We start from the raw sequence: 288,358 nt of genomic DNA on the forward strand, positions 1-288,358 counted from the left end.
TAAATATGAAGCATTGTTTAGGTAAATGATGGGGTATCTATTAAGAAATATTGTGCAACCATTACAATGCTTATCAACTTCATCTTTTAATGGCATAAGAAACTACTTATAAAACTAAGAAAAGTAGAATACAACAGTGTACATATACTATGATCTTATCTATGTCAAGAAGACGCTGTATAGAAAAGCCCTACAAGAAAAAAACGCTGAAATACTCATTGTGCTTTCCTAGATCAGGGTTCAAATATGGTTTGAGACTCATTTAGTAGGTCATGAAATCAATTAAGTGGATCTTGACTCACATTTGTGATAATGAAATGGATAGGACAGGATAGGACACAGAAACTAGACTAGACTAGAGTGGAACAGAATAGAAAGAACTATCAGTGTGCTTGAGCTCTAAGGGTAAGTACTCTTTCCTGAAACTTTTGTTTCAATTCAATATTCTATTTATATCTATGTGCTTGGTGGTGATTTAAATGTATTTCTTACTATGGGTTATGGTTAAAAGTTTAAAAACTACCAGCCTAAGTGTAAGCAGGATAAGAGTCGATATTTTTCTTTACTGTATTTACTTTTCTATAACTTTCAAGTTTTCTATAATATCCAAACATTATTTTGATAGCTACTTTGTTTGCTGTTAGTGCCATGGAGTCGACTCAGACCCCTAGCGACCCTGTGTATAGCAGAGTGTAACCCTGCTCTATCTCCTTATGCCATCCTTTCATCTTCCAGTGCTCTATCAGACAATGCTCTGCTGCTATCCACAAGGTTTTCACAGCCAATTTTTTCAGAAGTGGTTGGCCAGGTCCTTCTTCCTAGTCTGTCTTAGTCTGGAAGCTCTGCTGTCTGTCTACTATGGTCCACCATGGGTGACCCTGCTTTTACGTGAAATACCAGCGGCATAGCTTTCAGCATTACAACAACATGTAGCTGCCACAGTACCACAACTGACAGATGGGCGGTGTGGTTCCTGGACCAGGAAATGAACCCGGGCTGCAGCAGTGAGAGTGCCAAATGTTAACCACTAGACCACTAGGGCTGGCCATTTACTTTGTACATAGCTACACGTGATTCAGAGTTCCCTTTGCCACCAATGTCAACCTTGAACAAAGTTACATTGCATCAGGAACATCAGCTGATTGCTGTCTAGGACATATTTTTGGAATTTGGCATAAAAGTTAATTGCTTAATCTCTGCCCTTTGTGAAAAACGTGGTTTGTATCTGGCAAATAGGGAGGACAGAAGGAATGGGCAGCAGTATCCTGGGATAGATAGTTATTGCTAATATGGTGCCTTCTTCCCTTCTATAGCTTCTTTACATTTAGCTCTTGGGGAAAAATGATCACTAATCACCAATTTTGTACTCTTTTTCTCAGGAGACTGAGGTTGACAGCCCCAAATCCCAAAATGTTAAGTAAAGCATTTCTATTTGCCTCTATTTCCAACTCACTACTTGATGGTTTTACATGGTTGTGAAATAAGTGCTACGGAATCTGATGCTAGTATGAAAACTAGGGCATCCACCTGTGGCTGTGGAGCTCCCGTTCTAACTGTTCTTCTTCCTGTGACAGCTTTATTGAGGTATAATTTATATACAGTAGAACTCACCCAGTTAAAGCATTCATTCCATAGTTTTTAGTATATTCATGGAGTTGTGCAACCATCACTCCCCATCAATATTAGGACATTTTCACTACTCAAAAAGAAAACCCCATGTCATTTAGCCATCACCTCCAATCCTTCCATCCTCCTTAGTCTTTGGCAACAACTAATCGACTTTCTATCTCTATAGATTTGCCTGTTCTGGATGTTTCATATAAATGGACTCATAAAATAGGCCCCTGGTTTTTTTTTTTGTTTGTGAGGAAGATTGGCCCTGAGCTAACACCTGTTGCCAATCTTCTTATTTTTTCTTGAGGAAGATTGGCCCTGAGCTAACATCTGTGCCCATCTTCCTCTATTTTGTAAGTGGGTCGCTGGCACAGCATGGCTTGATAAGTGGTGTAGGTTCGTGCCCAGGATCTGAACCCATAAACCCAGGCTGCCAAAGTGGAGCACACTGAACTTAACTACTCCACCACTGGGCCAGCCCTAATAGGCCCTTGTTCTTAATCAAATAATTTATGAAAGACTCAGTTATTTCACAGAGCTACATAGATTACTGATTTAAAAAAACTTACATCTTTTGGTATTCTCAGCCTCCGACCAACCAATAATGGGTGAAAGTTACCATATGTCAGCTCTCTGTCATCTGTCCATTTGCTCATCCTTTCATAGGCAGTCCAGCGCAAACCAATCCATAAAGTAGCTTCCATACCCGGAAGCAAGGATGTAATAAAATCTGTTGGAAAGACATTTTTTTAGAAAGTATTTGACTTATTCAAATTAAAGATATACTAAAAATGTCAATGAATATCTCTTGCTTATTTAACTATCAGAATATAGTCTTTTACCTACTCTGTAAAAAAGTAGTTTAATAAGATTATTTTTATATGTTAATTCCCCACGGCCTCCCAAAACTAACTTGGCCCCAAATCAGAATAAAACATGTTTCCAAAACAGTTCTGCTACCTTGTTCTCTCTGGCTCAACACTGAAGGAAGGGTGCCACCATAGGAGTGACAGACGTCATTTGCTTGAGTAAATGTGAGAGACTTGCCTTCGAGCTTTAGAAAACACTGCAAATAAAGAACATATGTGAAGCATAAGATTCCAGACATGGGAAAGCTCACATAAGAAGTAAATGCCTCATCTTTTAGAGGGCTGCTAATTTTTGGTCTGTGAGACATGGAAACCTACAAAGGAGTATCATAAGAACGCAGATCTACACTCTCAATTTAAACAATTGAAGAGTGGTCTTCAAATAATTTTTTTTTAAGTCTCTCATTTGTTGAGTGCTTCCTATGTGCTAAATAGTTCACATAGTATTATCTCATTTAATTCTCACAACAAATGGGGAAACTGAGGCACAGACAAGTTAAGTAACTTTACCCATAAGTGAAATAGCCATACAATGGTATAGCCAGCATTTATACTCTGTTCCATCTGATTTCAAAGTCTGTACTTTTAATCATCACCTCCTCATATTAAAAAACACAGTTTTAGAGTGATGTCAGCATCATGGCAGAGTGAGCTCTCCCAGTGAACTCCTCTCTCCACAATATAATGAAAAAGACATTCATATTCCAACAGAGGACATCCTTGCAATACAAAAGACGTCTGAGAGACCCATGCAACCATATGTCGGAAGGCGGAGGTGCTGGAGTTACCTGTGGAGAAGGTGGAACAGGGTAAGAGAAAGCATTACTCCCTCCCCAAAAGACTGCAATTTGGGGATTGTGCATGGCCTCCGGGAGGGAGGGAAGGGGGAGAGGGCACCCATTCACGGGACATCAAAGATCCCCAAGGTTCCTCCCAGCCTTGAGGAAAGCTCCCATCAGGGTGAAACCTATTGCAGGGGGTGACTTCATCAAGTCTACACCCCAGGAGAGCAGACAGCAAGGGCAAAGAGAGAAAACCCTGAGAACACGCAGAAGAAAGCGCTCCTCCCTCCCACCCGCCCAGTGCTGGCTCCAGCACCAGGGATCCTGGCAGAACACAGTGGGCTCAGAATATGCGGCTCTTGATCCCCACCCAGTGGTAACTGCAGCCAAATAATACCACAATGCAAAAGAATAAAGCCACGCCCTCCAGCAGTATCAAAAATTATATTAAATCTCCAGACCAAAAGAAAAAGACAAGGACTCAGAAATCAATCCTGGGGCCAGCTCCGTGGCCGAGTGGTTAAGTTTGTGTGCTCTGCCGCGGCAGCCCAGGGTTCGGATCCTGGGCATGGACATGGCACCGCTCATCAGGCCATGTTGAGGCGGCGTCCCACATCCTACAACTAGAAGAACCGGCAACTAAGATATACAACTGTGTACGGGAGGGTTTGGGGAGATAAAGCAGGAAAAAAAGAAGAAGAAAGAAAAAAAGATTGGCAACAGTTGCTAGCCCAGGTGCCAATCCTTAAAAAAAAAATTAATTAAAAATAGATAAATAAATAAAAAATAATTTAAAAAAAAGAAATCAATCCTGAAGACAAAGAAATACGTAATCTAAATGACAATTCAAAACAGCTATCATCAAAAAACTCAATGAGTTAAAAAAGAATGTAGAGAAACAATTCAACAAGTTCAGGAGCTACTTCACAAAAGAGATTGAAACTATAAAGAAGAACCAATCAGAAATATTGGAGACGAAAGACACAACAGATGAAATAAAACAAAATATGGATTCCCTGAATGCTTGAGTGGATATCATCAAGGAGTGAACAGTATAATTGAAGATAGACAGATTGAATTGCTCCAGATAGAAGAGGAGAGAGAACTGAGACTAAAAAGAAATGAAGAAAGTCTCAAAGAAATATCTGACTCAGTTAGGAAATGCAACATAAGAATTATAGGTATTCAAGAGGGAGAAGAGAAAGAGAATGGGGCAGAAAGTCTGTTCAAAGAAATAATAGCAGAGAACTTTCCAAACCAGGGGAAGAAGATGGAAATCCACATGAAAGATGCTATCAGATCTCCTAAATATGTCAATGTGAAAAGACTGATTGCAAGGCATATAGTAGTGAAACTGGCAAAAGTGAATGATAAAGAAAAAATACTAAGGGCAGCAAGGCAGAAGAAAATAACCTACAAAGGAACCCCCATCAGGCTTTCAGAGGATTTCTCTGCAGAAGCCTTACAGGCTAGGAGAGACAGAAATGACATATTCAAGTCTTTGAAGGACAAAAAATTTCAGCCAAGAACACTCTACCTAGCGAAAATATCCCTCAGATATGATGGAGAAATATAAACTTTCCCAGATAGACAAAAGCTAAGGGAGTTCATACCCACAAGACCCTCCCTACCCTCCTGCCCCATGAAATCCTAAAGAAGGCCCTCATACCTGAAATAAAAAAGGGAGAAAGGGGTTTCAAAGCCTGGAGTAAAGAGATGAAAATCAGAAAATTGTAGAATTTTCCAATAAAAAGGCACAGAGTGGCAAGATGGATTAAAGAGCAAGACCCAACAATATGCTGCCTCCAGGAAGCACATCTTAGCTCCAATGACAAACACAGGCCCAGACTGAAGGGATGGAAGATGATACTCCAAGCTAATGGCAAATAAAAGAAAGCAGGTGTTGCAATACTTATATCAGACAAAGTAGACTTCATGATAAGGCATGTAAAGAGAGACAAAGAGGGACAGTATATAATGATCAAAGGGACACTCCACCAAGAAGACATAACACTTATAAATATCTATGCACCCAACACTGGAGCACCAAAGTTCATAAAGCAACTATTAACAAACCTAAAAGGAGATATTAATAATAACACAATAATAGTAGGGGACCTCAACACTCTAGTCATATCAATGGATAGATCATCTGGACAGAAAGTCAACAAGGACACAGTGGAATTAAATGAAAAGCTAGACTAGTTGGATTTAATCTATACATATAGAACACTCCATCCAAAAACAGCAGAATACACCTTCCATGTGGAATTCCATCCAGAATTCTTCTCAAGTGCGCATGTAACATACTCAAGGATAGGCTGTATGTTGGGAAACAAGGCAAGCCTCAATAAGTTTAAGAAGATTGAAATAATAACAAACATCTTTTCTGAACACAACGCTATGAAGCTAGAAATTAGTTACAAGAAAAAAGCTGAGAAACGGACAAAGATGGGGAGACTAAACAACATGCTATTGAACAACCAATGTATCATTGAAGAAACTGAAGGAGAAATCAAAAAATATCTGGAGATGAATGAAAATGAAAACACACCATACCAACTCATATAGGATGTAGCACAAGTGGTACTAAGAGGGAAATTCATCACAATACAGGCTCACCTTAACAAACAAGAAAAATCCCAAATAAGCAATCCCAAACTACACCTAACTGAATTAGAAAAAGAAGAACAAACAAAGCCCAAAGTCAGCAGAGGGAGAGAAATAATAAAAAATCAGAGCAGAAATAAACACTATTGAAACAAAAAAGGCAGTAGAAAGGATCAATGAAACAAAGAGCTGGTTCTTTGAGAAGATAAACAAAATTGACAAATCCCTAGCCAGACTTACAAAGAAGAGAGAAAGCTCAGATAAATAAAATTAGAAATGAAAGAGAAGACATTACAACAGATACCACAGAAACACAAAGGATTATAAGAGAATACTATGAAAAGCTATATGCCAACAAACTGGACAATCCAGAAGAAATGGATAAATTCTTAGCCTCTTACAACCTCCCAAAGCTGAATCAAGAAGAAATGGATAATCTGAATAGACCAATCACAAGTAAAGAGATTAAAACAATAAAAATCAAAGGCATTCCAAAAAATAAAAGCCCAGGACCAGACGGCTTCCCTGGAGAAGTCCACCAAACATTCAAAGAGGATTTAATACCTATCCTCGAGCTATTCCAAAAAATTAGGGAAGATGGGATGCTTCCTAACACATTCTATGAAGCCAACATTTTCTGCTCTGATACCAAAGCCTGACAAGGACAACATGAAAAAGGAAAACTACAGGTCTATACTGCTGATGAATATAGATGCAAAAATCCTCAACAAAATATTGGCAACCCAAATACAGCAATACATCAAAAAGATCATACATCATGATCAAGTGGAATTTATAGCAGGGACTCAGGGATGGTTTGACATCCATAAATCAATCAATGTGATACACCACATTAACAAAATGAGGAATAAAAACCACAAGATCATCTCAATAGATGCAGAGAAAGCATTTGACAAGATCCAACAGCCATTTATGATACAAACTCTTAACAAAATGGGGATAGAAGGAAATTACCTCAACATAATAAAGGCTGTATATGACGAACCCACAGCCAACATTATACTCAATGGGGAAAAACTGAAAGCCATCTCTCTCCGAACAGGAACAAGACACAGGTGCCCACTATCACCACTCTTATTCAACATAGTACTGGAGATTTTGGCCAGAGCAATTAGGCAGGAAAAAGAAATAAAAGAAATCCAAAGAGGAAATGAAGAAATTAAACTCTCACTGTTTGCAGATGATGTGATCTTATATATTGACAACCCTAAAGAATCCATTGGAAAATTATTAGAAATAATCAACAACTAGAGTAAAGTTTTAGGGTACAAAATCAACTTACAGAAATCAGTTGCATTTCTATACTCCAATAATGAACTCATAGAAAGAGAACTCAAGAATACAATTCCATTTACAATTGCAACAAAAAGAATAAAATATCTAGGAATAAATTTAACCAAGGAGGTGAAGGACTTAGACAATGAAAACTATAAGACATTATAGAAAGGAATAGATGATGACATAAAGAGATGGAAAGAGATTCCATGCACATGGATCAGAAGAATAAACATAGTTAAAATGTCCATACTACCCAAAGCAATCTACAGATTCAATGCAATCCCAATCAGAATCCCAATGACCTTCTTCACGGAAATAGAACAAAGAATCCTAAAATTCATATGGGACAACCAAAGACTCCAAATTGCTAAAGCAATCCTGAGAAAAAAAAAGAACAAAGCTGGAGGCATCAAAATCTCTGACTTCAAAATGTACTACAAAGCCATAGTAATCAAAACAGCATGGTACTGGTACAAAAACAGGCACACAGATCAAGAACAGTGGAATAGAACTGAAAGCCCAAAAATAAAACCACACATCTACAGACAGCTAATCTTCGACAAAGGTGCCAAGAACATGCAATGGAGAAAAGATAGTCTCTTCAATAAATGGTGTTGGGAAAACTGGACAGCCACATGCAAAAGAATGAAAGTGGACTATTATCTCACACCATATCCAAAAATAAACTCAAAATGGATCAAAGACTTGAAGATAAGTCCTGAAACCATAAAACTTCTGGAAGATAATATAGGTAGTACACTCTGTGACTCTGAACTTAAAGGATCTTTTCAAATACCATGTCTTCTCAGATAAGGGAAACAAAAGAAAAAATAAACAAGTGGGACTCCATCAGACTAAAGAGCTTCTGCATGGCAAAAGGAACTAGGATCAAAACAAAAAGACGACCCACCAATTGGGAGAAAATATTTGCAAATCATATATCTTTCAAGGGGTTAATCCCCATAATATATAAGGAACTCACACAACTGAACAACAAAACAACAAACAGCCAGATCAAAAAACGGGCAGAGGACATGAACAGACATTTTTCCAAAGAATATATACAGGTGGCCAATGAAAACATGTTCAACACCACTAACCATCAGGGAAATGCAAATCAAAACTACACTAAGATACCACCTTACGCCTGTTAAAACGGCTATAACCACTAAGACTAAAAGTAACAAATATTGGAGAGCTTGTAGAGAAGGGGGAACCCTCATAAACCGCTGGTGGGAATGCGAACTGGTGCAGCCATTATGGAAAACAGTATGGAGATTCCTCAGAAAACTAAAAATAGAAATACCATATGACCCAGCTATCTTACTACTGGGTATCTACCCAAACAACTTGAAGTCAACAATCCAAAGTAACATATGCACCCCTATGTTCGTTGCAGCACTATTCTCAATAGCCAAGATGCAGAAACAATCCAAGTGCCCATTGACCGACAACTGGATAAAGAAGATGTGGTATATATATAGAATAGAATACTACTCAGCCGTAAAAAAAGACAAAACCATCCCATTTGCAACAACATGGATGGACCTGGAGGGTGTGATGTTAAGCGAAATAAACCAGACTGAGAAAGACAAACACCAGATGATTTTACCCATATGTGGAAGAAAAACAAGCACATGGACAAAGAGATCAGTTCGGTGGTTACCAGGGGAAGGGGGGTGGGGAGTGGGCACAGGGGGTGAAGAGGAGCACTTTCATGGGAACGGACAAGAAATAAGGTACAGCTGAAACTTCACAATGATGTAAACTATTACGAACTCAATAAAAAAATAAATTTTTTTTAAAAACCACATTTTTAAAGAAATTATCTCCTTGTCTTTCGGCAGAATATTTTAATTCAAATTTACATCAACCATGTAAATTACTTTGGTCCCAGTACTTTGGGGAACAAAAAAGATTGTCCTAATTTTAAAAAGTCAAAATATACTCCTAATATTATAACTTTACTGCAGATTGCTTTCAGCTGTCAGACACATCTCTTCCTTTTTCTTTTTGATATTATGACCATGTTAGTGTCGAGTGGTATGTCCCAAAGTGTGTTTCTTGAAACATTCTATAAAATGTTTTTTTCAGCCTACTTACAGACTTGAATGGCCAATGATATATGCCTTTGGATGGCTTCTAGAAAAGACTCTAGAGAGAACACTCTGAATTTGACCTTGGCAGCCTTATGTTAAAAATGGTGGAAGAGATGGGTGGCCTGGTGGCATAGTGGTTGAGTTCATGCACTCTGCTTCAGCGGCCAAGAGTTTGCAGGTTAGGATCCCCACGCAGGGACCTACACACCGCTCATCAAGCCATGCTGTGGCAACGTCCCATATACTTTAAAATAGAGGAAGACTGGCACAGATGTTAGCTCAGGGACAATCATCCTCACTAAAAAAAAAAAATGCAGAAGAGAAAAACAAAAGGAGCCTGGTTTCAGGGCCAGCCTGATGGTGTAGCCGTTAAGTTCACGCGCTCCACTTCAGCGGCCTGGGGTTTGCCAGTTTGGATCCCAGGCATGGACCTGGCATTGCCCGTCAAGCCATGCTGTGTCAGGTGTCCCACATATAAAATAGAGGAAGATGGGCAGAGATGCTAGCTCAGGGCCAATCTTCCTCAGCAGAAAGAGGAGGAATGCGGTGGATGTTAGCTCAGGGCGAGTCTTCCTCAAAAAAAAGGAGTCTGGTTTCAAAGACATCATGAAGCTTCCACACCAACTACAACCTGCTTACCTTCAAACTTCTTTTATGTGAGAGAATAAATGCTTTAACATACTCTAGTATTCTCTCTTTTTAGCAGCCAAATGCATTTCCTAAGAGAGACATATACCACCACGGATTATGCCCCTCAAAGAGGCAGACATAGAAAGCAGCACTTCCCAAACCTATTTAATCATAAACCCCCCTTTGAAGGCAAGATCACTGATTAACACTTTGTTAGCATACATGTAGTTCCCAAAAAGTAGTTTGGGAAATGCTGGTCTAATCTGATTGGTAGATGCTGCTTGGATGTTTTCCTTCGGGGGAAAATTTATCAGGCAGAAATTAAGTCAGTTTCCTACATGCCATAGAGACAGTCCTGACCATTCAATGTATCACTATCCATTGACAGATCAACTTCAGCGACAGAAGTGTTAGTACTGATAGAATAGGAACGCAGTACTTGGACAGACCTGTAGGCATGACTAACTTGAAAGATAACTCGGTTTCCGGCAGTGTAGAGAATCAGGTGAGATGCTGAGATATGCAGAGGCTATCTTAGTCAAGTTATTTGATGGGTTGTCCTTCTGCCACAGGCCATACAACCATCATAAAAGCAATCATTATTTGCATAAAGCAGCAATTCTCTTTTTACCTTATTCTGAAAAGGAGTCCAATCCCCAGAGCACTGTACTTTAGCTGCAGAGTCTGGACTATGTTTCTCTAATGAAGATACATTATATTTTTCACAGACGAAGGGCAACTTGCTACTACAGTCTGCTGGTTTATTTAAGTCTGAGAAATGAAAAGCAGGATTACTGTGGTGAGAATATTCCATTCAGCACACTTTAGAAAACAATCCCCTAGTAAAGAAAGTCTCGTTAAGTCAGTCTTTCCCAAATGGTTAAAATATATTCCTTTTCTTCCCTAGCCATTTTTGTCTTCTATTATTATTCGTATCAGTAGGTTATAGCACACCAAAATTGGGTATAAAAATGCACACATGTGATGTAATGACCACTGTTTCCATAGTTCCTCATGGCAGGAAGTAAGAAGAGAGCCGAAGAAGGCTAATGAGGGGAAAAGGACCTAAACTGTATTTAGAACTCTGCCTGTTCATCTGTGCAAATTTGTCTATATGCTTATCAGTTACGAAAGTGGTAAGTTTATTTCTTAAGTAACCACTTTAGGATAAAGGAAGTCAAAATATTCACAGTGAAAAGCACCTTTATTTGCATTTGGAATTTGAGCTATTGTCATTAGCAATAAATCAGAATAAGATAAATCTACCGAACAAGATTAAGCTATAATTGAACCTGAAGCTCATATACTACATAGTCAACACGAAAGGATTTGGAATTCACTTTACCGCTAAACCAACTCCTGGCAGACAAGTACAAGCATTCCTCCCCAAAGGTTATAGGGATGTGACGCCATGGATATCGTGAGCTGAAAGAAAATGAGAGATTCGACAATTCGTAATGTACTTACATGTCCCAGTCTGTTTTTTACTGTAAGTAATTTGAATTCTAAATTTAACGTTATGTCATTTTCTTGACGCTAACATGCAAAAGGACTTGGTTTTGCTAGTCTAGGCAGTATATGGCTTAACATTCAAAACGAATTATAAATAGAAATCCACTTGGTAAAAGGGAATTTTGGACTGCTTCTTTTAAATGATAACTTTACAAAGGCAGCGTCAATGATGTCACATACTATAAAAAACGACGATTTGTTGGCTGCTCAGTTCTCACCCACCACTTCTGTTCATCACCAGATATCTGAAAAACAAACCAAACACCCATCCTTACATGTGCTGAATTTTCTAGAATGGGTTTTATTTAAATACCCTGTCCTACCATAACCACAAACCACCACAATTTCCAGGCATTCCATTACTTTGGTCTCTAAAGTATACAAACCAGGTAAAGAAGTTTGAAAAGTAGTTTGAAAACTGTTTGTATATTCTCGGGCCCTATTTTGCGTCCAGAAAATATGGTCACAATAATGTATGTCCCTGCATACATTCTTGGGACGTACAGTGTCCTATTGCAACTAAGTATAAATTTTAAAAGATATGTTATTTTTCCTCCAAAAAGCTATTTTGCAAAGTTAGATATTAGTAGAAACAGAAACTCAAGATAACTATAAAGCTAACTTCTAGTAAAAAGTATGACAAGGAATTAAAATGATTTATATTATCTATTGATGCTCATCTTATAAATTGACATTTATAACTAATTGTAAATACTCTAAAACATTAAGCAACTCTATTTAACTGTTCTAACTTGAAATAATGAATTTGGATGTCGGTAAGCAAATTTTACTTTAGAGGACCATTTAACTTTTGTAGATTTTTAAAATATTTTTTAATGGAATAAATATAAGAAAAACATTTAAAAATATATTCTTTTACATTACATTTGCTATTTTGTTTTTGATGGCTCTTAGTCCTACAAAAGATGTCACAGAAGCCAGAGAACTGTGATTGCTAGCACAATACAGGACGGCTTCTTCGTAGTTTAAGTGAGGATCAGCAACAAACCAATATTCACTCCCTTCTACTATAACTGGTGGTCCATGAATTCCCGCACGCTCTAAAGAGGAAGAAGATGAGAGTTATGACTATGCAAACTAAACTGTACCCTCTAAACACGGACTAACGTTCCAAATTATTTATAAATAGTAATTTACTAATAGTAATAGTAATCCATTTAGATTAGTAGTTCTCTCTGGTCAGGGCAGTGCTGCCTGGAAGAAACCAAGGATTCCTGAGCCAGTGAGTGACTCTGACATCCTCCTGAACTCACAGAGAAGGACAAACCCAGCCTCATAGCCTCATCCCAAACCAGCCAATCACCTTCCCCGCCTGGAGGCATTTCATCTCATTTGAAGATGTGATAGAGAAGAAGCTGGCACTTAGGCCTGGGCTTAAATAATTAACAAAATACATCACTGAAAAGGCAAAAGCAGCTTTGGCTAAATTTTAGTTTTCTTAACTCACCTGGATTGTACCAGTCTGGTGTTTTTGGCGAACGGCCTGTAAAAGGAAGAAAATAAGTGGCTTAAGTTTAGTATCCAATTACAGATCACGGCATATCCTAAGTAGGGCCTTTTACGTAACCCAGAAGACTTGCACCATTGTTGAAGCTTGTCCATTTCTGGCCAAATCATTTCCCTTCACGTTACGATCACTTCAGTTTGAATTTTGTGGGGCCTATGCTTAAAGTTGTTTTAGCAGCAACCAAAAAGGCAGATCTGTTAAATATTAATAAAGTATTACTAGCAGTTCTCTACCTTGTATCATGGAAGTCACAAAGGAAGACCAGATGGATAAAATATAGCTAATAATTAAATAGTACAAATAAGTAAATGATGATAATATATACATTACATAGAAGCACTAAGGAATATGCACCAGAATTATCATCATTGTCGGATGTGGTTATTCAGGAATCACATCTCCATCTAATGGAATTTGAGTAATTGCTCTGTAAACCCAGGTTGGTAGAGTTTACTGTGTCCCAGGATATCCTTGGAAACAATGTACAATGATCCAGTACCGAACTTTTTGAGAAGGCGAGAGACACAACTGAGAGAAGAATAAAAATCAGGGGCCCGCCCGGTGGCGTAGTGGTTAAGTTCACACATTCTGCTTCGTTCGGTGGCCTGGGGTTTGCCAGTTCGGATCCTGGGTGCGGACCTATGAATCGCTTATAAAGCCATGCTGTGGTAGGCGTCCCACATATAAAGTAGAGGAAGATGGGCACAGATGTTAGCTCAGGGCCAGTCTTCCTCAGCAAAAAGAGGAGGATTGGTGGCAGATGTTGGCTCAGGGCTAATCCTACTCAAAAAAAAAAAAAAAGAGGAAATACAGCACTTAAGAAGAATCGTGGGCTTTGAGGTTGGGTGGGTCAGTGTTCCAATGCCCTCAGACACTTTGCTGCTGCAGTACTTTGGATAGTTGCTTAATTCCTTGAGCCTTAACTTTCTATTCTGTAAAAACAAGACTCTACTACCTAACTCACAAAGACAGTTTGAAGATCAGGTAAGATGCCCCCTATGGAAGCACCCAGCACAGGTGCAGGCACAGAGCAGTTCTTCCCAGGACACTAGTTGCTTTCCTTTTCCTTTTCATTCTGGCCGTAGGTTACACTGGTTTCAAGTCAAAGATGTAATATGACGAATCTTGGAAATTAGAATGTAAAACAGGTGGCTTTAATTTTACTGTTGAATCAGGGCCTGATGCATGGGAAGACTCTACTCAGAGAACTGCGTACATATACAGTATCCTTGGTTTCTCCGTCTGAGGCAGTTCTCTGCATATTGGATACTGTCCATAAACAATCCTGCAAATCAGTTAAAAATATACATAGTTTCTTATTTGTAATCTTGTCAAAGACTTCTGTCTATTTGTGTGTTGGAGGAAGCTATGTCTAACCTTCAAATCTCTCTAAATTAGTGAGAAAAGCAGAACACAAGGTGTTTTTTACACTAGATTACAAATATGTGTGTACAAGGTATCAAGAAATATAATATAAAAAACGTTTTGTTTGGGTAGTGGCATTAAAGGTAATCTTCCTAAAAATATTTTTATGAGCCCTATTTTTGATACTGTTTTCTCAATTAAAAAAAGAACACAGTCATGCCTTGCTTAACAATGAGGATACATCTGAGAAACGTGTCACTAGGCAATTTCATTGTGTGAACATCATAGAGTGTACTTACACAAACCTAGATGGTGTAGCCTACTACACACCTAGGCTGTATGGTGCTAATCTTATGGGACCCCTGTCATATATGCGGTCCACTGTTGACCGAAACATCGTTATGCAGTGCATGACTGTATTTAAAAAGGATATAGATCTATAGTGGTTATGGCTATTTAAAATTTTTAGGTTGTCAGAATATCCCTTCTAGAGAAGCAGAGTCTAATTAGAACCAGCTGGATCAGGTAATCAATAGTCAAGAGGTAGAGAAAAGGTATGATAATTTAGGCTATTGAAGAGGTAAACTGCTTTAAGAAAATGCAAAAATACAGATTAATATAGAGTGTCAAGTTGAGCAGACTTTGTTTGGCTGCTCTAACACCCAAGAAAAGATCAAAGCAGGTGAATGTAACACATGTAATTTAGAAATTCAGGCACTATCAAAGAAGAGTTAACCTTTAAACTCTGGATCAAACAATCATTAATTGCTTCAAATGATCGTGAATAGGCTGAGACAGGAAGTTCTTTAGTTTTTAATTTTGTTTCTGCATGGGGAAAGCAGGGATGCAATTATTTAGAAGATTTATTTATTTGGTTAATTGATTTATATTTGCTAAGTTAGTTAATTCCCTTCTCTTTTGTTTAAAATAAAAATATATAAAAAAGAAAAAAGGTGGGCCAGCCCAATGACATAGTGGTTAAGTTTGCACACTCCACTTCAGCAGCCTGGGGTTCACAGGTTGGGGTCCAGGGTGTGGACTTGTCAAGCCATGCTTTGGCAGCATCCCACATAAAATAGAGGAAGATTGGCACAGATGTTAGCTCAGCAACAGTCTTCCTCAAGCAAAAAGAGGAAGACTGGCAACAGATGTTTGCTCAGGGCCAATCTTCCATACCAAAAAAAAAAAAAGAAAGAAAGAAAGAAAAGAAAAGAATAAAGGAAACCACATACTCTTTGTAATGTTTCCTGTGTTTACTGGTTTGTCATTTCTAAGGTTGCTCTGGTGTAAACTCTTGGATCTGCCCCACCACTCAAACAGGAGGCAGCAGGTAGCAGCTACCATGTGGGCATTATTGGAGGGAGCAATGACACTCTCTGTGGCATGCTAACAAATGCCAAAGACTAATGGGAGCGTCACCACTAATGCTTCAAACCAGAGACATTGTCCAAATTAATTATATATATTATTTACTTTTCCATCTATGTGAAGGGTATACAAACTGATTTTCCTTTGTTTCTCCCTCAGGTTTTATCAAATAATCAGGAATAATTCAAGTACAATTTCTCCTTTGGAAAACCCCATCAACACACACACACACACAATCCCCTTTTTATTAATGGCCTGCCAATTTGCCTTTGCGCAAGAGACTTGCCAGTTACTGTATCAGATGTCACGTTGAAGCTTTAAAAAAGGCCTTTTTTAAGGAAAAAGAACAATTAGAAGAACTATCTTCTAATACTAGTTCCACGATGTAACCTTCAGGTTCTTTGAGAACTTGTAGGAGGATATACCTTTAGTTTCCATGATCTGTTTACATTCAGTTCAGAAATTCATTTTAGAGTTTTCTGTGCATTTACCACTAATTAATTTAACATATTCAATAAAAATTATTTAAAAACAATTTGGGAGTAATCTCAACATTTTCCTTAATATTTCTTTAACATTTCCCTAGTAAAAAGCTAAGTAAAAGGAAATCTATTTATTTTCTCTCCTTTTTGTCACCAAAGCCTCTACTATCAAGCTAACTGGTTTCCCGAATTGGAATTTGAATTCCATAAACTATCAGCAGTTTTGGAGTTCATTGAAAATTGCTTCTACATTTTACAGGGACCTGCCAAATTTTGATTTCTTGACTCTTGTCACATGCTTCCCAAGCTTATCTTCATTTTGCATCAATATAAAAATTAAAATGATTCCATCTGCTATATGTCTTCTTTTACTTGAAATAATCTTTCATTCCAAAATCTAATCTCTCTAAATTAGCCTTAAATTTTGTCTTCCATACAAACACTTTCATGATCCAAGAGGAAGGTACCATCTTATTCCAATAACCCAGCCTTCTGCTAGGGGTAGGAGTCAGGCAGGATACAGCTTAATACATTAACTGCACCTTCATAGGCTTTTTAAAATTATAATTATAGACAAAATGCTCTCTTAGGTACTTTTGGTTCGGCATTCACAGTGCTCACATGAGAAGACTGTGAAAAGGAATAACCACCACTTACCTTTTGGAATCTGGCACAGCCATTCAAGTTTCGCATCACAAGCAAAAGGCCTTAAATAAATAAATTCCCTGTCCTCATGGTAAAACCAGCTTCTTCGCCATGGGTTATGAACGACCTAAAGAAGGAAGAGGATTGCAAAATATTTTGATGTTGATGCAGCCCTTATAAAACACTAAACTTTAAGCCCTGTGGTCTTTAACTCTATTTTAGCTCTAGCACCTAAGATATTTGTTTATCGAATGAACACACGAATAAACACAGTGTTTAAACAGGAAGAGCCTAAGAAAGAGCCTTCAAAGGGCTGATAAAGGGAATATAAGGTCATGTTTACGTCCAAATGAAAATTATCAGGTTTTTTGTTTTTGTTTTTGTTGATACAAAACTGTAGAATCTCACACCTTTAAATTTGGGAAAGATCAAGCTAGAAAAGAATATTTACTTCAGGGGTTTCCACACACTAGGCTGTTATTAAAGCAGATCCATAAAAAAGTGATATAAAGGTCTGGCACCAGGAGCCCACATTCCTTCTTTGGTGTGGCTCTGCATTGTTAGGATGTTATCCTCCTCCACGTGGTCCAAGGTGGTTCTCTAAAAATTTCAATCAGCAGGGAAGAGAGAAAGGAGAGGGGAGGGCACGATCTGGGAGGAGCATCCATCACTTTTTGGACTGTTTTCTCTTAAGGCCAAGATTCTGGTGGGTACTGTGGCAGGTGAGGTAAGATTCTCCTTGCAGATCACTGCCCTGGCTGGCCTAGTTCCTGTTGCACGCTGCACCAGTGTTTCCTCTATTTAGTTTTTTCGTAGATTTTCAAATCTCTTCACACATGCAGACTCTACTTACATAGACATAGTATAGTTTATTGCATCAATGTTCTGGAAACTTCACAAGCTTCTCTGAAGTTTTCGCCTTTCCATGTGTTAAACTGGGAATTCTACAAAAATGGTATGATACTATACAGTTTATTACTAGAAGTTACTTTGTAAACAGTGCTTTCCAATGGCCTCTCAGTTCTTTGTCTCAACCTTCCTGTAACACTTGTGGTCAACCACCTTCTTGAATCTCTTTCTTGGACTTACAGAGCAAAGATATTATCTATATGTCTCTTCCTTCCACATCTTCTTACATTTTACAATTGGCGATTCCCCCAAATCTACTTATTGGCCCTTTGTACTTTTTTAAATATACAATTTCCATTCAACTCCAGTCTCTTGATTTCAACTTCCTATATATGATATTTCTTACTGCTAGCTTAGAGTCAAAATATCTAAATTAAAATGTAGTATTTTCTCCATAAACCAGTACCTCTTCTGACTGTTTCTATAAATGTGTAGTCATACAGCATAGTAGATCCAGACACTTGGGTTTAAATTTTAGTTCTATAACCACGTAAGTTACTCAGAGCTCAAATTTCTTCCTCGTGAGATGAATATGGGAACAGAACCTATCTCATGAGGTTGTTTAAGTATTAAGTGAATAACATATGTGACATGCCTAACACCGTGCCTAGCTCATGAAGCAACAAGCATTAGCTGCTGCTGTCATCATCATCATTGCCACCATTACCAGCATTATTACTCTCCCATAACGCTCTTGCTTTGGCATAAAGCTTATATTTCACCTGTCACAGCCTTTGTAATTGCTTGCTTACTTGTCGTTATCTCCTGCTAGGCTGTAAGTTCTGTGAAGACAACACCTGTTTTATACTTTGTCATTGTTGTTCTCCCAGAGCGTCGCAGACTGCTTGGATATATTACTTATGGAATGAATAAACAAAGGAATTCTGCAAAGGAAGTTGCCTGACTAGTCTTTTATGTCTTCCGGTCCTATCCGTTGCACCTTGAAATCTGTCTCAAGATGAATCTCACACCCTCCTTAGTTCATGTGAAAAAACTTTAACAATGCTCTGTTACCTACCAAAAAATGCACAAACTCATTAATCTGGCAGTAGTCTAATTTCCCAACTTTGTTTTCAACCACAGCGCCAACTAAAACTTCTTGATCTGTATTCTGTTCTCCTCTCTGCCTCAGCCCCTCCTTTCCACTCCCTTTTATTTTATGTCACCTCCTCACTCCATTCCCCACTAGGAAGACTTACCCTATCCTATCTGTACAAACTCTATCCATCCTTAAGGTCCAATTCAAGTCCCATCTCTTTCTGGAAATAGTCCACAGGAATCACTTCCTCTTCTGAGTTTCATTAGCCCTCTTCAGCCTACTCATTTGAAGTTTATTACTATGTAGTCATAAGAACCATCTTTCTTGAATACGAATTTTATCTTCTCAAATTAAGTGTAAGTTAGGTTGTTTGAGGGTGGGGCCATCGGTCTACTTCTTGCCTCCCATGGCACCTAATATCATGCTCCACACACAAAAGGCAACCCATGGATCTGTTGCCTGACTGTACGCGATGCCAGATTTATTTTTTAAATATGCAGATTTTGCAGCATTGTACTGACCTTGACAGCAGCACAGTCTCTGATATCATAATCCTGCTGAAATTCATTTTCCATGATAATAGTAGATACCTTGAAAGACAAGAGAGGCTTGAGAATTTAAGACTGATGTATAAATGTTTGCAATTTAGATGTAATTTAGGCAGCTTTAATAACTCAAGCGCATTCATATGCCATGGAAGGAAAACTTTTTCATCTCTTTTTTTTTATATCAGGATGCTAAATCACGAGGGGACTTAGAAAACATCATAATGTCATCAGTTTCCAAAGAAAGGAAGCCACAGTTTCAAAAGTGGAGGTTAACGGTGTATTAAGTTCCCAGTTGGAGTCACAGAGTATCGGGAGCTTGCTAAAGACATATTTTTTTGCATGTGTTGAAAAGCTAGCTGCTCGATTAAGTATTCTCAGATATGTTCCAATTTGAAAATGAAAGTCAAGGAATTTTACATTTAGAAAGAATACACGATGAATTGACACAATGGTAATGTGGAGCGAATATTTAATATTTGAGAATAATTTGCTCTTAAAAGTGTTACTTAAAATCTCTCTTTAGGATAATGTAAACATTTGAAATAATTTTTAAGGTTCCCTCCAAACAAATTATTCCCCCCAATAAAGATGTTTTCTTTTTTACATAACTCTTACATTTTTAGATGATAAAAGCTTCTCATTATGAAAAAAAAAGAAAAAAAATACAAAGAAAAAGAAAAAACCACTTGTACTACCCAAAGATGACCACTATATCTATATATTTATACTTTTATATTTTTTGGACTATATATAGAGAGACTATACATATGGGTATTTTTTTTTAATAAAAATGAGATTGGTAACTTGTTTTTCCCCTACTTCATATAGGTGAATCTATCTCCATTTCAATAAAGATATATCTACATAATTTTAATGGTTCTATGGAATGTGGATGTATTATTTAACAATCAACTTCTGGTTCTTGAAACAAATATTCTTTCCATACTACCCCAAACAAGAAAGTTCAAACTTACTGGTGTACGATCACTCCATTGCCAGGATCCTTCTAAATCAGGGCTCCTTTTATTCAAACCTATCCACAGCCAACGTTGGCCACTAGGTAGAAAGCAGGCCAAAAAAAAAAAAAAAAAAAAAAAAAATTTGGCAAAAATATTTAGCATTCACATGTCTAAAATACTTAAGTTTATTCAGAAGACCTTGTCACTAACTGAAAAGCACAGTTTCAAGCTCTATAAAAAAGTCTTCTGAAATGAAACTAAACGCTAAATATGGGGTAGCTGTTGAAAAAGTATCATACTTGTTGAAACTAAATTTTAAGTTATTTTATTCATATAAAAGGCAAAAACTATTCTGCATTGAACTTGAGGAAAAAAACGTGTGTGATTAACCCAAACTTACTGCAGAGCTTCAATATTAGACAAAGTTTTCAGATACAGCCAAATGCAACAACGGCATTTCCTTAAAGCGTTTGTCTGTAACACTATCAAATATCTTTTCTTTAAAACGCACAACAAACCATTTGGCTAAATTTTTATCAAACAAGATTTAAAAAAATAATTTAATTCCCACTGCTCATTTAGTTTCAAGTAAACAGGTATTCAAGTATTTTCTAAATGCCAAACTCCATGGCTTATACCAGACCAATATAATTAAGCAATCACTTAAGTGAATGTATTTAACACTCATAACTATTCTACTTCTATGTACAAGGCATTGAGCTAGGTGCAATGGTGACACAAAGTACAAGACTGATATCCACCCTCAAATGGCATATAATCTAGTCAGGAAGACAGGGCATACATGAGCAAAGAAAATATAAGACCATTTTTGAAAGACAACAAATGATATTCAAATTGTTTACATTTTAAGTGCTACAAAAGTTCAGAAAAAGGAGAGTTCACTGTGGACTGCAGGGAGTCAGGAAACATTCTGAGAGGTTAGTAGGATAAAAGACAGTCTTCAAAGGATGGTTAAGTTCTTTTGAGCCATCATCTGAGAGTTTACCATGTGCCAGTGTTCAGACTGGCTGAGAGGAGAAACGTCAGGCATTTCAAGGAAGAATATGTCCAACAACATATAGAGGCAGGGACATTCATTGGAACTGATTTTTTCTCCTCAATTAAACTTATGCTCTAGCCAGGGAGATATTGCTAGTCTAAACAAAAGTGATAGAACCATTAAAAAGATTTCTTCACCTCTAACCCCACTTGAAAATATTCTCTAAAATGTATTTTCCTTTTTAGGCCTTAATGGGTAGACCACTTCCCATATAATTTAACCTTCTGATGGCATGTGGTATGTATTGATCAGTACATATCAGTGTATATTATATATGCATACACAATACATATATAAATGTTATAGCATAGAAATATAACACATATTAGAGAATGGGCAGGATCCACATCTAAAATTAATCCCCATTCTCAAGCTCAGTAGAATACATGGACTACAGGAATGTGCAGCTACAAGACTACTGGGAAATATAATGTCTGCATTTAAAAAATTTGCTAGTAAATCAAGGGCTACAGCAAACTTAATTTTAAATTAATTTCTCACCTTTTAATAAAATAATTGCTTTTCTTTATCTCTTTCCTTTGTTCAACATTCCTTCATTATTTTAATACCAATAAACACTATTTCATCTTTTCAACGTGAAGCTTTTCAACTTATGGCAATGGAATATGAGGACTGTCCCCTTTCAGTTTTTACTGTTATACTGTTTTCTTTCATAGAGAAAGATCATCAATTTGTAGACCTAAGATAAATCTAGTGGAGACAATTAAATCCACTTTGAATTTAGTGGCTGTAAGAGAAATTTGCAGTTTGCATTTTCATCTAATCAGAGCTTTCTTATGGGCTTCCAAATTTATCACTCTTACCAATTGCTGGATTTCTAAACCACAGAGTCTAGATAATTGCCACACACAGTACAATTAAAGTCAGATGGCTAAAATAAAGAGGAGGTTAAGTTTGCTTCCTAACACTTACTTGGGGATATAACTTCATTTCTTTCAAATCTTTGCACATTATATATTTGGACCTGGGGAATTTGGTTAGAATTTTGCGTTTCTCTAAAGTAAGCATTAGATATTTTATCTTTTTTACACAATCTTCAGTACAACCAGGAAGATGATCAAAGATCTTTCGTCACCTGCATTTCATCTCGAGTCAGCTTCTACTGAAAGCCTCTCCAGAGACGTCCCCAACCTGTCTGCCCAGTGCTCTCAGCTTCACTTCTTCCCCCTAAGAAACCTGCTTTCAATCCCATTTCTGCCTCCTCCTCTGCTGTGTCTCAGAGAACAGTTTTCTAGAGAGCAGAGTTTGCCTAATTGTCCAAAATTTCTTCACTACGTTCTGAGATTGAACTTCATTTCAGCCCAGACATTTACAGATTTCAGCCTCCATTTCAAGAGATTCATTAGTGGGTTATAAATACAGAAAATAATAGCTAATTGGTGTTTTTGTATGTGTGTGGTAAGATGTGGAAAATATTTCTTCAATTGTAACTTATTCCTGGTTTGACCTGGTTTATCTGTAGGCAGATAAAGAGGAGAAGAAATTGAAAGTCACATTAATCACTTCATGCTTCTAACATGGATTTTAGAAAATTTGAGGGAAAAATATGGATCATAACTGGGAAATCAAATCAAACTGAAATTTTCTCTCTTTATAAATTTTTTCTACTCCAAGAACTAAGTATACGGTTTTAAGGCTATTAGGTTAAGAAGACATTGCATGAAAGGTTGCCATGTGTATTTGTGTTAAAATTCTTACTCTCAGTCAAATTTCCTGTTGCCTCTTGTTTCTAAGGAAAACGGTATCTCAGCCATAACCCTCAATAAATACTATTTGATGAGGGTGCTTAGTCTGCAAAGCCTCAGATTTATATCTAAATCCATTCATGCCACAGCACAGGAGGTAGTGCACACAGCAGCAATGGCATTGCAAACAAGGCTTTCTTCTCTAATCCTATGACTATTTCTGTTCTACAATGGCTTTCCCTGGTGGGCTGCCATTAAGAATTGCAAAGATCTTAGAGCCTTAATGACTCAGTGCACCATGAATCCTTTTCATTGAAATACAAATAGAGATGTGGAACTTGGATTGTGAGAAGTGTAGCAGTAAGCTGACTTAACTCTTTGGCACGCAATACACAATTTGGGCCATGGACATCTTGCTGAGAAAGGTCAATTCGCGAGATAAAAAGCTAAGGTGTTCAAGGAGTAGGCTTTAGAATCATTTTCTGATAGAAATGGGTTTGTTTCCTTTCTTCCCTTCAAGCCATGGTCACAAGATTGGTTTTAGAATATGTTGTCTTTCTAAATACAGTGTCGGCAAATGATCTCTTTATTCACGGAGCAGGTATCAAGCAGACAACACAGTCTGCTTAATAGGGCATTGTGTTAGCTGCTGGGATGAGAGTACAAATAAAATACGGTCCCGATGACTGAAAGGATTATGGTGATTTCTTTTTCTTTGTGTTTTCTGTTTTCTAAATTCAATATGCATTACTTTCATGATTAGAAAAGAGTTTAACATTGTACAGTCTATGGAAAATAAACATGTATAGGAATGGAAGAAAATGGAAAGGATTTACACTAAATGTTAACTAAGTTTACAACTGGGAGCTAGGATTTGAGGTGATTTTTATTTTCTTCATTATCCTTTTTTATATTTCCCAAATTTTACATAATGAACTTGCATTATTTTTTACTTGGGGGGGTGGGGGGAACTTGGCAAATGTGAACAGAACCAAAGACACAAATGAAGAAAAATTCCTTAATTACCTCTCAGGCTTTAGTTTTGTTTCCTAGTGTAATCTACTCTATATAGGAGTTTTTTTTTTTTTTTTTTTTTTTGAGGAAGATTAGCCCTGAGCTAACTACTGCCAATCCTCCTCTTTTCGCTGAGGAAGAATGGCCCTGAGCTAACATCCATACCCATCTTCCTCTATTTTATATGTGGGACGCCTACCACAGCACGGCTTTTGCCAAGCAGTGCCATGTCTGCACCCAGGACCCGAACCAGTGAACCCCAGGCGGCCGAGAAGCAGAACGAGCGAACTTAACTGCTGTGCCACCGGGCCGGCCCCAGTACATAGCAGTTCTTAATGATCATTGGTATCATATATGATAGCCCACTTTCCATCAATTGATTTCCACAAACATCTGCAACCTCATTGCTCAGTACTAATCCATGGTCCCCTGTCTACTTAGAGGTTCCCAACCTCTTGTTTGCTGCCATTCAAAAATTCAATTGTTTACGTCAGTATTTTACTTAAAAATACTTTAGCCTAGACAGTATGATATTGTGTGTGTCAAATTTAAGATCTAGGGGCCAGTAAGACGATGCCCTGCTTGAAATTTTCACCTCAGGGAGAACCAGTAGGGTAAGGGAAAGGCCTTGCTCCAGAGGGGGCTACCACAGGGACGTTTGTGATCCAAGGCCACCTGAGGCTTTGGTCATTAGCAGAGTGAATGTCAGAAATGAGTTTATATCAGTGAAATTAGAAGCTTGTTAATCATGTGATGTAGAAATGGGCTCTCTCTGGCGAAACTGAAGTTATTCAAGATATGGGGAAAAGCTAAAGTTTTTAGAGACACTCTCACCCTTCATGAAAGGGTATTAGAATCTGGTGAGGCTGGTAGCCTGTACCACTAGAAACGAGTCTGGCGCTTGACCTCTAAAGGGTCCCGTGTCCAGTCAACGGGTCAGGTGATTGGGACTGCCTGACACGGACTACAACGGGAACAGAATCCTGACCCTGGAGTATTGTCACGTTTGCCTCAAATGAACCTTCCATGCAAGATGGTGGCTGGAACACTAAAAGGACAGACTGCTGGGATGTTGTCAAGCTTACAAAACAGGTTGTATGAAATGTTTTGTGTCTGCTTCAATGAATGTTTAATAAATGTCTGTAAGTGCGGAAGGATTTGGTCTCAGTTTTGCATTCATTATAATCTAATCTCAAGGCTGTGGGGAGTAGCTAAGAACCTAACAGTTAGTATATCCAAATTAACTTAGGCTAGTGTGCAATTAAATTTTGTACATTAATTTCCAATGCTAGAAAATGAAGTCTAGAATACCCTAAATTCTACAATAGATGCCTAATAAACGAATACGTATGGAACACAGGTATTGTATTTTACATCAGGTTCCCAGTATACTGTAGTGAGATGTTACTTTCTTTAATGAGAAAAATATAATAGTGGGTATGTTAATGCAAATCAGGAAAATGTGGAAGAATGTTCAAACATTTAAAAAAGTCACTCAAAATTTTATCTCCCAGAGGTAACAATGATTATTTTTTATGTATTTTTGCAGTCTACTTTTTAATTTAAATAGTATATTTTTTACTCTCTTATAACTTGCCTTCCCCTCACTTAATATATTATATTTACATGTTATAATATTCTTTTTAAAAAAATCTTAATGCACAAGGGATAAATTCTAAAGATCAATGACAATAATGACAATAGGGATCTTGACCTTTTTCTGACTTTCATGGAAATGGATTTAATGTTTAATCATTAAGTAGTACATGGCTATTGGTTGAGCTATGTTCTACTCTTAATTTAATAAGAATCTACATGTTAATAATATTAATTAAATATGTTAAGTTTATATTTGTATATTAACCCAGGAATGGTGAAGTGTACCAGACGCATTTTCAGCACCTATTAATAGATGATTGCATGATATTAGACTTGATACATAGAGTCCTGGTATTGACCCAAATTTGTATTCTTAGAAGAAATCCTACATGGCCAAAGTGTGTTATTTTGAGGTACTATAATGTAGTGGATTAAGAAAGTGGGCTCTCAGACCGAGAGAGACGAACTCTGTATGACTCCACTCGTAGGTGGTAGTTAACACATAGACAAAGAGAACTGATCGGTGGTTACCAGGGGAAAGGGGGGTGGGGGGAGGGCACTAGGGGTGAAGTGGTGTACGGACAACATGACTAATAATGATGTACAACTGTAATTTCACAAGGTTGTTAACTATCATAATCTTAATAAAAAAAAAAAGAAAGTGGGCTCTAATGGGTTCAACTACTGGATCTTTTACTTACTAGCTGTAAAAACAACTTGGGCAAGTTGTTTTACTTCTCTGTGTCTGTGTTTCTTCATTTAGATAAAATGAGCATAGTAATAGTATCTATGTCATAGGCTGTTGTAAGGATTAAATGAGCTAATAGAAAATATTTAGGACATTATCTGGCACATAACTACTATATAGGTGTTTGTTATTATATTACTTGTTAGTATTTACTTTTTAAAGTCTACTCACAAGGTGGGTCTGTAAGTGTTCTCTGCACTATTATTGACAAGCTTTGACATCAGAATTGAGAAATAAAGCAGACGCTTGCAACAGTTTCTATGTAATGGAATACAAGCTCTTGCTTGCACTACTGAAATATGTGGTAATGATCTTTTTTTATAAAATGTCAAAGAATTCACATACAGAACCATATAGTTCCCATCTCTTTCTTGGAAGAAATTCTTTGTCAATGTTTTCAATTTCTTCCATGGCTATTGAATTATTGGGTTTCTACTTATCAAATCAATTGTACACTAATTTGTATTTCCCTACAAATTGTTCATTTTAATAATTTCATGTATAATAGCATATAATTATACATAGTTTTCTCACCAATTAAAAAATTTCTCCATTAAATGGGTTTTATAATCCCATATTCAGGTTTCATTTTAACTGTGTTTTCTTTTTCATTTTCATAATTTAATCATCAGTAAATTTTTTTTCCTGTTTTGTTGTTTTATTTCCAGAGATACAGCTCTAGGATTTGTCAATTCTACTGCTTTTCTAATTCAGTCATTCACTTTTATCTTTATCAGGTTCTTTCTTATGGTTTCCTTATGTTTATGTTGATATTTATTTTCAGTTTTGGTTGAATGCTTATTTTCATTATTTTTGTTAAATAATTAAAGCCCTTAAAGATATTAATGTACCTCCAACTATAGCTTTGGCTATAGCTCATCAATTTCAGAGTGAGTGCTGTTATCATCATCTGTACAGTTTTGATTTATTTGCCAAAAGTGTTACTTAAAAACACTGAATTTATAAGTTGATAGGATGTGATTTCACTTATATAACCTGTATAATTATACCACTTTGGTATTTGAGATTTTCTTTTTAGCCTACTAGATCAATTATTGTAAGTAATATAGGAAAAGAGCTTAAAGAGTAAGTATGTTCAGACGTTGTAAACTACAGAGAATACTATTAAATCAACCTTAATTATACTATTCACATGCTCTATATTGTTTTTTTGCCTGTTTCATTTATCAATGAATGGGACGAGTGTTAAAGTTTCCCATTACTGTTATTTATTGGAAAATTTCACTAATGTAATAAATATTTTTGCCTTATATATTTTGATGCTATTTTATTTAAGTACATAAATGTTCTTGAATATTACAACTTCCTTTTAGATTGCATCTTTAGTCAGTAAGAAATAGATCTCATTTTCCTGTTTAGTGCATTTTTACTTCAATTGTATTTTATCTAACATTAAAACTGTGACTCTAGCTTTTTTGTTCACATTTGCACAATATATTTTGCCCATTGTTTTACTTTTACCATTTTAGTTGCTGCATGAAGTCTGTGATTACGAACTCAATTGCTATTTTGGTTAATGTGGGACAAGCACCTAACATAAGAAAGTGAAGTGGGTCAAGGAGTAATAAATTAGGAACCAGAGCAAATTGGAGAGTGATGCCCCATCTCAGAGGACCACTGGCTACTCAGGATTCACTAATTATTGCCACAATATGAAAATGTTGCCAGTTGTTTTAATTTTTAAAGAGATGTGAAAAATATGGATTTTTACCAAAAGTTCTCAATCTTGAAACACTTTGTGGCCCTTTCCTTCCAGGAAAACAACATCATACTCTTTGGGCTGGATTGTTTTAGGTCTCTTTCAACAGCATATAGTTGGATTCCATTATTGAAGAAATTTGCAGACCCGGACTAAACATAACTGATAATGAAAAAATTTGGTCTTCCGCCATCTTGCTTTATGCTGGACTTCAGTTTCTTTATTTCATTTCTTTAATTTTTCATGTGAGTCTTTTTTTTTCACCCATTTACTAGATGAACACACTCTTTTGCATTTTACTACACATTATCTTAAGGTTTTAGAAATGTACATACTCTGTGTTTCTAAATATGATTCCCAGGTAAAATGAGGAATTTGTACTTTGATTTTTCACAACTGTTTTCTCACTTTACCTCCCACTATTTATTTGTAAACAGAGTTAAACACCAAGTTTTATGAAAATATTCTATTTCTCTTTTGGGATTTAGGATAATTTCATTCTATTTTTATAATTTACACATATTGCATTATCTAGACTTGAGGCTTTGTTTTTATGTTATTCTTCCTTCCAATTCTTTTAAAACAAACTACTTATTCATGTGTTCTTGATTTTTTATTCATCTCTCTGCTGGAATAAGTCTTTGAAATTTTCTTTTCAAGCAGGGAGCACAGGTGGTATATAAACCAATTACTATCCTCACAAATGAAAGGCAATGTAATTGGGAACTAAAAGTAATACACTGCAAACATTTTCCACCTCAAAACTCTTTAGATGTCCAGTTAAAAAATCTCTTCTTACGTTTAATGTCCTAGAGAAGAAGCCTAGTTAAATTTTCTTTGTGTTTTGTTTATTTTCTTGCTGTTTTTTTTGAGGTTTTTGTTTGCCTGAGTCAAAATGATCAGGAAAGAATTCACTAGGATATATCCAAATGCTGATTTCTCTTCTATAATTTTGTCTGGAATACCCTGAATCCTTGATTTACAGATTCGGGTCTTCGTTTTGGTTCAGAAAAGTGATGGAAGAAGAAAATGAATTTGTGGAGTTGAAGGCCCTCATACTAACGACTCTCCCCAAAGCTTCAGAGAAATTTTCCCCCTATGATAGTATCACTTGGCCCATATTTCTCCACATTGTCCTTAAGGACATCAGGAAATTGTCCAGGAATCCTCTTTCCACCATCACACCAAAATTGCAATGGCTTATAAAACATATCAATGCTGAATAACTAAATGACATCAAATTTATCGTAGAAGATCTCACTCTAAACGTATTACCTGAACTGGTCCATTAAAACGTGAAGAAATTCCTTTATTTCATCCACATGACTGAAGCTAGGAAGGTGTCCCCCAAGCGCTTGGCAGAATCTCTCAGCTTCTTCCCAGTTCCTCTTTCTTACAATTCTTTCTACATGAAACACCTTAACAAAATATAATGTTATTTTGTTTTCTGGTATAATCATAAAATAGTCCTAATTTTAAAGTCAATTACAGTCAAATGTGTGGACCCCTGCAGTGGATTCTTATAGGTGGAATGAAGACATAGGTAAATGAACATATACTGTGACACAGTCAGGTCCTGCTGAAAGTGTCAACTAAAGAGCACCACAGGTGCCAGCCACTGTTGTCAAATGGATGACCTTCCTCAGCCAGGCTGGAGAACAAGATACCATGTCCTCCTGCATTCCTAGGACCTTGAGAGACAAACTGAACCAGCAGGTAAAGCTGTAAAGCATACATACGAATGGTTTAGGAGTGGACTTCTGCAAAGAAATGTGCTGGCAACATAATTTTGAACATAATACACTGAGACCTGCACAAGTACAGAACTATTTTCTTTTCTTTTCTTTTTTGTGGAAGATTGGCCCTGAGCTAACATCCGTGCCCATCTTCCTCTACTTTATATGTGGGACACCTGCTACAGCATGGCTTGACAAGCAGTGCATAGGTCCACACCTGGGATCTGAACTGGTGAACCCCAGGCCGCCGAAGTGGAATGTGTGAACTTAACCACTGCGCCACTGGGCTGGCCCCAGTACAGGACTATTTTCTGATGAAGAAGAATCAGAGGGGTGACTGCACTGGTGTCTGAACATTGACAGAAGGTGGCAAAACAAAACTTGCCACTTTGGACTGTTGCTTTAGTTTGTGATGACTAACTTTATGCCAAAGGAACCATAATCATTTCAAAATAAAAAGAGGAGGAGCAGATGACACAATGGTAGATTGAACTGCTGGTCCCGATTCTTCAGTTTCCCATGATATACACTCTTGCCATGGCCTCCTGCTGGGCGGACCATACTTCCCTATACCTTGACTTGGAGCCTGGCATGTGACTTGCTGTGGTCACTGAGACATTAGTCGGGTAAAGTGAGCAGAGGCCTGAAATGTGCTTCTCGGGCTCCAGTGATTGACTAGGAGAAGAACAAGCCCCTTCAGCCTGAGCCCTAGAGGGAAGGGCAGTAGACCCCAACTCATACCCTGGAGCCCAGCACAGCTGACCCGCAGTTGAAAGCAGAGCTGGCCATACAAGCCCACACTTGATCAGTCAAACCTTAGCCAACCCAGAGATTTGTGAACGTGAGACTAAATGTTTGTTGTCACAGCCACTGAATTTTGGAGTGGTAAGACGTATAAAGAACCCTAAAATAACTTTTTTTACATTGAAAGAAGTGATAAAACTCTTTATTTGACAATAAAAATTAGAAGGATGTGAGAATCACCAGCAAAGTGTCAGCACGGCATGCAACTCACCCTCTTCCCACAACAAAAGAACCCTAAGGAAGAGCCAATTCTGGCTCTGGTCCTACTCTTTCAGGTGGGACATTAGTTTATGTGGGGATGAGCTGTCTGACACCAGAGGTTCAACGACGCCCTGATGAGGACTCTGTGCTTCCACACATTTTGGTAGGTAACATATGTGTCTGGGGAGGAACATAATTTGTACAAGGACATGGACTAGGAGAGTAGAAAGATAACTTCATTGAGGGATGGAATGAGAATGTTACTTTACCTTATAACAAGAAAGACCTGAGGGCAAACTAAGCCAGCCTTCAGGACAGGAGTCGCCAGGCTTGGGGGCTGCTTCTTCAGGCTCAGCGGGCCCACTTATCTTCTTGCAAATCGAAAGTGCTCTGAAGCTTTTGCAGTCTTTTACCTCCCACTTTCCAAGAGACTTTCCAGTAGACATAGCTACGCACCCACCTGGAGAAGCTGGGGTTGGATTGGAAAGTTAAATTAAAAATCTCCTTTTAAAAGTAAAGTCCAAATGTTTTTGAGTGTCTCTACCCTTTGAGCGAAAATGGGAAGAGACAATAGGAAAAAACCATGTTGTTCATAATGATGATGATGATGATGATGATGACGATGATGATAATATACAGAGGGGCTTACTATTTGCTAGGTACCATTCTAAAAGGATTAAATAATACTCATAACAAACCTAGAGAGTGGATTCTATTGTCATACGGGGGTACAGTGAGGATTAGTGACTTGTCCAAGGTCACATGTTAGTAAGTGGTTGACTGAGGATTGGAATCCAGGTGGTCTGTGTGCAGAGCCGTACCCTAAGACACTACACTGCTCAGGATAGCCTAAATGGTTAGTATTAGCTTAGCAACTTTGAACAATTTTTAAGCAATTTAGTAAACCTCAAAACAAAACGCCCCCAGATTAGATCCAAAGGAAGGGCCAGTATAATAAAAGTAGAAAGAGGTATGTGGTAACATACTATTTATTTTATGGTAGCCAGAATTTTATTTATTTATAGCAACATTAAAGGATAGTTTGTACTGTCGGATCCATTTTCCAAATGAAGAATAAGTGACGTGCCCACATATTTAGTGAGTGGCACAGTCAGGACTTGAACCCAGATTTGTCTGGCAAAATGCCATGCTCCTTTTCCATTACAGCACACTGCCTGAACTGGGTAGAGGACAAGAAGGGCAAACACTGGAAAGTAATGAAGGCAACTTTCATTCCACCAGACAGGAAGCCATGTGGTCTCATGTCTCATACTTAAACATGGCCAGCAAGAGGAACAAGGAACTGGGAAAAACAACGCTGTGTTACCCTGGATGGGTGAGCTATTTTCCCCTGTTCTGCCCGCTGCTCATGGCTTGTCCATGATAGACCACACTGGCTGTGGCTGAGAGTAATAATGGCAAAGAGAGCTTAATGGCAGTCTTTCTGGCTATAGGACTGAGAGAATAGCCATTGTAACTCCTTCCTGAGCACCTCTCCAACCACTGAGGCTTATCCATGAAGAACATGACATTGACTCTAAGATGTCTGAGCGTCTATAAAAGAAATCGCATGTTTTATATGTTAGAATATTCTAATTTAAGACAAGATTTAACCAGGATTAGCATCTATATCCTTCATCTTCTACAAGTAAAAAGATGACTTTGTTATTATCAATACCACTCACATTTATGATGATGACCATGTGTTACAAATTTTGTGGGAATTCTCTATTTCAAATGTTGTGTTTAATTACACACATGTTCTAATTTCCGTGTTATAAAAAAAGGTCTTCATGATCACATCATGCAAACACAAGAAAATATAAATAATTCAAAGGGAGAAAAGTCAAATGCTTTATAACTGCTGTCCTATACAAAGCCAAAATCATCTAAAAAGTATTGCATTAGACATAAGGAGATCTGGATTTTAGCAATTTAATAACCAGGTACCTTTTGTCAAGTAAATCACCTTTCTAAGCCTCTGTTTTCTCAACTCTAAAATCAAAAGGGACTTCTGAGGTCCTTTGTGAGTCAAATCTTCTGATTCTATGGCTAATTATGGTCAATGCTTCAAGTTGGTTAAAGAAGGATGAATTAACTTTCAGAATAAATAATACCTACAACATATTGCCTCCTTAATTCTCAACCATAGAGATAAACACATTCAATTTTGGAGAAAGAAGTTAAGAAGCAGAGAGATGAAAATGAAAAGTGCTTCACAATGAAGCTTTCTAGATTCTATTTGAGACTTACATGGAAAAGATAAAAAATACACTGTGGTTCTAGGTTTGTGCCATTAGGTGGTGGTTTCTGAGAACTGAGTTTTCTAGCTTCTTTTATTGAGTCATTCCCAAGGATTAAATAGGGAAGATATAGTCACTGCTTCTCTTTATGGTTCCATAGATAGACTCTAATCCTGAAGATCATCACTTCCCTCCCATTTCAAAGGTCAGAAGAATACATTTGGGAGCAATGCTGCATTTCATAAGTCACTGTTTTCTACTATTTTAAAGGCTAATGCACTCACCAGGCTCAAGAAAGTTCCAGTTGGAAAAGGTTACAGTCCGCTTTACTCCGCTAACACTTGCCCAACCATACTCTCCACGTGAATCCGTATCTCTCAGGCCAGTCCAGAAGTATTTTCCCGGAGATTTACTATACTTTTTAATCATATCATTCAGGTATTCTTGCTCAAATCTACAAAACAAGAGTCAAATTAGCAAGAGTTTTTACAATGACTGACTTACTGTATAAACTGAAGATGCATCTTTTTCTCAGGAAGATTATTTAGCAAAGGAACCCAGAGTTAAAAGCTCACTAGTACATGTTTACTGATGGTCACACCTGCTAGTTATAGTCAGATTGCAGTTGGTTCCAAAAGGGACCTCATCCTGGTAAATCTTGTAACAGGTTTCTCCATGTCTCTTCCAGCCCTAAATCAGAGGAGAAATATCATCACAGTGTTTTCCAGATTTGATGATGTCCCCCTCTGACAAGCAAGGTTCTGTTACATTGATAACATCTCACAACTTATGGAAATTAAGGACATGGCCAGTGAATTCATACACGTGATGAGGGTGGGACACAATTTCATGGATAACCTCCACAAGACTATAAGCCTGTGTCAGACAGAAGGTGTGTCTTAATTCTCTTTACCCCTGGCACCTAGCTCATCAAAGTTGTTGGTTGAATTACTTTTGAACAGGAATAATATAAGTGGGGAAAGTAAAGATACCAGCATTGAGGACAGTAATCATATACATGTTTATAGAAATTCACGAATAGGTAACTCTTTCTCCTATAACTCTTTTTTTTTCTGTAAGAATGCCAACATATTATGATTCACTGCCCTCTTGATTGCTCTAACGCAAATGAACGGAAGCTAGTAATTTCTTCTATTTTTCCATGTCTCAACTGTTTAAGTCTCAGCTACCATCCCTAACCAAGAAGGTGTAATACTGCTTAGAAAAATTTACACGGGGGTTTTACATACCTCATCTGGAGGACACATCTTATCAGATCTTGAATCATTCATGTTTTCTCCCTTTTTCTTGCATACATATTTAAGTTTCTCTTCACATGATTGGACCTTCCAATGACCTAGCTTTTAAAAAATAGAAAAAAATTTTTCCCACAAGAGAAGTTAATTATCATATATTTAGACTTGAACTCTAACTTATTTTAAACCAAGATAGTTTCTTCTCACAAAACTATGAGGGAGGGAGAGGGGGAGGTGGATGAGGAAGAGGAAGAAGAAAGGAGAGGTAGGGAACGAATATAAATGAATGATTAAATCTGAGAACATACTCCTGTAAAACGCTACCCAACAAGGCTGCAAGGTTGTGGCTCACAGCCTGTTATTTCAACATCACCTCAAGGTCACAGTGGGGATGAATTTCGTTTTCTTATAAAAGTAACAATAAAACCATCAAAGGACACTCAGTATAGAAGTTGGAGAGAGAAGAACTCAGTTCACAAACAGTTGCCAATGTTCCAGTCTTCTTCCACATGATGCGGCCAAAGTTCATCCACAGGTTAAAAACTTTGAGGTATGTCAGCTAACCTCCCTGTCTCAGTTTCCTCATATGTAAAATGATGATGGTGGTGAGAATAGCTACTCTCCAAGAATTCTAGAACCAAAAGTCTCTTCCCACTCTACTTCAGCCTAGACTTCAAAGTTCTCTCTTTCAAATAGGCTACTTAACATTTCTTTTGCTTAACTAAGTCACTCTGCTTTCTTTGAATTAAATTTTACTAAGTCAATTGTGTTAAGGGTCAGTTTTGAACACTGGAATGCTGTCCAGGTAAGCCATCAGTTCACTCTTGCCTATGGGACCACATCTCTATCTTTGACACTCTTTGAAAGACATCTTGGATATCCTTTTAAATAGAGCACCAAATGTGACAACCTTCTAAAGTCATCTTTGACACCTTTCTAAATACATCTTTACTCCTGAAACACTTCTAAATACACATCCCATTTATTGCTTCCACTTAAGTCTCCAGAAGTTTGGGTGACAGAATCAGCCTCCTAAACAATTAGAAGTCCACAGGAAAGGGATACAAACAAAAATGCAGAGGTACATATATCCTTCCTGCTCAAGACACAGCTCACTTTGTACTCTTAAGTAAAGCATATTCAATACATTTTTAAGCATTCTATGGGAGTAGGATGTTCTCTGAGCAAAGTTAGACTTAATTTTTTAATAAAAATATTTTTTCACTTCTCAAAGTAGGATTAATATAAAACTTAATCTGAAGATGAATTCAGAAGATGGGATTTTTCAGGTTAAATTATGGCTGCATGCTAAATATCACACTGATGGTCCTGAGAAAAAGCAGGTTTTTAGAACCAATCTGGCACAAACATCTGAGTTCTAAAGGGATTCTCTTGATCTGTTTCAGACCAGCAGATACTTTCAGACAGGAAGTGGATTATTTAGTCATTGCTTTATTTATCTATTTTTCAGTAGCTACTGGAAAGACAATCTACAGGGCTTGTACCTTTTCTTTTCTTTCCCAGTTTAAACACAAATATCCCAACCAAAGTAATCTTAATATTATTATTAGGAATAACAATAAGAATATAAATAAACCACAGGTTTTGTACCTTTCCTAAATAGGAAACACAGTTGGGAGTCTGATTGAAGGAAACATTTGGCTCATTCTCATCCCAATATGTTAGAGTAACTTCAGTACCATCTGACCACTGAAATAAAGTTGGCGTATTTATGTTCTTAAGGCCTGTCCATGTTTCTTCTTTGGCATCTAAAAGAAAAATGTTTTAGTTGGCTTGGTTTTACTCAATTGTATACTTCAATATGTGCATGTTACTGATTTTACATTCTGATACGGGGTTTTAAGAGCCTTGATGGTATTCTCTCTTTTTATTTCTTTTAAAATTTTAATGCAGAAGATTGTATTCTTAATTAATCTGTTAAAATGTGGGCAAGTCAGGCAGGCAGGGTGATGAGGGGTTTGAGGTCACTTATGCAGGTAGAGTCCACAGGGGGAACAGCTGTACTATGACCTATAGGCTGTGTTTCTGATACCTGTTAGATAAACCTTGTTTTTGGGAAATAATGAAATTCTACAAATACAATCATAGATTTCCAATTAGAATAAGAATATTGTCCATCACTGCCCTGGAATGATTATGCTGCCTTCCTAGGTAAAAAAAATTAGCATCATGCTCACACACGATAGAACTCTACTATTAGCTGTTATTATTGGTGAATCCTAGGAGTAGGTTTGAACACTGGCAGTTTAGTGTATTTTTGTTCTTCAGTCTTTAGCTTTCAAAGAATTTCAAAAGTGAAACAATCATCACTTAAGTGTTTGGAGCAACTTAAATAGCATTTAGCTTATGAGAAGAGGGAAATTATTCACAAGGGTGGTACTGTCAAATTGGTAGCCACTAGCTACATGTGGCTATTTAAATTTGTAAATGAATTAAAATTAAATGAAAGAAAAAATTCAGTTCCTCAGTTTCCCTCACTATATACTTCAAGTGCTCAAAAGCCACAAGCGGTTGATGGCTACTGTACTGGACAGCACAGATTATAGAATAGTTGTATCATTGCAGAAAATTCTGTTGGGCAGCGCCGATCTAAAGGATCAAACTGTAAGTTTTCATTCCTGCTAAGAGTCTGAAAATAGAGATACTTTAAAATGTTTTAAACTTCCAAAATAGGATATTTTAAAAACTTACCCCCATTATGGAGTTTTGTGACAACCACCTCCACATCCGCTAAAGAATGAATGCTGATGAGGTCACTGCTCAAGGCTTTGCAGTGCATATTTGCCTTATCCCAGGAATTACTTTCATTTACCAGTAGATAGCAAAATCCGTTATTTGGCAGCCAGTCTGCATCACAGCGGGTATCTGAATATGTCCAGACATCTGGGGAGAAAGCAGCTATTTGTATTCCAGTAAAGATACATCTATTTAGAATCAATAACACTGCAAATTCTTCTTTCTTGAATCATAAGGCTTCTGGAAAACTGGAGAATGTGACGTCAGATAGTACAGTGACGTGAATTTATGTGGTGCCTAATGTATACATAGCATCATAAGAGTGACTGCAGGGATTCAGATAATGATATAACTTTAATGTGATACAAACACGCTACGTGGCTGGGCTCAAATTATTTAAGGAGGGATTGCCCTTAGTCCTAGTAGACAGAAGAAAGGGGTGGGGTAAGCCAGGTGCTGACAAATCTCTTCCTTGCTATGGGACTTGTTAGGTTCCCCTCCAGTCTCTGCCTCTGAGAGATTATGAGTTCGAGCCTCTTATTCACGTACAGTCAGCTTAGCAAGCGGATGTTCATTAATGCTCGCTGTTGAACAAAGGACAGGCAGAGATTTAAGGAACAGAATAAGACATTTGTACACTCCACACCCAAGACATGGCAGCAACAGAGGGAAAGGGCAAAGGGCATCTCTGGATCTCTTCTTTCCTCCTCTCTGCTAGACCTGTAATCCTCATGGAATTAGTGATGCTTTGTTTTGACCACGATAAAATTCACTCAAATGATGGTCAAGAATGACTAGAGACAAAGAGTGAGATACAAAACCACACAAAATACTTGTACCCCTATTAATAGAACTAGAAAGCTGTTTGGTTACTCAGACTTCATGGATTTGGAACTGTTTGGAATATTTGTTGTATGAAAACACAGCATCTTAAAAACGTAGACAGTCTGTTTTCTATTAAAGGATAAAATTCAGGTTCAACTAGCTTCTCACCCTTGCAAGATAACTCAATCAACTTTAAGGTTCTGAAACAGCACTTGTTATTATTATTATATTTTACAATTACGATAAAGGAAGAGAGGAACAAAATCAACCATAATTGAACTGAAAACAATCATTTTCCTATTCTACTCTTTCTATGAATACATATTTTTACAAGATTAAAATAAGTAGGCATATTATTCTGCTCTTTGTATTTTTCTGCTGGCAAAGTTATTTTAATAAATTCATACTATTTAATCATGTGGAAACATCATGATTTACTTAATAATCGCTCTACAGGATATTTACTTGATCTATCTCAGCCACTCTGATTTATTTTCATTTGTACTGTCTTTTCTCTTATGCCTTCTGTTGTATGGGCTAAATTTAGTTTGAATCAACTTGGAAGATGAACGCTCGTTTTCTCCTATTATTTTAAAACATCCCCCTACATTCTTTAGTCTCTATACTTATTTTTTAATCTTAAAAAATAGCTTTATGCTCCTATGTGGATAAAAAGTTTTATGCTGTCTTCTCTTCCACCAACATTCCTTAAAGCAAGACATTTTAAAACCTCCTTTTTTCCTCCCAGTTTTTTTTGTGTGTGTGTGAGGAAGACTGGCGCTAAGCTAACATCCATGTCCATCTTCTCTACTTTATATGTGGGACACCTGCCACAGCATGGCTTTCCAAGCAGTGCCATGTCTGCACCCGGGATCTGAACCAGCGAACCCCAGGCCACCAAAGCGGAACATGCAAACTTAACCGCTGCGCCACCAGGCGGGCCCTCCTCTTAGTTCTGAGTATTAGTTTTTCTTGTTCAGTGAGGATTTAATCAAATACCAGCTATATGGTGGGCCCTGTGCAAGACAGTAAGGCACTCCTCTTCCCCATCCTTTCAAAGACGACTCAGACTTCTCTGCTCCCCAAACTTCAGCGGTTCTGTCTCACTTACCCCCAAACTCCCCAGAAAAAAGTCCCTCCTTGTAGACATTTTGTCCTTCTGCACCTCTGTCTCCTTTGCCAGCTGATTTACCAACACAAAGATCTAAAGAACCAGCCTGGCAAAGAAGGAGAGAGGAGGGGTGGGCATGGTGGGGCAGGAGGTGGGAAAGCCTGGGAATGTTCCTGTGTCCATCATTTTTGACCTCTCACAGGCGCAGGTAACACATAAGACCTGGCCATAGAGCAGTGCTTCTCAAACTTGAATGTACACCAGAATCACCTGGAAGGCTTCTTAAAACACTGATTGCTGAGTCCCACCCTCAGAGTTTCTGATTCAACAAATCTGGAGTAGGTTCTGAGAACTTGCATTTCTAACAGGTAAAGATGATGCTGATGCTCTTGGCCTGGGACCATACTTTGAGAAGCTTTGCTCTAGAGAAATAAGAGCCACTTGTGAACAGAAATATATTTCCTATTGAGAATATCTCTGCCTTCTTATGGGCATGTATCAAACCAAAGCTTTATTCCTATATAGTTGATAATATCTAACCACAGGGTCAAAATCAAACACTTTTTGGCATTGGCAAGATTAGGTGAAGGAAAGGTGGAAACAGGTATTTGAAATGGATTACTTGACTTCATGAAACTGTAATTTTAAGATCTATTTGTACAAGGAGGTGAGAAAGATACCTGTTAGCTCCACTGTGTTATTTAACGGTTTCTTGCAGACGTAGGGCAGTTGAGCTTCACAGGAAAAACTCTGCCACAGACCAGACGCGGCATCCATTGTTGCACAGCTTGACCCACCTATTGTAGGTGCACTCGGCACATCTCAAAGGAAAGGATTTTCAAAGAGTTAGAAGGAGAAGGTTAGGGCCAGAGTAGTGGTTAGAAAAAATAATTGTATTCATAATTTTCTGCTTTTATGGGAACTCATAAAATAGTTAAAACCTTCTACTAAATTGAAACGTATAAGCCTTAATGGACAATCATGTGCTTAAATATGTTTTTCTTCTAAAATGTAGGACACAGGGGGAAACACTCTGACATACTGTAGTTAATTTTAAATCAAAAACCAAAAACCAAACCTCTGCCCCCAAACAACTTCCGTGTCACATCCTGTGCTCAGTAGCTCGTAATCTGATACTCTGTACAATAAATATACTAATTTATGATTCTATAATTCCTTTAAGGCCTTGAATTAAAGAATAAATTATCTTTAAAGATTCTATTTACTGAGATAATAGAGATTTACTAATAATGAAATTTCATTAAACTAAAATGACTCATTGGTATTTTATTGTGTTTAACTCATTTTTTAAATATGTGTGCAGAATACTTTTGTACTGAAGTCGGTGTTAACTTTTAGGTTCTACTTTGGTCAGAAGTCTAAGATTTCATTTTTTAAAAAAGGTATTTGAACTTTTTTTGGGGGGAAAAATCCTGGCTAACTAGGGTTTTGTTTGTTTTATTCACTACAAATTTTTCTTTAAGGTATTTATTTGTGTAATAAAATATAATCATTATGTTGTCAGTATGGGGGTGCCACAGTGGGAGATCCCAATAATTTTTTAAATATTTATTTGTTTTATTGCAGTAACATTGGATTATAACATTATATAGCTTTCAGATGTACATCATAATATATTTCAAATTCTGTGCAGATTACATCATGTTCACCACCCAAAAACTAATAATAGTCTGTCACCTCACATGTGAGCCTAATCTCCCCTTTTGACCTCCCCTGTACCCCCTTCCCCTATGGTAACCACCAATCCAATCTCTGTTGCTATGTGTGTGTTTGTCGTTTTTATCTTCTACTTATGAGTGAGACCACATGGTATTTGACTTTCTCCCTCTGACTTATTTCACTCCAAGAACTTTAAAGTAAGGGAATATTTCTCTATTAAAATTAAGCTGCAGATAAAACACAACATAGGTCAGTCATATATATCAAGTCCCCTAAGGGATGCAGAATGGCTCCTGGGCCATGAGATAGGGCTCATTCTGCTCTTACCTAAAAATGTAGGGTTCCTCTAAAGGTTAGAGATAAATGCTTAGTTGTCCATGGTGTGGTTCAACTTGGCTATAATGGTATCATAATAAAGAAGAGCTTAGGAAAAAAATTCTTCTGAGAGGTAATCATAGTAAGAGTTGTCAAGATTTGAAAATTTTATAAGCTCTCAGGGAGTAGGAAGCTCTTATTTTTTTTGAAGTTTCTGCTCTGTGCAGAGTAAGTATAGGAGGGAGCAGTTACCTGGGTTCCAGTTAAGAAAGTTTAAGGGCTTGTGGTCTGACCATTCCCAGCCTCTAGCAGAGTACAGTTGATTTAAGCCAATCCAGAAAATTCTTGCAATGCCTTCTTTTTCTGTAAAAATTACATAATTTTAACAAACCACAAAATTAGCTAAGTTATTATCTAAGCTAGACTTAAGTTTCTACTAATAGCAAAAATATCTGAAGGCCTTGATTGTAAGGCAGGAATTCCTGTAGGAGGCTGTCTATCCACAAAAGGCAGGCGCTCCTGACAGACAACAAAACTTCAGACTATTGAGAAACCCAAAGGCTGATAAGTTAATTCAATTCTGCTTTCCCATTAGCTTGTCCAATCCCTTTTCTTCTAAGGTAAGAACAGAATCTTCTCAGAATAACTGTTTCACTATTTTTAACTCTCTTCTACTGATATAGAAAAGGAAGTTTCCATTGTATCTTGATTTTGAAGATCTGATTGCATACCAGACTGACTTAAATTCATTAAGGCCATATTATTTGCAGGTACTAAGGATATAAAACCAAAACGATAAAGTCGCGGCCACCATGAAGATTTCAGTCTAGTAGACAGAAACAGATACGGATCTCCAAAATGGTAAAGTGTTACCAGGACTGTTTCAGAAATATGTACGAGAGCTGTTTGGTAGGCAATGGAATATACAGTTCTAGAGTCCAAAGGAGACATTTAGGCTGGAGATACAGAATGGGAGACACAGATACACACATATACATGCTACGGTGGAGATGTATCATTCAAATTTATTATTTGACAACCAGATGTGATCAGCAAAAAAGACAGAGAAAGATAGAGAAGCAGAAATAATTTAAATAGTGAGGCCAATTGCAGATATGCCACTCAGTATGCATATGGTCACAAGCAATGGGAGCAATCATGCTTGTATAGGACCCACATGTATTGGAAAGAGAATGAAAAGAATGTGTGAACGATTCTAAGGATTTTCATCCCACTGTCAAGGAAGTCAACAGAATTACTGAAGAATCTGGTAAGACTTCATTAACATCATGAAGGAAGAATTTGAAGATATCAAGGGCCAGGTGGAAGAGACAAAGCAACTGACGAAATGGTCTACACGAGACAAGGATGATGTTGACAAACAGGAAGAGCTAATGGGTTGGAATCTTTATAAATTTGTTGAAATATTCTCAGCAGTAAAACTCTTGATAATAGTTTCTTAATTCCTCCCAGGGAATTATGTGTTATTGTATTACATATAATCTATATATCTCTTTATATACATATAAAATATAATTATATTTTATATAATTTATATGTACATTATGTTATATACATATGAATGGTTCTTAAAGTATGGATATGCAAATCACACAGATACATCTTATATATTAGATATATATATTTCTCTTCCTCTCCCCACAATGAGAGACTACAGGGCCTGATAATGGTCATGCATTTGGGATGAGACAGAGAACAGCTTCTTCTAAGGCATAAGAAAGGCCACAGCCAGCAGAGGCCCTGATTTAGAAGTATCCTAGCCATCAGGCACCTGTCAAAGTAGCTCATAGTGAACAGCCTCTCAGGGTGGAGGCAAATTAGAAAGAATGGAAATGTGTTCCTGCTCTGGGGACTGTCAGGTCCTCTTTTGTAGCTCTGGGGTGAATCTGCGGTTAGAGGCGCCCTGGGAAGTCCAGAGCCATGGGACATTTGACACCTAAACAAAATCCCGTGAGTATGAGGAAACCAAATCCCTCACCCCTGTGGCCCTGTGTTAGCAAAACAAAGTCAAAACGAAACTAATGAGGTATGGGGCAGGCAGAAGAGAAAAAGGATGCTCTTTCAGACTGCATGGGACTTATCTTCAAAGGGGCTGCTTCTGCTTTTCTATTGACAGCAGATTCCCTGGTCCCATCCAACCTCTAGCTACCAAACCAGAGGTCGTTTGGCAATAACATTCTCCGTTATGTTCTGCACATGTACGACTCTCATTTCCCCAACTAAATCAAGCACTTTGATCACAAAATCTCTGATTCACTTTTGTTAGCCTCATTACTCCAAGTCCAACGTTTATACACAGTAGTTTTCAGTGCAAGCACAGAATAGAAACTTCAAGAAATTTTCAAGATTTGGATACTCTGAGTTTCAGATTTAAAGCATAGCTTTTTTTGGGTCTTGGGAAACCAGCAATCACAATTAAGCATACTGATATGCCTAAACAGCATTCGCAGTGAAAGAGGAGCTTGAAATATTAGAAAGGGATATACCTCTAAAATCATTGATTAACATAAAATATGGAGTGTCTGGTTAGGGGTAGAGGACAACTGGGTCCTTTAATATATTACCTCACTTTTATGACTTATTAAAGAAAATTGAGGCAAAAAGAAATCCTGCAACATTCATTCCTCCAAATGCATCATTAGATTGTTGGGTAGGGTGTTGACAGTCACATTTTGCTACTTTTCTCCTTCACTGAAGTCATCAATTCCAAAATGTCTATATTCTGGGAGATTTAAATTTATTGGCACTTTCTGCTCTCCATGGCATTTTTTGTAAGGTTACAGTAAGGTCTGAAATAGAATTCCATTGCCAAACACTAGCCCGTTAGGTTTATTTGACAGATTTGCATTCTGGAGGTCAATCAATTCAAGCACCAAACAACACAGGAAAAGGTTAAAGCTATAAGTAAAAAAGAAGGTCTGAATAAAGCTTTAGCCAAAAACCATGCAAAAGACCAGTAGGCTTTTAACTATGAAAAGAAATAAAGATATGTAAGAAGAGTAGGTAGTATAGTAAAAAGCAAGGGCTCTGGAGTTATACATGTTGATATTTCAAATCTCAATTCTGGATCTTCTTAGCTGTGTAATGTTGGGTCTATTATTTCTTTTTCTTTTGTTTTTTTTTCTTTTGAGGAAGATTAGCCCTGAGCTAACATCTGCTGCCAATCCTCCTCTTTTTGCTGAGGAAGACTGGCCCTGAGCTAACATCCGTGCCCATCTTCCTCTACTTTATATGTGGGATGCCTACCACAGCATGGTGTGCCAAGCAGTGCCATGTCTGCACCCGGGCTCCAAACCAGCAAACCCTTAGCCGCCAAAGTGGAATGTGCACACTTAACCACTGCGCTACCAGGCTGGCCCCGGGTCTATTATTTCTAAACATCAATTTCCTCATCTGTAAAGGGGGATAAAAATACTTCTTTTATGAGGTTGAAATGATGATTAAATTATTTAATTTATCTGGAGATATTAGGGTTTTGCTCATAGCTAGCATTTATCAAATACTCACAATTATGAAACAGTGTGACAGGATTTATCTGAATCAATCAATAAGTGTTTGTTTAATATACAGCAATAATGCCTAGAGTTTTGTGAAAAAGGAAAAAACAACCCTTGATACTCATCTCTGTGGGCAAAGAACTTAATAGTCTTATAAAAGGTGAATGGAGGTTCATGTGGAGGCCCTGTAGTCTCTCATTGTAGGGAGAGGAATAGAAATACATGTATCCCGGGTTTGGACCTACAAACCTCTCATCAAGCCATGCTGTGGTGGTGTCCCATATCTAAAATAGAGGAAGACTGGCACAGATGTTAGTTCAGGGACAGTCTTCCTCAAGCAAAAGAGGAAGACTGGCAACAGATGTTAGCTCAGGGACAATCTTCCTCACCAAAAAAAAAATTCCTAGATAAGTAGAAAAGCATACCATTTTCCTGGATAAGAAGACCTAATAATATAGTGACAGCAGTGCTTCCCTAATTAACTATAATTCAATGCAATTCCAAAGTCCCAACAGGGTTTTTCATGGAGATTAACAAGGTGAATTCTCAAATTCATATGAAAACATAAATAGTTAAAAAAAATGGCGGAGACAATTCAAGAAAAAAAATGAATGAGGGAGGATTTGCTCACTCAGAAAACAAGATTTACTATGTAAGGCTGGAGTAATTAAAACTGTGGAACAGACTCAGAGACAGGCAAATAGATGACATGAATGGGATGCAGAGCTTAGAAACAACCCACATATAATAGGTGAGTTTATATTTATTAGAGGCAGCATAACAAATCAGAGAGGAAAACATGAAATAAATAGTGCTTGGTCAACTGACTATCCATGTGGAAAAAGATAGATACCCACCTCTATAAATTACATTACAGTTGGATTAAAGATGTACATATGAAAAGCAAAACTATAAACAGAAGAAAATATGAGAAGATATCTTTATCATATTAGGGCTAAGGAAGGATTTGTTAAATAATATAAACAAGCATAAAACATTAAGGAAAAGATTGATAAGTTTGACCAAATTAAAATTAACGTATTTTTTATGATAAGAAGCAACAAAAATAAAGTGAAAAAAACAAAGACTAGGAAAAGACATTTATAATCCCACAACAAAAGATTAGTATCCAGAATATATAAAGAACTATAACAAATCAATATGAAGAAAGCAAAAAAATCAATAGGAAATGGTCAAAGGATACAAATTGGCAAACTACAAGGGGAAAACCTGAATGCCTGATAAACACAGATGCAAAACCACATTTATTATCAGGGAAATGTAAAACAAAAATGAAGTATCATTTCACATCAACATATTAGTCAGTTAATAAGTCTGATAATGCCAAGTGCTAGTGGAGGAGCAAACTAATACAACCATTTTGGAAAGCAATTTAGAATTTTTGGTTAGAGGTGAAGAGATATGCACCCTATCACTCTGCAATTATACACATCTGCCCGATGAGGCACATACAAGGATACTCCTCACAGAGGTGTTTGTAATAGCAAAAGCTGAAAACATCCTGTTTCTCAATAGGGGAATGGATAACCTGGTTTATTCATACAATGTAATACTGTACAGCAGTAGTTAACAATGGATAAACTTACACGTGGGTAAATAAGATAGTATTCGTGTCATGTTAAAACATGGAACAATAGTATAATGAAAACATATATAGTATTTATACACATATATGTTGTAAAACACTCAAGGGGTGGTTATTTTGACTCTGTTAACACTGCATTTCTTTAAAGGGAGGGAAGCAGGAAAGGAGTTGGGACAGAGGAGGAAGGGAGGGAATCAATCCATGTAAGGCAATATGACAAAATGTTAGTATATACTTAATCAAGGTAGTGGTTACACAGGTCTCTTTTAGGTTATTTTCTATTCCTGCCTACATGATTTAAGTTTTCATAATTAAAAATTAAAAAATTACCATCACCACTTCACAAACAAAACAAAATGCTATCCACTCCATCTGTCCACGTCTTTAAATCCACTTGAGGATTTCTGAGGACTGGACTCATTTACTCACGTGAGGATGTTTTACTGAGGCCATCCAGTATGACTCAGCCATCTTCTTTACCTTCCTGAGTTCTCTACTTAGCAAAGTTCAAAGAGTAAATGTTCACCTTTTTTCAAATCCCTTCACTTAAGTTTAGGGTAGCAGTTTAATCTTGCTACTCCACCCATTTTCTGAACATTAACCTCTCTTTAGTCTCCATCATGAGGTGCATTTTCAATGGATGGAATAGGATTATAGTCACTGTTTTCTTGCTTGTGGGCTTCACTGTTGAAGTTTAAATCCCAAGAGTAGATAGAAAAATATATACACAAAACAACATACCTGGATACGAAAATAGAAGACAGACAGCATCACAATTTCAGCAATTTGCTCTACCACATGCAAATTAAACCTACCTTTAAGATAAGTTAATTCAGAAGCGTTGTTGATGCTCAGTAAGTCAGCTCCCTGATTGTGACATGAAACATAAGCTTCTTTCCAAGAAAGAGCTGCTTGAGTATTAAACTGGTAGCAACTTCCAATCTGCTCGTTCTTTTCCCAATTACCTTCACAGCCAATTTCTGTTGATAAAAAGATACATTAGTGATCATAAAGTAGGGCATAATGTTTTCTTTTACTTAGAATGCTTACAAATACTGCAATTCAATTTGCATACTCTTAGGATGTGCTAAAATTGAGGCTGCCACTTGCTCAACTAGACCATATATTGATTCTTTGGTTACACAAAGATACTGAAGTTATAGGACATCAAATGACCCAGTCTGGTTAAAGCTTCCACTCTCCATCTTCCACTCTCCCTTTATCCCCTATCAAATACAATGCCATGTTTTAGCCTATTTCTTCCCTCTGCCTAAAGGTAGGAGCCTTCAACTGTGCTCACACTGTCACACCCCTGAACTGATGGAAAACAAGCTCACCTGAAAATGGTGGCAGACTGCAGAGGGGTTTGCCCACGGCCTGAAGTAAAACCATTGTGTGTGTGTGTGTGTGTGTGTGTGTGTGTGCAGACATGCTGCATGCCCAAGATTTAGAGCCCAAGTGACTACCTTATTTGAGAAACTAAGTCCAAATTTCTCCTTAATATTTTAATAGATGACATATAATTTATATAATTAACATTATACATGTATACATAGATATATGTGTGCATATGTATATAAACATATATGTACATTGTATAATGTGCATATTATTTTCTTTAACAAATATCTAAAAAGCACGTATAATTCCAGACAAAGAAACTTCAAGCTGTTTCCTGGACAAGATATATAGATCTTGATACAACTGGTTCAAAAATATACTCAGAGCCATGTACTCCCTACAAGAGGAAAACCACAATGTGAGCTTTGCTGAGTGTGTCCCAAGCTCCGGATGGGTGGGTTCTGCAAAGGATCTCCCATAACCAGTCACATATCACACATTAGACTCATGGACCTTTAAGCTGGAAGGGTTCTTAGAGATCATATCTAACATCCTCATTTCACAGATGGGAACCAAGATCTAGGGGTGTTTGTGGCAGAGCTATAATCACAGCACTGGTCTCTAAGTCTGGTTTTGTTGATCTTCTGAATGGCATACACTCCTGCTTCAGCCACTTTCAAATGGCCTAAATAGTAACAGAAGTTGTTGTGACATTTGGTGAAAACAAAATAAGATGGATTCGCACCTAAAGTTGCCTAAAGTTTCCTTATTACCACTGAGGCCCCATGCTTGTAAATCCAGAAGCTTCCAGTGGGATGGCATTGTGTTTGCTATAAAATACAACCTCCATGGTTTAGCAGTCCTCATGTTTGAGAAACTCAGTCTCACTTCTTCCATAAAAATAGCTCTGGGAGGCATATGAATGCATTAGTAATCCACACCCCCCCCCCACCCACCGACCACCCAAAGGAGGCTAAAGACACTGAGACACATGCCAGTCAAGGAAGCAAGGTAGAGTGGGATAAATACACTGGGGAATGAGGGTCAGGAATCCTGGGATCTCCATGAGGCTCCACATGAACGTGGTGACCCTGACAGGCCACTTCATCAATCCGGGCCTGCCGTCCCTCACCTGAGGAATGAGGGTTTGCACTCAATAACCTCTAAGTTCCCTTTCACATCTAAAATTTCTGGTCCAGACCACAGTGAGATTTAAATGAAATTGGTGCCTGGTTGGCCAAACTCTGCTTGTTATCAATTATAGCTGAAGCAAATATTGGCTTTTTATCTTTTAGATGTTGGAAAGCCTGGGCCTCTACCTAGATAATTCTCAAAGTGTGGTCCTCAGATCAGCATCATCAGCAGCACCTGGAAACTCAGTAAACTTCGAATCCTTGGGCCCCACCCCAAATCTGCCGAATCATCATTTCTGGAGGCAGGCTCCAGAAATCTGTGTTCTAACAAACTCTCCAAGTGAGTCTGTTGCACCCTGAAGTTTGAGAACCACTGGCTTAGTATAACCTCTTCAAGTTGCTTAGAATTCTGCATTTTGAAGCTCAGCCTCCCTTAAGGAGGGAGCAGCATTACTAATGCCAGGGGTTGGCTACTGAATGAGGCAGGATAATGTAATTGTTTGGGGCAAGGACTTTAGAGCCAGATTTCCTGGGGTTGAATCCTAGCTCTGACATTTACTAGCTGTGTGACGTTAGGCAAGTAATTTAACTCCCCTGTGCCTCACTTTGCTCATCTGTATAATGGGATAAATAATGGTCCCTACCTTACAGGGTTGTGTGAGGATTGAATGAGTTAATATATGTTGAGTGCTTACAATAGTACCTGACACCTGGCAGGGCCCTATAGGTATTAACTCTTATTACTTAAGTCTGGAGCTTTTCCCTTTCTCTTTACTATCGATGCTTCCAACCAATTGCCCATTAAAAAATATTTTTTGAGCACCTATCACTGGTCAGATACTGTGATCCCCTGTAACTCTCATCTGATCGGTGAGAAAATATGTCTCAGTCATATACCAGATAATGATGCAACTGCTAGTTTGGTTTCTCTCTTTCTAAAGAACAGTGAATCCTTTGGCGCTTCAAGTAAGAAGCAATCAGAAAAATGCTCTGACCAACATACAGGAAAAACAGAGGGACCAATGTCATCAATTTTGAGAGGGCCTTTGTCTCTTTTGTCCCCTACTCTTTGCTTCAGACCATAAACATACTTAAGTCTCCACTATCCTAATAGTCTTTCTTCAACCTATCTCACCCTCAAACCACCACCTTAGCTCTCTTTTTCTTTTCCACGCTTCAGTCCACTATAAACCAGCTTCTACGACTACTAGTCTTTTGAAGTGGCTCTATTAGAGGTGAGCAGCAATTTCCTAACTGCTCATGCCTTTTCCATTCCCTCTCCCTGAGGTATGTGTGCTACAGAACACTCCCTCATCCTTAATCTTCCATGACACCATCCTGTCTTGGTTCTCTTCCTGGCCTACTTCTGAAAGCAAGTTTATGGCTACATACTACTTCTCCCTCTTTCTTCAAATATATACCCATTATCTAGGATAATATTTGTTGCAGTCACTTTTGAGTCATCTTGGACTCTTCCTCCTCCCTTTTGCCTCACAGAAATGGTATCCTTTTCTTTCCATATACATAAAGTTTACTAACCCATACATACCTGGTTCTAAGCAGATGCCCCATTTTTGCTCATACTCATAGTTTAAGGTGGTTGCACACCATGGCCCACCGTGATTTTCATCAACAATGCACTCATGATGCCAGGTCCCATTGACAAAGAATGGAAATTCGCATGGTTTTCCATAAGAGTTCCCATCTCTGGTGTATATCTCTATGGGTTGGGGAGGAAGTAAAGAAAAGAAAAATTAAAAACTAGATATTAGGTTTCAGTTAACTAATTTCTAAAACTGCTTTGAAAGAAAGATCGTTGTTTTCAATTATGAGAATATAGCATCTGGACAGGCTACACAGTGTGGAAATTCAGAGCATGGACGCTGACTGCTCACGTCTGGAGTTGAATGCTAGCTCCCCTAATCATGAACTCTGTGGCTATGAGAAAGGTCTCCAACCTCTACTAGCCTTAGTTTCTGCATTTGCAAATTAGGAAAATAGTATCTAGTTCATGGGTTTGTTTATGAGGATTCAATGAGATAATCCATGTAAAGCTTCACTTATTGAGGTATGAGGAAGAGCTAGGTAATATTGGCTTGATCAAGTAAGGATCAACTGACTACAGTGGTTGGCAGAGTACTTCAGCAGAAGGGGTGCCCTCCCTGAGATTAAATTTACACTCTATTTTCTTTTCTTTTGTAAGAGTGAGGCCAGAAAAAAACCTTGGAATCACTGAGAGCGGCAGTGGACTTTGGAACCAACTGTGGAGTGAGAGAGGTGGACAAATGGCCCTATTGTTCATAAGCTGATGGTAGGATTGTGGCTGTGGGTTTTGAGGACATGGGGGGAAGAGCTGCTGGCTCTTTGAGTGGATTCTTAGAGAGGGGCAGGACATGGTAATTCAGGTTATGAAAGAAGAACCAGCCTCAACTGGGCAGTCATGGGACCAGCTGGCGGCCAGCGAGATAGCAGAACTAGCTTTTCATTTTAATAATTTTCCCTGGTACACAAAGAAAAACTGAAAAATCATTCTAATCTCAAACATGCCTGGAAAGGCTAGAGGAAGTGCTCAAAACTTACGTTGATAACGGTTCTCTTGGAAAAGCGTTTTTATAGAACAGCTAACTCTGCAGTTATTTCGGTCACCTTTTTCCATATCCTTAATTTGTTTAAAACAATGATCATTACCAGATCGAATAAGGGCTATTAGGTAATGCACAGTAATCAGATCTTATCACCCTTTACCAGGCTATTAGGGTCCCTCAAAATGTCTCATAGATTTGCCTAAAAGTGTGCTTAAGAGAGTATTTGATTCCATATCCCTTATTATTCTCAAATGTTCACTTAAGTGAAGTGTGAGACTTAATTTAATAGTTTATAATGTATTAAGCAGCAGTAAGCAAAAGGTGAGAATAACCTAGATGCTTTTATTTGCAAACAATCTTTTAAGGAACGCTGGTTTTGTTTTCCACTGACAGAAATGGTTTTGAACAGGGTACTTCTGTTAAAGAGTAATTTGACATTATATTTTATAAGAATCATGCTTATCATCTATGCTTTTTTTAACCATACCAAAATTCCCAATAGCTCATCACCAATTTTTCTTCCCATATTACAACACGTAAAAGGAAAGTCCCTAAGCACAAAGGCTATTACTTGTAGAACCATCATTTTTTCCCCCTAAAACCTCATGTTTCTATAATACAAAGTGCTTTCACATACATTTCTTTCACTTTCTCTTTTCCATAAGCCCCTGAGATCAGTAGGGCAAATATTATCCTTCTTTGTGAAATCCTCATTTTCACAGAGTAGTTAGCTGAAACATTCAGTCACTCCATTGTGACAGCAATGAGAACTGGCTCTCTGATTAGAGCCCTTGACATAAGGACAACTTGTGACATCATTGGCTGCCTTCTCAGGTTTCAAGTTATGTTTCATAGCTCAAAGTTGGGCTTCAATTAAAAAGCTCTCCTGCTCACAATATGCTTTGAAGAATAAGTGTATAAAAACCACCATAACAGCTAAATTATGCTAACTATTCACTAAGAGTGTTATTCTCACACATTCTTCTCTGCTGCTGGACCTCTGGTGGACCAGAATATGCTTTGCTGAGAAGAATCTTCTTTGAATGTTCGAATTTATGATGACGGCAACCTTAAAACAACAGCTTATTCTGTAATAAGCAAAGATTTGTGAGATGAGGTGCTTACATGAAAAACTAACATTAATTTCTTCGGTAACAGAAGACAAAATAGCTTCAATGGTTAAAGAGGTTGGCAGGCTTCTAAGATAGTTCTATAGCCATCCCTTCACTAAAAGTCTATTTCCTCTGCATGATTCACCAAACATTCAAATTTGAAGAGTGCTAGTGAGGTCAAGATACCTTAATGATATAAAGGCATATCTGGATGCCAGTCAAAAGCAGTTTATTCATAAAATTTATACAATGAAAATTTTCCCTGAGATGAACATGACTCACACAGGATGGGAGTTGGAAAGACAGGCAAACCCAGGACACAATGACAAATAAATGTTCTTGTATTAGAAGCAAAAAAAATTATAGAGCAAAAACCAAGGGATAAATAAAGAAGCTGTATGAGGGAATGCAATCCTCGTTTTGAGCTGTAGCTTTGCTGTAACAAGCTGGGCAACCCTGGACTTGACTTTGTTGGGACTCAGGCATCTTATCTTTCTTATCTCTATGCAGCTGGACAGGAAGGGGTGGCAGGGGCCAATAGATGGAGTCTGAGAGAGCAGTCCTAGAGAAAGTCCCTAACTTAAGACAGCAGTCTTCAACCTAAGAATGGGAAGGGTCTACATAAGTTTAAAAGAGTAAAATTGCTGGGACTTAATATTTGATTAAATTTGAACAGTGGGAGAGGAAAGCAAGACAACTCTAGGGTGACTTGTAGATTTCTGACATATATAAATTGGGTGGTACCAGGCCCCTGGAGAGGAATGGAGAAGAAGAGGCAGGTTTGGCCCTGGCCTCTGTGCAAATTAAGACTTGAGGTATGTGTTGAGGAGTCAGAACTACACGTACCTTTTCTTAGAAATTTCTAAATTTCTTTTTTGTAAATTTAGTGTTGCAAATACAGTATTTGGTAAGGCCAAGACACACTTTATCCTGGTAGGCTCTTGCTGGTGGCACTGTTTTGCTCTCTCTGGGGTGGTACCCTAGGTGGGTTCTTAACCTTTTCTGTGCCATTGATCACTTCGGCAGCTGTGTGAAGCTCATGGGCTCCCTCCTCAGGAGAATATTATAAACGTATAAAATAAAACACATAGGTGGGCCAGCCCCATGGCCGAGTGGTTAAGTTTCTGCACTCCGCTTCAGCGGCCCAGGGTTTCACCAGTTTGGATCCTGGGCACAGACCTAGCACCGCTCATCAGGCCATGCTGAGGTGGCGTCCCACACAGGAGAGCCAGAGGGACCTACAGCTAGAGTATACGACTGTGTGCTGGGGGCTCTGGGGAGAAAAAAAAAGGGGAGATTGGCAACAGATGCTAGCTCAGGTGCCAATCTTTAAAAAATAAATTAGAGGCAGGAGACAGAAAAAGCCATGCCAAGAAAATTATCCTTTCTGATCCTTGAACAAATACAATGAAACAAGTCAAATCCAGTTTAAAAGGCATTTTGTTTGGTTCGATGTTTTTTCTTAGCTGCCAGGTTAGAGAAAGGCTTTTATAGCACAAATTTACACTTGCCATTAAGTGGTATCCAGAAAGCAATTGCTTTTTAAGGTCAGGAGGAAGCTGGCTAGCAGAAACAGACTTGTTCAACTACTCAAGGGTAGAGGATTGAAGAAAAGGAAAACGCTTTCTCTAATTGTCTGGTATTTCCCCATAACGGTAGAACCTGACGTCACAGAAGCAGCTGCATCTTCAGTAGGAAACAAAAAAGTTTCCCCCAGGAGAAAAATGTGTGCAGATAACGGAAAGCATGGGAAGCCAAATTAAGCTTAAATGAGCTTTAAGAGAAGAGGAAAATCTCTGTAAAGTTATGCAAATTTGCAAAGAAGAGCAAAGGTGAGATAATAGTTAAGACTTAGACAACATAATCATATATATCTCTATATCAACATTTGATGTAATTTAGAGCAAGATAATGAAAAAAGATTTGCTTGGGTGATAGCTAATTACATTTAGTGGCTTAAAAAATCTACTCATTCTTTTTAAACTTGGAAATTCATTGTAATCTAGTTTCTAGACTCAGAACAAAGTTTATGATCAGCTCTCCTAAAGGCAATATTCATCTACTTATTTTTGGAAGCAAACTAGAAAAAGTCCACTCTTAAAATGCTGACTCATAAACACAAACATCAAAGTTTGGTACCACACCCAAAATAAAAGAAATAACCTCAGATGAGGCTTTTCAAATTTTTCCTTTAAATAAAAATCTGAAGATAAGGAAAAGTACGTTTCCTTTTTTCTTTTTCTTTCCTTCTTCTATTTTCACTTAGAATAGGTTTGACTTTACTAGGGCATTTGACTTTTATCCTGTCAGAAGGATTTCCTGTTACTCTCAAGTTTCCTTTCCTATTGAGCTAAGAATGTTATAGTAGGAAGTACATACACTTAGGCATCAGAGAGATTTCAAATCCCAGGGCGCCACAGAATGACCGTGTGACCTCTGTCAAGACACCTAACCTCTCCTAGCCTTACGTGTAAAAGGGGGCAAATAGCACCAACTTAACAAAGGTAGCTAAGTTACTCCATAGTGCCTGGAACTGAATGCTAAGCCCACTGCCCTTACCAGTGTATGACTTTATTTGTGGTCAGTTGTGCATGTTCAATGTCGCATCTACCAAACACAGCAGCAGATGAGTCAAAGTTCCTCTCCAATACTCACCATGGTAAGGCTGCTCACAGAGGCTTTCCTCTGAGCCTCCTTTCTTCCAGACATCAGATGAATTTGTACTTGCTATGGCATGTCCACTCTTCAGAGTCAACCTGTACTGGGCAGCTCCATACACAGAGTGGTGCTCACATTTCCACCACAGCATGGCATTCGAGTCACAGCTGAACATTCTCAAGGAATCAGTGGATTTGGTAATATTTAGGCCAAGACACTTCTGGGATTCCAAATGAAAGAGCCGATGTTGGGATACCCACTTCCATAACAGATCCCTGCTTTCATCACAGCCCTTTGCTACTATCCAGTCATTCAGTGGCTTGAGGCACTTGCCTGTGTTTTCATTGACGATGGTGAAGGGATCATTACCTGCGGCAAGACAGTCAAAGAAGACATTTCAGGATTCTGGATTATGTGGTCAATGTGCCTTGGACCTGTCTGCTGAGCAGAGTCTGGGTACCAAGCTGTATAAACTCTAATGTACCACACAAGGTTGGAGGACAGAGGTAGCCAGAGAGGCAATACAGTGTGGGATAAGGGGATGAGCTCTGGAGCCAATCTGCCTGGATTCATAGTCTGCCTCTGCTACTTGTTAGCCAGCTGATCAGTGCAAGTTATTTAACGCTGTGCCTCAGTTTCCTCCTTTGTAAAATAGTACTTCCCATGGTAGATGTGAGGATAAAATGAGCTCACACATGTAAAGCACTTAGAATAGTATGCATATTTGTTATTGTTATTCCATGAAATATTTTTACCCCTTATTTAATGAGATGAATATGCTCTTTAGTTTTCCTTTTCCTTGGACAGGTGGTCTACGGTCAACAGAAAATATCCTGAACCTATTCGGGACCGCAATTCTGTCTTGCTTACATTTCAGCTACTGTGGCAGGAGAAATTATTACATGACGTTGATGTGTCTCAGAGGAGATGGGGAGACTTCTGAGGGGGCAGAAGGAGAAGCGTGGGGTAAAGGGAGGAGAGGAAATGGAGGTCTGGGTTTTGAAGGTAGAGGGGACCTGTTGCCAACTCCATCGCAGCACCTCCAGGAAGGTGATGGGAAGCCCCTGGGGAGGGACTGGAGGGACTGACTGTGGGGATCACCTAGGGAGGCCAAACCTGAGCCCCGGGAATCCCCTGAGCCACAGGATTCAAGACCCAGTGGGTTTGGACAAGGGAAACTCAGAAGTAACCAGCGTGAGCTAAAGGCCAAAGGGAACGCCCTCCCTGACTGTTCCCCTGGCAGTTTTGCATGAGCTGGGGAAGATCTCAGGAATGACAGGCACGGAACTTCTGTTAACCTGGTGGAATGGGACCTCAGAATAAAATTTAATTTGGTTTTATGAAAATAAAGCAACGCATTGTTTCTTGTGCACCTGAGTTTCCGGAGCAAGATTCACATCTATTACAGCAAACTACAATTGAACAATTTGGTCAGTACTTTTCCAAACAAAATCTTTTGAAGTTATAGCACAGAACTTCACGTTGATGAGAGTACAGCTGAAATATTTTAGACAAACTTAAATAATCATTGTCAATGAACCAAGGGTTCAGCAGAAGGACCTGTTAAATTTTAGTTCCCAAAAGGCACTTTCTTTTTGATGCCAGTTTCACAATCACTGCTTTTTACCAACAGTAAACAGCTTTTCTAATAATAATTCACAGGCTTTCAGGGTTAAAAATTTGCATACCAAGGACTTGAGGGGAAATTTCACCATGTAAATAATAACTATAAAATAAAGTCTAATTCTAGTTTGAACTTTGGACAGAATTTTTTTTATTTAAATAGCAGCAGCAGGGCCAGCCCGGTGGCGTAGTGGTTAAGTTCACGTGCTCTGCTTTGGCAGCGTTTGCGGGTTCAGATCCCAGGCGTGGACCTAGCACCACTTATCAAGCCACGCTGGGGTGGCATCCCACACAAAATTGAGGAAGATTGGCAAAGATGTTAGCTCAGGGCCAATGTTCCTCACAAAAAAAAAAAAAAAGAAAAAGAAAGAAAAGCAGCAGCAACAAGAGAAACAATAAGAACAACAAAATCCTTTAAAACTTTAAGTTATTTCTGTTTTCAAATCTGTACTTTAAAATATTGCATAGGGTTGCAACTAGGTATGTCTGCTATAGCAGTTTCCATCCCTCACTCTTTCTTCTTTGACATCATTCTGCTATTCTCTACTTTATGGACACAGTTTGGGAGGATAGTTAAGAAAAAGGGAAAATGCACTATCTTAGAAGATTATTCCTTATACTTTCTCTAATGTCCTTCTCCCACATATCCAATAGTGACTCAGGCCCGTGACTTACCTCTTTTCCAAACTATTCTCTCTCACCTCTCCAAAATAAATCTTGTGTTCCAAAGTATCAGGAATTACTGCAGAAAAAAAAAGCAGCCTGCTCCTGCAGGAGAATGGGTGGCCGCCACCCTTGCTGGAACCTTTGCCTTTCCCACCCTGTAGTCTCATTGCTCTCTTTCCTGAGCACTCTGCTGTGTGCCCCTTGACCCCATACAGGTGAACTGGACAAGCAGCAGCTGTGCCTACCCCTGCAGTTTGGAGTTCTAGATTTTTCAAATTGCCTTTGCAGAATCCAATGGAGTAGCTACAGCTCTCAGCACAGTGGAAAGAGCAGTGGAACGTAGAATTAGGGGTCCTAGACTGAAGACCTATGTCTGCTACCAGATAGCTGGGAGATGTTGGGGAAGTCATCTAGTCTCCCCAGGGTCTTCACATCTTCAATGTAAGATGAAAGCAGTGGAGTATAAGATATTTAAGCCACTTCCGGTACTGACATCTTGTGCTTACACAAGGCCAAAAACTTTCCTACCCTTGCAGGTTTTACTAGTCTTTGCTAAGTTCTCGCATACTGTTCTTGAACAGATGTCCGCAACTTTATTATGTCATGCAAATGCTAGTAGCATTTTAGGTTATTCTAATCCCATTTGTACTGGGCATGTGCACTTAGGTGACAGTGCTGCTTTATAAATATTATTTGGAAGAGAAAAATATTTTACCCTTTTCCATTTACTATGTGTTTTACTTCTGGGACACTCTGGACTTAACAAGGTTGTAGCAACTCTGAAAGACTACAGGAGAGGCATGGAGCAGCATGGAGTAGCTATGTTAAAGGGGAGTTGCCAAACTTCTCGCCCAATAGCAACATCTTTTACTGGAGATACTTGCCTCATTCTAAATCTGTATTTTAACCAAGTATGTAATGTCAACATTTGGCACCTATAGTGGTCACTTACCACAGACATTAATTATTGATATGACTTAAGGAAACTTGTTATTGGTCTTCATATGTAATGTATGTGTAAAGTGCTCATACATAATGCATAAGCTAGGGAAAGTTTTGCCTTCTCATGATATTTCCCCATATCTTTCCTTACCCTTAGCAGGAGCTGTTCAGTGTGCCTCAGTCTTACAACCCTATTGGGATAGTAGGTTGAAGAGTGGGAAGAAGGGGGCCGGCCCTTGGCCGAGTGGTTAAGTTCTCACACTCCACTTTGGCAGCCCAGAGTTTCGCCGGTTTGGATCCTGGGCTCAGACATCGCACCGCTCATCAGGCCATGCTGAGGCAGCGTCCCACACAGCACAACCAGAAGGACCTACAACTAGAATATGCAACTATGTACTGGGGTTTCCGGGGATAAGAAATAAAGATTGGCAACAGATGTTAGCTCAGGTGCCAATCTTTAAATAAAAAAAGAGTGGGAAGAAAGACTGAGGAAGTGCTAAGAATGGGAAGAAGGACTGAGGAAGTGCTAAAATAATTGCTTATTTAGAAAATCTGTTAAATAAGTGTACATAAAATATTTCAGAAATGTATTACACTTTGAAAAGGTAATTACAGAGCAATTTGTAAAACAGATTCTTTACTTATTCCTTATATTGCATCTTGTTCACTTTATAACCTTAGACTGGTCCTGAATGGAATTTTAATGTTTACCTCCACATACAATATTGGGACAAGTCTGAAAAGCAGACGTTGATGAAAAGAAGCCTCATCAGCCCCAGTACCACTTGTTATGTGCTTCATTTTACATAAACATTCTCGTGGTGTTTGAGAGGAAATGGCTAAGTAGCATAATCAGAAATTGAAAATGAATTTTTAGTATTTCCACACCAATCAAAGGAAAACTCTCTCTTATTGTCTGATCATTAACTAACTCCTGTCTTGTCCTAAACCAGAGAGCCTTGCACATTCCAAAGAGAAGCTGGACATCAACATTTCATGACCACAGACAAATGGAGAGGCAGATGGCTTGGGAAGGCAGGAAGGATGAAGATGGCAGCATTTTTAGTTTCAGGAGAACTTCCACAGCCCTTACTGTTAAGCACTTTGTGAAGTCACGCCATGTGTGCGGAGTGCACAGGTGCAACAGGAAAGAATCAGAAGTCTGGGCTTGCTAGTTCAAAAACAGGTCCTGAAGTGACAGTTGGGACCGTGGCGGTCTATGAGGAGTCAGAAAGCCATGTTGTTCAGATTGGGTGGTGTGGGCTGGTGAAAACCTCAGGAGTCCCTGAAGATTTTGTTTATTTCAATCTGTTAGCTCTCCAAGGAGGCAAAAAATAAATAAATAAATAAACTAAGCAATTGGCATTTCCCCAAGGACACAGAGGTACTTCTCCAGCATCTGAGCAACTGAGACCACCTGCAGAAACCCAGCTGCGTACATGTGACAAAGCGCACACCATTACCAGCATCGTCAAGCTGACACACTGCCAAACAAGCTACCCAAATGGGTGGGGTTTCAAAACTCCAGTGCTTCCCTGAAATAGGGCCACAAGTCTGGTCTGAGGGTGTGTGTAAGCCAATCACAGCAGCTGCTAAGGATGAGGAAAGTTGTAGGAAAACAAATACCCGCGAGGACCCGGTGCAGGGAGAATGGAATTAAGCTGTTGCTCTTTGCTTTGGGTTGATGAGAAAGGCCAGGAATTGTAGAGATTGCAAAAATTAAGGAAATTTTGATTTCTGTGGGGGAGACAAAACAGACAAGACTAAAACAGATGTAGACGGAAACCAGGAGTTTAGTGACTGAAAGGTTAGTGTGTTTTGACTGTAGTTAGTTGCTGCAGTGAAAGTTTTCTCCCTGGATGGGGGGCAGGCAGAATAAAATTGTCACAGCAATAAAGGGCTTTTGGTAGTTTCCAACACGTAGGGTCAAAGAAGAACCGAGAAGCGTGAATCTGAGCAGGGTCCATCAAAAGGTCCTTCATGTAGATAGGGCGATGCCACTCAATACTCTGGGGAACCTCTTCCTATCAGTCTCTGAAGAAAGTCTAAATCAGATAGTCACTTAGTTTAGCTGCAAAGAAAATAGCTACAAGCAACCTGAAGTTTTTAAAAAACTACCTTGACCATCTTTTACTTCCTCATAGAGACAAGATGACAGAAGTGTAGGTGGGGACAGCCCACTGATTGCTCATTACACAGCCAGACTAAGAAACAAAGTCCTGAGCACACCTTTTACCAAGGCAAAAAGAGAAAGTAAAAGCAAACTCCGCTTCCTGCCAAGGGAGATGGTGGGGCTCGCACCACCCAGGGCATCAGCAAAGGGCGTCTGTTCCTGGTCGTGCTTCTGCTTCAGGAGGTCTCCCGGCAAGCGAACTGCGCTCCAGCGTGTGACTGTCAGCCTCGCAGGGGTCGTTTGGAGCTGATAAGCCAATTAGAAGTAAGGGTCGCTGCTTGAGGCACGGGGGGAGGGTATCATAACAAAGTCAAGATCTCGGTCACGTTAGGAGACAGGGCTTAACTTGACTTCTTTTTTGACGTACACTGTGGGCGCACTAAAGTCGGAGAATCATTGCTTATCCTTGGCGACGTGGGTGGAAAGCTGCACTTGACACTGAGTGGCCAAGGAGACCAAGGGATGAAGGAGGGGCGAGACGGGTATGATGGGGCATAGAGGGTGTTGAGAGGCCCCATACTTCAGGGAAGCAAGATTTTAGAGGAGAGGACCAGGAGGGGGCGGGGAACCTTTCCAGAAAAGACTCTGTGCCGCTCCTACCGTGGACTCCTTGCCCTCAACACCAGAAACACTTTGCCCTCCACGCCCCACCCCGCCCTCCTCCCGGCCTCCAAGGGCAATAGAACGCCCTGTCCCCAGACCTCCCCTTCGGCTCTCCTGCCCGGCTCCAGAACCCTGAGGAAAGCAGAGGTGACGTGACCTCGGAGCGCAGCCCTAACCCGAAGCAAGGAGAGTCGGCAGACCTGGCTGCCTCGAGGCCCCTAGCCGGCCGGCTGGCGGACGCGCCCGCGGTTACCTGCCCGGCCAAAGGGCTCCGCCAGTCCGAAGCACCGGAGGAGCAGCACGAGGAGCTCTGCCGCGCGGCAAGGGGTCGTCCAGCGCGTCCTCATCCTGAGCCGGCCAAGTGGTCCCACCGGGTCCTCGGGCGCACGCAGCACCCACCGCTCCTGGTGCGCCCAGCCTGCCCTGCCGGCGACTTTGCCTCGGGCCTCCAGGGCCGCCCCGGCCCCGCCCCGGCCGCCCTCGGCCACTCAGATCTTCATATCCTTCTCCCCCTCCCCCGGCCGGGGAGAGGGCGGGGCGGGGAGGAGGGGACAGGAGGCGGGAAGACGACACGGGAGATGCTCTGCACACCTGCGACGCGCGGGACCCGCGAGGAGGCGGGAAGTGCGTGGGGAGCGAGAGAGCCGAGCGCCGCCAGACTACCCGGTTTGGGGGCCCTGGCCCCCCTTCTTCATCAGTAGAGTTGAGGAGGCGCAGCACTGGCTGGGACCTGGCAGCGTCCTAGTGGGTGGGTTCAGTCAGTTGGGGACCCTGTTCTCTGCCTAACGCCCCGCAGTCAGGCGTGACTTTTTCAATGCACGGCTAGGCTGAAGAGGCACCCACATCCTCTCGTATCCCAAAGGGGGAAGTGTGCACCTGTGGTGTTGCAGCTGCGGTCGAGCCAAAGAATTCAGTCGTCCTGGGCAACGTCTTGCGTATTTTGATAACGCAAACAAAGGTGAGGTAACGACACGGTGCAGTCCCACCCGCAATTGTTAAAGAATTAAAAGCAAGAGCTGTTCGAGTGACACTATAATACTTCCAAGGATGATTTAGGCTTTATACCCATTTGACCTTTGCAAGTAAACTCTTTTCCTGATAAATAATAACAACGATAATAATTATAATGCAGTAGAAATGCGGAAGTCTGCTCCCCAAACTGCCAAGTGTGAGAGTAGACTTGATCCTCTTCCTATGGAAACTGCTATCATTATAGATAGGGTGACCTAAGTTGCCTAGATATGAATGCCCTGTATTTTTAAACCCCATATTTACTATGCACTTGGTGTATACCTGGTATGGCCTGCATCCCTGTCCCGTAAGAGTGAATTCTTCCACCAGGAGGTGAACATTTAGGTTGCCTTTCCTGATTCCAACCACAAAGGCTTCACTGACTCACAAGTCTACCTTGACTCTGTGCTCTCCCCGGGCTCTAGCCTTTCACTTCAGTAGATATGTTGAGCACTTGCCATCAGAAGGCCTGGGCACCTCTCAGGATAAGATAAAAGGCAACATCCTCATGCTCTCAAACTTACTGAGTACTGGGGTAGACTGAGGCACACACAGTAACTCAGGGCAGAATGCATGGAGACTCAGACAAAGCTTCAAGGAAGGCAAAACCTCAACTGGGCCTTGAAGAATGGGTCATGGGTAGGAGTTTGACCAGGCTGGGATTTGACAGCCCCCGGGGGGAGGAAAATACTGACAAAATGGAGGCAGGAAAATGCAAAGCAGGGTCAGAAGACAGTCAAGAGTCCTGTGTGGCCACCCTTCGGGGTAGGTCGTGTGTGTGTGTGTGTGTGTGGGGGGGGGGGGGGGGGGGGGTTCAAAGTAGTTGTGGTAAGAGGCCTGAGAGGAAGTGATAGCAGAAAGATGGGTTGTAGCTATTTTGTGAAGTGTCTTGAATATGATATTAAAGACTTTGACTTAATTCTCTAGGGAATGGGCAGTGGAAAGTTCTGAGTAAGACAATCTGCTGCTGCTCTTCAGCCCTCCGCCATCTGTGGCTGCCTGCCTTTCTGATCCGGCCCAGCTTGGAGCTCCTTGAGGGCAGTGCTCTTATCTCCTTCATTATCTTCTTCATTAACGCATCCCTAACACTGAACACCAGGCCTATCCCAGAGTATGCTCCCGATAAATATTAGTTTACTTAATTAACGAACTCCTAGAACCTCAGAACTCCTAGAACTCCTAGAACTCCTAGGCCTTAGCCTAGGGCTATATGAGTTCCTGCTTGCGTTATATTACAATAGTTTCTCAATTGACCTCACTGCCAACAGTCTTATCCTCTTAGGCAAACGAATTGTGCTAATGCTGTTTGGAACATGCCACCTTTCTTCTACTCAAATCCTTTCAGCGCTACTTGCTTATAGCAGGGGTTCCTAACAGGAGTTTGGAAAGATTGTGAACCCCTGAAATTGTATGCGGCTTTATGAATGCACTTGTTTTGGAGGAGGAGGACGGGTCCAAGGCTTTCCTGAGAGTCTCAAAGAAGCCCATGATACAAAAAGAAAACTCCATCTATGATAAGCAATCCCCTCTATGATCTGACCTTTATCTTTAACTGCCTTCTTCTGTCATTCCTTGGTTCAGGCAACCTGTCTGAATCTGTCTTGCCTTTTCCTGTCTCTGCCCGTATAGCATATTTCCCTCTATCCAGAATGCCTCTTTCCCCCTCCCTTGTCTTAGTTCCAGCCTTCCAGTTAAGGCTCTGCTCAAATCCCACATTTTGTATAAAATGTTTCTAAGAAGAGCTCTGACTGTTGGGGATTCCAAACATCTAGATAATGTTGTACATTCTGTTTACTTGGCATTTAACACGGGCTACCTCCTGCTGCTATTTTTTCTGTGGGTACATGAGCACTGATACTCCACCTAGGTTATAGAACCTCAATAAATATTTATTATCTATAGTGACAATAGAAAGCAGTGTATCCTTCAAGTCTCACCTTAAATGTCACTTTCTCAAGCAAATCTTTCTTGACTCTGCAGTCTAGGTGAGCTTCCTCTGTGGTGGCGTCGCAATGCATCCCACACTTTGTCCTGATAGCACTTAGCACAGCTGAATTAAATAATTATGCACTTTCTCATTTGTTGAATGTCCGTCTCCCTCCCCAGGCAGCAGAACCCAGGAAGGCGGTGACTATGTCTGCTTTAGTCACTTCTGTGTTCCCAGTACCTGGCCCATGATTTGCTGGATGAGTGAATGAATAAATTTGTAGTAAATGCCTCATGTAGGATGAATGAATAAATAAATACATGGCAAATGCCTCATAATTTGCTGGATGAATGAATAAATAAATATATGGTAAATGCCTGGTGCAGGCAACAGGAGGTCTAGGCATTTAAAAGAGGGAGAGGGGCTGGCCTGGTGGCACAGCGGTTAAGTGCCCACGTTCCACTTCAGCAGCCCGGGGTTCGCTGGTTCGGATCCCAGGTGCGAACGTGGCACTGCTTGGCACGCCATGCTGTGGTAGGCATCCCACGTATAAAGTAGAGGAAGGTGGGCATGGATGTTAGCTCAGGGCCAGCCTTCCTCAGCAAAAAAAGGAGGATTGGCAGCAGTTAGCTCAGGACTAATCTTCCTCAAAAATAAATAAATAAATAAATAAATAAATAAATAAAAGAGGGAGAAATCTCAAAAATTTAAAAATAGAAATACCATATGACCAGCTATACTACTACTGGGTATTTCTCCAAAGAACATGAAATCAACAATTCAAAGAGACTTATGCACCCCTTTGTTCATTGCAGGATTATTCACAATAGCCAAGACATGGAAGCAACCCAAGTGCCCAGCAACTGATGGTTGGATAAAGAAGATGTGGTATATATATATATATATATACAATGGAATACTACTCAGCCATAAAGAAGACAAAATTGTCCCATTCGCAACAACATGAGTGGACCTTGAGAATATCATGTTAAGCAAAATAAGCCAGACAAAGACAAACACCATATGATTTCACTCATATGTGGAAGATAAACAAAAACATGGATGGAGAGAACTGTTTAGTGGTTACCAGGGGGAAGGGTGGTGGTCAGTGGGCACAAAGAGTGAAGGAGTGCACCTATATGGTGGCTGACAAATAATAACGTACAACTGAAATTTCACAGTGTCATAAACTATCATAACCTCAGTAAAAAAAATAATAAAAAAGAGGGAGAAATCAGCTACAGGGAGAGGGAGAGTCTTCAGGCACTGGGCTGAATGTCCTTGGATGAGTAATATTCAGTAGATAGAGGCAGTGGGGAGGACACTCCAAGTTGAGACATTGATGTGAGCAAAATAACAGACATCTGGCACCCGGTGGGTGCCAGGCCATTGTGCTGAGCATTTCCCATGTGCTGTCTTATCTAATAATCATCCTATGAAGTTACTACTATTATCCTCATTTTACAAATGTCGAAATTGAGACAACATAGACAAGACAGGTAACTCGGCCAAGGTCAATAGCCATAAGTGAAGATAAACATAGAACTTTCATGAGTGTGAGAGTGTTAGTATTGCTCTATTCCCAATTACAATTAGGGAGAGGGAACATGAGCTTTTTGGACCTCTAAAGTCATGTTTTTAATTATAAAATATATTATACCCAAAAAAGAGTAGCTAAGCTTGTGGGCCTCCTCCTGATCATATCCATCTTATTCCTACCCAGAGGTAACCACTACTCTGAATTGTTTATTTATCATTCTTTTCTTTACAGTTTTCTCATATATGATTCATTCCTTGAACAGTCTATATACTTTGCATGTTTTTTAATTTTATGTAAGTGGAATCATTTAGAGGTTTTTTGGCTACCTATCTTTTTTGCTCAAAATTACGCCTGTGACATTCATCTTTGTTGGTGTGTGTAGCTATAGTTCGTTCATTTTTATGTGGTGTTCCATTGGAAGAATAACGCACACTTTATCCATTCTCATGTTGGCAGGCATTTGGGTAGGTTCCAGCTGGGTAGTTTGTTGTCCTTAGCAATGCCTCTGTGAACATTTTTGTACATATTTCCTGGTACACATTGCTGGATTTTCCTGATGGTGTGTTCTTAGAATTGGAATTTCTGGAGCATGGGTGTGTTCAGCATCAACATTATTAGACACTGTTAATGTGCTTTCAACTTGCACTCCCAGTGGTGTGTACAGGTGTTCCCACTGCTGAACATCTTCATCAACACTTGGCATTTTAACATTTTTGGTGGGGAGTAAAATGGCATCTCATTGTGGTTTAAAGTTGCATTTCCCTGATTATTAATGGGATTGAACCTATTTTCCTACGTTTATTGGCTATTTGTATTTCCTTTTCCAATTCTTGTAATCTTTTCTCTTGGATTCTTCCCTGCCCTCCCCTGCTTTGAATCCCAAGGGGCTACTCTGCATTTCTGAGGCTTCCTCACCTACTGTCTTCTGGTTAGGTTCAGCCAGTGGGAGTTCCTGGCAGGAAATGGGAAGTTTGGGAGGGGAGAACCCAAGGTGTTTCTCTCTTTTCTGCTTTTGGAGCCTGTCAAGCGGTAGCTGTGTTTCTTCTGTGGTTTTAGCTCCTGCCTGGAAGCCCAACCCTTTGTTATCCAGTTCTTACCATGCAACCCCTTCTGTGCTTCCAGCTCCTTTTGGGTGGTTCCTTCTCCAAGGTTCTAGCTACCACTTGGTGGCCTTGGCTCCTATTCAAATAACATCAGCACTTCTCTGTCCCTTAGGCCTCATGGAGAGTAGTAGCTCTTGCAGCTGTTACTTTCTGGATAGCCTCATTAGCACTTATTTTTAGTTTTTTCAATATCTCTGTCACTAGTTATTTCCCTATGTTAAATTTCTTCTATTGAACTACCTGGCATGGGTTTTGTTCTCCTTACTGGACCCTGATAATACTTATTCAACATATGAAAGAACTGTGCCTAAGATAGCATCCAAAACTGAGTAATATGTAAACAAGAAAAAGTGCAAATGGAGGATTTTCAACTTCATGAGGAGCTGTGACATAAAGAGAGCCAGTGTGGGGTGCATTGAAACTGCAGTTATGATGATGCCCACAGATGGCCCCAGGTGTAGTAAGGAGGACCAGGAGACCCAGGCAAGGCAAGAATAAATTTTAAACAATTCCCATGATGCCATGATAATAAAGGTCTGCATTTATTCCTGGTCATAACTAAACTCATAAGAGCTATATTCATGGACATAGACCCCAAAGGGCAAATATAAGGTTGTAATTATCCACTTAAAAAACAAAAAACAAAATTAAACAACTAATCTTGTGAAAACAAGCTGAACTTCCTCCAAGACTTTAAACTGTAGAATTCTCAGATGAGGAAATGTTCTACTAGGATGTCTACAGAACATTGACACAAGAGGCTGGACAAGGAGCCAATGTGGTTGACAGTCACTTACTCAACTTAACCTCAGATACCAAGGAACTGTGGAATTACAGAGCTCGTTGAGATCTTGGAGTCCATTATCTGCCCTCTCACTTTGTAGATGAGGACACCAAGGCTCAGAGAGTTCAGTGACCATTGTGGATATGAGAAGCATTAGAGAAGTTAGATGTGGACCCTGACATTCATAGAAAGAGTCCAAAAACATCAATGAGAGCACATTAGGGCTAGTAACCAGCTTCCAATAGGAAGCAGAGGCGAAATTTGGGCGTGAGGGGATGATGCAAGGGTGGATCACAGATCAAGAGGATGCTGGTGTTGGTCAAAGTTGTGAGGTTGATACGATGTGTTGCAAAGATCTGCATAATGTGTTTCAGGTAAGAGTGCAATATCTCCAGGATGGTGGGAATTCTCTAGGAAACATCAGTTCAGACTTTGGAGAATAAGGAATTCATTTTAGTGGTACAGATGATTTTTTAGATGTGGGAAATGTGATGAAGGAGTAAGTTTTGACTTTGGCAGAGATACGCTCACTATGTTTTAGTGACGAGGCAAGAGTGGGGCTGAGGTGTTTGATTTTTAATTATGTAATTGGAGGCTCTTTCCTCAGATTAACTAAATTCGTTGCCAAAATCTGCTTCAAGAAAACAACAGTTCGAATGATAAATAACCAAAGCCCAGGAGTCCTTGCTCCTCAGGGAAACTGATCAGGTTTACACTTTAGAACAATTATTTCCCTGACTTTAGCAGAAGATAAAGAAGGTCAGCTTTTCCAGCTTTGGTAATGAGTGTGATGGGACCCTCTGTCAAAGCTGATTCATAACCCAGGGACAACATTCAGGACCACCTAACCTGAGAGTTAAGGGTAAGGTTAAGAATGCTGGTTTATGGATTTGTAGAAACATTTTTGAAGTGTAATTGTGAGAATCCTACCAAGAAATTTTAGTACTGAGAAGTATGACACTATAAAATATTACTGTATTTACCAATTTTACCATTTATTCACCTTTTGTCAACTCATTAGTATCTTCATGAAGCAGATGGTCCAAACCTTTTCCTCTTCAGGCCCAGTTCCAACTGCCTACGGGCTTCCTCCAGGGAGAGGGATGTGCCTCTTAATTTCCTGATAGGCTTAAGGCCCCTGATGTGAGTTCACCATGTCTCTGCTTTTCTCTCTGTAAACTCCTCTTTTTCTCACCCTTGCAGAAAAAGTCAGCCCCCTTTTCTTAGCATAACTCACTCTGTGCTCCCAACCATATTCTTCCCCTCGGTAGTATTTTTCGTCTCTCCCTCTCCAGGAATCAGAGGAAGAGAGACTCTGAGCATGTTTTAAAATTTTTATTTTTAACTTTTTGCTATAGAATATAAAAACTATACCCAAAGTAGAGACAATAGTGTAAGGAACTTGCTGTCCCCATCACACTCCTTCAACAGTTATCAACACATGACCCATCTTGTTTCGTCTCTACTCTGACCCACTCTCCCCTCCTCACAGATTATTTTGAAGCAAATCTCAGACATCAAATATTTCATCTGTAAATATGTCATTATGCATCTCTAGAAGATAAGAGCTCATAAAAGGCATAACTACATTATCTCACCTGAAAACAATGACAATAATTCCTTAATACTGTTAACTATCCTGTGTTCACATTTCCCCAAATATCTTATAAATGTTTTTTGTTTTGTTTTTATAGTGCGTTTGAATCAGAATCCAAATAAGGTTTTCACATTGATGCTGGTTCATACGTCTCTTAGATATCTTTTAATTTCTAGGCACTGTCTCCCCGTTCTTTTTCCCTTATAATTGTGTGAGAAAATCTGGCTCATTCGTAGAATTTCCCATACTCTGGATTTTGATTATTGCATCGCTATTGTGTTGTTTAACATGTTCCATTAGCTCTCATATTTCCTATAAATTAGTAGTAGGCTTTATAAGATTCAGATTCAATTTATTCTTGACAGTACTATTTCATACGTGTTATACTTTCCTATTAGGTCACATCTTTTCTCATTGTTTGCTGATGTTATCAGCCTCTGATGATCATTACCTGGATCCTTTAGTTCCGTAAAAATTAGTGGAGATGTTCTGTCATTTTTTTTCTTCATCTATTAGTGGATGCTTCTTTGAAGAGAAACTTTTCCTTATCAACTATTTGGTTACCCAGAGCTACAGATCACATAGGAGAGGCAGCAAACTGCTTGAATCTTTCCCTTTATATATAAGTTTTGAAAATAAGGAGGTGGTTCCCTAGCATCTTCCAAAGGTGAACAATGAGATTTTTGTTCTTTTATTATCATTTAGGCATATTTGATGTGTTTCAATCCCTTGCAGTTATTATATTTATTGGCGCTCCACTGCTCCATTTTGGGACAGGGGAGAAATGGCCATAGGAGTCATAGTTTCCTCATGAGCTGGAATGACAAGATGTGTCAGCCTCAACCAGTAGGTTCTTGTCCTGGACCTGGAATCAGTCATTTCTCTAAAGATCTTTGTTTCCATTTAGTAGGAGGTGGTATTTGGAGGCCACGACTGGGTACTAGAAGTACTCATTCCTGATGGTTCCTGATGGGTTGGTCCTTATTTCCATCATGGTTTTGAAATCAGATCAAGGTTTGAGTCCTTATCCCACCACTTACCAGCTGTGTTCTTAGGCAAGATACTTAACTTGAGCCTCAGTTTCCTCATTTGAAAAAAGAATAGATAACAACATTTAGTTCATAGGATTATTGCAAACCTTAAATTGCCTAGCAGTTGCACGTCAGAATTTCAGTGTAGAAGTGGTAATGGAGATAAGAGAAACATGAGGGACTTTTTAGAAATGAAATAATTACTCCCTTCTGTAAGAAAAGGACCCAACTGGGCTTCCTGCTTCTCTTCTTAAAGACAGGTGGATGGGAAGCTCTGAAGGAGAAAGAAGCTAAGACTGGAAGGGGTTACTTTAACCTGTGGTAGTGAAAAAATGGTGTCACTGAATAAGTCCGCAGAGCATCTGGTCCCTTCCTCTGGTTCATATGGACCTCTTCCTTGAAGCCAACCCTGATTCCATCAGCTAGAATGAGAATTCTTGACAGGTTTTCCTTTGTATTATAGTTATGTGCATGCTTATCATCCCTAAGGGAGCAGGCATTGTCTTACGTTTTTATTCCCTACTCTCTGGTATAATTCCTTTTAAAGCAAAGAAAATAACCTTGTCAGGCAACAATGGATGATAATTCAAGAATAAAATTAAAACCTTTGTTTGTTCTGTAAAGGTCACTGTTTTGTTTTTTCTTTCTCCTTTTTGTGGTTAGGTTTTGGCCCCCTGTGCTATGTGAGGTCACCACAAACAAATCTGGGTAGAATCTTTATGGACTTTTCTCATCTCAATTCCTTCAAAGGTGCCTTGTGTGTTTTGTGATTTCATTCACTGTTTGGCTATTTTATAGTGTTACTATCATATTGTGACATCTGTGTGTGAATCAAGGTAAGTAGTTATTGAATTTAAGGATTTTTTAGTGTTTTATTATTCTTACAGTAAAATAATTTAATCTGTAAATCACCTATCAGGTTTGCTGTATGCAATTTACAGAGTGAAAGATAGATACCTAACAATTCAAAAATTAAAAACAGAACACAGCAATAAATAAAGGTGTACCCCCGCTACCTCGTAAATAGCTATAATCAGTTTCTGCCCCATGGGTGGTCAGACTTACCCTGTGAGTGAGTTAATGGAAAACTAAGGAGATACTGTTAAGGTTCGTAAATGTCCTTCAACCTCACATTGCTCTTAGTGAGAAGGGTAGATTTCTGGAGCCTTTATATGTCTGTGTGTGTGTGTGTTTATGCATGTGCATGTGCATGCATCTCTCTGTGTGTGTGTTTTCCCTATTGATATTATACTCCTAGGTTTGTTTCTTACATCTTTGTCTTTCATATTTTAAGGTACTGCTTCATGATTGCGAATGACACAACATCATTTCCGCACTGGGTACAGAGAGCACTTTAGTTTCTTCAATTTGGCATACACAGTTCACAATTATTGCTTTCACTTGTTATCACCTTGCGGTATTTATGCCCTATGGCATTACCCAAATGAATGTGAGTGCACTCTCAGGAGAGATCCCTGGCTCTGGGCTTCTGATTCTCACACTCAGAGAGGCTGCTATGGCCCATAGCCGAAGGCCCTTATAAAGGGTATGAACAGGTTATGACACTCTGTTCCACATGACCCTGAACCCTGATCACAGCTGACTGGATCAAGGATGGACAACTGCCTCAAAGACAGCCAATCTCTACGTGGCTTAGCAGTATATGAAATGGCTTTTCTGAGATGGGCTCCCCAGAAGCAGCCCCTGGGATGGTTTTTGTGAAAGTGACCCAGTGAAGAGAACGTGCAAATAAAATCCAGAGTTTGTCTTGCTGTCACAGGACTCTTGATATAGGATGTATTCAGAAAAAACTAGAGTAGTGGGGACATGAGACAGGAAGAGAAAGTAAAACCAACGAGAGTGAGATGTCAAGCAAAGCCCCACAGAAGGTAACTTTCTGCAGAACTTTCTCACAATTCTGTGGAGAGGTTTGGAGATAAGTGGGTCACATCACAGATCATCCCATCACGGGTGAGGGAGCTGGGGTATTTATACTCCCATACCTGTCAATCATTGGCTAAGGGTTGAACCCCAGGGCATATAAATTCCCCAGCTCTGTCTGCTCTCTCTGCATACAGAAAAAGCTGTCCTCATGCAACTTGAGGTCAGCCCTCCAACAAAGGGATGCAGCTGCTGGCTGTTGAGAGTGAGAGCTGTCCAGAACTGAAGTACACTTACTTCAGCACAGTGATCAGAGGAGATCTGCACAGAGCACTGTCATTGGGTTCTCAAGGCCTGTGTGAGAGGTTGTCCAGCAGGGACTATTGTGATTCATGGAACTAATCAGATCCTCTCTCTTAGGGGTCTGGGTATGAGATACACAGAAAGTTAGCAAGAATTCTTGGGACAGCAGGATCCAGGAGTAAGAAGAATCAGAGAGAGAGTTGAAAAGAAGAGAAGCAAATGTGTACCGAATTCATATTCTTTGTGTGTGGGCGTGTACCCTGGTTTCACTCAGCTGCACTTTCTCATTGCCCTTAGGAAGTGGTCTTTCATTATTCTATCACTACTTTTTGTAATGACAGAATACCTTAAATATAAAGTAAGGACAACAGGCATGACTCCCCCCATAAGAAGCAGATGATCAAATCCCTGGGTTAACTACTTTATTATTCTGTTTTCTTTTGTTTTCTCTCTTCCTCACCTGTCTGTGTCAGGTAGATTCCACTTGGGACGACTGACTAGATTATTACTGAACTCATCCTTCTGTGATTTTCGATATAGGCTATGGGTGTCTCTGATGGATTAGTCTAGAAACTGAAGGTGTTGTCTGTAAACTTCTCTACTCACTGGCAGGGCCAGCTTTGTGGTGGGCAGTAGGTAGTTGCTACAAACTGTGATTTGGTACCAATCCTTGGACTACAAATACCACAGCCCCTCTTCCACCCAGCACCAAATTCCTCCATTTATTATGCATTTGTGCTCAGCATATTGGAGTTGTTAAAATGAAAATGTTTTTCTGGAAAAAACCCATCTCAGTTAACAATCTACCTAATTTCATGTCCTCATGTGACGTGATGTAGCTAACGAATAGCAAAACTATGATGTCACAGAACAACTATTTCTCACAATCTAGGATAATTCTCAAATCTGTCTTAGTAGTGAGACTTGCTGGAGAGTGGACCTAAACCAGATAAACATTAAATCAGCACAAGGACTGCCCACTTAGTGGTACTGAGGAGGACATTTTTCTCTTCCCAGGCCTGGCAACCTTATCTCTGTATCTGACATTTTAGGAAACATACAGTTGATACTAGTACCATCCATTCGTGTAGATAATGGTTAGGTATAAATGAGATCAGGGAAGGGGAAAATTATTACAAAGCCAGTAGAGAAAGTGAAAACAAAAGTAAAAACAAAGCAAGCCCAGCATACATGGAGTTTCAGAATGGCAGATAATCTAGCTCTTCCCAAACCAAATAGCGGTACTCATTTCATGGCATATCCCTACCTACACCAAGTTATCAATTTCCAGTTGTAATAGTATTTGAGAGCTCTCAGGAGTACTGGTGATATGACTACATTGAATTTTTTAAAAAGCAACAATATTCTTTAACATTTATTGAGCACCTACTCTGTGCCTTGCTTTCTTTAATCTATAAAATGGGGCTAATAATATTACCCACTTCACAAAGTTCTTGTGAGAATTAAATGAAGGAAGCAGTTACATCAGCACCTGAAACAGTTCTAGTGTGCAATAACTGATATTTATTATTAATAATATTAGGTACTGAGGTCAGTATTGGAGACATAAAACACGGATAAGATTTGGTCCTTCTCTTCAGGTAGCTCTCAGCCTAATGGAAAATAGACATGTGAAGAAACATTTATGATTTGGTAGGATTCAGTGCAACAATAGAGACATGTTAACTCCAGGGTCATGGCTTCAAAGATGGTTAATTTTGCTGGGGTAGGTAATGGAAGATTTTCTAGAGTAGCAGGCCATGGGGTGTCATTTGACACTGGAGTCCAGGAGAAGTTTCTATATGGCAGTGGAGTGAAGGGCCTTCTAGTAGTGAGAATTGTATATGCAGTGTCATAAAGATACAACACAGCTCAGTGCATTGGGAGCTTGAGTGGATACCCAGTATGGGAGCTAGGTCTGTCTATGCAGAAGTGGCCAAAAATGATGCTGGACAGTAAGTGGGGCCATGCCAAGAAAAGGTTCTGTGTGCAACATTAAGGAGCTTGGACTTTATCCTCTGTGCACTGCAGACCACTGCTTGTTTTCTGACCAAAAGCAAGCACAAAAAAAGACATAATCAGACTTACGTTTTAAAAGGATGACAAGATGACTCTGGCAGCTTTGGATAAATTTAGAGTTGAAAAGACTGAAAGAGCTGTTAGGAAAGTCCAGGCAAGAGATGAGGAGAGTGTTAACTAGGACAGTAGCAATGGGAATAGAGAGGACATAAGGGAGATCGTACAGGGAGATAGAATATAACAAGCTGCTATTGAAAGGGTTAGAGATACAATTGTTATTAATAGTTCAATTAGGCCCTCTCAATTATTCTAAAGAAACTTCTCATTTTAATGACTCTCCGTCCATGTACAATTGAGATTCTTGGCATTTCTCTTCATATTGCAGAGTCACGCATTGCCTAACGATGGGGACACGTTCTGAGAAATGTGTCGTTAGGCGATTTTGCCATTGTGCAAACATCATAGAGTGTACTTTCTCAAACCTAGATGCTATAGCCTGCTACACACCTAGGCTGTGTGACACTAATCTTATTGGACCATCATCCTGTATGCAGTCTGTTGTTGACTGAAAGGTCCTTGTGTGGCAAATGACTGTATACTATGGTCTTAGGTTTTGTACTTTTCAATCAAACTCGTTGCCTCCCTTTGAATTGTAAGTATTGAAAAAGAATGAAGTTGCCAATAAAGCTGCAATGGTCATTGTAGCTTAACTTGTATTTGCCACAGTCCATCATCCCTGAAATTGTCAGAAGAAAGAATTTAGGAATACAGTCAAAATAAAAAAGGGAAATCTAGAGGTATAAAGGAAAAAGTGGGATGGTAATGGTGATATGTAAGGATTATATTGAAATATGTTAGTGAATTGCTCTGTTAGAATATCAGTACTATTTGGAAAGCTGTCAATGTCTTCTCATATTCAAACTATTAAGTGCATATTTAAGCTGTGAAAATCACTTGCATTCATTTCATGGCTAATCAATCCAGTCTGAAATCGTTTGCCAAGTAGTAATGGGATTTTCTCTAACAGCCAGATACTTAAGTCACTAGACACCGAATTATGAGATAAAAAAAATCAATTCAGCATCCCAGGTAATTATCGGCTTAAAACAATATTGTGTTGAGTCCTGGCACATACCCCCTAACAGCAGATGTCTTTGTTTTGGATCATTTTGATGATCTCTGTAACTCTAGCATGATAAACTAATGATGCAAATTATTTTTTCATTTTAATTTTACATTGTAGATGGAACCATTGGCCTTTAACATAACATATTTTCTGTTGCAGCCAGGGCCTAAATTAGAACAATAAGAGTGGAAAAGGAGAGCAGGTGACATATTCTAGAGCTATTTGGAAGGTATCATATCTGCAAGCAGAAAGTGGGAATTGAAAGAATAAATTCTAGCTTTTTGAAGTGGGCCACTGGCAAATGATGGTACCATTTGCTGCAATGAGGGAGACAGGAGGAGGGGAAAGATTTAAAAGGAAGACAAACTCTGCTTTAGATTTGATGAATTGGAGGTATCCATGGTATGGATGTGGAGAAATTCACTAATCCCTTAAGACTGGAACTCAGGAGGGATCTGTGTTGGAGACAGACCTTTGAGAGTCAGCAGTGTATGGGGAGTAGATCAATTTATAGGAGTCTCTAAACAATGAAGCATTCTGGGGAATACTACCATAGAAGGAAAAGGAGAGAGGAGGCACAAAGACAGTCAAGTGGAAAAGGTGGAGGAGAAAAGCCACTAGAGACTATTACTCACAGGGACATGGTTTAAATCAGTAGTGTCCCAACCTTGTAAACTGTGTATCCAATCAATACTTTTTTGAACAATCCCCATATATGTATATTTACTTATGAATTATATACATATAATATTTTAAATCTATTTAGTAACTATTAGTAAAACTTAATTTCTTAAAGTTTTAGATAGAAACTAAATATATTTTACTTAGCATAAGATGCATATTTTCCCCATTTTAATGTCTGTCCATCAGGGAGCTGAAATGATGTCAATGTCCACACCTATACGAACTTAGTTACAAGGAATCATACTGCCATGATTTGTAAGTTTAAATAACTATATGAGTTTAAGTAAATCTAAAAAAGTTCTTGTAATATCAACTAAACTTGTAAGTGACAAGAAAGCTGTGTCATATTTAATAGGCAGTGTTTTTCCTTCTTAGTGATACATAAAATAATGGTGCGCCTTACAATCAATAGAAGTTGCAATGTTTTCTTCTCCCACCCAACTGAATCATCTTGTGTGCCCCACTTTGGAGACTGGGTATAAATTAAGAGGGAGGAGTCACCAGCGTGGAACCCCTTGAAGAGATTAAATAGAATATTATCTTAAAAAATGGAAAAACATTCATCATCTTTAACAACTCACTCACTGGAGGCTTTGGTGGCAGTGTCAACAGTGGAAGAGGGACAGCCAGATTGTAGAGGCTCAAGGAGTAAGCAATAGCAGGTTATGTTTAATGCACACTCAATACATGCCACTTTTCATACAACCCAGAGAAGAAGTTACGATTATCTCTGATTTAAGATAATAATCAGGGGGTCCGGCCCGGTGGCACAGCGGTTAAGTGCACACATTCTGCTTCGGCCGGCCAGGGTTCGCCGGTTCGGATCCTGGGTGTGGACATGGCACTGCTTGGCATGCCATGCTGTGGTAGGCGTCCCACATATAAAGTAGAGGAAGAGGGGCATGGATGTTAGCTCAGGGCCAGCCTTCCTCAGCAAAAAGAGGAGGATTGGCAGCAGTTAGCTCAGGGCTAATCTTCCTCAAAAAAAAAAAAAAAAGATAATCAGAGACTTGCAGAGTCTAAGTGACTTCTCTAAGTCACCCACGTAAGTAAGTGGTCCTAGCAAAATTGGAACCAATGTTGACCATCTCAAAAGCTGAGCTCTTAAATAACATGCTATGATGTCCTCCAGTTAGTGGAGACAGAGACTGACTGTAGATAAATACTCTTCGAAATAGCCAGGCATCTTGTCTATGGTCAAGAGCAGAAAGAAAGAGAAATGGGGGCTAGCCTGGTGGCATGGTGTTAAGATCACGTGCTCCACATCAGTGGCCCAGGGTTCACAGGTTCGGATCCCAGGGGCAGACCTGGCACTGCTCATCCAGCCATGCTGTTGTGGCATCCCACATAAAATAGAGGAAGATTGGCACTCTATTTTAGGAATATGAGGAATTTCTTAATGAGGAAGATGTTAGCTCAGGGCCAATATTCCTCACCAAAAAAAAAGGGAAATAGCCAAGTATAGGGTTAAAGAAGGCCTTTTTTTTTTTTTTAGAGATGAGTGAGAATTGAGCATTCTTATATGGTAAAGATTATGAGGCAAGAAAGAGGAGATTTGAGGCCATTAGGCAGGAGAGATAACTAATAAAAAAAATCCATAAGGATCTAGAGCACAGGAGGGAAGTTCAGCCTTGAGCAGAGGAGTTTGCCTCCTCCACTAAGGGGAGGAAAGTGGTGAGAACTGGAAACAGGTACAGATAAGTATGGAGGTTTTATGCTGGGAGGCAGGAGGGCAGAGATGGGAAATTCCAAGTTCATGTTACTTATTGTCTCTGTGAAGTAAGATACAAGGCCATTGCTTAGAGTGTGTGTGGCTTGGGGAGCAAATGGTTAGCAGTCAGACTTTACAGGAGATTATTAAGCTTTAAACAGTAGTTGTGGGGAATGGGAGCTGTAGCTCACTTGGGACCTGTCAGAGGCTATAACTACTAGTGACATCAATCTGCACAGTGTGGGAGTTTTTTCCCAATGATGCCTGCCAGCTTGGACCTAAGAATCAGAGAGATGGATTAGTACAATGTAGGGATTTTACATGTATAGAGAGGCAGTGGCTGGAAGACAAGGAGGCAAGGGAATCAAAGATTGCAAGAAAGGTGGAGAGAGCTGACAGACTGCAAAAAATGGAGGTATCAAAGTCCTAAAAGTCTTAATGAGGTTATTGGTTTGGCAGATGCTGGGGGAGTAGGAGAGTGAGGAAGCTGAAGGAGGGAACAGAGTTGGACCCAGGCATTTGAGCCTTCAGAGTGGGGACACTTATCCACCATCCTCCCAATGACCATCCTTTTAAACGCTCTCCGTTATGGCAGGACTGGAAATTTGAAAATTACATTTCTCAGATTCTCTTGCCAGTTTAGAATCCTCATGAGAGGTACCATTTTAAGATTTGCAAGATAGAAGAGAAGCAACCACTTTGCCTCAGCTGCAGCTATGGGCAAATGCCTGAGCTTGGCAGATGGCAGACATCTGGGTAGACATGCAGGCATCCCCCTGAGAATCATCTGCTTTGGTGCTGCAGAGGGCTGAGATCTTCAGTAGTGGTTTCTGCACTGTGTGCATTTCTAAATTTCTTGAATTCCAACAGTGGTTTCTCTGACCTTTGCTCCCCTGGACCTTCCAGAGACTGTGTAATCCTCTAATTTTCTGTATTAAATCCCCTATTACTTGACGTGCTTAGAGAGATCTCTGTTTTCCTGACATAACCTTGGCTACTAGAGCCCCCAGTTCTTCATTTAAACTGGAGTATGAGCTTTTCCATGATCACATCAGTATTGGTCAGGATTATCATATCTGTGTCAGGATTCTTAGTTGCAAACAACATAAAGAGAATATAGGTAACATAAAGAGAATATAGGTAACTCAAAGAGAGAAGAAATTTATTGAAAGGATTTCAGATAGCTTGTGGAATGGCTGGGAGAGCTGGAGAACCAGGCTCTGAGAAAGAATCTAGGTGGTAGACAGGAAACAGATAAAATCATGCTTCGAGCCAGCACCATGACTGCCACTGCTGAACTCAGAGGCAGGGGTGCCTAACTGATGAATCTAAGCCACACCCCTCTGGCCTAGACATAAAGGCGGCAGGAAATATGAGGATCCGACCTTTCAGCTTTTAGAGTGACAGTTCTGCCTCATAAGATGGAGGAACCTCAAACAAGAGATTCAGATGCTGGGAAGCCTCATAATAGATAAATGCCTACTCGAACATCCAATTTGGTGTGTGCGCTACAGTTTGCACCTTTTGTTTTCCTCAGCAAACCCTCCAAATGCTCATCATCCCCACTATGTGTGCTACTTATTCTTTAAGATCCAGCTTCCTCCTTGAAACCTTCCCAGCGGGAAGTGTCTGCTTCCTGTCCTGAACTCCTGTAGCAATTTGTATCTTGTTCGACCTTATTAAATTCTAACTTGTTTTTATTGATACTTGCAGTTAAAACTTTTAAAGTTACAGCATATTTAAGGTTGAATCAACATTACACGGCATCTAATGTGACTAGCTCATCAGCTCCTTGAGGTCATGGCTTGTCTTACCAATACTTGTATGTCCACAGTTCCCAGCATAACACTTGCTTAAGGTAGACACATGATAAATATTACTTACATTGAATTAAAGGAACCACACCAAGATTTGCTTGTCCCCATTTCCACTCTCTTAGCCACCTCCCTCCACTGCCAGGGGCTTGTCTTGGATCCCAACCCCTCCCACATCCTCTAGGATCTTATTTCACTCCTTTTTTTTTTCCGGAATTTTCTATCACCCTCCTTACAGATTCCTGCTCAGTGGCCTGAAATATGCTCAAAGGTCTCCTGTTTTAATACAACCTTTCTTGGTTATCTTTCCTTCCAGCTCCACACTTAAAAAAAGAGTAGTTTATACACAGCCTCCATGTTATCACCTCACTCTGCCTCTCTCTTGTTTTTCTTAAACTCTGGCTTGTTTTCTCTTAAAGTTACTGGTCGCAATGGCATGAGCCGGGAACCGTTTGCCCGCATCCTCTTTTGTCTCCCTGTTGTTTGCTACCCGTAACCACGTGACCACTGACTTTTTCTCTCTTTCCCCCGTGCTATAAGACTGCAACCTAATTTCTCTGCTGCCTTTCTTTCCTTGTCGCTAAATTAAGTGAACATTTGTCAGGTTTTGGCTGTTCAGCACCCGGACCCCTGTCTGTTTGAGGAAGTCTCTGGAGCGGGGGTGAGGAGGCAGGCAGAACCATGGGTTGGGCAGAGGCAGTAACTCACCTCTTGCTTTCCTCCCCTTCTCAGGCAGCTAGCCTGCTGGCACTTGGCCAGCGTCCTGCCAATCAGAGGTTCCTGCCCACCACAGTCAGAACTTATTTCTGCAGGTGGAAGCAGTAATACAGACTACAAGTCTCCCACCTGGGGCAATGGGGCAGCGTCAGCACTGCTGAGCATGCCCTGCAGGCAGCAGTGTGGCGACATTCTCTCCAAACCACTCCTGTGGCCTGTGTGAGCTTGTCCCAGCTCACAGCTGCCGGGCGCATTTGGTTCCTTCTTATCTTTTGAGCTTGGTTCTCCCCTTCTCCCTCTCTGTGAGCAAGCCCATATCCTCTCAGCAAATTCCTTTTCTGCTTAGGTGAGCCACAGTTGGGTTCTGCGATTTGCTCCCAAGATCCCTGGCTAGTGCATTTTCATTTCTTCTTTTTTCCATCCCCTAAGTGAAGGTATTCCTCGCAGCTCCTTCCTTGCCGTCTTTTTTCATCATCCACACTTTTTCCACTGGCAGGCTCGTCTACTTCCTGGGTATTAGTTATCATTTTTATGCTGATTTCTCCCAAATCTTTTTCCAGGTCCCACCTCTCTCCTGACCTCTAATCTAATCTCCTATTTCCAGGTGCACACCCCCTGCACATCCTTCTGATGCATCAAAATCAACAAGACTAAAACTCAGACTCACCCACTTTCATCTTGCTAATAAACCCACTTCTCCACCTTTCTCTCTTTCTTGCTGAACACCCAGACTTTGGATTTTTCTGTCTATGCTGTTCCTCACATCCCCAAACAAACAGTACCAAGTTCTTTTGATTTTTTCTGGACCAGTGCCTCTCATACCCTTCCTTTCTCTCATACTGTCATAACCTTGTTGATGCCTGAACAATTGTCATATGCTCCCTACTGAGCTCTTACCTCTAGTTGTGCCCCTGAATCAACTTGACACATGTGGTCAGATTAAATTACCTAAAACACATTTGTGGTCATATCACCCCCTCTCCTGCCCCTTCATGCACCTTCAGTGCCTCCAGGCTAAAGTAAAAACTCTGGAATCTGACTCTCAAGCCATCCACAATCTGATCATAACCTACTTTCTACTATTTATCCTATATCTGAGTTTTTTTTTTAACACTCTGTGACCTGTGTCACATTCCATACTCTCCCACCTTCATGCCTTTGTTTAGGGCGTTTTCTTTACATGGAGTGTCTTTCTCTGTCACTCAACCCAAGAGCCAAATCAAGTCATCTCCTCCATGAAGTCCTTCTCCTTGTCCCCTGAGACAGTGCTTCTCAGTCTTCAATATGCATATGAATCACCTGGGCATCTTGTTAGAATGCAGATTCTGCTTCAATAGGTCTCTGTTAAGGTCTGGGATTTTCCATTTCTAACAAGATCCTCGTTGATGCTGCAGGTCCCTGGACCACTCTGGGAGTAGTAAGGCCCTAGAGAGAAGCATGTTCATTTTCACTAAGCCATCAGCAAGATACCAGGGCAGGAACTATCTTATTCATTTACAGTATTCTACAATCTTTAAAGTACCCATTTTGCCTCCTCAAAGACAGAGGTTGGGCTTGGCTCATCATTATTTTCGTTGAATACAGTGACTCCATCAACTTATTTTAATTAAATTGAAAATGCTTCTGGTATCACCTCCTTTTCTTTTCTACTCCATGATTACCCTCACTTCTTAGTTAAGTTGGATTTGATATGGATAAGTATGTGGGAAGAAGAGGATGTCCCACATGTGATCTGTTGTAGGTGTGGATGGCCCAACATGTTTAAAATAATGCTAATTTAGTATTGTTTTAGCTATGGTTCTTAAATGCAAAAAATGGAACCCACTCTAGCTCAAGCAGAAAAGTAATTTATGCAAGTACATTAGGCAGCTCACAGAATTGTTGAGAGGGTCAGAGACCGCACAGCAAAGGCAATGCATAAATTATCCCAGAGGACTCCACAGTCACACTGTTTGGGCACAGACTCGGCAGCTCACAGTGTACTTGAAGGTGGTCCTGGAACTTCGGCCACTATTGTCTCTGAAGGCTGCATGTTTCTGCCATCACTGCTGCCACGACAGACACTGTGCAGGGTCTCCTTCTGCGTGTTTGCGTTAGTTTCTGATGCGTAACAAATTACCACAGACTGGATGGCTTAAAACAAAAGAAATTTGTTTTCTCACAACTCTGGAGGCCAGAAGTCCAAAATCAGTATCACTGAGTGGAAATCAAGGAAGGAGTTGGCAAGTCTCTGCTCCCTCTGGAGGCTGAAGAGGAGGATGTGTTCCTTGCCTCTTCCAGCTCCTGATGGCGTGTCCAGCGTGACTTGGCTTGTGGCTGCATAACTCCGATCTTCAAGGCCAGCATCTTCAAATCCCTGTCTGCTCTGTCATCACATTGTCTTCTCCTCCTTGTGTATGTCAAATCTCTCTCTGCCCTCCTCTTATAGAGATATGTGTGATTTCATGTAGGGCCCACCTGGATGATGAAGGTTAATCTCCCTGTCTTAAATTAAATTCCTTTAATTTAATCACATCTGCAAAGTCTTTACCATATAAGGAAAGATTCACAGGTTCCAGGAATTAGGACACGATATCTTTGGGGGCCATTATTTAGCCTATGGCAATGGTATTTGCTTCTGAATTGAAGTCTCACTTGTGTACCTCGATTAGTGGAGCCTAGTCACATGCCTGCTCTTCAGCTGCAAGGGAGGCTGGGAAGTGAGCTTGTCAGGAAAGGTGTTCAAAGATGACAGATGGCCAAAATGTATGTCAAATATCAACTAAAACAGTCTCCAAAGCTTCATAAAAATTACCTTGTTGCCAGAATCTTTAAACTGAGGGAAGTTACTGTGGCTGAATGTTTTGGGCACCAAATTTCAAGCCATGCAACTATTGACAAGGAAAACCATCAATCTAGGAAATCTTTTTCTTAGACATGGGCAGGGGGGAGGTGACAAAAACAAAACAAAATACAAACATCAAGTATGGCTTTTGGGCTGTGCTCCTCTTTTGATCACAAGAAAAATCTGCCCCAGGACCCCAATATGGACAATTCGATTACATCCAATATTTCATTGAGAATGACATTTGGTTATAATGTTGTGGTAAATTCCATTTCCTATCTTTTCCTATCTTGTCTGATGCATATTACTCCTGTGGTGCCTAGCATTGTCCAATATATTTATGGCAATAAGGACTTGAGCAATAAGAGGTGCACAACTTCTGTTTCTTCAACTTCCTGATATGTGATTTTCTAACAAACCAAAAGGTCCTTCATGTACCTCACCCCTTTTCCCCAATGCACATGTATGTCTCCATGTCAGCAATTAATTTTCCCAGCTCCTCTCACCTGTATACTTGCTAGAAATAATGGTATCAATTCTTATTTTCCTAATCGGTCTGTCAAAAAAATATCAAATAATCTGTTAGGATCTGCCATGCCTTAATAGTGTTACAGTGATGGTAGGCATCTTACAGGTTGCACAGTGTCCAAATTACCATGGTGGGAAAAATAATTCTACATTTGAGGATATATGTGTATTTAAGAGAAGGAGAAAACCTTGTAAAAGTTATTGAGATTAGTATTTATGGCAACTACATAGATGTCAGTATAAATACATCTTGGGTTCTTCGTGTAATCTTCTGAGAACATTATTTTCATTGTTGACACTTTGCAGGTTTCTAAGACACACTTAAAATTCAGTTGGTTCCCTTGAGCGTTTTTTATGAATGTGGCAGCATAATAAAAAACTATCTTTTAGAAGGCCCAGAATCAAAGTGATAAAAAAATTTAAAGTTGTGGGAAAAAGTGATTTTTTCTTTAACCTTGGAGGCCTCCTATTTCTTTGTTGAGAGATTTTATTCAGGAAGGGACTGTAGTATTATGATCTGGTTGACAATAATCCTGGCTGCCCCAAACACCAGCTGAAAGTTTGGGGCAAATTCCTGACCCTTTCTGGTGCTCCATTTCTCATTATAAGGTGATATGTAATAACCATGTCACCTTTTTACTTCCCAGTCCCAGTTACTTTCCCCTTTCTTAGACATGATTGGCATTTTCAGAAAAGTGTATTTTAGTGCTTGTCTCTCCCTTGGGTTCTACAGTGGTTTCGTGTATATGGAACATTCACAAAATGTCCATCTCTGTTTTGTCCCCAAACCCCCTGATTTGATGTGAGCTTCTTGGTGGGGGGAGGGAGGATGAAGGAGAGCCAGAGAAGTTTTGGAAGCTTCACTCTATGCATTAATACTTCTGCTTCAGCATAATGTTGGTATTTGATCAAACATAAAAAGCTTCAAGCTTTTAATGTCCTGCTGACACCAGTATCAACAAAGCATTGAAGCAGAAGCTTCCTGGCGGCTGATTAGAGGGAGATTTTATTTCACTAGCTTTAAGACTAAGTATACCTTTTAGTAGATTTTTCTCAAGGATAAGCTGCATCATGCATTATAAATCAAATTCGAGAGCTTTAATAAAGGACCCTTGATAATTTGGTAATATATTATCACTATGTTTTGGAAAGGCGATAAATGACTGCTTTTATAGCGTAATTTAAAATAATAATATGGATTACAGTTGTGTTCAGTCATGAAGGTATAATTTAACAGTTTGGGCTTATAATAACCTTTTTTCCCTTGACGGTGTCCACTCTTATTTTAGCCCAAGAATGGCTTACTTGGGAATAATTTACTATGGTTGCTTTTAGAATCTGGTAGGGTTGAACATGTGTTTAATTGGAATTTTATGTTGTTGTCTTGGAAAAGCTTCACACAAAAATGAAATTGAAAGCTGAAGAAGGAAGACTGCTAAAGTGTGAGCCATTTGTGTTCACAAGCTTGCTGTGTCAGGAGGAGTTCTCCGGGAACTGGGTGGCTCATGAGAGGTGGAACTGAAGAGAGTTTAATGAAGGAACAATTTATAAAGGTGAGGGAAGGTTAAGGGGAGAAACAAGGGACAGTGACAAACCCAGGAACTCCACGCAGCAGGAAGCCTTTACCACCCCAGGCCTGAAGAAGCATGTGGTTTTGCTGCTCCTGGATCTGGATAACACTGTAGCTGTAGGAGAGGAAGCAGGTGATGGGGCGGGGGGGTGACCACAGTGGAGCAATGTGGCCACTGTTAGGTTGCATAAGGCAAAGAGGGAGCCAGGGGGATTAAAATCCCCAAACTTCCTTTTTCCCCACCTTTGAATTTCCTTTCAGAGTGTCCATTGGGCTGGACCCAACTGAAGCTAGAGGGCAAGGAAGTCCAAGTGATATAGTCTAAGGCACAGAGCAAGATGAAGAAAGGTGGGGTGTAGCCTTGGAGGAATATCCAGCAAAAGTACAAGATTGGAAGTGAAGAATGATGAACAAAACTGATGCTAAGAAACTTTGCATTTACGTCTGATGTACATGTGACCAGTTAGAATCTAAACTCAACGACCTTCTTCTTCCCATTTTTCTGCTGTCCAGTCATTACTAATAAAAGAGCCTCTTTCAAAGTTCTCTTTTTTCCTGGGGTCATATGACTTTCAGAGCTGTTTGTTTCATATCTTTAATCAGGTTGACATGCAACTTACTAGCTTTTAACAAGAATTCATCAGTCTCTAGGAACACGGAACAATACAGAAATGACCCCATTCCGGCTACTATCCAGGACAGCAGGAGGAAATCTTGCCATTTACAAGATCCATCAAAAAAAAGCAGCAAAGGGGGAACGTTGCTCATAATTGTTTGCCAGACATTCTGTAGAGCTCCTCTGGGGTTCCTGACTTCCCCTCTCCAGCCTCCTTCCTTCAACTCCCTGGTTTCAGAGCTCTCCTTTGGACCCTTCTCTACTCCACAGGCCTGTTTGGATTCCATAGCAGAACTGGAACTATGTCTCACCTTCCCAGGTGTCTGAGTTAGCTGAGAAAGCTGTTCGCCCTTCTCTGATTTTATGGCCCTATAGCATGGCCTCTTTCATGATCCTTGCTCTGCCACAGCCCCCACTCCCCTGAACCTCCGCATTTCTTGCAGTGCTCTGGGATCAGTCGAACTGTGGGCAACACAGACTACCAAGAGAGCTCGGGACTGAGATTCCCGAAAATAGTTTCTGATTTCAGCTTTGCCACAAATTAGCTATGTATCATTCTTTGGTCAAATCAAAGAATATTTCTAAGCCTTGTTTTTGTCATCAGGAAAATAGGATGCATGAAATCGATGTGTGATCCCTCAAATACTCCCATAAAATAAATAGAATGAGAGCGGGTAGAAGAGGCCTTGTCTTCATACGAGATGGAGGCTAAGTGGAGGTCAGTTGCACCTTGACGATCACAATTATGTCCCAGGATGTGGTTCTTGGTTTTAAGCCACAGAAATTCACTCTTGTTTGGGACCAGGGCATGTCATACCTTGACTCACCCTAACTAAACACGCACAAAAGTGGAGGTAGAGACCGTAATGCCAATTTATGATTGTTCTGCTATCCAAGCAAGCACCGTGCACTTGTTCTTCAATCTGTACCAGGACAAGTTCCTTGAGTGTAGCCCTCCTTTCCAATGAGATCACCCACACCTGGACACCTCCTACAGCTACATTCTGGAGCCATCACTGCACCAACGAAATCACACAGGTAGCCATTACAATGCCAATGTATTAATTTATATTAGAAATTTAAGATGAATAATTATCCAATCAGCACGTTCTCTCAAGCTGCATTAGAAATTTAATCACAATCACAAACCATTTCCTTTATCATAGGCAACACCTCTCATAGGGGCATAATATGCTGAAAGTCTGGGAGATCAAATTCTGTCAATACTACACAGACCTACACTGAGGACCCAAATCCTAACTAGAGATTTTTGGTGGGCATGGAAATGGAACAAAGGAGCTTATACTTGTAGCAGAACGTAAGATGGTCTAAGACGACATCCATCTCACCCAGGGATGTCTTTGGAAACATACCCCAAGGAGCTTTGCCATTGGAAGTGAAAATACACCCTGCCCAATACCCAAGTCCCCTCCCCCCCCAGACTGCTGAGGACGTCGGTCTCTGAGCCTACTTCTGCAGGGGACTGATTCCCCTCCCCACCCCTTTCCTCAGCACCTTCTTGCTTTCTTTCCTCAGACATGGTTAATCAAGGCACAATCTAGACAGGAGGGCTGGAGAGCTGTTTTCTCTCTTGTAGATGACTTGCTTGTCTATGCACAGATCCATTCTGTGTGGATTTCACGGTTAAGTTCTGAGGGAAATTCTCACTGCCTGTGTTTGGAGTAAACCTCAAACACTAAGAGCTGAAGATGCAGCTTAAGACTTCACTGCCCTGCTGGGCCAGCCAAGCCCTCTGTGAAACACGCTGTTAAAGTGGGGGCAAGGCTGCTGCTCCCACCAATTCCTTCATATGCTTAATGTGAGTTGGTTGTGTTTGTCTTCAAATCCATTTATGCCAATTGTACTAGGTATTGTAATTTTAGAGTTTAATTAAATTATAAAACATAAACTATGAGTATAAAAAGAGAAGTCTTTTATGAAAACTAAGCTAAAAGCTTTGCAAAGACTCAATAAAGGTGAATAGCTAAAAATTCTGTTGTGGAGCACAATAATTACAAATATTGGGGAAAATTATAAAAATTCAGGGCTTTGCGGGGCTGGCCCCGTGGCCGAGTGGTTAAGTTTGCGCGCTCCGCTGCAGGTGGCCCAGTGTTTCGTTGGTTCGAATCCTGGGCACGGACATGGCACTGCTCATCAAACCACGCTGAGGCAGCGTCCCACATGCCACAACTAGAAGGACTCACAACGAAGAATATACAGCTATGTACTGGGGGGCTTTGGGGAGAAAAAGGAAAAAAAAAATAAAATCTTTAAAAAAAAAAATTTAGGGCTTTGCACTCAGATTGGCCTGCAGCTATCTTTAAATTTTCACTCCACTAAAGACACTGAAACTAGAGCTTATGAACAAAACCTTTTATGGATATGCTTTATGCATGAGGCCAACAAGAAGCCATATTAAAATGAATGATACTGTCCCTACACCAAAAGATTTGTGGATAAATGTATATTTATGTGTTCTAATAGAAAATAAAATGTTTAAGCTAAGTATACATATATCAATTTTTATGATTCCTTCCTTTAACTGATATTTTTGATTCCCTGACTAGAGGTCCCAACTGAGTCAGATAGGAGTGCTTCAAATGCAGTATGAGTAATGATAACAACAATATGATAATTATAATGGCTACCATCCCTGGAACTACATTTCGTAACAATACAGTTTACTAAAGTGTGATATTAAATTTACTTATTAATATGCAATTGCAGATTATCTTCTAAAGCAGTACATAAACAAGTACGCCTTCTTGCTCAATATATCTCTTTTCTCTCTAAATTTCCTTTGGGAAGTATAAGTTGTAGTATCAACTCCAGGGAATTTCTGCAGTGAGTCCCAGGGTCACCTAGCTCTCTGGTCCTTCCCTGTCGCAGGGCTTCATTCGGATGCGCCCCCTGTTGGGCAGTGTGCTGAGAGACTGGGTTTCCTTTGTATCTTTAGGTTTCATCCGCAGTAAAACAACTCGTCTGACCAGAAGAGTCCTTGCTTGAGGACTGCAAATGCTTACGGCCTGGGTAAACACTACATTTATTCAGGCATGCTCTGTCTTGAACAAGTGTCTAGTTAGTCTCCACAAAACTGCATTTTGTACCAGGAACTCCAAAGCCTTTGGTGACTCACGAGGTAAGGCTTTCTGTTAAGGCCCCATCCCTGCCTACTCCTTTCACTGAGTTTGCCCTGGTTCTGCTTTTTGCTTCTGCTTTCTGGTTCCGGATCTCCCTCTTTCCACAGTCAAAGTCTACAGGGGAAAGAGTCCTGCTGATTCCTATGTCTATGAGTTGGGTTTCCAGCTCCTACCAAGCTCTACTGTCTAAGAAGGTGAAGAGAAAAGTTTAAATAGCTTCCTGGGGGCACGATCTCCTAAGCTGGGACTGAAAGAGCTGGAGTTAATTCATAAGCCACCATGAGGAAACAAAAATAAAGTCACAATCTCAGGATTGGGGAAGGAGCAAGAGAAAAATATTAACATATTCCTTTACTAAATTGCCATATTAAATTCAAAATATGTTTATTTGAAAAATACCCAGGAAAATATACAATGCTGGAATTTAATGTAAACGAGAGACTTAACGGGAGAAACAGAAAGGGCATTTTATATTAGTTTTAAAAGTCAATTTCCATTATTAAATAGAAGCACAGGAAACAAATTGAAGATAGCATATATCAGGATATCTCTTTTTTTTGCAAAAACAAATGGTATTGCTACTCATAATCACAAGAAATGGATGACAACATTTTAAATGAGTTAACTTTGGCCCATTTTCCTCACTTCACGGTGTGAAGAAAACAGCACTTGAATGATTTTTTCCTTTAATTTGTTCTAAATTACAGCAAAGTGCTCTGCACGAAGCAAGTGCTTGTGTTAATTAACTCTGAGTAAAGAAGGTCACTGTTATACATAGGACTCATGTTGTGGTTTTCGTTATAGATTTTCTTCTGCAATTAGAATTCTTCATTAGGCATTATACACATATGCAGGTTTTCACTTTTCACCCAGCATTTCAAATCCAGGCACATTTGTAGATTCTTTTCTCTAAAAAAATTAAAAATCCACAATAATACTGGAATTGACTTAAGGAATAAAACAAATGATTCAACATATTTGTAAATATACTTAAAATATTGACCTTTTATCTGAACCTGAATATTACAGCTGAATTTTTAAACTGCATACACTATTGTGCTTCAAATTTTATAACATAAAGAATAAACAAATATGAATTTTCAATCATTTTATATTGAATTTTTATGTTTTTATGTTTACAATTGTAAATGTCAGAAATGAAATTCTAAATGCTCTAAATTCTTGTAAATAATCCAAGATGCCAAAAGTTTCATCAGGCTTTAGAGAAACATAAACAGCTAAGTCAATATTTCTAAAATAGACATAACTTTTAAATGTTTGTTTCTAATGTTTAATTGTAAAAGCTTTAGGTTTTTGAGGGTAAGCCATTATGTTTATGCCCCCAAATTATAAGAGAGCCATAGTATGTGTTAATTATGTTGCTCATATAACACATGATATAGATTTTAAACTGAAATTCTTGACAGAAGTTAATATTTGAATGCTGTGGTATGATCAACAATGCATAGTCACTCACCTCTTCCAATCCACCCCAAAAGTAAATAAGAACCACTATAAACAAGTTGGCTTTAAATGTATTTAGCCACAGTATAAATGTAATAGTGTATGCCATTCTTGTGATTGTCTTTTTTCTGAGGATTAAAAAGTTAGCCATGTGTAAATTTGGTCCATCTTTTCTTTGTCATTGGCCCATAAGTAAAAACTTTCTTTCTCGCTCAAAAAGATACCAAAGAAAGGTGTTTTACCTAAAATTTCTTATTTAACATAGGCATCACTCTCCCCATTAAGCCTCTTTTTCTACTTGACAGAATTTATCAGTACCCTTTTTTTCTGATTCTGTTGCTCCTGTTATCATTTGTATCACACTTATTGTTTACATATCCTCTCCCCTGAGACCCCATGAGTACAGAGATGGAGTTTTATTCATATTTCCAGCCTCAGAGCCTAGGACCCTCTCTGGGCCATGGTAGGCTCTCAGTGAATGTTTGCTGATCAGAATTGCTTACTGATACGCTGTTAAGTGCTGCCCACATATACAATAGTGCTTGCTAAGACATGTCAAAGTATGTTAGACTTCCCATTTAGGTTTTTGTTCTTTAAATCCAGGGGTCAGCAAATTTTTCCCATAAGGGGCCAGATGGTAAATATTGTAGGCTTTGAGAGCTATTCAGTCTGTGTCCCAACCACTCAGCTCTGCCATTGCAGGCTGGAAGAGGTCATACACAATGAAGAAATGAATGAGGATGGTTGTGTTCCAGTAACTTTATTTACAAAAAGAGGAAGCTAGCTGGATTTGGCCCTGCCAATCCCTGCCCTAAATCATTGTTTTGAAGGGTGGAGGAAAAGGATGGAAAGATTCCAACCAGGTATCATAATAATCCTTACAGTCAACGTTTCTTATAAATGTTGGCAGCAAGAATTAGGATGGACATAACATTTTTATAATCTCTCTTAATTTTTGTTCCCTAAGAACAAAAAGTAAACTGAGTTCCTCCTGCCCCCCTACAACACACACACACACACACACACACACACACACACACACACACACACTGCCTACCATTAAGACTAAGCCATGAGGTTGTAGTGGATAAGCAGAAGTAAGAGAATCAGAAGTGCTGATAAGACAAGGAGGCGAGATGAAAGAAGAGTGTGGAGGAAAGAGAGCCGATAGAGGTAAACCTGGCTGACTGCAGGACATATGTTGGTCCAAATCCTCCAGTGGGTGGGCTGTTAGGCAGATTGAAGAAAAGCTGGATTTTGCTTGTTTCTTATTAGGGACAGAAGAGAAAGAATGTTGTAGAGCAGTGGTATTCATACGTTTTTGCTTGCATACTTCCTAAGAGAGTTTTGAAAAAATGTATATCCCTTCATACATTTCTAAGTTGACATCCAAAATTTTCTATAACTAGGATGCAATTTGCAACATATTATAAATAATGACATTTTAAAATAAAAGCATCATGTCACCCTTTTAATATATCCAACGGAATCTAATATCATACCAGATTTTTAACTTTTTATTTTGAAATGATTTTAAGTTTATAGAAAGGATGCCAACATAGTACAGAGAATTCCTGTGCAAAATTCATCCAGATTCCTCCAGTGGAACATCTCACATAACCATAGTACAATCAACAAAACTAAGAAATTAATACCAACACAATACTATTATTTAACCTGTATACCTTATTCTTTTTTCACAGTTTCCCATAATGTTCATTTTCTGTTCCAGAATCCAATCCAGGATTCCACTTTGCATTTATTTGTCATATTTCCTTCTTCTCCTCCAATCTGTGACATGTCCTCAATCTTTCCTTATCTTTCATGATCTGGACATTTTTGAAGTGGTCAATTATTTTGTGTATATTTATTATTAGTACACAATTGATCAGAGCAAATTAAATATATTACAGCAGTTAATAAATAATTAGTATATATCAAACTAAAATGTTACAGGTAATGCATCTTTTAATGAAATGGATGTATCATAGATAAAATTAATTAATATTAGTTTAAAATCGCTAGAATAAGTCAATTCAGCATGAATTCTATTCCTTTTTTTTTTTTGTAGCTATACGGGAGAAACTTTGGAGCGATTGCTGTTGTTCACCATAGCCAATTATCCTCACTGGGAGACCTCCTTCCTTGCAGTTAGATTGGACCATGTGACAAGTTCTGGCCAATGATATGAGAGTGGAAGTGCCATGTGTTGCTTTAGGACCCAGGAAATTAAGAGTTCTCTACTCCTCTTTCCTGCCATAGCATCACCAGAAGCCCCATGTTGCAGAGGTAGGAACATGCAGCCTCGATCTATGAGTTACTGCTTGAAAGTGAGCTGTCCTGGAGAGCCAAGGGAACCATAGCAGGCTTTGCATGACCAAGAAATTAACTTCTGAGTTTTGTTTTGAACCACTGACATTAGAGGGTTGGTTTGTTTCTAGAACATAGGCTAACCTATCCTAACTAATATGGAAACTTTGTTCATGTAAATAAGTAAGTAGGAATGAAAGAAGGTTTGTTATAGCAATATAACTCCATTATTTGAATTTCTTTCTTTTATGTGCCAAAAATCACACTGATACTTCATTAAAAATTATTATATAACTGACAATTTGATTATGTCCTCCTTGAGTCTTGCTTAAAGTGAAGAACCGGAAATACCTGATTTACAAAAGGATTTGTTCTTCAGTCGTTAGAGTGATTCACTTTGTCAATTTCCCAGAATTAAAATTAAAAGGCTTTACTAAGACTTTTAAAATGACAATTAATTATGCCTGTTACTTTTTCACTTATAGGCACCTTGTTTTACCTGTTATACAAAGTAACGTTGGGAAAAATAAAATATTGTTAATTTCATTATACTTTTATCAATACTATTTTTCTATTAAAATGTCTTGATCTTAATACATATTTTAACCAGAACACTAGAGTTGCAAATTCAGTTCACTCAATTAATGAAAAATATTCATTATCAAACTTATTTGGTAAAGCCAATCTTCATTGTCAAACCCATGAGCCAAATAAGACAATGTTCAGAAAAAGTCTGATTGCATTTTTGAATTCAATAAGCATGCTAATACTCATCCTCACTTAGAAATCTGATATATAAAGCACAGAGCCTTGCCCTGAGCTTTTCACCAGGATAAAGTAAGACATTAGGTTCTTATCAATATCTACACTCTCTTTATTTTGCTTTCACCACTTTTCTCTCCAGAAACACCTTCTTTGACAATAATCAGGGGCAGGTAAAGTCTTAAACAAAAGTAGTTAACACTCATGCTCTTCCACCATCCCATACATATTAATTTAGAATGTCCAACCATGGGGCAAAATAACTCATCACTCATCCTTAACAGAAAAATATATGAACATAGGGGAGTACATGAGGCTCTACACTGAACTTATAATTCCTTTATTAAAAGAAGTTTCATTGACATTATTACTTTGCACTTTTTTTTGTTTGGTGCCATGGAGGATTTTCCCAAGGCAAGGTATCACAATAAGATTTGGAGTGAAAGCCATGTCCTTCTTTTCTTTAAGATAGAGACAGGCATTTGTGGAAAGAGAGGCGGGAAAGAAGCCCATGACACCTTGATCTCTGGGATGTTCTCAGGCAAATCAGTTCTAAGAAAGAATATATAAGAAGCTTAAAGGTTCTGGAAACTAAACTCCTTAAACTAAACTCCACACCCTTGTATCCATTGGAAATCTTTATGTACCCTCAAGGTATGCATCCTCAGTCTGGAGACAATCAACTTAGAGAAAGTATTTCAATAACCCATGGAAGCTACACGATGAATAAGGACGGATCTCAAGTTAACTTTTGTCAGGCAGAGGCAGGAGACCAACTGGAGGACTCTAACGCCTTAGGAGATGGAGGTCCGGCTATACTGGAGCAACCTGGACCCGTGACCGACTGCATACAGCAAAGTCCTCCTGCAAGCCCAGATAGGTGTGGATGAGAAATAAACCTTTGCTGTGTTAAACCAGGAGATTTTGGGATTGTTTGTTAGCGCATCTAGCCTCTCTGACTAATAGAGTAGCTGATGGTGCTGGATAGGGTCTCAGTACTACAGGGATGAATAGGAATCATAGCCAGTTCTCTGGGGACAAGGCAGTACCAGGGTACTGGATGGGGCCAAATCCAAGAGAATAGACTACAGGTTGCACCAACTACAGACTTCATAGCAGATGCCAACAGAATTCCCAGGAGTAGGGACCAGACAACCACCCTCAGTGGACACCACATAACACACATCCACAGTCAGTTATCGCCTTGGCCCACGAAGACACGATAAGTTCTCATATATCCAACTGCCATTTTGAGGAGGGAAAGGAAACTCCAAAAGACTAAATGTTTATCTAAAGAGACCATCTAATCCACCCTTGATAGAGAGCGGAACTTTCAATAAAATAAACATTTAAACTGAAGGAAGACTGTTGGAATTGGAAGTGCCCAAGATATTTTTAATTGAAAATCTAAGATTTTCTATGACTCAGAGTTGTGGAAAATAATTGATTTTCTTTGGAAGGGGGCACATTAATTATGTGTGAATGAGTGTGTGACTCTGCTTTTTTTATTTTTATGCTGTAGCTGTGAAATCTAGTTCAGATTAAAAATAGAAGTGGAAAAAAGTTTTTTAAAGTACACCTATATGAGTAAAACAGAACATTTCAGGACTTTCTAGTTCCGAAATTTCAGTAACAGGAAGGAGGGCATGATCTGTTCATGGGGACAGATTCCCCAGAGATGTGGTTCAATACTAAATACCAAAGTACAGAGCATGGACAAGCAGTACAGTTTCTTTCTGCAAAACCACTTTATTAATGACATACTTTGTCAGATTGTTACATGTGACTATTCCACTTCAATATACCTTGACTGGAAGGATAACTGATTAGCAGTTTTTACCAAGTCCACTGAAAAGAACAGAGCTTTAATTTCACTTGACAGATTGTTAAATTGGGCTTTTAGACTATCTGGTTAATTCAAGTCAATTATGCTTTTGAGTCATAAATATACAACGGCCATATAACACAATAACTCTTAAAAAATAAAGTCCCCCAAATTAAAAAAATTACGGAAGTTGATTGTCCCAGCATATAAACTACACGGGAGTAGCAAAGAGTTGCTTTTGGAAGCTGCATTAACTGATTCAGGCCACAAGGACTTCATTCTCAGAGCATGCACTTCAAAGTGTATTTCTAATGATGATGGTTTTCCACTTAGAAATTATTTATCCTTTTTCCCGGAGCTCCACCTTGTGACTAGTGGCCACCAGTTTTGAGGCAGCCAGTTGTAATAATTAAAATGCACACTCTGGGGATGCCCTGACATTCCCCCAGTTTCTCTCTATCATGGGACCTTACTTAATTTTCATAACCATCTGATATTTTCTACTTCTGCATTTCTTTACTGGGTTCCTGTCAGTTTTCCTTCATTAGAAAATAAGTGCAATGAAAACAGAGATCTCATTGACTTGCTCACCGTAATACCTCCAGTTTCTAGAATGACACTTGGTTCTTAATAGGAACTCAATAAATATTTATGTAATGAGTAACTTTTGAATACTGGTTATTAAGTCATTTTTCCTTATAAGAAATTAATGAAGGAGGGTCAAAACTGTGATTTTTAATTTATGGACAGTATCATGCTTTTAAGACAGCCCTGGTGGTTAAGATTCAGCACTCTCACCAGCATTGCCCAGTTCGTTTCCTAGTCACGGAACCATACCACCTGGTTGTCATACTGTGGCATCTGACGGCTATGTGTTGCTGTGATGCTGAAAGCTGTGCCACCGGTATTTTAAATTCCAGCAGGATCACCCATGGTGGACAGGTTTCAGCGGAGCTTCCAGACTGAGACAGACTAGGAAGAAGGACCTGGCCACCCACTTCAAAAAAATTGGCCACGAAAACCTTATGAATAGCAGTGGAACATTGTGTGATATAGTGTAGGAAGGTGAGAGGATGGCGCAGAAAGATGGGGCAGGGTTCTGTTCCGCTGTGCACAGGGTTGCTGGGGGTCAGAATTGACTGAACAGCACAGCAACAAAATCACACTGTTAATCATTATTCCCCGACTGCGCTAACCAGTCCAACACAAATGGATGTGGTTCCCAAAACCCACCGTTTACTAAACGGAACAACCCCAATAAACTCATTTACATAACAAAGGTATCTAGCTTACCATTGGAAAGTAATTTATTTAGTACTTCTCAACATATCCTCTACTCTAGTTGTAATGGGACTGTGATTCAGATCTTCAATTTTTCCCCTTTAAATTGAAGTCACATTTTATATCTTTTAGTCGTTAGGAGGGTTATATATTATTTTATACCTTTAGTTTTAAATAAAGCCCAGGAGTTTTAAAAGCATTAAAATCTCAATAAATTCCTTTAAGCTTCTCTATAAGACATTGTTAACTATCAATTGAGTCATCGTTCAGTAATTGAAGATTTTAGGCCACTTTGTGTGGTTGCTCACGAAAGCGTGCTGCTAACCAAGATCTTCATTGTTTAAAGAAAGGCTATTTTTCTTCTCCTTTGTTTGAGAAGTGAGAACTAATAAAAATGAATGTCACTCTATATATTAGTTTAGTGTCCAGAACCTGTGAATTTTAAGCTTAGAAATTAGTATTTTCCAAATCTTGCTGCTAAAACTGATTGAATTAAAAAGATTGCATTAAAAGCAAACAAGAAACCTCTCAGAAGCCTTTTTTTCCTTCTGATATACAAATGTAGGGTTTTAAAATTTGTTTCACTTCCTCTCTCTCTCTTTTAATGGAATGAGTGTGGTTAAATGTTTGAATAGATACCAGATTAGTTTAAAAATTCCCCCCCCAAATTTTGGTAGAAATATTAATGCAAAAACAATTACTCACATTAGTTTGAGAGTTTTCAATAGGGAGTTTCTTTTAATAGTTCTTATTTTCTGAATAATAACCACCATATAATTTCCCCCTTTTATGAATAGATCAGGGGGCTGGCCCCATGGCTGAGTGTTTAGGTTCATGTGCTCTGCTTTGGCAGCCCAGGGTTTGTTGGTTCGGATCCTGGGTGTGGACCTACACATTGCTCATCAAGCCATGCTGTGGGGGCTTCTTACATAGAAGAACTAGAATGACTTACAACTAGGATATACAACTATGTGCTGGGGCTTTGGGAAGAAAAAAAAAAAGAGGAAGATTGGCAATAGATGTTAGCTCAGGGCCAATCTTCCTCGCCAAAAAAATAAAAAAGAATAGATCACAGTTTGGGGAAATGAATAAATCAACACTCATCTGATTTGGTTACAACTAAAAACCAGTAATCACTTTAAGAATAATTAAAATAGTGACACAATTTCACGATATAATGGCATCTGGTCTGTAAAGGAAAACACAGAGGAGGCTCCCCTTATAGTCTTCTTTACTCATCCTCATGGCTGTGGCATTCTCTGACTTCATTATTATGGTCATTCTTCTCAAGGTCAGAAATGAGAATATTCTCTTCTAGATGGACTGTACTAAAGTTGGTTGTAGGATAGTAAGGATTCTCGAATCCTGCAAGTCTCCTGAAGGTACCATTATTGTGCTTGTAAATGCAGAAGGAAAGTGTGGAAATTGCCAGAATTACAATCAGTGTCAGTGCCACTGTAAGAGGTACAATGCTGTGACTTGGTCCTGAAAAAAGATGAAAAAAGAGAAAACTTCAATGACAATAAAGTAAGATAGATACTGTCACATAGTTACTTCCTATTTTATTATTTCTAAGAAAAATCAAAATGTTTTCTACTGTTCCAAACCTACCTTTTCCTGGATGCTCCTTTACTGTGTGAATATCTAAAATCAAATACAAAAAACATACTGAGTTGAAATTTTTCCGTTAATTCAGCAAAATTATGTCATTACTTAAAGCAGGGCTCAGCAAACTATGGCCCATGGATCAAATCTGGTCGCCTGTTTCTACAAATAATGTCTTATTGGAACTCAGCCACGCTCATCCATTTATGTATTGTCTATGGCGGCTTTCATGCTACAATGGCAGCATGACAGAGACCATTATGGCCCCCAAAGCCTAAAATATTTATTATCTGGCCCTTTACAAGAAAAGTTTCCTGACCCCTGATTTATAGTAATCATTATTAGTGCTCACAAACAAATATACAATTTTTTTTCAGCCTAAGACTTCCCATCCAGTGTCAGCACTATGCTGCAATAAAAGATATGGGTAAAATATAGTCCCTGCCTGCAAGGAACTCAGTTTTGTTGGGATGTGATAGAGTTTGTCCAGCAGTGATAACCTCTCTGCCTCTACACAAGGATGTTATAATCAGCACCTTCTCGCCTTTGCACTCTCAAGAATCTTGGGAAATAAATAATGGCTCCTCTGTTCCAACAGTTAGAGGGCTTCTGTTTGAGGATTTCCTACTGTAAAAATGTATCTCTTTCAACTGGGCTCTATCTGAAAATTTGAGCTCTGCTATTTTGATCTAGGTAAAGATCCAGAGAATATGTAGAGAATGAGCCAGAGAAAGAGCAGTAAAGGATTTGGCGCACTACTTATGCCCATTCACTGTTATATTCTCAAAGGAAGCATCAACATCGTTACCAATAGTAAAACCATTTTTTTTACAAAACCTTTTTTTGCAATTTAAAAATAACCTGGTATAATTTTATATAATATTATTGAGAACATGTATTATTGTGTGTGTCAAGATGCTTTTTAAAGAAAGACTGTTAAAAGAGTATTTATTGGGGCCAGCTCCATGGCTGAGTGGTTAAGTTTGTGCGCTCTGCTTCGGGAGCCCAGGGTTTGCCAGTTTGGATCCTGTGTGCAGACCTAGCACCACTCATCAAGCCATGCTGAGGCAGCATCCCACATAGAGGAACTAGAAGGACCTACAACTAGGATATAGAACTATGTACTGGGGGGCTTTGGGGGAAAAAAGAAAAAGAAGAAGATTGGCAACAGATGTTAGCTCAGGGCCAATCTTCCTCACCAAAAGAAAGGCTGAGCAGAGTTATCATGCCCTTTTAAAAAAAAGAGTATTTATTTTCACAATGCTGGCAGTGGGCAGGTGTACAAGGAGCATGTAGCCAGAAAACTTGGAGTCTAGTCCTTCATGTGGCCTCAGTTTGGACAGCTACTTTTCTCATCTGTAAAATGGGAATCTTTTATCTGCTTGACTGCCATGAAAAGTTGCTGTGAAGTACAAAAGAGATATCCTATGTGTTACAGGAAGCTGTAAAGTCCTGTACAGACACGAAGTATTTCTGATTTGTTCTTGATGCTTAAATGCTGGTGATCACTTGGGCACACTATTTATTAGGCTTAGTCATGTTTTCTACACAGAGTTGGTATTCACACTCTGAGGGCTTCAAATATTGGTGCCACATCTACCATTTCTTTTCTCCTTCATTCCCAGTATCTAATCAGTTACCAAGACCTGATGATTCTCTTTTCCCATTTCTACCCTCCTTTTTTATTCCTAGTTCTGTCACTCAAATTACAACTGCCTCCTGTTACGTCTAGATAAGTGTGACTCCACAGCAGGGGTCCACAGAGCACAGAGGCAGTCCCTGCCTCCTTCACCATGGAGTTCAGCTCTTCACAGCACTCTCTGTGAATGGACCCTACATCACTGTTCAATTTTACTCCCATCACCGCCTAACGTGAGCCCTTTGCTGCAATCTAAGCTCATTCTCAACTGCTGCCTTTAGTCATGCTGGGACTTTTGTCCGAAATGCCTTCCCTCCTCTATTCTCTTCATCCTTTAGGATTCCAAAGCCTCATCTTTTCTCTAAAGCCTTCTCCAGCGGCCCAGGCCACACCAATCCCTCCGTCTTTATAATACTGACACTGAGAACTGTTACGATTGTTACAAACATCATCCTACTGTCAACGATCTCATTAACATCCTATCTTAGAAATCTTTGCTGTTATTTGCAACTGACTACAATTTTCTGGCTTAGATTTCTAAAATTACTATTTTTTATCCTTACAAACTAAGTAGTTAGCCCAAGATGAAGCTAAAATACGACTTTTATGGCATAGCGTGCAACAGAGAATCATGTCTGATTATTTACAGCAAAGATACCTAGGCCTGGATTATATTTCCTGGGACAAAAGATGAAATTCTAAGTGGGAGTTGCCAGAATGAGGCTCACTGGTTTACATTTCTGGCTCTATTTGCTTGAGGTAAACTGCTTTTTTGCCCATTAGTTTAACAGCTGGGTGACACAAGAAAGTCATAGTCTTTGAGTTGATTTATAATGGTTTTTTCTTCGTATCAGAGAAAGAAGGAGCTGAAATGTCCTCTGACTTATTTGATACAAATAAGATGATAATGTCAGAATCCATCTGAATACTCTCTGAATACTTCGATTTTAAAACCTTTAAATGCTAAGGAGGTGGGTCGACATTAGTCAGAGGAGAATCAAAATGAAGAATTTCCTTCTGACTTTACTTACCTGCCTCCATTTTACATATAAATCCCTTTTTTTCTTGACATGGGGATAACTGCCACACTCCTTCGGGGATCCTCAGGGCAACACACAGATGGGGTTTGACATGCTCCCTCTCTGGCTTCCGAATGCCCCAGTTTGACTGGTCTGTGGGAGTTCCATCAAACCACTTTATGGTTCCATCTGTGGAAAAATTGCTCACTTATTATGAATTATGTGCATGGTTGTCAAACATACTAAGACTGGAATGAACCATAAAAAGGAGCCCCTAAACTTAATGAGACTTTCTCCTTATCTGATGCATTCAGCTCAGTCGGCACAGTCATGAACTCAACAACAAAACGTAGGTATTAGTAAAGTCGCCTTGCGAACAACTCTATTTATTTTAGATATACTGTTCTAATTTAGTTCATTTAGGATAGGTTTTTTAATGTGACACTTTGAATTTTGAAATATTCCATATCATAATCAATTGAAAGAATTCATTTCATAAACTAATCAATATAAAGAAAAATCCAAGAAAAGTCCTAACATCCAAATCATTACAAAATGGTTCACTTTCTGAAGGAATTTTACAGTGAGTTTCTTTAAATAGCAAGCCAGTGGTGTACCAAGGGGTGGGGGCAGCTGGAGAGCCCACCCATGTCTAGGCAATAAGAGGGTGTATTATCTGAAAAGGATGTAAAACCAACAATAAAACTAACTAAAAGTCAGTCAGCTTTTTATTATCACCACGTGCTAGAAATTCTAAACAATGTCAGTGATTGAAATACTCCTCCTCGCCAGGGTGGGTCCTTCTCCACTTTGGTCCAACAGTCTAACAAGCTCTCCATAACAATTAAAATAATTTTCCTTACACACGCTTTCAATAACCATCGCTTACTAAAGGAAAGAATACCATACTCTCATTTGATTACAAACTCTTTTTTTGAGTGGTAAGTAACAAGTCCAATAGCACAATTTATCACTGAGATGCCTCCATAACTCTATTGTTTTTTTTATAGCACAACCTTTAGGAACCTGAGGTAGTTTCAAGTAAATACGGTTTTGGTGTCTATGACTAAGTTTGTGACCACAAAGTTCCAGTTAAGCATTTTCATGATGTGAGGGTAAGTATAAGATAAACTGCTTGTTTTCATTTTGGGTACCTGTGGGACTATTTCAAAGGACAAGAGGGTATAGAGAAAAGGGTTAGCAATGTTGTCTTTGGAAGAAATGGCTTTAGGACCCATGCTATTTTTCACAGCAAATGCATCCAAGGAGAGTGTTCTGGTTTGCGGAAGCCATCTTCGTCAGCATTGACCACCATGCACTTATTTACGCCCTCTCCTCTCCTCTACCCAAATCACTTACCGTCACCATCAAACTGAGCATTCAGCCAAACCATCTGGACAGAAGAAACAAAAGCAAAAAGCTCTTCTAGGAGAAATGAGTTTTCAGCCTCATCCTTGATTGTCAAAAGATTAGATCCTATAAAAGAGACAAACAGCAAATGAACAAGTATTTGTGTTTACATGTAAATACAATATAACTTTGTTTTTTTTGAGGAAGATTAGCCCTGAGCTAACATCTGCTGCCAATCCTCCTCTTTTTGCTGAGGAAGGCTGGCCCTGAGCTAACATCCATGCCCATCTTCCTCTACTTTATATGTGGGATGCCTGCCACAGCATGGCTTGCCAAGTGGTGCCATGTCTGCACCCGGGATCCGAACTGGGGAACCCCGGGCCGCCGAAGCGGAACATGCGAACTTAACCATTGTGCCACCTGGCTGGCCCCAACGTAAACACAACTTTTAAAAATGTCTCCTATACTCTAATTTGTAAAGTTCAGCCTTTGAAATGTGAAAATTTCCATTGTAAATAAGTGATTTTTGATTAAAAATTTAGAAGTAAAACCCCATTTATTAAAAAATACAAGCTTGTACTTAAGAAGTTAAAGCATAGAATATTAATTTTAAGGAAGATTAAAAATTCCTAATTCAAGTGCATTCCAAAGGAACATTTTCTTGGGAAAGTACAGTATTCTGAGACAGTATCTTAGGTTTTCAAATTCTATACTTGACATTGAGTATTGTATATTAGCCATTCCCCAAGCAAGCAAATTCAATAGTATTTATTTTTTCAATTGTTTTTGTTGCTCTCAAAGTCACCAAATAATCAGATAAATGAAGAAAACCACATTGTTTACTGAAATGTCAAGAAAGGAGCACACCGAAAGCATTTTACCATCACAAAAGAATTACCTTCCTTTTTGCAAAATTCATGAGCAGCCTCAAAGCTTGTACTGTCTAGGACTGTAGAAAAACTGTAGCAATTACTTTCGAATTTTATCCAGGGAATAGATGTTTCTGAGCACAACTCTGGGTATCCAAATGGTCTTGTTTCTATGAACAAAATTCAGTTATGATTTCAGAGTGGTGGCTTGGTTCATTTATTGAGATAACGATTGCATTACATTCTGTGAAGGACCAAGATAACTACATGTAATGAGATTTTCATGGTAATACTCTGAAAGGGTGAGTTTAATGTAAATGATTATAAAACTAGGACTGGTTTACGGCGTTTCTGGCAGGAGTAATCTTTACCTACACATAACACAGAATATTACGCAGAGCTTCATGGGCTTAATGTGGGTGCTGCCTGGGTGAGGGGAGTTGTCTTTCAAGTTTACAGTTAGTAGCCTAAAGGTTGGAAAAACTGGAGGATGTGATTCACAGAAGGACTGGCAGCCAAACGAAGCTGGCAAAAGGCACTTCCAGATGTACAAAATGTGTTCCATGCAATGTTGAATATTACGGATTTTAAAAATCCTTACTTGCTAATAAACCTATGAGAGAAAATAATGTATTCAATAAAGTATCATAACATAACATAACATAGCACATAACTAGGGAATTTGAGGTAGACCGCTTCAGAAGGCAAGCATGAGAGTCAGACACAGCCATGTGAGATCCTAGGTGTATGGCTGTGGGCATGCTACCTAATCTCCCTATACTTTGATTTCCTTATCTATAAAAGAGAGCTAACAACAACACCTTTCTTACAACTAGAGTTTAAATAACCTAGTGCCTGACACTTTTAAGCACTCAATAAACACAGGGCTATTGAAAAGGGAAGACTAAAGTCTGTGGAGTTTTAGAAGCAGAATTAGCTTTCCCAATATATGTATCTCTCATTTACATTTTTATCCTGAACTGTTTTGATCTGAAGTTACATAATGTGCATGTATGCTATTGAATTGACAGTATCCAGAATGTAAGTAATTACTTGAACCTTTACTAATTGAGAGATTGAAAAAGAAACCAGCTAGTGTGAAGGAACTCTCTTTGTGTACACCACAGCAATCAAGGGAAAGGAGACCTCGTGTAATGGGATAAACATCAAATGAGAGATCCAGAAAAGTTGGCTCCTACTCCTGGTGCTGTTGACAGACATCTATGAGATCTTCAGGAGGCTATTTAGTGCTCTGAGTCTGTTTCATCTTTAAAATAAAGTTCACCTGGTTGGGCCAACTGAACTTTAAATGTAATGAGATGCTATTTTTATTATATAAGTACGTGTGTAATATAAATATAAATGTTATTACTATGATTATTGTTATAATCTAGAATCCTATTAGTCTTTGACCTAAACATAAATCCTCAGTCTGGCTCAAGATCCTCTACACACACTCCTAACCCATGTTTCTAGCCTGATTTCCATCTCTTTTTACCTGTAACCTGCAACACTGGAAAATCTCAACACCAGTTTTGTCTTATACATGCCCAGTCCTTTCTTCTTTCCATGTCTTTGCTGAATCTTTTCTGCTCAGAATGCCTCTCCATGTCTCATCATTGTCCCGTTTATACCCAACTATTCTTCAGGGCCAATCTCCACAGTCACTTCCTTCAAGAAGCCTTTCTACTTTTCCCCAAGTGGCTATGATGCATTCTTTTTCTTGCCCCACAACACTTGCTACCTCTCTTATGTCATTTGGTGGCCCTGCCTTGTGTAACGATTATTTGTCTGTACATCACTTATCAGGCCAGAGATTTCTTGAGGGCAAATCCTTCTTACTACTCTTCTTCATTTCTCCTGCTTAGCACAGTGCTTTGCATACAGCAGGTGCATAGTACATATTTCTTGAGTTGAACAGAATTGAACCTACCAGTGGGTACCTGACAAATGGCTCCTTGCAGAAATGACTCGCAGGCTGCGCTACTCCAGCGTCCACTGGTGTCAGCAAAAACGCAGTCACCCAGGAAGGATGACTCATCATCTTTCCAAAAAGTGAAGGAGGATTTGGTGCCATCTGACCAGTCAAAGTTAAGACCATTCTGTGGAGGGAAATTGAGTGCTCATTTCCTTGCCAAGACTGCTGGTGACATCATTCAATGCTGTCTGAGCAGCCCTCACTTCACACAAAGATTTACTTTTTCACATCCAGACTTACATTTCAGGGGGTCTAGAACAGCTTGCAAATGTGGCCTCACACAAAGGAATATCTACAACAAGCAGTATCTTTTTTAGTTTTGGGGAATCCTTGGCTCCCTGCCGCCATAACTTCCCAGGAAGCAATCAGAGTGAAGTTGGATCAATATCTTGTTCTTTACACTAAAATAAATTTCAGATCGATCAAAGATTCATACATAAAATTGAAAACGCAAAAGTACTAAAGAAAACTTGGCTAAACATTTTATACTCTTGGTGGGGGGAAAACCCTTCTAAGTCTGATCCAAAATCCAGAGGCCATCAAGCAAAATTGACTACATAAACTTAAAACGTGTACAAAATACAAAATATAATAAAGCACCAGGAAATGCCATCCGTTCCCCTATCCCACTGGCAAGGATTAAAATTTTGACATACTCAGTGTTGGCAAAGATGTGAAAAACTAGACATTCTCATACACTGTTGTAAATTGGTGCAAACTTTCAGAGAGCAATGTGGCACCACTGGTTAAAATTTAAAGGGTACTTAACTTCACTTCTGGGAATTTATCCTAATTGCACAAGGATATCTGTTGCGCATTGTTTGTAACTGTGAAAAACTGGGAAGAACCCATAAGTCCATTCACAGGAGAATGGTTTAATAAATTGCGGTATATCCTTATGTGCTGCTGTCCCAAAGAATGTATTAGATTTTTATGTGCTGACATGGAAAGCTGTACAAGGCATATTAAATAAAAATGCAAGTTTAGGGACAGCATATATATATCATCTCATTTGTATTTAAAAAATACGTGTATATATATATATTCATCAATTACATGTGTATATATGTGCATACACAGAATATTTATAAATGACACACAAGAAACTGTTTACAGTGATTGACACCGGGGAGCAGAACTAGAGGTCAGGATAGAATAGATTTATTTTTCACTAATTTGGGGCTGTAATACTTTTATTTTTAAAAAAAGAAAACTAAAAAAAAAAAAAAAAGCTTACTCTCCAAACTACATCCTTAGAATGGGAAAATAACCCCTATGTTAAATTCCAAGGGGGACTGAATTAATTAATAACCAAATTTCTAGGCAGGAAGCATGATTCATTTTTCTTAGGGATTCCTTGAACGCAACAAATTACCTAAATGCAGGGGCTTGAGTTTAGGATGTGTTCCAGTGCACACGTGAGAAAGTATCCCGAAATTTCTCAGAAACTTTCAGAGAACCTTTGAAGGGCATGAATTTCCAGAAAATTAGGCAAGGGATGTTCATGCTAAAAAGGTGCGCACCTTTATTTTGTCGTCATAGGCTGCTCATAAAGTTGTCAGTAGTTATTGTATAAACCAATTACTTAAATGTTATAATTACTATTATTTCTGGGAATTTTTTTCTGTGCTAATTTCAGTGGCTATATCGCTAAGGAAGTAGACGTGAGACTTAATTATGGGAGGATTGTCCAAGGGATTTGAGAACACCTACATCTGCGGTGAACAGTCCAATCCAGTGGGCATGTCCTAGCCGGCTGAGGATAACAGTGAGGAAGGACTGGCGATACTGATCTGTAATGCTGACCAGTTCTGCTCCATGCATCAGGCAGGTTTTTACTGCTGTATACCAAGTCATATTCGCATTAATTATTTTGTAAGTTCTGTTTCCATAGTCTAAGGTATTGGGGATTGGATACATATCAGATGTATTTCTACCATGTCCAGAAGTATCTAGAACAAGAACAACAACAAAAATCATTTGTAGCATCTGGATGAGAAAGGGGGAGGCAAAGCTTTGCATAGATCGTGTCACAATGATCCATCCTACTGTTAACAACAGTTTTCCCTCCCAGAATTGACTATTTCGAAATGAGGACACTGCCTGAGACCGTAGGTAATGCTAAAGAATTAGAACACTTTAGGAAATTTAATGAATGAGTTTCTTAAAAAATATAAACATACATCGAACCATTTCTAGAAGTTTTCCCATTTTTTACAATCTCTGTTAAAATAACCATCTTTTTGGTGGAACCGATGTGATCTCCTTAGGCAAGTTTCATCCTACTAGATACACTTGGCCTAACATATACTGTTATGGCAGAAATTAATACTCACTAAGAGAATATTGACATATATTATGTAGTCATATACTGCATTGCAAAGATAATTTAATGAGTGCATATTCTCAAATAAACTTTATTAAACTTTTGAGACCGTTTGATAGTTGCTACCATGTTAAAAGTTTACACGTATAAATTCTAAAAAATAGTTTTAAAATTAAGCTAATAAATGCTTAGAAACACACACAGGTCTTATAAACAGTTGCTAGTAATATGTCACCTGGCAGAGTCAAGAATTATAAATTAAGAGGCAAGGTTTTCCCACCCGTGATCACTGGTGCTTTCTTGTACATGAGAAGCTGTGATCATGTGAAAACCAACCCCGTGTTTTACCTACAGATGTTTCCTCTTTAATACGTACATTTGCCTTTTTGTTCTGTATTATATTATGTTCTAGGGTAGGCTAAATTTAGAAGACCTAACATACAAAAACAACGCAAGAATTTCTGAACTGTCTGATCCAAAGCGGCTGGGATTTCTCTCTGTATACTGGTTTCATTACATTTTGGCTTGAAAAGGAGCATCTTGAGATGTGGATAGGTGAGAAGACCTCCAACTCAACCCTAGCCCTGATCCTAAATGGCTAAGAAACCTTGGGTAAATTACTTAATCTCTCTAAACCTCAAATATCTGGTCTGTAGGATTAGTAAGGCCTTCCTTAGAGGGCTGTGGGGAGCATTCAATGAGATATATACACAGGGCACTTACTGTAGTACCTGGGACCTAGAAGGCTCTCAATAATTGTTGCTTCTTGCTCCCCTCTCCTCCTCTTGTCACATTCTCCCAAATAAAAATGGCAAAGTGGGAATTTGACTTTTCCTGAAAATGTTACCTCAATACAGCAGGAGTACATATTGTAAAACCAAAGTGAAATTAATCCAATTACCAACTAAATTGTGATGGACCACACTTTTATCATCTGTTCATTCTTTGCTAGAAGTTTGTTTGCTAGCCTATGTATCACGTCTGAGGCTATTTATACAAAACCAATAGAATACCAAAGTAGCTATTTAAAAATGATAACAATTATTAAAATTAAACTAACTGAAATCCTTTGTATATATGAGCCAAATAACAATTTAACTATTTTTCCCCACTAAGTTATGCATCTGTATTTTCGCATATATAAATTTCTCCCTGTGTAATTAATTTCTTCAAGTTTCAAAATATAAGTGATTTGAGCAACATGATTTTGTCACCTGTTGCCATGAAAAAGAAAGATCTATTGGAAACCAAGTTCCAAACTGGGGTTCTTGACTTTGCCCTTGTTTCTCTTTTTACTCAGATATCTTCATTCTTTCAGGCAGATAAGAGACTTTAGGCTCTAAGCCCAATGCAAGCACATACTTATGTGGCACATAAAGAAGAGAAGCAGAATCTGGGTATTCATTGTCGACTACAAGAATTTGTGTAGTTGAATAAAATTTCTTGGAAATAATAATAAAAACAACTTTCATTGGTTAAACATATGCTAGGAACTTGCTAAGCATTGTATATACATAGAGTCTATGACATAGTTATTATCCTATTTTACAGATGCAGAAATCAAGGTTCAGAGAAGATACGAAACTTGACTGACAGTTTATTTACAGAGGTGGAGTGGGAACCCAGGAGGGGTGTGAACTCCAGTGCCTATGCTCTCAACCACGACAACTCTATACTATCTCTAAAAGAACATATATGTGGTTAATCCAAAAAATATCAAAGAGAGAAAGTGGTCAGAGAGTATATTTCAAGAAGAGATCAACATCAATGCTGTATAATAGAATCATTTAACTGAGAGACCTTGAGTGTATTACATATTTTTTCTAAGCCTCAATTTCCTCATCTGTAAAATGGGGAGAATTTTACCTACTTCATAGAACTGTCATTAGAATTTTATGGCATAATGCTTACAAAGCCAAGGCACAGTGCCAGGGATATCGTAAGTGTGCAAGCATATGGTACATTGATATCATTTCTTTCCTTACAAGACTCTGCTCTTCTCAAAATATTCTTGCTATAGCTGATCTGGTATCTTCTTTCAGTTCCTGACCACTATTATGCTTAAGTGATAATTGTGAACTAGGAAACGGGACTTCCTTGGAATTGCTTTTCTGAGGATGGGTTGATACTTAGTATCATTAAAGAGTTTACATGTATGCAACACTAAGAGGTATAATTCATATTCCAAGTAAGTGCATATATATATATGGATGAGATATACATATACTAGGCTGCCCAGAAGTCCACACAGCTCCAGACACAAACTCTGGCCTTCTAGGCTGGCATGGCACAGGAAGCCGAGCACTCAGGAGAAGTATGAGATGGGAGCTATTGTTGGTGTTATTTTTATTACTCAAGGTCACTTACAGTGCATTCACACTGTTCCTGGACTCCACTGGCTACCTGTAATAGTATGGCTTTGGTAATTCACACCAGAAGTCATTGGGGGTTTCTGAACATCAGGTCTAGAAACATGCAGCATGCCATATTTATGCCATGATAGCCAGAGACCAGTTTTAGGGTTCCAAGAAAGGAGTAAGTATTGAGTGGGTTTATTTCCTTGACTCTTTTCCAACATTTCCTCAATGTCTTTTTTATTGCCTGAACAGAAACATAATCCCAGAACAAAGCAAGTAAAGCCTTTTAATATGACCAAAATGGGTGCATAAACTTGGTCATCACTCAAGTGGACTCTGCAGTCCTTAGCACCCCACTAAAGGGCACGATCCTGTGGTAGTGGAGATTAAATGACCATATATAAGTAAAGCTCAAAGAATAAGTGCCTGGCACTGTTAGCTATGAAACAGTCAGTTATATAGTGTGTAAAACAAATAGGGAAGAGAAGAGTGGCCCATGGAAATGAAAACAAAAAAAGGAAATATTTCTTACCCTGCATTTTTTCACAAACAAACCCAAAACCTTCTTTTCCACAGTCTTCGAAATACCATTTTCCAGTGAAATGAAAATTAGGATTAGTTGACAGCAGGGCACAGAGAGGCATGTGTTTTTGAACTTCAGTGGTGTCATGACTTGGAATCTTTAAAAGAATAAATGTTTTCCAAAACATGGTAACATATAACATTATTATAACATTGACATTTTTATTAGGGACATAATTTTTAAAATACAAACACCATTATTCCTTTATTTGCATTTAATAAACCTGTTCACAAATCACTTCATAACCTACAAAATAAATAATTATTGTGATGAGTAAAGTAATTACCTTTATGGAACACAGGAAAATGATATGAAATTACACTATTAAAATTAATATATTAATAACTGACTAATAAAAATTATGCCTACAAAATATAAGTGAAAAAAAAAACTTTAGGGGGCTGGCCCAGAGGCATAGTGGTTAAGTTCACCACTCCACTTCAGCAGCCCGGGGTTCGCAGGTGGGTGCAGACATACACACCACTCATCAAGCCACACTGTGACAGCGTCCCACATATAAAATGGAGGAAAACTGGCACAGATGTTAGCTCAGGGCTTATCTTCCTCAAGAAAAAAGAGGAATATTGGCAACAGATTTTAGCTCAGGGCCAATCTTCCTCACAAAAATAAAAACCCCAAAAAACAAAAAAACACTTCAGTAAACTAGTCTCAAATAGGATCTCCTGCTAAAAAGATTTCTAAAAAATAAATCTAAAAACTTACATTTATTATGTCAAATGGAGACCAGTTAGAATACGCGACAGGCTTTCCATTTAGCCATTTTTCATAATCATCATTTTGTAACCCTATCCATACATTAGTGGTCTGGCCAAAGAGATTCATAGTAATGAAAGCTGAAACATAGGAATACATTATCAAATTTAATACCATACAAACTATTTGGGTAATCATTGAATTCTGTTTATAGCTATGATTTTATTTAAATGAAAGCAAAACTTAATTATGAATCAATTGTAGGAATTTGTTACTTTGTCCTTATGAAGGTAATGCAGGCTCTTTCACTTTTGTTTCAGTTTAAATTGACAGAAATTAGCTGGCTAAGCCTGGGATTTCATCATATCATTAACAAAACAATTTCCAGTCTTCATTCAATGGCTTTCTAAACAAAAGAGGATTTGTTTGCTGTATCTTTCTAAAGTATATGATTGCCTAAATATCAAAGTGTATAAGTAAATCTAAAGGGATCTAAAAAATTATGCCATGTGGGCCGGCTCCATGGCCGAGTGGTTAAGTTCTCAGGCTCTGCTTCAGTGGCCCAGGGTTTCACTGGTTCAGATCCTGGGCGGGGACACGGCACCACTCGTCAGGCCACGCTGAGGTGGTGTCCTACATACCACAGCCTGAGGCACTCACAACTAGAACATACAACTATGTACTGGGGGGCTTTGGGGAGAAGAAGGAAAAAAAAAAATAAGATTGGCAACAGATGTTAGCTCAGGTGCCGAACATTAAAAAAAAATTATGCCATGCAATTATAATAGACTATACCTCAGATTATTTTAGCTGTTTTATAATACAGATATACAGATCATAAATATGTCCTTATTCTTTCCACTATTACCGGTAAGACAAAAGGCTCCAAACGTCAGCTGTTCAAGCAATGCAGTGTACGAACTTTTACAGATGTCATGATATAAACCTTACAGGCCAAACTGAAAATTTATGTGTCATCAGCAATATAGTACTTAAAATATTGATTTGAAAATGTTCGTATTCTGGAGGAATTTTTAATAAATACTTGAATAAAAATGGTAATTTTTGCCTGATTGAATATTGAGTGCTCTACCTTGCTCCACCTCATTTTCAATGGCGACCAGTGTGCCCCCTTCTTCAGCACACAAATCTTGAGCCGACGTCCAGTTCTTCCCATGACTTGGGTCTTTGGGGATTTTCACCAAAAGGCACTATAAAAAAATGTCAAAACAAAGTGTTCACCTCCATATTTTTCTAAATGAATTAAAAATTTCCCAAAGATACTGAGGATCAGCCTTGAAAATTCTTTACAAAAATGACTCAGTTTTTCTTTGAGCTACTCCAAAGGAGCAAAAGTAAAACAAAGAGGATCACGAACTTTCAGGGTGAGTCAATGCCTCGCGTGCATTTGCACCAGGAACAGAAGTAAAGATGTGTTTTGTCATGCAGGATATCAGAACAATGTCTTTGCTAGTGGAAAATAGCATTCCTTCTAAAAAGGAGCCAGCCTGATTGCAAAGTTTACAATGGCAGATTTAATCTAAAAAAAAGTTCTGTGAGTGGCAATTAACAGCTTAGTTCAATTTTACTTACAAATTTCATTACAAATATTCATCACTTTCAGTGAGAGAGGAATACTAGGGAATCAAACCACATCAAGTATTTAAATTCACTGAGTACTTAGAGTCAGCCATGAAAGTCCATAAAGAAGAGCCAGAAAAGAAGAAAAATGAGCCCATTGGGAAGAGAAGCAAGGCAGGACCAAGGAAACTTAGGAAGGAGAAACAAAGGGGAGGGTGGCCAACCACGTCAAATGGAGCTCAAAAAGAAGTCTGCGGGATTTGGCAGTGAGAGCTGACTGTTACTCCAGGAAGACTCCTATCGGTGGCCTGGGAAGGGTTACTCATTATGGGATGAGAAATGGAACAGTAACTACTAGGCAGGACAGGCAAGGTTGAAGCATAGTTTTTTTTTTTCCCCTAAAGCTCAGTGACATTTAACACGTTAGGGCCAGACAGAGCCAGGGGAGAGGTAGAGAGAGAAGAGAAGGGCTATAACAAATCAGGCAACATTCCAGAGAAGTTAGGAGAGACTTTATGTAAAGGATATTCCATATGGAATATTCTCTCATCAATGCACACAGACAACCCTCATCACTGATAGGTCAGATCTCAAGATCTTGTCACTGAGAAAATCTGAGCTACAAGATAAGTCTAGGCTAGCGTGGAAGCCTACACTTGAGAGAGCATCCTTTCTCATCTTCCTTTGGTATGCCATCCTTCCCTATCTTTCTTTAATTTCTAAATTTGTCAGTCCCTGACCCCTTCCCCACCATCATGAATGCCTTAAAAGGCAGAGAGGTTAAGTGTTATTCTTTTTTGAACATCACACTAAAGAAAGACCCCAATAAATATCTATGGAACAAAATAAAATTCAATACACTCTGAAATGGTTGTCAAATGCCATTCTCAGGCATTCTAGATTTAGTCCAGCGGTTCTCAAACAGAGCCATTTTGTCCTTCAGGGGATATTTTGATAATGTCTGGAGACATTTTTGGTGGTCAAAGCTGGAGGTGGGGGGAGTTGCTATTGGCATGTAGTGTGTAGAGACCAGCGATGCTGCTAAACATTCTATACTGCAAGGTGAGTCTCCTACAGCAAGGAATTATCCAGCCCAAAAGGTCAACAGTGCCCAGGTAATTCTTTTCACAACTCAGTCCTGATCACGTCACTCTTTAGTTTAAAACTTTCAAGGGTTTTCCACTGCTCTTAGGATAAAAACCAGGAACTTTGATCTAGCCTGAAGTTGAGGTACCAACAAAGAGAGGAAGTACATTTTCAGTTCTTCTGGTGCCCTTTACCTTGTTTGCTTCACAAAGAAATGGAATTGGCCTTAAAGGATTTTAATTTTATAACAACTATCCTTTTATCTATTTCCTTTCATTTTGCCTCTTTCCTCTAATTACAAATTCCAAAGAGTGGCACATACTAATTATTAGGAAGTCTTATCATTTAATGCGAATTCACCTTATGTTCAGATAGTCACACTAATGAACCATTCATAAATACCAATGAACCTCATTGGTTCAGTTAGCTCAATAAATCTCTCCAGAAAACACACACAATGCCCCCTCCCTGCCCGCTCCCGCTTTGCCTCAGCCAAGATCTACTAGCTTGACTATGGGAGTGTAGCCTCCCATTACCACAACCTCATTGTTTCTAAAAATATAACATATTTACTAACAGACTTCAAAATGGTGTCATTAATAATGAAAGCAAAGCAGCAAGATGAAGTACAGCATCTTTAATTTTAAGTTGTTTATTTACCTACTAATCTGCAAAACGTGATCAAGTTTAATGCATCTCTGATTATGACTGTGAATTAAAGATATCCTACTGTATTGAAGATGAGTTTTGAATATAAAATTTTGTTTTGTCTCAAAGTTATTTCCAGCTCAAAATTTGAAAATAGAATTCATGATCTTCCCCTCAAACTTAGTCCTTTCCCAGTGTTCTTACTGACCTTGAATGGCAGAGTCATGCATTCATATAAGCCTGCAACGTGGGAGTCTCCTCACTGCCCCACTCCATCATTCCTTCAATGCTACTATTTGGCCATCCTAGTTCTTAGAGTCCCCCACCATCCCCACTGCCCCATAGTCTCTGCACCACCATCTTAGCCCAACCTACTAATCTCTTGCCTGGACCACTGCAATAGCTTCCTAACTGCTCTTGCCTTCATCACCCTAGCTCTCTCACAATCTATTCTTGGCACTCTTGAGTGATTCTTTTCAAAACTCAGTCCTGATCATGTCTCTCTTTAGTTAAAACCCCTCAGGGGTGTCTCATTGCTCTTAGGATAAAAACCAGAAACTCTAACAGGATATCACACTTGCCTATTTCTTTTGTCTCATCTCCTACATTCTAATTCTCTAAACTTCCTTTAGTTTTTTAAATATGTCACATTTCCTCTCACCACAGGAACTTAGCACATGCTGTTCCCTCTACTTTTAATGTGTCCTGTCCTTCTGACCACCTCAGTCAGGTCCTCCTGTTGTATACTTTAAGAGAACTATGTAACTCTCCTTCATCACATGTGCCACAGTTGTAAATTACAGTTATTTTTCTGATTGATTTACTAATATTTGTCCCCCCTCTAGTCTGTGGGCTCCAAAAGAGAAGGGATTATGTTCGTTTTTCTTCACCATTGAATGACCAATATCCAACATAGTTAAATGAATGAATGAAGTGCTAAAAATTTGAATAAATTTTAAAAAAAGAAGAGAGAGTAGTTTTTAAGGAAAAACCATTTTGTGCATGAAATCAAATATTGGTTAATCCCAAACCAGATAATGCAAAACATCCAGGTCCTTGAATAAGAATGTGTAAGTAGAAGCATAAGACTTAATCTAATACACACACACACTTAGAATTTCTTCCTCTTGCAGCTCTGTTGCTACAAGTACCTTAGATGACTCACTCTTTCTGGGGTAATTCCTGGTCAAGCCTCTTTTACATCATCAAACATAGAGAAAATAATTTGTGAGACATTTTTTTTTTAAAGATTGGCCCTGAGCTAACATCTGTTGCCAATCTTTTTGTTTTTCCTTCTTCTTCTCCCCAAAGCTCCCCAGTACATAGTTGTACATTCTAGTTGTAGGTCCTTCTAGTTCTGCTATGCGGGACGCCGCCTCAGCATGGCCTGATGAACAGTGCTAGGTCTGCAACCAGGTTCTGAACTGGTGGAACCCTGGGCCACTGAAGTGGAGCCTGTGAACTTAACCACTTGGCCATAGGGCCAGCCCCTATGAGACATTTAAAAAGATGCTTAACTTGTGGTATCTTAGTTTTAAAACTCTTAAAGGTGGATAATTAGTCAACCAGCTAGGATTTTTTTTCTTAGAAATAATCAATAAAAATTCCTTCCAAGAAGCTGACAAATAAGAAGTGAAGTTTAGGGGCCGGTTCCGTGGCCGAGTGGTTAAGTTCGCGTGCTCTGCTGTGGCGGCCCAGGGTTCAGATCCTGGGCGTGGACATGGCACCGCTCGTCAGGCCACGTTGAGGCGGCGTCCCACATCCCACAACTAGAAGGACCTGGAACTAAGATATACAACTATGTATCAGGGGGGGTTGGGAAATAAAGCAGAAAAAAAAAAAAAAAAAAGAGTGGCAACAGTTGTTCGCCCAGGTGCCAATCCTTAAAAAAAAAAAAGGAAGATTGGCAACAGTTGTTAGCCTAGGTGCTAATCTTTAAAAAAAAAAAAAAGTGAAGTTTAATGGGACATAATATATTGACACATTCAGAGCTGTGAAGTGAGTAATGTCTGTCATTGCTAGCCCCCAATTTTCCTTCTGTAGTTTTTTGTTAATCAGGGGAACCATCCCCACTAGGCTCTCCACTTCTCTCAACTATCAGTCCTCCTATTATCAGCTTTTCTAATGATCTGATAAACCCACTTATTCTAAGGTGTAGATGACAGATGAGGCAATCTCAGAAATATTTCCCTTAAAAAAAAAATAAAGGAAAATGTTAAGGCAAAAGAGTGAGACTCTGTTGGATTTTAGCTATTAATAGGCAGAGAAGGCACTGTGGGTGGGGAGACACAGTTGGGGACCCTGAAACCTCACTCTGAAAGGTCATCTTCTCATGAGGCTTGGTGCGACAGTATCCTTAGTAATCAAATCCTTTGAATGATTCAGAGACTAAGTTGTGCAACCGTTGCGTCGCTGGGCAAATATTTGCTGCACATTAGAATAACCGAGGGAATTTTTAAAAAATACCAATGACTGGATCACATGCAGATCAATTAAATCAGAATCTTTAAGATGTCACCTGCACCTTGATATTTTTAAAAAGCTCACCTGGTGATTCTAAATGTTTGATCAGGGTTGTGAACCACTAATCTAGCTGTTAGTTATCCATAAAGACTTTTTTAAACAACGGAGCCACCTGAGGATATTTTAATCCTGCTCCATAGCTAGCTTCAGAAAGCCCTTCTCCTGTCATGCATGTATTTATGCTCTACTCACGCCCCTTTCTACTCCTTTCAAAGGAAGCACTCGCTTGCTCTTTTGCCCTGGGACTGTTGCACCATCACTGCTGCCGAGCCCATATGTGTACATACTCCCTGTGTTCACACAAGAAGAAATATGGGACAGAGCTAAGCTGTGTGGATGAAAGAGGTTGAGAGAAGGATAATAGTCAAGGGCTGAACCATAAACAGCCAGTGTGAATTTCCTAGAATTATTTCTCTAATGCCAAGGATTTGACTTGCCATTAATTTCCTTAAAATATCCTCTTTTACACAGGGGAGAAATTATGATTAGTAACTAGAACAGTTGTGTTCATGCTTTGGGGTTTCTCACTGTCTGTATCAATCTGTGATTTTAAGATGAGAGAGGCATTTCTTTGTGCCTGTTCCCTACAGACCACTCCAGGATATACTCGTTCTAACTGTTGTGAAAAACTATCATATACAAGGATTAACTAAAAACGGACCAACAACCTAAATATAAGAGTTAAAACTATAAAGCTGTTAGAAGAAAACGTAAGGGGTAAGTTTTCACGAGCTTGGATTTGGCAAGGTATTCTTAGATATGGCACCCAAAGCAGGAGCAACAAAAGAAAAATTAGATAGATTGGACTTCATTAAAATTAAAAAATTTTGTGCATCAAAGGACATTATCAAGAAAGTGAAAAGACAACCTACAGAATTGGAGAAGATATTTACAAAACATATATCTGATAGGGGTTTAATACCAGACTACGTAAAGAACTCCTATAACTCAACAACAAAAAGACAATCCAAATAAAAAATGAGCAAAGGACTTGAATAGACATTTTTCCAAAGATGGTATACAAATGGCCAATAAGCACATCAAAAGATGCTCAACATTATTAGCCATTAGGGAAATGTAAATCAAAACCACAATGAGATAACACTAGACACACTAGGATGGCAATAATAAAAAAGACAGATAATAACAAATGTTGTCAAGAATGTGGAGAAATTGCTAGCATACACTCCTGGCAGGCTTGTAAAATGGCTCAGCTGCTGTTGAAAACAGTTTGCTGATTCCTCAAAAAGTTAAACATAGAATTAGCATACGACGTAGCAATTCCACCCTAAAGACATGAAAACAGGGACTCCAACAGATATTTGTATGCCAATGTTCATTGTAGATTTATTCACAATAGTCAATAAAGGGAAAACAACCCAAGTCCAACAGCAGATGAACGGATAAACAAAATGTGGCATGGAATATCATTCAGTCATAAAAAGGAAGGAAGTTCTGATGTGTGCTATAATGTGGATGAACACTGAAAACATTATGCTAAGTGAAATAAGCCCAACACAAAAGGACACAATGTGAGTTCATTTATATGAAATATCTAGAATAGGCACATTCGCAGAGATAGAAAATAGATTAGAGCTTACTGTGGGCCAGAGGTATGGGGAATGGGGAGTTACTCTTAACAACCAGAGCTTCTGTTTGGGATGATGATAAGTTTTGAATATAGTGGTAACGGTTGAAAAACATTATGGATGCAATCAATGCCACTGAACTGTACACTTTAAAATGGTTAAAATGGCGTATTTTATGTTATATATATTTTACCACAATAAAATAGCTTAAAAAAACTAATTGTGATAGGTTTTATTAAAAGGCTTAGTTATATTCAGAGTCCTATTGAGTATTTCCTATGTTTCTCATATTGAAATGTATAAATAATTTACAACTGGTAGAAAGATTTTATAGTTTGAGAAAATAGGAAGCAGACAGAAGGTGTCAACTATTAAAAATAGTGTATCTCAAAACTATATAAAGTTTTATAGAACCACTGTATTATTTTAGAAAATATCTCACAGTACTGCTGGACTGATTGCATCCTGGGGCTAGGCTGATGTGGTAATTCTTAAGTTCTTCTATGAAGCGGCAGCTGTAGGGGAGCAACAAGACTGCTAGACTCAGGGTCAGAAAACCTGAGGTTGATTCTCGGCCTGGCACTTCTTTGCAGTGAAGTTTCAGAAAAAACACACGATTTTATTAGCCTCGATCTTCTCATATGTAAGATGGGATAACAATTCTGTGTATTTAAAAAAATTCAATAAAGTAAGAAATATATATATATATATATGAAAACACCCAGCAAAAACAGCTAGCCATGACGTGGAGGAAACCCAAACGTCCATTGATGGATGAGTGGAAAAACAAAATGTGGTAAATATGCACAATGGAATATTATTCAGTCTTAAAAAGGAAGGAAACTGACACATGGTACAACATGGATGAACTTGGAGGGCATTATGCTAAGCGAAATAAACAAGTTTCAAAAGGACAAATACTGTATGGTTCCACTTATACTCAGTATCTGAAGTAGTCAAATTAACAGAGACAGAAAGCAGAATGGTGGTTGCCAGGGCTGGAGGAAGGGAGAATGAGGTATAATTGTTTAATGGGTTTAGAGATTCAGTTTTACAAGATGGCAGATTTATTGCAACAATGTGAATATACTTAATGCTACTGAACTGCAGACTTAAAAATGGTTAAGACGGTAAATTCTATATTATGTGAATTTTACCACAGTTAAAAAAAAAATTAGTGCCAAATACGTGGTAGGTGCTCAATAAGTGTGTGTCAAATTCAAATAGCCCCATTTTACAAATTAACAATGAGAGGAAGATCACCAAGGAGACAATGCTCTGCCAGTGTAACTGGACATATAGGGTGAAAATTTGCTGTTCACGATTGAAGCGTGATTTCACACTAGCATACGGAATGATGACAGTTTGGGTTTTTTAATTATTGAAGAGTTAAACGTTTATAATTTGGGATGCATTTAAAATACTTCCACCTAAGGCCTATAAAGTTATTTTATTACAAAACACAAGGAGTGGAGGGGAAGTCTCAGCCTCAATTGGAGGCAGTATCAGAAATAATAAATCTAGTTTGCAATATCCCCACTGTTAATTTTTTTTTTAATTCAATTCTGCATGGAAGCACCAGCTTTAAGAGGCTCAAGACGACATTGACTGAGCTCTGTTATTAGAGCACCATGCCAGCTCCAGGCAGGGAAGACACAAAAGAAGGAGATGGAGTCTGGGCCCTCTGGAGTTAACAGCTCCCTTAGGAGCAGGGCCTGGATACACACGCATGCACACAGAAATGTGCGCACGCACACACTCATCACACCTAACGAAAGAGTCACAGAGCGCAATGAATGACTGTGTCAGTAGCAAAAACTGATTATACAAATGAAAGGTGGTGTCAAGGCCGTTTCTGACAAAAACTTTTTATTTCAAGAGGTTTGTCCCTAAATCAAAAACTTCTCAACTCTCTTGAAATTTGTGACAAAAAAATTCCAGGTCGAAGGAATAACTCATGGTTTTTCAAAGCCAGACACACCTACTTTTTCTTGCTTTCTAAAATTAACATCTACAAAAGAGAAACAAAGGCAACCTTTACAAAACAAATTTACCTTATAATTAAAATATAGCCATCCTTTGGGACACGTTCCATGTTGTTTGGGTGTATCTTTCTCTCTCTCTATGACCCAAAATTTTTTTCGCTTACAGATGCTGGGCATAGGAACTGAACACTCTTCACTAGCCCAGAGTCCTGGAGGAGAAAATGAGTTAGAAATGAATAGAAACAACGGTGAGGCTCTGTAGGCATTTCTATTGATCACTATTTTTATGACAGCTACGGTTTATCATAATTTGTTTTTTAAATCTAGAAATTGAACTAAACTTAACTACTAATCATAGAGTTCTCTAGTGACAAAAGCTACCTGGGCAAGGTGCCAAATCAGTAATTCTCATTCAAGAATGTAGAAATTTTGCCAATGCAAAACAAAAAAACCTAACTAAACAAATACTGCAATTGGAATCACAGAACTGATTCAAGTTCTAAGAATATTTGACTGAGTTAGCAAAAGAGTATTTTGTAGAGTAATATTTTTGTTTTAAAATATTCAACTTAAAAAAAGATTCTAAAACAATAGATCATTTCTATTTTATAATTCTTTAGAAACTATAATGATTTAGAAAAATTAACTCAGGAACTTCTAAGGAAGCATTCTCAACACTGACCCTTAGACAAAACAGGCACACATATGCCCTCGGGAAGATCTAGCCCAAGGTCCTTGGTCTCCTGGAAAACGTTTTTTAATTTAGAAGAGCTATATTTTCAGAGTAAAGGTTATAGAATGCATTTCATTAGCATCCAAGTTATAAATTCCAGAATAGGGCAAGGATGTATGTAAATTGCAAGGCCAGATTCAGTTTTTTAGTGAGGGATATGAGGCAAAAAGATGTTGGCATGTTGAAGGAGGGGCTGGAACGCTATTTTCCATGCAGATCAGCTGCTATTCTTCCAGAATCACTTAACAGCCTTTCTGCAGGCTGTTCTGACACCTGCTGGCAAAAGCGAGCTGATTAAACAACATTGTTTTTCCTTTCCTGACTTTCTCGGCAGACGCCCTTACACCAAGGATTGCTTTCTGTATTTATCCATCTCCTGACTTGGGGACCAGGTTCATTATGAACCTGTTGGAGTCGGGAACATCATTACCTTTTATTGGATAGAAAGAGTGGGGTGCATATGAGTGGACAATCAACCCAAATAACACTGTACTGATGAATGGAATAAAAACCCCATCTTAAACGTACATGTACTTCTAAATCCAACTTGCAAACAGTTGGTGTTCTAAGACAAGCAGCAATTAATGCCAGGTATTTTGAAAAAAGAATACTGAATTCAATGAAAATTTAAAGGGGAAAATGGAAGTAAATTTCAGGGGTTAAAGTTCTGGCCAATTATAAGGTGGATACCAGGAAGAGATAAAAAATGGGCACATAGTGAAATTTCACAGAGAATAGTATCTGTCAGACATATTTTTGACTAGTTTCAATGGGTCCATTTTTGGTGCTGTTTTGGCTCACGAGGAAGGACTTATCTGGATGGAAATTATTTTCATGAACATGGATGAATAGAATAAACTGTAGAAATGGCCATCCTTAGGCCTTAAACCTGATAAAATGGAACATATTCAGTTGAAAAGCAAAATAACCAAACAAAACTTTCTCAATGAACTAGTGCAATGAAAAGGAGACTTCAATCCTCCTGAAAATGATCAGTTTGTATTATAAACCCCAAAATGGATGAATAAAATAACCTGTTATAGATGAAATGAAGCCACATCTCTGGCTCTGATTATTTACAGATCCTTCTCTTCCTTTGTCCCAGTTCTGGTAGATTACTGGTGTTCCATCTCTCCAGCTGCAGGAAAATTAAAAATTTTAAGGTCTTCTCTCATTCTGCATTTTCAATCTCCAACACCATTCTTGGAATTCTGGGGTATGGATTGAAGGCGTAATATTTTATTAAATTAAAAGAAATACGTCTTTGGTTAGGGAAATGGAAATTTATAAGTTAAGGATAATGTTTGAAGGCTAATCAACAAATTGATCACTAAGATCTAGTCCAACCAATAAAACTTGTCAAACAAAATTAAATGCAAATTAATCTAGCTTCATACCGAAATTCATCACCGGCTTTTTCTTCTCGAAGTCCAATCCACCAATTTACACCATACTTTGATAGCTATTAAAAAAAAAAAGAAAATGTCAGCATTTATTCTACTTGTTTTCCCTTTTCACTATTAAGATTAATGGGGTTGCTGTTAATAGCTTTCTATTCTTCAGTATTTACCCAATTATCTAAAGAAGAGTACACTAAGGCCTAGCATCTTGAGAAAACCTGAAACTTCGTTATTCTAAAATGTTCCCTCCTCATAATGAATGAAAATTGGAATCAATTATTGAAACTCTTTCCTAAAACTTTCCCTATGTATCTAAAAGTAACTTTTCTAACTCTCATAGTAGAGATTTAATAAGTAATATGTATTGTAAAGTAAAACAGGATGTGGATTCCTTTTTTTGACTAAAAATTAGTGATTTATCCTCTCAGTGATTTATAGAAGTTCATTGCACATATCACACTATTTGAGAAACAAGTCAAGGCACAAAGATATCAATAGTAAAAAGATTTTGAATTTTAGGCATTCGTCTGCTTTTTAAGTTTTTAAACTGAATTTTAGCACCCTCCTCATACAAATAGACAAATACAATATAGGACAAAAGAATACTGCAGAATTTCCAGTGTTTGACAACTAGAAAATTATCCTTTATATATTTTATTAATTTTACATTATTTATCACATAGATCTCAGTACAATAAAGCATAAAATTGAAAAAGCATGTGTGTACACATGTGCCCAAGCACACACAAATATTAGAACACATGCAATATTGGATTACAAGCCAGGAAATTGAAATTCTCTCTGTTACTCTGAGAGAGGAAGAGGCCGTAAGGATTTCTCTAAGACCTCTAAATCAATATACTTTATTGTGTGTGCTCTGTATACATGTGTGTATGTGTATGTGTGAAATGTAACAATTTTTTTAAGTTAAAAATCTGTTAATTTGAAAGAATTATATATTTAAATTTGCACTTCCATTTCTTCTGTAAAGAGTTCGGAATTACATTTTAGGATACATATTTCTTTCCACATGAATTTCAGGTCATCCTACAATAGAACCTAATAAATCTCTAACATTTGAATTTAGAAACAGGTATTTTTCCTTCTTAAACAGTGTGGCTGTCTGCCATATCAGCAATTGGAGAATAATGCAAGATGGAGCAACTATAATTTTGGATCCCTGAGGTGTTGTTTCATGGACGTGTTCTTACATGCTGAATTTAGATTCCCATTGTCAGACTTTGGAAGGGGTCCATTGAGACTGGCTGTGAACTCAGTGGGAGGACAACATTTCATCCAATCTAAAGAGGGCTCATGTGCAGCAACAGTGGAAATCATGGCCTGATTGTTCACTGCCCCCAATTAAGGACCTCTAAAGAGAAATTATAACTGCTGCACCTTAAGTGGCATATTTATCACCACCTCAGTTACAGCAGCATGGTGATCCTCCACATGGTGCATCACAACCTGTTGTGACATAGAACAGAGCTTCATAGGACAAGCTAGAAGATACTCAGAGTGAAAAATCCAATGTGAAAAATGGATGTTTTAAATTTTTGTGGTATAAAACCACAACAATAGAAGACATTGATATTCTTTTGTCTAAAGAAATGTGATATGACCACGGATTTCACAATATCAACTATGTTTCATTACAAACAGCCATTATAGATAGCATCACATGAGAATAATACTCACCAAAAAGAAATAAAACACAGCAATAACTAACATATTAATCTACCAGGAATATAAGGAAGAACCTGCCACCACTTCAAATGTTTCCATCAAAAATAACCAAACCATGTTATTATAAGGGTTTAAAACACCATATTTTGGAGGATGACTAACAGATTTGATATATTTTTGTTAGAATCATTTAGAAATGAAATTTAAAACATAAGAGTAAGTTGCAATTTCAAAATGCAAATATTGTACAACACAGCATAAAAATGTTAGTTGAGTGGACTAGTTGGCTAGTACTTCATGTTAAACAACTCCTAAAGTGCTTTCGGCTTTTTACTCTTCTGACATTAATCTAATCAACAGGATGGCTCAAAAAACAAATTCTCACAAATTCACTCTCATTATGCACTGTGGTACTCTGTTATTCAAAGAGAAAATACTGACTCATCACTTTTCCAAGATAGAAACATTTTGTTAAAAGAATTCTGCTTCGGATTTTTACACCTGTATCCAGCTTCCTTTTTCAATAGTTAGTTCTTCTACTTTCCAACTAAATGTTATTTTTGTTTTTCACATTTCTAAGTTACTTCTCTTCACAGGGGAACTATACAACACATACATAATTTTAAAAATGACTTATTCTGATTCTTTTGCATGTATAGGATGAGTGGTGTGCCACAGAAGTGAGTGGTATGACCTCCATGTGTTTGGTTCCTCATTCTGCACTAAAATAATTTCTGGACTGACCCATTCCAGTAGGACGTTCTTAGATATGGGATTTCTTACTTATGAAATGTAAATGGTCACCATAAATACCACCACTATCACCAATAAAAAGTGCCTAACACAGTCACAAGTTATGCAGAAATAAGAATTGCTTTGGAAATCTATAGCTTTCTTCCTTCTGGATTGATACCCTTTCCCCATGGCCTCCTTGCCCCTTTCTCTGCCTTCATGGCCTATACCATCTAGTAATTTTCTTTTGTAGTACGGCCAGTGTGGGGTTAGATCAGTCAGCTGCTCACCCATAATACTGACAGGGCATTCTGTATTAACCTGGTCACAGGCTGGGTAACAATTTTGCCATATAGGACACCACAATGTTTGTCTGGTTTGAGATCACAACTAGATCTAGTCCTCAACCAGATCATGGCACTGGCTATGACTTACTGTCACACTGCTAAACCTGTGGATTTACTATTCCCCTCTATGAGAGGTATTAACTCCACCATCTCCACTGGCTTCCCAACCACCAAAGATTGGGTGAGTGAATTAAGGGAAAGGTGAAGGGAGAAGACCTGTAGATGCTTCCAGGAGAACTAAGCTCTGTTGGAAAGATCAAAGAAGCTCTTCATTGTTCATGTCCAAGACAAAGCTGGTGTCATCTTCGGGGAAGGGATTTTAGAACTAGAATTTTAATGTAGTGAAGACACTGTGCTCTTATATACCCCCAATGCTGCTGTTCGGCTGCCAGCAGAGGGTTTTCAAATGACCCTATAAGTTAGATGGCTTCTAAATTCCACCACTTAGCTGCTGTGTAACCAAGTTGCTTCATCTGTTTGAAGTCTTAGCTTCCTCATCTGTAAAATGTATTAATAATAGACTTCCCACAGACAGTTCTTGCAAAAATTAAATGCTGTTAAATATTAGTACTTAGCACAGTGCCTGACAGTGCTACAGTAAGTATTGGCCAAATATCAGCTCCTTTTGGAATGTGCACTTTGCCATGTCAATGGATTGGTTTTCAGCCATTTACCTCGTCTTGTTACTGCCACCTGGGGTGAAGAATCTGCCGTCCAGCTATAGAAGCAAACATATTTTCTGACATCATGACACGTAATTTGTTGATACTTAATGCTACAGTTTTGGCTTGAGTCTTCCATTTGTCAGAGAGGAAGGGTGGTACAATAGCACACAAACCAATAGTGGGGACCATCTGGTTCTAGTGGTTGGTCTGCTACTGCACGCCTGAGGGACCATGGAGTTGTCACCTAACCCTCCTGTTTCTTGGCTTTTCCATCAAAATGCAGTAGTAGTTCTGACCTGCCTACATTTCACAGGCTGTATGTGCATCAGATAGGATTACAGAAACGGGAAAGCCCCATGAGCTGTGAGGGAAGACAATTCTCTTACAAGCCAAGGATGCTTTAATACAGAGCTTCATTTTAACAGTCAACTTACAAACACATGAAAAGATAATAGAGGGAGAAAGGATTCCTGGAGATCATGAAACAATGGTAAATTACAGAAAAAGAAAAAAGAGTCTCTTACTTTCACTGATTTCCTAGGGAAAATTGGGAGTGACGTTTTCCGTCCTTATTGCCCCTGTGGTGATTTGCACATACTGCTCCCTTTTTACTTACAACATTGTACTATCTCCCACTTTTTTAAAAACAGAGACTGTATCTCATTTTGGTGTCCTTGACATTTTTGTGTCTTTGACAAATATCACAATGCTTGAAACACACCTAATGCTCAATGATTGCTTGTTGCTGAAGAAATACACTGAAAACCTACTATTTCTTGGCAGTCTAGTTCATAATTTAACAGGCTCTGCACGCTCCTTTCTAATTAGCCTAGCTCCTCAAAGGATTAAGTCTCGCCTTTATCTTAAGTTGAAATGGAAAACCACTCCTTACCATTTTCTGTATATTGAGTCCTTACTAACTTAAAAATATTGTGCTCTTGTATGTAAAATCTGAAACTTTAAAACAGCCAGGCAACCTTGCCTCTCATTTGTGCTTTATTTTCCTCCATGGCATTTATCCATTTATCTTTTTCTAAAATATGATGTAATTCTATTTACTTACATTGATTATGGTCTTTCTTACCAGACTAGACTATAAACTCCATGAGGGCAGGAATTTTGGTCTATTTTAATCACTGATAGAGCCCCTGTCCCCAGAAGAGTAGACTCTGAATAAATATGTGTTGAATGATTGAATGAACCTCACAAAAACCATAAAACTACTTACTCACCATTGTTGCTAGTAAAGAGTGAAAAGAAGTGAAATGACTGACCAACATAGTAAACGTCTGTTTCCATTATTTTCTCTTAATCTCTATAACAGGAACGAAAATAATTCTCAAAAATCTATGGTTGTTATTTGTGACAACATGGATGGACCTTGAGGGTATTACGCTAAGTGAAATAAGTCAGAGGGAGAAAGCCAAATACCATATGATGTTGCTCATAAGTAGAAGATAAAAACAACAACAAACAATCACATAGAGACAGAGATTGGCTTGGTGGCTACCAGAGGGGAAGGGGGAAGGGAGGAGGGCGAATGGGGTGATGGGGCACACGTGTGTGGTGGTGGATGGTGATTAGTCTTTGGGTGGTGAACATGATGTAACCTACACAGGAATCAAAATGTAACGATGTACACCTGAAATTTATATAATGTTATAAACCAATGTTACTGCAATAAAAAAAATCAATGGCTTTTAATGAAACTTAAACAAACATCTGAAGTCAAATAAAAAAATCCCCCCAAGGACAGAAGAGGACCTAAGCTCTGAATTTCTCATCATTAATTGTATTCAAGTACCATTTTAATTTTGCTGAGGATGAATTCTTGCTCATGTGCAGAATGAATTGTGAGAAGATCACTGTGTAGCCAGCCACAGACAAACTCAAAGGAGGACCATTCTGAGGCATGGGTATGAAAAAGGTACTCTGCATCCTGATAAAAGAGCCAGGGTGCATCTGAAAGAAAAATAAACAATGCAAATGAAGCAAAAACTATTGGCCGATAAAAATGCAGACTTAAATAGCATATGCTATGATTGACCTCAAAGTTGTAATTTGGTCACTCAGCATTAACAGAACATGTGTGTGTATGTATATATCTACATATATATAAATAAGTATGTTTACACACACATAAATATGTATATAATTTGCTTATTTTCCTTGGTCACATAACAAACCTTCCTTTGTAGTCAAAGGTTTGGGATAGAGGCATATTTTAAAATCATGTGTCATGAAAATGGAGTTTAGCTATGATATTAGTCTTTAACATATTTAATGACATTTACTAATCTGATTATTTATTAATTAGTTAATTTGAACAAATTAGCTTCTAGATTAACATAAGAAAAGAGAGGCTCTGTTGGAGGACTGTAATAACACAGTAATCGTATGTAATAGCACGTAATTAGAAATTCAAGGATTGCCAGGATAGTTCTTACCGTACTGGTACCAGGGTGGAATCTTGAGTCTCACATCTGTAAAGTGAAAGCAAACCACTTTAAGTGACCTTTCTTCACAGCTATGCTATTTCTGAACTACTTCAGTTCTAAACACCATATTTTGTACTCTGCCTTTTTTTTAAATGCCCATTTCCCCACATCCTCTTTTTTTTTTTAAAGAGTTAAGCTTTTAAAGATTTTATTTTTCCTTTTTCTCCCAAAGCTCCCCAGTACATAGTTGTGTATTTTTAGTCGTGGGTCCGTCTAGTTGTGGCATGTGGCATGCTGCCTCAGCATGGCTTGATGAGCAGTGCCATGTCCATACCCAGGATTCGAACCAGTGAAACCCTGGGCTGCCGAAGCAGTGCACACGAACTTAACCACTTGGTTATGGGGCCAGCCCCTTTTCTTTGCCTGTTAAAAGACCACTTAAAAACCAGGTCCTGCGTACTGTTTGGAGTATAGTTAGTTCTCATACTTGGAGAGGAGGCTCCAGAGAGACCTCTGACTAAAGGAGGAAGGACATGAAGACTTGTCGAGGGCCTCCTGTGTGGCACACACTGTTAGGTGTTTTCACTTACTCATCTGACAAGTAATTTTATTTGGTTGTAATGTCACAGTGACATTTCTTCCAGATTGTGCTAGCAAACTACAATATTCCACAATATAGCCAATTATCCTCATTTCCTATTAACTCTCTTAGCATACAGCCCTGATGTCATCGTTTCTCATTCCCCTAGCATAAATTCTTTGCTAAAATGGTGCAATTTGGTTCACGATGAGGTTGTTGGTTCACGATGAGGGTTGTTGGTACCAGGGTGCTTAACTTTTAGATCTCTGTAACTCCTCACTTGGGAAAGTGCTATAGATGATCAGAAAGCAAATGTAAAGATGGTATTAATATTTTTACCTCTTGGAACTTTGCATATCCATTCGCGTTTGGAACCACAGTGTGAGGGCAGCAATGTTTTATTTGCCTTGTAAACAGCACAATTTCTTGCATCTTCTCCAAAATAAGCATTGTCTAAAAATGAAGAGATAACCTGCAGCAGATGAAGTTCATTATTCCTTAATGATGATCCCCCACAAAACGTTTCAAAAGATCAAAAAAGGCACCTCTGTAAATAATCACAATAGACTTCTGGAAAAAGCTTCAGAAATGTCTGGATATGATTCCAGTTAAAGGTTGTTCCACATCTGTGAAGAGCAAGCTAATCAGACATTGGCACTTTTTTCTTAAAGGTTTTTTTTTTTTTTTTTTTTTTTTAAGAGGCACGCTCCTCCTTTCTCCAGAAGGAACCAATCAGATGCAAGCTTCCTTCTGAACTTGCACTGTTTTCTCACTGGCAGAATTAGGCTAGCCCTGGGATCCTGGGTAAACTTCTGAGAGGCTCAGAGATCTGTCAGATTTGGGTCTCACCTTTGATGTAGATTCTTTTAATATACACTAAGCTTTTAGTCTCTAATCATTAAATTCTAAGTCATCACTAGCTTTAATCAGGAAACTATCCAACGCTTTCCATGAATAATCACATATCAGGAGTATGAAATAGTCAGCCTTCTCAGCGATTTAATGCCTACTTGACAGAAGAGTGTATGGACTACAAGTAAAATCGGGGTAAAAATTTTGAAAAAAGAAGATGTTTTGAAACCATTTGTATTCCTCAAACATGTGCAACAATTCATCTACGCAAATATATATAAACTTAGATTCAGAGAATGCCGTGAGTGTGAATATTTATTTTCTCCAGTGGGGAGTGGTGAGGAACTCAGTCCACTACTTCATGGCTTTATCTCATTTATTCGAAACCAAATTGTGTATTCCTTTCCTATTACTAACGAGTTTGTTTTACTAAAATAAAATGAAGTATTCTCAACCACTACATACCACATTTCATCTTGCAAGTGCCATACTGACATTAACCACCCCATGGTACCATGTGGTGGATATGGTACCAATGGTACCAATGGTACCATTTACGGGGCAGGTGGACCCTACTCGGCCCCTTCTGCTTTCTGGACCTCAGTTTCCTCATCAGCAAAATAGGTGGGGCTGGGTGATCTCTAAGATCTCTTCGCACTCTCTGGTTCTGATGCCCTTTTCCCAGGAGCAGTACTGGGGTGGAAACATTTTTTTTTAACTAGTGTACCCTTATTATTTTTGTTGCCACTATAAGCATATAGCATTTCCACAAATCCCTTCCTTGCCACCAATTTGAACACCATCTCTGTAGTGGGCCTAGAGGTTCATTTTCTCTGTTGATCTTTACTATTTCAAAATTTGGCTGCTAATATTTTACCAAGTAGGAGACATGGTGGCAGCGTGGCTTTGAAAGCACAACGCCTGTGTACAAATCCTGCCTCTCTTATCTAGTATTTTAGGCAAACTACCAATCACTCTAACACCCACTGCACTGGGTCACCGTCAGGATGGAAGGAGATTGTGCAGGAGGGCACTCAGCTTTGTCCCTGGAACACGATCAAGGCTCGATGGGCAGGAGCTGCTTTAAATGCTCACTGCAGGCTGTTGCTGGCCACCCCAGTTCACAGATCAAACTGGGTAACTGGATTTTGCATGTGCCCTCAGATGGAGCTCTTTTCAATCTGGGATACTGCTTCTGTTTTTTCCCTACCATCTTGAGGAAAATGTGAGAATTCCTCATTGCACCTGAAAGAAAATTTAATCGTGAGTTCCCTCTTTCCTTCACAGAGATTTTTACAAGGATGAGGCTAAAGGAAAAGCAAGTCTTTTTTTCCTTCCGAATAACTTGTTCCGGCTGAGAAGGAGGTGATATTTCTAAGGCTGCCATTTCTGTCCTTTTAGAGTGAGATAAACTGAAAATGGTTCTTTTCATTGTGACACAACCAGGGTCCCACAGTCACACAGTCAGGTGCTGTGCAGGAGAGGGAGGGCGGGGAAAGGAAGGCTCGCAGTATTTTAAAGAATAGTTGCTTCTCTGCCGGACACTCTTCCCCTGGGAGATGGTTTGGGGATTTGGGGGATTTTTGATTCTTTTTCAGGATGAGATCCTATAGCTGGCCTCTGAACTCCCTGCCAGTAAAGGTTTCGCAGGACCTGGCCAAAATAACTCCTTTGGTACCAAGGGCTGGTGCAGTTTTTGATTTGGGTCTGAGGCATGGGAAATATGGTCATTATTTCCAGGTTCTCTTGGTTGGTTTACCAAGTGGTTCCAGGGCCATCTGTTTTGAATTCATTTGCTTTTCTCTACTTTGGAATGACTTACAGGAGTTCCATCAGACCACTCCCAAGAGCCAGCATTCAGCGGGTTTCTTTTATTCAATCCAATCCAGAACTGCCTTTCTTCTGTCCTACGAAGAGAGGAAACAAAAACTTGGCCCTTCCCATTGAATTCACAACATTATGTAAAAGTTCAAGAAATATTTTCAGGTCTTTATGTGTGCAGGAAACAGCTGATACTCCTGGCAGAACTGATCAAGTCAACAAAGATTTATTGAACATTTCCTGTATGCAAAGTCTGAGCTCTGAGATGAGCTGCGAGAAGAAGTCGCCTCGCTTCCTATTCTCCTGGTTTGTGTGGTGTGCTCATCGGTGACGTGCAGTCGAGGGGAAAGTCAGCCTATATGGAGAACATGGCTTCTCATGTTCATTAGGATTGGCAATGCCTTTCAATTAGGACAGGAACAGTAAACAGCTAGTTGGTAAGAAATTTTGGAACATCTTTTCCCTAGAGGACTTTTTACTATTTTACTATTTATTTACTACTTTTCTATATTATTTGTCCCACTTTACTATGCTTTGATTTATTGCTCTTTATTATTACTCTGAAGGGTAATCACCATCACCCCCATTTAATAAAAGGTACACAGCAGATTTAGGTTTTTTTTCTGATCCCAGTGTAAATAATTCCATAGTGAATCAGTGTGATTAACTTCAGCAGTCGCCACCGGGTTAGACTTGGCAAGAAGCCCCACAGAGAACCATCTTCCCTCCTATTCAGTGGAGGACAAATACGTCAAACCGAAGAGTCCTCAATAAATCAAGCAATAAAGTCTAATTGTACAGCCAACCATCTCACTAAGATAATTTTCTGAGAATAATTTTGAAGAATTAAAGATTTAAAAGATTCAGAAGACATGACAGATGCTTTATTTTCCTTAGGGCAGAGAAGCACACCTATTCTAAAGCGTCAGATATTTGAGCTACCCTGCCAGAATGATACAAATGAAAGTAAACTGGGACTTAGAAAATCCGAGTGATCTCTGGGGCCCAGTGGGTCACTGCCATGATTACAACGTACATTTAAGGTGGTGGGAAGGTGAGAACGCTGTCTTAAGGTTAAGCCAGGCATATTAATCTCAATGACTTTGGTTGGAAATCCACGTTACCCTCCCTGCATCGAGAACTTTTCATTCCTTTCCTCCCTGAATTCAGAGTTCGACATTCTTCCTGCTATATACCAGCTCCTAGAAGATGAACTGGTATTTATTTTCCCTCCGTCAACTTCCTAAAATTGTATAGTTTTTAATAAATAAGTATAATAAATAATAAAATAGAAAAGCAGTGCCATAGGAAGGAGAAGAAGCATATATGCCAACAATGATAACTGGTTTATTTGCTATAATTAAGCATCAAATTTGGCTAAAATCCCTGACAGTAGGGACAAAAAGTAAAACATACATTATATAGCTTTCAAGATTAGGTGCTGAAGATCAATAATTTGAAAGATGCTTGGCACTAAATGCTACAAGAGATTCCAAGTGTGAGAACTTATAGAAATAGAAATGATATAATAATATTTGATCTTACAGCAGTGGAAGCAGTTTGCATGTGGTTGATTCGTATAGTGAACTACTCTATACGCAAGTATGTGGGTTAAGTTTTGCAAGGGGCTGAAGTCATGAAGCAAAGTTACAACTTAGAACAAGAGAGACCATTGCATATCCCTTGGATCTGTGGCCCCACACAGACTAACAGTCCAATTAGCCAGGAAGCTTCTTGAACTTTTCTTCAGCCTCAGAGACTCTGACTCAGCAGCTCTGGTGTGAGACCAGTGGTCTCTGTTTTAAAAGTTGTTCCAAGTGAATGATAATCAACCAGGTTTGAGAGCCATGGTCTCAGGTGAGCATTTCCTGCAGGGACCAGTAGTTCCATGGGATGTTGATAAATGTTCTTGAAAAAAGAGTTTTGGGGACAAAGAAGGTGCTTCCTTCTAGAAGACTTTATAATGTTAATGTATATGGCAAATTTCCAAGATTATGCCTCATTTCGCAAACATATTTGATTACAAAATTCCACTTTCCCCCCTAGAGTAATCCATGAGACACACATTGGGAGATGCTGTCAAAGACTCCCACCCTTAAGGTCATTTTTATAGATGCTGGAGATAAATAATTTGGTAGATGTCACATATTAACCTTCTTATGGGAGTGTCCTAAAGGAAACTTATTTGGAAAGCCAGGATTTTCCTCAAAAAATAGTTCTGGATTTTCTCTGAGATTCAGTAAGTGCTTCCTTGAGACTCCAGATTAGCAGAGCTTGGAGCAGAGTATTCGGTGATATATTTGTTTTGTTAATTACTGTGCGGAGCCGTGGAGGCACCCCTCCCTTAGACTACAACATCCTCGGGGGCAGGATTTTGTCCGTCATGTCTGTCAGATTCTCCAGCCAGCTATGCACATAACAGTGCCCCTTCCATGGAAGATATTCCCAAAATGTATGCTAACTGACAAGAAAGTTCTAGAGAAAAAGGCCAAGGGGTGCAAAGACTCACTAAGAGAGAACACGAGGGCTGTCTTACAATATCTGAAAATAGAGTAGACTTGATCCATATCGCTCTGGCTTACTAGACAGTTGATCTTTGAAACCAGCCCCCAAGAATGGCGTGGGCTTTCTGCTAAGCGGGGAGCACTATAAAACTGAAAAGAACTATGCAAATAGTAGATGACCATGGAAATGTGGTGGAAGGAATTCCTGTATTGGGTGGGAGGTAGCACAGGACCTTTTATGCTTCTTCAAATTTAAATTTAATTGATTTTCTAGCTCCAGGTAATTCAAGATGCTGTAAACTTGCAAGATGGATTCAGATAAGTGAATGCCTGTTTCCTCAAATGTAAAATTAGGAGGTTGGATTGGAATTTAAAAAAAAAAATCAGTGGGACTTTTTTATTTTTAAACAAAATCTTACATAGACTCCTATTATATACAAACTAACTAGAAGTAGAGCTAGTTGGAGCTGCTCTGCTGAGTCAGTGAGCAAGGAACCAGGAGCTCTGCCCACTTGGCCCTCTCCTGCCGTTAGGGTTCCAGGACTCTCGGCATCCACAGACAACACTTTGAAAACCACTGAGCTAGATAATTTCTAAGTTCGGCAGAAAAGCTCTAAAATTCTGATTTGAGGCACACAGAAAAGATTTCACGTATCAAAGCAATCATCACTTTGTTCTTTGTTTTATGGAATAAGAACTTAGTGCAATATAAATACAAAACTGTATGTATCTATTTCTCTTTCCCAGCTAGTGTCTATTTGGTTTTAGGCTTAAGACACATACTTGAGACTGTAAACAAATATTTGAGATACTCATCCTTCAGAAACCATTACCGGGAGATAGACTATTTGACCGCAATTTTTCAAAATTAACAAGTATTTACCGATTAAATTTTGAATATAAAAGCTCATTCACAAAATTCTCTTCCTCAATATGGGCAAAGCTTGCAAGATGAGCTCCAAATTCTTCGCAAAATGCTTCAGCTTCTCTCCACGTTCTTTTCATCAGGACTTTTTCACTATGAAATACCTGTAAAGTAAAAGAAAACAAAAGGTTGACACTGTCATGGATAAGCTGAGGCTGTTTAATTCTAGACAAGAAAATAGCATTAATATCATTGTTGTCATTATTTTATACTAAAAGCTTGACCCGGTAGGGAGAAATAACATTTACTGAACTAGAATGTGTCTAGTTGTCATAAAACTGTTATCTCATTTTATTCTCACAACAAATTCATGAGGAGGATATGATAAGCTCAGTTTTATAAACGAGCTCCTTGAGGACGTTTGTTTCCCCTAAATTTCCTGTGACTGGCATAAACTTGTCCTTTAATAAATGTTTGTCAAAAGATGACGAGAGTCAGGCTAACAGAGGTTATAAATTTGAGGTCACACAACCACAAACTGGCAGAGCTAGGATTAGACCCAGTACTCCTTGCTTCCAGGGTCCATGAATTTCCATTCCACCAGATTCCTTCAGACAAATTAGAATTGGCTGAATGATCATGAGTCTGGCTGACCCGTGGCAAGACACGAGAAATGAGCCTTGGGACCTGGGGCAGGGATATTTCTAGGGTCTTTGGGTCTTAGCTGTGCTCAGCTCCTCTGCTGTTTCTCAGTTGTCCTCACAGTAGCAGGAAGAAGTCAGTCAAATGCACGGTCTGCTTTTGACTTTATTTAAGATCAAGGAGGAGGGACTGAAGACCCAGACCTCCAGATGCTGGGCCTCTGGACCCTCCTCATTTGTAACTGCCTGGCACTACGCCTGAGTCTCTGATGCCAGGCAGGCACCCTGCGGCCAGGCTTCACCAGCCTCTGATTTGCAGAGACCAGAATGAATAGCTTTCCCAGTCCTGTGAACCACAGCACAGCCTTTCCATCTTTTAAATTATAGGTCAAAACTTGCTGCCTCTGGGAACCTTTTCTCGAATCACTTTAAATTCATAAATCCCGCCGCCATGCCCATCAAACACACCATTTGTTGACATAGGGTGATATATAGTAGAAGAAGCGTTGGACCAGGAGTCTCAAGACCAGGGATTTATTCCAATTCTGTCAATAAATAATTGTGATCCTGGGCAAATCACTTCTTCTCGCTGCCTCAGTTTACTCATTTCTAAGGTTTAAGTTATTGCTCTGTGAGGTCACTTCTGGGCCTATTATTCCATGAATTTAATGTAGGATTTTACATGCGTACATTGAAATTGAGTGCATTCACAGGTGTTTCACGCCATCTAGGAAACTGCAATATCTCTAGAGATAGAGGCTGTCTCCATTCTTCTCGGCATATACCCACGTGCCAGAGAATAACTTTCTCCCAGGCTTTTGGAACTCTCTATTTGTAAAATGAACCAAACACAAAACCACCAAACAAAAGCATCATATTTCAAATACTGTATTTCTGACAAGAAAATTGTAGGTACTGATTTAAATGTAGGATCTAAAGCTGCTTTGAGAAAAAGACATTTCTTCACACAAATATATATACACACACACACACATATATATCAACTGCCTGTATTAGTTTGTTTGATCTTCAGGTGTCTGGCAAGCTGCAAAAGCTATCTTTAACAGCGGAATGGTATTATTCCACAATAAGAACTTTATTCATTTGCTTACAAATGTCACAGAATTGTACCATTTCAACACCCAATGAGTGTCTGCCTTGTTTATTTGGTATAGGCAATAAGAAAAGTATTGACTGGGGCCTTGACATCAGTCCTCATAAGAGGACCTTCAACGTCACCAAGGATATGTCAATCTTTTTCTTTCTTTGTAGAGAAGGATTCCCACTAAGCTAACATTTGTAGCCAATATTCCTCTTTTTTTCCCTCCCCCAAACCTCCCAGTGCATGGTTGTATATCCTAGCTGTAAGTTCTTCTAGCTCTTCTATGTGAGCCCCTGCCACAGCACGGCAATTGACAGACAAGTGGTGTGGTTCCACGACCAGGAAAAGAACTGGGCCACTGAAGTGGTGAGAGCGCCAAACTTGAACCACTAGACCATCAGGTCTGGCTTTGTCAATCTTTTGACTTGAAAATTATTTTGGAGTATAACTGAAAGGATAGAGACAGTCAACAAATATTAATTAAGTACCTGCTGTGTGCTAGGCACTGTTCTGGAATAAAGGAATTTGGGATACATGGACAAAATTGAAATAATGTTGGTCCCATTGAGAATGCCCATGTAACTTTGGCATCACCTTGAAGCAACTGGCCAGGCCAGGCTCTGACTCCCAGTCCAAAGAGCAGGGGTGAAAGGGCCATCTCTCTTCATGTTCAGTTTTCTCCCGATTTTCCACTGGTTGCTTGCACAGGGACATTGCCTTAAAGTGTTTACAGTCCTTCACTTCCCAGCGACCAGGTGGACTCCTGCCTCGCATGGCAACGCAGCCACCACTGTAGCCTAAAAGTGGCAAACAACAGAGTTTAATACTAGATGACTAGAACATTTTGTGCTCAGAAGACAGCTCTTTACAGTGTTGAATAATTGACATCTCATAATGGAGCACCCAGACAAGAATAAAAAAGATGAAAAAGGATGCTTTATTGACATGATTATCTCCTTTTTCTTCTCTCTGGAGAAAAGAATAGAAGATGGAAAAGTGAGAGAAGAGAGACTGTGAAGCCTGAAATTTGGGCATTTTGAGCTCAGACAGAAAATGATGGGAAACTAGGAGCTGTTCCAACTTGCGACTGAAATATCCTCCATATCTCATCAAACACCAACATCCCTCTATTTTGAAATATTGAGCTTGTTCATTGTGCAGAGAAACATTTAACTCACCATTTATTGAGCACCCACTCTATATAGTGTGCTTGGAAACGCCATTGTGAAAAATCAACAATGAAAAATGCATAGTGCTCATCCTCTGAGAGATAGATTCAACAGGGAAAACACATAAATGATGGATTCAAGGCAGACATCAAGGTACACAATCAAATGTAAACCATGGGAGAGTGGAGAGAATAAGATAAATTCTAATTGGAGTGAAACTCTGAGGGCAGGAATGGGGCAGACAACAAGGAGAAAGGAAAGACCATATAATTATGAACAAAACTCCATTTTATCCTTTCGTGTATATTTGAACATTTTGGAAAATGAAACGTATTTTCCACAGAACAATTTCTCAGTTAAGATTCTCAAATTTGTCATCAAATCTATACAACTCATAAGACACCTAAAAACAACACACTTCACATTTCAGTGACTAGTAGAAAACAATCCCATTCCAAAAATAGAATAAAAATTGAGTAACAATGGACTCCTTTTTTCTTGAATCCAGAGCACCCATTCAATTAACTAAATCAACATTCAACAAGAACAACAACAAAATTGTGTATCTGCATCTACATACCAGGCTAGGCTGCATATTAGCTGCTAGAGACAGGAGAACAAAACAAAACAAACAAACAAAACCCAATTCTTAGTTTAGTGTCAGGCACAGACATAAATGATTAATTGCAATAAACATAATGTGTGAAGAGCTATAGTAAAGACGTGTTCAAATTTCGGTGGGGAGACTTTAGAAGGAGTGTTGGAGTTTGCCTCAGGATGTCGGTAAAGGATTTGCAGGAAGTGACATTTGAGCTGAATTTTGGAGGATGAAAAGAAGAAAAAGAGTTTCCAAAGGGTGCTTGTAAAGATGCAAGCAATTATAGATGGAGTATCTGAAGAATTGTGATGATTCTGAACCTAAAGGCCCTTTTAAAAATGTAGTGACTATGTACTAGATGTTTGTCTTACTTAATTTCCCTTCACAAGTAACGGCTTCATTTTTTTTAGATACAAGGTTATCCTTGTCTGCCATATTTTGGTTTTTTTATGCTCACGGAAAGATGAAAGAGAGAGAAAATGAGGAGTAAGGCTGAGATGAAAAAAGACAAAGACATACAAAGAGCCTTTCTCAAAGGACTGGAAGAGTTTGTGAAAGAGGAGAAAGAATAAGGAACTAAAGAATGAGTGCTGTGTCTCCAACAATCCTGGGTGCACACCCTGTGCTAGTTACTGGGCATCATGGCCATCCCCAAGAAGCTCACAGTCCTGTGTGTGTACATGCTGATGCATCAAAGAGACCCGCAAAGGTGAAAATGACAAGTCATAAATAAGAAAACATGATTAGCATGACTTATAGATGAAAAGGAAGTCAAGAGAGAGTTGATCCATACAAAGGCTGTCGGTCAGCTCCATTGGCCAAAAGAGCTAGTTAATGTTAAACATGAATGATTGGGGGCCAGGCCAGGGGGAGAGATTATAGTATGCAAATGCAACCTGCCATGAATGGACCTTTGCAGTCCTACTGAGTGTAACTTTGGAATATAGCTCAGAATTCGCTGAGTCATGAACAGTAGAGGAGATGCTGCATGCTCTGTGCAATGAGAATCTAATGAAATTGAATTGTGGAAATCCACATGGAAGCTCAACATGTAATATACTAATGGAGTTGCTCTAGTTGAAAGAGGAGGGAAAAATTGCACTCCCACCTGATTCCTCCATCCTTCCCTTCCAGCAGCCTTTGACTTGGAGACTGAAGTCTGAGGTTCTAGTCCTACCTCAAATATTTAGTAATTTGAAACTCTAGCAGGTTAATTAATCACAAAAAAACCTTGTCTAAAGTATAGGGATAATAATTCCTTTTTTTTGTCTTGGGTTTTCAAGAAGATCAAATGAAATAATGTATTAAAAGTCACCCTGAAAGTATAAAAGGCTAAAACCACTCCTAATATGTTGCTAACATTCTTATTTTGACTGTTTTTATTACAAAAGCTGAGATTTTGTGGCAGGCATTCTGCCTGCATGTTCAAAGAATTTTTAAAAAGCTTGAATCAGCGAGTTTAAGATGTAATATACTTTTTTGTTGGTCTTGCATTCTGTCTTACTTTCCCACATTAGACAATGATTAAATAACTTCAGTTTTAGACACTATAGATAGCCAACTCATCTTCATTAGTGAAGAAGGAGATGTTTGCGAACTTCCAAGAAGATGAAAAGCGCTGTAGGAGTGTTATTGGTATTCTCAAGTGGTTAACTTAATGGAACATTTGACCCAAATTTTAGAGTCTCAGCCCCAAAGAAGTAGTAAAGGGGTGTAATAAAGGGAGACTGGGCTAAGGAGATATAAACTGAATTTATACTCCTACATTGTGGGGATGCTTGCAAAGCCAAATAGGAAGGGTACGGTGTGGGGAAGAGTGGAGGTGGTTTTTCTCCTAGAGAACTTGTTCTCAAATTCCATAACGCATTTCCCACTGGAGAAGAAAAACTATCATCCTGTTCCTAAGCAGTGAATCTTACATTTAAACGGATTCTCTTTACCTGCCCTACCCTCCCTCTACCTGCCTTCACTCTCTCCCTCAAACATGAATGGGAAAACTTTCGGTTAATTAAGAAATTCAATTCACTATACTAGCCTTTTGTATTTGGCAAAGCTATCTAACCATATAAATTGAACTGAGCTAGGAAAGCCGCCATCTTTCGACTCTCTGGCCGAATACCTGAAAACAAACAAAGAAAACCTATTTGTGACCTCAGGCCAGGAGGGAATCGTAGCAGGACCTTAAGAGCCTCTAGACAATTACTTGACTTGAGTCTGTCTCGCTATTTTCCCATTCTCTCCAACAACCGTTTCAGATCCTTGCCTCTCAAGTTCTCTACCCTACAGACTTTCCTTCTCTTCTTCTCCATGAAGAAAAGTGCAGCCACTGGGGAAGGGAAGGTGAGCTTTCAGGGAACGCTGCGTACCTGCCCCATGTTGCCTTATGCATTTATATGGTCTTTTCCCTATTTAACTTCAAAAACTCTTTGAGGTGGATATTAGTTATCTAGAGTTTGCTAATGGAAAACCTGGGGCACAGAGGTTTAGTAACTTGACTAAGACCACATAGTTAGTGAGGGTTTGATCCTGAATTTTAAACCAGATTTAACTGAGTCTACCATGAGACAATGTCAAGGTGGAGAGTAGGTGGGTGTTCAATACATTTCCGTGGAGCTCCTTCTCAATCTTCTCTCATTCACATTTCTCTCCTCCATGTGACCACAGCATTTCCTTGAAGATCTACTGTCACATTTTTACCTTGTACGGCAGTTAATTATACATTATAAAAAGGTATGGAAATATCCAAAGAGTGTTCAGGAACGAGACTAAATTTGTCCTCATTTATATGGTGGTTCATTTCAGAACTCCGATGAGCCTTAAAATGGATCGGCCTATCAGCTGGCTGGACAGGATTCTCCTCACTACTTGTAGGGCACTTTCAAGAAAACAGATCTTAGGGGTGGGCCTGGTGGTGTAGTGCTTAAGTTTGCACACTCTGCTTAGGCGGCCCCAGGTTTGCAGGTTTGAATCCTGGGTGTGGACCTAGCACCACTCCTCAAGCCACGCTATGGTGGCATCTCACATAAAATAGAGGAAGATTGCCAGAGATGTTAGCTCAGGGCCAGTGTTCCTCACAAAAAAAAAAAAAAAAAAGAAAGAAAGAAAGAAAACAGATCTGACTTGCTCTACTGGGATCCCATTTTCCTTGTCACTGGCAGAGGATTTCCATTAACTTGGGACATCTGGGGTAGATGTGCTTTGCAGTCACCCCATATGAGAGAAACACCATTTCTACAGTGGAATCTAGATCTAGAAACAAAACTTCGTCACAGAGCCTGAGTTATGGATGGGTACAAAAGAGCAAACTTAAAGTGTTTCTTTTTCTCTGTACAGACACCTATGAGACTCTAATATAACTTGGAAAAGCTTTTGTGGGTATCTTAACAAGAATGGACTCATCTATTTTTCATTTTTCTTTCACCACAGAGCAGCCTCCATTCATACTGAATCTTTAATCTAAGTACAAAGTACATTTTAGTTTCTAATGCATTAGCTTCCGCCTAAATAAGAAAGGCTCTATTTGTCATCTTTCCCTTTAATCAGTTGTGCTAGTTAGTATGATCAAAACTGTTTTTCCTGTTTTACCTGAATCATCACTTCTCTTAAAATACCAAGTGCCAAAGTCTCTTTGTTGTTGTTTTGGTAAAAATAGCAGGAAATTATATCTTTCTAGAAATATCTCATCTATAAATGAAGAAACCTCCAATGAATCAATGGATCTAGGCATTGATCAGTAATGGTTGCTAACACTGCAAAAAGTGAGAAAATTGGACATTACTTGCCTCCAGAAAGCACACACAAAAAACGTATGAAATGGTCTTTGCAAAAAAAATAAGAAACTCTGAATTGGATCGGGCCTCTGATTCTAAGTTTTTAAATATAAAAATATCAATTTTATGGAAAATAAAGAAGATAGAGTAATACATTAAATAACCTAAGGGGATACAATAAAAAAGTCCAGACTGTAGGAAATTCTACAGGACAAACAACTTATTTGCATTAACAAATAAAATTTTAAAAAAATGGCAGGGGACAAGAGGGAAACCAGGAGATTAAAACAGACGTTAGGAGATCTATCAATCAATTACTATATGTGACCTTTTATGGATCCTGATTCAAACAAACTGTAAAATACATTATATAATATTTATGAGTCATTTAGAAATTTGAGCATTAAGTGAAGATTTTATGATGTGGAATTATAATTACTTTTAGTTGTGATAATCGTATACATGTTTTTTAAAAAGGAGTCTATGTTTCAGAGACAATACTGAAATGTTTGTGGATGAAACAATATGATGTCTGAGATTTGCTATGAAAAAATATGGGAAGTGGGGGGAGTGGGTGGGGTTATAGATGAAACAAGATTGACCATGAGTTGATAATTGATGACACTGGGTGATGGATATATGGTGGTTTGTTATACTATTTGGAGAACATAATACAAAGTCCAAAATAAGGCAGAACTATGATTCCACCACAGATTGAATATTTTGATGATATGACATAAGGACAGAGTCTTAGCTGAGTTTATAAAAAGCTGCAGGCTTCCTGTTCAGTGGTCAATTTATAGAGTCAGTCTGGGCTGGATTAAGATTCTGACATGGGGACCAAGCTAATGGATTCTTTTGTGACAGGCATGAAAAAAATGTGATTTAGGATGGTGTTTCTGAAAACTGCAATTTAAAAGAAAAAAGGAAACAGGGGTTTTTATATTGCTATTTTCTTCGGGAAAAGATTTACATTTTCATCTTATTCAGAGACAATTTACTCAATGTCAGTCAGCACGAGCAGCCAAACTGAGCACCACGATATTATTTTTGCTTCAGGGAAAAGAGTAGTGCCACTCAAATAAATTATAGCAGAAACTTATAAATGACAAGGAGCTCTGTTTCAATTCCAGATTTTAGACATCCAAATATGCCCCAAGGAAGGCAACATTAAAAACCAAGAATTTTGTCTACTCAAAATGTATTAATTTATTTTGATAGAAACAGACATTCCTAAGAAAATTCCAAAGTATATTAGAAATGATACCATTGAATTTTAATAATATTCATAGATTTGTTGAATGAGAAGGTTGTTTATTGAATGAATGTGATGTTTCTTGTTTCAAGTCAGCAGTTTCTATACAAATATCCTAAACTGGTGATTATACACACAAAACTAATTTATCTTAACTTCACCTTGCATGCATCTTTAAAGAGTACAGTTTTTAGAAAAGATATAAACTATATATTTTAGAACATTGTTGAGTTCACAGCAAAATTGAGCAGAAAGTACAGACTTTTAGTTTGCAATTTTCCGTATGATACCGAACTATTTTCATATGCTTACTTGCCATCTATATATCTTCTTTGTTTAAGGTCTTTTGGCCATTTTTAAATTGGGTTCTTCATTTCTTATTGTTGAGTTTAAGAGTTCTTTCTATATTTTGGATAACAGTCCTTTATCAGACGTGGTTTTGGCAAATATTTTCTCCCAGTCTGTGGCTTACCCTCTCATTCTCTTGACACTGTCTTTCTCAGAGCAGAAGTTTTTAGTTTTAATGAAGTCTAGCTCATCAGCTATTTCTTTCATGGCTTGTGCCTTTGGTGTTGTACCTAAAAAGTCATCGCAATACCCAAGGTCCTATAGGTTTTCTATCATGTTATCATCTAGGAGGGTTATAGCTTTGCATTTTACATTTAGGTGTACGATCCATTTTGGATTAATTTCGTGAAGGGTGTAAGGTCTGTGTCTAGATTCTTTTTTTTTTGGTATGTGGATGTCCAGCGTCTAAGCACCATTTGTCAAAGAAAACTATCTTTTTTCCATTGTATTGCCTCCTTTGCTCCTTTGTCAAAGATCAGTTGACAATTTTTATGTCAGCCTTCTTCTGGGTTCTCTATTCTGTTTTATTTATTTATTAGTCCTTTTTTTTTGCTTGCCAATACCACACTGACTTGATTACTGTAGCTTTATAGCATGTCTTTAAGTCAGGTAGAGTCAGTCCATTGACTTTATTCTTCTCCTTTAATACTGAAATGGCTTTTCTGGGTCTTTTGCCTCTTCATATAAACTTTAGAATCAGGTCATCAATATCCACAAAATAACTTGCTGGGATTTTGATTGGGAAAGTGTTGACTCTATAGGTCAATTTGTAAAGAACTGACTTCTTGACAATATTGAGTATTCCTATCCATGAACATGGAATATCTCTCCATTTATTTAGTTCTTCTCTGATTTCTTTCATTAAAGTTTGTAGTTTTTCTCATATAGATCTTGTACATATTTTGCTAGATTTATACATAAGTATTTTATTTTTGAGGGTGCTAATGTAAATGGCAATGTGTTTTTAATTTTACATTCCACTTGTTCATTGCTGGTATATAGGAAAGTGATTAACTTTTGTATATTAATCTTGGATCCTGCTACCTTGTTATAATTGCTTATGAGTTCCAGGAATTTTTTATTGATTCTTTCATGTTTTCTACATAGACAATCATGTCATTTGTGAACAAAGTTTTATTTCTTTCTTCCCAATCTATATACATTTTATTTGCTTTTCTTGTCCTACTGCATTAGCTAGGACTTCTAGTATGATGTTTAAAAGAAATGTTGATAGGGGACATCCTTGCATTGTTGCTGATTTTAGTGAGAAAACTTCTGGTTTCTCACACTTAAGTATGATATCTGTGGGTTTCCTCTAGATGCTCTTTAGCAAGTTGAGGAAGGTCCCTTCTATTCCTAGTTTGCTAACAGTTTTTAACATGAATGGGTATTGGATTTTGTCAAATGCTTTTTCTGCATCTATTGATATATTCATGTAATTTTTATTTTTTAGCCTGTTGATGTGATGGATTAATTGATTTTCAAATGTTGAATCAGCCTTGCACACTCAGGATAAATCCCACTTGGTCATGGTGTATAATCCTTTTTACACATTGTTGGATTCAATTTGTTAATATTTTATTGGAGATTTTTGCATCTATGTTCATGAGAGATATAGTTTTCTTTTCTTATAATGTCTTTGATTTTGGTATTAAGAGAATGCTGACCTTACAGAAAGAATTAGGAAGTATTCCCTCTGCTTCTATCTTCTGAAAGACGTTATAGAGAATTGGTATAATTTCCTTGTTAAATGTTTGGTAGAATTCAACAATGAACCCACCCAGGTTTGCTGCTTTCTGGTTTGGAAGGTTATTAATTATTGATTCAATTTCTATAATAGATATAGGCCTATTTAGATAGTCTATTTCTTCTTGTGTGAGTTTTAGCAGATTGTGTCTTTGAAGGAATTGGTCCATTTCACCTAGGTTATCAAATTTTTGGGTATAGAGTTCTTCATAATATTCCTTTATTATCCTTTTAATGCCCATAATATCTGTAATGCTGTCTCTTCATTCATTTATGATATTAGTAATCTGTGTCTTCTCTCTTTTTTCTTATGAGCCTGGCTAGAGGCATACTAATGTCATTGATCTTTTCAAAGATATTTTCTTTGGTTTCATTGATTTTCTTTACTGATTTCCTGCTTTCAATTCATTGATTTCTGCTCTAATTCTTATTTCTTTTCTTCTGCTTACTTTGGATTTAACTTGCTCCTTTTTTTCCTAGCTTCCTATGATGGAAGCTTAGATTATGATTTTAGATAGTGCTTATTTTCTAATATGTGCCTTTAGTGCTATAAATTTCCCTCTAAGCACTGCTTTCTCTGCATGTCATGAATTTTGATAAGCTGTATTTTCAGATTTTCAATTAGTTTAAAATATTTAAAAATTTCTCTCAAGAGTTCTTCTTTTACCTATGTGTTATTTAGAAGTGTATTGTTTAATCTCCAAGTATTTTGGGATTTTCCAGCTGTCTTTCTGTTATTGACCTCTAGTTTAATTCCACTGTGGTCTGAGAGCAGACACTGTATGATTTCTATTTGTTTAAATTTGCTAAGGTGCATTTTGTGACCCAGAATGTGGTCTCTCTCAGTTAATGTTCCATGTGAGTTCGAGAAGAATGTGTAATCTACTATTGTTGGATTAAATGTTAATTATATCCAGTTGATTGATGGTGCTGTTGTGTTCAACTTTGTCCTTACTGATTCAGAAATGCATCTACCCATTTCTGATAGAGGGATGTTAAAAGTCTCCAACTATAATAGTAGATTCATGTATTTCTCCTTGCAGAGAAGATTGCAGAGAAGAGGAAGATTGGCACAGATGTTAGCTCAGGGACAATCTTCCTCACCAAAAAAAAAAGACCAGCCATATGTCACCGCCTGAGAACCTGTGGTAATCATTTTAGTTGATTGAGGCATTAAGAAAACATTAAGGAAGAATCAAAGGAGATGGATCAAGGTGTGAAAGGAATTTGGGGCAAAGAAAACAAGAGGGAGAAGGGGTGTTACCGTCCCTTCTACTCACGGGGCTGATGTGCATTCCAGTGTGTGTACTGCACCGGCTCAGACTTCTGCCCTGCTGTCTTCCAAGTGTATTCTCCTGTGTCATTTTGGTCTTGAAGAGCTATCCAAAAATAACTGTTCTTCGTTTTTACCACACTACTGATCAAACTGGTAATAAAAGCCTGTTCAAACCTTAAAAAGGGAAAAAGGAAATGGTTATAGTAAGTTTCTGGGCAATAAAAAAATGTCATTAAAACATAATGAGGTGCACAGAATGGCACCAGAGTAAGCATTTCTCATGAATGCTTTAGAACCTGGCACAGAAAACTACCCAAAGACCCTAAACATTACTAATAAATGCCAAATATCAGTGCAATTCCCAGAAATACATGAGTGAAGAGAAATTGACTCTTACAGACAAGGCTTAATTCTTTCAAGGAATAGAGTCCAGCTCCAGTTTCAAAGTGTAGGTGGTAAAGTCCGCAAAGCTAGCTAAAATGTATTTCTTGGCCCAACATGTGCCCCATTTTGTAATTAGGCCACACAGCACACACCATGCCATAATATGCGTGTGATGGGGAGTTGGCAGGGAGGAGGAGAAGGGATATTATGCTTTTCTGAATGAGCATCTGCCAACATGGAGTTCACATGCACCTACCCTCCACACTTGCCTGGTGAGAATGGAAGAGAGATTGGAGTAACAATTTTATGTCTCCCAAATCAGTTCACAGGCACATGGAGTCCTTGGCTTATTCAAATGTGTTCAGATGTGCATATTCACTGAAGATAAATTTAAAACTCTAGGAACTAATCCAAGGAAGTAAACCCACTAATATTTTCCCCAAACAGCTGAATGAATTAGTGTTCATTGATTGGTGGCAGTGCTCCCTTCCCAACATAGATACATCAAAAGCAGAATCTAGAAAACTTGTATATAAGCTTCCACATGAATACCTAATAGATAGACGTGAGTATGAACATTTAACCAGCATTGAAAATTTAAGCTAAGTTGAAAACTATCTTGAAAAATTTATTTTCAATGCATATAAAGTTTTGGAGAGACACATTTCAAACAGTGGTGACTTTTGGCCAGACCTGTGGAGTCAATGAGAAAGGAAAGCCCTGATGAAATTACCCAGGAAACCCTAAGGAGAAAGCAAATTAGACTTTTTCATTCAATTTTGGATTTTTTTATCACCATGCATCCTTAACTTGCTAACGGACGCAAAAGCAATGGGCGTCATCCAAAAACAGAGGAATCTCAAAGGAAACGGGAGAAAGAGAAGAGAACACAAAGAAGAAATATTTTTAACAGCCTCATGAGCATCACTAGTAACATTTAGTGATCCGAGGCATCCATGATATTCAACTTTGCAGAACAAATGGATGTTCATCAGGCTTTGGTAAATACTTTCTGCAGATACGCTATTAATAATCTAAATTATACACATTTGAAATTAGAAAAGCTCTTTTTTAACCAGATTGCCGCGGCAGAACCTTATGTAAATGTGCTTCAAAAGAAGGGTATATAAAACTAAATACCATCTAGATGCTGTGGTAATTTTCCTTATACTTCCATTGGTTCATGTTCTCATAAGATAGGACCTACTTTTCCTGCTCCCCTCTGAGGCAGAGTGGCATCATTATCATGACCAGCTGGTGCCTGAAACTGCTGTGCTAGGGGCCAGCAAGGCCTTTTAAACCTTACCACGGAGGATATGGCCAGGACCACTGCTCACTGTGCTGGTTCTAAACCCAAGGGGCACTGCTGGTTCTTCCATTACCGTGTACGATGGCATTTATCTGATAATGGAGAGAAACAGCATTTTCCGTGAACTTGGCCTCTGGTATCATTATTCAGGATAACATTTTGCTTTTGTCCCCTGCTGGTTTTAGATTTACTTAATTCACTCTGATTTGCTATTTTATCACCATTTATCACCGTTTAAAACAATAGAAGCCTTCTGCTTTTTGAATCGGGAAGTACGTCTTTTAAGTAGTTGCATATAATACTTGTACATTAAATCTTAAAACCTTCAAATCAAAACAGGACTCCAGTTTTCTTGGTCCAGTTTAGAAGATGGCATTGTTAATAAAGAAATTCGGCAAATTTGTCTTTCTTCTAAGCCATTTATTCTAAGAAAGTAACTCTGGATAACAGCATGCCATCTCTTGAGTGTCTGTTTCCAACTGATAAAGAAACGAGAGCATTTTATATTTTTTACCACTCACTATTTGGTTTCAAACACTAAAAGGGTTCTGAAAACTCTGGTTGGTTTACAGTAATAGAGCAGATGACCTTTTAAAGTCTTTTCTGGCCCTGTGTTTGAAAACTCTTCATTTGAGACTATTCCAGAGTTTAATAGTATCTGGCCTTTTTGTCTATTTTCACTGAGGTTGTTTAATTCAAATGTTGTTATGATTTAAGGAACAAAAAATAGCCATCTGTACATTTTTTTATATTATTGTTTGAACCAGGATAACATGTTATCTCTAAGGAATTCAGTAAAATAACAACTGTTTATTATTCTTTAGAAAAACAAATGATAAAAAATTTTGCTTGTGGGGATGGCCCTGTGGCGCAGCGTTTAAGTGCCCACATTCCGCTTCAGGGCCTGGGGTTCGCCGGTTTGGATCCCGGGTGTGGACATGGCACCGCTTGTCAGGCCATGCTGTGGTAGGCGTCCCACATGTAAAGTAGAGGAAGATGGGCATGGATGTTAGCTCAGGGCCAGTATTCCTCAGCAAAAAGAGGAGGATTGGCAGCAGTTAGCTCAGGGCTAATCTTCTTCAAAAAAAACGTTCGCTTGTGTGTACCTACTAATAAGATGAATTTTTGCAGGGGAATAATTCTCAGAATCTGAAAGTAATTAAGTTTTCCAATCAACTCCTTAAAAACGTTTAGAAAACCAGTGTGCATTTTCAGTGTAAGTGAGGAAATTATATCTTGAACTTCCAACAGTTTGACAATAAATTATTGCTCATGGGGCAAAGCACTAAATTTTAATTAAAAAAATGCAATTTGAAGACAGCGATACTATTTGGGGGCATATATTGACAAATTTTTTCATTTCAAAATAAATACTTTGCATTTCAAAACATACACACTTCAAAAGGAAGAATTTTATACTTGAATCTCGAATTGAACACTATATTTACTCAGCAGTTTAGCTAGTGACATATGTAGCTGAAAAAAAAATGTTTCTTTTTGAACATGAACAACACAGTACTTAGCAGATAGCAGTACTATAATCATGTGTTTGTATTACTTAAGAGATTGAAAAAAAGTAATGCATTGGAAGTAGCTTCATAGAGAGCTATTTCAACAACAATAAAAATAGTAGTAGTTTTTGTATATAATGATCTGGTTAAGAGAGACTCAGCTATGAACTGAATAATTGCTATTGGATTTCTCCCAATAACACAATTGTTAACATTTTTGATGCCATTTTCAAATAACTGACTGTTAGTTGCTGAACTAATATAAAAATGATAAATTTCTTTTCAATAAAGAATGGAAATAGAATATCAGTAGTTTTAAAATGGGAGACGCATATCATGATCATTATTGCAAGACGTTTCTGATGGCATTCCTCAAGAAGTAGAAATGTGAAGTTTTTGGATATTGTTTCTTGCAAAAGACAAGAAGAGAAATATAGACTTAGAAAATATACTTACTATATACACAAGAAATAAGCCTAGAAGAGCAAATTCCAAACTGTTACTGGCAGTTACCTTTAACGAGGCGAGTGAGTTTCATTGGGAGGGGGAGGGGAGGAGGCGGGGGGCACTTTCACTTTTTAGTCTATATTCTCTGGCTTCCTTGAATTTGTACCGAGAATGTTTTTACTGTGTAATTTTAAAGAGGGTAACTAAAACGTGTTTTAAAAAGGAAAATTAACTGCATTCTACAAAAAGCCCTGTTAGAACTAATATATGAATTTAGCAAAGTTGCAGGATACAACGTCAACACACAAAAATCAGTTGCATTTCTATACCCTAACAACGAGCAATCTGAAAAGGAAACTATGCAAACAATTCCACTTATAATAGCATCAAAAAGAATAAAATACTTGGGAATAAACTTAACCAAGGAGGGTGAAGACTCGTACTCTGCAAACTGCAAAATACTGCTGAAAGAAATTAAAGAAGACACACATAAATGGAAAGATATCTTATGTTCATGCATTGGAAGACTTATTGTTAAAAGTCTTCCAATGTCCATACTACCCAAAGCAATTTACAGATTAAACGCAATCCCTATCAAAATCCCAATGATACGTTTGCAGAAATAGAAAAATCCATCTTAAGATTTATACAGAATTTCAAGTGATCCTGTATAGCAAAAACAAACATAAAAAGAATCCCAACAAAGGTGGAGGTCCCACACTTTCTGATTTCAAAACTTACTAAAAAGTACAGTAATCAAAACAGTATGGTACTGGCATAAAGAGAGACATATAGACCAAGAGAATAAATAAACCAGAAATAAACACTTGCACATATGGTCAAATGACTTTCAATAGAGGTGCCAAGACCATTCAGTGGGGAAGGGATAGTCTTCCAACAATGATGTTAGGGAAACTAGATATTCACCTGCAAAAGAATGAAATTGGACTCTTTACACTATTTACAAAAATTAACTCAAAGTGAATGAAAGATCTAAATGTAAGAGCTAAAGCTATAAAACTCTTAGAAGAAAACAGGGGAAAAGTTTCAGGACATTCAATTTGGGAAGGGTATTTTGGATATGATACCAAAAGCACAGTCAACAAAATAAGATGGATACATTGGGCTTAGTAAAAATGAAAAACTTTATGCATCAAAGGGCACTATCAACAGAGTGAAAAGGCAACCCACAGAATAGGAGAAAATACTTACAAATTATGTATCTGATAAGGGATTAATATCCAGAATATATAAAGAACACCTATAATTCAACAACAGAGAGCAAACACTCCAACCCAAAAATGGACAAAGGACTTGAATAGACATTTCTCCAGAGAAGATATACAGTTGGTCAATAAGCACATGAAAAGATGTTCAACAACACTAATCATTAAGGAAATGCACATCAAAACCACAATGAGATACCAATTCACATCCATTAGGATGGCTATTATCAAAAAGCCAGAAAAGAACAAGTTTTGGCCAGGATGTGGAGGAACTGGAACACTTGTGCACTGCTGGTAGGAATGTAAAATGGTGCACCTGCTATGGAAAACAATATGGCTGTTCCTCAAAAAATTAAAAATAGAACCATCATCTGATCCAGAAATTCCATTTCTGGGTATATTACGCAAAAGAATTGAAAGCAGAGACTCAAAAGATATTTGTTCATTCATATTGATAGCAGAATTATTCACAAGAGCCAAAAGGTAGAAGCATCTCATGTCTATCAATGGATAAATGATAAAGTAAATGTAGTCCATACACCCACTGTGGAGTATTATTCAACCTTAAAAAGGAAGGAAATTTTGACACATAATACAACATGAATTAATCTGGAGGACATTAGGCCAAGTGAAATAAGCCCAACACAAAAAGCCAGCTACTGCATGATTCCACTTAGGAAGCAACCAGAGTCATCAACTTCACAGAGATAGAAAGTAGAATGGTGGTTTCCAGAGGCTGGGGCAGAGGGGAATGGGAAGTTATTGTTAAATGGGTTACAGATATTTCAGTTTGGGAAGATGCAAAATTTTCTGGAGATGGATGATGGTGATGGTTGCACAATAATGTCAATGTACTTAATGCCACTGATAATAAAATATATAGTGAACCATACATAATAAAAAAACTTAGCTGCAAACGTGTTTGGGGGATGTGGTGGTTGCAGGAAAATGGCAGAGCTATAAAAATGGTTGAAAATAATGCACATTTAAACTTAAGAGAAAGTGAGATATTACAGGATTTCTCACTTTTGACAAAATTCACAAAATCTAACGTTGTTTGGATTAATTTGTGCCAAATATTCCATGGCTGATTGAATCAAGATTTAAATATACATGCATTTAAACAATTATCCATGGTCACTCTGGAACTCAAGTTTTGCATTCACGTTTTGTCTGGAAGCAAAGCGGTCAGGGCTGACAAAATTTTGTTAACAGTTAGCAAGCAAATAAAATTCTGTTATTCAGCAATAAGGATCTGTTTTTCTTCCCTTTTCTATTCCACAGTGTTAAAAGTCCTAGACCAGGAGCAGTTGCCCAATAACAAAAGAAATAAGTAATTTGTAGCAGGTGGTCCTAATTGTGCCCATCAAACCTGTCGCTCAACTGTGCAGCAGAGTGGAAAATCAATTAGCAACTACAACCTTGGGTACTGGTGAGTGACAGGAGTGTTCCAACTCCAACAAGAAATCAGTAATGGAAGAAAATGATTACCAAGGCTGCTGGTGGACACTCCTGGATCTGAGAAGGCTTTCCATCTACTGTCTAGCCTTCTCAGACAAAAGATGCTGTTGAAAAATATTCGAACATGCCTTGCCACTCAAAGAGCAGTACAGCGTGGGTCTGAATGAATACAAATCAAGAGCTATGGGTCCCTTCCTTTCCTCAACTTGCATGTCCCATATTGGAGTCACTGCTTTGGATGTAGACGTGTTTGCAGGGCAGTGTACATGCATGTTAACTGTCTTGGGGAGATGCCTCACTGGGGCTAACGTGTAGTACCGAGGGAGCTTGGCTGGTGACCGAGTAGCATGTCAGTGCAAGGTCACCGAGGTGGGCCTAGGAGGTTGCAGGTGGGATGAAGACAAACTTACCTACACCATAGTTCTGCTTTAGACCATGTGTTAGTCTGGTTAGTTAGTATTGGCTACTGAATAAGAAACACCCACTAGTATTAGCTACTGAATAAGAAAAATTTTAAAGTATTTACTACGTACTCTTGTATCCAGTTTTGGGAGAAATGACACAGAGTAGATTTTTTTCAGACACTTTCTATCATTTGCACGAGGTCCCTAAGGGTTCTTAGAAAATGAAGCATTTGCACACTAATGAATTTCTGCCTTAATTCGGTCACTTTGGCATTATGGGTTATCTGTAATGCCACTCTAAGTTTATCCATTTATTGTGTTATTCTACCTTCTTCACTTGTTTCATGTGTCTATGTTCTATCTCCTTAGCTGCTGGCCTGCAAGTGGCACCAGGACAATTACACCCTGCCTTTTATTTCTTTTATATGGCATGCCAGTGTTTAATATGGTACCTCTCACAATATAGACATTCAATAAATAAGTTTCTAATAGACTCTTGACTATTGATTTTTTGCACAGTCAGATAACATAGGAAAAGCACACAGCACCAGATATGTGACAGACACCCAATGAATATTACACAAAAAAAGAAAAGAAAAAGACAAAAAACAGGTGAGACAATTAGACTTATTTTTCTTCAATGAAAAACATAATTAAGTTATAATTAAGAAAAGAGCATAGCTTCATGGGTGAGGCTCCTGAATGAAGTCCAGTGTTGACTCATTGACTGGAGGGCTTCCAACCCCAGGTGCTCTTGAACCTTTTGGATGGGTGACCAAGTTGAGGATAAAGGCTTCTGTCTGCCTGGTAGCTATTCTGGGCAGGAGAAAGATAGAACTACAAACAACACTGAGATACATCCAAGGTGGTGCAACACTCTGAAAGAAGGACTCTTCCTGAGCATTTAAATAAATTCCTGAGGTAATTTATTTTGCCCAATGCCAGTCAATCTTTTCTTGTGTGTGTGTGTGTGTGTGTGTGTCTGTGTGAGTGTACATTCCTCTGCATTGTTTGGCGGAAAGAAGGCAAGAGGTAGGGGGGGAAGGAAATCCCGGCAGCTTTGAATGTTGACTTCCCACATGGGGAAGGCAGAGAAAGTACATGGGAATTCCTCATACAGGTTAGACCTACGTATGAAGGGCCTCTAGATAAAACCATAGCACCAGTTGTCCTGTTTTCTGGTCTTCAGTGGATATTTTTAAAGGCAATGGCCCTGGTGAAAAAGCAAGTGACTAGCTTCGCAGGTGTAGTTTCTCTTGGAACCACTGAAGAGCTCTACCTTGCTTCTGTCTTCAGCAAGGAGGAATCGGTCTTCCAGCCTTTACTGTCCTCCTGGCATTGATAGCGACACTGAGGTCACTTCTGCTGTTGGCACTTTTATTCCCTCTTACACATCTGTAGCATGTTGCAAACTGTGTGGGGTGTGAAAAGGGTACTGTTTCTTTGTAAGCATCACGGAGACACTTGTGCACAGAGAGGCCTAAATTTAAACAGACATAGACCTAAGAAACAATGGGGAAGCATGTGAGTATCCTCCACAGTTTGGTTATACTTACTTTTGTTCTTAAAAAAACCCCATCACATTAAAAAAATACTTCAGTGTTAACATATTTCTTTTCCATTACAAGCACTTAGAAGATAAAATCTAAATACAATGGAATGAATTAGCAAAGCTAGATAATTAATAAAACTTGATGGAAAGTAAAAGTCACCTTAAATTTTACTATTCGTTATTCAAAAATCAATTTAGGAATAACATTGTATGATTTAAATTCATGTCAATCAATAATTTAAATAATTTAATACTCTAATGTATAGTACACTTTAGATTTTGACAAGTTACTGATTACGGTTAGATTTTATCATTTCAAGAGCCCTCATGTCAAAAAAGCACAGTCATGTTTCTGATAGGAGATTTCTAGTTCACCTGTTTGTAATGGTTACAAGTGCAGGAGGACAGTAATAACCACTGGAGGCGTGGTCAAAGCTTCGAAGGACGGTGTCAATTTTGTAACAGAATCCACCATGTCTCTCCCATCCCTTGAAAAACGAAAAGGAAAATTAAGCACATAATCTGATTTGGTTAAATAGCAAAATATCTTTTTTTGCATATTTTCATTTCCCACTTACATAGCTTTCTCCTCTGACCCACTCAAAACTCAAAACTTGAATTTTTGTCTTGATATTTTTATATTTATTCTATCTGGTAATGCCATTAGCTACAGCCACATCTACATTTTACTTAATTAATTCTTGAAACCTAAAAGTTTAACTAACTTAAAACCTTAAAACCTAAAATCTTAAAGGCAAATGAAAATAAAGGGGCGCTTACTCAAGATCTCTCGCTCTTTCTCTTCCACACACAAGTGCTCACTCACTCTGTTCAGACATACAGAATTTCATATGGTTTCTACAAGACAGTAGAAATTAAGAGTGTTGACTCTGAAGACAAAATGTGTAGGTTTGAATACTGTCTTCACCACCAAGAGACATTATTTATCTGTCCATGGCTTAGTTTTCTCCTCCGTAACATGGGGTAATAATAGTATCCATGGGCTTTGCTGAGAATCAAACGCAGACAATGCAGGCAGAGACCTTAGAATAGAGCTGGGGACTCAGTATGAGCAAAGAGGACATATGTATGTAAATATATTGCATTTTTTTCAACTTTCTTTCATATTGCTTATTTCATATTACCCCACTGAGATCCACTGAGTTTAGGCCCTCGGATAAAATCACAGACTAGTGGATAAGTTGGCCTGGAACCTAATGTTGGTACAATCCAGGATGGGCTTGGCTGGATCATGATGCTTCCAAATACAGAATGGCCAAAATATTTTTTTTGGTAAAGATGATTCCTAAATCAACTGGCTAGCCTTTCAGAGAGAAAGAAAGCAAGTTTTGGCACTCAGACAAGAATGACAAATGTGTAGCTCTATGGCTCAGCCCTGGGAGCAATGAAGGGTGGCTCTGTTCTTCAAAATCATATGGTACAGGAGACAAACATTCATTAGTCTTTTATATTTCAACTGAGTTATTTTAGTTCTTTTTCTTCCAGTATTATAAAATCACATCACTTATATCTATCTATTTTAAAATATTCCCCAGTTTTAAAATACACTTGATTTGGTGCCATGCCAATGCTTCCCAGATTTTGATCAGATATAAAATAATTTCTACTATATTTCTTGGAAAAAGGTCTCGGTCCTGCAGTAAATTAAAGAAAACCTTATTTTAGAAGTCAGCTATTTTAGTTAAAACATATTATTAAATGAGGTGTGGATCACAGGAGTTTCTCATCCAGCAGCCAGGTTGTGCCCTGAACTCACTCCCTTAACCTCTCCCTGACCTTGTCTGTGTGAGTGATTGACAGCTCCAGCCAGAGCCGCTCCATGGACCACTCCAGACGAGGCAGGGCGGTTACACTGCTTTTGTATTCGGAAGGACAGGCAGAGGAAGGCTGACAATTTGACCTTTCTAACAAAGTATTCCCTCTTCATTAGCAGTTTTTAGATCACAGGCTGTTTAGCAAAACAAAAAATCCAAGAACTGGGGGGCCAGCCTGGTGGTGGAGTGGTTAAGTTCACACGTTCTGCTTCCGCAGCCAGGGTTCACTGGTTCAGATCTCAGGTGCAGACCTACACACCTCTTGGCAAGCCATGCTGTGGCAGGCGTCCCACATATGAAGTAGAGGAAGATGGGCATGGATGTTAGCTCAGGGCCAGTCTTCCTCAGCAAAAAGAGGAGGATTGGCAGCAGACGTTAGCTCAGGGCTAATCTTCCTCAAAAAAAAAAAAAAATCCAAGAACTGAACAGGCTCAAGAAAACGGGGATTGGGGGGTAGAGGGGGAGGGGGCGGGGGTTGTGGGATAGTAATAACTAGAAAAACAAAGACTCTTTACTACAAGCCTTTGTCTACACAGTGAAAGTGGGAAGAATAATTGATTGTATCTGTGACTATCCTTTGTACATGAGGTGCCATTTCATTTTAAATGAAATGATGATGATGACAACACTGAAACAATTGCTCATATTGTCCAATCCCGAAAAAGTGACTCAGAGGGAAAAATAAATCTTTTTTTTTTTTTTTGCTTTGAAATTATCAAGACAGTTTACAAGTTGATTTTGCATGTGCAGACTGTCTAAAGACTTGCATTGAAGCAACTGGCTAAAAGAAAGGAAACTTTCAGAACCATATACATAGACTGATGCATAAGGAAATTAATGGGAATTTTGCCGTAAAGAGAACTGGGTCTGTACTCAGAATCTTTAAATACTGGTAATGCTGGCCAGAAAAGGAAGGCAGTATACAAAACTTTGAATAGGACATCAGTTCTGTTTCTGCTGCGTAAGAAGTTAACTGCCCTTTCAACACAAATAAAACATGTTGAGTTGCCTTTGAAAGCCACACAGTAAGTCAATAGTTCCAATATTTCTGTTTAGGCAGAGATTAGATCAGAGATCAGCTATAACTAATTCAGGAATTGTAATCATTAGATAAAACATTTGGTAACATGTCATCTATGGCACATGTATTGTTCAGCTAGAATATGAAGATAGTTCATAGGTTTACACATTGATTAAGGAATAAAATGCAGTTTCTGAAGAATGCATTATTGTTCAATTAGAACATAAATAACTGGATTATAAAATAAAGCAGAATTTCATAAAAAACATGTTTGGGAAATTTTTGAGACTCATACAGCATAAAAATCTCCAATGTTTAAAACCAAATTCTTTAGCGTGTGTGTGTGTGTGTGTGTGTGTGAGAGAGAGAGAGAGAGAGAGAGAGAATGCACGTGCAGAGGACACTGATAGGTAGATTTTTTGTAACTTTACTACAGGATGTTGAATCTATTTTAAGAAATTTAAAACAAATAATTTTATACCTTTTAAGATTTTATTTTTCCTTCTTCTTGCCAAAGCCCCCCAGTACATAGTTGTGGGTCCTTCTGGTTGTGGCATGTGGGATGCCACGTCAGCATGGCTTGATGAGCAGCAAAACCCTGGCAAAACCAGGGCAGCCAAAGCGGAATGAGAACTTAACCACTCGGCCATGGGGCCGGCCCCTCTAACTTTTAAGTTTAAACCTAAAGTATTAAGTATTTTTTATTACTTAAAATACTGAAAATACTTTGTTACTTAAAATACTAACTTATCCTTTATGATCTCTTTCCTAAATAATAAATATATTGCAAACATGCACTTCTTTCCATTATTGTATTCTATTCCAATATCTAAGTTTAAGCAGAGTGAAAAGGAAAGTAAAACTCTGGGTGCAGAAGTTCACTCTCTGACTCAAAGGAATGCGTTTGTTTTCACTCTGGCATCCCACTGGAAAAACCATGATCCATATGTGAGACAGGGCGCCAAGTGACAGGCATTGTTTGTACAGATGGTGTAACAGGATCATTTACATTTTTTATATCAAAAAATAGGTTGAAGAGGGTGGCAGGACAGCAGTCCTGTGTGGGGCTGTCAATGCTTTATGTTACGAGCTGATAATTGCTTGCTTTGTTAAAAGGAGCCCACACTCAGAAAAATAGAGGGAAGGAAAGAAAGAAGGAAGGGAGGGAGGGAAAAGAAAGGGAGGAAGCAAAGGCAGGAGAGAGTGGGAGAGATTCACTTTACATTGATGGTGGATAAATTATCCTAGTTATGAAGTCCTTGTACCTAAATTGCAACTTTAACAGCACTTACCTCTTGACAGCCTGATTCCGTGTCAGAAAGGACGTGGCCTGCTTTCTTACAAACGTAAAAAAGTGTTTCTTCACAATTTTTAACTTTCCAGTGTCCCTCCTAAGGGGAAAAATGTTACAGGTAATATACTCCATTATTGATGCTGATAGAGAATACCAATTATTTTGAATAAAAGTACGATTAAGAGTAAGTGTTTCAGGATGGGGTAATGTGTCAGCACCTTCTTTTGTCATTAGAAGGGGTTGATTCTCTCTCTACATGCAAGTGGGAGGCCCTGCTCTCTCTCCAGGGGTAAATAATTTCAAGACATGCAATCCTGGCCTGGCGGGCAGGACAGGAGGAGCGACCAATGTTTCTCAATGTGGGGTGATTTTCCTATATTATCTCAACGCTCCTGTGAGGTGGGCATTATTATTCCCATTTTAAAGGTTAGGTTTAATGCTTTGCACAAGGTCCAATAGTCAGTAAAAATTGGAGCTAGGATTTAATGCCAGGTTCAGTCCGACTTTACATTAGACTGCTCTCAATTTTTCTTTTAAAGAGACGGGACAGAGCAGTGATTCTCAATCTTTTGTATGCACCAGATTCATCTGAAAGGATTATTAAAACACAGATGACTGGGCCCCATGATCAGTGTCTCATTCAGCAGGTCAGGTGTGACCTGATAATTTGCATTCCTAAGAGGTTTTCAGGTGACGTTGATGCTGCTGGTCTGGGGACCCCACTTTGAGAACCACTTGGATGAAACCATCCCCCTGACCAAGTGGGAATGCTGCCTCCTTTCTTCAACCACTTCTGAGTGTTAAATCGATTGCCTTGCTGCTTACATGTATAAACCTGATGCTGAGGAAATGCCTGGAAGCTACCAGGAATCACCCTAGATAACCTTCTCATTGCTGAACTTCATGTTCAACCCCCAATGTCCTTCTTCACCACTCATTTTCCAAAGCCCCACTCCATTTCCTCTTTATATAACAGGCAGATACCTTCATGTCCTCTCCTAGTTCTACTGAAAGCTCACAACCTTCATTAATAACGAAATACAATAACTGCCCACAGATTAAAATTTTATCCTCCCAAAGGAGTTTGTTAGTTTAACACAAATCAGACCTTTAGGCTAAAACTACACACTTCAAATTTTAGGTGGTATCTCAGGCTTGCAGGGTTTTAGGGAAGCATGGAGTCCTTCCATGACCCTCAGAAACATACTATGCGGGAGGCTGACACCTTCGTCTATAAGAGCAGCCGTGTAGCCCTCCCCTGTGGAGTATTCCAGCAAATCATCCAGTGATAAGATAGCGTCAGACAGACTGTAGTTGCTTAATAACTATCGAATGGATGGATGAACAAATAAATAGTTTCCTAGGCTCTTGCATCCAAATTTAGGCTTCAACCATGCTTAGGTAATTCGTTAATTATGATAATTATATTCATATTGAGCTCTACTTCATGGGAGCAAATGTTACTTTTTACTCATCTACTATTTAAGAAGATCCCGAGCTGCCAAAAATGGGGCCGCAAACTCTTGCACTTACAGCAGCATTATCCTGACACATCCAGTAACATGAATACCTTTCCTCACTATCTTAAAAATAACCTCTCTGTCCAAATGTTGGCTCCTGTTCTATAAACATGCTAAGTAGGATACCCATGTCTGTCAAATAGAAAAAGAGAATGCCAGTAGGAAATGAAGGTCATCTTAATGATATCAAAACCAATGAGCCAACGAAGCGTTAAATATTGTAGAATAAACTGTGGTGGCTTTCAGCAGAGTTAGACCCAAGCAAGCATTTAGAGAGGTCGTTGTTGGTCCCTCCTCAGATGTGACTCTGAGACATTGCCTAAGCACTATGATCATATCTGTGACAGCCTTAAAAAAAGAACAACAAAATATGTCATAAAATCGAGTCCTTAGAAATTTTCCATGTTTGGTTGGCACAATGCCTTTGTCAAGCTACTTAAATAGCATTCAATAAACTGCTTCTTGGGGGAACTTGATATGGTTTCCTGGTGGTTTGAAAGAGTAAAGACGCCTATAAAATCCCTCTAAGTCCAAAACTCGGCAGCTATCTGATCAAAGAGATTAAGTCTTTTCTAAACACATAATAAGCCCTTCAAATGGTTTGGGATTAAACTAATTCTGTATAATCAGATGTTTTAGATAAATGAGAGACTAGAGCTTAGGGATAAGTGTGATGTTAAGGCCACTGGGACCTTATACTCATGTGAGGAAAAGAGCAAGATTTTCCATTGGTTCACAGTTTTCAAAGAGGTTGCACATACTGTTGAAATTCTTTTATTTTAATAAGATAATGGAGCTTAAAAACCATCACTCTCCAGAGTAACCTCCCAACACCTCGGTTCTTCCCATCGTCTTTACCATGGTGGTCAATGGCACCACCATCCACCAAACTGGTGGTCGCTCAAGACAAAAACCCACCGCTCTCTCACCCCTACATCTAAGTTAGCAACAATTCGTATCTTCCAGAGGATCCTTGAATCTGTCTGCTTGTCTCCATATTCACCACACCCTAATTCGACCCCTGGAGTACCCTCCAAAATGGTTTCTCTGCTTCCCTTTTATCCCTCTCCAATCTATTCTCTATGCAGCAGCCACAGTTACTTTTAAAGATGTAAATCAGATCATGCCCTTTGTCTCCTTGAAGCCCTTTGGTATAGGAATACTGGGCCGATGAGCCTCACATTTTTGCACTCCTCCTGCCCCATCTCCTACCACCCCTCACCATTCATACCTTCATGCCACACTGGTCTGCTTTTGGATTACAGGCTTGGCCTGCCTTTGGGCTTCACACTAGTCTCCTCCTGCATGGGGTGTTCTACCCCTGCTCTTCAAGAGGTTTTTTTTTTCCCTCCTTAATTAAATGTCACCTCTTCAGAGAGCCTCCCGTGACAGTCCTGTCTGAAGTAGTTGTTTCTCACCATCATGTCTCCTATCTCCTCAGAGCTATCATCACCATGCTTTTCCTGGGCGTACATGTTCACTGCCCAGCTTGGGCGCCCCATGAGGGGCAGAGACTGTGCCCGTCTTGGTCTCTGCCATAGTCCAAGTCCCTGGCACAGATGGCCTTCAATACGAGTCCAGCAAAGGGAGCACTGAACAGATGAATCAACTTACAGATTGCTCTGCTGAGACACACAGCTGGCTTCTATTTGGAAAAATCTGGGGCTCAAATGTGTGCCAATTAGTAAAGGTGACTGAGGAGCCATTAGACCATTCAAAGGAAACTGGAATTTTTCTGCTGCTCAAACCAATCCATGTTTCTGATGCATTTTCTGTAAGACATAAATGTGAATTACTTATAGGAACCCAATATCTGCAAAGCACACAAGCCACTGGGGCTATTACCAAAATATACCACTTTGCATGTGATTTTCTCTTTATTTCTTCATGTGATGAAATCTAAGTCTCAGTATAAAATACCTGCTTGAAACTTTCCCCCCTATCCTGTCCGATCTGCTTGATATCGGCTTCATAAGGGAGGCAGAGTGTGATCTAAAGCCAGCGGAAGGACAAAGCTTAAGCAAGTCAAATTGCTGGAACTCTCATTAGTTCCTGCTACTGTATGCATAGTAGATCTGAAAAGTCAAGCTCTGTTTCTGTCTAGAGAAAGGAAAAGTAGAAAGTCCCATTGGATTAGGAAAAGCGTACTTTAAAAAAAAACTTTTAATGGTAGCCTAGCTTAACATATATTTTTTCTTGCTTTTTTTTGTATTGGTTAAAAAGGATACTGAAACTCATAGAAGCACTGAAATGGGAGCAATAGGGTTGCTGGAAAAGTAAATAGTTCAACAGCTCAGGCAGGCTGAATAGACCCGAGATGGCCGAGAGAGATGTTCAAGAGCCCTTGCTGAGACAGGGGCAGCCACAGGATTTCTTTTAATCCCAGATGCAAAGGGTGCAGAAAAATGACAGAGAAAGATTTTCATTTTCACTCTGAACTAAAACCAGCATTGGAAAGGTCATCAGAGTAGACTCTGGAGATTTATTTTTATTTTAAAAAATTTACTCTAAGTCAGTGATTTCAATGTTTTCCAGCAGACTCCTCTGTCAAATATATGACATAGGTAGGAGCAGACCTGCTCTGATGGACTAAAGCTGGGTGGAGGCCCAGGAGCTTGGAACTGCTGACATGGCACACAGCTTGAAAACCACTGCACCAAATAAACTACCCATTTTCACTGGCTGAAGTTATGTAAGGCAGCCCTGGTGGTCTAGTGTTTAAGATTCACGATCTCACTCCCACGGTCTGTGTTTGTTTCCTGGTCGGGGAACCACACCACCTGTCTGTCAGTTGTCCTACTGTGATGGCTGTGTGATGCTGTGATGCTGAAAGCTGTGCCACCAGCATTTCAAATACCAGTAGGGTCACCCATGGTGGACAGGTTTCAGTAGAACTTCCGACTAAGACAAACTAGGAAGAAGGGCCTGGCCACCCACTTCTGAAAAGATTGGCTATAAAAACCTTGTGAATAACAGTGGAGCATTGTCTGATACAGTGCTAGAAGGTGAGAAGATGGTGAAAAAAGACCCGGCAGGGTTCTGCTGTGCTGTACACAGGGTCGCTAGGACTTGGAATTGACTCCATGGCACTAACAACAACAAAAATTATTTAAATCCAATTATTTGTCTAAGGAATTCCCTTTATTGCTTGGATTACATGCCCACAGTACACTACCGCTATCTAGCGGCCATAAAGCTAAATTACAGGTTCAGGTTTCTTCATTAGACGTTTCAGAAATAACCTTTGCCCCTTGAAAAAAATCTTTAAAAATCGAATCTATCTGGCATATGTGAGATGTTACAAAATTTCTGAACATCTATTTTGTAAAATCCAGTAAATTTTCACTCCTGAATATATTTTAGAAACTTCAGAAATTTGTGCCATAGTCACTTTTAAATAGCTTAGTTTCTTTTCAATTCCACTAATAAAGATAGTTAATACATTATATTTCATATCTGTCAAGTCATAGTCAGTTGGCACTCACCATCTCCAAGGAGGGTGACAAGAAACTCCACCTCTGCCAGCGAAGTTACGTCTATTAATACACTGTTATCAGACTGGCAAGAACGCAAAGCCTCAGCCCAGGGCTTTTCTTCTTTCTGAAGTTTATAGCAATTACGATTGTGGGGATTCCAGCCAGGCTCACAGTGGGTAGCGTAATATTTCCAAGCATCTTTTTCTTTTTAAACCAAGAAAAAACAATGTCATTTTCCACAATAATTTTAACATTACTTATGACTCAATATAAATTACCATTAATACATGATTTTTTTAAAACTTCAAAAACAGAAATACATGAAACAATAACATCTGACTCATAGAATTCTAGATCTTCAGAGTTGAGAAGGATTCAATCTATGCTGTAAACCCAGCATCGAGTGAATGTCAGCGCTTCATTTTCCAGGTGAGATATCGAAGGCACAGAGGTACAGAGACTTTGTAAAGGTCACACAGCCAAAGCTGAGAGTCAGGGCTAGATATAAGATTTACCAGCTAGAGCTGTCCATTTAAAAAAAAATTTTTACACTGGAAAAGGAGTATTATGGAACACAACTTAAATGGTGTTTAATCCCAAGGATTTTATGTACAGTATGTAGGTCGGGATAAATATTTTATCCTCAGCTTAAGTGAGTCTGAAATTCTGGCCACTTCCTCTAGGGCAGAGATGACAAATAGCTTTCATCCCGAGGGGCAGTCTGGGCGCCTGTGGTGTCCCTCTGGGTTCATATGGCCGCTGGGTTAGGCTTACAGGAAAGTAGTGCCAGGATGCTCTGACAATGTTGGGGAAGGCAGAGGTGTGCCTGCCAAGTTCTGGCTCTCCTCTTCCAGGAACTTGTCCCCAACCTGGTGATAGCATTTTTATTCTAGTAACCATCATAGGTGCCTCCCTTAAGCACTAATTTAGTTAGATATAACTTCATTGCTATTTGGGAAACAAGATGTTCTTTTAAAATCGCCTCTAGGACTCTGACAGTAATGAGAATCACAGTCGAGGAATGTTAGCACGTTTAGATATCATCGACTGCAGTGGTTGTCAACCTAAAAAATACAGTCATGGAGCACCTTTTAAAAATGTAACCTTAAACTTCACTCTAAAGGTAAGAAAAAGAAGAAAGAGGAACTTCTCTGACTCAAGCAAAGGCAGAGCCACGCAAGGAAGCCGCGGATCCTAGAAACCCAGTTTGAAGACCCTGGACCAGCTCATCAAAGGAATTTGTTGAAGTTGAAGCAACAGCAAATAATCCAAACTTTGTGTAACTACCCTCATTTCTGGTCTTCTGACCTCAATCGGTAGATCAGGAGAATCAATAAAACAGAAGAAAAGAAGCCATGGCAGGAAAGAGTGTAGGCGGGCATAAGGAAGAAAGAAAAGAAGGAAGAAGTGGAGAAAGAAGGACATCAACAGGAGCAGCAATTTCAGTAAATTATTGAAATAATGAGAAAATCTCTACAGAAGAAAATGGTTCGATGCTTCTTCTCCCTCATGTACCCCATATTCTAAAATACCCTTAGGCTTAGCGACTTAACAATGAAAGTTAAAGCTTAATTGTAAGCGATAATATTTAAAAATGACAACTCAGCTTATTTTTTTAAACGCAGAGTTGTTTCTAATTATACTGGTAATGATTCTTTTAAAAATGGTTATGCTTTTATCTCCACTTTCCGAGTTAAGACATTAATTCCCACAGAAACTAAAAAGAGGTAATAGATCTTAAAAACAGAAATAATTGGGCTTCAGGTACTAGACCGTAATTAGGTAGTATTTGTCTGAAATACACCTAAAAGTTTCGCATGTTATTTTGCGGAGGAGGATGTGTTACTAATAAGAGATACAGAGTGTGATAGGAAATCAATAAGGTAAGGAATTTCATAAAACTATTTTCTAACGCACATTTAATTTCTAGAGGAACCATAAATAAAACTCAAAACTAGAATAGAAAAGGAAGCATGTCTTGTTTTTCTAATTCGGAATGACTAAGAGTGCAAGTTTTTTAAACAGAGAAGAAGAAAATGTTTTCTATGCTCAGTTTATTTTGCTTTCCTTTTTAGTAAAAATCTAAATGCATTTGTTAAATTCATGGAATAACAGGTATTATCTAGTTATACATTTTTATTCCTATAAAAATTAGCCTTAGCTGAGTTTAAATGTTGAATTATTAGCAAATAAAAAGAGGGATGTGAATATATTGAGAACACAAGTAAGCGACTCAGAAGAACAGCTTAAAATTAGAACACTTACCAACTCCTTCGTGATCAGTGTCGTTTAGATATTTTTTACATACATAAGGCAAGGTGGACTCACAATCCCGACTCCTCCAGGCATTTGGCATAAACGGATTAAATGTTCCGCAGTGATATTCAACAAACGGCTCAAAGTTTATTTCTGAAAATACAATGTGTGTGGCTAATGTTAGAAGCAAAAGTGGTTAGTTTAATATACATTGAAATGTAGCCTTCGCATCAAGGAGAGAGTCTTCTCTTTGGCATATACAATAAATCCTAGAAATTGTTCTATCTATGATTTTGCAGTTGAAGTCCAGACATGGCAATGAAATGATTTCCCAAAGATAGCAACAGTTGATTTTATTGTTTTAAAGTAGAGAAATATTTTGCAATTTGCTGCTATTTCTAAAACAGCTGACTGGAATCTTTGCTCTGACTCAAATCCTCCTGCAACATTGACTAAATAGCTTACTTTCTTGGCCTCCATTTTCTTGTCCGGAAAAGCTTGCCTTAAAGGAATTCAGGCAGGCTTAAAAAAACGTTCATAAACCACTTTCAACGTAACATGTCTTATACACATGTGGGAAATACTGCTGTTGAAGGCTGTGGGATGACGCCACCTGTCGAAGGTAAATAAAATGCTGTGAGTACCTGGGTTCCAGTTCAGGTAGTTGAGCGGCGTTCTATCAGACCACTGCCAGCCAGCATTTTCATCCAGCTGATTCAGACCTATCCACACCTCCACTGCGTCACTGCTTAAGTGCTCTGAAATGAAGAGAAATATGAAGTTTCAAAAAAAAGATCAATGTTACACTTCTTTCCTGTTTTCCTACTCCTGGAGCATGCAGTCATACATTAACTCCAGTCAGTGACAGAAAAGGGTTTAAGTGCTGCTAAATCCCACCCTGATGCTTCAGAGGAACAAAGCCAGTCTCCTCTCCCGCTGTCTTGAAAAACTCAGCAGTCTCCTAAAGCCTCTCTGACAGCAGCTGTGAAGTGCTTAACCTAAGCATCCAGAAATGCTGCCTTTCAACGCTCATCAATGCATCCAAGGGTGCGTGGCCACAAGTCTGAGACCATCTGACTCGTGTGAGCTCATGCACTTAGGGCTTTTAGAGGAAGAAGGAGGAAGTGTCCAGGGTCACTCCCAGAAAGTGCCCTTTTGTCTTCTCTCACTTGTCATGTGTGCCCTGTGGCTTCAGCTTGGAGGCTCGAGACTCCAGTACTCTGAGGCCACGATGCACCCTGAGCAAGGGGGCTGGGAAGAAATGCTCTTAAATCCGTGTAATGGGTATATGTGTGTGCACATATAATTTTATGCACTTGTCAATATTTTTGAAATATTTCACAGTTAAAAAATGGAACAATTTAAAGAAGCTTTTCTTTAGGGATCTGGCAATGAAGAGGAAAGCAGATAAATATTGTTGGTGAATGGAGGCAAGTCTTCAACTTAAAGAAGGTATGCTCAAGCAGAGAAGGGAGGGGGCTATCCAGTAGGTGTTGTCTGGCCAAGAGGAGCAGCATAATCCAGGGACAGGAGCATCCACAGAGATCTACGGCAGGTTGGGAAGTAAGGGTCAAACACAATGCAGACACATGAGGCTGCTTCTTCACCTTGGAGTGGAGGAGGTGTCCTGGCAGGCTGGCTCTGTGGCCCCTGCTCCAACCACTGCACCACACATCCTCATGTTCTAATTCAACACCACTTTTGTTATAAATGCTATATATAAACATGTGCATTGACGTGCTTGTGCAGAAAAATATGGTTACTAAAAATATAGAATTAGGGAAAACTTTCCTTTGGTTTTTCTTTTTGTGCACCTGAATTTTAAAAATTATTCTAGAGTAAACATGAATTGTGCTATAAAATGTGGGGGAAAAAACAGAGTCAGAAACTTTTAGTGAAAATGACTAATTTTGTGACACTTTCAAATGTTGCCATTTAATTTTTTAATCTATAAGAGAGAGATTGTCCTCTTATGGTTCATCTGCTTCGGAACCCAATTTATTTTGAGCCAGATGCAGGGGCCCTGCCTGAGACTGAGACCCTGATAGATAAGAGTTATACATAGGCTGAGCTGTATGTCCCAGTTCGCCTGGAAAAATAGTTTATGCTGGTAGTTCCAGAATAATTATTAATCGCAATCCTTTTTACTCTCAAAAGAGTCTCGGTTTGAATGATTGATTGTATGGTCACCCAGGTTATGAAGATTAGTGAATTCACACAACAAGGCTGCAGCATCCTCTGTGATTGGGCATTTCAATACAATTGTGGAAAACTGGAAGAACTTAACCCACTTAAGGAAAGAGAAAAAGGTGCTTTACAATTTTGAGACCCTAGAAATCTGTAAACAGAAACAGCATAATATTCTTAGGCCCTGCCGTTTCAGGTTTCTGTGACATTAACACCACCTCTTCCTAATGTTGATTGGATTAGCCCTTTCAGTAGCACCATTTGATCAAATCATGTAATGGGCATCGCGATGACAGGAAGTGGGCTGGGAGAAGGATTGACAAGAAGGAGAAATTTCCACATTTCCTATTAGGGTAAGTGCCAAGTGATGTTTTCAAATAATCTACTTAAAATATTTAAAGATTAAGTATTCTTATGTTAGAGTTCTTTTGAATACCCTCTGTGCAATTGTTTTAACAATACACATGCAAAATCATTTTGTAATTTGTAATCTGTGTTTAAATGTACCAAAACAGTCTATTAAGCTTTACAACTAAACTGGCTCACAATTCTATAACAACAAATTTGAACCTAAATTCCTTTGGATACTTCTTGGCATTCGTGACAGCTTAGACAATTCCTTATACCATAGCTAATGTCCATCAGCGATTAGCAAGAAACAGTAGACTATTCTCATTATATAGTGCCCGTCTTTGTCTCTCGTTACAGTTTTTGTTCTAAAGACTATTTTGTCTGATCTAAGTATCGCTACCTCCACTTTCTTTTCTTTGCCATTTGCATGGAATATCTTTTTCCATCCTTTCACTTTCAGTTTGTGAGTGTCTTTACATCTGAAGTGTGTCTCTTGTATGCAGTATATACATGGGTCTTGTTTTTTTAACCGATTGGCCACCCTATGGCATTTGATTGGAGCATTTAGTCCATTGACGTTTAAAGTAGCTATTGATAAATATGTATTTACTGCCATTTTGTTACTTTTTTTTTCTGGGTGTTTTAGTAGCTCTTCTATTCTCATCATTAAAAAAAACCTGGGTGAGAATAGGCTTCCATCTATATGACTAGACTCCTGTTTTCCTAAACAATCCCCAAAGTCTGAATCATAGAACTGTAGTATTTAAATCAAAGTCTCTGACATACCTGATTTCTTTCATCGTATTGAAGTCTGATGAGTAAGTCCAAACCCTCTTATTAGAAATCCCAGCAGTCTAGATCATTTTAATTCATAAATGCTGTGCAAAATTTTCTATGAAAACCATTACAGGCTAATGATGATATTGAAAATGGGTGTTTTCCCACAATATGACTCACTCAAATGAGTTTCTGTGATTAATTTCCCACTTTTGCATGTTTGTGGGGAAAGGCACAGGCATGCACTGCTCCTGCCTTTGTTACAATCCCTCTGGAAGGTGTTAATGACTCTCAAAAGCCTTAAAATGTGCTTCCTCTCCCACCCAATGAATCTACTTCTACAAACTTATAGAGAAATAATTGGGGATCTTTGCACAAAGGTACGTGCAGAGGTGGTTTATAATAGCAACAAATAAATAAAAACAAAATAAATAATTTTATTTATCTATCCCTAATAGTAGGAGATCGGATAAATATATTATTGCTAACCCATAATACTATGGAACCATTAAAAATTATGATGTAGATCTACATTTACAGACATGGACAGATGTTCATTATATGCAGGTAAATGAAATAAGCATATTACTAAACCGTGTGCACAGTTGTTGTTAAATGGTTAACATATATGGAGTGTTTATTTTGTGTGCCAGGCACTTTTCTAAGACTTCACCTGCACAATAACACGTAATCTGCGCCCCCTAAAAGGAGGCATTATTATTATTTCCATTTGATAGAGGGGGGAAGTTGAGGCACAGAGAGCTTAAGTCACTAACCTGTTTAGCCCTGCTAGAAAGTGGTAGAGGCAGGATTCAAACCCAGGCAGGTGGCTCTCTGGTCCCTGCTCATAACCACTGTGCAAGAGCTGCCTCATGTTTTTATTCAATACCAATGTCCATAGACACTAGGTATGTATGCAAGCACGCATTTATATGTTTTCCCAGGAAAACGTGGTTATCTCTGGATTGTGGAATTATGGGAGATTTTTCTTTTGTTTTTCTTTCTGTACACTTGAAATTTTAAAATCATTCTAGAATAAACATGTTCTACATGTGCAATAAAGTTTGAAAAAAAAGCATCAGAAACTTTGAACGAAAGTGGGTAATTTTGTGGCACTTTCAAATGTTGTTTCCAAAAATTTTTAACAAGCTATATGTACACATCTACACACACATTTAGTCGATAAAGGAGAAGTAAGAGGAATGTTTAGGTGATAGGTGGAACACAGACCCAGCTCATTAGCACAACTCTTTAGACATCTTATATTATTGTTTTATGCTGTTAGTTAATGTGTGTGCATTTGCTTTTCCAACTAAATTTTAAGTTCTTTGGCATTCACCAGAAGGCCTGCTGTGTACCTGCACATAGTGACTTACAGGTAAGATTTTGTTTAATTAATAAATGACACAATTATTTGTTAATGGAAACTGAATGGCTAAGATCTCCAGCAGAGCAGGAAGTTGTACTTAAGTTTAGAAGTCTCCCAGATCCACTTGCTAGAACTGCAAACTCTCCTGGGTTCCTTGGGGTGGGCTCAACTTCTGTTCCCCAAGGGGAGGAAATAAGGAAGACACGACCAGGTAGCAAATGGAATGGCCTAGCGTTTAAGTCAAGCTTCTGGGTGGGAGTTTGGCCCATGTTAATAAAAGAAAAATATATTCCCAGGGACTTTTTTTCCAGAATACATCTTTGCATACATGAACATAACTGTTCATGACAGTCATTTTAATGGTATCAATATCAATGTGCATCATCCAACTACTTACTCCTTATGAAATTTTCTTCATTCTCATCTGCAATACTTAGTAAAGCACCTCCTTGAATCTGGCATGAAGAATGTGCCTCATTCCAGGAGAGAGAGGAAAGCAGGTTGAATTGGTAGCAAATGTGTGAATTGGGATCCTTCTCCCAGACAGCATCACAACCCACCTCTGAGGATGCTGGAAATAAAATCCATTAAAACATTAATTATAACCTTATTTTATCTGTACAGCAATACATTTTTGCGGTGAATTTGAATGGAATGATTCCAACTTGCAACCTCTAAAACTTCAGTACCTTATCAATTCTTGATTAGGCCTTTATGATGAAATCTGCATTGTTATCCCATTGGCACTTTATGGTTAAACTCTTTGGAGATTTAAAAGAAATTCAAGAAATTATCAATAAAAAGGTTCTGATCCTTTCTGGGAAAATAATAGCAGCCATTTTTGAGAAGGCAATGAAGTGAAATATTTGGGAAATAACATCTGAGTTCTTTAAAAAGCAATCATTTAGAGTTTTATACTGAAAGCTGTGTGAATTTAAATGTTTATTTGAAATGGAATCTAATGTTGTTTCAAAAGGCTTTTTTCCCCTCAAATACAAAAATGCTAGATGGAATAAAAGGGATATGGTAGAAATATGAGTGTATAATGAACACAAGTTTTCAAATAAACACTGAGAACAGGAACACTGATATTTAGTTTAAGAAAGTTCTTTCAGCCAAAAGGAAGAGAAGTGAAATCCACTGGTAAAACATTGGCCAAGATTGCACAGTAAGCTTAAAAGTAAATTTAATAAACTATGACATGTGTATCTGAAATTTGAAGTTTATTGAAGTAACAGAAAATGAAGACCTAGTTTGGGTGCTTTGGTTAAAATTTTAAATCAAAACCCAAGATGAACTAAGCAGCCATAATATTTACCTGAAATCAGACTCAGCCAAGGAACTTCAGAATGTAGAAAATGTGCACCATGCTACAGCATGAGTATAACTGATGGACAGGCAATCTGCTAAAACCTAGAACAACTTTTCCCAAAGTGTGGGCCATGGTGTAATACAACTTCAAGAGCTTCTCAAGAAACTCTGGGATATAACGCATATATACCCTCCTCTGGAAAATTCATAACATCCATTAGCATATTAAAGGCCCTGAGAAGTTCTGAAGTAAAGCAACGGCTTAATTTTAACTCAGTAAACCTTGAACTTATTTGACAATGAAATCTTTTTTGTTTTGTTTTTCCCATAATACTTAGTTAGATGGTTCCCTTGGAAACGTGGAAAGTTTGTTTTCACGTCTGCTTGCCATGTGCTTTCCCCAGAACTGAGTTAGTTAACCAGAAGTTATTAAACCACATATAAATCTAAGGTTGACTATAGAGTTTCCTGACTGGCAAATATAGTGTAGAAGGATCCAAGATTGAAAGAGGGCAGATATAGGGCTGTTGTCACCACGTAAAACTGAAGGAAAGGAAGGGAAAGATAGGAGGAAATTATCAGTAATCACCTTGCCCTGGCAGCTGAAATTTCCCCATTGACACTGAGTCCTTTAAGATGGTCTTCGGTTAAAATGCTAGGCCATCCCTGAGATGGACAACACTAAGCATTATAAGACATCAGTTCAGCCCCGTTCATCCAGTGTGACAGCTGAGGCCATGAGGGAGGAGAGGGGAGTGTTCATAATTTCAGTGTGCATAGGAATCATTCAGCCGGCTTCTAGAAAAAGTGCAGATGCCTCGTTCTCGGTCTCAGAGATTCTGAATCAGTAGGTCTGAGGTGGGATTCAGAAACCTGGATGTTAAATATATTCCTGATTCTCAGCAGATGGTCCATGAAGCAAATACTGGGAAACACTGGTTTAAAAGAAGAAATTCTCAAGGAGGGTAGGTCTGAGTAGCCTTTGGCTACTAGAAGATAGTAGGACATTAGAAAGGGAGATACAGGGAGAGGATGTCTGGGAGTAGAGCACCTGCCTCTCATCTCCTGCTGCGAAGAAAGATCGGACGATAAGTCCTCATTAGAAGCTGCCAAGCCACAGCCACGCACATGATAAGAGAAGGTCTGGAGGACACTTCAGTTGATTTCATTTCCATTTTTGCCCAGAGTTGGTCCTGCCTGTTCAACTGGACATAGATCAAGCTATGCAAACACAGCCTTTTTAGTAACCTGCCTGAATTCTATGTATTAAACAGTTAAGATGAGAGACTTACAGTGATCCTGTCTGTGCTGCAAGTTATGTAGCCCAGTTTTGCTAAATTTTCCTTGGTTTTAGATTATCTGTGCCAATTCTCAAGGTTAATCAAAAGGAAACTCCAAATATTTGCAATATGCCCATATTCTCCTAACAAGTAAGTTCATTCATTATTGAAATTTGCTTTTAACTAAAATATAAGCATTTGTACTTCTATGCAGGCTGACCACAAGTCCTCTCTCTGCTTCTCTAGGTGGGCTGTGCGGCACTCCGTGGATCTTATTTGAAGGTTATACAGTGACGAATGGAATGAAAATGCTACCCTGGGCCCAGGTGCTGCGATGGGCTATCCTGATGGCACTTCAGGACAGAAGGCCTTATTCCTCCACTGCCAGCAGACACCTCTCAACGTTAAGCTTTCGTCAAGGATTGCCTTGGCTTAAGAGCACCCAATGTCACCTTCACTTCCCAAGGGCAGCTGGAAAACCATGACTAGTCAGTGCAGGGCTATAAGGCCCCTCCTCTCTACCCAAGTAGGGGAAATCCAGTTTGAGATCTCTCATAGGTCAGTCTAGGAGTTGCCAGGCCCGCATGACAATCCTGTGCAGTCTTGCCCTCTTCCCTTCCTTCCGTGTGTTTGATCCTGACAGCATTCCTCAGGAGACCTCCTGCATGTTCCTCTCTGCCTCAGAGACTGCTCCCTGGGAACCCACCTGGCACAGGTGCCCACCTTGGCCTGGGGTGTACGCATTTATTTACCATTAGTTCTCTTGCTGCTTCTTATATAATCTCTCTTTCCAAGCCACTGAAAACGCAACATTGAAGCCGGGGATGTCAGGTATGTTTAATTATTCTTAAAAATTTCTATTCTAAGGGCTAGAATCATATTGTCATATTTCTTTGCACCTTTGCTTGTCTTTATATTATCTCCTTGGTTGCTATAATATGAGCTCCTTAAGGGAAGCAACTGTGTGATATATCTTTGTATTCATATTATTTGATGAAAGATCTTTTGCATGAAGTTATAAATAGGTGATTTTCCCCTCCCAAAATACACCTCTCTTTTAATGAACTGAGGTATACTCATGTCAGCTCTGATTTTATTGTGGGTTATGAGTGAGATAAGCCATTCCTCTTCTCCATTAATGAGGCTTGTTTTTCTTCCCTAAGAATACGGCTTTGCCATTGTCCCAGCTGTGCTGTTTCTTGCCACTTTTTAAAACTGTTGAATTCTTTTTAAAAAGTGAATTCTTCCACTATTAGAGCAACTCCAAGCTGCAAATTTACCATTTTTCTCTCTCTTTGGTCTTTCATATACTCAGCAAATAGTTTGAATATTTGCTTCCTGCAAAGTGCTATGTTGGCAAATCTCAGGTAAAAGGGATGGCAGACCGAGTCAGGACTTCTTGCCATACACTCCCACTGCCTTACACGTTCCTTGGTAGCCCTGATCACAACGGAAATTAAATGATGCATTATGTGATTGCTATTTGATTGTTTCTCCTGATAAAATGTATCAGGAGAGCGGGTACCACATTCATCTTGTTCATGGTATTCTCCAAGCTTGCCCATCAGCATTTAACGGTTATTGGGTAGAAAAGAATGCTCTCAGAGGAGGCTGAGAAGTGATGGTCACAAAGGAAAGAGGAAAACTGATAGGTGTGGGCCACAGAAGCCCAAAGAAAGAGTTGGTGTCAATTTTGTTACATGTGGCTGAATCTTTGAATATGATGAAAACTGAGCGCATTAGTGACTTTATGGGGCTGCCTTCTCTGTGCCTGCACCCAACAGATGACCACTACCAAGAAAAGTCATTCTGATTAGTTCATTATCAGCTACCTCCATACTCTCTGGAAACATTGATAGTTTTCTCTAACAAGCTTGCTCTCCCAGCAGCCACAAAGCCCACTTCACATCTTTTCTATTGTGCAAACCTCTCACTCCTTCTTCCTCCTCTTCAGAGAGAAAGTCCACAGCCAGTGGACTAGTTTCTCCTCTTTCTCCCATTACCCAGCCTATCAACCTTCCCGGATCTGTACTATCCTCTCCCCCTTCCCTCCTACGGAGAAATTGTCTTTACATCTACAAAGGCCAGTCTGTCCATCTATGATCTGGACCCTACTTCGTTCTGTCTTCTCAGAGACCACTCATACTCCACCAGTTGCTTTGACTTTCCTGCATCTTCAACCGCTCTCTGTTAGATCATTTCTAGATACATTCAAAGATGGCCTAACATCTCTCATTCTTAAAAAGTATGAAACACACTTTTATATACAGACTATCTCCAATTCCTCATCTCTCATCTACTCTTTTAAAAAAGTAACAGTCTTATTGAGATATAATTATCATACCATATAACTCACCCATTTAAAGTATAGAATTCAGTGATTTTTGGTATATTCAAAGGATTGTAGCTTTAATCAGCTACTCAGACACCTGATAGCTTAGCTCTCTTTCTCCAACTCAGTTGAGTTCCTGACAACCAGGTCCTGTTCAGTCTATCTCCAAATTAGATCTTCAATATATCCATTTTTTACCAACCTCCTTGCTGCCGCCTAGCCCAAGTCACCACTATCTCTGGCCCAGACTATTGCTGGAGCCTTATAACTGATCTCGAGGATTTCCTTCTTGCTCCCTTCCAAGCCATTCACCATATGAAGCCACGGTGATCTTTAAAAAAAAATTTTTTTTTTTGAGGAAGATTATCCCTGAGCTAACTACTGGCAGCCTTCTTCTTTTTTGCTGAGGAAGCCTGGCCCTGAGCTAACATCATGCCCATCTTCCTCTACTTTATACGTGGGACGCCTACCACAGCATGGCGTACCAAGCAGTGCCATGTCCACACCCGGGATCCCAACCAGCGAATCCCGGGCCGCCGAGAAGCGGAACGTGAGAACTTAACCGCTGCGCCACTGGGCCGGCCCCATCTTAAAAAAAAAAATCTTAAAGCATAATCAGTCTTCTGCTTAAGACTCTTCTATGGATTTCTTTTACACTTGGAATTAGGTAAATCCTTACCTCTAGGACACTCTGAATTATCTTGCTTGCATGAGTTGGCCTCTGCCTACCTTTCCAGAGTGTCTTGTTCCTCTCTCCTTCACTCATGTGCTATTGCCACTCTGTATTTCCTAGACAGCAAAAACCTCTTTCCCTCCTCAAAGACTTCAGACATTTGGCCAGTGGTATGCTGGGGGTGTGTGGCAGGGCAGTCAACCTGGACAGGTGGGAGTATTTTATCATGGACCTTGTTTAGAATTGCCAGTTCATGTGCGTGGTCAGTCAAAAGCAGAATGACCTTTAGTTGGGTTTATTACTATTTTTTAGTTCTAGTCAAACAATAAACTCCTTTTATTGCCTATATGAGTGCTGACCACTCCTATGGCTTCTTCCTCTTGCCTCCTTGGTACACTGCTGTACCACTACAACTCTGGATGGACATCTCATCCCCCAACTTTCCATCTTAATAACACCCAGTCATCTCTTGGGCTAGAGTTGAAATGCAACTTCCTCAGTAAAACTTTCTTTGTCTCTCAAATTTACATTTGATTTCTCACTTAGAACACCATTTTTGTTTTTTTTAAAGTATCACCTATCAAAACTTGTAATTATAAATCAATTTGAGTGTTATACTTGAATGTGAACTTCATCAGGGCAGACACTATGACGTTCATCTTTCACATTCATCGTTATGATCCCAGCAGCCAGCAGAGTGCATGGCACATAGTAGGTGTTCAATGCATATTTGTGGAAATGACTAGTTTGTGGAAATAGAGGTCAGGCATGCACCATCATAGAACCAAGCAGTGACAGTGCACTGAGGAGTGAAAGCAAGATGCGAAGGGGTAGACAATTCTTTTGAGAAGTCTCTCTATGTAGGGGATGAGAGAGGCGCATTTTCAGGAGGCAGAAGTAAGGATGAGAAGTTGTATTATTTTTAAGGTGTTATTTTCAGACAAGCAGGTTTCACTGCTAATGAGAAGGATCCAGTAGAATGGTGTGCATTGGAATCACCGAGAAGGCTTGTTAAAACAGACAGCAGGGCTGTACTTCTAGGATTTCTGATATAGTTGTTTGGGTGTGGCTGATAATTTGAATTTCTAGCAAGCCCATGCTGATGCTGCTAGAATGGGGACCACACTTTGAGAACCACTGAGATAGAGGTTGGAGAAGGTTGAACAGGAGGCTCTAGAGTCCAGGTGGGGAGATTTGCCTTGGGTCGGAGGAGGAACACCATTGTACAGGATGGAAGGGAAAAAAGATGAGTCCAGATCTAGGTAGGCTTAAATGTTAGGGAGCAGGAAGTTGTCAAAACTTCCCCTCTGATGGATCCTGTTTTCATTATGAGGCAGGAATTGAGGTCATCTGGTGAGAATCAAGAAAGAGAATGGAGAGAAGGGATGGAAGTTAACGGAGAATATAGAGGTTGGCATGGTCCTTGAGGGGAGTGAGAAGGCATCATGACAAGAGAGATATAATAAAATTGCTGACCACTGTTGGAGGCTCTGGTGAGGTGGGCAGTCATACATCTATATTGGTACCAATCTGCTCTGCTGTATCATTCAAGTTACTGATAAAAATGGTATCAGCTGAATAAGGTTTAAGGGCAGTCAGATTGTTACAAAGGTTGATATCCTAAAAATATCTCAAACTAACTAAGCAAGACACACAACCAGGGTGACCGAGCATGGCCCAGAATTTCCTCTAACTAACCCAGAAAGATTCCTATATATTGGCCTTTTCCCTGAAGATCTATAGTGACAGATGTTTTATCGCATCCCTCACTGCCATCGTGTTTGTGTATGTGTTTTTTAGTACTAAATTTAAATTTTGCTCACTTACAATCAACTTTTTAAAAAAAGATAGCATCATTTTACATTGAGGTACTAAACAACTTCCACGTAAGAAAGATGAGATACAGAAGTACGAATCTATGCTTTATTCCACTTATTCCTCTCTGTCCTATCCATTTGTTGACCCCGTGGAAAGAGCTATCAGCTTGCTCATATTTCAGTCTCCGACATATCATTTTGTGCTATGTTGGCCACCAGGAACCAAAAGTAACAAGAAAGGAAGAAAACTGGAACTGTAATTTCGCACTGCACAAATAAAAATGCTCTCTGCTGGTTGTGGTAAAGGTCAGGAGAGCTGGAATGTGGCAGGCTGTCAAGCGGAGGAGGCTTCCAAGCCGTAGGAAGCTGAACAAACAGATAGTCTGGGGAGTGCAAAGCCCCGAGTACCTCTAAACCCAGGCTTCCACCTGGGAAACCATAATTGGTGAAAAGTGACAGAGGATGGGGACAGGGCTCTTTGCAGGACCTCAAGGAGAATACTGTAGTTTTAAAAAATGTCCCTAAGATTGGGGCCATGTGAAATACATGTTAATTTTATTAGTATTGATTTATTTATTTTTAATAGTGACATCTATTAGAGACGGAAATGGAAAGAGAAGATGCAAATAACATGATATTTGATTCAAGAATCTAAGGAGTGTAGGGATTACGTGCACATACACCTATATATGTACATTCAGATTCAGATGGAGAAGGCTGATAATCTGACAGTTATTAAAGGATGAGAATACTTTCATGCTGATTGGTCAAAAGCTCCTGTCCTGAGCTCTTTGAGTGCCCCTTGTTGCCCCAGTCTCCTCTGCACCTCCCCTTGCCCTTCCTCACATTCTAGCAGCTAAGGGGTTAATACCAGCAGTGGGACTCCAGGACTCCTAACACCCACGTTAAGGTCTCCACCTGGATTGGTCAATAGCCCACATCATATTGGTTGTTAAATGTCTTAATATCATCCCTGTATTTAGATGCATAGAATTATCTGCATATTATTAATTGTCTGATGAAGAATTACCTGCAACAGGATCACCTGGGCCATTTGTCAAAAATGCAGATGCTTGGGCCTCACACACTGGACCTGCTGTATCTCTGGGAGAAGGGCCAGGATATGCATTTTTAACTCTCCCCCAAGTAATTCTAGAGCATCATATCAAATACACTCTGCATTTTCTGCTATAGAACAAATCTGTCTGTCCTGTGTTTCATCTAGATGCCAAGTCCTTGAAGGGAGGGTCCTAAGTCCTCCCACACTTGGTATTCACTACTATACCTAGCTTAACGCTGTTGACAGACAATAAAGAGGAAGGATCTTTGATTCAGAAGTGCATGTTAAAAGGATAAGTTAGGTTTGATGATGATATGATGATGATGATGATGATGACAGCTAATCCTGGTGAGTGTTTATTATTTACCAAGTACTCTAATAAGTGCCTTAGGTGTATCATCTAATTGCATCCTCTCAATAACCTTAATAGATACTGTTATTATCTCCATTTTACGGTGAGGAAACTGATACTCAAGATCTCATCATTGAGAAGAAGTAGAACTCCAATCTTGGTCTGTCTAATTTCAAAGCCTATATTCTTTTTTATTCACTGAGCCATAGTGGCTCTTAGATTAGAAAACAATTGTACAATAACTTATAAATCAGATTCTTTGGAGTTAATCTCTTCAATTTGCTTTTGTTTCACATTTATTTGTTGTATTTTATTATATATGTGGAGGGAAGGTAGGCGTGGAGGATGAGGAGATTGCAAAAGCTAGGCTCACTGACTCTCAGGAACCAAGGTGAAGGAGAATGAATATAGAAAGTAGAAGGTATATATAAATATCCCCCCGTACTTAGGAACCATTGGAAACCTTTTAGCTCAATAAAAATTAAATAAAATAATAAACTACTAACTGAAAAAAAAAAGTTAGAACTTTGCAGCTGTCACTGGACCTTGAAAATCAAGTTAAGAAGACAAAAAGACTTTAAGGTTATACCTAAAAATTGAGTACTAAGGAAAAGGAATAAAGATGAGAACTCATTGTCGAGAAATAATGAGGGCAACTGTGATTTTAGAAAGACCATCAAGGGGCCAGCTGATGCCTGGACTTGCCAGTGGGCAAGACAAGCAGCCTGGATGTGGAGAAATTAAGGCAGCTCATAAGAGGAAGTGGACTGAAAGGGTAACTGAGCTTTACATGCATTCAGGTTTGTTTTGAAGTATTCTGCCTGGAAACTGGGATTAATGAGATCACAGACTATTATGATCTGATTCCAGTTAAAGCGTCCTTATGCAACGAGCTTAGAGAAGAATGGCTAATTAACATCTTTTGAATGTAAGGAAAAAAAGGAATACACATCAGGATTGTTTTTTCAAGGCAAAAACAAACATAAAATCAAAATCTGGATAAACAGAATCAGAGTGCTTATTCAGACTTCAATATGTCAATCCCAGTGCTTTTCTTTAGATACAGATAGCTTTCTAATCATCCTTGATTCATTCATGACATACGGGGAAGACTAGATTTTATTCTTACTGGGATCTGGGCAAAATCCCCACTTCTTGTCTCTTTCATATCGGCTCGTCGTGGCGCACCACAGTAAGTTGTCTTCCCGCCCTTCCTGGGTGCATTCATGATGCCACTGATGGTTATACAGGAAGGGAAACATGCACGGTGTCCCGTGGGCGTTCCCTTTGATTGTATACAAATCTAGGAGAAAGAAAGGACAAAGTCTAGTAAGTATTACGTCAGCTTTATTTTTGGAAACTGTCATATAGGAAATGCATTGTTTTATTGACTGAAAACCTACAACAGGCCAGGCCCTCACTCCATCACAGGGAATCCTCAGGAACTCACTGTCTAGAGTATGTACAAGTTCAAGGCTGAGTGCTGGCATCAGAGCACATGCTGATAAACTGTTTATATCCTTATCTACTTGTTTGTTCACTATGGTGCATGGCTACAGTAGCATACATATTTGTGAATGGATGCAAAAGAAAATTAAATGGGGATTTTACATTAAAATATCTTCTAATCCCCAAATACACCAGCCATCAGCATCTGAACCTCAAGAGTTTTATAGGCATTTATTAATGTATTCATTCAACAGATATCTATTGAGCGTTTAATATGCCCAGCACTGGGGATGTAAGAGGGAACAAACCAGCAAACGTTCCCTTTCACAGGGAGCTCCCATTCTAGTGGGAAGCGACAAAGAGAAAACAAATATGCAAGTAAACGTATAATTTCAGGTAGTGATAAGTACCATGACGAAAGACAAAGCAGGGCAAGAAGACAGAATGACTGTGAGTGTGTGTGTGTGTGTGGTGGGGGGGGGCACTATTTTAGATAGGGTGGTTAGGGATGGCCTCTCTGAATAAGAACTCGGTCAAGTGACGGGGCACGTCTTTAGAAAGTTGTTCTGGCAGAAGGAACAGTGAATACGAGGGACCTGCAACAGGAGCGTGTGCGGGGTTAATGAGGAAGAGCAAAGAGATGCGATGAGGGGTGGAATCAGGGAAGTGCTCTGATCAGATTTCCATTTTTAAAGACTCACTCAGGATGCTGTGTGGTGAACAGAACCTACAAGTGGAGAGGGTGAAGTGGGATGACTAGCTGGGGAGCCCCGCAGCTGCCTAGGAGAGAGATGACTGTGTCGAGGTGGTCTGCTGGCTGCTTTCTCAGAGTGTTTCAATAATCGGTCATCCTCGGCCTTAAGCAGGAAACAACAACAACTTTTCATGACTGAACTGGGGCTTTCTATTGTGAGAGGATGAGGGCCACCCTCAACTAAGTCAATAGGTCCTGGAGCAAAAGGGCGGGCTGTGGAGATTCCCACTCCTTTCCCACAATTGGCAGGGGCTGGACTGAGCTCACGTCTCAGCCCCAGAGGTTAGATAGTCTAGGACACATCCCCTTGTTTCAACCCCCTGCCTTCACTCAGTCTTCCCCTGCAGGCATTGTGAGTGTGGGTATAGGGCTGAAAGTTTAGCATTAAGAAAAATTAATTCCTTAGGAAGGTAGATTATTCAGAGAGCTGGTTTGTAGCACTTGCTTTATTGTAGTGAGTCCTGAAAATGGCTTGGCTTTCTTTTTAATTATTTCTTGTAGGTACCAGAGAAAGTCTTGCCTTAGATCTTAGGGGTTCCTTGCTCTGCTCCCTAGGACTGGTATAGAATCTTAGAAAGATATGCTCTTATGAAGGCAAACTTCTATAGAGCACCATGAGAGCAGGGACCACATCTGTCTTGTTGGTCTTTGCACATCAAATGCCCAGCACTGTGCCTGAGAAACAGTCAGTGCCCAATAAATGTGTGATAGATGAATGGACGGACAAAGAAAAGAAGGGAGCCACAAAACAAAACCTTGAGAAAAAGTTTGAGGTTTCAGAATTTAACTGTGCTGCTTTCTTTCATTGTTTTTTTTTTTTCTGTTTAAAAATGCCAAATATTACAGATGATGGAAAACAAATGCCTCGCAACAACATGGCCATCACATCGATGCCAGCCAGGCACTAGGAGGTATGGCGGTGCCCTGCAGACACGCTCCACACTCGGGGCTGAGTTTTTACGATAAGAGAAATGGTTCTTATATTCATCCTGACAAGTCTTTAACTTCAAAGATCTTTTCCTTCCACCTTTGTTTTCTCTCCCCTTCTTGTCCTCCTGCTCTTTCTTTTCCTTTCCATTGATTCCCAAAGTTATTTAAGTGTTTTCTCTCCTAATATCTTTACATCCTGAGAAGTTCTGCTTCTTTTTTTTTTTAAAGATTTTATTTTTTTCCTTTTTCTCCCCAAAGCCCCCTGGTACATAGTTGTATACGCTTCATTGTGGGTCCTTCTAGTTGTGGCATGTGGGATGCTGCCTCAATGTGGTTTGATGAGCAGTGCCATGTCCGCGCCCACGATTTGAACCAACGAAACACTGGGCCGCCTGCAGCGGAGCGCGAGAACTTAACCCTCGGCCATGGGGCCAGCCCTGAAGTTCTGCTTCTTTAGCAGAATTTAGCAAGTTCATTTCTGGACTCCAGTAACTCCTTTACAATAGGCAAGTGAGCAACTAAAAAGGATTTAGCAGAAGTCCCCTGAGGTTCCAGGTGTGTGTACCTCTTTCATATAATATATTTTACAAATCTTTACTTATGGGCAAACTTTCTAAATACATTATTTCACGAATACTTTGGTTTAAATTATTTTTTTACCTTTGTGCAGATATTCACAAATGCCTCCACTGTCTGACATGTAGGAAATCCACCTATGAAGATACTTCCAAGAGGCCACGAGCGTGTTGTCAGGGTTCACTTGGACCATGTACTGGAGCGGGCCGGTGATCATCTTCCTGTTACAGTGCCACTTCAAGGAAACAAGGGTGGAGTCACACTCATATAAGCTCAGTGGCTGCTCTGGATTAGATAAATTCAGGCCCAGGCAGCCGCTGCCCCCTATGTTAAAGAGGCGGTGGTTGGAAACCCATTTCCACAGCATGTGCTTGCTCAGCGGCTTACAGTTCTCCAGGGTCAGAAGAGACTTGCCTGCTTGAATGCATTTCTCGAGGCCCTCACTTTGGATAACAAATATTCCTTTATCTGAAACAGCAAAATAGAAGATATGGTATGGAATTTTCATGTATAATTAGTTAATGTCAGGAGGATCCCAGTATGCAGGTCTAAGCTGTGATATGTCAGAATAAACAGCCCCCCCTTTTTTTTTTTGGTGAGGAAGATTGTCCCTGAGCTAATATCTGTTGCAAATCTTCCTCTTTCTGCTTGAAGAAGATTGTCCCTGAGCTAACATCTCTACCAATCTTCCTCTATTTTATATGTGAGACGACAGGCCACCACAGCATGGCTTGATGAGCGGTGCGTAGGTCTGCAGAGCACGCAAACTTAACCACTATGCCACCTGGCTGGCCTCTCAACAGCCATTTTGAATAGATCTGGTGTTGATGGGTGGGTCCGCCAGAAGGGCTTTATTTGCACAAAACAGAAGCATAAGTGGGCTTCTTGGAGCTATTGGGAGACCTCTGATCTAAGACTCCGTGGCCCAACAGTGACAGGGGCTGTCTGTCAATCCACTAGGGAATGGTACTGACAGAAGAGGGGCTCACCACAACTGGATAGAGAGCAGGGATTGGTCATAATATTCAGGGCTAGAGGGGAGGGACATTGGGTGCCCAGAGGTATGGTGACACTTTGGTTTTCTTCAGACAAATGCCTGAACATTAAGAACATGGCAGCTGAATCAAGAGGCACTGGAAAAAAAAAATTTATACCATCCAATTCCTGTAGAAAACGCAAAGGATAGAAGTGAAGTGCTGCCTTGAGTCTTGATACAAGAAGTGATGCTGGTGAGAAAAAAATGCTTCTACCTGTCCACTACCTGACTTTACCTCCAGCTGCTGGCCTGGAAGGCGCCTATCATACCACAGTTACGAACTTGACATCCCACAGGTTTTTTGAAGGTGGAAATCATGCCTAACTTCTTGAGTCTAAGCACAGAGTGTACTGAGCACATTGTAGAAGTTCAGTGAATGCTTGCTGCTGATTAAACACGCCGGCTGCCTCTGCTTGGGCCTGTGGTTGCTGAGGCTGCTCGGCTCAGAACGTCTGGTCAGTCCAAGAGCTCTTTTGTTCTCCCATTAGCTAGGCTCTCCTCTTATATTTTACTTCCTGTCCATTCTTCAAAAATCCAAAGGGACATTTTCTCATTCCTTTAAAATGGCTGCAGTTTAGGGCAAGTTGCCTTATGTGGCAGGGGCATAGCAGGAATAGGCAGAGACCTAGAGATTCGGAACAGGGCAGAACGAGCCTCCTCAATATTGGCGCATGGGAACAATGCTTCCTTTTGGTAAAAGTTCTTTTTTTTCCCCCTCGAAAGTTACTCAGGCCGAGAAGAACTGATTTACAGTAACCAAAATCACTTAAGACACTGTTAAAAACAGATTGTCAACGTATTAATGAAAGCTATACTTCATTTAATAATTGATAACCTTACTTGTAACCATATATTTGAGGAGTTGAATTAGTTGTCAGAAAATTGCTTTGATCACCATGCATCAGAGCAAAAGAGATGGGAGGGTGTGTTGTGGGGAGGAGAGAATGAATAGTTTAAGGGAGATTTCATTTAGGTCAGGAAATTTATTTTCCTAATGAAGCCCATGTCTATATGGTTATTAGTAATAGTCATTCAAGATCAAATCTACCTCTTGCCAATGCAACATGGACTGTGATAATTAACCTCCTCTCCCACTCTCACCTTTTCACGCCTGGGTAAAATGGTAACCTTAATTTCTGTTGTAATCTACTAATTACTTTCCAGTTAGACCAGAGTTTCATTAATTTTTCACTAAAGGATAATTATTTTATCATAATTGTTCTGTAGTTTTGCTTCTATCTAATATGTTCGAATATATCCAACTCTGCAATTTACCAGCTGCACCTCAGCCGCTGGGCCTCAGTTTACACATTAAGATAGGTGAGTAGACCATCTGGCTAATGGTTGAGAGCTCTGGAATCAGGCAGACCTGCCACAGATCAGCTTTGTAACTTTGGGCAAATTTCTTGACCTCTGTGAGTCTCACCTTTCCTCTTTAAACTGGGAATATGTATGATACTGACCTCATAGGGATGTTGAGTATTCCTTTAAATAACCCATGCAAAGCACACTACACTACACCTTGGCATGGGAAGACCTCAGTAAATGTGAGTTGTTGTTATTATTGTTATTATCCCTCTGGTTTTCTGATTCTTGGTCTGTAGTTCCAGCTGTACAACTTGTTGGATACCTGTAGAGTGCTAATTTGAGCACACCTCACAGACTTCTCTCAAAAACTCATTTTTACTTTAGCTTCTGCAGCACACAGAAGCTTTTTAGTCTTAACCAATTGTGAAATACCATGCTACCACCTTTTATGGAGGAAAAATACTCTTCAAACAACCAGATAACACAATCATTGTCTTGTTTGTTCAAATATGTGTGTAATTATGAATTAAGATTCATCTGTTCATCTTCCACACTATCTACCTGTACAGTCTATACTGTAGCTCTCTTATAAGAAATGTACAGATGGGTGAATGGGTGGTCTGTGAGTAAGTGGACACAAAAATTATATGTCACTAAAATTTGGGGTGCATAAATAATGTTTTTAAACATCCAAATTATTAAGTGTTAAGAAAAAGGAGTGGTAGAATCAGAACTTCTTTGGTCACACCAGTGATCATAAAAACACTTTTCCAAAGCAGAAGATATTAGACAAACAATCTCATGCTGCTCAGTTGTGAGGTGCTATTAGATTTCCATGCCCAGCTGCCTTAAGAATGCAGCTTTGGAAAACTTCTTCAGAATGTGTCATAAACAAGTAGCTCTGGCTTACCAATAACAATAAACATGCCAACTCCAAACTATACTTTGTTATACTCAGCTGAAAAATGGCCCAATCCCATTTTCCCATTAAGCTATAATAGAATGTGGTCCTAGCACCATTGATCTCCAAAAATCACTGAAGAGAAAACAATTGTTTTCAAATAGACTATGAGGAGACCCAATAGGTATCAATATTCTGATTATTATTATACGCAGATGAGCTGTCTGTAACAAAAACATAATGTGAAAATAAGCCACCAATCCTTAGTGTCAGTAGGCAGATTTCAAAAGGGATGAAAATCAAATGTAGGAAGAATCGAGATTGATTATATGTGTCAAGGACATCAGTTCTGCTTGAACACTGATTAAGTGATTAATGAAGTACCGCCAGAATTATTAAATCTCTTTGCAGTAAAATGTTATTATACTTCCCTTCATAATTATAAGTTTAGGAGGAGAAAAAGATTGATTGACTAGAAGTAACTTATAAGCTAATTTTCATCATTTTTTTTTAAAGTAAAATTCATGGAAGACAGTGGCTTTACTTTCTTCTTCTGAGTTGCTTTTAGGAGAAGACCATTTTAGACCCATCCTTTGGCCCCATAGGAGAACTTATATTTTCTAAGGAATGGGAGAAGAATGCTTCCTTGGTTAAGTGTTGAATTAAGTTTAGGGTAGTCCTTTCATGACTGCCTGCAGAATACGACTTCATTCATTCAACAAGCATTCACTGGGGGATGACTATGTGGTAGGCACTGCGTAGGGTGCTAGAGATAGAGAGAGGAATTATTTGCTTACATACATGTCCCTTAAAACTATATCTATTTGTTGTGGAATCACAGGAATTCTCCTAGTTAATGAAAAGAAGGGAGTTTCATTAGTTCCAAAGAAAACACTATAAGTGCACTCAACATAAGCCCTTAAAGACAAGTGATGAAAAATAATAAAAAAGAACATAGATCGGAATTGAAAACACTCAACTGGATCCTTAACTGATGTCATGTGTGAGGTGGACATGACTTCTCAGTGTCATCAGAGCTTTCTGCGTGGAGAGTGTGTGTTCTCACGTACTTGCCCACTTCCCATGGAGGAGACAGCACAGCACTGGAAGGAATATGGACGTGGCAGAGGAGACTAACTTTACCCATTAACCCAGAATCACGAACTTCAGAGCTGGATGGGTCTGTAAAGCTCATTTAATTGAATTGTTCTTTTACATTTTTTTCCAAATCCATTTTGTCTTAGAAGTTTCATACCCGTATGCTCAGAGAGAACCATATAGGTCCAGGTCTAGCTTTATTTACATAAGTTCATTTATAAACTAGAAAGAAGAAAATGAACTGCTATAGTTTGTTGCCAAAGAATTTGGAATAGGAGACTTGAAATTTCAAGCAAACATTTATCGAGTGCCTAATATGGTATGTGTTAGGAAGGCTGCAGATAGAAGGAGATATATGTCACAGTGTTTGCCCTCGAGGACCTGATGTTCTCCCTGGAGTAAATCATGAAATGCACAGAAAGAATATAACTTAATGCCAGAATATATTCTGATATAAGAGGTTTAAGCCCAATGGGGTGGAAGCCCAGGGTAGAAGGGGTCAGTTTGGCCTAGAAGATCCGAGAAATCAACCTCTTTCTCTCATTCTGTCTTGTACGTGCGTGCACACACACACACATAAACACACACATACACACACACACATTTTCATTCAGCAAACATTATTAGGGATCTACTATTTGTCACACATGGAGGTACACTGGTAAACTAGACCAGCACGAATGCCAGTCCATCTTCGTCACAGAGAGAGAGTTCAGGATAGCGGAGGAGGTCCACAGATGGAGAGGTGAAGAGTTGATTAAGCAGCATTCTGGACAGAGAGAATGTCACCAAAGCTCAGATAGGATAAAAATAATCAGGATGACAAGAGCCTGGCTACATAAAAGAGTTTGGTGGTTGTAGAATATGAAGTTGAAAAGAGGCAGTCGGGGGTCATTTTACGAAGAACTTGAATTTTATCCAAAAGTTTGCATATTATTCTTCAGATAAAACAGAGCTTTCGGAACAAGAGAAGGCATGATTGAGGCTGTGGGGTAGAAGATGAATTGGGATGGCAAATCATTCAACCAAAACATTTATCGAGCACTTAGTGCATGCCGAGCATTGTGTTAAGAGCTAGAATATAGGTGTGAAGGCAAATGTCCCCGTTGCTGCCTCGGAAGAGTCCTTAGTTAGCTGGGATGAGACAGTCCATGTGTGGAATGCAGACCAGTCTGGAGACGATCGCTACAATCTGGCAAGGGAGCCAGAATGTGTCATTCCAACTGGTGGTGATGAGAAAGGAAAGGAGGGAATGGTTAGTGCCTAGAGAGAGAATTCAAAGGGGGAAGAAATGACAGGATTTGGTGATTGATAGAATGTAGGATTCTGGAAAAAGTGGTTGCAACGACTTGTTTTCTGGCTTCAGGTATTTGCTTGGCTGTCAGATGCCTGCCAATTCCTACAATGCCAGGAGGTTGGAGTTCAAAGCCTGGGGCTACTCCTAGAGTTTGATCTGTCTGTTTGAACAGTGCCAACTGGGAGTACCTATAGCAAGTTTCTCTTGAGGTCTCTCACTTCATGTTCATCACGCCTTCTGATCACCTCCACCTGCCTTTTGGTGTCCCCTTCTGCCTTAAACAACTCTTCTCTTAGAATTGGCTGAAGGGTTGAAGTGTTAAGTCAATAAGATAAGGTTTGAAGTGTTAAGCAAGGGTAATTTTTTTTTCAACAAAAAACACTTGAAACAAACAGTAAAACAACAATTCCTAAAGAAATACTCTTTTTATAGTGGATTTTAGGCCAGCTGGCTCTTATGCTTCCTGGTATTCAAGAAATTACACCATGGTGGTGGCCAGCTAATCCAATACACACATACAGTCAGCCTCTGTGCTACTCCATGTTAAGGGAACTGGAAGGAAAAGTTCAAATGCACGGTTCACGTCAAGTGCAATATTTAAGACAAGCTATTAGGAAACCGCAGCTTTCCAACTGCAATCCAATTTCAATCTCCTACCCTTTTCCCCAGGGATTAAACCTCTTCCACTCCATCCACCCACACAGCTGGTGCTGGGTTCACGCACTTCCTGCCCTGTATCATCCCTTGAATCTGTCAAGTTCCTTGCTGTTCTGACAGTATTTCAGTCTCAGCATGGAAGGGGTCTGGGAGGTAGCTGGGGCGGGCATCTCTGTCCCACAACCAAGCTAAAGGTGAGCAGCTTCTCTCTTGAAATGTATTGACATAGTCTAGATACACATATTTGGATTTGTCCCGTCCAGTGAATAAAAGATTCAGATCTGATTGTCTTCCTTACTTAGATTAGTCTGTAGCAGGAAGGGATGTTGTTAAGTGGCTGAATCAAGTCCCATTCATGGCTGAACGATGCAGAAAATCTGGACTCTTAAAATGACTTTCCGAACCAATAAGCAAGGAATTTTGGATGCTTGAAGCATGTGGATTGTGCTTGAAAGAACAGACTCACAGAACAATGTGAGAAGTGTGTCCCCCATTCCTGGCCCTCTCTGTATGAATCTTTGTATTTTATCCCAGATCATCTGAGATTCAGTGCTTGACTCTTGACAATCTGGCAGCACCTATAAAGTCTGTGGCTTCCTATCAATTGCCTTCTACTAATCAACTAAAAAGTTAAGTACATTTAAAAATATCTCCTCATCCTGTCTCAGAACTTCCTTCTCTTTCCCTGACCTCACACTCTCCTTGACTTTGAGCCTTCTTTATTCTCCTGCAGCTTCTGAACCTGGATAATCACCACCTCCACAGGTCCCTGGGACCCCTCTTGTTAAATCTTTTTACGTGTTCTCGTCTCCTTTCTCTCTAATCTCCCCAAATCTTCGCTCCAAGTTCCATGAGGCATACTAAACTCTTTCTCACATGCGGGAAAAATGAAACCCAGCTTAATCGGCTCCACCAGGCTCCAGTTTTGTGAGGATTCCAACTGCCTGTTACCAACCCCTGTGTGAAGCGGGTTAACCTTTTCAGACCGTCCTTTGCGCTCCCTGCCATTCTCCTTCCCTGCCCTGTCCCTCCCTCTCCGTCTTGCTCATTTAGCAGGAGCTTGCAGAAAATCTTATTACCTCTTCTGAAGTTCTTTGCTCTATCTCGGGATCTTACCAAAGAATTTTTAAATGGAGTTGAAAACATTTTTCTTCCTTTTAGCTCTTGGTCTATTCCTCCATCATTTTCTCTTTATTTAACTCAAAAGTATCTAACAGCTATTTTGCTTCCAATAATGTCACAATAGTGACTTTCCATAATGAGCTATCCATCTTAACTGCTCTGAGAATACACTCATTTAAAAAATTACATTTTCTTAAGTGGCAGGTAGAAATTAAAGCAGAAACAGAACCAACTTTCAATGTTAGTATATTGTTAGACCATATATTACAGTCATGTGTCGCTTAACCACAAGGGTACATTTTGAGAAATGCACCGTTAGGGGATTTCATCATTGTGCGATCATACAGCGTGCTTACACCAAGCTAGATGCTATAGCCAACTACACTCCTAGTCCATATGGTACTAATCTTATGGGACCACTATCGTATATGCAGTGCATGGTTGACTGAAACGTCATTATGCAGTGTGTGACTGTAGTTTGCTAGGACTACCATGACAAAGTACAATATTATGTTTTTTTAAAAATTGAAGGTTTGTGGCAACCCTGAATGGAGCAAGTCTATCGGCTCCATTTTTCCAACAGCATTTGCCCTCTTCCTGTCTCTGTGTCACAATTTGGTAATTCTTGCAATATTTCAAACTTTTTCTTTATTATTATACATTTTTTGATGATCTGTGATGAGTGATCTTTGATGTTTCTATTGTAATTGTTTTGGGGTGCCATGAACTGTGGCATACCCATAAATGATGGTAAACTTAATCGATAAATGTTGTGTGTGTTTTGACTGCTCCATTGACTGGCTATTCCCATCTCTCTCCTTCTCCTTGGTCCTCCCTATGCCCTCAGACACAAAAATATTGAAATAAGGCCAATTAATAACCCCACAATGGCCTCTAAGTGTTCAAGTGAAAGGAAAAGTCACACATTTCTCACTTTAAATCAAAAGCTAGAAGTGATTAAGTTTAGTGAGGAACACATGCTGAAAGCCGAGGTAGGCTGAAAGCTAGGCCTCTTGCACCAAACAATTTGCCAAGTTGTGAATGCAAAGGAAAAGTTTTTGAAGGAAATTAAAAGTGCTACTCCAGTGAACATACGAATGATAAGAAAGCCAAACAGACTTATTGCTGATATGGAGAAAGCTGCAGTGGTCTGGATAGGAGATCAAACCAGCCACAACATTCCCTTAAGCCAAAACCTAATCCAGAGCAAGGACCTAACTCTCTTCAATTCTATGAAGGCTGAGAGGTGAGGAAGCTACAGAAGAAAAGGTTGAAGCAAGCAGAGCTTTATTCATGAGGTTTAAGGAAAGAAGCATTTCCATAGCATAAAAGTGCAAGGTGAAGAAGCAAATGCTGATGTAGAAGCTGCAGCAAGTTGTCCAAAAGATCTAGCTAACATAATTAATGAGGGTGGCTACTCTAAACAACAGATTCTCAATGGAGATGAAACAGCCTGAAGAAGATGCCATCTAGGATTTTCACAGCTAGAGAGGAGAAGTCAATGCTTGGTTTCAAAGCTTCAAAGAACAGAGTGACTCTCTTGTTAGGGGCTAATGCAGCTGCTGACTTTAAGTTGAAGCCAGTGCTCATTTACCATTCCAAAAATCCTAGGGCCCTAAAGAATTATGCTAAATCTACTCTGCCTGTGCTCTATAAATAGAACAACAAAGCCTGGATGACAGCACATCTGTTTATGACATGGTTTACTGAATATCTTAAGCCCACTGTTGAGTCCTACTCCTCAGAAAAAAAGACTCCTTTCAAAATATTACTGCTGATCAACAATGCACCTGGTCATCCAAGGGCTCTGATGGAGATATACAATGAAATTAATGTTGGTTTCATGCCTGCTAACACAACATCCATGCTATAGCCCATGGATCAAGGAGTAATTTAGACTTTCAAGTCTTATTATTTAAGAAATACATTTCATAAGGCTATAGCCGCCATAGATGGTGATTCCTCTGATGGATCTGGGCAAAGTAAATGGAAAACCTTCCGGAAAGGATTCACTATTCTAGATGCCATAAGAACATCTGTGATTCATGGGAAGAGGTCAAAATACTAACATTAACAGGAGCTTGGAAGAGCTTGATTCCAACCCTCATGGATGACTTTGAGGGGTTCAAGACTTCCATGGAGGGAGTAACTGCAGATGTGGAGGAAATAGCAAGAGAACTAGAATTAGAAGTAGAGCCTGAAGTTGTGACTGAATTGCTGCCATCTCATGATAAAATTTGAATGAGGAGTTGCTTCTTAGGGATGAGCAAAGAAAGTGGTTTCTTGACATGGAATCTTCTCTTGTTGAAGATGCTGTGAAAATTGCTGCAATGACAACAAAGGATTTAGTATATTATATAAACTTAGTTGATAAAGCAGCATCAGGGTTTGAGAGGACTGATCCAATTTTGAAAGAAGTTCTACTGTGGGTAAAATGCCATCAAAATGCCATGCTACAGAAAAGTCATTTGTGAAAGGAAGAGTCAATTCATGGAGCAAACTTCACTGTTGTCTTATTTTAAGAAATTGCCACAGCCACTCCCACCTGACCAGTCAGCAGCCATCAGCATTGAGGCAAGACACTCCACCAGCAAAAAGATTACAACTTGCTGAAGGCTCAGGTGATAGTTAGCATTTTTTAAGCAATAAAGTATTTTTTAATTAAAGTATATACATTGTTTTTTTAGACACAACGCTAACACACACTTAATAGACCACCATACCCTGTAAGCATAACTTTCATATGCAGTGGGAAACCAAAAAATTCTTGTGACTCTTTACTGCAATATTTGTTTTATTGCAGTGGTCTGGAGCTGAACCCGCAATCTCTCTGAGGTATGCCTGTACTGCCACAAACTGAGGGGTTTAAACAACATAAATTTATTGTCTTACAGATCTAGAGGCTGCAAGTCAAAACTCAAGGTGTCAGCAGGGCTGGCTCCTTTGGAGGGCTGCGAGGGACGGATCTGTACCAGGCTGTTCTCCCTGGCTTGCAGAAGGCTGTCTTCTCCCTGTGTTTCTTCATATCATCTACTCTCTGTGCATATTTCTGTGTCCAAGTTTCCCCTTCTTATGAGGACATCAGTCATATTAAATCAGGGCCCACTCTAATCAACTCATTGTAACTTGATTGCCTCTATAAAGACCCTATCTCCAAATAAGGTCTCATTCTCGGCATTGGAGGGTTAGGACTTCAACGTGTAAATTTTGATGGGGACACAATTCAACCTGTAACAGTCCCTATGCTTTTTGTTCAGGCTGGCTACCTAATTTGGAGGACCCAGAGTAAAATAAAAATGTGAGGCCCTGGCTGGGGCAGGGAAGTCAAATCAATCTCCACTTCCCATGGGCCCATGAGGGATTGGAGCCTCCTAGTCAGAAAGTGCTGGGAACACCCTCGGTACCTGGATCGAGATTAGGTGACAGCTTCTCACTCAGTCCCTGTCTAACACGCAGTGGTGCTGCCAGCCCAGCGGGGTCAGCCACTGCCCTGCTCTGCTGTAGATGCCACTGGCCGTCTGCTCCCAGGCCCTGGACACCCAGTCCCCCAACCCCAACGCAACCCAGTTGCCACGACAGGCAGAGAGCTGGAATGGGGACAGGAGGCTGAAAACCCATCCAGGAGAGGTAGGGAGGTGACATGAGGTGGGACTGAGCTTGAGCCAAAGCTCCAAGGCCCTGGCTCATGCTCCATTGTCCCACGGGACTTCATGCCCAACACACAAATTCAAATATTAAAATTATTACGAATTCCAAAACTCAAAACCAGAGTATTAAACCTTAAGTTTAAGGGCTTGCTGAGCATGAGGCCCTGTGTGACTACATGGGTCACATGCCCATGAAACCCACTCTGTTCTCATGTGAACCAGGCTAAGACTATGGAAGAAAGACTTTGGCAAACTACAGAGCACTTTTTTAGGGCAAAACTGCTTGAAGCTAAAGAGTATCTGCCTTGGTTTCCCCGTCTCCGCAATGGGTTTATAGGATCACAGGATCCTGTTAAGGATTACCTCAGTTACTATGGTCACTTTGTATTTATTAATAAGAGAAACGCAAATCTTAAACTTGAACATGGACAGTGCAAAATAAGACAACAGTGTTCATAGTTAGATAATCACTTAGAATTTCCTGTTTATATTTTCATAATCGAAAAGGAAAGCACTCAAGAAAAGAATGCCAAGAGCCAGAAACAGTGGGCCTTTCTTATTAGCATATTTCTTTGGAACTGTGGTAGTCTGGAAAGTATCATAAATTAAAAAGTCATGTGGTCACACATGAAAGCAGAAACCTCTTGTCTGTTTTGTTTAGCTCTTTATCACAGAACACAATTTATAGAAATTCAAAAAATATTCCTCCATTTTTTTGAGTGGCTTTATAAAATATTTTCCCCCAAATGTCTTAAGATGGTGTTTATAAGGTGTTGTTTGTTTCTTTTGTGAACTATAATATTTCTTTTCATTCTGATCAATTCAAAAAATATAACATGTTCCTGGCTTTGCAGTGGAACATCTCCTAAAAGGCTTTCAAGGATAATTTCTAAAAGAAAATGGAGGCAGGAGTCTATAAATGTCTCAAATACGTGACTTTGACGATCATGTGAGGATTCACTGCAGAGGGATGAGCTCAGAAGAGGCAAAACAAAGGAATCATTTCTGCAGAAAACCCGAGATAAATAAGCAAATTGTTAGGTCAAGGAAGGGGAGCTGACAGGACAGCTGAGCTCTCTGTGTGGCTCAGCCCTTCTGGTCACTGGCTTGGAACCTGCATTGTGTGGTATCAGTTACTGCGACAACCAACAATAGGAAAAGAGGGTAGGAGCTTAATGAGAAAGAGTAAAAGGTCCAGGAATACTAAAAATCTACGCTGACTCCCAAAGGCTCGTGAGGAAAAGAGCCAGTCAGAAAAGCTGGGATGAGAGAGTATGGAAGTGGAAAAGATTCTAGAGATGACGGAGAGAGATGGGAAAAATGGAGTCAGATGGTTGGAATGATTTACGGCCAGGAAGGGCAGCTAAACTAGTATCTGATCATGCTTTTAAATTCCAAATCTCCACATTAGGAGAATGGCTTGTTGTCCAGGGCTGTAGGAATTGCCTAGAACAGTTTTTAGAAAATCAATAGCTTTCCAGATTTCTGCTTTATGAATATATACACTCCTACACGTGGAAGTACTAGTTTGGAAAAGGAGGAGTTGCAGAGAACAAGAGGCTGGCTTCCTGTGCCTCCTGCCATGAAATCAGATCACAAGCTCCCAGCAAACAGTGGGACACAGAATGAACTACTTTGTGGGGTCACAAGGCTATCCAGAGGTACTTTGCATTAGTGCTCCACCGCCTGGTTCACATCCCCACGCTACAAATTCCTGTAGGTGCAAGTTGCTTACCCCTTCTTCATGTAAATGAAGGGTGTGTATTAATAATACCTACCTGATCATGGGGAGGATTCAGTGTGCTAATGAATGTAAAATGGCACACAGTAACCACTCCCCAAGTGTTAGATACTATTAGGAGCAGCAGAGAGTGGCATTTTTACCTTCCTATAAGAAATGGAACCTGTGGGGGAAATTTCAGGGTCACGACTTCTGCCCACTGCTGTCTTCAGGTGGCGGGTCTCATCACCCTTTTTCAGAAAGCTCTCCCACAGGGCATCCTTTCTTCTCTTCCTCTGCATTGTAGTGCACTGCCCTGAACCCCTTCCTCGTATTCACTACGTGATACCATCAGGCACCATGTTGTCCTTTCTATCTCAGAGGCTTTACCTTTCACACAGATGATCTAACACCCTAGCCCAGTGTTTTCTCCACCACAGGTCGTGGCTCATTAATGGGTCATGAAATCAATTTAGTGTGTCATGACCAGCACTACAAAACAAAATAGAATGGCACAGAGTACAAAGTAGCAGCACATCATATTAGGTAAGGGTATTTTTTTTTCTGAGGAAGATTGGCCCTGAGCTAACATCTGTTGCCAATACTCCTCTTTTTGCTTGAGGAAGATTGTCACTGAGCTAACACCTATGCCAATCTTCCTTTAGTTTATGTGGGATGCTGCCACAGCATGGTTTGATGAGTGGTGCTAGGTCCACGCCCAGGACCCGAACTCGTGAACCCTGGGCTGCAGAAGTGGAACGCACGATCTTGACCACTACACCACTGGGCTGCCCCAGTAAGGGTATTCTTTGATGAAACTTTTATTCCAGACATGCATGTCTGTACAGCTCTGGACTCTCGGTTCTTCAACCTCCTCTGCTCCAAGGACCTTCTTTCACCTGTTCTCCACTTTAGTGATCACTCCTATAACCATAGCTTGGATCCAGTCACTACTGAGAATGGAGCCACCTCCAAAACTTGTTATTTCCATTGTATAATTACATTCTGTCATTTCTTCCATCTCTTGATTTTCACTGTCTATTATTTTTATTTTCTTCCTTTTTAACCCATATTTCTTGAATCCAAACTTTCTGCTCCTCAATATTCCTACTGGTTCTGACTTAGTTCGGGTCATCAGCATCTTTCTTTACAGGCAATTGCTTTAACCTTCCAGATGGTCTCTTTGCTACCCTCCAGAATCATCCTCTTCAAGGTGCAAACTGACCATGGCATTCCTAAACTTAAAAGTGTGATCTGGTTCCCCTTTGTTAAAACTCACAAGGCTCTTCTCAGCAGTACCCACTTCACCCAACCAGAATTGTTTTCCCATAAGCAGAGTGCCTTTGACCAAAATCTTCACTTCCTCATCTCTCGCATGCTCCCAAATATAGACACGGCACAGCTTCTTGTTCTGCCCTGACCCTCTTCTGGGGATTTACTCCACCCATGGCCCCTGATGGGGCAGCATCCCTGTGTGCTCCTCATGCCCCTCCCACGGCCTCCGAGCCATGGGAAGGCCTCAGATTCAAGGGCAGAGCACAGGGACTGGCCAGAATGCTGTGACCAGTGTGTCCAGATTCCTCTCCCAGGAAATTACGACTCTTCCAAAGAAGCTATGGGAGCTACATGTGAAAGTCCTGCACATGAAAGCAGAAGATACCAGTCCACAGAAAGAGAACCAAATGGGACCACCATGTGGCCCGAGAGGGAAAGGAGATGCTTCATTCCAGTGGCCAGTTCTCAGTTCCCAGGAGGGCTGGTTGCACAAGAGAGCCTGTCCTTGGGTCCCCTTGAGATCCTGGTCCCCATACCTACAGCCCCACCTTTGCCTGAGTGACCTTCAGTGGCTCTTTTTCCTCCATCCAAAAGAGCCTGGACTAGAACTTTCAGCCCATTAAACTACTATTGCCCAACACGTGATTCTGTGCTGTGCACATATTCCACGCTTTCCCTTGAATGCTCTTTCTCCTTTTTTGATGTGGCAACTACCTACTTATCCTTCAGGAAAACAAATGCCCTTTTTTTTTTTATTTTTTTTTATTTTTATTTTTTCCTTTTTCTCCCCAAAGCCCCCCGGTACATAGTTGTGTATTCTTCGTTGTGGGTTCTTCTAGTTGTGGCACGTGGGACGCTGCCTCAGCGTGGTCTGATGAGCAGTGCCATGTCCGCGCCCAGGATTCGAACTAACGAAACACTGGGCCGCCTGCTGCGGAGTGCGCGAACTTAACCACTCGGCCACGGGGCCAGCCCCTGCCCTTTTGTGAGTTCCCAGCTCCTCAGGCCAGTTCCCGCCTCTGCATCCCTCTAGCTCTTTGTTCATTCCTTGCTATCATAACATCTACTGCACTGTTTTGAAATTGTTTGTGTTTCTTTATCTGTTTCTGGACTCTCAGCCTCTTGCGAATAGTATCATATCCTGCTCATATTTTTCTCTCTCCAGTCTGGGAGTGAGTAACAGATTCTGTTAGTTCCCTACCCATGGCACCTCCCCTGGGGCTCACTCACCTGAGACGGTTCCCATATACTCCAACTGACTTTCTGTGTCTCCATGCCTGATGGTGTTCCACGCAGGCTGAGGAGACTTCCATCAATGGGGACGTCAGGAACCCTCCATCAATGAGGGGTGGGGGTTCTAAGTACCTGTACTTCCCGCCCCTCAGTGTGTCCACCATATTCTCCCAGTCCCTCAGGGGGCCTTGTGCAACTGAGCCTCAGTTGCCTGTAACAGCTTTCTTTCTTCACTTCCCTGTCTCATTTCCTCACTCCCTCACCACGCCTTCTAGAATTACCTCCAAAATCAACTATTTGCACCCAAATAAATACATGTCTCAGTTACTGCTTTTGGGTGAACCCAAACCAAGACAGGGAGATAAAGCACACAGTGCTCAACAGATAATGAATGAACAACTGAGGCCTCCAGCTCCTCATCCCCTCCCATTGGCACGGGATGTCAAGAGACGCCCCCCCCCCCCCCCACCCCAGGTTCGCCCTCTTCTCCCCAGGACCCCACTTTAACCTCACGCTCATCAGCACCCTCACTTCCTTTGGTCACTGCTCATTCAGAAGAGCCTACCCTGACCATCCCCAAGGACTGATACAGCCTTGGACTCCCTCACTGCTGCTGCTGGGCAGACGAATGCTGCAGAGGGAACTCTCCTACTGTGCTGGTTGGGGCCATTTCACATTGATAATTCTCAGCCCTCAATGTAGCTTCAAAATTCTTTTACTTGCCCCCAGTTCATTTCCTTTAGCAACTTCCACAGAGCCTAGACCCTTCTGCATTCTCTCTCCTGCCCTGCCATGATTGGGGGTACTTGAGTGAGTGAAGTTACTATGTTTTAGCACTTTACTAGAAGAAGAGCTCAGACACCAGAACCACAATGAAGCCCCTTGGTATAGCCAACTGGAGGTTGCAAGAGGTAGGAGACAGGCTGCAGGAGGTAGGAGACATGCTAAGTACAGTGCAGTTTGCAGGGCAGTAAATAATTGTTACAGGGCTGTCAACCTATCAAAATGGTCCAGACTGGCAGAGGAAGAGGGAGCTGTGGTGATATTGAAATAAAAGGACAACACTTGGGTAAGCACTATTACTAGCTCCATTTTTACATATGAGGAAACTTAGGCACACAGAGGTTAAGTAACTTGCCCATGGTCACACAGCTTGGAATTGGTAGACCCAGGATTTGAACCCAGACAGTCTGGCTCCAGACCCCATGAACTTAACTACTATATGACACTGCATCTACTGATTTTTGAACACGAAATTTTTGACAAATGATTAAGAAGTCAGCACAACGCCACCCACCATCTGCCTCCCAAGGCTGGGATGCTTATAATACATATCAGATCAATCATAATAGATATGGAACAATGCATATCAACAAGTCAGAAGAAAAATACTATATGCATAATCCGCCTTGCATTATTACATATCCCTTATTGGCAGATTTGAAACTGAAGTGGTGCATATTTTCTCCTGGTTGCTCTGTAGATGCCCATCATGGCTAAAAGTAAGTCAACATGGTATAGAGAACACAGCGGTAAAGTGAGGCACCCAAAAACACGACTAAAAATACCACGGCTGTATCTCAGCTTCCACATCTGAAAAATGGATGGCTGGAGCAGACAGTATCTCAGATCCCTTCCAATGCTAAGATTTTGTTTTTCCATCTTTGTACAGACAGGAAAAACTTGCTTTCAAGCTCGTTTAGGTTATGCTTGAAATTCTGCTGATGTGGTGATTGCAGTCATAGATGGGAGACTGTGTGAGGATTGGTACATTCAACGCCACATAATCTCCTGCTCTTTAGCAAATTGGTAGCAGCATTTTCATATTTGAGAAATCTCCGTGCCTATTATTTCAAAGGCCTTCAGATTTGCAAACTGTCGCCTGGGGTGCACAGGAGGTAGCAGATGGTTCTAACTTCAGAGTGTCCTTGACTACTGAAAACAAGGCACTGATTAGAAATGATTTCAGGCCAGGATTTGGGTCTGCTGCATATAGTAGGGATTAGCCCATGGTGCTAACCCTGGCTCAGAGGATCACCAGCGCATTCTCTCTGCATGGCTCGCGGCCAGCTTCTGTCCAGCTGCTGTATTCTAGATACCTGGTACTCCGGCAAAGCCCTCATTTCAAAATGTAGAGGAAAAAGCAGTGTACAGTAAACTCACAGTGGACATGGATCACATCATGGGGCCAGATGTGCATCCACAGGAGCATTTTTATTGAACTGACCAAGAAGGTAAGAGATCTCTGACCTATGGCCACTTTAGAATGAGAATTACTCAACCAGTCCCTGAGAAAGCCTCCGGGGAGTGCTAGAGAATTCAGTCCAGAAAGACGACCTCAAAAACGTATACATAGGACGTGGAGAAGGAAAAAAAATGAGCACAGACATAGATTACACCTTGCCTTACCCCTTCTCTCCAAACTTATCCCAGAGGCAGAGAGGAGAGAGGCTGTCAGGAGGCTTCTCCCGGTTTACTTAACTTCCCCCTCCGTCCCCCTCCCTTCATATATGGGCTTTGACGTTTGGACACTGGCTTCTTTGCCTCAGAGGCGGCCGATGCAGTTATTCAAGCATGTGAGTCCCTGCAGGACAACGTCTCCTCGAGTCCCTTTGCACGTCTCTTTATTAGTCTTACGTGAAATTTGTTGTTAGAGCCGTGGAGTCGCTTCCGATTCCTGGCGACCCCGTGAACGGCAGAGCAGAACCTGGCCTTCTTTTGCGTCCTCCTCTCCCCTTCCCGGGCTCTATCAGACCATGCTCCGCCGCTATTCACAAGGTTTTTATGGCCCACTTTTTCGGAAGTGGTAGTAGGTGCTCAATAAATGTTTGGTGAACAGGTTCGTGTGTGCGCGTGTGTGTTGCGGGGGTAACTGAAGGAAGTCTCGCTCCCTGGCACACCAAGTGCCTTACAGAAGTCATTTAATCCTCACTGGTCCTATGCATATCACGGACACCATTTTTCGGAAGAGAGAAACTGAGGCGCAAAGAGGGTAATTTGCTCCAGCTCACACAGCTCACCCAGGCCACAGGGTCTCCTCTCTCACATTTAGTCTATGAGGCGTTAATAGAGAAGAGTAAGTTTTCTTTCCCTGAAGGGGAAGAGGGGAGAGGCCTGGCTTGGGGCCATTTTGCAGGTGGTGGTGCACACCTAGACGGCCTGCTTGGGGGGGGGACGAAATGGGACATCTTTTTTGCCATCATTTATCCGAGAGATGGTCCTCCCCAATAAACAACTCAGGAGTTTACATTTTGAAAAGTCTCCTGTCCTCCTATGCCCCGCTTTTCCTGGGTCAGAGCTGGGTCAAGTTGCCTGCGAGCTCAGACCCCGCCGCTCACCGCGCTCCCTGCAGGAGCCTGGAGGATACGGCGCAGGAGGAAGGGTTGTGGAGTCGGGAGAACGGGGTGCAGGCCCCTCCGGATGCAGGACTGGCCCATCCACAGGGCTTTCTCAGGACTATAGAGACGCTGCCACCATATAAACTCGGCCGCCCTTGCTGCGTTCGCCCGCCCTCAGCGTCGCCCCTTCCTCCTCTCCCTTCACCACTCCAGCCCCGGCTGTGCCGATCTGGTCCCTTTGGCCCGGGGGGACACTCACCCTGCCACTCGAGGATCCGCTCGGGGGTAAGCGCCGCCGCCGCGCTCTGGGCGCAGCCCCATGGTGCCCCCAACAGCAGCACCAGCAGCAGCGAAGGCAGCAGCATCGCTAACCACTGGACTCGCCCTGAGCCGGGTCGCGCCGGCAGGGACCAGCGCTGCAGCCCGGGCGCGCCGCCCCTCGGCGCGGGAGGTGGGACCGCACCTTCCTCCGCGCTCCACCCTGCCCGGGCCTCGCCACCCCCTGCGCCCTCCGAGACCCACTCCGTCACCCCTGCGGCCACAGTGTGCAGGCGCTGGGGCCTCTGGGCTGGAAGACCGGGAAGTCGCAGGGTTTTCCCCGCCCTACGCACTCCGGCCTGGAGAAGGAGGAGGAAGAGGGGGTGGACCATCTGCCCATCCCAGAAATTCCTGCCTTTGTAGGGGGGAGGGACGAGGGGGGAGGCTGCCCCATGCACGTTCCTCCTGCTTCCAGCCTCCTCTGTCTTTCCTGGGGGAGGCTGAATAGGAGTTGGGAGTGAGCGAGTTGAGAATCTCTGGGCCAGGAAGTCTGACATCTGGGTTTGCAAATCTCCCAGATTCTGGTAAACACTGCGGGTTTGGCAGCAGGCTGTTTAGAGTTAATGGAGCTGCTCGGGGAACCCAGGCGCTTTGGGAGCGTTCTTGACCTCCTCTCTTCTGGAATGCGGACCACTAGAGATGCCTGGGGTGCGCCTGGGTGTCCACCCTCCTCCCTCCAGAGTACCCCGAAGGTTCTTTCATTGTTGAGCTCTTTTCTGTTTTAGAATATTCCCCTCCCCTCCCCTCTCCTCGGATCCCCCTAACCCAGCACAATAGCTGGGTTATCCTCCTTTATAGCTGAGAAAACCCATCTAGAAAGGCAAAGTGATTTGCTCTAGGTTACTCCTTAATCTAGCAAAAGTTACTCCCTAAACTAGGAAGGAGAAAAACTGACTAAAACGTAGTCCTTCTAACTGTAGTCTTTCAAATAATCAGCAGAACACTAGAAACATTTAATATTCATAAGAACAGGCTGATATAAGACCTTTCCTGAATAGTACCTTGATGTTAGTCATTAAAACGCCAGAGAAGGGAAGAAAGCAAAAGGGAGCTTTAAAAAGAGGAAGGTGAGAGGCGGCTGTGGTGTAGTGGTTCAATTGGCTCTGCTTTGACTGCCATGAGTTCAGATCCTGGGCAGTGACATAAACACAGTCATCACACCATGCTGTGGCTGCGTCCCACATAGAAGAACTAGAAGGACGTACAACTAGGATATACAACTACGCACTGGGGCTTTGGGGAGAAAAACAAAAAAAAAGGGAGGAAGATTGGCAACAGGTGTGAGCTCAGGGCCAATCGTCCTAAAAAAAGAGGAAAGTGGTGGGATCTTGGAGGACCTTGCCTTTCTCAGCTGCCTATCGGCCAAGATCAAACCAATACTTTTGGGTAACACTGTCTGCTAGTGTTGAACCTCCAATATAATTGTATTTGGAGACAGGGCTCTTAAGGAGTTATGGTTAAATGAAATTGTAGGGAGTGGGGGCTGTCCTAGATAGGATTGGTGGGCTCGAAAGAAGAGGAAGAAAAGAGAGAGCTCTCTCTACCTGCAGGCCATGAGGAAAGTGCATGTGAGGACACAATGAGAAGATGGTCATCTGCATGCCAGGAAGAGAGTGCTTATCAAAAACTAAAACCTGGGGCCAGCCTGGTGGCGCAACGGTTAAGTGTGCGAGTTCTGCTTCACTGGCCCAGGGTTCACCGCTTCAGATCCTGGGTGTGGACGTGGCACCGCTTGGCAGGCCATGCTGTGGCAGGCATCCCACATATAAAGTAGAGGAAGATGGGCATGGATGTTAGCTCAGGGCCAGTCTTCCTCAGCAAAAAGAGGAGGATTGGCAGCAGATATTAGCTCAGGGCTAATCTTCCTCAAAAAAAAAAAAAAAAACCAAAACAAAACCTAAAACCTGCAGGACCTTCTTCTTGGATTTCCAGCCTCCAGAACTGTGAGAAATAAACTCCTCTTGTTTAAACCACACCATCTGTGCTATTTGGTTATGGCAGCCCAAGCAAACGAATAAACTGAATTGCCTGGTTCTCCAGAAAGCAGAGCTTGGGATGAGCCCCCCGGCAGGGAGTAGGATTGAAGATCAGAGTGAAATAGGGAAGAAGGGAAAGCCGCTACCCTGTCTACTGCAGTAGCAGCCTGTGCTCAGTCTTGCAGGAACCTCAGAATGCCTCAGAATTGTCCGCTCTGAGGAGAGAAGGACAGAGCATTTATCCACGGGCTCGCCATCCCCGCTGGTTAAGGTGATCCTAGGGTTATTAACTCCTCTGCACACTTCTGCACATTGGTGAGCTTCCAGCATGGGCTCCCGCCTTGGCGTCTGAGAAGCCTAGGGCCAGGCAGCAACAGGTGCATGGCATGGCCAGAGGTGAGGTGCTGTCAAGTTGCTCCAGAGCGAATCAGGGGTGGCTACTGCAGAGGTGACTGGAGTAAGAGGCGGGGCTGAGAGGATGTGAGAGGTTCCAATGTGAGTATTGAGTCAATAGCGTGTCATTATATGTAGAAGTCGGCATTCCTGCCTGAAAACATGCAGAAAGGGATGCTTTCAGCATACCGGACTCTGCAGACTTCAATCACGAAGGACTTTTCAGTCTCCCCTATGGCCTCAGAACCACATTGTGTGCTGTGAGAATATCCCTGAAGTAGACAATTCAGCCGGGTCTGAGTGGGCTGGCATCTATTGCAGCAGCCAAGTGCAATCCATGTGGCATAATTAGCTGGTATACACAACCCTGATGTTAATCTTTGGTGAGGCACAGGGCACTGAGTGTAAAAGGTAGAAAGACCAGGGTAAGCCAGCATGACTGCACGTGGTTAGATGTGTTCAGATAAGGTGGAGGATATTGGGAGGAAGAAGTTATTCTAAGCTGGGAAGAAGTTGTGTGGAAAAAATACAAAGGTTGGAGTGAGAAATGCTTGAATGGGAGACAGCGAGTAGGCGGGCCTGGCTGGAGCAAATGGCAGTTATTGGGGCACCCAGGCAAATGAGGTCAGTCACTGGGACATTGGACTACCTCCTACTGGCTGTGGCATCAGGGTGAGACAGTCACCTGCTTCAGTTTTATCCTCTGTAAAGTGAAAAAAAGAAAAAAACCTTCCCTAATCCACTGCGGATAATATTCCAAAATAGCAGAGCTATGAATATGGACAGGATAGAGAGGAAACAGCCATATGTCATCTTCAGAGCAATTAGTGTAATGAAGAAGGGTGATGACAGCTTCCTGCCCTACTGACACCACATTTCCTCTTCAATGATTAGAAGTCTGAGAAAGAGCTAGTTTTTCATCTCTTCCTGAAGTGTTGTGGCTCTGAGGTGGAAATCTGTGGCAAAGAGCTTTTTAGCCATTGAGAAAATGATCCTTCCCCATACCCAGGTCTTGTGTCCATTTCACATTCATGTGGCAGGTGATGTAATGGTTAAAAGAGGCGCTCTGCACTTACCAGCTAGCCACTTAGCCTCGGTTTCCTATGTGAAACACCTCACTGCGGTGCTATATGAAATGAGATAAGGATGTGCAGTGCTTAGCACAGAGCCTGGCATATTGTCGCTATTCTTTCACAGGAGCTGTGAGTGTATGGGGAGGGAGTGGGGCAGCAAAGAGAAGAGCAAAGGAGAGGTCAGAAGCAGCGCTGCCAAGGACCGTCCTGTTGTCATGAGGTCTCCTGACCCAGGTTTGTATATCTTTCCATTGCTCAACTTATCATTTTGAATTAGAATTAGTTAGGTATTTCTATCTCTCACCTGAACATGAGTTCCTGACTGTATTTTCCTTCTCTTTGAATCGCCAGGGCAGCATAGTTCCTGGCACTTCATAAATTCTCAAAAAGTTTCTGCTAAATGAATGAAGAAAGGAAGGAAGGAGCCTGAAAGAAATAACAATGTTTGGAGTCATTTGAGACTCAAGAAAAATATTAGAAACCTGGATTATGTTGAATGAAAACATAAACTGAAAGAAAATAAGTTGAAAGAAACTGCGGGGATTAAAACCCAGTGTATGGGTTATGGTGAGGGTCAAATTAACAAATATTTTTTGAGCACTGTAGGAATCAGGGTCTTGGCAAGAAAGGGTGAGACTCTGATTTGTAGGGAAGGTTTAATGAAGGGACTATTTACAAAGTATGGGCAGAGGGAAGAAAACAAAAACAGGATGGTAGAGCCCCTTTTTCTAGCAAGTGCTGGAAGCTGTCTTTATTATGCCTGGGCCTAAGGGAACAAGGACAGGGAGTAGTTACAAGAGCCCTGAAAGAACTGTTCCTATGGGACAGTGAACATCCAACAGGACAGGAGAAGAGCAGCTACTACCAAACACTGACGCCTGTAGGGGAGGAAGCTGAGAGAATAAACGGACTGTCGGGTCTTCTCTGCGCTCTGGTCTCTTCCCATTGGCTGGACCAGCTGGACGGCAGTGAGCAAGAGGTCCACAGAAGTCAGCTTCCCAGAGCATGGAGCAGGGTGAAGACTATGGACAGTGAGGCTGGAGAGACAGCAGAGAATATCCAAGACAAGCAGCTCTGTCAATCTTTGTGCTGGTGCAAGGATACAACAGAGAAGAGGGCAGAATGAGTTCTTGACCATGATCGTAGAGTTTATAGTCTTGGGGGAGAAACAAACAGTAACCAAACAATTATAATAGAGTACAATACATGTCATGGTATAAGGTATATCTGAAACTCAACGAGTACTTAGAAGAGACACTTATCAAGGCTTGAGTCTCAGAGAAAACTTCCAAGAAAAAGTGGCATCCAAACTGGCACCTCGAATACTCAGCTGACTTCAAAAGATACAGTTAAGAGAATGAAAAGAAGCCACCAACTGGGACAAAATATTTGCAAATCATATATCTGATAAAGAACTTGTGTCTAGAATATATAAAGAACTCTCAAACACAAGACTAAGAAAACAAACAACCCAAATAAGAAATGGGCAAAAGATTTGAACAGACACTTCACCAAAGAAGATACACAGATGGCGAATAAACACATGAAATGATTTTCAAGATCACTGGGCATTAGGGAAAGGCAAATTTAAGCCACAGTGATATAATACTATACACCTATTAGAATGGTTAAAATTAAAAAGACTGGCCATACTAAGCATCAGCGAGGATGAGGAGAAACTGGAGCTCTTACATACTGCTGATAAGAATGTCAAATGGTGCAACCACTTTGGAAAACAGATTGGCCATCTTTTAAGAAGTTAAAAAACATATACCTACTTAGTTTCCTAGAGATGCCATAACAAAGTACCACACCTGGGTGGCTTAAAACAATAGGACTTTTTTCCTCTCACAATTTTGTAGGTCAGAAGCCCAAAATTAAAGTGTCAGCAGGGCTGGTTCCTTCTTGAGGCTCTGAGGAAGACTCTGTTCCATGTCTCTTTCCCAGCTTCTGGTGTTGACAATAATCCTTGGCAGCTGCATTAATACAATCTCTGCTTCCATTGTCACACGGCCTTCTTTCCTGTCTATCTCTCTATATCTTCACATAACCTTCTTACAAGGACATCAGTCATTGGATGTAGGGCCCACCCTAAACAGTAAGACCTCATTGTAACTATTTACATCTAAAAAGATCCTATTTCCAAATACAGTCACATTCTGAGCTTCCAGGTGGACGTGAATTTTGGGGGACACTATTCAATCCAGTACAATGACTGTATGATTCAGCCATTCCACTCCTAGGTATTTACCCAAGAAAAATGAAAGCATATGTCCATATAAGATTTGCACATGAATATTCGAAGGAGCTTTACTTGTAATAGCAAAAAACTGGAAACAATTCAGTTGCCCATTAAGGGATGAATGCATAAATACGTTTAGGTATATCCAAACAATGGAATGCTACTCAGCAATAAAAAGCAATGAACTATTGATGCATGCAACAACATGGCTGCGTCTTGAAATAATTACGTTGAATGAAAGAAGCTAGACAGAAAAAGAGTACATACTTTATGATTCCATTTATATTAAATTCTGGAAAATGTAGACTAATCTGTGGTGACAAAAAGCAGATTAGTGGTTGCCTGGAAATGGGAATGGGAATGGGAATGCGGGGCTAGTGGGAGGAGAGAGACTTAGCTGACTCAAGAGGGAATCCACAAATGTTCCAGACAGAGGGAATAGAGGCAAGAGTGGACAGAAGGTACTTGAGAAACTCTTGTAGTAGAGAGATTGGATATTGAGGTGGGAGGTTCTGGAAGCACTGAGGCTCAACAGGAAAGCTAGGGCTCCCAAATCGTGTTAAAAATCTTTATGCTAAAGCCAACAGGAAGCCATTAAGGAGTTTTATTGTGACAAGATTTATGTGTTACATTTTAGAGAGAACATTCCTGCTCTAGTATCAAGAATGGATTGAAGGTGAGCTATTCATAATGGTTAGGAGGCTGCTGCAGGAGTCTGGATAAAGAGATGGCCCTTGTCTGGACTAGAAGGCAGACAGTGAGGATTAGGAGACCTGAACATACCTTGTGAGATATTTAAGAGGAAGGCTCATCAAGACTTAGTATTTGACCAGGTGTGTTGAGGAGAAAGAGGAGTTGTCAGGAATGATGTCCCCTTTCTGGCATGGCCAATCTAGTGGTTCCATCCACTGAGAAACTAGTTTGGGGTGGGGGGGGGGGTGTAGGACTTTAGTTTGCAATATGTTGAGAGGCTTATGAAACACTTAGGTGGAAATGTCTTGGGGGCAGTTGCATGCATGGGTATCAAAGTCAGAAACAGGATGGGAGCATAGATTTGGAGGTTATCTGTGGTTAATAATTAAAGCCATGGGAGTAGATGTGATTTTTGTAGGTTGAGAGAAGAGAGGCCTGAAAAGAATCGTAGGGGACAACCACATTTACGGGCCAGCTAGGGAAGCAGACTGAGAGGGAGTAAGGTGTCTAGAAGCTGAGGAGGAGTGTTTCAAGGAGAGAACCATCAGCAGCTTCAGATGCTCTGGAAAGGTCAAGGATTTAAGAACAGAAACGTACACTGTATTTAGGGACGCAGAGGTAAGTTATAAACTTGGGGAGAGTGTTCCTAATAGTTGAGGGCAGAAGACACTCAACATTGGTGGTTTGAGGATGACTAGGAACAGAGATACCAAAAGTAGACAACTCTTTAAAGCAGTTTGTGGTTGTGGGGAAAAGGAAAAATAGCTGCACAGGCTGTGGGTTTATGGTTGGGGATGAGGGCAAATGTTGTTGTTGTTATCATTATGCGATTTTTTTTTTTTTTTGAGGAAGATTAGCCCTGAGCTAACATCTGCTGCCAATCCTCCTCTTCTTACTGAGGAAGACTGGCCCTGAGCTCATATTCCTCTACTTTATATGTGGGATGCCTATCACAGCATGGCTTGCCAAGCAGCGCCATGTTCGCATCCAGGATCTGAACTGGCAAACCCCTGGCTGCCGAAGCAGAACGTGCGCACTTAATTGCTGTGCCACTGGGCCGGCCACTCATTATGCAATCTTTTAGATGAGAGACTTGAGCATGCTTGAATGCTGATGGGAAGAATCCAGCAGAGAGGGAGAAGTCAAAGATACTTACTGTTGGAAAAGTCAAAGTGAGATCCCTGAGAAGGCAGAAGTTTCCAGAACAAAAAGTAAAAGGATTCACTTTGGAAAAGAAGGTTATTCCTCCCATTATAGCAGGAATGAAGGAAATAATGGCTGTGGACACAGGTAAGTCTGTAAAGGTAGAGTTGAGAGTTCTCTTATCTACTAGGTTCTAGTTTCTCAGCGAAGGAGCAGGGGAGTGCATCTACTGAGAACAAGGGGAGAGCTGGAGTTGGGGAGAGGAGGTAAGAGTGGCCCTGATGTCCACAGAGAGAGCTGCTAGAGAAATGTAACTGGCAATCTGGGCATAACCAGGGGCCCAGATGCGGTCAGGGACCATGAATTTATAGTGAATCATGTTTTTCCTTAATGATGCTCAGCAGCCGAGGTACATGCAGGGAGAAGGTGGGTACTGGGCTTCATCCAGATTGATGTTATGCAATCAGGATATTGTGTACAGGGAGTTGAAGACAACGCTGAGAGGGATTGATGATGGTGGTGGCATCTCACAGGACTCGGCTCCAGGGTCACAGATGGACAAGCGGAGGTTGGCAGACAGGGCTCTGGGGCCAGCGGGTCAGTTTCAGATCCTGGCTTTGTCACTCACTAGCTGTTTGACTAGGGCAAGTCACTTGACCTCCATGTGCCTTAGTTGCCTCATCTGCAGAACTGGAATAACAATAGTGCCATTTCATTGGCTTCTTGTGGAGATTAAATAAATTACTATATGAAAAGTGCTTAGAACAGTGACTGACAGAGTAAACACTCAGCAAAAGTAGTTTTTATTATTAATTGTTATTACTTTAAATAAAAAATATTTAGGGGGCTGGTCCGGTGGGGTAGTGGTTAAGTTCATGCACCAAGTCATTGTACCTCGCCCAGCCTCAGGTTCCTTTCTATAAAATGGAATAATAAGAGTGTCCAGCCCATAACATGGAAAGTACCCATAACCTGGCAAATAGTGAGTGCTCATGAAATGTAACCATGATTAGATAATACTCACAGGAGTTACACCACAAGGTAGGCATTACTACAGTCATCATAGACTGAGGAGGACACTGAGAGAGTTTAAGTGATTTATTGTTGAAGCTTTACCCTGAGCTACCCATTAACTTTACGTAATAAGCTATCTCATTAAGAGGAAACTACCGTAGATAAAAGAGAATATTAGTTTATGTAAGACATGAGTTTTCTAACCTGTTTAATATGTATTTTTAGCAGCTTTCCTCCAGCCATTTATTAAACACTTCTGGATGTGTTCAAAATATTATTTCATGTTGTGATTTAGCAGTACCATGATATTTTAACTAATAACACCCATGGTGGCTGAAGTATGGAGGGGTGAAAAGAAGTGAAAATTCATTGGGCTAAGGGCCAATTTCAGTACTGAGTTAATGAACTACTTTTTCACCTTAGTCCAGGCAGCAATTTATATCAATTTAATTCAATTAATGGCTTTCCCAGTGTGTGGTATTTAGCCAGAAAGAATGTTCTACTCATTCGGAGGTTTCAGTTGAGCCTCTGTTTTGGTTGGGTGTGCACAGGGTGTCTAAAATTTGCTCCTGTCCGTGCATAGCCTAATTTCTGAATGCACATGCTTTCCTTCGGCCCGCTTTGATGTAACTTTGTTGGAGATGTGCAGAGGAAGCAGGCAAAGGGGCACACATTTGTGGAAGAAAGAGAACCACCCTGCGACAGAAAGTCCACCATCAGCACATGTTTTCTGAAAGCTGGCTGGCCCAGTAGTGCTCAGCCCTCACTGTGGTCAGAGTCACCCAGAGAGCTCTTAAAAACCACCAATGCACGGACCATCATCCCCAGAGATTCTGATTCAAGTGGTCTGGGGTGGGACCCTGGCATCAGTATTTTTTTAAAGCTCCCAAGGTAGTTGTAATGTGCAGCTATGGTGGAGAACTTCTGGGTCTGTGCTCAGAATCCACGTTGGGTTCTGAAAAGATGAGAGCAGGAGGTAATGTCTGGCGCACGAAAAGGAAGTGGAATCTACAATAAACCTGTCAGTTCAGGGAGACGAGGCTGGTTTTAAAAGTAAAATTTCCAGTTGGCTGTGTTGTTAATACAAAGGAGAGAGGCACAGGTGTGGGAAGCCGCAGCAGACTTGACATGGCTGTCACAGGAGAATGTTGCTGCCTGACTCTGGGGGCCCCCACTGGGGAACCAGAGCTCCTGAAGAGTCTTCTCAGGCCTCGCATCTCTGGTTGTCACCCCGTGGACTATAACTTTCCTAGAACTTAAGGGGAAAGGCTGGGGAGAGATCAATATTTATTTTAACATCTATTAATGATTTTCTAGTAATTTAGATATTCTATTCGATTTAATATTCAGAAAAGTGTACAAGATAGTTTGGGTAATCACTAATGCTCCTTTTAAATAAAAACAGTAACAGAGCAGAGGGGTTGCCGCACCTTTTGATTTCATGCAAAGACTCCCACCATAAATCCAGGCAGTGTTTGTGGGTGGGTTCACATCTTGGAGGAGTAGGTAAGAGGAGAAGGAGAAGGCAGATAGAGAGCAGGGTAGAACCGATGGGTTAAAGTCCTTCCTCCATTATTTCTTAGCTGTGTTACTTTGGTCAAATTACACAATCTGTGTACGCAGGATAATAACAACCTACCTTATAGGATTATCGTAAGATGAGAAACAATGTGAGCCAAATGCCAGGCACAAGCAGGGCCCCCAGAAGGATAGCCACAGCCATTTTGAGGGGAGGAAAACGATGCTGATGGATCAGCGACAAAGAGCCTCTGTTGTCTTTATTCTTGTCTTATTGTGCATGCTTGGAGGATAGGAGACTTTGTCAAGTTTGATTTCTAAGCCAAATCGAAATGCTAAAGCTCAGGGTAGAGGAAATTTGGGGGTTGGACATGAGATAGTCATGGGGCAATGAAAAGAAACTTGCAGACCGAGGTGTTCACATGCCCTTCTTAGGTTAAACTGGTTAAATATTGAAGTTTAATGTAGCTTTCTGAGAAGGTCTGCAAAGCTAAGCGAATAGAGCACTAAGAAATCGGCAAACCTGTTTTATATTGCTAGTTCTCCTAGGAATCATTCAAGGCGGGCTACTTAGCTTTTCCATAGCTTAATAATTTTTCTAGGTTAAAACAGGAATCATAGTGGTGTCAAGTATATGGATTTTATAAAAGGAGAAGATATGGATAGCTAGATGACCAGGAATCCATGAATATAACTTAATTTTTCCTGCATTATGTTCATAAATCAACATATAGTTTTGTTTCTGTGTAATGGCTTTATTTTCATTTTCTTAGTAGAAAAAAGCAATTTATTAACATAAGCCTGAAAAGCTCAGCCTTTTAAACTAAGATTGATGGGTTAAATAACATTTTTAATGTATTCCTAGTGAGTCCAGTAAATTAGAAAATTATAAAAGGCCTTTGTTGTAGTTTTATTGAGATAAAATTGATAAACAATAAACTGCACAAATTTAAAATGTACTATTTAGAATTTTTGACATTTCTATGCACCCATGAAACTATTATCATAATCAAGATAGTGAACACATCCATCATCCTTACAAATTTCACTGTGTTCCTTTATAAGCGCTCTCTCCCATTCCTCTCCATCCCAGGCTGCAGTCAACTATTGGTCTGCTTTCTGTCACCAGAGATTAGTTAGGACTCTCCAGAATTATATATAAGTGCAATCATTTGTAAACTCTTTTTTTTTTTGGTCTGGTTTATTTCACTTAGTTTAATTATTTTGAAATACAGCCATGTTGTTGTATGCATTAATAGTTCAATTATTTTTATTGCTGAGTAATATTCCATTCCATTTTCTGGATATACTGCAGTTTATCTGTTTACCTATTGATAGATATTTGCATTGTTTCCAGTTTTGTACTCTTATAAATAAAGTTGCTATGAACAGTCATGTACAAATTCTTGTATGGACGTATCCTTTCATTTTTCTTGAGTAAATAACTACAAGCAGAATAACTGGATGACATAGTAGTTACACATTTAACTTTTTAAGAAACTACCGACTTGTTTTCCAAGTGGTTGTACCTTCCCACCAGGAGTATGTGGGAGTTCCAGTTCCTCCATATGCTCACTGGTATGGGTCGAATTGTATCCTCCCAAAGATGTTAAAGTCCTAATCCTCAGTACTGGTGAATGTGACCTTATTTGGAAATAAGTTCTTTACAGATGATCAAGTTAAGATGAGGTCACCATGATATTTGGACACAGAGACAGACATGCACACAGGCAAAATACCATGTGAAGATGGAGGCAGAGATTGAGGTGATGCATCCAAGAGCTAAGAAATGTCCAAGATTGCCAGCAAACCAGCAGAAGCTAGGGGAGAAGCATGGAACAGATCCTTCCCTCACAGCCCTCAGAAGGGGCTAACCCTCTGACACTTTGATTTTGGGCTTCTAGCCTCAGAATTGTGAGACAATACATTTCTGTTGTTTAAGCCACCTAATTTGAAGTACTTTGTTATGGGAGCCTAGGAAACAAATATACTCACCAGCACTTAGTATGGTCAGTCTTTTAAATTTTAGCCAGTCTAATAGGAGTACAGCGGTATTTCATTGTGGTTTAAATTTGCATTTCTCATACAGCATGGTGACTATAGTTAATAAGTTTATGTTTTGTATACTTGAAATTTGCTAAGAGAGTAGATCTTAAATGGTCTCACCAAAAAAAAAAAGGTAACTATGTGAGGTGATGGGTATATTAATTAACTTGATTATGGTAATCATTTCATAATGTACACATATATCAAATTATCGCATTGTATACTTTAAATAGATATAATTTTGTCAGTTATACCTCAATAAAATAAATAAATAAATTTACATTTCTCTAATGACTAATGATGTTGAAAATCTTTTCATGTTCCTATTTGATATCAATATATCTTCTTTGGTGGAGTATCTGTTCAAATCTTTTGCTTGCTACTTTTTCTTTATTGTGTTCTTATTACTGAGTTTAGAGAATTCTTTATATGTTCTGGATACAAGTTCTTTATCAAGTATATAATTTGCACATGTTTTCTCCCAGTCTGTAGCTTATTTTTTCATTGCCTTAATATTGTCTTTTGAAGAGCAGAAGTTTTTGATTTTGCTGAAGTCCACTTAATCAATTTGTTTTTTTATGGATCACGCTTTTGGAATCTAGGAATCTTTTTCTTTTTCTTTCTTTTTTTTAAATGATTGGCACCCCCACTAACATCTCTTGCCAAGCTTTTTTTTCCCTTCTTCGTCTTCTCCCCACAGTCCCCAGTACATAGTTGCATGTTCTAGTTGTGAGTGCCTCTGGTTGTGCTATATGGGACGCCACCTCAACATGACCTGATGAGCGGTGCCATGTCTGTGCCCAGGATCCGAACCGGCAAAACCCTGGGCCGCTGAAGTGGAGTGAACAAACTTAACCACTCAGCCATGGGGCCGGCCCCTAGTAATCTTTTTCTAACCCATGATTATAATGATGTTCTATGTTTTCTTCTAAATGCTTTATATCTTAAATGTTTATTTTTAGGTCTCTGGTCCATTTTGAGTTGATATTTGTTTATGCTGTGAGGTTCATTTTTCTACATGTTAATAAACTCCATTTAGTCAGGATATATTTCCTTATGTATTGTTGGATTCAATTTGCTAACATTTTGTTTAGAATTTTTCATCTATGTTTATGAGGGACATTGGTCTTTAGTTTTCTTTTCTTGTAATGTTTTGTCTCGTTTTGGTATCAGATTAATGCTGGCCTCAAAGAATACATTGGGAAAGATTCCCTTCTATTCAATTTCCTGGAAGAGTTTGTGTAGAATTGATAGGTATTCTTTCTTCCTTAAGCATTTAATAGAATTCATCTGTGAAGCTATCGGGGCCTGGAATTTTTTTGTGAGAAGATTTTTAACTATAATTTCAATTTCTTTTGCAAATATGGGCAATTCAAGTTATCTGTTTTTTCTTGAACAAACTTTGTAGTTCTTGTCTTTCAAGGAATTTGTCCACGCCATGGAAGCTTTCAAATTTATAGGCATAAAATTGTTCGTAATATTCCCTTATTTATCCATTTAATATATGTAGAATCTATAGTGATGTCACCTGTCTCATTCCTGGTTGATAACTTGTGTTTTCTCTTTTTCTTTTTCTGGTCGGTCTGGCTAAGGGTTTATCAAGTTTATTTATCTTAAAGAAGCTTTCGGTGTCATTGATTTTCTCTATTGCTTTCCTGTTTTCTATTTCATGGTTTCCACTTTGACCTTTATTAGTCCCTTTCTTCTGCTTACTTGGGTTTTCTTTTCTTTTCTTTTTCTGGTTTCTTAAAGTGGAAGCTGAGGTCATCGATGTAAGACCTTTCTTGGTTTCTGATATAGGCATTTATTGCTATAAATTCGCCCTCAGCACTGCTTTGGTGGTATCCCACATATTCTGATATATTGTGGTTTCATTTAGTTCAAAATTATTGCTAATTTTCATTTTGAGTTCTTCTTTGATCCATGGGTTACTTAGAAATGTGTTATTTAGTTTTCAAATATTTGGGGATTATCTAGATATCTTTTTGCTAAAATTCCATTATGGTCAAAGAACATATAACTTGTCCTTTTTGTATGACTTGAGTCTTTTTAAATTTATTGAGATTTGTTTAATGGCATGGAATATGGTCTGTTTTGCTAAATGCTTCATGTGTGCTTAAAAAAATCATGTCTCCTGCTCTTGTTGGGTAGAGTGTTCTACAAATGTCAATTCAGTGAGCTGGGACCACCGTAGGACCCACTTTGTTTGTTTCCTGTCTCTCGGGGATCACTGTCCTTCAGTGCCTGATGTCCATTGTTTCATATATTTTGTTTGTTTGTTGTTGTTGTTGTTACAGGTGGGAGGGTAAACCTGGCCCCTCTTACTCCATCTTTTTCAGAAGCAGAAATCTCATCCATTTTTTAGAGATATTTTTTCTCACATTGAATTTGACTTCTCAACTGGCTTTCCATGAGGAAGGAGAGGAGGCAGGAAATAAAGACTAGGATAAGGAACTCTAGAAATCTGTACTACGACACTTTTTTCCAATGGCTATGACTCTGCTTGGTTTTTCCCAAGGAGTGGTTGTGTGTGTGTGTGTGTATGGCGTTAGTAGATGGATGTGTTTCACACTCACCTAGAACACATTTCAGAACCAATGACTGAACTTTAAAAAAATGAACAAACAAATCAAATCTGAGCTGGCAAATTAGATGTAAAATCTTAGAAGCATGACACTGAAGTCTCTGGGCGAAAATGTCTATGGTTTATTTACAGGAGAACACTCAGACCCACACTCTCATATTATAAATGATTTTAATATTGAGATATCAGGTTTTAATCCAATTTCACAGAAGTGATATTTGAAGGAGACCGGGCTGCATGCTGAGAACCCTGGGGAATGGTCCTTGCACTCCAGCAGCTGATCCTTTCCAGACCAGAGCGTGCCTGTGTTGGAAGCTTCCTGTTCATCTTAGGCAGTGCAGAAAAAACACTGATCAAGTCTTCCCGTCACCTTTTTCTTCCTAGGCTCCATGAGGACCATTTGTCCACCATTAGCATTGTCTTTCCTCAGACCATATAGTAGAAAATACCGTCAACTGTCTTGTGGGTTTCTTCCAGAAATCACATTCCAGCTATATTCTAGTCTTTCTTCCATTTGTGGATATCCAAGTCTTCCTGAATCACTTAGTCAAGGATGATCTCTTGGGTTATTTCTACAAGGGGTTAATCACCTCCATTCACACTGGTTTTTACTAGTTTCATTTCCAGAGAAATTTAACTTCCAGCTCTGGGGACGGCACACAGTGCCTCTGTAGGCTGGATAAAAGTGTGCTGTGCTTAAACCACACCACCCAGCCTGCATGGCCATACTTTCTATACCATCCCACTCTCTCCAGTGTGATGGAATACTCTGCCTTCTGGATTTTTCCCTGGTCCTCTGCTTTTAATTGTATTCCCTGAGAGAGTTTTGTGACTCACCTATGTGAGCTATAGAAAACCTGTGCCTCTCTTTTCACTAGATCTTCCTGTGTTTTAACTTGCGCTTTCTATTCAGGCAAATTCCTATTTGTTAGTAAGAGCAATTATTTTCAAGAGAGTCCAAACCCAAGTCTGAACTGGTCCTGGCTTGTTAGCTTGAGTTTCTTAAAAAATGAAATCTGAAATCTGTCACTTGTGTTGGTTCTTTATCATAGGTAGTTGTGGCCTTGTTATTTCCATCAGTGTCCTTAATTTTGCCTGTAGGTCCTCATGGTTTACATTGTTCGTCAACCTACATTATTCCTCAACTCCTTCCCCTCAATTTTCCCAGCGCCTTCCTATTTCTCAGAAAAGCCTGCGATTCGTTTTCTGGGCTATCCCTCTGGGAGGACTGGCTACGGGAAAGACTGAGTAAGATCTATTATTGTGAAATTATTCTTAAAACTGAGCAATGACCTCTAAGGGTATGCAAATGCTAATTTGAGAAATGTTGCTTTAAATTGTTTTTCCTCTGTCTACCTCTGTATCAAATATGTCTGTTCTTTGAATCCCAAACCTTTCCAAGTGTTGGTACCTAGTGAGTATGAATGCAGTCTTTTTAACATTCAGCCCCGAATTTTGTTGTCTATATTTCTCACCATGGTACCCAGAAGATTTAAGGGACCTCTTCTAAGGTTCACTCTCACCTCTGGTATCTGGGGATCCTCAGGGGGCAGGCACCTCACATGACCCATGGCGACTTGTCCGTGCTCCTTTAGGCAGCTGCCTCCCCAGCACCACGCCCAGGCCCAGAACACTGCTCCACACTCCACTGCCTGAGCTGAGCACCTACCTGCCTCCAGGCCCCACCTGAGGCTCCGCCACCCTGCATTCTCTTCTGCTGCCCATCTCTAGGCTTCTGCTCACCCTGTAGCCCAGGCAGGGACCTGCTCCCCTGCTGCGGCTCACCTCCACACCACAGCATGGTGCTCTGCCTCTGAACCAACAGAGCCCATCTTTATGTCGCCATTTGGAAGCAGCTCCCGTCTCCTGGGTTCCACTCTTTTCTAAAGAGTTCCACAATAGAATTGCTTGGGCCCCAAGAGTTTAGTGGGTCAGACTTCAGTTTATACAAATTCTTTGAAGAACTGGTTTAAGAAGCTGTCACCACTTTTACCCAGAGCTAGCATTCTCCTCCTACAATTTGACGCTTGTTCTGAGTTATCTAAGTCACGATATCAGAGACTTTTCTATGTTATTCTTTCCCATGTTCTTCAAGGTTCTTCCTTGAAATTTGTCTTCAGTTTTACCTCCTCCTTTCCCCAGTTCTCCAGTCATACCTAGAACCCAGCCTTGGATACTCTGCTCTTTTTCACAGACAGGGATTATTGGAGGCACTCAGTTCATCAATACACTACCAATTACTGAACACTTATTGAGTGTATATGTCAAATACTTTAATATATAACTTCCTTTTATTCCCACAACAACCCCAGGAAATAGGCGGGAATATAGACAATAGTGATATAACAGAACCACTTTGAGGACAGGATTATCTATCAGATTGTTATCTCTTCCTTGTGAACTTCTCAGTACCTGAAGTGAAGACAATTAAATATTCACATCCTGTTACTGCCTAAATCTAAGCCTAAGATATTAAATGGTAACTTTGTGTGCTGAGAAAGTTGCTCTGCAACTATGCGTAAAAATTACAATGTGTGCTTTCCTGTGTCCATCTGGAACTGAAACCATTTTCAGGTTTTTGGATGAATCATAGAATTTTATTAAAGTATGGGTTGGCTATCTCTTAAGATGAATATCAGGTTTGATTAAATCAGACAATGACTGAACATGACCAAGAAAGTCTCAGAGGAAAACACTATATATAGTTTTTTTTGCCTCTATAACAATTCAAATCTTTTATTATGCTTAGTGTTTCCAATCTCCTTTTATTTATATTTTTCTTTTCCATTTCCATCTTCTTAGTAAAAAGGTTTCCAAAATCTGACACTTCTTGAAATCAATGAAATAAACTTTTAATATACTAAAACTATGCAAAATACATTTAACAGTGAGTCTACTTAATTTAAATTTTCATTACCCCACTGCAGTGTTTATAAAACTAATAGTATTCTGTAGAGAATGTAGTAGAATATAGTCATTTGTTATAGAAGGAGATGAATAAACAAATAAAAGAGACACAGTTTTTGTTTAAAAAGGAAAGTATGAAACAAAATAGTTATTAATCAAAGGGAAAAATCAGGGCACTACTGTTAAGTTTATTAGTAGCATTAAAATATTTTTTGTAAGACATTTCATAAAGAGGATTACAACTTGAATTTGGGGTACTTTATACAATGCAGCGTAAGGAGAACTTTAAAAAAATTTTTAAGTAAATGGTAATCACCATCTTTAATTTTAAAAAGACTAATCACAATTTGTATCTTCACTAGTTTGTTTGGAAAAAAAAAGATGAGGGCTTCAGAATTACAGAATTATTGGAGAGCCTTTCGTGTCACAGTCATTATCATGTTCTGGCTACATTTGCCATCACCATCACCCCCGACCCCACCCCGGTCTTTCCCTTCTAATTAGTCACCCAGGAAAGGGAGGCATTTGTCCTCTTTTCATCCAGGTTCTCTCTCTTGTCAAGCAGGGGGGGCCCCTCTGGTGCTCTGAATGAAGGCCGGCAGGTGCTTGCTTCTGCTGGTACCAGGCCCGAAGGGAATGGGGGAGCAATGAGGACAGCAGTGTGTGCACTCAACAACGACATGGTAGAAAGAGGGAGTCTCACCTGTCAGGCAACCAAGTCCACCCATTTAGCATAAAACAGCAGCATTTCCAGAAAATGCCACTGTGGATGTGGAAGTCCTTGCCGCTGAGAAAAGGTTCCTTGACATGCTAAGACCCCTATCTCCAAAACACTCTAAACCTCCCCTGAGAACACATGATGTTGAACTTCACACATGTGTGCACAGTGGCAGTCCTCTGAGGCATCTGGCTTAAAGCGTGACAGGCAGAGCGATAGAAGGAGAACTGAGCTGGACATGTCCCACACTGATTCTCAGGCTCACTGATATTTTGGTTAGAGCCCAACCTCCTGAAAGGGCCTTTATTTTATAGCTAGATTTCATCATCTCCCTGCAGTTAAGCCTACATGGCTCAGTGCAAATCCAGTATTATACCTGGGAAAGCAACTCGAAGCTACATCCTACCAGGGGCATGTTGGTGGTAGCACAGAGGGCAAAAGTGAGCACCGGCAGAGACTCTCGTATAGCACAGTGTTTAAGACAGAGGGCTTTGGAGACAGATGTGCTCAGGTCCAAACCCCGCTCTTGACATTTATAAACCTGGTAACTGTGGGTAAGTCCCTCAACTTTCTGAGCCCCAGTTTCCCTTAGTCAAGTGGAGAAAACAATATAAGCCTCTCGGGAACTAAATACAATAAGATACATAAAACGCTTAACATAATACTGATTATGGTAGATAATCAATAAATGGTGGCTTTTGTCATTATCATGTCTTTAACTGGGATTTATAAGACATTATAACATAGTGGTTAAGAGCATGGATTTGGATCCAGAGTGCTTGGGTTCACATCCTGGCTTCAAAGCTTGCTAGGTGTGTGACCTGGGCAAGTTACTTAACGCCTTTGTGCCTCAGTTTCCTCATCTGGAAATAGGAGATACTGAGAATACCATCCTATAGGATGATTGTGAGCTCTGAACGAGTTGGCATATACAAAGCTCTTGGAACACTAGGTGTTAACTATTTCTATTAGCAATGCAAGCTATTTAATGCTAGTAAGATACATCTACTAAAATAAGAAAGAAACAATAGATACATCTATTAAAATAATAATGTATCGGGGCTGGCAACATGGCCCAGTGGTTGGGTTCGCCCCTTCGGCTTCCACAGCCCAGGGTTTCCCAGTTTGGATCCTGGGTGCAGACTGCGTATGGCTCGTCAAGCCATGCTGAGGCAGTATCCTGCATGGCACAACTAGAGGGACCTGCACCTGGAGTATACAACTATGTACTGGGAGCTTGGGAGAAGAAGGAGAAGATTGGCAACAGATGACAGATGTTAGCTCAGGTGCCAATCTTAAAAAATAAATATAAATATATAAAATAATGGTGTATCAAGTACGATACATCTATTATATAGCAGTAGATATAAATAATAAGTAATAAATACAAATAAATCTAGTAATATACATCTATTAAAATAAAGAAGAAATATATATGTGTGCATGTATGTAAATATAGAAAAACACATACCTACATTAGGTATAGCAAAACCAACAGGATGAAAAAAAGTCACATAGTAACTTTTACCCAGTTATTGCCAAACAGCAGAGTTTCATGATGCACTATCTTTCAGTGTCACCCTGGAACAGGATTGGCTGCTATGCAAGGACCATGAATATAAATACATTTCAGGCTGAAAACGCATATACTCTTTGAGCAGTAAGTTTCCTCATAAGACATCTACCTAGAAGTTGCAAATGTCAGATCGAAGTTTCAAACTGCACTGGAACCTCTGTGGTATTCGTAAAGTCTTCAGGTTGTTAATGACACCCAAGAGTGTGTGGGGGTCAAATCTGTGCTTTCCAGTGCCCGGTCTCTTCTAGGGTCTAGCTCCAGGGCAAGTTTATGGGATGGAAAACTTCTAGGGTGTTCATGCTGCTCTTTCCTTGCTGGTTGTGCACCAAGTGGGAGAGAAGATCAAGCTTTTGACCCTTCACTCAGCCTAGGGTGATTCACATTTGGATGTCTCCAAGGCACAGGGGCAGTATTTAACCCCCTGTGGTCCACAGCCCAAAGGAATAAGTGTCCTGGCCCAAGTTGTGCACCCACCCTCCTGGCTGCAGAAACCTCATCCAGAACACCACTCATTTAGTACTAGAGCATCCTAACCCAACCGACCTATTAAAAGAACTACTGTAAAGCCCCGAACGCTTAAGTTTCCTTGCTGTTGAGCTGTGTTGACTTGAGTCTGTTGCAGTGTGATGAAATTTAACAGAAGGAAAAATTCATTCAAATTTATTCAATCCCTCTTTCTCATTCTCTCTGAATAAAGAATTTTTTTTCCATTTAGATTCCCATAAAATGAGGATGATACAAAATGGTATGAATCATCAATATTTAAATAAATTTACTCTTTTGGGAGGTGAACTTCCTCCTGTAGCTAAAGAATACTATTGGTGGGATTGCTTCTCTAGTCCCTTCAAGAAGTACCGGGAGGGATGGGTGTGGAGAGTGAAGGAGAAAGCAGATCAGAGGACTCTGGGTTGCTCTGGGAGGATTTGGGGGCTGCCATTTGGGGGATTCGCAGGAGTATTGCAAGGCTTGATTATTTCTGGTGTTGAGGAGTCTTAAAGGGGAAACCTGAGCCAGATAAAATCCACCACGTGCACTCTCAGCTGAAACCCCCACGGAGCTTGGCCTTTTCCCTCACCTTGAAGCCCTGCAGGCTGCCTTAGAGGAACAGCCGGCTCAAAAGGATGAGTACCTTTAAAATGAGCTACCAACCACCCGCACCCCCATGTATCTCATTCTCAATATTGCCCATACATAGTTACTACCCCCAAGACTTTTTCCCCCCTCTTCCCAAACTTTCCTGGCTCGCCCCCGAGCCCAGCAAAGTAAGTTCTTTCTTTCCTTATCCCTCATTGGCTCAATGCCTTACTGTTCAGATCAACTTAGCCTTGCATTCTTCTCTTAAAATTTCTATCTTCTTTATTACCCAGATCCAGTTGCTGCTCTGACTTGGGCACAGGACTTGCCGTAGTCCTCGACCCCTGGGGAGTTTGGTGGAAGCTGGGGCTTTACATGTGAGTTGGGACCATGTGAGTTGGTGTCAGGGTGACTCCCAGCTTAGACCTGGGGGATAAGTGAGCCCAGTGGATCTGGGATGTGCATAAATGGATCCAGCACCCTGATATTGTATATTTATTTATTATCTTCTCCCCTACTTGAGAGCACAGGAACTGCTTATTTTGTTCATTGTTATATCCATAATCATAAGAACAGTGTTTGGCACATGCTGGGTATTCAAAAATACTAATTGAATGAGTTTATTGAGCCCTTATTATGTGTCAAGGATTGTTATAGGTGCTAGAAGAGACAGGCATTGCCACCCTCTTACAGGTGGAAAGTTAAAGGAGAAAAGGGACTTTCTCGGTGCTGCTCAGAATCGGAGCAGTTTCAGGATTTCCAGACATCTGGCTTGTAATCAGATATCTGACTTTCCGTGTCCTTTTGTAAGGAAAGAGCCTTTCTAAGAAAAGGAATTTTTTTAGGCTGACTCCTTTCGTGAGCATTTAGTCTCTCTCTGCTTAATTTTCCTGATTTGGAAAATGAGCATGGCACCATGGAATCTAGCAAACGGATGCCCAGAAAACTAGCCCTGCCTGACTATATTAGTTTGCTAGGGTTGCCACAACAAAGTACCAAAGACTGCAGGGCTTAAACAGCAGAAATTTGTTTGCTCACAGTTCTGGAGGCTAGAAGGCCTAGATTAACGTGTTGGCAGGTTTGGTTTCTCCTGAGGCATCTCTCTTTGGTTTGTAGATGACTGTCTTCTCCCTGTGGCTTCACTTGGTTTTCCCTTTGTGCATGTCTGTGTCCTAATCTCTTCTTATAAGAACAACAATCATATTGGATTAGGGCCCAACCTAATGACCTCATTTTAACTTACCTACCTCTTTAAAGACCTCACCTCCAAATGCAGTCATGTTCTGAAGTGCTGGGGATGAGGAATTCAGTACATGAATTTTAGGGTGGGGACCACAATTCAGCCCATAACACTAACCCTGATTTTACAAAATGTGGGTAATGTCAGTCCTGTTTTAAAAGGCCTCGTGTTGTGGGTATTGTAACCATGCAGCAAATTTCCGTCCATTCCTGGCTCTCTGCCGCCTTTGGTGGCTGCCTCTTTCTGCTCTTCTCCTTGGACCCAGACTGAGATCAGTAAGGCGGTCAGAGCAGGTCACACAGGGATCCGGAAATCCAAGAAGAGGGTTTTGTACTAAGTGCATAAAAGGAATTATCATCCATCTAAGGTTCATTGTTTAAATTACCATGTTTATTTAAGTCAACACAAAATACAATAAAACAACTTACAAAAAAACCATTTTATCTTCATGTAACAGAACTCTTCAGTGAACAGAAGTACTACTGTTAATGTTTTGGCCTTTTCAAGGTCCAGCCTTGGGTCAAAACAGTATTCAGAGAAATAGCAGATTCTTCTCCACCTTCCCCAATTCACACACAAAGGAAACTTATATTTTCTAAAATCCCATTCCAATAATAATACAAAATATCACACGCAGAGGTGAACACTACTGTTGTGTCATCAGTATTGCAACTTCCTTGTTGCTCCAGATTTTCCTCAGACCCTGGGCTTCAGGAACGTAGAGGGTACCTCAGCCCTTCAGGTTTCCATGGGGATTGTTTAGTATTTTTGTTAGTATAGCTGTGTACCGCCCCCCAAGTGTCTTATTTACCTGAGTTTTTTTGAAACCAGAAAAAAAATGTCTCCAAGTGATCAAATGTGTACAGATCTATCTGGTAGAATTGAAGAAACTCATCAGAGATTACTCTGTGCTCATTCAACGGCTGAACATAAAGCCTCCATTACAACATGAACTGTTCACCTAGTAAAAGGCTTCACATTACAATTTCCCCAAAGGTAATAGACATTGCACAATAGTACAAGACTTCACCTGGATTCCAGCAGTTTAAGTGCTATTTGTTTTGTGTCAGTACATTTTCAAACAAATGATAGTTATTGCCCAACTAACAAAATTCTTTCTATCATTTCACTGACGAAAAATTCAGTCTGGTACTGTGGATAGAAGAAATGGCTTGGAGCTAGAAAACCTAGATTCTGAACCAGATCTACTCACTTTCTGAGGCTTAGTTTCCTTATGAGGATCAAATGAGATGAAACTGCTTTGTAAAGCAGTATCAACTATAAGAAATATTCTACAGAGTCCATCTCTTCAAGCAACCTATGGATCCCTAATCAGCCACATGTATTTGGCAAGTAAAATCTTACTTTTTAAAGTAAATATATGATGTATAGTCACCATACACAACTGAAATGTGCAAGTTGGGAAAAGAATATAGATAAAGAAGGCTATTACTCATGAGAGATTTGTGTACTCTCAATGTGTTTGATTCAAAACAATTTAAAATTTTATTCAGTTTAACCCATGTTCCTTTTGTACTATTGGAGCTCTTTCTGAATAAACTATCTAACCATCTAAAGTAATTTTTTAACAAGAAATTAAAACTTTCATATGACACTTACAAGGTTTAGATGACTGTGAAATTGAGGAAAATGGATTGAGAAATATGGGAGAAGTCAGTTTGAAAACTCAGGGTCAAAAGGGAAACTGAGTATAAAAGTTTATTTTTCAGATAATTAAAAATAATCTAAATGATAGGCTTGCTATTTTTGTTTATTACTAGTGACTTCCTAATGTATAAATTACTTCTTCATCTGTAAAACAAATAAAATACTTGTTTATGTACCTGATTTTTAACTACATAGAAATCCACAGGAATTATTAACACAATTTTCATTCTCACATTAGGGACATCTTTAGAAGAATTCCATCCTCTCAGCTGACGTAAAAGTCAGCATCTCATTTTTCATAAATTTTTCAAAAAAATCCTCTTTTAGGAAGGGGCAGATTTACTAAAAGTTTAGAATTAATTGGCAAGTGTGAGTATATAATGTGAGCATACAGACTTTGTGACTTTGCTGAGACAAAGACTTCAGGTAGCTGTACCCCTGTAACAAATGACATTCTAATTTCAAACATTTTTCAAATGCAAATCAGGCCCCCATGAATCATTTTGATGATTTTTTGAGGCATTAATGCAACTGAGTTAGTATTCCTCAAATGATCCCCAAAGTCACCCCTTCACTAAGGATATTTCTCTTCTTGATTATTTTGAACCTGCCGACAGAGTCGCTTACCTTCATACAAAGAATGACTGATCTCCAAATGACCTATTATTATCTTAAACCAACCTCATTTTGAAGCAACAAAGAAAGAAAAATTAAACAGTGCATTAACATTTCATATCAGTGAGACAGACTGTTTCCATGCATCAAGCAGTTCTAGCCATCTGTGGAAAGGGCCAACTTTTGTTTTTCGCTGTGTTTATAGGTTACATTTTTAAAGGTGCTGGTGGAGCCTCTGTACAGTGGATTGGTTCCCTAAAAAAAAAATGAAAGTTCAAACGAAAGTATGGACATTTTGTTATTACACAGTTTTAATATATCTAAATAATTTCACCGTATGTTACAAATTGAAAGAAGAGACTCAGGCTCAATCTTGGAAGCCATTTGAACAACTTTGATTAATTTGATATGTCATACTTTCAGATTTTAAGATTTATGCATCTTCATTTTATTTTTTTAATATGCAGAACTGGTCCCATATGTGGATCCTAAAAATCTTACCCTTTTTGGAAATGCACTAATTCATGGATAGAAAACAAGACTTTGGCTTCTTTGTTCACTGCTATTTTACTGTAGCCGAAAACAGTGCCTAGTCCACGGTAGGCACTCAGTATCTATTGAATGAATATAATGAACCGATAGGTGACCCAAAAATGAAATATAAAGTAAAAAAGTAAGAAAAGGGGAAAAGTGAACTGATAGAAGCATACAAAGATGAATGACATAGAATCCGCATTTAAGAAATGTGTTGCTGGGGAGACGCAGTGTCTTCATGGTGAGGAGTCACACCTGCACCTGTTCTGTGTTGCTCAGAGACAGTGGCCTGACCTCTGACTGAGTACCATGTTATCTTTGTTCATGTGCCTTTGGAGAGAGATGCTGTCTCAGTAATGAGGGCAAATAGAAAAGAGTTTCCTTGGAGGCGGATGATGAGTAAAGGCCAAGTCACCATATTGCTTCTACTCCTGAGGTCAGCCTGGATAATTCTGAGGGCCCCTCAGTTCTTATTTACTCCTACTGCCATAAGGACTTGGGATTTGGAGGATGAAGGGCAGACTGATGTGGTCGTAGAGGCAGGTAGAGTCTCATTTGCAAACAAAAATCATGTATGGAATACTATTAAGTTTAAGAGACTATAAGCTATTAAGTTTAAGTTGGTTACAAAATAATAAGGGACTCATTAGAAGAGGAAAAATGGAAAAACTAAGAAGTGCAGGCTGGGGATGACAAGTAGGGCATTGTCCTGGAGGAAGAAGGAGCTTTAAGGAACAGAAAAGATATTCTGAAAGAGTAAATGGGCTGTGAGCTGGGCCAGCTAAGACCTTTATAGAACCAGGAACTCTTCTTGGGGTGCCATCCCATATCATGTCAAACATATTAAAATGCAGCCACACCCCATACTACATATAATTTATCTGCACTATAAAGGAGGTGACTTGAGTTGCAATTGACTTGAATACAAGTTATTTTGTAGACAGTTGAATGTTTAAGTTTGATTCTGCAATTTTCATTCTGTATTTTGTAGCAACTTCACTTATTCAGGTCTACAATATTTTGAGGGTCTCTTGCAAAGCTAGTTATAGGGCCTGGGCATGCTAATAACGAGGATGGAGAAAGCAGACCTGCTGTTGTAAGACAATAAGGTTTAAAGGTGGAGAAAGAATAAGTACATATTGCTGGAGGAAAGTCGTGTTTCCTGCCCTCAGCTAATGATCAGAGCTCAGGAGAATAAGCTCAAACAGATTTTATTGGCAGAAGAAAGTGTGAAAATGCCCAGTACTTCCCCCTGTCATGCCAGCGGTGATAAAGGCTTTGGTCTGGCTCCATTTTGGGTGGGTCTGCACTCCTTCACTGTTTAAACAAGGCTGGTTTCACCCAACCATCTGGGTTGACTAGGCTGATTCCCCCAGGAGTCTAGGGGTACTCATTAGGCTGTGGATTCTGCAAATGCAATGGCACATTTTTAGAGCTTGAAAAGTGGTAATGAGAAAGCTCTCTGTCATGACCCACAGTTCTCTCAATGATTGTCTAGCTGCCAAATGCAGACCTGATTTGCTCCACACAGTACAAAATCAATCCATGACTGCAAGGAATGTCAGACTGAACATTTTTCACCTCTAGTTAATGACTTGTCACTCTAGAAAGAATGTTTAATCAAAGATGAATTTAAATATCTTCTCTTTGTGTTTTCATAAAGAATATGGATGGGGGATTATTTTTAAAAGTGTAATAAAAGGTAACCTTTCTTTATGGCTATGATGAAATGTTTCAGGAGGCAAGAAGGAAGCTCTTTTTCATCCTGAGCTCTGTCACCGTTACAGTCCAATGGGGGTCTTTGGGTCAAGAGACCCAACCACCCCTATGGTCCCTGGAGGTCCTCTGGGTTTTGAAGACCAGTCAAATTCAGTTATTTGAGAAAAAGTAGGTTTTAGACAAAAACTGAATCAAATTGAGGACCCCAAAATGGATGCACTAAGTAATAATTCTTTTTCCAGTAGGATATATTAGTGAAATTTAAATTGAATTATTTGAATTAAACTTCTTTGCATCCAAGTGCATAATTATTACCTAGTGATTATCTAGTCAAGAACATCAAACATTTGTTATGCAAAGAAACTCAATTTAACAAGGGACTAATATTTTCCATTTATGCTTCTATCTGTTTAATGCATATTTTTGTTTCATTTTAGATGAAGAAACAGCAAAAATTCAGCATTTGAATTTCAGTCATGTTCTACATCCTGAGGGAAAACAATTCACGTTTTGGGGAAATTAACTGTTAATTAAAATGTTATTTTAAAGATATTAATCATTTGTCAGTCCTCATGCCTGTCTATGAGAACATTAAAATGTGCTGGTTAGTAGATACACATCACATAATTGCTCAAGTGCTTGTTTGTGGAACACCTGCTTATTATTTCCAGGAGTGTCAAGGCTGTGCTTGAAAGAAGAGGCTGCAATTAGGATTTCACCTCCACCATGAACCAACAGTTTGGGAAGTCTCTTTACCTCCTTGGGCCTCAGTTTCCTTACATTCAAAATGGGGATATCAAGACTACTTCACAGGGCTGGTGGTTGTTCAATTAACTGCTGCTGTCGTTTTTTGTGCCAACTTAACACATTCTTTTGCCTGGTGCCCTTCTGACCACTGCCAGGCATTTGCTTGACAGTTGGTGAGAGTTAAAAATAACGTCTCTGGCCAGGGGATCAGGAGAAGTTAATTGTCTTGACGCTCTGTCATGAGGCCATAGGACCTGGCCTCATAGTACTATGTCCTAATTCACCAAACTCACCTGTTCCGTTACATGCTACCTTGTTAGGGGTGTATACATTATATCCTCATTGCAAATCTACAACTTACTTTCCTAAAGGGTTTTGTTTAATTACGAAAAAGCCACAATACACAAAAGAAGAAGAAAGGGGTATAACAAACCTCTGTAGAGCCATCACTCAGATTCAACAATTATCAAGATTTTGCCACACTTTCTTCAACAATCCCTCTCTCTCTTCTGGCTGAATTATTTCAAAGCAAACCCAGCTTTCATTTCCTTTCACTCCAAAATACGGATATTTTCTAGCAAAGCCATCATGCCATTATTATACCTAATTGAATTAACTATAATTCCTTGCTATCCTTCTAATACTCAGTCTATATTAACTTTTTTCCAGTTGTCCAAAAAATATATTTATACTGTTTGTTCAAATCAGGATCAAAACGAGATCCACACATTGCATTTGGTTGTTGTGTCTAAAGGCATTTTTAATGGGAAGATAAAGTAGATGAAAATTTTCATTGTCCATTGTCTGGAACCATATATTTTGGTTATTCCAAAATAACTGCATGAAATTTAAACATCTCTTATCAAGATAAATTTTTCCAAAACAGAAAATTCCATTTGCTTTAGGAATTGAGGCTATCAATACAGACTTAGAGAAAAAAGTGTTAACATCAATTTATTTGGGCAGATGAACCCAAAGGAGCATTGTGTTTGCCTGTATTTTCTCCAGCGATATCACTGTTTTCAGAATCAGCAGTGTGGGATAATTGCTGTTAGATAGCTGGACACATCATTAGAGATAGAGAGATGAAATTAAAACCATGAAATTGTTTCTATGGGCCTCTAGAAATGTAATTATCTCTCCTGTGGAAAAGAAACACAGAAAATTGGAGTCCTGTTTTGTGTTTGCCTACGGTGAAGAGGAGACACATAAATTATATCTATCGAGTACATATATTTAAAGGTTGATACTTTTTGTTTTGTTTTTTTTTCAGGTAGCTGTTTAAAATTTATGGAAAAATTAACTGGATGGTATTTAAAAAGTCTTCTCAACTTTGGTTTGTAACCTATTATAAGTAATGAGTATTTCCATGGAAATTGACATGAACTGTCATACTACCCAAGAACATTATTCCATTAGCTATAACGTAACTGATTTATGGATATGTTTAGATATAGTACCTATGCTTTATCAAATGGGGCCTGAGGGATCCTCCTGGTGGTGAGGAATAAAATATATTTCCTTGATGTTCCTAAGTAGCTACGTCAGGAGTTTCATGGGACTCTCTAGAGTGGGGGAAGTCCCCGCCACACTGGGAGACAAAGGTATGGAAGAAGGGATCTCGGGGTCCCAGATAAGGGACAGAGGTCCCTTTGTCCCCAAAGCAGAACAGAAGTCAAAGCTATTGAGGACACGGTGAGAGGAGTAGAGGAAAGAACATGACGCTCTAGCTCTCTGTTAGAGCAGAAGAGAGCTGACACCCTATCTCTTCCACAAGACACTTTGTCCCCTGGACAAGGGGGAGCCCCTTAGTGTTCACGTACTGTTTGCCACTTGGCCTTTGACCGTTCTGCTTCGAATTTGGCAACTTCTTTACGATCGTGAAATGACACCAGCAGCTTCCAAATGCACAGTAGGACAACCCCAATGAGAAGAATAGCCAGCGACACCCCCAACATGATCATGGGAATGTTTGGAGGTTTTGGACAGTCTGTGGAAACAAGGAAAATTGTATTAAGATGATGGTATGATTAATGTTTTGACAAAGAGAAAACACTTCTCATTAAATTTTCCAACCACACTTTCTCTCCAGTAGAGAGAAAACAGTAACACTTTTCATTTTGCTAAATTAAAAAAAAAATGAGTTAATTGTTGAAGGATTGCCCTATTTCTTTGAAGTAGAACAAAACATAAAGTAAGAGTTTGGTTATTCGAAGCAAATGGATATGTACTTGAATGGCTGACTCAAGAACAATTGGAATCCAAGAGTGGCAATTAATGTACGTGGAGTAAAGGACCATGAAAAAGACTATAGTTTAATCACTAAAGATGGTCTCTTCTGGGTATATGATAAAGTAGAAATGGAATGTGTGTGCACACACATATCACAGAGAGTTAAATTTTCATGGATTTTCTTGAAACATGGACCGTCTAGCAGATTATATTCAAAATTACGTAAAATCCACCCCTGGAAAAGTTTACTGTTTGCTGCTTCTTGTTTTTGTTTTTGTTTTTCTTATAGACAGAAGACATCATGGCTTTCTGTTGTATTTTAATTCTAATGCAGTGCCCTGGTGTTCTGGAAAGCTCTTGGACTGGCTTCAGGAAATGTGGGGTCAATTCCCATCTGATGTAGTGTCTGAAATCCATCAAGTCCCTCCATTTCTCTGAGCCCCAGGACCCTCCTCTGTAAAACAAAGGTGGGGACTTCAGTGTTCCTTTGACTTCCCTGATGATACGGTTAAGCCCACTTGCTCTTGCTTATTAAACCCACAGCTTCTAGACTTCCCACTCCCACAGTCTGATTCAGTGGGTCTTGGATGGAGCCATAGATTTATTTTATAATTAAAAGTATTCCAAGTGATTCTTACCTTCAGGGAAGGTTGAGAAATTAGATATTCTGTATAGTCCTTTCAATTTGATCATTCTATGAAATGTTATTTTGACTCTATTGATGATATTAATATAATTCTGCAATTATACAGTACCTTCCCTCATTGACAGCAGAATGACTAATAATCCTTGCAATGTGCCTGGAAGATGATACATTTCTTAATGAAACATTATAATTAAGCTCTCCCATTGCTTTCACAGGAAAAAAGTCCCACATAAAAATTATCATTAAATATCTGCCTCCTTGTGCAAGGAATGAGGCAAATCTGTGGTATCTGGGGAAGAAATGAATCATGCTTAGTTTATCCTAACTCTTACTGCTTTTAGATATTTAATAAGGAGAGTTATACACACAGGACTAGTCATGCTGCTTTCAAGGTAAGGATCTATAGCTGACCTGAATTTGAGCGGGACTAATGACCCCCTAACAGCATGATGCGTGGCCTCACGTACTTTTATTCTTTAGCCAAAAAACCATGTAAGGAGATTATGCAGAAATAAGTAAAGGAGCTAATGAAATGCCTACTACAGTATGAAGATCTAAAGACTGTTTCTAGCATAACCATGAACCATGGCTGCTTCTAATAGGTTAGCAACACTCCTGCAAAGAAAGCAGCAGGCGTGTGTCAATGAGAATATATACTGGCTACATCTTTGACTAAGAAATGTCTGGGGAGGGGCATAGTGTGCTCTTGCTCAAAGCAAGATGAAGCTTGCTAAGACCCTGCAGCCAGAATATGAATTAGGAGGGCTTTCCAGTAGGGAATAAATAAAGGAGGAAGAGGCATAGCCTGGCACAGATAATTATTTTAAGAACTTAGAGCCATTGGGAATTATACATTTCTTAAGAAAAGATTTGGCTCAAGTACCAGGCAGATATGACACAATAGAAATTTCCCCTTTTCATATTCTCTTTGGTATTTCTTGAGGTGCTCAGACTGAAGATGTATCTCTAGGTGGGAGAAGAGGACTATCGTCCTCATTGCGTGCAGTCCAGTGTTGCCTTTGGAGTCCGGGTCAGCGCTGCGCCTAATTCTAAGGTCCTGAGTTTCTAATGCTGCCAGTCTGTAGCTCTGCCTTATATGACTATTGAGCCCTAGAAATATGGCTTTTCCAAACTAGGTTGTGCTGGAAGTGTAAAATAGACACTGATTTCAAAGACTTGGTATGAAAAAAATGTAAAATATCTCATTAATAATTTTTTTATTGACTACATGTTGAAATGACAATATTTTGGATATAACAGATTAAAGAAACCATTAAAATTCATTTCACCTGATTTTTACTTTTCAATGTGGTCATTAGAAAATTTTAAATTACATATATGGTTTGCATAACATTTCTATTGGGCAGTGCCGATCTAACTAACATATTTTTGGGATTCAGATATTTATTATGATCGTTCAGCCAGTGGGAGGCAGTATAGCACAGTAGTTATGAGCATGGGCTCTTAGCCAAACTGCCAGAGTTCCCCAACCAGCACTGGTACTTAACTGCTGCAAGACCTGGCAAAGTATTTACCTTCTCTATGCCTCAGTTTCCTTACCAGTAAAATGGAAGTAATGGCAATACCTGCTTTATATGGTTTTGAGGGTATTAAATGAATTGATACATGTAAAACAAATAGAACAATACCTGGCATACGGTATTAGTAAGGGCTCAGTAAAAGAGAACTGCTATTATAGTATTATTATTGTTGTTGTTGTTGTTGTTGTTGTTGTTACAACAAATGCACTCTGCCCCCTTTTCTATCCTGAAGACCTCAAGGACCCGGAACCTCCAAGTTGGAACCCGTGAGAGTACCATCCACACCCACATCCCTGTCAGAGGGCTCCCCAACTTATCATTCCTTGGCTGTAGCTCTTATGAATGTGGCTCTTATCTTCTGAATCTTTCTCCAAATGGAAGAAAAAAGATGAGTGACGCTCTCCCTACGTCTGCACACCCTGATGTGACTTTTCATTTGCTTTCTTTTTCAATTTGTTTGGAGGACCCTGGGAATCCGTAACCTCCATTTCCTCCTCTCTCATTTTGCCTCTTTTCTATCCATACCTCCACCCTGCTGCCCTGGGATTCTCTGGTGATAAATCTGTGGGAAGGAACTACAGACTTCTGGGAACCGCTCTGCCCTCAGGGCCCCTGGAAGCTCGGGGCCTATCTAGGAATGCGAACATTTGCCAGGAAAGAAACATCCCTGGAGCTGTCGGGTGATTCCCATGAAGCCTCACGGAGGTAATTTTCCCCTCGCTTTTCCCTACTACAAAAGCAAAGAGAAATAAAAAACCTTAATAAAAAGGCAACAGGGCATCTGAGTGCTCTCAGAAGGATGGCATGTTGATGTGCCATTCACTCTGTGGGGAAGAATAAAAGGAAAAAAAGCCCCAACAGTTCGGTAATGAGGATACATTTATCAGCCAAAGGCATGTTTCACACACACGTACAAAAGTCAAAATCAAACCAACCAGATGCAAACGTCCCTGAATTAAAAACAGACTCTATTCTGAAAGTTCGTTTTTGTTGTTCAGAACTCACTTTTCCAGTGGAATCAATGTTACAAGTAATGGCTTTGATTTCAGGAGAACTTACTAAAGCCACTGCCACTCTCACAAACAGAGGATTCAGGGTGTACTTGAAGAATTTGACTTTCTAAAACAATGAGGAGGCAGTTTTCTTGTACTATAATTCTTCCTTGTACAGCAGGATTCACTGGTAAATTTTCTTAACTAGAGGCCTCTACAATGCATTTTATACATGCATTACAAAGAAGTCAATTTACATGAGATTTTCAAGAGCAAGTCTCCAGGTGCACTCTGCCCACTTCAAGCTCACTTCAAGGTCACAGTCACCATCCTACCCATGTATCTTGCATTGTGCCGACCTCTAACTTTCCCCGACCCCTCAGCACTGCAAGGTGGTATTTTTCTAATCATCTTTCTTGGTTAGTTTATAATGTCTTGAATTTACTTTTGGATTTACTTTTTGGTTACTTTGGTATTGCTTTAGTTTTTTGTTTTTGTTTTTTTTTGAGGAAGATTAGCCCTGAGCTAACATCTGTGCCCATCTTCCTCTATTTTATATGTGGGATGCCTGCCACAGCATGGCTTCATAAGCGGTTCGTAGGTCCGCGTCCAGGATGTGGGCTGGGGAAGCCTGGGCCACCAAAGCAGAGCTCGGGAACTTAACCACTACACCACCTGGCTGGCCCCGATATTGCTTTAGTTTTGACACTCTTAAGTGATGGCAGTTTGATACTCTCGGTTTCAAATTCAGGACTTAATATTTTGTCAGCGCATTGATGAGCAATCACACACAACAAAACACATCTGCCTTCTATCTGCTGTTGCTGCTATTGTCTAGGGCAGAACCTAGGCTCCAAGCTTTTTGGAGGAAGAGGAGGTTGCTGACAAGGTCTGGAAAGGTCTGATTTTATGCAGCTGTCATTTCTGCCAGAAATGCGTTGTGTTTAGGGACACATCATTAACTGAAGACAGAAGAGACAAGGCACTTGTGTCTAAGAATGCAGCCAGGACTAGTACAGCAGTGTCCGTCACAGGATGTCTTGGAGCCATCTGTATCAGACTCGCTTAGAGTAGTGTTAAAATGCAGAGTCCTTGGCCACACGTCAGGCCTGATGACTCTGGATGCAGGCATTTTAATAAGCTTCCTAGGTGTGTCTGACACTCACTAAAATTTAAGAACTACTCAACAAATTACCTTTTCCCCTATCTTCTTTTCTATCTAATACAAACTTCTCTCTCCCCTTTGCTAAAGACGAGATTTCTATTTGAGGGCTTCCCAAGTCACCAGCTGACTCCACGAGTCGGTGTGGAGGAAAACCCACAGCAGCAACGGACTCTTGGACTTCCTTTATGAATCACTTCCTTCCTCACACGCTGCTTCACTGTATTTTCTAACTCAGCATTATTGTTTAATGACCCATTACTGTAGCTTACGAATGGACAGGTATTTTACAGGCATTATTCCTTCTGACCCTTGAGTCAAGCCTAAGAAGAAAGTGCTATTATTTTTCCCATTTTACAGATGAGGAAATAGAGACTCAGAGAGGCAAGCATCTTTCAGAATGTCAAGCAGCTATTAAGTGGTGGAGCAGGATTTGAGCCAAGGTTCGCCTGATTCAAAGCAACTCATTCTCCTAGACTGTTAGGCTCCTTCCTGTGAGCGTTTCCCAAAGATATACCTTTTGCTTACATTGCATTTAATTGGTGCATCGTTCTACAATTCGTCAGTCAACTTTCGGGAGGATGGTTATTGGTGCCCATACATTCATCATGTTTTCCGGTCTTAATAAGAGACATTGGAACATATCAAACTTTTCAACAGGTATCTTTCAATCCTTGGGAAAGTACAGGTGCTCTATCAAAAATTTGGAAATATCTTTCCTGGCAAGCTACCCAAAGTGCCTTTCCAGTTGTTTTCTCCTCTCCCATGTACTATCACTGGCCACTGACATGGGAAGACAAGCCACCTACCTTTCTCACTGATGCTGTGAATGATGGTTTTCCCTTCATTATCTGTAGTTATTAGGAATGTAATAAGACATTCATTTTCTCCTTGCAGAGAACAGGAAACAGAACTATCCTTTGAGAAATCTGCAGATAAAAGAGTCATTCATTAGGTTAAATGAGATTCCAAAAGAGATTATTTTTAAAGCTAAGTAGTATTGAGTTTTAATATGCAAATAGTAATTTTCAACAATGCAGAATAGGAATAGAAAAGACTTAGGATTTTTCCCACCAACTGAGGTTTTAGTTTCTACTCATGTTCCAGAAGAACAGTTCCAGGTGGTCAATCAGGACTGACCATCAAATGCACCTATCAAACACGGGGGCGGGATTTCAATAGAGTGAAAGTACTTTAAGGCAGGTACGCCTTGCTGTCTCGGGAACAGAATGGTCCTGATTAAGGTAATGAGGGGGCTGTATGTTCTTCTCGGCTGAGAGCATCTGGGAGGAAGCCTAGATTACATTTCAGAAAGACACTTCACAGTCCAAACTGATACTGATACTTCTAAAGGCGCCTTTCCCACAATGGCATAGTCGAGATTGCTGGCCATGTATTGTCACAACAAGAAATATAAATTAATATCAGGAAACAGAGATTGAAATGTTATGGAGCTTAGGGACCAGCAGGATGAAGAGAAACCCCAGATTAAAAGGAGCCCAGGATGACAGTTCGCCTACCATGCAGTATGACCCCTTTCCTAATTAAAAAAAACAAAAAGCTTAATCCAGTTTCCCTCAAATCTTTTCCATATAGAAATTTTTTCATATTGAGCTCATTCAAGAGGCAGAAGATGAATGTTATTGCAGAAGTTGAAAATATAATAAAATGGACAATCTGAGATGTTAATACTATTTATCAGAAATTTTAGTCGTCTGGCACCTATGCCAAAACTATGTAACATTTTCCTAGTTAAAAAAAAAAACAAAACTTGCTCAAAGTTCTATCTTCTAAGTTGGAGACTTTGTAATATAGTTAGAAACACTTTTTCCAGAAACCTGTAAATAGAATGACTGTTTGCTCTTAACCTAAAATTTTAAGATTTATCATCCAATATTAGTGTATCATGACACAATGGGTCACAATATTAAAACTGAGACTGTCCCAGATAATACTGACTCTTGCTAGATGTATACCTTTTCTCATTAGCTTAAAAATAAAAAGGTTTTAATAAAACAGAGTCTACATGTGTTCCTCTGACTCTAACAAAGAAAAATAATAGGCTATTTTTGGTTCAACAATGCCATAGCCAGAGAAAGATAGAAATATTAAATTGCTTTTGCATTTAATTTATAAGATAAAAACCTCATGTCAAGGTCTGTGAGAAGAATGCCTGTATTATCTATGAAAACAGGGACTAGGAAAACATTTAGCATTATTAATAAGATTTCAGATGATAGATTTAAGTGAACAAACTGCTTTTGAACCCATTAGCAGCATCTATTTACACAGGAATATTAGGAAATCTAATTCCAAATCATTCTCATCTGGTATTCCGAACTGTTTACAATCATCTAAATCACCTGGGAGTTGTGAAAACACGGCTTCCAGAGACGTCCTCCCGGGATCCTGACTCAAGAGGTCAGTGGTCCGCACAGGAGCTGGTATTTTAGTGAGCTGTTTGATAAGTATTTTTAATAAGGTGATTCTGATTAAGAGGCAACACTTGATTAGTGAAATGTGTGTTATTTCCTGTGTTTGATAGCAACTGCACCGCAGACGTAATTCAGACTTTGGTCATTTTTAGATGGCATTCCCCACAACTCCTCCTACCACATCGTTCCAATTAACTGGGATTCATGAAGTCTTGGGAAATATGCTTTTCCTTGTTGTTTTGTTGCTTCCCTCCCCCTCTCTGCCGTGACAGTGCCCGCCCACTCTGTTCCTCTCAAACTTACTTAATGGAACGTTTTATTCTGGGGTAGGAAATATGTGGACGGCTTATAATACTCCTTTCGGTAATATTAATCCTGCTTTTTTATTTTCTTTTAAATAGCTACACTGAAGCACAGGGAGGCTTCATTCACTTGGTTAGGATTATTTAAGTTTTAATGGAACTGCTAATATGACCTTTGAGTCATGACTCCCTTCTTGCTTTAATTACTTCACCACTCCTTTTTATGACTGTTCTGACTCTAGATTTAGCCTGTTTTGTAGTGTTTGGATATTAAAATGGTATTATTGAACATGCAATGAAAGGGTGTAGCTTGGGCTGGAGATTTGCATAATTAGCTGCTAAGGTTTTCTTTTGTTGTTCATAAGAAATGGACCTTTCTTTGTTATCCACCTTTATGAGTGCCAGCAGTGCTGTTCTAGAATAATACAATGAAAATAAGATCTCAGGCAGTCCATGAAATCATACTTAGAAAAGGAAGAAATGTGAGAATGGGAGTAAAGGAAGCCAGGAACTAGAAGGTCCAGGAAGGATGTGGAAAATATAAACCATTTGCACCATTGAATCAAGATAACTATGTGTTTAAGACCTCAGCTTTGGAATCAAGTCAGTAGTTCTCAGAGAAAACAGTTTCCCAAGGGAAAAATAGGGTTCCATGGTCAAAGAAGTTTGCGAATCCCTCCTTACACTAACTTCTCCTTTTGCCTTTTCTGAAAATTGGCAGTACACTTTTAATTTGATGTGCATAACAATTCTCAGGAGTCCTGCAAAGAAAACAAAAAGCTTAGCATCCCATTTCTAAAATTTGTATGACCATGAGTGCTTTTTTCCATTGAACACTCTCAGAACTAATGTTCCATGGAACACGCTTTGAGTAACAATGTTCTGAGTACACAAATGTTGGGGTAAATTTACAAAATTTACATTGTAAATTTGAATGAATAAAGTTAAACCACATGTGCTTAGACATGCCCACACAAGTCACCATAGCACAATTGAAGAACAATTACACAGATGATAAAGTTACGCTTGTTTTACTTTACTCTCCATGTCCTTCTTGGGGAAAGGCTGGGCTGCTAAAGACCCAGTGGACGAGTAAATCTATTGTGATAATCTCAAGGTGACTTTTTAACTCACAGCCCCATAAATACGTTTTTTTCTCTCAAATTCATCAAGATTAGTGCTTTAAATGGTATTACCAATTCAATCATTATTTTCAATTTCTGCGTTAGAAATAGTTACACTCTCTTATTTTGAAGATAATTTAGTCAATTGCACAGAAAGAATAAGGCAAATATTTTAAATGCCTCTTTGAGATCTAGTCTTTTTCTCAAATCCAGGCATTTATGATAATCAACCCAGAAAACGGTGTACTTAAGCATAGTAACTCCCTATTCATGATTTATGCTTCCAAAGTTTGCTCCTTTTTTTTCCCCTCAGCACATTAGACACATTAGATTTCCCATGCTGCTAGTGAATTGAGTTCTAGTAATTTGCAGGGTATTTTCTGCAAGTTTTAGCCCTGTCTCAGAAACATCTGGTAAATATCCCAACTGTTTGCCGTGAAATGAAACGAGAAGGAGATGCTGAGACTCTATATTAGTTGCAAATGTGGACAGTCCACAAATGCCACTTTACTCAGTGCTTTTACCCCATCTTACCTTCAAGGTTAGTGCAAGGTACACACCGTCTTGTCCAATTTACTGCTGTCTGGCATATTTACCTTTAGTCACCAGAAAAGCACAGATGAGGGGTTTCATGAGCACTAATCATGTCCCTTCATATAGGGTTACTCAACTGTGCAGTCAGAAATCCCAGTTTTGAAACAATGTAGGTAATTTTCAAACAATATAAATGTCACTAACTTTCTCCATTTTGGAAATGGATTAATGTCTGCTTTCTAATTCCATCCGTTCAAGATACACATTTTAGAGTGTCATAAATTATCGTCTTGATTATGTCACTTCGCCTGAGCTACGTCCTGGTCGCGTGCGTGTCTAATGTGTGCAGAGCAGCGGTTCTACCTGAGCAGCATGATAATGCACAGAGTCTATGACGATGGGAAAGAAATGCCCCCAGATGGTCCCTTTAGGAGGAGTCAGTCATCTTCTTTGTTTTAAAGTGCACAGATTATTTTTCAAATGGCTTTCCCAGCTAAAATACAACCTATTTAAATATTTGAGATGACATTTTGTTGTTAGAAAGAGTCTGATTTTAAGTAATTACATTTAAAAATGACAGGTGAAAGCAAGAGCAGAGTTTGCTTAGCGGTTAAAAGTAATAGGCCCTTCTTGTATTTTGAGGGTGAAGCAACAGGGAATTAAGGATGCTCATGTAGTGCCCATATCTGGAAAGTGAGGAGTAATGGAATATGGAGAGGAGGGGAGGAAAAATGGCCACTAACCAGAAACTGACCTGCATCTGAGGGCTGCTATCAGGGAACCCATATTATACCTCGTCTTGTCCTATGTTGAAGTAAGGCAATCAGATGACTGGAGACGATTTCAGGTTTGGGGGTTAACATTTAGCTATTTCTTTGATTTTCTTCTTCTCTAATTAAAAAATATAGCATTCTGGAATGCTCTACAATTGCACTTGTCAAGCAGAGGTGAACTTGCCCACAGAGCTGAATTAGAATAGAATAGCCATGACTTTAAATTGCTCGTGTCCCAAACCCTTAAGTTTTTAGCTTTGCAGAATGTATTTAGACTTAAAAACGAACATGAGTGAACTAACACCCTGGCACAAATGAGGCTGAGCTACGCAAAAGCCCTTCACAGAGTATTTGTTTCTCAAGAACTATGGAAAGGAAACAAAGACAGTTTAAGACCAGCAGAACCTTCTTCTTCATTGATGGTTGCACCAGCTAGTTTGCATTTGTCAACACATTCTTCTCGGGCCTGGCCGTCTGCAGACAGGTGGCATTCAATGCAGCTCCTGTGAACATTATTCAACAGAGTTTATGAGTTCATGTTGGCGGAAAATAGATCTGCAGCTGCAATATTGCTTTCGTATCGTTACTGTGGTTCATGCTGGAGGAGTGTCTCGTAGATGCTGCTGCCTTCTGTTACTTTCAGAAAGATAGCTGGGTGATGTCCAAGAGGAAACTGCTTTATTTTGAATTCCACTCAGTAATCAATGTTTCCTGAGCCAGCCTGGTAATACCTACTATCCTCATTTATCTGTAAAGATCACTACTGATTGGTTAAGGAAAACAACAACAACAACAATAAACAATTATTCTGGTATTTGATTTGGCAGTTTTCATTTTACATTTTCCTAGGAAGGGTTTATGCTGCTAAAGTATGATTAGAGATTAGACAAAGTTTGAATTTCTTAACAGAAATAGTCTGTATTTTAACAAGAATTCATAAATGTCATGAGTGACTATTTTAAAGACTCATTTGCTGTAACTCTTTTGAGTGAGTCCTGGCCTTGATAGGGATATTTTCAAAGGCTGAGGATTACGGCCTGTGTCCTCATTAATGCAGGAAGATCACTACTTACAGAAAAGTGTATTTCCAAGAACATAGACCAGGAATGAAGCTACTCTAATAATGTCTATACAGCAGAGTAAAACTTAGACCCCCAATTAAACGAGTGCTGCAAATCACTTTACAAACAGATTGTGTTTGGAGTAATCCAAAATAGCACAAGTCTTCTTACTATAGGCATACATCATGCTGCCTCTCTCTTCCTCTGGCCATGGAAATTCACACTCTTCTAAGTGCCGGAAAACATTCCCTACCCGACCCATGCCTCATCAAATCTCAGCTGTAACGGTACTTCCCTAGGCAAACCTTCCTTAACCCTTACCACTTAGTTCCCTTGCAGTAGAAGTTTCTAAATTCCTCTGCAGGCAGGGCTTAGGAGCAACAATCTGTGTGGGAGTGGGGCTAGAAGTCTTGTTTGGAAATTGCCTTTGCATTGCAAGCATATTGTATTTATCTAGGTTGTATATTTACTTGGAGTGGCTTTGCAGGGGCTGCTGGAGATTGTGGAAGCCCTTAAAACCTCTACCCCTTTGTGCATCTCATTGCTGGCTGCCCAAGCTAGTCTGGTGGCCCTATCTCCTGCCATATAGCTCCTTAGCACCCTCTCTATCTCCTCTTGTAGCTGTCAGCCCAGATATCATTACAATGACTTTTAAAAATGTCTACCTTTCCCACTAGATTCTCAGCACCTGTGATGGCAGGAACTATAACTGTTTCAGGCATTACCGCATGCCCATGGCCTAACACAATTCCTGGACTATGGTAAGTACTTAAAGCCTATTTGATAAATGAATGCATGAAAGAATAAAGGGAAGAATGGACTCATGTCAGAATTAACAAAAACACCAAGGAGATCACTCGATGTGATTCCTCAAATTCCAACAACGTCGATTGTTAACTTCATATCTTATAAACCAGATTTAAGATTGAATCATTTTTACAGAGAAGATGATACAGAAAAATAATAGAAGAAACATCTTGAAAGGCCATTTTACACTACATTCTATTCAAATAAGTCTAACCACGTCCCCATGCTTCCCTTGGCATATGTCCAGGCACAGTGACAGAGAAATTTGACACCTGAATTGTGAGTAACCTCTGAGTGAATATTGATTTTCTTACTTTGTTTACATCAGAAATGCAAATGTTACCATTTTGGGTACCAGAGTTAGTGAAAATATGACCTGCATAAGCATGTTATACACTGCAGTGTCATAACACAGCCAATTTGGAGACTTGCTTCACTTGACCTACGAAGGTTGCCCCCCTTCCATTAAGAAGTTGCTACCAACCAAAGATATCGCTTTTTACTGGAAAATAAGAAAAGTGTTTTGTTGTTGTTGTTGTTGTTCATATGGTATGAAAGAAAATACAATACACAATAGCTGCACAGAATGACAACCAAAGAAGGGTGCCAAACAGCATGAGTGGTAGAGAAGGGGGAAGAAATTGAAAGCCGAGATTGTCTTTCTGCCTATTTGCCTCCATGAGTCTATAGATAGGAATGAATCAGTAAGGTCAGGTTATAAACTTCCAGATAAGAGAGAAGCTTGTCTGTTTCCCCTGAAAAAGTGCTGAATGTGGGTGTAGTCATTGCATCTCCAGGGCATTCCTTATGTGTGGCTGGTATTGTACCTGAGAGGTGATCTGATGTTATCAGTGTGGGACATCAGCTCAGCTTCCCCATGCTAGTCTCTAGCAGAAATGTCACATTGTGGTCCTGGATCCTCAGGACTGAGAAAGAGGCAGGTGAGAGACTGACGTTCCAGGCTGATGATCACAGGGACCTTGCGGGGTTTGTGTGTTCTGATGGATGCTCAGAGACCAAATCCAGCAAAAGTAATCTGAGGCCTGAGTTGATAAAATGTCACTTTAACTTTGATCATCATGACAAAAGGGACTGAAGAAAGTAGGGACGTTACCGTTTAGAGTTACAGGGATCGCCACAGGTAGGACAACGTTCACAGGTTGGTCCTGAGGCTCCAGGGTTCGTGCAAACACACTTGCCACAAATGCAGTCCCCTCGGCCACTGCAGAGCACGCCATCTTCAGAGACGCATGAGTCCGTGCTGGTTGTGCAGTTACAGTACTCGCCAGTCCAGCCGCTCCTGCACACGCATTCACCGCAGTCACAGTCGCCGTGATCTGTAAAACAAATCCCTCTATGTTTCTAGGGCCAAAACCACTTCCAGATTTTTGGGGCCATCTCTTCTCTTTGCCTTTAAACACCGTCAAAAAGACTGAAGAAAAAAAATGAGAAAAAAGTGAGTGTGCATGTGGAGGCGTGGAGGATAAGTGTAGATATATTTTATGTAATTTTAGCATTTTGCTAACTGTGTATGTTTATTGATCTAGTCTCTTAACTGAAGACCAACTTGATTTCCTGATGTTATATCAAATGGAATTTGTAGCCAGATGGAATGAGAAAATCCAGAAGCCTATAAGAGCTACTAGGGGTGTTTGTGTGTGTGTGTGTATGTGTTTGTATGTGTGTGATTAGGTGTGTGTAGACATAATACAGACATACATACATGTGCATATATATATATATATATATACACACTCATTCTTTTAACTGTTTTTACAAGTTTTTTTGCTTTTAATTAAGATGCCATAGGACAGAGATGCAAGACAGACCTGGGTAATACACCACCTCTGCATCACTCAAGCTGAGTGATCATAAAAGCTTGATCTATAAAACTGAGAGAATAAAATCTCCTTCCAATGGCTGTGGTCAGATGAGGTAATGTGTCAATCTCTAGCTTTGTATTCCCCACTTAGACATCCCACAGGCATAAAATGAGTGCTCAACAAATTCATTTATTTAACAAACTTTAGTTGAGCATATACCAGGTGGCAAAAGTTGTACTAGGCATGAGGATACAAAATTAAATAAGACAAGGTCCCTGAACTTATAGTCCAGTGTAGGAGACAGGCAAATAAATAACACTACTAATAAATACAATAAAATGTGATAAGTTCTATACACAGAGGGGAAGAGTTTCCAAATTAGACTAGAGATTTGGGGAAGTTTCCTGAAGAGGTGATACTTGAACTGAATTTGGAAGATAAAGACAGAAGATAGAAGAAGGTTACAGGTATTTTAAGCAGAGAAAAAAGCATAGGGATGGAGTTCTCCCCGGGTGAGCAGACTGGGCAGCTAGGTGGATGGTGCGGCTTTTCACTGACCTCAATGGAAGCTAGCTCATCCTCTGCCTTACCGCCAATGCCTGGCACAGACTAGTGTTTAATTGTTGAATGAATGAATTGTCCTGAAGCAGAGGAGGAAGAGCAGCTCTGAGTGGGGAAGATGATGAGTTCATTTTTGGCTTTGTTGTGTTTGAGGGGCCTATGGGACATCCTAGAAGCAACAGAACCTACCCCAAGTTTGGGGTCCACTGGGGATAGGTGGCAGTTGAAGCTGTTGTGAATCAGGTCATCAGGGAAAGCAGATAGAGTGAGAAAAGCCCTGGAGAGCATCAGCATTTAAAATGTGAGTGGAGAAAATGATCCTTGCAGAAGAGAATGGGAGGCAGGAGCGGAGTGAGAGCGATGTTGCAGAAACCTAGGGCAGAGGCAGCGAGAAGAAGGAGGCGTGTGGAGAGTTGTTGCAGACAGCAGACAAGTATCTCCTCTAATCCTGAAGAGTCTCTTTGGGATCTGGCCACATACAGGGGTATGAAATACCATAAAACGATAAAGTGTTTAAGATAATGGACTAGTATTCTTTCCATAATATTTTTTTGATGCCTACCACACCGAAGATGCTAAAATAGGCATTTGATGTTCCAAATAAATAACATTTATTTACAAACTTTCATAACTGACACTTTTCTTCAGAAAAAGAAATGTGCACCAGGCATTGCCTCACAAGTTTTGCTCTTCTAGCAACATCTCGAAGGTACGGACGAATGGTGGTGGTGGGTGAGAGCACAGATCTAGAGCCAGATGGCACAGGTTTGAATCCTGGCTCCAGTACTTCCTGGCTGGGTAAAGTTGGGGAAGTTACTTTCTGTGCCTCAGTTTCCTCATCTGTAAGGAGGGATTATTAATAGCTGCTTCATAGGATTGTTATGAAGGCTACCTAAGATAATACAGAGCAGTGTTTAGAACAGTGCCTGGCCCATAAATAAGCAGTATATAAGTGTAGGTTATTATCATTATTCCTAAGAACTATCCAATAGGAAGAATTGGAAAGCAAAATTATCCATCAATATTAAAAATCCTGTGACTGTACTGAAAACCAAACAGATGTAAAAGAAATCACACTTTGCGCTTGTAGGAGAAGCTGCCACGTTCACTGTAGAAAAAGGACTCTGGGTTTTCTCTTGTAAATTTTGGTCTAGTAGGTGGTTACTCTTCTGTCTTCATGTCTTGGCCTTAAGAGACATGGAGTAGGAAGTCACAGAACAGAGGAGATAACTGCGAAGATTTTGAAGTTGGATTCTGATTGCTCTTGGTATATATGTATATATCCATAGTAATTTAGTATGTATATTATATATATATACTAAAAAGACGTACTTCTCTAGTGAAAGATGAGTTGAAATTTATCCGGAGTAATGACATTAAGACATATTCCAACTGCATTTCATAACCTATTTAATTCGTAATTGAACTAATTAATTCAAAGCTAAGAATAGTTAGGTGATTGAGGCCAAAACTATTAATTTAATTTTTATGTGTAAGTTACCTTCTCGACTACTATTGCTTTTCATTTCTTCCTCAGCAAAAGGGGAAACTTAGTTTCATGATAGGGAGGGATTTCTGTATTGAAGTTTATTCTGAAAAATGAATCCGATTTATAATATTGTCAAAAGAAATGTGCATTTCCAAAAGCTTTGAGAATGCCCAAGAATATCACTGCATGTAAGAATTACTTGGCAGAAATTTAGAAAACCATTCCAAGAGCTCCTTTCACAATTTAGAAACCCTCCTTTCTGCGGGCCTTCCAGAACCCTCAACCTGGTCACAAAAGTGCTAATTGATATCCAGAAGCAACCAATTATCCGAAGTACCTGTTCATACAACCACAACACCTTCATAATGGTTTCATGTAAAGGCAAGATGATAACAAAAGATCAAGAAAAAAATCATCAGGCTCTTTTCAGAAGGATAGATATTTCTGGAATGTCATTGACTGATAACTGTAAGTGCATAATGGCGGGAAGTTTTTTTGGTAATGCCATTTGCCTATTAGAGTTTCCAATCTCTTAGAATCAAAATATAAAAAGACTAATGGAATTTGGGCAAGGGAAAAAATCAATGGAGCCCTATATCTGTGAGTACTTACAGATGGATGAAAGAAGATGCATGAAAAAGAACATTGTGATAATAGCCCTTCAGAGAAGTGGCGCATTGCAGAGGATGGTAGTTGCAAAATAAGTGAGAGCTACACAAGAAGAGGCGCTGTAGCATATTCAGGCCTCTGAAACAGCAGCAACAACAGAGTGTCTGCTCATAAGACCAGAGACAACTTTTATCCCTGCACTAAGAACAGTGCCAAGCACAGAGTAGGTACTTCATAACTATTTGCTGAATTTGAATAATTGTACTGACTTTTATGATATCTTTTTAAAGAGAAACATACTAATAATAGAGTAACATCATTTGTGATGTTACTAACAAATAAAATTGCTTTTGAGAAACAGTAGTGGTTGAGGATCGTAAGTACCCCCAAAGTGTGAAGGAAATTGGCATCGAAGTTTTCTGAGTCCAATTGAAGAAATAATTATATTTTCTAAATAGATTTTCTTTAGCAATCATTGTATCTGATACAAAGAGTGACACTCTTGTCAGACCTGAACCACAGTGCACAGATCAAGTCAACTCTTTTTGAGTTTATTTCTGCTCATGTGCATCGAGAAACTGAAAGAACCGTGTTGCTCAACACAGTTCAGCAATTTTCACTGCCCTCGATCTCTTTGATCTAAGATTTAAAGGACAAAACACAAGTGCGGTTAATATTGTTATCATATGGTATTAGATTACACTTAAAATTTTTTAAAGGTAATTTCAAATGTTTTGAGCACATATTTTATTAAAAGATTCCTATTAGAAATGCAGTCTGGGATTCTGTAGAATATATTCTTCCCAAGATGTGGAGACAGCCTCTGGATTCAGACCATGTCCTGTCTGCATCTTGTGAAAAGAGGACTGATGTGGGTTTGGAAACACACCCGTTAAATAAGGAAATACACCTTTGAATGAAAGGGGAGAGAAATGTCTCTCAATCTGGACAGACCCTAAATTTCTCACTCTCTTGGGGGAAGAAAGAAGGCAGCCTCAGAGGAACCTATGGGAAGCAATAGCAGCAGCAAAGAAATGAAACGTAGGTACTTCTAAGGGTATCAAACGGTTTTCAAAGAGCTTGGAATTCTTTGAGCCTTCTTTTCTCCTGCCTTTTTTCCCCTGAAAATCAGTCTCTTTTATATGTTCCTGACACCGTGGTTTGAAAACATAACTTGCTTCGTTTTCTCTAAAGCTAATGGCTTTCTGTTTTGAAAGGCTGCCTGATGACACACTGTGAAAAAGGGCGACGTGAGAGCTTAAATCCAGCAGTCAGGAACTATTTCAATTGTAACACACTTTATATCAGTGCAGAGTATATTAACATATTTGTAATTCTTGTCTGAATAGATTATACTTAAATACATATGTGTACATATCAGAAGGATTTTATAATAGTCATGTTCTGTGTAATATATTCTTAAACTACAGTGATTTTACGTCTACAGAGGATAGTAAAATGTAAATATTTCTGCTATTTCAAAAACTCTTCTCAATCTCAAAAAATTCCAAGCCATTTTTCATTTTTACCCTTTCCATGGTCTTCCTCACGTATGTCCTTATTTATCTTTATTATACTTTGTGCCCAACCTAGTATCTGTCACATAATAGGGTTTAATAAATATTTGTGGAATAGTGAAGGCCCTGAAAGTCCGTTAGGTATTTTTGTGTCCCTTGTCCTTGGCAGTACGCTCCTTAAGTAGCCTAGCTTTTTGTTTTTTCCAAAGGAATAAGCATTTAAGAATTAGGTCAGCAGCCTGATCCAGAAAAGTCTGGAAGATAATGGACTTCAGATTACATGCAGTTTTGTAGACTCTGGGTAATAACCAAAGAGAAGGCATTTCCATCTTTTACCTACTTACTCTTAGGGAAATAATGATAGAGATGTAAGTTCAGTTGGTAGAGATCTCACCCCAAGCAAATGGAAGAGCAGAAGAAATACAAGAGAAGAATCAGTTACCTTAGGGCTAAAGATTAACCCACTCAGTTGATCAGCAAATATTTATTGAGACCTACTATGCCCAGGCAGCAGTGCAAGGTGCAAAGGATGCAAAGCCCCTTCTTGCGACTTGCATAGGCACAGTGTAAGGGGGATTCAGACATTGCCTACCTCCACAGAGCAGTCCTTTGTGTCTCACGCAGGAGAAATTGTCACACTGGCAGAAAGGCCCATAAATGTTTCCATAGGGAGACAAGTGGCAGATGCACTGTCCACAGTAGCAATCGCCTCTTCCACTGCACGAGGGGAGATCCGGGGCCTCCTTGCAGGAATCTGTGCTCAGCATGTCCTCCCCACACTCGCAGCGAGGACCCATGTGGCCGGGGTTGCAGGCACACACCCCACACTGGAAGGAGCCGTTCCCATTGTGGCATTTGGAGCTGTTGACTTCCACTTCTTTCTGACAGTCACAGTCACACTCTGGACTGACAAGTATTTCTAGGGTGTCCCCCAGTCCCACAGGCTTTATGATAATATGCCTGCTTCTTCTCTCACAGTTTGGTATACTCACAGTCACGTTGAATGAAGCCTGGAAAAGAAAATACTAATTATCTTCTTCTTCCATCCACCAAAATGCATGGGAGAAAACAAAGCTGCATGGAAATCAGCTTTGCCTAAAGCTTTTATTAGGCAATCTTTGAAAATCACTTTTGAAATTCTTGAAAGGAAAAGTCCACTGTCCGTGCACTAAGGTAACTTGTGACTTATGTTTTTCAGATGATCTATGGCAGTCTACTTACTGTGTCTCCCACCTTCATGTGGGAGCATTTCTTCTGGTGTGGGAAGAGGGTCCCATTGTTACAGATAGCCGTGAACGACAGGTTGAGTCCTTCTGTGTCTCCTAACACTTCCAGTTCCACCTCAGACCGTAGTTCCTTTAGTTAAGACACAAAGAGTTAAACAAAGTTACAATAAAAAAATACAGCCAGAAGAAGAAACTGTGAATTATGTCCATTAAACTACAAATGAATAAAATTAAATTGGATCAAAAGAAATTCATGCTATCATCAATCAAGGAAGACAAGAAGCAAGATACACACACACACATATCGTATTTTATCGGGTCTAAGATGCCATCAATTATAAGATACACCATTATTTTATGATAAATAAACTATAACAAAATACCTCAAGATCGTTCTGCACAACATATGAATCAATCCCTTCAGTCTATGATTGCGTTTAAAATTATTTTATCCATTCTGAGGGATCTGGCAAATTCTCCATCCCTGAGTTGCATTGCTTGGCATATAAAAAGCAATACTTTTGCTCGTATCTCAGTAACAAACTATAACAACAGCTTCCTTTACTTGTAAGTATCATCATCTCTTAGGAGCCATAAAGCAGCTGGTTGTTGCTTCGCAAAGAATACAGAATTGTGATCATCCCTCCAACACTGAATATTTGCTTCGCTGATAACAAATTTATACCCTGCTGCTCTGTTTTGGTACCCTTCTGCATATAAAACAACTTTTCACTTCAACTTCTAATTATAGTGCAAAGTTTTTGAAGATATTTTAAAATGGTAATTACTCTTATAGTACCAACAGTGCACTTAATGAATTGAAGTGACAACAACATATACAGTCATGGCCAAGTTCACACAAGTATAGGCAATGAAGACTATATCGTGACTTCTGCCTGGCTAACAGCATTTGGAAAACAACATTAACAACAAAACATATCCCAATTTTAGAGATGTTAAAATGTGGGAGAAACTGTGCCTTGAAATAAATATTGGAATTTATTGACTACTATTGTACAGTTAGAGTGGAGTCAGGCCTGGGGCAATGAGGATAAGACAAGAAGTCTATCCTAAAGATGGTTATCATCTTGCTGAAAGAAACAAGATGGAACCAAGTGAAACAGTTAACATAAAGGGCAAGCAATGTACTATTAAGTTTAAAAAAATTGTATAATTCAGGTAGGAGTTTGGGACAGTTCAGAAAAGAGGGCCATCGATGAAGGCTGAAGTATTAGAAGACTAGCCCTTACTGGCTGTGTTGGATTTAGATGTGTTGAGGGGATGACAATAGTATTTCAGGTGAGGGGACCAGAAGAGACAAAGCTCAGGGCCAGCAGTGTCATAGAACAGAGACAAGTGGGGCTCAGATCAAGCCTGCACTCCTACTGTTCCGGGAGACACCAGACAACAAAGAGCCCTGAGGTTTGGAGAGATGAGTTAAGACCTGTGGGAAACATTCCCTGAAGCTTTTAAGCAGTGGCCCAGTCTACTGAAAATGCAACTGCAGGGAAGTTGTCTGGAAGGCGTATGCAGGACAGACTAGTGGAGGGGAGAGGAAGACTTGAGTCAAGAAAGATGGCATGTTGTTACATTCACCCCAGCCTGAGGCGTGAGGATCAGGAACAGGGGGTGGTTGGTAAATGTAATGACATAGATTGAAAGGAGGAAGACTAGATATGAGGCATATAGGTATGGCAGAGGGAGAGATAAAGGCAAGGTTTCCAGGAGGAAGAATGTCAAGGAAGGAGGAAGGGAGAGCTATTTGTTTTGGAGAAAGCTAGTGTTATTATTCAGACTTTCTCCATGCCTCTTTCTTTTACAAAATCTAAATCTGTATTAGAAGGACAAAAAAAATTATTAAAAATAAAACAATAGGGGCTGGCCCCACGGCTGAGTGGCTAAGTTCACGCGCTCCGCTTCGGTGGCCCAGGGTTTCGCTGGTTGAGATCCTGGGTGTGGACATGGCACCACTCGTCAAGCTATGCTGAGGTGGTGTCCCACATGCCACAACCAGAAGGTCCCACAACTGAAAATATACAGCTGTGTACCACGGGGCTTCGGGGAGAAAAATGGAAAAATAAAATCTTAAAAAAAGTCTGTTTCATTTCAACTAGATACATGATAAGTTTATTTATTCAGAAAATATTTATCAAGTGTCCACTCTGTACCAGACACTCTTCTAGGTGCTTGGGAAACAAAACCCACTAAAACAGCTGACCTTTCATAGTTTATATTCCAACATGGGAAGACATGAAGGAAACAACATAATAAATAAGAACGTTACGTAACACTAGAAGGTGACAAATGCCATGGAAAAAAGTGAGGGTAGGATACTGAAGATTAAGAGAGTGTGTGCAGGGGGTGTAGGTGGCAATTTTTAAAAAGTAGTGAGGGTAGGATTCATTAAGAAGGTGACATTTCAAGGAAGTTGGAGAAATCAGCCATGCAGATATCTGTGGAAAGAAATTTCCAAGAGGAGGGTACAGTCAATGCAAAGGCTGTAAGGCAGGAGCATGCCCGGCTTGCTCTGGGAATAGAACAGCAAGGAGGTGAGGGTTGCTGTGCTGCAGCAGAGACAGAGAAGAAAAGTAGGAGGTGAAGACAGAGAGGTAATGGGTGGGAGGGAACCGATCTGGTAGGGTGCTAGTAGACTGTTATAAAGAATTTGGCTTTTACTCTATGTAAAATGAGAAAACAATTAGGGTTATCTACAGAAAAGTGATATGAGCTGACTTATTATTTTTAAAGGAAAATTCTTGCTGTTTTGTTGAAAATAGAATGTAGGAAACCAACGGTAGAAATGGGAAACAGGATTCAGGAGGCTTTTTCAATACTTCAGGTAAATGAAGATGGTGGCTCTGATGAGGATGAGGGTAGTGGGGGCAGTAATTGGATCAAATTCTAAATAATTTTGAAGACAGAGCCAATGAAATTTTCTGATGGATTAAATCTGCAGTGTAAGAGAATGAGGGGAGGCAAGCTCGTTTCAAGCTTTTTGATTGTAGCAATGTGAAGGATGGAATTACCACCAATTAGAAGAAAACTATTGACAAAGTATATCTAGGAGAGTCCAGGTTATTATCCCGAATTGCCAACTAACATATTAATCAACACCTAGACATCTCCACTTGGATGTCTACTAGAGAAATTTGGCATGGTTGCTGGGCAGCACTGAGGGCCTGCTTGAAGTCCATGATCATGAGTTTAAAGTGAGACTGGTTAGCATGATTGTATGTTTTTCCCATTCCCATTCAGCTGTGCAGAATGAGTGGACAGTTGGATTTAACCAGGACCATGGTTGTCCAAGCAGTCTCAAAGAAGTGATGAGGGTCAGAGGAGCTGAAGGTGTGTCTAAGGAGGGATCATTATGACTGAATTTAAACTGGAAGTCCAGGCAGGAGAAAACATCAAGGGAAGGAGGAACTGTAAAGAGAGGGTAGGGTCAATTAATTGGAGATCCTCATGGATTGGAAGCAATATTAGGGTAACTTGCAGGAGTGAGCCGAAAAGATAGGAAGTGATGAGCAGAGAATGGGTTGCATCCAGTTGAGATTAAGGAGGAGTTTACTGGCAATGACAAGGTTCAAGGTATGACAAGAGTGAAGGTATGTGAATGCAATTAAGTGGGAAGGGGAAGAGATCATTTTATAAGCAGAGTTCAAGAAACTGAGAGGCCAGGGTGTGGGAAGGATTATACATATATTTTTACTGAAATTGTCAAGAATTAAGACAGGAGTAGTGTTGGAGACAGTGGCAAAGTGACTCAGGAGCTAAATGAGAAGTGAGGGGTATGACCTGAAAGTCTAGATGAAAGCAATTAGGAGTAGTGAGTGACATAGTCTGACCAAAATGAAGGAAATCTCAGCATTGATATAATTGGAATATCATACTGCAAATTTCATCAGGAATATTTTAATGTGAATTTCCCCCAAAAAGGACATAAATGTTATTTGTATATTTCATAATATCATTCATTCATTTATTGAGCATGAACTATGAACCAGGCAAAACAAAACAAACCAAGTCTCTTCTCTTCTGGAGCTTAAATGCCAGTAAAGGAGCTTACCTTTAGGAGCATTGTAGATATTTCAGTAGCTTTTATTGTGTGGTTAGGGAAGGAAGGAAATTAGCAAATGATGGTCAGATGAATACATATCTGGTAGTTAAGGTTTTTTTATGTCAATACAGCACTGAAAAACGCTGAGCTGAAGTTCACAGTCACTCAACATAAACACAACTTGCCTGCCTCTTCCCCACTAGGAGGCAGTCAGAAGTGTTTTATATTTTCTCTCAGTATTTCCTTCCTTCTCTCTCTTGTTATAGCTTGGAAAGAAATCCAGTCTATCCATATTTTAAAGTCCTTTTAGAATACATTTTAAAATAACAGAATAGAAAAATAATTTGAACTAGTGCCAAGATCTGTGGCATGCTTCGCCACGTGAGCCATAAAGTTTCAATAACTCCAGAGCAAGATTGTTGGGTATAAGAATAATAAACAGTTCTTCGTATTTTTGAGACAGTAAAATAAGGACACGAGATTCACTTCAAATGTTTGATGCCTTGATTTCAACTCCCCTGTAAGTTATGCAAGTGATTTGGGACCACAAAGGGAGGCATAATCTCCAACAGGGCGAGGAGGCGGCAGGGACCAGGCTGGTCAGACAGGATGCGGAAATATTTTTGACAATTTACTCTTTTCTAATTTGCTTCATTCCTTTGACGAGGTTAGCGGCCAACACTTTTGAGAGTCCTGGGGTAAAGAAAACTGAGTATGCTCTAATTTAGTGAAGGATTGCTATGTGATTTTATTTGATTCTACTCATTAAAACTTTAATTACCGCCTGAGAGGGAGGAAAGTTTTTTAGTATTTTGTTGACAAGCTTTCCTGTCTGGAAGAATTTCAAGCATGAGCTAACATGGTGATTAATTTTTCATGTGAGCTAGGAAAACGAAAGTTTCTGAAGCTATGAGTGAAAAAAAACCCCTCATCCTATAATTTTAATGGGCACATTTGTATTTTATTCTCTGAGGAAATGTATTTGAGAAGGAATATCTTGCTTGTCCCCCTTAAGATGAGTTTTGAAATTGATGAGGTGACGTCAAAATCAGCAGAGAGATTTTTCCAAATATGTAACTCCATCTGCCCTTAAAGTTCTCCCAAGACGTCTGTGAGAGGGATCTGGACACACCTATTTTTAAAAAGCTTCCCAGATGATTCTGAAATGTCATTTAGTTAAGGAACACTGGCTCAGTATATGCTTAGTATTGGCATGTAGTGCATATGGGTCATTTATCTGTAATTTTACATCAAAAATTAGAATTTTATTCATTTGTTATTATGTAACTGCTGTTTAGAGCAAATATTAAAGCATTACTGCTTTATAAAAATTTCCTTTCTTCATTCCTGTCCTAATTTAGAGCTTCATCTTCATGTTTGTGTGTTTACTTTTCTTGGTAAGTAAAGGCAAAAACGGGGGAAGATATTTGGAAACCCAAACAAAAAGAGTTGACAGGGGCTGGCCCCGTGGCCGAGTGGTTAAGTTCGCGCACTCTGCTGCAGGCGGCCCAGTGTTTCGTTGGTTCGAATCCTGGGTGCGGACATGGCACTGCTCATCAAGCCACGCTGAGGCAGCGTCCCACATGCCACAACTAGAAGGACCCACAATGAAGAATATACAACTGTGTACCGGGGGACTTTGGGGAGAAAAAGGAAAAAAATAAAATCTTAAAAAAAAAAAAAGAGTTGACAACTGGCCATCCACCATTGATTGAGTTATGAAATGGAGACAAAGAAAGAGAACACAGCAATCCTGGAGGTATGTAACTTATTTTAAGGGAGGAATTCTGTCCTCAGGTACTAATTTACAAAGCCAAGGCAAAAAATTATATAGATATCAAACCATGAAATCAATGGAAAATTTCCCTGGTTCCCCAGAGTAGAGAACCTATAAAGTGGTGTTCCTGGTGTGCTTTGCCGTTTTCCCCCTGAATTATGATGAAGTCTCACTAAGCCTGTGGATTTAGTTGTCCACATAGCTCTGTTACTCATTGGCAATTTAAATTTAATTTTTCTCAAGCAGAATAGGGAGCTTAATTGTATGACTCACGGAGACTTTTCAGTAGAATTAAAATTTTGCAAGTGACAGTGCTCCTGTTGGTTATTATTATAAAAACAACCTCAACTTTATGAGCAAGTTTGGGATTGTTCTATCTTCTGCCCCACCTTTCAGGAAGACCATCTGCGAATAAAGTGAACAAAATTTATATTTTGGCTGCATTAATGCAGGGAGATTTTCTTTGGAGAAGCACTCTCTCTAGCAACAAATGAGAGTGCATTGACTGCCTAAAACACATCTTAGTTTCTGAATAGCAAAGAAATGCAAAAAAAGAAGCCAGTTGTATAGTATCATACTTCATAAGCTGAGATGATGAGCTGGAGAATGTTTCCAGAGTCCTTCTGAAGCAGCCCTACTGTAGCTCCAGGGATCAGTTTTGCATAATTCTGTAAACAAAAAAAGAAGAGGTCAAATCTTGGCTCAGTGTAATTGAGGGACGTTAAGTGGGGGTTCAGTCTGCTGGTTGAGATCACCTCTATTTAACTGGTGGGGAAAACAGAGTCCTGGTGATAAACGGGTGTTTCTCCTGAAACTGTAGCCCTGCCTCGTGCTGCTTTCTATGCTCAACTGGAATGGACTGGCCAGATTTGCCACCGGGGACATGTAGAGTCCGTGATTGCTTTAGTCTAGGGCTGTGATTTGTATCACAACAGGAGTCAAGTCTCAAATAATAACACTTCTATAAAGTCTTCCATTCGTGGAATATCCTTTATCCACAAACTTCTGAGCATCCTATCAGGAACTATCTTCTCTTTTTTTTTTTTTTTTTAAAGATTGGCACCTGGGCTAACAACTGTTGCCAATCTTTTTTTTTTTTTTTCCTGCTTTATCTCCCCAAAGCCCCACTGTACACAGTTGTACATCTTAGTTGCAGGTCCTTCTAGTTGTGGGATGTGGGACACCGCCTCAACGTGGCCTGACGAGCAGTGCCATGTCTGCGCTCAGGATCCGAACCCTGGGCTGCTGCAGCAGAGCGCGCAAACTTAACCACTCGGCCACGGAGCCGGCCCCTATCTTCTCTTTTTGTAACGTTATGAGAGACAAAGTTTGGTGTCCACGGACCCCTCAGGTCGCTCTGCAAGTCATTCAGTCCAAGAGTCTTAATTGCCAATCGCTTGGTGGAGAAAAGGAGTGAATTATTTGGGGGGTTGTTGGTAACTCCCCGTTTCCCAGCTGTAATGAGCACTCTTTTAGGTATGTCAGCATGATGCTGGTTGGCTGGAATCGCTCCGCACTCATCACAAATGAGTGAGTCAGAACCTAGCTCTAAACTGTGGGCATTCTCCACCTACATTGCTTCTCCTGAGATGTCCTTCCCACCTGAGAAGAACTCACAATATTAGTTCGAATACAGCCAGGGAATGAAGCATGGCAAAGAAGTGAATTTTCTAGGGAGCTGAACATTACTCCTCTGTTATGTTTTAAAACTTTATTTTCAAACAAAAAGTTTTCTAAAGTGTACGGTACGCATCCCTGTCTTCTTAAATAGATTCCCAAGCATACTTTGACTTTTTTCTTCAAGAAAGAGTGTCCCACTTATGCATATTTACTTTAGCTCTATAATCAACAAAGGCTTCTAAAATCCATGGGTAGATAACACCCATCCCTAGTAGACACCAACTGCTATGCTTTTGCTTAATTTTATTTCTTTTTCAATAGTTTCTATCTTCTCCTCGTAAGATACAAGGTATCGCTCGCTGACCAGTTTGCTCATTTTTTCATTTACTGTGGCATTCAACAACATGGATAAAGTAGGCCGAATATGCTGTGCTGCATCAAGAAGAGACAACCCTCTTTTTGTCAGCTGTAGTTTTCTTAGTTGCTGTGTGTTGTGAAATCAGATGACTGAATTTATGAAAATTGTATGTAGGAAAGAGGAAACAAGCTTTGAGTGAAGGATTTAGGGCACCTCCTATAGTTCAAACAAATAGCCTATCTTATTCCAAAGAAGATTTAAGTAGCTTAGAAAATACACAAAACTAAATTAGAATTAATTTTCATTAATTATAAGCACTATCTTAAGTAAATAAATCAGGGCAAAGGGAACCAAGGAGAGGGATAAATGAAGCCAGGGTGATGTTAGAACTCCAACATGTTCTAGGCGGTCCCGGGCACCTGCTAGAGGTGAGCACCCGGGTTAAGTTCAAGCCTTCTACACTTCCTGTATGGAAAAATGGGCTTTGGTTTTAATTTGTGGGGTTTTTTAATGTTCCACTTATTTCAATGTTCATGATTGTGTTTAAGTTTGAATTTTATGGAAATCTGAACTCTTAAAAGTGTCTATTGTCACTCTACCTGGACACTGCATTTTATTATTGAAGGGGCTGTGGGTGGTAACCCAGGTAACATTTCTCCCTTACTCCGTGCCCCACATTGCTGCTTCTTGAAGGTGGGCCCCACTGAGTCAGGGAGAATATGTCAAATAAGAGGAAGGCACTGGTTCATCAACTCACCTTTTCAAATAAGCACATGTCAAGAGGGCCGTGAAGCATGAGACCTGTGGTTAACAGTGAACACCTAAATGGGAACTTGGATTTCACTCAAGTGGAGCTGGAATGTGTGTAAATTTGACTGGTCTCAAAGAGAAGGCAGAGGGAACCTTTAAAGCTAGACAAAGAAAGGTTCAGCTCATTTCAAAAAAGAATTTCAGGGCTCTTAGCCTTGAAACTGCTCTCCTTGAAAAAAGTCCTGGGATCCCCAAGGCTGAGGTGGAATGGGTATTTTCCACAAGCGCTAATTCAAGTGGCCTCCAGATTTTGGGTTAATTCTTGGTTAACAAAGCCAAATCCATCTAACTCCCAAAGCATAATTATGATCCTGCATGTGGTATGACATTTGGCTTTTGGCTATTAGGACAAGTGGTTTCACATTAATCACATTTGCTGATTGCCACTAGAGCGAGGGGATAAAGGAGTTGGCAGCCAGTGGCAGTACCCAGTGATGACATTGACAATTGCGTAGAGGCAAACTATTAATTAATTTCTGGATGCTGATTCCTCCCCAAAGCATTGCAAATAACTAACTAAAAACATGGACAATTTGGCTTTCTGATCTAACACTGTAAAAAATTATGATTACTGTAAATATCATGTGTCAACTGCCTTTCTTTCATTAAAGGCCTAAAGTGCTATTATAAATTGTCCCGATTAAACATGTTAGAAACGTTAGAAGAGGGATGATTTTGCATGCCTGGGTGTGATAAATTATAGCACTGTGGCTGTAAAAGATAACTCTTGGATATTAGAAATGGCGAACTCTGAAACACAATGTTGCATAAGCTGATTAGAAATGCAAACTCCTGTGCTTGGGCTTGAATTTCCTGTTATCCATGGATTATCCTAATTATGGATTTCTCTCCTTGTTCCCCCCATGCCACCCAGGAGTTCCTGAGATTGCTTTTCTCACTCAGCATTGCAAGGTTGGCTTTTTCTGATTGTCTTAGTTTTCTTCAAGCTCTATTTATTGGTTCACTATGCACCATCTCAAAAAGATTTCTTATTTGTCCAACAGTCTGCATTTGCTCCCTGGAAATCTCCTGCTTGCCAAGGACAGAGGATAAGAAATGGACGGGTGGTCATTTAGCAGGCAGGCATGAAAGGCATCAGAGGAAAGTGCCTGAATTCACACCTGCACAGCATGGATTCCTCTTGGAGAGTGTCTCCAAGTTCGGGGTCTAGCCACCAGAACCAGCTGTCAGGTGCACACTCCTACCTGGCTAAGGGCAGACGAACATGCAGACGCACACCTGCCGCCCCAGCTAGCCCTGGACATGCTGTTGCCTGTCTCTTCAAAGAGACTCAGGCTGAGGACCTTGGCAGACTCTGCACTGCTTTTGGTGCTATCTTGGTGTTCTCACTCAGAGAAGGGACAGTTCCTGATGTGACCTTCATTCTTGCTTCGACTGCATTTCCTGTTGGGTTAACTTTCATCTTCTGATTCAGAGCCTGGCTGCATTCTGGGATACGGTTTAATATTAACTGTATCCTTGCTGGGCATCTTGATTGGGTTTCTGCCTTGAACAGTGACTCTACTGGACTTTTAGGTTCTATTCTTATGACATTCCTGCTGTAGTCCCAAAGACTCCTCACCACCTCAGACTCCTTAGCCACCATTTTGTATGGACCACACTACTCATGCTCCTCATGAGACAGTGGGAAATCAGAAGCTGACTTGCCACGTATCAGCTGGAACATTTTAATAAAGAATTTGTAAAATCAAATATTTGGAGCAAGCTGCTGCTTCTCTTTAAGCTCTGTGGTTGCTTAACTCTTTCTGTGAAGTCTCACTAATATTGCGGGATTTTTATGCTCAGCACTATTTACTTTCAATGTTATTAAGCAACATCAGTATTTCTGGTCTTAAACTGTACTCACTAGACATATTTTGCTAAAATACATTTACTGAAAGTTTGGTTTGTGTAGATTGAGAATGTGTGATGTTATATAATCCATTCACAAATATTTCCTCTAATCTCTCACAGTATTTTTTTTTCATCATTACCTTGTACCTCTTCAGTTAGTGGCTTCTGTTTGTGCATTTTCTCTCTCTCCCTTGAACTTTAATGGTAGTATAACACACGTGCACAGTGTACAAGTAATGAGTATACTGTTTAATGAATATTTAAAAGTAAACGTGCAAGTGTGATTACCACCAAGATCAAGAAATAGAACATCAGCAGCCTCCTGGACTCCTCCCTGTATTGCCTTCCAGTCATTACCCCTTCCCCAAAAGCATAATCACTATTTTGAATTTTATCACTATCGAAGTCAGGTGAGACATCTTTGTTGCCTTGGGAGTAAGAAAAATGTCTTAAGTAGGAACCAAGGTAGTTCCTTATACTACCTATAAAGGAAAAGATTGATAAATAGAACTTAAGATTAAGAGTTTCTGTTCTGAAAAGATGCCTTTAAGAGAGTGAGAAGGAGCCACTGAGTGGGAGAAAATATCTCTAAAACATCTGATTTGGTGCCAGAATATCTAACCAACTATACGTCAACAAGGAAAAGACATCTTGACAAAAACGGATACGCAATTGGCAAAAGAGGATGTGAAAAGTGTTCAAGGTCATTAATCATTAGAGAAATATAGATTAAAACCACAATGAGATGCCAGTGTGCACCCACTGGAATGGCTAAAATTTTAAAAACTGATGATGCTCTCGTACACTATCAGTGGGAGTCTAAAGTGGTACAACTATTTTGGAAAACTGGCAGTAGCTACTAACACTGAGCATGAGCACACTCCATGACTCAGCTGTTCCTCTCCTAGGTATATCTACACAACAGAAATGAACCCACAACATACGACCGTTCTGAGACAAATGCATAGACAGGCGTTCATTCTTGTTGTTTGTCAAGAGAGTGCTTCTGGGTGATCAAGATGTCACCTAAGTTGGAGAAAGTGCAGGTAATTCTTAAAGGATCTCAGATCTTTCTGAGACATCTTTCTAGGGTGTTTGGGCAGAAGTAGTAATCAGTTCCTACCTGGATTTCTTCGAGCTGGGGATGGACCCAAGGGAAAACTGGGTGAACTCCTCGGCACTTGCAGCATAACCTGCTTCCTTCTGATCGCTCTCCTTCCTCGAGAGCTGGTCCCAGGACCAAGTCTTTATGAGCTGCAATTACCAATTCAGGGGGCCTCACAACAGGATGAGGCATCACAACATCCCCAAGCATCTCTTGCCTTTGGACACCTGCATCCTCACAAACCCAAGGCTCCTAGAGAATCTGTTGTTGTGGGGACTCTGGGATGGCTTCAGGGAAGTGACAGGAATGCCTGGGGAGGAGATCACATTGCTCTTTATCTCTCCAATTCTGAAAAGCTCACCATTCTGATACAATGAGCCCATGCTATAGACAAGGCTAAAAGTGCCCAGAACTCACCTCCTACCAACATCTGGGAAAGAATAACTAGAGCTAACATTTGTCCCTGGCAGTGTCATCTCTTTCATTCTTCATGGAAGCTCTATTATTTAGGTACCATTAGTATCCCTGTTTTACTGCCAAGATACTGAGGCCCAGGGAAATTAGTTAACTCTCTCAAGATCATCCAGCAAGGAGGCAGTAGAGCCGGAGCCACCTGCTATACTCTGCCTTAGAGCCAGATCTCTTAGCCAGGCCACTGACAGCAGGTGCCCAGCAATGGCTGCCCTGGTCTGGTGATGTCATTGGTGAGCCTGAGAGAGGTAAGGAGTAAGCCTACGTTAACCGGATATATTTGTTTCCCAGGGCTGCTGTAACTAAATTCAGTAGTCCCCCTTATCTGTTGGGAATAATGTCCAAGACCCCTGGTGGATGCCTTGAAACCGTAGATAGTACCAAATCATATACAGTCATGTGCTGCATAACGACATTTTGGTCAACGATGGACTGCATAAATGTGGGCAGTTCCGTAAGATTTTGTACCATATAGCCTAAGTGTGTAGTAGGCTATGCCATCTAGGTTTGTGTAAGTACACTCTATGATGTTCGTTCAATGACAAAATCACCTAACAATGCATTTCTCAGAATGTGTCCCCGTCATTAAGCATCATATGACTGTATATACTATGTTTTTCCCTATACATACCTATGATAAAGTTTAATTTATAAATTAGGCACAGTTAGAGATTAACAATAACTAATAAAAAATAGAACAATTATAACAATATACTGTAATAAAAGTTACTGCAGGTCTTAGCAACCTCAGCATATGATTTTTTTCTTTGGTTATTGAGTCGAGAGCTTTCACCTTTTCACTTAAAGGAAGCACTTTATGGCTTCTCTTTGGCATATCCGAATTGCCAGCATCACTACTCTTGTGCTTTGGGGCCATTATTAAGTAAAATAAGGGTGACTTGAACAGAAGCACTGCGATAACACGACAGCTGATCTGATAACCGAGAAGGCTACTAAGTGACTTGGTGGGGGGTGGTGTATACACCGTGGATGCGCTGGACAAAGGGATGGCTCACGTCCCAGACTGGACGAAGCAGGACGGCATGAGATGTCATCACACTACTCAGAATGGCGCTCAACTTAAAACTTACGAATTGCTTATTTCTGGGCTTTCCATTTAGTGTTTTTGGACTGTGGTGGACTGCAGGTCACAAACTGTGGAAAATGAAATCAAGGATGAGGGAGGGTTATGGCACCATAAACTGGGCGGCTTACAACAACAGAAATTTACTGTCTCATAGTTCTGGAGGCTACAAGTCTGAGAGCAAGGTGTCAGCAGGGCCATGTTCCCTCTGAAACCTGCAGGAGAGAATCTGCCCTGGCCTCTTCGGGCTTCGGGCGGTTGCTGGCAATCCTTGGCATTCCTTGGCTTGTAGATGTCTCTGCCTCCATCAGCATGTGGTGTTCTCCCTCCTGTGTCTCCATCTCTGCGTCTCTTCTTATAAGGACAGTTTTATTGGATTAAAAGTCTACCCTGCTCAAGTATGACTTCCTCTGAACTAATTACATCGATAAGGGCCTCTTTCCAAATAAGGTCACATTCTGAGGGAGTAGGCATTTGGACTTTAACATATCTTTTGGGGTAACGTAATTCAACCTGTAACATTCTGCTAAAGTTCTTTTGATTTCTCTAACCTTTAAACCCTTAGTTTTAGCTGGAGAAGTGAGTACCTTCCCGGTCACAGAGCTAATAAATGGTAGAAAGAGATCTTGACTCCGAAGTCGGTGTTCTCTCTGCTCCACCAAGGCCCCTGCTGGGCTGGGCCAGGAACTGGCGCAAATGCCAACAGCCATCAAGGGTGAGTCTCATTAGAAAGTTAAGATATCAATGCCTTGTATTTATATATAGGGGCTTAGAGATCATAGAACGATTCCTACCCAAAGCAAAAAGAAAGGAAAAGAAAGGGTCGTGGCTGTAATCACTTTCAAACTGAAAAGCTACATCTTGAAAGAAATGTCGGAAGCAGTGAAAGCATAGAGGCAAAAAAGATTTTTTCCTGGGGGACTGTATTGTGCTATTTATCTGGTCAAAGGAAAACAGCTCTTTGCTGGTGATGCCTCGCTTTTGTCAAGCAGCCTGCTTCTTCTGGGGCTAGGGGAGGACTGGCTTTGCTGAAATAAGTCCTTCTGAAGGCAGTCAGAAGGTTTTCTTCCAGGGAGGTCTTTCATTCTTGTGGGGTTTTATTCCACTGGTTCCTGTGTTCATTATCGGTAAATGCAGGGCTCCCAGTATTATGCAAAAGTTTACCCCTAGGCTCAACTGCATTACTAGGACACCCAAGATTCCAAAAACAATATGTAATTGTTTCTGGCACACAAGGTAGCTTGAACGTCTGTCTCTGGTTTGCATGATATCTGCTTTGCCTTCAGGCTTTCAATTGTCAGCATTCCACAGGCAGGGAGGCAGCGATGGGAGTGTGCTAATTAGATCAGGTGCTTGATCTTGAAGTCTGCACCAGCAATGACTAGGTAGTCGGCTTCGGAACTTTTGAGCACTCCCTGTCTTTCTCCCAGTCTGCCCTGGAATGTAATTATCTTGTCAGCCAAGAAGCTGTAGTGCACAGCTGAACGAGCGCTCGGCAGCAGAAACAGAGTGATAAGGGAAGACGAATGGACCCACCGTGCATGACTGTTCTGAGACAAACAAATCCGCAGAGAGGCATCGGAGAATGGAGACTTAGAGAACAAAGAGGCTACACTGAGTATTTGTTACTGAGGATACTTCAGATCTTCTCTTAATAAGATTACCCCGCCTTTTGAGAGGGAGTGCAGACCTTTGCTGGCGAATGCAAGTCCCAAATCGTTAGAAAGCTCTTTTAAAATAGGAAGTGATGTTGGGTTCAGTGGCAGCCTATGTGCTTTGCAGACCAAACGGTGGGTAATAAAACTTTGAAGGATGACTAGTAGGAACATGATGAAGGAGATCAGAAAATAGAAAGCAGGTGCATGTACAAGGACTGCTAAAGAGGTGCGGTCGCTTGCTACTCAAAGTGTGGCGGTTGAGCAGTAGCATCAGCATCATCTGGAAGCTTGTGAGAAACGCAAAATCTCAGGCCCCAGCCCAGACTTCCTGAGTCAGAGTCAGCATTTTAACAAGCTCCCTGGGCCATCGGAGATAAAGGGAGCCTTAAAAACCACTGATGCCTGGGTCTCAGCTCCAGAGATACTGATGTAATTGGATCAGGGTGTGGCCTGGGCTCTGGGTAGTTTACAAAGCTGCCTAGGGGAGTCTAATGAGCACCAAAGTTTAAGAATGGCTGGTATAGAATGATCTGTCCAGGAAGGGCTGTGGCAATTTGGAAAATAAAAGTGTTACGTTTTTAAGCCTATAATACCCATCATGCCTAAGGGGTCCTCAACCTGTCATACACCTGTGATATCTACTCTCTACTCAGTAGTGAAAATGGTGTTTTCAAATGCCTGCTGCCCATGGAGTAGCACCATGCTTACCTCCCTTGGCCTTCAAGATTGAGAGGTCTGGTTTTAGCCTATCTTTCCCACTCCATCCCCTTCTACCCTGACTTGTGCCAGGCTGACTAGCTTTTTTTAGTTTCTCAGACACACCAAGCACTAAGTCCTTTGCTGCCTCAGGGCCTTTGTACATACTTCTCCTCTTGAAAACTCCTCAACCTTCAGGTTGCTGCTTCATAATCATTTCTTCAAAAGGGTCTTTCCTGGACATCCTATAGAAGTGAAGTCTTGTACTCTCCTCTTCCTTATTCTCTATTGCTGCACACTATTCTTATTCATTTCTTAGTAATTATTCCAAAGTTTCTAGTATAAGTGTGTCCAAAATATTGCATGGAACATACTAATACTAAAAATTATTTGTTGTTTATTTGAAATTCAAGTTTAATTGGATGCCCTGTATTTTTAGGTGCTAAATCTTACAGAAAAAGTATGCCAACTCCCAAATTAATTAATAAAATGTGCCCAAACTCTTCAAGCTCAACAAAATTTTCTGTTTCAAAAAGTTTCTGTTTCCTTTTTGAAGATTCAATACTGTAAGAGCAACAAAATATTGAATTATGTTATAATTAATAGTAGTCCCTTTGTAGCATGTTTTGGGCTCTTTCAGATAATTAGGCATAAAATTAGAATATATAATACTTCCAAACTTTTCTTATGTCTGGGAGCTGTCAGTTTAATTTGTCTCTGTGACTTGATGCCCTGTATAACTGGGTAAAAGGCCATGCTGTGTGGAGAAGGCTTGGGTGCCATTAAACTGTGTGCGGATCCACACCCAGGTAAGCTTCCTTGAAGCAGAGCTGCAATTAGGGCCAGCCTCACAGACACAGACAGAGCGGCCAACTGCACTGCAGGAAAGGCTTCAGGGGAGAGATGGGTGACTGAGTGAAACACGAGTCCCCACATTCTGTGGGGCTCCGAGAAAGCACAGAGAAGTAATTTTACACAGCTTTGAGCACTTTGATGTCCGGAGAGGACTCCTTGAACACATGTTGGAGTCCTCACCAACAGGGCACATTCAGAGATAAGAAAATGGATACTTGAAATAATTTTGTTGGTCCTATTAAAGCTATCACATGAATGTGTAAAAAAGTAACCAAGTATCATGTGAATATATAAAAAAGTAACCTGGTAGGTTAAAATGTAGTAATTGTGGATGTTCTCGGGCTGCTGGTGGGAGAGGAGCAAGTTTGCTTTTATTTTAAAGGCGACACAATATAAATATAAATATAAAATAATACGGCCACCACAGATTCAGAATTTTGTAGAATGACCTTGATTTCATCTAATGTTATTTTTGTCAATAAAAGTGATTGTTTGACATATAACTAAATGCAATCTAATTTGTATGCCTTTATAAGACCACAAATATGTAAACTCATTCAAAAAATTTGAACATACTTAATATGTACAGTATGATGCCAATTATGTTAAAATATGTAAATGCATGCAAAGAAAAAAGAGAAGACATTTTAAAATGTCAAGAATGGTTAGCTCTGATTTTATGAGTGATTTTTATTTTTTTCTTTGTGCTTTTCTCTATCCCCCCTCTTTTCGTATTTTTTCTTTTTTGCAAATAACATGTATTCATTTTATCATCAGGAAAAGAGTAATTTGAGGTGTGTGGTGTTTTTTGTTGGCTGCACTCTCACATTGCTGATAGGAGAGTAACTGATGCAATCACTTTGGAAAACAGCTTGGACACGCCCAGGAAAGCTGAGGATGCCATTTCCCTGCAACCCAGGGACTTCACTCCTGGATGCGGATCCTCAGTAGAGAACGTGTGTGCAAGGGCGTGCATGGCTGCAAGATTTGTAATCCTGCACAACCGAAAGTGGCCCAGTGCCCTCAGCTGCAGAATGAACATATTGCAGTAAATACACTTGATGGAATTATGCACAGCAGTGGAACAGAGTAAACTAGAGTGACAAGCATCTCCACGGGGAAGCCTCTCAGACATAACATTAAGCCCAATCATGTGAATGTACTTAATACCACAGAACTGTGTACTTAAACCTAGTTAAAATGGTAAATTTTATGTTAGTCATATTTTACCATAATAAAAAAAGCCCCCAAACATAACATGGAGTCAAAAAGCAAATTGTAGAAATAATGTGTACAGCAAGAAATTAAACTTGTAAGCCCAAACTATTTAATTATTTATGCATATACCTATATTTTTAATAGTGCAAAAAATAAACATGGGAATGATAAACACTGAGTTCAGGATACTGGTTACTTCTAAGGAAGGAAAGAAGGAGGTGGGGTTAGAGTTGGGCACTTACACAGGAGGCAACTGTATCTGGAATGATCTGTTTCTTTAAAAAGTTCAAAGCAAATATGGTGGCAAAAGTTAAGATTTGAGAAAGCCGGGCAGGAGGTGTGGTGGGTCTTCACTATATTACTCTTTTTCTGGATGTTTGAACTACATCATCACAAGAAACTTATAGACTTTGTCAGAGCATGTGTCTCCTTTTTCCCCTTTGGTTGGGACCATAGATAGTGGTTACCATAGATAGGAGCTGTTTTAGATGCCTTGACCAGTGGCATAATGTTCCTTAGCTATGTGGCCTACTCTTACCACTCAGAGCTTAAATAACCCACAAGGAAGAATCCAAATGTCTCTCTTTTTTAAATTCCACACATTAAATTGCTCTATTTGCCTAAATTAACAGCAACAGTAAAGGACCCTAGATTAGGTGTTTACTGGCCTTGAAGGATGCTGCCATTTATAAAATTTCACCTGTTGCTTCATCTGTTAGACAGCTCTGCTCCATCCTTGGGCTCTGTGCTTTTACCACTCAGTGACTTCCAAAGGCGGTTACTTTATTTAAAAGGCTGCCTCTCAGGTGGTCTAGTGGTTAGGGATTGGCCTGCTCTTTCGCTACAGCAGCCCAGGTTCAACTGCAACTGAACTCAGTGGTTGAGGCTATAGACTCGAACTGCCTGGGTTCAAATCCTAGCTCTCACATGCTACTTGCTTTGTTATTGTGGGTTCTACAGCCATAAAATGGAGACTAAATGATAAAATGAGTTAAAGTACTTAAGCCCAGGCTGCCACCTAATAAACCCTCAGCAAACCTTCCCTGCTATTCTCACAGTCACAGATGCGTATCATCCCTCGCCCTCAGTTTCCACCACTACAAAGTGAAGGATTTGGTCCAACACTCTGACACTGTTAGCATCAAAGGTAGTTTTATGACTGCTGATAAATTTGCTGCCCGTTCTAACAAAGATGATGAATAAAAAGAGGAAAAACATTGACAGATATGAAAACTCTGGCTCCTCAACAAAATCTGCCATGGGTTCTCTTTCCAGAACACAACTACTAAAATGCTCTAATCCTGTTCTTTAGGCAAATCATTGGTTTATGAGTGAGTCTGTTAATGCTCTATGAGACTTTTTGAGGCAGGCACTGTGTCTCGTTCTCCTCTATCGTCACAAACCCTGGTTCATGGGAGATGCTCATGGAATGTTTGATGAATGCATGCATGAATGAATGACTGCAGTCAATAGCATCTTGGTTCCAATGATATACTAGACATTCTGGATGTTATGTAAATCTTGAAATATTTAGGCCTTGTATTAGTGAAATTCCATTTTATATTTCTACTTGTGTTGGCCTAATAGGACATCTTATTAAGGCTCTACTTTAAATTTGTATTTTTTTTTCACTGAGTGTTTATTTTCCAGATTATGAGGTTTTGAGTTCTTTAGAAGAAAAGTACAATGTGTATTCTAAGGGGTAACTGCTGATGACTTTTCATGGTTGAGATTTATTAATTAGCCTGGAAAATACTCCTAACAACTCTGGCCTGATAATCTGAGGACATGAGTTTTATTCCAAATATTCCCTCTCCAACACATGTTTTCATTAATGAGGAAAGTGTAGGCAGCTGGCTCTCCTCAGTCTTTGTTCCTAGATACCATCAACTAAGGAGAAATCAAAATGCTTTTCCATTACACTCAAATTAAGAGCAATTTATTAACTCCATTGAGATTTCTCATAATCCAGAAGACTTTTGTCCGTATTCCTGATGACTTTATTTTCACTAAAAGCATAAATTTGGAATACCCCATTATAGGATGTGGTTGATAGGATAAAGAGCAACTTTTTAGACTATGTCCTAAAATTAGTTCTATTACAGCGAACTAAGCTTCATCTATGCAGAGATCATTGGAATTTGTGGTGATTTCGCCCCTTCAGGTTCAGAGTCATTAATTATTAAAGCTGGAGGTCATCAGTCCAGTTCTTTTATTTTGTAAAAACTGAGGCCAGAGATAAAGGGATTTTCATCAGAGAAAAATTGTTTTTATCTTTTTCAACAGTGAACATTATAAAACAAAATAATAGAAAAGCCTAACAAATAGCAAATGCATCCAATTTTTATTTTATCACCCTCTGTAATTCTTTTGCCTCATTTCAACTCTTGCTGCAGAGAAAAGCTTAAAAGATGAGCAAAAAGAGGAAAGAAGGTGTGAAATAAAAACTGCATTGTTAAAGGAAATGCAGGATAACTGGAAAACGAGTGATAAAATGGCAGCATTAAGCCCCCACATTTCAATAATCAGTCTAAATGTAAATAGATTGAATTCTCCAATCAAAAGACACAGAGTGGCAGGATGGCTTAAAAAACAAGACCCATCAATATGCTGCCTCCAGTAAACATACCTCAGCTCCAAAGACAAACACAGACAGAGTGAAGGGATGGAAGATGATACTCCAAGCTAACGGTAAACATAAGAAAACAGATGTTGCCATACTTAAATCAGACAAATTAGACTTTGAGGCAAAACAGGTAAAAAGAGACAAAGAGGGGCAGTTTATAATGATAAAAGGGACACTCCACCAAGAAGACATAACACTTATCAATATATATGCACCCAACACAGGAGTGTCAAAGTACACAAAGCAACAACAATTAAGTAATAGGGGATATCAACAACAATACAATAATAGTAGGGGACCTCAACAACCTACTAACACCAACAGATAGATCATCCAGACAGAACATCAACAAGGAAATTGTAGAATTAAATGAAAAACTAGGCCAGTTGGACGTAATAGATATATATAGAACACTCCATCCAAAAACAGCAGGTTACTCATTCTTCTCAAGTGTGCATGGAACATTCTCAAAGATAGACCATATGTTGGGAAACAAAGCAAGCCTCAACAAATTTAAGAGGATTGAAATAATATCAAGCATCTTTTCTGACCATAATGCTATGAAACTAGAAATCAATTACAAGAACAAAGCTGGGAAAGGGGCAAAGATGTGGAGCTTAAATAAGATGCTACTGAATGACCAATGGACCACTGGAGAAATCAAATATTATTTGGAGACAAATGAAAATGAAAACACACCATACCAACTCATTTGGGATGCAGCAAAAGTGGTCCTAAGAGGGAAATTCATTGCAATAAGGCTCACCCCAATACACAAGAAAAATCTCAAATAAGCAATCTCAAACTACACTGAACAGAATTAGAAAAAGAACAAAGCCAAAAGTCAGTAGAAGGAGGAAAATAACAAAAATTAGAGTAGAAATAAATAAAATCAAAACAAAAAAGACAGTAGAAAGGATCAATGAAAGAAAGAGCTGATTCTTCAAGAAAATAAACAAAATTGACAAACCCTTAGCCAGGCTTGCTAAGAAAAAAAGAGAGAAGACTCAAATAAATAAAATCAAAACTGGAAGAGCAGAAATCACAACAGATACCACAGAAATACAAAAGATTATAAGAGAATACTATGAAAAACTATATGCCAACAAGTTGGACAACCTAGAAGAAATGAATAAATTCTTAGACTCTTATAACTTCCCAAAACTGAATCAGGATGAAATAGAGAATCTGAATAAACCAATCACCAGTAAAGTGATTGAAACAGTAATCAAAAACCTCCCCCAAAATAAAAGTCCAGGACCAGACGGCTTCTCTGGAGAATTCTACCAAACATTCAAAGAAGATTTAATACCTGTCTTTCTCAAACTATTCCAGAAAATTGAGGAAGATGGAGCACTTCCTAACACATTCTAGGAGGCCAACATCACCCTGATCCCAAAAGCAGACAAGGACAACACAAAGAAGGAAAACTACAGGCCAATATCACTGATGAACATAGATGCAAAAATCCTCAATAAAATATTGGCAAACCAAATACAGCAATACATTAAAAAGATCATACACCATGATCAAATGGGATTTATACCAGGGACACAGGGATAGTTCAACATCCATAAATCAATCAATGTGTTACACCACATTAACAAAATGAGGAACAAAAACCACATGATCATCTCAATAGATGCAGAGAAAGCATTCAACAAGATCCAACATCCATTTATGATAAAAACTCTCAATAAACTGGATATAAAAGGAAAGTACTTCAACATAATAAAGGCCATATATGACAAACCCACAGCCAACATCATACTCAATGGGGAAAAACTGAAAGCCATCCCTCTGAGAACAGGAACAAGACAAGGGTGCTCATTCTTGCCACTCTTATTCAACATAGTACTGGAGGTTTTAGCCAGACCAATTAGGCAAGAAAAAGAAATAAAAGGAATCCAAATAGGGAATGAGGAAGTGAAATTCTTGCTGTTTGCAGATGACATGATCTTACATATAGAAAACCCTAAAAAATCCAACGGAAAGCTACTAGAAGTAATCAACAATTACAGCAAAGTTGCAGGGTACAAAATCAACTTACATAAATTGGTAGCATTTCTATACTCTAATAACAAACTAACAGAAAGAGAATTCAAGAACAAAATCCCATTCACAATTGCAACAAAAAGAATAAAATATCTTGGAATAAATTTAACCAAGGAAGTGAAAGACCTATACAATGAAAACTATAAGACTTTCCTGAAAGAAATTGATGATGAATAAAGAGATGGAAAGACATTACATGCACATGGATTGAAAGAATAAACATAGTCAAAAGTGTCCATACTACCTAAAACGATCTACAGATTCAACACAATACCAATCATAATCCCAATGACATTCTTCATAGAAATAGAACAAAGAATCCTAAAATTCATATGGGGCTATAAAAGACCCTGAGTTGCTAAAGCAACCCTGAGATAAAAGAACAAAGCTGGAGGCATCACAATCCCCGACTTCAAAATATACTACAAAGCTATAGTAATTGAAACAGCATGGTACTGGTACAAAAACAGGCACACAGATCAATGGAACAGAATTGAAAGCCCAGAAATAAAACCACACATCTGTGAACAGTTAATCTTCAACAAAGGAGCTGAGAACATACAATGGAGAAAAAAATCTTTTCAACAAATGGTGTTGGGAAAACTGGACAGCCACATGTAAAAGAATGAAAATAGACCACTCTTTTACTCCATTCACAAAACTAAACTCAAAATGGATCAAAGACTTAAAGGTAAGACCTGAAACCATAAGACTTCTAGAAGAAAATACGGGCAGTACCCTCTTTTATATCAGTCTTAAAAGGATCTTTTTGGACACCATGTCTTCTCAGATAAGGGAGACAATAGAAAGAATAAACAAATAGGACTTCATCAGACTAAAGAGCTTCTACAAGGCGGGGGAAAACAGGATTGAAACAAAAACACAACCCAACAACTGGGAAAAAATACTTGCAAATCATATATCCAACAAAAGGTTAATCTCCATAATACATAAAGGAACTCACACAACTCAACAACAAAAAAATCAAACAATCTGATCAAAAAATGGGCAGGGGATATGAACAGACATTTCTCCAAAGAAGATACAGGGATGGCCAATAGGCACATGAAAAGATCCTCATCATCACTGATCATCAGGGAAATGCAAATCAAAACTACACTAAGATATCACCTTACACCTGTTAGAATGGAAAAAATAACCAAGACAAAAAGTGATAAATGTTGGAGAGGTTGTAGAGAAAAAAGAACACTCATACACTGTTGGTGGGAATGCAAACTGGTACACCCACTATGGAAAACAGTATGGAGATTTGTCAAACAATTAAAAATAGAAATACCATATGACTACCACTGGGTATCTATTCAAAGAACTTGAAATCAGCAATTCAAAGAAACCCACCACCCCTTTGTCCATTGCAGCATTATTCACAATAGCCAAGATGTGGAAGCAACCTAAGTGCCCATCGACTGATGACTGGATAGAGAAGATACGGTGTATATATATACAATGGAATGCTACTCAGCCATAAAAAAGGATAAAATCATCCCATTCACAACAACATGGATGGACCTTGAGGATAATATGTTAAGCGAACTAAGCCAGATAGAGAAAAACAAACGCTGTATGACTCCACTCATATGTGGAAGATAAATAAACACATGGACAAAGAGAACAGATTAGTGGTTACCAGGGGAAAGGAGGGTGGGGGGTGGGAACAAAGGGTGAAGTGGTGCACCTCTAATATGACTGACAAATAATAATGTAAACTATCATAACCTCAAAAAAAAAAAACCTGAGTTATTGATTCCTGAAAAATTGAAATGTATATTGGTAGATAATTTTCACAAGCCACACAAGAACATCAGTCTCATTTCATGCTGTGGCGATTTGTTATGCTTGTTTTTTAGATACAACGCCTGTCAAGTCGGTAATTGCTCAGCAGTTTTCCTTGCACAGACTGGTAAGAAGGCTCTGGAGCTTATTCAACAAGTTGGTCCCAAGACTGATGCAGAGGGCTCCTTTCTCTCTGGTGCTCTCTGGGTCCAAAGCGGAAGGGGTGGAGAAAGGACAGCCAGGGCTGCAGGCGATTGTAGCAATGGATCAGGGACTCCCACCTGCTCTTGTAAATGTGCTCCTTCAACCTTAACAGGTATTTGTCACCCAAAACTCCAAGTCCCTATTTAGAAACTTTGACCCAACTTGAGAAAAGATCTTGCAGCAGTTAAAAAAAAAAAAAAATTCATTCAACAAATATTTATTGAGCATCTACTGTGCACAGAGAATTGGCCTAAATAGAAAGGTGAGCAAGACCCACCATTCTCTTCAAGAGCTGCTAGTAGAAGATTTTCACCTCCTGAAGGAAGGGTCCTTTGGTGTTATAAAAGCCTTCTTGGGCTCCCCGTCCCCCTGCTTTAGACCCATCACTCTGTCCTTATAACCACAGGAACAGCAAGTCATGGTCACAGATGTTAGTAAACCAGAAGTGTCTATTACCTATATATCTTGTTTACTTCCTAAGTACTGTGTTTCAACATTACATCATAAATACCAGGCCATATGATAATAATTATTATTATTAACTTCACAAAATTCATCTTTTCCAGCTCGATGTAGACATTTTGAAAAATACGAGATATTTTAAAGTCTTGCAAATAATCCCAGGTGATTAATAATATGATTTGACAATGTAGCAGAGAACACTGATTTAATTGCTTTTTATCTAAATATCTCCCTAGGAAGGAAAAACTAGTCAAATTAGACAGTTGGGGTTTAGTAACCTGATACTATCTTAATGAAAATTAACGGTAAACATTTGAAAACAGCAGAGAAGATAAAAAAATTTTTTTAAGCTTGGGTAATTGAATCCTGATTCAAAATGGTATTTAGCACTAGAAGGTAATATACTACGTACTGCTCGGTCTATTATCTATCATTATCTTTTAAACCCTGTAATTGGACAAACAGGAAACTCTTCATAATAATAAGTTTGTTCACAATCATGTGTTTGTTGGAGTCTGGGGTGCACACTGCAGTCTTCCTGAACTGAAGGAAACTGCTTACATTATCCTTTCCCTTATTCCTTCATTTCTGTTAGCACAGAGTACAGCAACACTAAACACCTGGGCAGTCCAAAGCATCTTACCAAAATCACTGGAAAAAACAGTAATTTTTCCTGCATTCCATGAGTGGGCAACATAAATCTTATTTGCTGCAATACGGGGCCATCATTGAATCTGACCCAACGCATGCCTGCTGTGTTTGCACATAACTGCTTAATACATAACTGCGGCAAACAATTTGCCTTCTGGAATTTCCATTAGATCCAACCACTTAGTTGCCTTATTTATCCTATCGCTGGTTTTATTTTTCAGTGATTCTTTGGTGGTTATGTTCCTTCTATCGCAGCTATCCAAACCTCAGGTTGTGTAGGGCTCCCTCTAAGATTTGAATGGAAAGACAACATGAACCACTGTTGGTCTATTTTCAGTTTTCATTATCAATAAAACAAGAGAGCAGCATTTTCATGCTGTGTGAAGCCTTCAGGGAAGTGCAATGTTGCTGTCATTATCTTTAGATCAAGCTGCCGCCTGCCCCCACTAATGCAGATGGAAGGATAAGTCCATCAAAATGAAAATAAAGTAATGAAAGGATCGAAGCCATAGAGTGGGCTGCCGACCTGGTCTGCTCCGTGGATCCCTGAAAATGTCCCTTTGAATTTAGAGAAGCCTGGATGGCAAAGACCACAGATCCTGACAGAACATAAATTCACCTCATAATGAGATTAGTAGGCAGGCAAAATAAATGTCCTGCTGTTACATTAGAGACAGGCTCTAATCTGGTGCTTTCCTTAGAAATAATCATTTCCCTTGCAACAGGGGAACCATGGATGCAACTAGCTTAAATCTGACAGATTCTGTTTTGCCACGTAGTTATTTTTCATCTTCCTCTGTCTTTTTAATAGCAGTTTTGAGAAGGGGTATAAATGAGTTGTGAGTCTTAAAGACTATTACCAAAGTGTGTTATGGGTGTCCATGTTCATGATCACCAATAGTGTTTCCTAGACTCCTCTTTTAAGAAAAGTTCTGTACAACTCCCCTCTCCTTTGCAAGCAGGAGCCCTGCTGTGGAGGACCTGTAGTGACCCCCAGGGTCTCCTTACTCCAGCCTTAAGCATCAAAGGCAGAATAGACTCACTATTGTATTTGGGTGTATTTTTTTTAAATCTTGACTGCAACTCTACTACTTAAAACCACTGGAAGCAAGTATCACATACTGAAGAGCCTTAAGAAAATGCCCAGATCAGGTGAACCCACATGGTCTCTGAGCAGAACAAAGGCCTTGAGTATGTAGCTTGATTGCGAGGGACTTCCTTGGTTTTCAGCAGCAGGCAATCTCACCTGCAGCACAATACCCTCCTCTCATTAAAAATGCAAGATAGGATCTCCTCCCGGATCCTTTCTGCAGAACCTGATGCAAGCTCATGGGCTGCACCATACTTAGCAGTGCGTGGCATTTAATCAAAGCCTTCTGTGAAATAATCTCAGAGTTTCCCCAGCCCTGTAAAGTCACCAAGCGAGTTGAGGTCCTTTCAAAAGGAATGGGAGATCAGACTCTGAATTTAAGAGTCTCTGAAGCTCCTGCATAGAAACCACAGACAATTTAATGTACACCTATTTTCTGCACATTTTCTAGGGCCTAGGCTAGACACTCCTCACTTCACTGTGAAAATGCCCATTAGGGATAGATGATCCACGAGTATCCAAATTCATGGCACTTTCACGTATTGTTTTTCTTAGGCTGGAAAGAAACCCTTTGGTATGCATTTTACAGTCTCTACAGTGGTTTATGAACATTATTTCATCTAATGAAACAGTTCCCTTTCTGCCATTGGTGCTTCCAGGAAAAACTTCAACTGCAAATCCAGCTACTTCAGGGAGAAATTGTTTTTTGACTCAATTTAATGTTTTTTCTTTCAACTTTTCACTTCTCGATAGCTTGAGTTGTGTCTCTCCTCGTGTATTTTCTATGTATTTAATTTGCAAATGTCAAAGAATTTAAAGTCAAGTCTCCTCCCACTCTTATAATTTTCTCTGCTGTCTGTTAACTCTCCTCATCAGATGAAATAGTTCAAGAGAAGATAGACTAATTTTCCGTGAGGTAGGTTGTCCTATGTTTATTGGTATTCTCTTCCAACTTTTCTTTTTCATTTCCGTAACTCTTTCTTCCTTGTCCCACTATATCTGTCTCCCACTCCCCACTACACCTCTGTGTTTATCATTTAAGTTGTAAATAGTAACTGAATCCACTTTGCCAATGTCCACTATATTTCGTAGTTGTTAATGATTACCTAATAGCATCTCATGTGTTAAACTCACAGAGTTAATGTTAAAATTTCACGTTGAATAATCTCCCTGAAGGAATTTCCCAAATTATTTTGCTTACCTCATATAAATGAACTTGTTCTTGGGTTACAGCAAAGATCAGTAACACATTATTTTGCACCAGTTTATCAATGAGTTGTCCAATTGTTGGATATTCCTAAAATTAACATATAGATTTTAAGTATCATCTTAATAAAAGTACATAAAATAAAGAAAGGAATATTTCTTTCAAAGAGATCTTACTGAGTTTGGCATTTCAATGCTCATAGGCATTATTTTGTTTAATCACTCTAAGTAAACAAATACACAGTTAGCATTATTCACTTAGTTGGTTTAATAATTGTTTCCTAAACCTTGTAAATCCAGTTAATTCCTAAGAGTCAGTGGCTGTCAATGTGGTGTATTGTGCTCTGTCACTTCTAAGGAGATCATTTGGAATGTATTTGAAGACTTATAGTGTGTCATCTTTTCAAGGGTAGGACACATTTCTTCTCCTAAGTCCTTGCCAGCAGGCTTGAGTTAGAGGGGAGGTTGGAGGCGAGGGAGGAGCAGTTAGACTATAACAGATGTAACTGGGATTGACTCATAGCTCTGAAACTCTTCCCAGAATTGGATGAGGTGGGCTGAGGGCTGAGGAGGGGATAGTCTGCTGAGGAATGACACTACAATTCCTACATCCATCTGATCTGAGGCCGTTCTGTACCAGTTCTTGGGTTTGGTCTTATTGCTTTTTTGATGTCACTAATCAGTTCTACACGATCCTGCAATACTTTTACAGGACAAGCAAAAACACATCGTACTTCTATTCCATTGACACATTCATTCCCAAGTGGTTTGAGTACTTTAAAAAATAAAGAAGTCATTAATTATCAAATTTGAAGATGGCCTTTATTTTCCAAGCCTGAAAAACCAAATGTGTTTTATAAATCCAAATATGGCTAACATAGAAAGAGAAAGCTAGAATGAAAAAGTAGTCTGAAAACAATTAAATTAAGAATATATCAACTATGACTAAAGTCAGCCAAAGTGGAGGAACCCTGATTATTAAGGCCTCCTGTGCACCAATGTGATGCGTTCACTTACTCTCAGCACTTTGGAAGTATTTTTGTCTAATATCTTCTTTAGGCACAAGATTCAAGATGAGGGAAAAGTATAGTTTTGCCTAAAATACCCAGGTAAATGACCCACCTGCAAATCTGGCCGTGCAACACGTGCTTTCCACCCCATTTGGATTATTATCGGTAGATAGTAGTAGAATCCAGATAGTATAAATCTTCCTGAGTCTCCCATTTTCCATCTCCTCTGCTTTTCAACTGCCCAAACATTAAGCATCCTTCACCCTTAAGCCTGAATTCCTCCAATGCTGGCCTCTCCTGATCGCCACATGTTCTCGCCCCTTTCAACTGCTATGTGTGCATAGCCAGGATCATACCGCATAGCCCTTCATAGGTGGCTAGTATGGTTTTCTATCTGATCCAGATGGGTTGGTTTAATTCCCATGGTTATATTGTAAGTTCCTCAAGGCCAGGGACCATGTCCTATTATTTTGTAGCCCCAGGAGCTTGGCCCAGTGTTGAGTGCTTAGGAAGTGCTCAAAGTACCCAGGGGGCTGTGTTGCAGGCATGGAAACAGTCCATGGCTTCTGTGCATTTGTAGCAACTCACTCAGCAAGAATGAACTGAACGTTTACTAGATAAGAAGGTCACATTAGGCAACAGGTAGTATTTGCTTCTATGATCCTCCTTTTTCCAAGATGTCTATTACGGGGCATTTGAATAGTTGCAAGAAAAATGTAATGAAAAAGGATCCATTTCTTGCAATTTCTTGCCCCTCACTGGCTAAAGTACAAAATGTGGCTATCCTCATTGATATTGTAAAGGCAGTTTATATGATTAAAAAATGCATAATTTTGAGGAATGCTATTGTTCAAAAGTTAAGGGAAAATATTCACATTGAAGTTTAGAAATTTAGGTCAATGAATGGTTGTAGCTCATTTATCAACCACTGGATATTTTTTTAAACTAATTGCCAGCACAATATTTAAGCATTTATATATAAATTCAGTAATGTATATATGTATTAGAATTTGATATTAGAATTCTCGGTTCTCCCCTCTCTCTCTCTTACATATACTTCTACAGCATCCTCATTTTAAGAAGTCACTTAAATTCTCTCTACCACATTTTCCCAAGTGTTTAATGGGTATAATATGACTTTCCAAGGTTGCTGCTGCATAATTCAATTCTATTTCATACATTGGTCAGCACCCACTGTGTTCCAGGCACTGTGCTGCCAGGAAATAGAGTTAATAAGCCAGTTCTGGCCCTGAGGAGTGCACATTAGAGAGAGACAGACACATGAGCAAACACTTTTCCATACAGCAATGGGCAGGGAGACATCTACGTATGAGAGCCAGGAAACAGACAATGGCTTCGGGGCCCAGGGGAGGTCAAAGAGAGCCCCCTGGGAGTAGCCATGATTGAGCTGGGCTTTAGGATCATTAAGAGTTTCTCAGCAGGCTGGGAGGGAAGGGCATTCCAGACAGAGGGAATAACGTGTACACAGGTATGGCAGCCTCATGGTCTGTTCAAGAAAAGCAGTTGGATATCTAGGGTTCTGGTGAGGTTCAAATGAGATCATGTATGTCAAAAGAACGTGAAAATTTTACCTTGTTTTACAAAAGTCAAGTATTTTTTTCTTTGAATATCATCAGCATTTTTTAAATGACATTGTCTCCCATGCAGCCTCACAGTCCATGAAAGCATGGTGTTATTTATGGGGCATGACCCTGGGACCATCATTCACAGCAACTACCAGGTGCCTACTGTTCTGGTCTGAGCCTTCTTTTCCAGGGCTGTGGCTGAGAACAGAATGAGCAGACTGTATCGCTTTTTGCTGGCCTCAGGCTCTTTGAAAAATGGGGAGGTTCTGGGGTCATTCAGGCGATAGTAGATCCAGACTTCTCACAGAATCCCACCACCCACCTGTGCTCCTGTGGGAACTTCTAAGGGCAGTGAGGACTGAGAGAGGGCAATTTGTCAATCTCAAATCAGAAAGTGAAACCTGTTTTCACCAAGGGTGGGTTACTCTGCTGGGCATTACAGCATTTGTTGCTTCATTCACCTACTTGTAGCCATGAAAACAGTGTAGTGCAGGGTACACACCAAGACAGTTGACATGGAGTATTCATTCTTGCTGTCCAAGTGGCAGAGCCCGTCGTTAGGAATGACGATGCCTGCCAGTTTGCTGTCCATTCCAAAATGAGAGTCAGCGTCACTCACAAAGACCAGAAGATGGAGGGAGTCGTTTCGCCAGCCAATTTTTTCCTACAGTGGGAAAGACATATTTGGGTTGTATTGGATAGAGGCAGGCATTTACTGAGCGCGGATCAATTATGATTGGACACATTCAGAATGTATAAAATATCTTGCTGGTCTATTTTAGCTTTGTTCATGTGTTGTGAGTAGATAATCGTAATGTATTAAAAACATGAGATTCGATGGCATTTGCTTTTTCCTGGATAACATTTTCAGATGATTTATGCTTCAGAAAAAATAGTTCCACTACAAAAAGTATCCAGTTGATCTTGACTTTTACAGTTAATTATTTTATTGTCCAGCTTTCAATTTACCAGAAAAATGAGGACAGGGAGCAAGGGAGGTCATAGATTATCCCAAACCCAAACTAGTAAGAACGCAATGCAAAATAGACTCAAAGTAAGCCTGTTTCATTAAAATGTCATCCAACATTTAGGCATATATCTCTCTTTCTACTGATATCATCCAAAAATTATAAACGTAATATAAGGATAAGAACTGCTTATCAAAGTGTAACCCCGAGGTACTGCTAATTAAGATGCTCTGCTGTCTGTTTCTTAGCAGAGCTCTCCCCTTTAATTAAGATTAGTTCAGGAACTAGTTGGACAAAAGCTCATCCTGGCTGTACCATCCCACCTTATCCTTTTCCTTCCTCCCCTAATTCCTTGGCCCTCCCACCTTCCAGGAGCTTCAGCCCTGCCCATTTCCTGATATTTTCCATGAGGAGTTGTCATCTGAAGACATCGGAAGCATTCCTGTGGATACACGTCTGATTGTCTGATTGTCTGATTGTCCCGCATTGTTATAGAGACAGTGTGGTTTCTGAGGCTTATTTTGTTGGTTCAAAATGATAGCTATCTGATCATATGCAGAGGTTTATACTGACTCAAGCCATTTTTACTTTTTTCATTAATGTCTGCCTTTGATTTTTTTCACCATGTTTAATTCAAAAACTAATCTGATCTTGATCTTTGAAAATTAATCATACATGGCTATTGTTTTAACTAATTTTTCCCAACATGACTACAATTTTATTAGATTACTTGAATACTAGGCATTTTAAAAGTCCCCATTTCAACATGATTAAAAGTTTTATAGAAATTTTGTGTTTTAAGAAGGGTATCAAATGTACAAATACAGCAATTAATGGAAAGATAAAGTTAGCCAAGCTTTCAAAGTAGATTTGTTAATAAGAGATGAAATTTGTGTTAAGAGAGTGAAACACTACTCTGTCAGCATACCTTGCACACAGCAGCTTGCATAATTGCATCAAATCCACCTTCGGGTGTATCAATATTAGCAGAAATTTTCTGATTCTTCACAATTTCATTAAATCTTTCGGCATCATTTGTCAGTGGCAAAATGTGTTTGAATCCAAATGTAGGTAAGCAGAAATATGGAATACTACTGCAAAAGTAAGATGTCAAAATATTCTTGATGAAATATGGTATAACACACAATTAGTGGCTCTAATAGCCTAGCAACATTTCCTTAAATGAAGAAAAAGTCTTCAAGAGTTCCTGACCGTAACCTGGCTGAGTTTCACTGTTAAGGTTGTTTCATCATTTCCCACCTACCCCTTCCAAACTGACCAGATTAGTTCCTCTTAGAGCTTACTGTGTGTCTTGCATTGGCTCAGACTCAGAAAACAGATAATCAGGTAATCAGACTCCACACTTGTGTGTGTGTGTGTGTGTGTGTGTGTGTGTATGTAATCACTACCTTCCATTGCCTTTCAACCAAAATCCACCATTAAGTTTACATGACGACAACAATTCCTTTGTATTCTGATAGCTTAAGCTGTCATCAAGTATGAGTCACCCTGTGGAAAAACTGAGAGAGGAACCTGTCTTTTTCCTCCTCTGCTCCCTCCTGTACTCCCAGCCCCGCCTGCCAAGGCAGATCAGAGCAGGCAAAAATCAGAGCAGGGCTCTTGGTTCCACAGCCCAACTCTCCTATGACTGAACAGACTGCTCTGGACCAGCCTGGGAAAAAAACCACCACTTAAACAGTTTACATACGGGGAAAATGCCGTGTCAGGATGAGATCTGCCTCCTAAGATATTACAGTGGAACAGAAAGAGCTGATCATGAATTCAGCCACATCTTATCCTGAAAGCCAGTTAGTGGCTGTGTATGAGACTTTGGTCAAATTCCCAACCCTTCTGAATTTTGGGTTTTCATTTGTAAAATGGAAATAATAGTCTAGAGCAGAGGTTCTCTAAGTGTGGTCCCTGGACCAGGAGGATCATGTGGGAACTTGTTATAAATGCAAAATCTAGGGTACTATCCAAGACCTATTGAGTTAGAAATGTCAGGGTTGGGCGCAGCAATCTGTGTTGTACCAAATCTTCCTGATGGATGCTAAAGTTTGAGAACCACTGGTGTAGAAGTACAGAGGCAAAAAGGGGTAGCCTCCAGTGAGGCTGTGGTATGCTGCCTGGGGAGAGCTAATTGACTCTTGTAAGAGCAGCTTTGCAGGTTCAGCAGATTGTCTTGTCAGCACATGAAGAGCTGGTGCATCTTTCAGGGTCAGCTTCCTGTTCACCAAGTTCATCTGCCTGAGGTATATAGTCAATCTTCATTATTCACGATTCCGTAACTATGAATTCACCTATTCACTAAAATTTATTTGTAACCATAAAATCAATGCTCTCAGTACTTAGTTGGTCATTCATGTACATGTGGCAAAAAATTTGAGTCACGTGATACATGCGTTCCCAGCTGAAGTCAAACACGCTCTGCCTTTCTGCTTCAGCTCTCATACTGTAAACAAGTGTCCTTTTGGTGGTCTGTTTAGTGTCTTTTTTTTTTTTGCATTTCTGTGCTTTTTTTTGGTGATTTCACTGTTTAGCATAGTGTTGAAGTGCTGTCTAGTGTTCCTAAGTGCAAGAAGGCTGTGATGTGCCTTATGGAGAAAATACATGTGTTAGATAAACTTTGTTCTGGCACGAGTTATAGTGCTCTTAGCAGTGAGTTTAATGTTAATTTATCAGTAATATATATTAATTAAGGTGTCTCTAAACAGAAAACAAGATTATGTATTGACTAGTTGATGAAAAAGTGACCAGAGGCTTGCAGGAACCTAAGCCTGTATTCCCCTAGGAGCAATGGTTCAGCATTCACTAATTCATTGTTCAAGGAAACTTATAGAGCAAGTCTCCCATGAATGACAAGAATTAACTATACACACAAATCAGAATGACTGTGGATTCGTTCACACTGAGGAATGGAGCTCTACTGGGACTAGAATGCTGGTGTCTGTGAGGGTAGCCATTTTCTTCCTGTCAGTAGACTGTCATGGAAAGCGGGTCATAATCTGATGCATCCTCAGGCTTCAGAAGAAGAGGAATTGGAGAACTCTGCTACTGAATGGTATAGTCTGAGATGTTTCCAGAATGGGTGCTGTTGGTCACACCTGGGTCCTCCCCTATTTGTGGTTGAATTCCTCAGATAACAAAAGTTTTGGAAGCTCTGGCCCCCTTGGACCTGGAAACTCCGGCAATGCTCTGGCTAACGCTCTGGGACAGATGTGGCCCACACTTGCGTCTGTGACCTCTGTCTCTCGGCACCCCCCTAACCTACCAGGCCTGTTCATTCTTTTGACTATGACGCGAACCTTGCTGGTGGGCCCAGGAGCCAGTCTGTTGCTTCCAGGGAACTTTTCATATTTCCTTTCTGATTCGTTATGTTTAACTCTTGGAAAGCAGCGTTATTCTTTTATTTTTAATACCTTGCATCAGCTTTTATTGAAACTCTGAAGTGCTGACCACAGGTAGTATCTACCTAGGAGGATTGTCGTGAGGTTTGAATGAGATAAAAAATGCAAAGCATACAGAACAACAAGCTTTTCAGAGTGAGGGCTTCCTAAACATTAGTGTCACTTCTTACAGAAATCACTTCACACAGAGTCTAACACAGGCCTGAGGAAAGATTATAAATTTGGCTAATGATCTCTCTAGAATTATATGGTTTTTTCCTGATTAAAATAATGCATGTTCATTGAAGAAAATTTGGACTTTATATAAAGTAGAAAGAAGAAAATGAAAATATAAATTTTAGTGATTATAAGATGTGTCATAGTTTATTTGATCATCTCTCTATTACTGAACATTTGTTTCATAAATCTTTCTGTAATTAAATAATGTAGCAATCCTTCCACAAACATCTTTGCAAGCTGTGCTATATCTTTGCTGAGAATCGATTCTTTGAAGGGGAAATGCTGGGTTACCTTTTGATCCATATTGGCAAACTTTTCCAAAAATTTTGCATCATTAAAAACAACAAAAACTGTACCAGCTGATTAGTTAAAATGGCATCAATTTAATTTTTAATTTCCATTTTATTACTACTAAGACTGAGCACTTGTCCATATTTATTGACAGTTTGTATTTCTTCTTTTGTCAATTGTCAGCTTATATCCTTTGCTCATTTTCTTATTGGCATACTTTTTATTAATTTACTCATATTTTTTGCTAAAATTTTAAATAAACATTCATAAAATAAGACTAATTTTTAAAAGTGGGCAAAATATTTGAAAAGATACTTCACAAAATAAGATATGGGTATGGCAAATAAATACATGAAAAGATGCTCAACATCTTTTGCCATTAGGAAAATGCAAATTAAAGTTACAATGGGATACACACTTATTAGAATGGCTAAAATTAATAATACTGACAATACTAAGTGTTACAAGGATTTGGAATAACTGGAACCCTCATACATTGGCGATGGCAATGCAAAATGGTGCATCCACTTTGAAAAATAACTTGATAGTTCCTTAAAAACTTAAAAGTACACTCATCGTACAATTCAGCGATTCTAATTTTAATTTCTCTATCCAAGAGAAATAAACCATACAACCACACAAAGATATATGCAAATGATAATAACAGCATTTTTCATAATAGCCAAAAATGGGAAACAACACAAATGTTTATGAAGGGAAGAATGGATCAACAAAGTGTAGTAAATCCATACAATAGACTATTACTTAAAACAAAAAGGAACAAACGGCTGATAAACACAAAATCATGGATGAATCTCAAAAACATATTGATCAAAAGAAGGCAGACACAGAAGGTATATACTATATTATTCCATTTATTTGAAATCCAAGAACAGGCAAAACTAATCTAAATTATAGAAATCAGAAAATGGTTGCCTCTGGGGCAGTAGAATTGACTGCAATGGGGCATGAGGGAACTTTCTGAGGTGATGGAAATGTTCTACAGCATGTTTTAGGTGTGTTTACACTGGTATATTCAATTATCAAAACTCATTAAACAGTATTTCTGGTGTGTGCATTTTAGTACATGTCAATTATATCACAAAAAAAGGGGGTGGGGGACAAACACTATCTCTGATTCTTGTAAGCAAACACAATTCCTAAGAGTTACAATCAGTGATGAATTCCTTTCATGGTCAAATTATTTTTGGCTATGTCAGATTCTGGTTGGGAACCACATTGAAATATCTTAAAATGATACTCTAAAAGCTGTTTGTCTTTTATGGAGATTGATTAATGCCTTGGGTATATCCAAGTATTACAAGTCAATATACATTTGGAAAGTCATTTCGTATATACTGGATCCATAGTAGTAAAGGGCTTGGTTTTGGACCAGCCCAGGTCTTGGTACAGATCTCTGATCAGTCATGTGGCCTTGGGCAAATTACCACCCTCTCAGAGCCTCTGTTACTTCCTCCGAGTACAGAGATGATGAAATCTTCTTTGATCTACTGTTATTATGAAAATTGAATGAGGTCATATATGTAAAATCTTCAGCATAGTGTCTGGCACGTACCAAATGGTAGATCTTATTCAATAGAAGGATATTAAATAATTTTATTTTGAACTTGTCATTGACTGTACAGGTAAAACACCACAAATCAATTTGCTCTTGACCATCACCTGGATAAAACATGGTTTTAGTAGCTGATTATAGCATATTATAATGGAGTCACTGCCTAATTTTGTACTGAATTCGATGGCAGTGAAGGCTGAAAAGACCTTCTCCAAGCAATAAGAGAAATCTACTTTTCCCAAAGTATGTCAGAGAAAGCTGCAAAAAAGGTTATTTTGTCAGAAGTCACCGAAGCAGAGAAAGATACTCTGAAAAACTGGGTTACTGTCAAATGGCTTCAGAAAGTGGTGGACAGAAGGTCTCCAAGGGGCTGGAGATGGGCACAGGCCAGTGGAAACTATAGTGAAAAACTCGTTCCCCTCGTCTGCAGAACATAAAACCAAATTTGCTGCATCCTGACCTATCCAGGGAGACAGACGCTGCAAGGACCTGAGGCTAGAACCACATATTAAGATGACTTTACCTTGGTTC

General features: G+C 39.6%; 3 protein-coding genes and 1 long non-coding RNA gene across 12 annotated transcripts in view; 1 reads left to right on the plus strand and 3 right to left on the minus strand.

Moving 5' to 3' along the window:
- LY75 (lymphocyte antigen 75) overlaps positions 1 to 61,853 on the minus strand; it is a 129,912-nt gene extending 68,059 nt beyond the window's left edge. Inside the window, exons 1-23 of one of the 2 annotated variants that reach the window (XM_046658363.1) lie at positions 61,247 to 61,834; positions 54,984 to 55,355; positions 50,181 to 50,351; positions 46,973 to 47,137; positions 41,286 to 41,396; positions 39,719 to 39,859; positions 37,058 to 37,249; positions 35,957 to 36,114; positions 34,340 to 34,450; positions 33,691 to 33,779; positions 33,374 to 33,543; positions 31,116 to 31,315; positions 29,381 to 29,523; positions 20,274 to 20,355; positions 19,273 to 19,341; positions 16,816 to 16,930; positions 12,884 to 12,919; positions 12,301 to 12,476; positions 11,596 to 11,660; positions 11,249 to 11,328; positions 10,535 to 10,674; positions 2,575 to 2,680; positions 2,184 to 2,344 (exon numbers count right to left, since the gene is read on the minus strand). In XM_046658363.1, coding sequence (XP_046514319.1) covers positions 2,184 to 2,344; positions 2,575 to 2,680; positions 10,535 to 10,674; positions 11,249 to 11,328; positions 11,596 to 11,660; positions 12,301 to 12,476; positions 12,884 to 12,919; positions 16,816 to 16,930; positions 19,273 to 19,341; positions 20,274 to 20,355; positions 29,381 to 29,523; positions 31,116 to 31,315; positions 33,374 to 33,543; positions 33,691 to 33,779; positions 34,340 to 34,450; positions 35,957 to 36,114; positions 37,058 to 37,249; positions 39,719 to 39,859; positions 41,286 to 41,396; positions 46,973 to 47,137; positions 50,181 to 50,351; positions 54,984 to 55,355; positions 61,247 to 61,340 — 3,147 coding nt within the window. In that variant the 5' untranslated portion in view covers positions 61,341 to 61,834. Of the gene's footprint in view, positions 1 to 2,183; positions 2,345 to 2,574; positions 2,681 to 10,534; positions 10,675 to 11,248; positions 11,329 to 11,595; positions 11,661 to 12,300; positions 12,477 to 12,883; positions 12,920 to 16,815; positions 16,931 to 19,272; positions 19,342 to 20,273; positions 20,356 to 29,380; positions 29,524 to 31,115; positions 31,316 to 33,373; positions 33,544 to 33,690; positions 33,780 to 34,339; positions 34,451 to 35,956; positions 36,115 to 37,057; positions 37,250 to 39,718; positions 39,860 to 41,285; positions 41,397 to 46,972; positions 47,138 to 50,180; positions 50,352 to 54,983; positions 55,356 to 61,246 lie in introns of both variants that reach the window. The other variant, XM_046658362.1, reaches the window with a different exon arrangement.
- A 26,983-nt stretch (positions 61,854 to 88,836) lies between these two features.
- LOC124238542 (uncharacterized) lies at positions 88,837 to 95,360 on the plus strand. The gene is made up of 2 exons (XR_006888323.1): positions 88,837 to 88,918; positions 92,455 to 95,360. It is a non-coding gene; the product is annotated as an uncharacterized LOC124238542 (long non-coding RNA).
- Positions 95,361 to 97,519: 2,159 nt separating this feature from the next.
- On the minus strand, positions 97,520 to 203,047 carry PLA2R1 (phospholipase A2 receptor 1). Of its 2 annotated transcripts, XM_046658994.1 has the most exons (30): positions 202,747 to 203,047; positions 183,940 to 184,323; positions 181,276 to 181,449; positions 171,719 to 171,892; positions 167,282 to 167,395; positions 166,647 to 166,790; positions 164,391 to 164,585; positions 162,520 to 162,677; positions 159,384 to 159,482; positions 155,611 to 155,723; positions 146,946 to 147,115; positions 137,374 to 137,576; positions 135,055 to 135,200; positions 131,669 to 131,753; positions 129,334 to 129,466; positions 128,424 to 128,459; positions 127,781 to 127,938; positions 122,544 to 122,608; positions 122,181 to 122,284; positions 120,483 to 120,622; positions 112,095 to 112,212; positions 111,011 to 111,141; positions 110,237 to 110,384; positions 106,735 to 106,973; positions 104,977 to 105,145; positions 103,073 to 103,213; positions 102,184 to 102,300; positions 100,837 to 101,013; positions 98,173 to 98,205; positions 97,520 to 98,046 (listed from the first exon to the last, which is right to left on the minus strand). In XM_046658994.1, the coding sequence occupies exons 1-30, from the start codon at positions 202,850 to 202,852 to the stop codon at positions 97,793 to 97,795; spliced, it is 4,428 nt and encodes a 1,475-aa protein (XP_046514950.1). In that variant the 5' UTR covers positions 202,853 to 203,047; the 3' UTR covers positions 97,520 to 97,792. The 2 variants fall into 2 exon arrangements, with proteins under 2 accessions (XP_046514950.1, XP_046514951.1); XM_046658995.1 differs by lacking the exon at positions 98,173 to 98,205.
- Positions 203,048 to 225,370: 22,323 nt separating this feature from the next.
- The window catches only part of ITGB6 (integrin subunit beta 6), a 124,394-nt gene continuing 61,406 nt past the window's right edge, over positions 225,371 to 288,358 (minus strand). For all 7 annotated transcript variants that reach the window (XM_046658496.1, XM_046658497.1, XM_046658494.1 and 4 more), the window contains 11 exons: positions 283,263 to 283,428; positions 281,869 to 282,030; positions 278,766 to 278,861; positions 257,532 to 257,621; positions 251,115 to 251,249; positions 250,486 to 250,903; positions 245,009 to 245,231; positions 242,432 to 242,529; positions 237,668 to 237,787; positions 232,109 to 232,275; positions 225,371 to 227,540 (listed from right to left, as the gene is read on the minus strand). In XM_046658496.1, the coding sequence (XP_046514452.1) occupies positions 227,442 to 227,540; positions 232,109 to 232,275; positions 237,668 to 237,787; positions 242,432 to 242,529; positions 245,009 to 245,231; positions 250,486 to 250,903; positions 251,115 to 251,249; positions 257,532 to 257,621; positions 278,766 to 278,861; positions 281,869 to 282,030; positions 283,263 to 283,428 (1,774 nt within the window). In that variant the 3' untranslated portion in view covers positions 225,371 to 227,441. The remainder of the gene's footprint in view (positions 227,541 to 232,108; positions 232,276 to 237,667; positions 237,788 to 242,431; positions 242,530 to 245,008; positions 245,232 to 250,485; positions 250,904 to 251,114; positions 251,250 to 257,531; positions 257,622 to 278,765; positions 278,862 to 281,868; positions 282,031 to 283,262; positions 283,429 to 288,358) is intronic.

This window comes from Equus quagga, chromosome 4 (assembly GCF_021613505.1).
Source record: "Equus quagga isolate Etosha38 chromosome 4, UCLA_HA_Equagga_1.0, whole genome shotgun sequence".
In the NCBI taxonomy this organism is placed as follows: Eukaryota; Metazoa; Chordata; class Mammalia; order Perissodactyla; family Equidae; genus Equus; species Equus quagga.

Bases quoted from the DNA above. Each gene is read 5' to 3' on its own strand.
- PLA2R1 (XM_046658994.1), bottom strand. From the start codon at position 202,852: ATGCTGCTGCCTTCGCTGCTGCTGGTGCTGCTGTTGGGGGCACCATGG. The intron at 181,450-183,939 runs GTAAAAAAATAA...TCTTTCTCCTAG, and splicing joins TTGTGAATATCTGCACAAAG to ATTTGTATACAATCAAAGGG. The intron at 103,214-104,976 runs GTAGGTTCAATT...TTTTGTTCATAG, and splicing joins CATTTGTCAGGTACCCACTG to AAACAAGACCATTTGGATAC.